The sequence below is a fragment of the Perissodus microlepis genome, chromosome 13 (assembly GCF_051167445.1).
Source record: "Perissodus microlepis isolate ML-2025 ecotype Zambia chromosome 13, ASM5116744v1, whole genome shotgun sequence".
NCBI lineage: Eukaryota > Metazoa > Chordata > Actinopteri > Cichliformes > Cichlidae > Perissodus > Perissodus microlepis.
Genome location: NC_140473.1, coordinates 2,218,944 through 2,435,019, shown reverse-complemented (window position 1 = coordinate 2,435,019; position 216,076 = coordinate 2,218,944). Strand labels below are relative to the sequence as shown.

At 39.8% G+C, this 216,076-nt stretch overlaps 3 protein-coding genes across 12 annotated transcripts; 2 read left to right on the top strand and 1 right to left on the bottom strand.

Annotated features, from left to right (window-relative positions):
- The first annotated feature begins 10,529 nt into the window (after window positions 1–10,529).
- On the top strand, window positions 10,530–146,386 carry ltbp1 (latent transforming growth factor beta binding protein 1). Of its 5 annotated transcripts, none has more exons than XM_084949537.1 (29): window positions 10,530–11,249; window positions 22,327–22,397; window positions 38,497–38,881; window positions 61,561–61,712; window positions 77,316–77,480; window positions 89,183–89,380; window positions 89,791–90,068; window positions 90,490–90,592; window positions 97,323–97,382; window positions 101,188–101,310; window positions 105,950–106,114; window positions 108,084–108,245; window positions 111,180–111,202; window positions 112,974–113,076; window positions 116,540–116,626; window positions 118,844–118,969; window positions 120,869–120,988; window positions 123,680–123,802; window positions 126,339–126,464; window positions 126,544–126,672; window positions 129,015–129,143; window positions 136,602–136,739; window positions 137,586–137,747; window positions 138,198–138,287; window positions 138,635–138,763; window positions 141,177–141,350; window positions 142,024–142,176; window positions 142,462–142,611; window positions 142,706–146,386. In XM_084949537.1, the coding sequence occupies exons 1-29, from the start codon at window positions 10,900–10,902 to the stop codon at window positions 142,876–142,878; spliced, it is 4,347 nt and encodes a 1,448-aa protein (XP_084805663.1). In that variant the 5' UTR covers window positions 10,530–10,899; the 3' UTR covers window positions 142,879–146,386. The 5 variants fall into 5 exon arrangements, with proteins under 5 accessions (XP_084805663.1, XP_084805662.1, XP_084805661.1 ...); XM_084949536.1 differs by having other exon boundaries at window positions 77,313–77,480; window positions 111,183–111,202; XM_084949535.1 differs by having other exon boundaries at window positions 77,313–77,480.
- Window positions 146,387–148,580: 2,194 nt separating this feature from the next.
- rasgrp3 (RAS guanyl releasing protein 3 (calcium and DAG-regulated)) lies at window positions 148,581–187,861 on the top strand. Of its 6 annotated transcripts, none has more exons than XM_084948678.1 (18): window positions 148,581–148,642; window positions 163,716–163,794; window positions 164,073–164,175; window positions 168,222–168,284; window positions 168,473–168,604; window positions 168,975–169,122; window positions 174,204–174,377; window positions 178,946–179,062; window positions 179,177–179,314; window positions 179,418–179,696; window positions 180,143–180,220; window positions 180,568–180,681; window positions 180,771–180,886; window positions 182,030–182,177; window positions 183,849–183,885; window positions 184,697–184,846; window positions 185,304–185,692; window positions 187,096–187,861. In XM_084948678.1, exons 2-18 carry the CDS (start codon window positions 163,725–163,727, stop codon window positions 187,102–187,104), a joined length of 2,265 nt encoding a protein of 754 aa, XP_084804804.1. In that variant the 5' UTR covers window positions 148,581–148,642; window positions 163,716–163,724; the 3' UTR covers window positions 187,105–187,861. The 6 variants fall into 6 exon arrangements, with proteins under 6 accessions (XP_084804804.1, XP_084804803.1, XP_084804802.1 ...); XM_084948677.1 differs by lacking the exon at window positions 148,581–148,642 and adding an exon at window positions 151,180–151,457; XM_084948676.1 differs by lacking the exon at window positions 148,581–148,642 and adding an exon at window positions 157,746–157,946.
- Window positions 187,862–190,466: 2,605 nt separating this feature from the next.
- On the bottom strand, window positions 190,467–203,539 carry LOC146374480 (B-cadherin-like). Its single transcript, XM_084948104.1, has 18 exons — window positions 203,194–203,539; window positions 202,085–202,199; window positions 200,180–200,268; window positions 199,815–200,024; window positions 199,286–199,426; window positions 198,448–198,603; window positions 197,657–197,798; window positions 197,184–197,356; window positions 196,435–196,563; window positions 195,712–195,897; window positions 195,259–195,509; window positions 194,327–194,469; window positions 193,747–193,838; window positions 193,067–193,199; window positions 192,491–192,718; window positions 192,256–192,386; window positions 191,857–192,000; window positions 190,467–191,324 (listed from the first exon to the last, which is right to left on the bottom strand). The coding sequence occupies exons 1-18, from the start codon at window positions 203,242–203,244 to the stop codon at window positions 191,109–191,111; spliced, it is 2,730 nt and encodes a 909-aa protein (XP_084804230.1). The 5' UTR covers window positions 203,245–203,539; the 3' UTR covers window positions 190,467–191,108.
- Window positions 203,540–216,076: the final 12,537 nt, after the last annotated feature.

The window sequence follows — 216,076 nt, the reverse complement described above, 5'->3', positions numbered from 1 at the left end:
CTTAAATCTAGGCTCTTTCGGGGTTTTTTATACCTATTTAGTTCAGTTTCATTGTACTTATACCCACTATCAGCAAGCACTGGGAAACACGACAGTGGGAAAGAAAAACTCCCTTTTAACAGGAAGAAACCTCCAGCAGAACCAGCCTCAGGGAGGGATGGCCGTCCACCACGACCAGTTTGGGTGAGGGGAGGAAGACAGGACAACGACATGCTGTGGAAGAGAGCCAGAGATTAATAACAAGTAATGATTCAGTGCAGAGAGGTCTATTAACACACAGTGAGTGAGAAAGGTGACTGATTCCCCAGCAGGCTACACCTATTGCAGCATAAATAAGGAAGGATTCAGGGTCTCCTGATCCAGCCCTACCTCATCTGAAGTAAATCCGCAGTCCAAGAGGGAAGTGCACTAATGGGGTGATATGATACTATAAGGTCATTAAGATAAGATGGGGGCTGGTTATTCAAGACCTTGTATGTGAGGAGCAGGATTTTGAATAAATGAAGGGAAGCCAATATAGCTCTAGTTTGTTTATTCCAGGCTGGTTAAGATCAGTGCCATTTCCTAGTTGACTATAAAATTATTTTAGCACAACTAGAGCTATAGGAAATGGCACTGATCTTAACCAGCCTGGAATAAACAAACAGATGTATTGGTGTTTGTCTTGTCTTTCCCTTTCAGCCAATAATACATGTATGTGTCCAAATAGTTGCTAAGACTAGATTTGTATGAGATAGTGGTGTGCTATTTTATAAACTGCCACTAGCTTAACAACTTGCATACATAAACTTTACATGCTAATTGGTAAATGGAAAATAGACTGGTTATATAGCGCTTTTCTACTCGAGCACTCAAAGGGCTTTATACAATAGTAACTAACAGATTAGTAAAGTCCTATAAATGTTCACATCAAAGCTGAAGTCAAATTATTTTCTATACATTTACATTAAAAAATGATCCAAAAGGCACAACAGTAGCACAACAGTACAGTGACTCATATTAAGAAAGGCGAGGCTGCTATTAAGGTGCTTATGTCAGCAACAAAGTGATAGATACATAAACGGCAGCAATTAAAAAACATCCAAGCAGAATGTTTTATTAAATCGGAGTTGTTTTGATATTGTAGCTGTAGTGTAAGTTCTTTCTAGAATAACTCAAAATGATTGACTTTTTTCATCCTTCGTGAATATTTAAATGAAATTGATTCCTAACACCAAGTCTTATCTCTTAAAGAATTGGTTGCATAAAGAAAAATTGTATACTAGGGAAGCAGACTTACCTTTCCCCTTAATCTCCTAACTACCTAAGTTTAGTACTCAGCTCTCGAACACCACTTCCACTCATTGTGTTCTAAGTTATAAAAAGGCTATTAAAAACCATGAGCCATGCCCTGATGCTCTGCGAGATCATTTCCCAACTCATCCGACATGGTGAGCACACACACACACACGCATCCCATTTCCCTGCAGTTCATACAGGGAGGAGACCACAATTTGTTTCCTCAACTAGAAGGAAAATGACCTTGACATTGCTCAGGTTTTTTATCTCCCTTCTTTTTTCACTGTATTGGAGCTTGTGTTTTATTTTTCTCTGCCCATTTGTCACAAGAGCCAGAACCTCTGTTTTGAAAGTATTACCACAGCGATAAAGACTTAAAGACCCCTATAAATGGATGATCTCGCATGAGGGAGTGGAGCACTGTGACAATGTAAAATGTTGATGATTGCACTTTGACAGTTGCCTTCATGGTAAATTCTCTGAGCTAATACTCATGTTTGAATCCACATTTCCAGCCTCACTCCAGTTATTAAATAAAAATGGCAAGAAGAAATGACCTATTTTAGGCTCTGGATCATCATTCATGACCACATTATATCACACCCACAGGATCTCTCAGCACTGGTGACTAATCTTCCTAATATGATTGTAAATTTACCAAATGCTATTATTAGATAAAGTCCACAAGAGTGATTTGCTGCTGTTCTGTCATCACCCAGAGGACAGCTTTGATAAAAGAAAACACAAGTTTGATTGTTTTGTGCCAGACTTACGCTCCCAGAATTCCTGGTATTTCTCAGCAGGGGCTGCAAAGCTGATGTCACCATTCACAAAACTCCCATTACCTCACACTTTAGTTCATGCGGCAGGGATATTATTTCAGTTGGACAAAATCTCTTCTCAAAAGAAGCAACAACAAAATCTGTCACTTGCACTTGAAAAACAAATGTTTGCAGCATCCCAGAAGGTTTTGTTTTCTTGAAATCATGTAAATCAACTGGTTCTTATATGGTGTTTTTCTACTAAATATTAAATTGCAATTTGATCCAGTATAGTGATATTATTGTTATGTCATGTTTAATTAATAATTCAGAAAAGTTCTAAAACTTTTTTGTACAGAACCCTTCATTCAAGCAGTGCAGTTCGAATTGCTTCACTAATTATTAAACAAGCCGATAACTGAAAAGAACAGATGTTTAAAAAACATCATAAATTCAAAGCAATATAAAGTAGATAAAATTAATAGAATTAAATAGTTGCATTATAAGCAGTTTAGAATTACAGTAGCATACGTACATTGAAAAACTATAATTCTTTTTTTTTTTAATTCAATTCAATTTTATTTATACATTGGCAAATCACAACAACAGTCGCCTCAAGGCACTTTATATTGTAAGGTAGACCCTACAATAATACATACAGAGAAAAACCCAACAGTCATATGACCCCCTATGACCAAGCACTTTGGCGACAGCGGGGAGGAAAAACTCCCTTTTAACAGGAAGAAACCTCCGGCAGAACCAGGCTCAGGGAGGGGCGGCCATCTGCCACAACCAGTTGGGGAGAGAGAAGGAAGACAGGATAAAGACGTGCTGTGGAACAGAGACAGAGATTAATAACAAGTATGATTCAATCATAACGTTTAACTGTTTTTATAGAGAAGGTCATCAGGCTTTTTATTCTTCTCCTATGTGATTATATGATACCTCCATCATATATATATACACACACACACATATATATATATATATGTATATATATATATGTACACACATATATATATACATATATATATATATGTATGTATGTATGTATATATATACATACATACAGACATATAAGATACACAAGTTTCACATATGTGAAATTTAACAAAACTTCCCCTGAATGAACTTAATTAACAAAACTCAACAACACATGGACTTGGTAACACAGCTCACCTCTCGCCCGTCATCTGAATCAAGCAGAGACTTTAAATAGCGCTATCAATTTCCCTTCAGTTAGTCTACCCAGTACCACTAGCTAGAATTTAAAACTCAACACAACTGAATGAATTACCTAAAGCTCCCCACTCTTCTGATTAACACATTTACGCAACTAAATGACTCTATATAAGAAAAAATATTTTGCAAATCCCTTTGTATCCTTTTTTTTCTCCGCCTGTCCCGTTTGGTTCTTTTGCCATCAGAATTATTGTCTAAAGGCAAAGAAAGATGCCCAACGGATTTACAGCCTTCCCGTATTGGTCTATTTGATTCACCTTTGCTTTTATTGTTTATTTTATTTTATTTTCACTTGCTACACACGGGACAAACATGACTGGGGGAAAGAAAGAGAGGTATAGTGAAAGAAAAACAGCAGGGAAGAGGAACGGTGGGAAAGAGCAAAAAACAAAACAAACAGACAAAAAATACATATATCAATCACCTGTTGAGAAAGAAAAAAGAGAAAACAAGCAAAAAAAAAGCAATATAATAAACAACATCATCGCGATGATCTATGTGAATATAAAAGTAAATACTAAATATTGAATATTATTGTGCAGCACATAGAATCGACAGCGCACAGTGTGCTTTGAGGTAGGAGCCAAAAAGGGTGTAGTTTGTGTCTGTGAGCACCCGTGTGTACACCTGTGAGCATGGACGCGCTTGTTTTTAAAAGGTTCCTACATGTAATGATCTGCTAGAGTTGTGGGGAGCCATAGCCCCGTCCTCCAGGGCATGAATGCTCAGATGGAGGAGATCCAGGCTCCAGCATTTGCTTTAATTTGCTGAATGTTTGTTTTGCCAGCGACAGGAGGCTTACACAAACAAAGCCGGGATAGTAAGTGCAGCAATGTTAATTTGACAATAGCAAATGATAGCAAATAAAAAGACAGAGAGAATAATGTGCATAATGTGCAAAAAGTCAGCACTTCTGGACAAGTGGAGAGTATTACAACTGCTCATCCACTTTGTCACAGGCTAAAAGGTTGATATATAAACACAACAATTTGTCATGTGTCAGCAGTATCCCCATAAGGCATATAACAGCCCTACACACCAATGCATGATAGTTTAATCACAATATATTTATAATTTAATCACATTAGCTCAACAGTGTCACCAAAATAAGCCACTTACTTGAGATAACCTGCTCAGCATTACATAAATCACATTTTCAACAAAAGTTAGCGGGAAGACACAGTTAACTTGATTGATTGTAAACCTATGTTTTAATTAAAAGGTTGTAATATATACTTTACAGGCTTCAAATAGACTAGATTCTTTTTTCCCCTTTTTTTTAAATACAGTAGATCTTTCTTCCAGTCTTACTGACCAATGCACCCATAGGCCATTTAGAATCACCAATTAGCCTAACCCAGTTTACTGGATTTCTGTGGACTGTGGGAGGAACCCATGGGGACACACAAATTCCACACGGATAATTCTTTGGCCAGATGGTGGATTTGAATCCAGGACCTTCTTGCTATTGGGCAACAGTGCTAACAACTGTTCCACTCACACCTCACCCCACACGTCCTAAACAAACTCACAAAATGGAACAGTGAGTCAGTGTTTTGAATTGAATTTGAATTTGAATTGAATCTTTATTTTGAACATGTTAAAAAAGTACAATAACATAGAATTAAAAAGAGACAAACAAAGCAAAACAAGCAACCACAACAACAAAAAAACCAAAACAACAACTTTCATGTTCAAAAAGGAGCAGAAAGAAGCATAAGCTTATTTAATCCCACCCTCTTCCCACTATCTAGTAATCAATAGACTACAACTTTTCTACTTGTTTATGCCCTGACCATCAGAAATACCTAATTATAATTACATTATATAACTGAACTTCAGATTAGAAGTAAAATCTTGTGAAAGAAATCCAGTATGATGGAGGTATCATACAAATTATCATCAACTGGATTTTAACTACCATGGTTATCCAACCAGCCAACCTGGTTGGATAACTGATGAATGAAGAAACACACTGTCCATTTACTTTTTAAGCAAAAAAATTAAAGGGACAATTTGAAAACATATCAGATCTCACGATAATGTTACGAATGAAAGGGGGGCATATTGTTTGATGGAAATAAAAATGGTCAGCCTACAGAGAGCCAAATTCAAAGGCATCTCGAAACCCAAAGTAAAAAAATTTTGTTTTACACTAGTCCTTTGTCTAGAAATTTCATTGCAGCCACTCATAATGGTACTGAGCAGTTTGTATGGCCCCCACACATTTGTATGCATGACAACATTGGGGCATTAGCCTAATGAGACAACGAATGGTTGTGTCATTACATGGTTCTCCTCCCACATTTAGACTCAGACATCAGTGAACTCCTGAGCAATTGGAGGTGCAGCCTGGTGGTGTCGGATAGACCAAATATTAACATCCCAGAGGTGTTCTATTGGATTTATAACAGGCAAGTGTGGAGGTCGGTCAATTCCTTAATTCCTTTAAAAGCATGCATGCTGTTTGTTTTTTTGAGGAGTGCACATCCTTTGCAGATATATCCTCAACATCATTTTCCATTGAACTAATTTAAAATAGGCGACCTTCTGAAAGGTTTTGATGGCAGGGGTAGAGGTGAGGGATGTGGGACATGCTGGGAAGTACATTAGTTGTTCTTCCTGGCATTCCTCTTTGTATTTGGTGGAAAATGCGCGTGAACATGTTGACAACAATTATTTAACAATTTGCTTTTTTGGCAAGCTCTTACAGAGTAGTTCGTAAGCAGAGTGGCATTATAAATTATGTTTGGCAATCAAACAAAAGTGGTATTCAAAAGAGGAGGGAGCATGTATATATCGCCAGGAATTTGCACTAGAGAACTGTTGTTAATGGCTTTGTTGAGCAGGAGGCCCAAAAGATCAAGTTTTGATGGGTGAGTAGTTTGTGGGTTTTTTTGTAAAGTGTTGAAACATCGTTAACATTTATGTGAAAATGTGCTCTCTCACTCTAATATGCATGTGTGATATATCTATTTTCTGGTCAACTGGAAATAATTGTGGTTTAAGAAATTCTGTAAATGAGTGTGCTTGTTTGGTATGCTGACCCTGTCTGGTCGGTCTGCTAGGACATGTGCTTGATGGGCTGTTTGTTCCATTCTTATACACTTTGCAGTTGTCTTTATGTTTAGCAAGGCTAAATACACATTGGGTTTATGGCAGCCTAACTATAGTACATGTACTACAGTGGTGTGGCTGTAGCTCAGGAGGTAGCGCAGGTCACCTACTGATCGGAAGGTTGGTGGTTCGATCCCTGGCTCCTTCAGTCTGCATGGGCAAGATACTAAGCCCAAGTTGCTCTACGATGCATCCATCAGAGTGTGAATGTTGTTAGAAAAGCACTCAGTTTAGAGTCAGTGAATGTGGCATGTTGTATACAGCGCTTTGAGTGCTCCGGGAGAGTAGAAAAGCGCTATATAAGAATCAGTCCATCGTTGTGAGGCCATAAGAGATAAGTTCAAATGAACCTGTTACTGCATGTGTTTCCATGGTGATAATAATCAAAAATGACCTCCCCACCTCCACTCAACAGACATCTGGATGAAGTTGAATGGTTGTCCTTGCATCCCTTCCTCAGATCTTTCTGTCACATCCTTGCGAGAAGGAACTAAGAAAACAGTATTTGGATGAAAAAGATCTGAAAACACTGCATCACTATCATCTATGATTATCATGAAATCATGGCTATAACTCATCACTCAAACCTTTTCCACTGGTTTTGGCAAACAACTTCTACAGTATGGCCTCCACCCTCTTTCTCAAACATGTGTTTCTGGGTTCTGTTGAGTATCACCTTTCAGTGTTGTGGAAAATCTTTTGGTAAAATGTGTGAAACTTTCTCATGCCACCAAAGCAAGCAGAAGACGTCTGCAATCAGATGTAGCAACAGATGAAAGAAATCAGCCTTGCTATAATTTTTGTGGAATCAGTTAATAATGAAATCATGTTACACCCACAACTTTGTGTGTCCACTGGCGTGATGTGGTGGAAAATGGTGCACTTAAGGGAGTGGTTGTGGGGATTTGTGCACATGAAATAAATTAATTCCCCCTTGTGCCTTCAAGGGGAATATATTCTTCTAGCTTTGGGTTAAATATTTTAATTCCTGGAATCTACCAAAGTATATCGGGCCTTGGTGCAGCCCCTCAGTTCATTTACTGTCTGAAATCCTTTCATAGCCTCAGAGTGCTGAGTTTGGGGTGGAAGCCTCAGTGCATCGCACTGGCTGTCAACAAGAAATCCTTGCAGTGGCTAGAAAAGGCCAGCTTAAAGACAGCACAGAGATTTTTATTGTAGCAGGAATATAGAAAACTTGTCCAATTATATCTGTCAGGTCTTTCTGAACAACATGTTATTATCCAGTAAGCATGTTAGTGAGTTCTGGCACTAGAGTGCTAAAAACAAGCTAGCACGGTCACAAAAGTGATTAACAACGCCTCTGCTACTTAACGGACCAGTTTAATATCACAGAAGTTTACACAATTACAACGTTTCCCTTTCATTTTTTGACCAGTGTATATTATTACTGTTGTGACAGACAAAATGCATTTTCATTTGGGGGATGCTTTTCTGCCCCAACGTGATGCTCAGTTGTTTCTGCATCATATGTTATGGTTGGGATCATTTATTGTAACAGTCAGACAGAAATGCCATCATGAAGACAAACTGGGGGAAATAAATGCTGTCACTTTCATCCAGCATTCTGTGGAAAAGAGATCATCCCCACAACATTGCTAAGGACAATATTTATCTTGACAGAATGAATACAAATTATGCCAGGTTAAATATAAGTCTGACTAATGCAGCTGTTAGTATAAAAAGAGACTGCTCGATAAGCAAGTCTTTTTTTTGTTCAAACACACACATACTTTCTGACTCAAAGATCACAGTAGGTGGACTGAATCCAGATATGATCTACTACATGTGCATAGAAGGAGTTGATAACAACATTTGGAATATATCTGAATTTACAGCATTACACCTGTCAGACAGCTATGTGCATGGAATTTCTCCAAACCAGATGTGTGTCTGCTGATGTTCACTTTTCTCTTTATGGAACGTGTCCATTACCTTGATCCACAGCAGAGCACATGCGTTTTGTTAGGTCTGGTGCAACTGTCTGAGTCTTTCTACATTTTTTCATGAAGCTAATGTCTGCAGGTGATGTCACACAGCTTTTACAGATGCAAAGTATAGAACAAGTCACACACCATACAAGGCTTAGGTACACTCTAGGACTTTACCTAAGAAAGCAGATACTGGGAAAATTATTAAAGTCTTCAACCAGTCAGGAATTGACATGTATTTAATGTTTTATATTTGCATGGATGGTTGGATGGATGGATATATTTGCATGGAAATGAGTAGATTTGACAATAATGCCTCCCATAGACAAAAAGACCATAAACAGTCAGACACCCTCTCACATAAAAAAGTGTGTCATAAATCGTGTTTTTAGTCACATGATTTGAAGACTAGGCTCTTGAAAGGCTACAACTAGTTTTAGCCTTTCAAGGCTAAAACGTTAGATGTATAATGTTTTTTTGTGATGCTCCTGGTGGAAATTTACAAGAACAAAAAGATTTGAACAATGGAGAAGAAGCAAGGGAAGCTTTTGGCTACAGATGTGTAGTGTGTACAGAGCCTTGTTCTAAAAGACCACCTGAAGTAAAAAGAGAAGACACTGAAAATGTGGAAACGACACTGGACACAACACTGGGTGGGGCAACAGAAAGAGAGGCCACCTACTGGTGGCTGACAATGTTGACTTGACTATATTTTTCATGACCTGTAACAAAAAAGTTTCTTTTATGTGTCATAAATAGCAATAAACAGTAACTATGACTGACATGGACATATTGAAGTCTACATTAACAAATTCAGAATTAAACTTTATAACTACAGCTAGACAACATTATTTTTATTGCCAAATTGTTGTTGCAGGATGTGAAGAAGCATTAAGCTTGAATAAATGTACAAAAATTGTGAGGATTGCTTATATTTCTAAGATGGGAACAGACCAGTACACAGAGGTTCCCAACAACCAGGGCTAAGATTAGTTGTAGCCTCCATATGCGTCTTTAGGAATCCGCTTTCCAACAACAAAAAAAGCTCTGGTTCTAGAACCAGGCTATCACGTGGATCACATTTTCCATGTATTTTATCCCTGCATTAAAAGCTGTGCAGGAACAAAGAAACAAGAAGATATCCTTTGTGCTGTTTTCCTGTGAGTTCTTCTTGGAAATATTTTCCTCAGTCCAGCAGTCCATTATGAGTCTCAAAGTTTTGATGTCTGAGGTTCACTTTAGGGAATCAACTAATGATTCACAGTTAAAAATCACGCATCAAACGCCAAAGTTTGGAATGTGCCTCTACAGGAGATTTGATTTGGTTTATGTTAGTAATGAAAGTGTTGTTTTTTGTTTTTTAACCATTAGTGAGGTGAGTGTTAGAGTCTGCACATCAGCTGCATATGTTTTACAGACACTGCTTTTACATAAGCCAGTATACAAGTGAAGTAAACCAAATACAATTTGTTGTGGGACTGCACAACAAAATTGCAATTTACATCTCCAAGTACACTAGGACCTAGTCTGCTATATATATAATATCAATTTGAATATTAATTAAATGATAATTAATATTTAGACTGGTCAAGCAATACAACATGTGTATCATTTAGTGTAGAGAGAGAAAAAACTAGTAATGTTAGATATAATAATTATTGTATATGTTATTATATGTTCTATATATTATTCTTTAACCTACACAGTGTGTGTGTGTTGTTGGGGGGAACACAGTGTGAAAGTAACAGCTTATTTGATCATGGACAGCACAAAGAGGGGATTTCCAAATCCAGATTTATCCAGACTACATTTTTTATGACTTGGTCATGGAGCTAATCAAGTGAGAAACACTGAAAGATATAAAAATATTTTAATAATTACTAATCTGGTCTCCATCAGTGCCACCTGCTGAGAGATGACTCAGTTAACATGTGTAATATTTGTGGAACACAGTCTGCTTATTTATTTTAGAGTTTAGTCATTTAAACTGGAAGTCATTATGTTCTTAGAGAGGCCTAACTGGAGAATGTGTGTGGGTGTTGAGGTGGGTCAGTCAGTGTGTGGGTGGGGGCTTCGGTTTGAGTCCCCTGACAAACTTGGGCCCCGAGAAACTCGAAGCAAACGTTCTCGGGGTTAGCGTGTAGACTCCCCCCTCCTGACGTCACGTCTGGAGGCAGGCTGCTCGCGCTGCTGACACCGTTCACCTCCAACGGAGGAACTTTTTGGAGTTCTCGGGCTCTCCTGACTCAAGTCAAACAGGCTGAGAGAAACCCGCTGCAGCCCGCACAGCCTCGGCGCTACAGGGAGACAGAGGAGGGCGACGGGCTCGTCTACAGCCGAGAAACACTTCAACGTTACAATTTCTCTTTAATTTGTCAGGGCTAAGTTAGCTCATTCTGATGGTTGGAATTCCGTATCTACAAGAATATGTTGAGGAATACACACGTTTTTCTTACTCGTAAGAAGTGAGGAGGTTTTTTTTTACAGAACAGAATCTGGACCCTTTCCCCCCCTTGCAAACTTTTATCTTTACTTCTTCATTGTGTGTGGATATGGCTCGGATATATTTGGGGTTTTTCCTTTCCTTTGGGATGTTTCTCTTCACGGTTTGTGTGTCACCGGAGCGGCAGCAGAGCCAGAGCGGCTTCAGGAGGCTGTACGTACTGCAGCCCGGGCCGGGGCCCGGGACGGCCGGAGCCAACGGCGGGGTGCGAGTCAGCTCCATCTCGAGTCTTCACGGCCTGTCGGGGCAACCGCACACGTATAATGTGGAGCTCACAGCCAACTTTGGCGGCCAGGTCCGGAGCCGCAGGATGGGGAAGCAAGCGGCGTCAGCCCCGCAGCAGCAGCAGCCGGCAGTCCGGCAGGAACAGAGCCAGAAGCAACTCCTGAAGCTGTCCGGGTAAGAGACTGGCACCGTGTCAAGAGGGAAACAGGGTTTGCTAGCGGGGACTGGATTTCATAACTTTTTGTAAACTTTTATGTTAAAGCAAATAGTTTAGAAAAGCAGAAAAATGAGACACCTATAGGTTATATTACAGCGCTATCTGAATGGTATGCATAACTTTATTGTGCAATTGTGCATGAAGCGGCTCTCTCCTGTGTACAGGAGCACACCTCAATCATCAGGTGCTGACTTTTGTTTGACGCTATCAGGAGCTGACAGTGTGTATTTGAGTTTGGTTGCTCTCTTAATGCGCAGGTCAAACATCGTCTAACCCGCCTAATGGACCAAGTAGGCCAGTGGATTAAATGATTACCGATGATGTTGCCCAATAAAATTAGCTGGCTGACACACGACTCTTCAGACAGCGACAGATAACAGTAACTGAGACTATTTTCAGAGTTAGAATGTGACTGAATCCGTGCTGCACTTTGTTACTCTAAGTGTAGGCTTGCGTTGTTGCAAAGGCTTAGTATCCTCTTGAAATATCCACACAGGTGTGTTTCTTCCAGTCATGCCTTGTTAGGTCTCTCCTCTTCAGGGTGAAGTTGACTGACCCTGCTCCTGTTAGTTTGCTTTACCCGCAACAGCAGACAAGTTGCACTTTCTCATCATTCTTATTGGCAGCGACCTCATATAATTTCTTTGTGACTCTTTAATCAAGGTTGTAAAGGTTGTTATTGAATAACAATACTAAATAAGAACAAGAGTTGTCTTAGCTACACTAGACCTACTCATTTGTATTAACTGTTTAATAGGTCACGATCAGTTTAAATGAATTTCAGGTAAGTTGTAGTACAGTATTTATCCACAGTAATTTGTATTTGGTGGTATGGCACTCTTCATTGACTTGCCTGCTATTACAGCTGAATATCTGGGTTGCATCCAAGGAGAAGAGCATTAGCACAGAACAGAGCAGGCACCACTTACAACAGTGATGACACTGATTATGTCTGAACCAGCAGGAAATGGAAGAGGGGGTTGGAAAGTGGCTTGCACATTCAAAGCAACTATGGCCAGGCTAAAGCTGCCTAAATAGCATGCACTATGAGATTTACCAGTTGTAGAAGGGTATCAGCTGAGCAAACACTGAATGTGGAGATCTGAGATTGTGGCTGAGTTTGACTTCTCGGCCTGCCTGCACTAATGATGCAGTATTCCAACAGAATCACAAAGCAATTTTGTAGTAATTGTTTTTCAGTATAAAACTGACACAACTAAAGGTACAATGAACATACATGTTTGTATGGTGTTGAGCATGTGCTGCAAGAGCAGATTCAATGCTACTTGGGGTGGCTGTAGCTGAGGAGGTAGAGCAGGTTGGTGGTTTGATCCCAGGCTGCTCTGCAGGCCAAATATCCGTTGTTTTCTGATACATCCACTGGAGTGTAAATGTTAGATAGAAAGCACTTAAGCATAGAAAGAAGTGAATGTGTGACTAAGGCATGTAGTAAAGTGAGTGCTCAGGTAGACTAGAAAAGCCCAATACTGTATGAGAACCAGTCCATTTGCTGTATCTTAGTATTGACACTCCAAGTTTCTCTTACAAATCTTTTCCTTCATGTGCTGTTTTGATGGTGGTAGAGACATAGAGGCAATTCCTTAATTACTATTTGAAAACGGTAAATGAACTCGTTCTTATAAAGCGCTTTTCTACTCTATGTGAGCATTCAAAGTGCTTTTCACAACTTGTACATTCATAGGTGACCTGCAACAGCCTCCGTGAGGTTTCGGTGGGTTTGGGATCTGCTAACCATGAAGGCCAGAAGCCACAAGCTAGCAGTCTTATTATGAGCAAAAAAATCAAAGCAGTTATTCAGAAAATTTTGGAGACCGGTGAAAAAGAGAAAAGGTCCTGATGTAAGTAATGGACATTTGTTTTGTGATATAAATCTGTTGTTCCTGGTATTGTTTTGTAAGGTTAACTATATGAGCTCATAGTGGATGTACAGTCACCTTCACAGGTAACTATTTGTAGCTCTTCCCAGTACCAGAGAAATTGATTTTCAGTTTTTTATTAGTGAGGGAAGATCCTGTGACCCACTGCTGTTTAGGAGAAATAAAATGTAAAGTTGAATATTTTTTAATGAAAATTATATTTCGTATTAATGAAAAGTTGTTTTTTGTTTGTATATGCCGTCAATTAGAGTTCTTAGAGAAAAACTCAGAATCTACAAAAAATCAGTATTCACACAGTGAATAGTCAGCAAAAAATTGGAAATTGGATTTGGTTAAAAGAAATACACTTGGTGGCTCTCTAGTAAACAGTCCTTCTAAGGGGTACCTATACAGGTACCTATAGGTACAGGAGGTGGCTGATGGCCATTACATGATGCCTACCTCTGTATCCACTCTTAGTGATGAGCTGGCTTAGTTCTATGCAGAACAGCAGTGGGCCATCAAGTCACCATCAAGTGTGTATATTCCAAGCTTGATGGTGACTTGTGTGATTGCCTTGGAATCAGTGTTGTTTTCCACAGTTCCACTGAACACCTGATGAATGTTTTTAACACAAGCTCTCCAGGATCCACGTGCAGGGCATTGAGTCGTAGGGTTTCTTGGAGCCAATTCAAATCAGGTGTTAAAGTTCTGCTGTATTGCTCTATCAACCAATTACTGGTGCTTTGACACACTGCAATTACTTCCATTGCCCTTCTGAGCTGTGCCCTGGTGTTGATCTGGAGTCTCTTTGTCGGATGTCTGCTATTGTGATGTTGACCACTTCTTGTTCTGGGAGGTTGCTGTGGTCTGCTCCTAGGTCCACCAAGCACTTTGTGTTGGTCGTGTGTAATGCCTTTCTCACAGATATTCTTCCAGTGTTGGTCAGTTTCAGTTCTAGCTGGGTCTGCCTTTTTGTACAACTTGTTGTACCTCTTATTCATTCAGGACCCGTCTCTCATTTTGATTCTCATCAGAATCTCGTGATTCTGGCTTCCAGGCTTCTTCTCCATGTCAGAGCATTCTCATCATCCATTCTTGATTTTATACCCAGGTGCTTCTAAGATTACTGTCAGTGAAACCTGAGCGCTCACTTTCCGTGCTGCATTCATGTCTGCCAACATCTGTTCTGATTGGACTTTGCTAGTGAGCAAGGGGAGTTGTGCCCTTGGATGTGCTTCTCATAATACCTCATATTGTTGTCATTCTTTGTCCGGATAAAACTGTGGGTCTTTGTGGACTGGGTCTAATTAGTCTGCACCATGACTGATGGCCTTTTAATGGTTGACTCCTGGGGCTGATTTAGCATGAACAACAAAATGTTCATACATTTATGTAGACCCTGCCCATTTCTGTGTGGGGATTTTTAAGTAGTGCCATCTAAATGGGACCTGGATGTGGTCTGTATCTTATTTTCCAAAGGACAGTGTTCTTGTTATTCACCGAGTACCAGGATATTGTAGGGTCTTGACCTTAGAAAGCACTTTGAGGCCACTGTTATTGTGATTTGCTGTTATATAAATAACATTGAACTGATTTGAATTGAAATGAAATTGATCTCTAGAGTGTAGTACCAAATCTTAACATTTTTTACTACAACACACAAAATGAGTGACAAATTAACCTGTAAGAACATCCATCCAGTACAGGGTAGCAGGGGGTTGGAGTCTGTCCCGGCTGTCACTTGGTGACAGTGACAGGATCCACAGTGGTGAAAAAAACAAATGTCCCTCTTTTGACGTTGAAGCTAGCAACAGGTTGCACTAAACATGGCTTTATTTTGGACAGGACAGTAGAACAGACAGGAAAGCAGGGAGGGAGTGCAAGGGAAACAACACACGGGAAAAAGCCCAGGGCAAATTCAAGCCTGGGCCCCTGCAGTAGTCTTCCAGCAGAAGGTTTTTACAGGCTGTAAAAAGATAATTCATCCAGTCTTTCAGAAAACAGTTTGCAAGGGTATCACCACTCTGTGAAAGATTGTAAGTGCAAACAACATAAAACTGAAAAGCATTTAGGGATTTCATGTCTTTTAGTGAAACTGAAGAAATCTTTATGTGCAAGGGACAAGAATGAAAATCAGCACTGGAGGATCTTTAGACAACAGGCAGAAAATTAGAGGTAACTGGAAGTTGTTATCAGTGTAAAATATCCATCTTCTATGGTGGTATTGATGGTTTGGGGGTCATTAGGACAGATGCTGCCATCTGTACAGTGTCTCTTTCAGGGAAGGACTTTTAACAGGACACTGCCAAAACCACATTCTGCGTGCATTCCAGCAGCTTGGTGTGTGAACTGAACTTCAGGTAATCAGTAAAGTCAAACCACAGTTTGAAAAGCAGATCTGTGAATTAAACAACAAAACGTTGCACAAATACATGCAAAGTAACCTACAACGTTAAGCTTGCGTGTTTCCAGCCAAGCATGAGTCATTAAAACTGCAGACCAGTGGCTGAAGGAGCTGATTTCAATCTGTTTGTTTGTTGGCTTAAACATGTAGAGTAGTTTAGTTGTGTCCTCAGGAATCTTTGGTTAGAATGAAAAGAGGGAAAGCGACCAGTACGGGAACACAAATCCACCAGTCTGTGTGTGGTCTCGCCGCCTGGCTTTCAGCTGCTCACTCTGTGGCCTGGCAAAATGTTGGGATGTGTAATCAGTGAATAAAATTCAGCTGTGAATTTCTGTCACCCCTACCAAAAGGAAAAGAGTCTGAATTTTTACCAGAATACACAAGGCTGCAAGTGTGTGTCAAAGTACGAAGTGTCTCCATAACCTGATTTGGTTACAAAATAAGTCTGTAAGTGTGTTTCTGTTCCCGCAGTTATAATTTACAGTATGCTTTTCCTGGTGAACGCCTTGTTCCTGTGCTATACATGAGTGTGTGTTGATAGATTTGAAAACCGTTTTTGACTAAATTATGGGGAAGAATAGACTAATGCTTAAGCAGAGCTCTTTCAGAGCTGACTCATATGTTGGAGCTTCTTAAGAGCGCATGAAAACCCCTCCCCCATTCTCTGGGGTCAACTACTGCAAAGAGTGGTTATAGTTTTCACACACATTAGTCTGCAATCACTGACAATGTGATGCAAGGCAGTATGTGTGAATGGGTCGGGACTTTTCAGCTGAACTTTAAAACCCTCTGCTGTCCTCGATGGCTACGTCTCCCTCAGAGGAGGGAAAAGAGTGTGAAAAAAGAATAAGAGATCACAAACCTCCATCTCATCCTATCCCTGTGACTCCTCTGTATGTCCTCCTTCACTACATCCTCTGAGATCTTCCTTTTTTCTCCTGCCTGGCACTTCCATATTCAAAATTCTTGTCCAGTATAACCAGTATACCCCTCATTCCAAACCATCTTAACCTTGCCTGTTTAACTTTGCTGAACCTGAGCTGTTCATCTGATGTACTCGTATCTAATCCTGTCGCTTCTACTCACTCACAAAGGAAATCTTAACATCTTCAACTCTACCACCTCCAGCTTGGCCTCCTGTTGTTTTGTCAGTGCCACCAACTCCAAAACATACATAACAACAGGTCTTATTACCATCTTGTAAATCTTCCTGTTCCCCTTTGCTGCTGTCCTTATGTCAAAAATCAGCTGAGACTCGTCTTGGCCCACTCCACCCTGCCTGCACTCTTTTAACCTCTGGGTAATTTAACTCATCTACCTTGACTATCTCTATTCCTTAAATGTTCATCTTTCCATCTGTCTTTAAAACTCTTTCTTTGGCATACACCTACCCTCCCAGTTCTCTTGTCTACTTTCTTCATCTCCCCACTTTTTTTCCTAATCATTTAATTTGGATACTTTCCTACACTTCTTCATTCCACTACCACCTCTTCTTATCCTCTTTTCTCTGTCCAGAGGATATATCGAACACCTTCTTGACAGTTTCCTTCAGCACTGAAGCTGCACTCTCCATGTCATCTGGTATCTCTTCCCTGGATACTAGAGACGAGTTATCAGTGAAGAGTTACCCCATGACTGTCACGGGAACTGCTCTTGCTCTGAAATCCCAGCGTCTCCTCCATGCCTCCTCTGGGATTCCCGCAGAACTGCTAACACAGTCAGCTGGAAAAGACTCTCCATTGCCAAGGAGAAAAACTAACACTTGCAAAATAAAAAAAGACATGTCACCTTCACATAATACACAACAGGCAAATAAATCTCATCAGCTGTTTTATTGGTATTGACGTAATTGCGTGATTTTCAGTAAAAAAACAAAAAACAAAGATCGACACTGCACACTCATAGACTGGAGTGACCTCAGTGCAGATATTTTTTGGGCCCTTTCTGCCACGTCATCCCTGAGCAAACACACTATCTCACTCTCTCCCAACAAATTGTTGCATTGATGTCAACAGGTTCAAATACATTTTCCACAAATGACAGAAAGCGAGGTCAGGAAGTACAAATTATTTCCTAGTTGCAGGATAGTCGTCAGTTACAGCAAGATGATGTATGCAGTTAGTTAGCAGAGAGAGGGATGTAAACAGCCTAGAAGACTGACTGACTTTGGAAATGTTCCTTCACAGTAAAGAGATCAGAGTTGTGCCATTTGTTGGCCTCATTTCTTCTGTTCATAGAATTACTGTAGTCTGGTCCAAATATCTGAAAGTAGCAGTTAAGGTAGTGAAAACATCATTGTTAATTAATACACTCAATTTGTTACTATGGCAGTTAGCTTGTGCAGTCTTATTGTCCTGCTATGTCATATCGTCTGTGATGATAGAACAGAGATATGGTGTCTATCTCCTGTCTATCTCTGAGTTCCTATAAGTTTAAAGTCAGCATTATTTATGACACGTACCTTTAAAACGTTATAAAACACAAAAAACATGAGGTTTTTTCTATGAAATTATTGCAGTTTTTTTTCTAAAATGTCTTTTTTATTTTTCTTTAAAACCCTAATAGCTTTAGGGTAAGGATTACTTATCGTCAGTCAAGACTTGCACCTCAAAGGGTGAATAGTAATTCATCTGTGTATGAAATTACAGCAAATAACTTGTGACAGCTGTCAAATATATATGGCTCAGTGCAGTTTGATCCTGTTTTGAACAGACCCGTGTCTTACAAGCTTCTGCCATGTGTCTCAAACTCCCCAAGAGGTTAAGACTAACTTCATCACCTAACCACTCTCTTTGTTGATGATGTTTGTTGGAAACTCTAGCTGATCCAGTTCCTACAGTTTGACTTAACCAAGTCTGTGTGAATCTTTTTAAGATTCAAGTTCGCTTTTTAAGTGTAACAAACTTACCACAATAAACACTGTTTTACACACAATTCTTGCCTTTCCAGTCATACTGGAAAGGCAAAAACCCATCTCCATAGAGACTGTGTCAGCTTCCAAAAAGACAAAAAACAAACTAAAAACCAGCAACAAACAACTTAAACATAAACAATCAAAAAGAAAGAACAATACAGTATCCACATCTGAACCAAAGAGTAAAACAGTGAAATGTGGATTATTAAATATTAGGTCTCTCTCCTCCAAGTCTCTGTTAGTACATGACTTAATAATTGATCAACAAATTGATTTACTCTGCCTTACAGAAACCTGGTTGCAGCAGGATGATTATGTTAGTTTAAATGAATCAACACCCCCGAGTCATTCTAACTACCAGAAACCTCGAAGCACAGGTCGAGGGGGCGGTGTGGCAGCAATTTTTCACACCAGCCTATTAATTAATGAAAGACCAAGACAGACTTTTAATTCATTTGAAAGCCTGATGCTTAACATTGTCCACCCCAGCTGTGAAACTCAGAAACCAGTCTTACTTGTTACCATCTATCGTCCACCTGGGCCTTACACAGAGTTTCTGTCTGATTTCTCAGACTTTATATCTAATTTAGTTCTGAGCTCAAATAAAATAATTATTGTGGGTGATTTTAACATCCATGTAGATGCTAAAAATGACAGCCTCAACGTGGCATTTAGTCTGTTATTAGACTCAATTGGCTTCTCTCAAAATGTAAAAGAACCCACCCACCACTTTAATCACACTCTAGATCTTGTTTTAACATATGGCATAGAAACTGAACATTTAACAGTGTTTCCTGAAAACCCTCTCCTGTCTGATCATTTCCTGATAACATTTACATTTACAATAATTGATTACACAGCGGTGGAGAGTAGATTTTTATCAAAGTAGATGTCTTTCTGAAAGCGCTGTAACTAAGTTTAAGAATATAATCCACCCACTGTTATCATCTTCAATGCCCTGTACCAACACAGAGCAGAGCAGCTATCTGAACGCTACCCCAACAGAGGTTGATTATCTTGTTAATAATTTCACCTCCTCACTACGTACGACTCTGGATACTGTAGCTCCAGTGAAAACTAAGGTCTCTAATCAGAAGTACCTGACTCCGTGGTATAATTCTCAAACACGTACCCTAAAGCAGATGACTCGTAATCTGGAGAGGAAATGGCGTGTCACAAATTTAGAGGATCATCATTTAGCCTGGAGAAATAGTTTGCTGCTTTATAAGAAAGCCCTCCGCAAAGCCAGAACATCTTACTATTCATCACTGATTGAAGAAAATAAGAACAACCCCAGGTTTCTCTTCAGCTCTGTAGCCAGGCTGACAAAGAGTCAGAGCTCTGTTGAGCCAACCATCCCTTTAACGTTAACTAGTAATGACTTCATGAACTTCTTCACAAATAAAATTTTTATCATTAGAGAAAAAATTACCAGTAATCATCCCACAGATGTAATATTATCTACAGCTACTCTTAGTACCATTGATGTTAAGTTAGACTCTTTTTCTCCAATTGATCTTTCTGAGTTAACTTCAATAATTACTTCCTCCAAACCATCAACGTGTCTTTTAGACCCCATTCCTACAAAACTGCTCAAAGAAGTCCTGCCATTGATTAATTCTTCGATCTTAAATATGATCAACCTATCTCTAATGGTCGGCTATGTACCACAGGCCTTCAAGCTGGCTGTGGTTAAACCTTTACTCAAAAAGCCATCTCTAGACCCAGCAGTCTTAGCTAATTATAGGCCAATCTCCAACCTTCCTTTCATATCAAACATCCTTGAAAGAGTAGTTGTCAAACAGCTAACAGATCATCTGCAGAGGAATGGTTTATTTGAAGAGTTTCAGTCAGGTTTCAGAGCTCATCACAGCACAGAAACAGCTTTAGTGAAGGTTACAAATGATCTTCTTATGGCCTCTGACAGTGGACTCATCTCTGTGCTTGTCCTGCTAGACCTCAGTGCAGCGTTCGATACCGTCGACCATAATATCCTATTAGAGCGATTAGAACATGCTGTAGGTATTACAGGTACTGCACTGCAGTGGTTTGTATCATATCTATCTAATAGACTCCAATTTGTGCATGTAAATGGAGAGTCCTCTTCACACACTGAGGTTAATTATGGAGTTCCACAGGGTTCAGTGCTAGGACCAATTCTGTTTACATTATACATGCTTCCCTTAGGCAGCATCATTAGAAGACATAGCATACATTTTCACTGCTATGCAGATGACACCCAGCTCTATCTGTCCATGAAGCCAGATAACACACACCAATTAGTTAAACTGCAGGAATGTCTTAAAGACATAAAGACCTGGATGGCCGCTAACTTTCTGCTTCTTAATTCAGATAAAACTGAGGTTATTGTACTCGGCCCTGAAAATCTTAGAAATATGGTATCTAACCAGATTCATACTCTGGATGGCATTACCTTGGCCTCCAGTAACGCTGTGAGGAACCTTGGAGTCATTTTTGACCAGGACATGTCCTTCAACGCACATATTAAACAAATATGTAAGACTGCTTTCTTCCATTTGCGCAACATCTCTAAAATTAGAAATATCCTGTCTCAGAGTGACGCTGAAAAACTAGTTCATGCATTTATTACTTCCAGGCTGGACTACTGTAATTCATTATTATCAGGAAGTCCAAAAAACTCACTGAAAAGCCTTCAGCTAATCCAAAATGCTGCAGCAAGAGTCCTGACAGGGACTAGAAAGAGAGAGCATATTTCTCCTGTTTTGGCTTCCCTTCATTGGCTTCCTGTTAAATCCAGAATTGAATTCAAAATCCTGCTCCTCACATACAAGGTCTTAAATAATCAGGCCCCATCTTATCTTAATGACCTTGTAGTACCATATCACCCTATTAGAGCACTTCGCTCTCGCTCTGCAGGCCTACTTGTTGTTCCTAGAGTATTTAAAAGTAGAATGGGAGGCAGAGCCTTCAGTTTTCAGGCCCCTCTTCTGTGGAACCAGCTTCCAGTTTGGATTCGGGAGACAGAAACTATCTCTACTTTTAAGATTAGGCTTCAAACTTTCCTTTTTGCTAAAGCATATAGTTAGGGCTGGACCAGGTGACCCTGAATCCTCCCTTAGTTATGCTGCAATAGACGTAGGCTGCCGGGGGATTCCCATGATGCATTGAGTTTTTCCTTTCCAGTCACCTTTCTCACTCACTATGTATTAATAGACCTCTCTGCATTGAATCATATCTGTTATTAACCTCTGTCTCTCTTCCGCAGCATGTCTTTTATCCTGTCTTCCTTCTCTCACCCCAACCGGTCGCAGCAGATGGCCGCCCCTCCCTGAGCCTGGTTCTGCCGGAGGTTTCTTCCTGTTAAAAGGGAGTTTTTCCTTCCCACTGTCGCCAAAGTGCTTGGTCATAGGGGGTCATATGATTGTTGGGTTTTTCTCTGTATCTATGAAGCGCCTTGAGGCGACTTTTGTTGTGATTTGGCGCTATATAAATAAAATTGAATTGAATTGAATTGAACTTAATGTCACGAGGCCAAACCACATCTCAAGCCCTCTGTGAGCATTCAAGTCTGGAAAACGTCTGCCTAACTATGATGGAACATGTACATGAAGATCAAACTTTTAGGTGTTAAAAATTCAAATAAAGATTAATATGTTCCATTTCTTTATTTAAATCTGACGCTGAAGAAATTTGAAGACAAGACCAGACTGCCAAATTACACACGTGTTTAGGTGCAAGAATGTAGAAAAAGAGGTGATGCTGGGATAGCATCAAGTTATGTGCCAGCATGTACGTTAACTGGCTTTCTATGGTTCTAGTTGTTTTATCTGCCTTTTCTTGTTTGGTGTTTGCAGGGTGAATGTCTGCGGAGGGCAGTGCTGTCACGGCTGGAGTAAATCTCAGGGATCACAGCGGTGCACGATGCGTAAGTTTGCACTAAACACCTTTCAGCACAACAGCACCTTTACATTAAAACTGCTACTCCAGGCTACGTAAGAGCACTAGATGCCGTGTTGCAACTGTCTCTCATTCTTCTTCTGGTTCGGCTCCTGCAGAAGTTCTAAAATCATTTTCTTTCACAAAAATGGGATACTTAACAAAGCAAAAACTGATGTTCTGTAATTATGTAGTTGGGCATTGTGTAGATGAACTACAGATGGGCAACATTTTAAAATGTCCAGTATAAAGTGTGTTTTTCCTACGTATACTCAGAGTTATGAAAATATACCCATTTGCAGTGTTAGAAAAAGTCACCAGAAAAGCTTCAGGGTATCTTGACATGGATTCTTTGATTAAATGGAGCTCTGGCGTAAAATAATACCATTATTCTAAAAGATATTCCCTCATTTGGTGCTTTGATGGTATAAACAATTGTGTGGTCGTGGAACGTGGCCAGGAAAGAAATCGAAACCACTCCCTGATGAGCAAGTACTTGGTGGTAGCGAGGAAGATCTCCCAGTTAACAGTGTGCCTTGTATTTTTTTCCCATATCGCTAGTCAGTTGCAGCAGCTCCCATTGTTGTTTCCATCCATCCATGCATTGTTTTTCCTCTGCAATCCTCTCCATCTTTTATCTGCCGGCTTCTCGTTTAATTCTTTTCCCAAGGAGAACATGCGTCTCGTGAATGAGTCATAGTGTCTGGATGTTTTACATTTTTAAATTGCTGTCTGCAGAGTCATGAGGAGGTTATGATAGGGCTTTGGAGCGTGATGTCACGGGGGTGGGCGTGGAAGGGATTTTGGCCCGATCCGCCATTTTGGGGGTCTAAGTGAAAAAGGAGCGAAAGCATAGCCATGGTTCGTTCTTGCTGTGTGGTCCGCTGCAATGTTCGATCGCACGACCGGCAAGAGAATAAGCTTGAAAAGGGTTTGTCTTTTCATTGTTTCCCAACCTGGAAGCAACATGAGGCAGCTCGTGTATCGATGTTACCAAACGAAGGCGTCTAGCCTGGATAGCAGCTGTGAGACGAGCTGATATCCAGTTCTCTTCCATCTCCAAATATCTGTTGGTGCTCCAGACATTTTCATTCCGGTAAGTTCTAAATATGTTCATATCACTCTTTATAGCCTATTAGTTTTATTTTCGATGCGCTCTGAGCTCATAGCAAATTAGAACAAACATCCTACTGAGTGATTTTGCAGAACTACCTTCTATTTATAGAGTTGCTAATTATTTGGCATTATTGCAGCAAACCAGCCTATGAAATGGATGGCACATCATGACTGGGTTCCAGCGCTACACAAGGGACCTGCTTCAAACATACCACCATGCCAATCAGATTACTTCTTCCATGTGAGGGTGAAGAGGTGACCCTTCTGGATAAGATGGTGAAGGTTTGCTGCGTTTGTTGAACAGTGTGGTAGTAAAACCAGGGAACAATGAAACTTGCTCCTGTTAAATATTCTTAAGTCTTTTGCTGTATAAATAGCGGTATTTTTTCAAAAGATACAGTAAATAAAGTAATGTTAGTAGTGGGTGATATCATGTAAACACTGTCATGATTTTGTGTAAACATTTTGTCATTTGTAAACTATAAATGACTGGATTCTACACTGTAACGGATGTGATTCTATAAAGTGGTTTTAATAAAAAAAAAAAGAGCAAAAAGTAGTTTGTTCTTTGTTCAACTTTTGAACAGTGGGACTCAGTCAGTACATATTCAGTAAATGCTAATTATTTACACGGCAGTGCACTACAGGCATAAATCTAGACCCCTAGATAAAACATTATGGCATTATAGCAGTGACAACTCCTCCACAGTAGCAGGTGGGATTTTTCTTTTTTGAGGCTCCTTTGACCTTTCATTACGGATGGTCTGTTTATGTTTTGATCAAGAGCCTTTTTTTGGGCAGCTGAAGAGGAGAAGTCTATCTTATGGCCAACCTCTGGCTGTATCTTGGTCACATTACCCAGCAAAACCCAGTATGCAGGTTCATCTGTAACAGTCCTTGTGCCACAGATCAACACTGTTGCTTCTACTTTAAACAGAAGAGCAGTGACATGGGTGCAGGTCTCTACGACTCCGGCCTTACAGGTGCAGTGGGCGGCTTCAACCTTCCCTGTGATGCTCACAGTGACCCGCGGCTGCAATGCTGGTTCATTCAGTCCTTGAGAGTGCAGTACCTGAAACACACATAAAGTCCTTTTAAGACAAGAACTATGAGCCAAGGCCGACATAAATGTGTTTTATCTACTTTATCATAAATGTAACAAAGTGTTTAGAAAGTCAGCACATACGTGTAATTTTTCATTTCTTTATGTGTCCATCTATAGAACGCTGCATGATATATTCTAAATCTGCCTGTTCTCTGTCAGAAACCTGCCTGCAGAAAATGAACCTAAAGTATGTAATGCAAGGATGTCATCACTTTAGAGATGGAGAAAGCATAAAGTGACAATTACGAATCACTTAATATGATAAGGAGATTCTGCAGGTCATTAATCAATGTATAAAATTAAAATAAAATGTATTTTTAGTGACACAAGATACAAATATGGAAGCAAGATGTATAATTAGGATTATTTATAATAAACATTAATAAATCATTGCAATTTCTTTAACCATAGAGAATAACTAAATCCTTCAGGACAATGTCACATCAATGCACTGAACTCACTATGTTATCCACCTAACAGCCTCCACATGTTATCACTGTAATTTCCCCTCATGAATGAATTTATGCTGCACTAATGTGAATGTTTGCAGGGAAATCAAACGCATTTTACTCGCAGTGCTCGAGCTGACTTACCTTTGTTTGAATGACGACTTGTACGCGCTGATTCCACAGATAAGGTACGAAATATATCAGGCTACGTCAATAGCGGTTGGTCTTCAGGGTTTCTACTCCACGGCCGTGTTTCATACGGGTCCACATTTCCAATGCACGCTATTTTCTGCAAGAACCGCCGCTTCGCCTCTGAACGAAATCGGTCTCTATACAGTCCATTCTCTTTTGAGCTGCTTTTAAGCATCTTGTAATCGTCGTTCCAACACAGTGTGTTTGTTTTGATTCGTAGACCCCGAAAATGGTGACGCGCTCCCACAATGCATTGCGGCGTGACGTCAACTCCAAAGCCCTATTGTACCGTCCAACTGGGGAGAACATGAGTCAGAGTGAAAGAGAAACAGATTTGAAATGGACTGTGTCTCTTGGCTCAGAAACATTGTTCAGGCCATTTTCTTATTTGGATAACTCACTTGCTATTCAGGAAGTAAACAGCTTTTCTCCAGTGTTGTGCCCATCAGTTGTAGTTGGGAAAGAAGGGAGAAAGAAGGTTGTTTTCTCTGTAGAGCATCGCCACGTGGTCCCGTTGAACGGCTCTCCCTGTGTTTGCCTCTGGCTTCCTTTAAAACATACTGTCAAAGCTTCTGCTTTTTGACAAAACAGACAACGTGTCTTTTGGCAGCAGTGGATTACCTATGAAGCTTTGACAACTCATCATTTTTCAAAGTGCAATGCTACTGTTGTGGGGGGCTGTGGTCCCTAACCCTTTTCTTAACCCTGACCTTTAAGTGCCTACAACTATTTGTTAGTGCCTAAAACTAAAACGCAAGTTAAAGCAAAATAAAAAATATATAAATAAATAGAAACTAATCAATAAAAATGGGAAAGTTTTTCTATCAGCAGCCAGCATTGCTGTGGTCCAGATGTTTAAAGAGCAGTTGTGCTTAATGGTGAGACGTTGGCAGCATGTGACAAATGGCCTTACGTGACATGCTGAGATGAGAATTCATGACAACCGCAATCAGGATTTTTTTTCTTAAGTATTTTTATTAATCTTTAGGCATGAAAAGATTAATAAAATACTTAAGAAAAAATCCTGATTGAGGTTATCATAATTCATGCATGAAAGGGTTAAATAACAATAATTACAATGAAACACGTCATACATCTATAGTAACATTAAACGACCAGTGGATGGCAGAGTATGGAGTGACATATTAGTGTCCAATGTAGTGGTTTATGTGCAAGTATACCATCAACACTGACACAAAGACAAGAAAACTGCCTTTGAATAGCTGTCCACTGTAGTGACCACAATGTGAGAAAGGGTTAAATTGACTTTGCAGCCAGTGTCTGCCTCAAGTCTACAACACACGGACATCATTGATGAACACTAGTGGCCTGGTTTTGTTCTACTTTTTTTTTTTTTTTTTTTACAGAACTCTTTTAAATGTTTTACGGTTGAAGTCTAATCTGACCTTTCAGTTCTGGATGTAACCAGTAGTTTGCACCTTGTTGTAAGCCTCTGTATTTCTGCTCATCTCGTGATTGTAGACTCTGGTACATGTGCCTCCTCATGAGCTTTCTTGACTTGGTTAAAAGTTTTTTGTTTTTTTTTATAACCAGGGAAATAATTGTTCGTCATGCACTTCTGTCTTCTGTGTGTCTTCTTTCAGGCCTTTTGGTGTTGCTGAGCTAATCAATGCATTTATTCATTTTTTCCACAATGCACTAGATTGTTGACTTGGCCACTTCTAAAGTTTTTACTGTCTCTCTTATAGGTCTATTTGGGTTTTTCAGCCTTATGATGACATCTCTCACTAACATCTCTTTGAGTCTTTTATTTTAAATTACATTAAAAAGTACAGTAAAAAGCTATAAAACAGCTATAAAATACAACACTTTGAATCAACTAATATTATTCCTGCTTTGTTTGTCATGAAACTGCTGCTTAGTCAGTTGTGCTGTTAATTTTGAACCAATGAAAATGGGCGATTGTTTATAAAAATTGGTGTAATTCTTAAACAGTTCATGCAAAAATATTTTAAAACCCCTTGAATTAAAGCTGAAAGTCAAAGCCACAAAAATTACATCTTTGTCCTAAACATTGTGGAGGGTTCTGTACAAATGACGCTTGACAGCACAGAGAGATTAACTATAATGAGACAAAATGCTGGTGTAAATGTAGAAGAGAGTTGCTCTAAAGAGAACTTTGTATTGTCTGTATTGTATTGTGGACTCTTGTTGGAAAACTTCTGCATTTAACTTCACAGCTGCCACACAAAACAAACCCAAGTTGGATGCAACACCTCCTGGTTGCCTGTGTCAGAGAGACTAATGCTAACTTTTGTTGATTGTGGATGTGGATCTACCCAAATCCATCTGCTTCCCCTTTGCTAATTAAAATGACTGAACCAGACCCATCCACAGTGTTTGGGCTGTTTGTGCCCAAACACTGTTAAAAAACATAAAAAACAGATCAGATCTTAATGGGGAAACAATCATGCTGGATATCTATACTGATACAGACTAAGTAATGTGAAAGGAGTGAAAGGATACCAAACACAAATTGTCTGATGAAAATGATCAACCTACAGAGGGCTGAATTCAAAGACACCTAAAAAATCTTCCATTGGATTTAGGTAAGATGAGCATGGGACCAGACCATGGCATCACTTCCTTAATCCTCCAGGAACTGCCTGCATTCTCATGCCACATGAGACAAGGCATTTTCATACACCAGGAGGAAACCAGGACCTACTGCACTAGCGTAAGGTTTGACCCTGGGTCCCAGGATTTTATCTTAATATGTAATGGCAGTCAGGGTGCCGTTGACTAGCCTGTAGAGGTCTTTGTGGCTCTCAGTGGAGATGCCTCCCCAGACCGTTACTGACCCACCACCAAAACAGTCATGCTGAATGATGCTGCAGGCAGCATAACTTTCTCCACACCTTTTCATATCTTACACATGTGCTCAGGGCGAGCCTGCTCTCATCTGTAAAAAGCACAGGGTGGTGGACCTGCCAACTCTGGTGTTTCATGTCCAATGCCAGTCTTGCTCTACCGTCCCGGGCAGGGAGCACAGGGCCTACAAGAGGGCTGCAGGACACCCTCATGAAGTCTGTTTCTGATTGGAGTCACACCAGTCGCCTGTTAGAAGTCAATTTGTAAGGACAGGGTTCAAAACATTCCTTCTTGCACAAAGGAGCAGATAACAGTCCTTGTAATGGGTTAAAAACAGCTCTATGATGCTCTTGAGGCTGTGCTGGGAGGCACAGCACACCTTCTGACAATAGCACATCACACTCCCGTGACCCTGAAAAGGATAAGCAGAAGAGAATGGTTGGATGGATCCCCTCTTTTGATACAGTTTGAGGAAAAAAAGTACTGTTTTTGGTGATAGCCAAAACATTAATGATGAGTTTTTAAAAATCATGTTATTGCTTTTTTATTAGTTAAAATTTCAAGTAACTATAAGGAAAATTTGAAGGTTGACTTTGAATAAAACTAAGAGGACTCATTGCAGTCCTAACTTGATTATGAGATGGATAAAGATGAAAAAATAACATTAAAAAGGTAATTGCTACGAGAGACTTAAATTCATTTTTCCCAGAATGTTTGAGTCCCTATCTCAGGCAGGTTGTTGAGGTCTTTTCAGAAAAAAAAAAGCTTCTGTGATTATACCACCTCACTGAGACTGAATAGAAGGAGATATGGGAGCAGTTCAGGATCCTTTTTAAAGGCACTAGAAAACATATTCTAATCATTTGGAACTGTCACAGTGTTATTATTTCTATTTGTTCAGTGTGCTGTGATGTTGATATTAAAAACAACAACAACAACAATCTTATATCCATAAAATCTGTAGTCCTTGATGGTTTTAAGGACCTCTTGGTCTTCTTCTCCTAGTATCTCATTGAGCTGGCAGCTTTTCTGTTTTGTATAAAAGAAATACTGCAAAAATACTGTATTAATAGGCCCAGGTAGCCACTCGCACCGTACCCAGAATAAGCAGGCGACTCGCTGCCCTGCACTGCATGGTGGTAAAGGGGTATGGCCAAGATGAGTGATGTTGATGTTACCGTCTCTTTAGTACCAGTCTTTAAATTTTTTTTACTGCTTTTATTCCCATCAAAAGGATACAATTTGTTTGCTTGCCAGTGATGTGTCTGCGTTGGGCTTAACAGCTCATATCAGCTTGGACTTGAAGAGTTGCAGCATGTGGGTGGAGAGACTGCTTTTGTTTATACAGGCACAGGAAACACTGCAAACCCACAGCACAATGACCAATAGGGGACATTCCTCTGGTGGTTTGGTATGCAGTCTCTGTAATCTGTTCATAGGAGGTCTCATAATCACATGCTGAAGTTATGATGCAATTGACAAAGCAATAGTTTATCTTTGGATTGATAATACCTACCTCAAAGCAAACTTTGTTTTTCTGCCTGTGCAGGATATTGTAGTTGGTAAGTAGTGATTTGTTTTGCTGTATTTTTTCTCCGTTTCTATACTGAGATAGGCTGTGAGGCATACATTTCCTTCTTTTAGATTTGGAGCAACTGTGGAATACAATTCCCATGTATTAAATACATGGTTTAAATAGTTTGCACCAGCTGAATCAATATTTTTTATAGCTGTGCATGCCTTGTGCAACAGCCACAGTTTATTTGTGGCCAGTAGGGTTGGGTTCAGAGAGGAGGGTCGCTCTTTAGATCGTAGCTTCACATTCTCATTCATATGGCAGATAGGGCGAAAACATTATGCAAATGCCCTCCCACCCCCAAAGCAACCACACAGCAATACGTGTGACATTTAAAGTGTCGCCTCTGGATCTGCTTACTACTCTGTGGCTGAATACAGCCTGTAATGTATGAAGGTATTACGCACCTTTCTTTTAAATTATGGCTTAATTTTCATTTGGAGGCTTCTCCTCTCCTTTCATATTCTGAGCAGGACTATTTATGTCATGTAAATGGAGTTATTTCATGTTAACATGACAAAGAAGCTCTGTGAATGCTTAGAAAAGTGTTACTATTAACACTTTTGGCTGTTAGCTGAATGAAAGTCAGCATTCTGTTTTTGATGTTTGTGTTTGCTCACCTACCTTGTGCAAATTAGCATTGGTTAAATCAATGATGACATATGGAAGACTGCTATGCATTTTAATCTGGCAAAACTATAACTACTGTATGCCAGGTGTCTTACAAAAACAGGGTGATCATTGTAGGTATATACTGTACATCTGAGTGTGCACTGTATACTCAACAAAACAGACTTAGATGCAACAAAGCTACCAAAGCTGGATACATCCGTTTATGTGGTTAACTACAGCTAACCCCATTGCGTATTACTTTACAAAGCTAATGTAGCGTTAGCTTTGTTTTGGTTAACTGTCAGTTAAAATCAACACTGATACTAACATATTACTATCACAGTTCCTATCTGCTGGCAAATTTGTCTGACAAACCCCACTCAGACATAACGTAGTGTTAGAAACCCAGACAAAGCTAGATGTCACATCTTCCCTAAGAGTTTTGTTATATTATCTGATGTTATCTACTCAAGATTGTAATTTTCTGTGCTTGGAATTTATCAGTGTTAGCAGGCACACTAGTGTTAGCTAATACTAGCCATAAAAAAGACAGTTCAGGTTTGGATCCCCGTCCCTTCTTAGTAGGCAGGAAGCTGGCTAACGTTAGCTTGCTTGCTATCTAACAATGTCACTACTAAAAATATTATTATTATATTATATATTATAATATCTGAAGCTACGATTCCTTGTTTTGTTGTTCTTACTGAGAGACTCTGTGTTCTTTAGGGACACTGTTGATGTTATTAATGGAAGGGAAGATGTCATGACTTATTAGTCAGATAATCTAAGAAATTTGTTCTTCAATTTTTATTTTTTAGTGGAAAATCCTTCCACCATCCAACTGAGGCAACTGTAAGAGTCAAGAAAGTTCAATTTAAAAAAAAAATTATGCTATACATTAAAGAAGCCACCAAACAACCATGTAACCCCAATAATTATCAGTCAGGTCCTTGTGTTTTTCCTTGCTTCCAATAAGTGACAGAAATTGGACAAACACGAATGTTGGGTATTTAGTTACTGCTGCAGAGCAGTGTTTCTCTTTGTCTCTTTGGCATTCGTGGCTGACAACATGTGATTCTGCTACACAGGAATCATCTGATTCAGGGGGAATTATCGGGAGACATTCCGATTAGTCTTCCTCTCTGGATGAAAACAAATGTCTGCAGATTATTGAATTGCAAGGCAGAATAGTGCTTTGTCAAGTCTGCTTGAAGTAAACATGTTACGATTACCTCATTCAGAAAATAGCTTTGCAAAATTTTGGAACTGCTTAGTTTACTTTCTGGAAGATAGCAGCCAGACATGAGGGTAAATAGTGGGTACTTGACTTTTTGTTAAAGTATGCTGATAGCAGGTTAAAATGAAATGTATCTGTTGTCATGTTTCTATTGCCTATTAAGACAGAGTGCAACATGTCCGAATGTCCAGAATAAATGGGGCCCTGTTAAAATAAAATCTTGGGGTGAACATTTTTCTTCATTTGTCATTGTGTTTTTATTTTAATGGAAAGGGTTGAGAAAACAGAGTTAAGAAGAATTGTAGGTCTTGATTGCAGTATAAATTCTAATTGACTGATTGCAATACAATACTTTATTAGGAATGTCACAGCATCACTTTACTGCATTTTGATTTCAGGCATGAAGCAAGTAGCAGTAGAGAATTTGTAGCAGCAGAATCTTGGCATTAACTGTTGTGTTCCCTCTCATAAATACTTAATGGCCCAATCAGTATGCATTAACAGAACGCTTGTGGCTTCACTGTAAGAAAATATAAGTGGTGTTTTATTTCAATTAAGACATATTAGATATTTACAAAGATCAAGATAAAATGTTTTTTTTAATTTAAAATGTATAAATAACTATTTTAGCCATTACCCTCTATTCACTCTTCCTATATTTATTGAGGAGTATCTCACAAGCACCCCCTGCTGCACCACTGCAGTGGGCAAGTCCACAGTCATGGAAATGAGGAGTGTTTTCAGGTCTTTTCACACAGGTGATTTCTTCTTCCCACTGATGGAAGGGCTTTCAATTTGTCATTTTTTATTCCCATTTCTGCTTTCAATCGCAGTAGCAGCTAACTGCTCTAGCAGCTTCATCCACTGGAAAAAACCCAAACATACACTCAGCGAGCTGGGGGTATACAAAAATACCCACCTATGCCCACTGCTTCTTAACGAGGGCAACTCCAGATTGGAACAGTCCAGCCTCTCTCCACCAGACTCCAAACTGTGCATTGAGGTGAGCCTGACTGTATCTGATCAGTGTCTCTCGACCTCATGCACCACCAGGACCTCCGCCTTTGACTGCCTCTTGAAATGCTTTGCAACCAAAGCCTCTTCCGGCCCCCCGTGCAGGTGATGGGCCTATAGGAGAGCAAGCTTATGTCTCCTCCATTGGGCTAAGACCTTGCAATCAGGTGCTCTCCCTTAAGATCCACGGGTTGGCACTGGTAACTCTATCCTGGGTAGGATGAACTGGTCCCCTGATAAGGTTCAGTTGTCATATGGGATAACTTTAGCTTTTAACAGAAAAAGTGCTGTTTTAACTTATGGAATATTTCATGTGTCATTTGGCATATTCTTTGATCTCTATTTTCTAAATTTTGAAATTAATATATTGGTAATTGTACCTAGCAGAGGGCAGCCTACAAGTACAAGTCAGCCAAGAGCTAATGAATTGTTCCTTAGCTTTATGAATATCTTTGCCTTTTCCCAAGAAGCATATTGATCTTGCATCTGCTTGAAAAAGTAAAGTGACTGTTCCTTCTGTGTTGAATGTTCATTATATGGTGCTCTTGAAACATGCATGTAGAATTACTTTGTGTTTTTGACAAGTCTATGTGTAAGCAAAGATGTAGCTAATCTGACTACAGTATTAGCTAGCACGTTGTGTTTATCCTGTTTCAGACCAAACAACCATTTATGTTTGTGAACCTGCATTGTCATAAAACCAGGATTTCAGTTTCAGCCAAAACGAAACACTTTGTTACCAGGAATGACTGACCTGACCTGATGAGCAAGGCTGTTTTTACGCGTGAATTTGTAACATTTTCAGAAGAATCATGTCAGGAAATTTTTGAAGGCTGTCCTTCGAACATGTCACATTACACATTAAGTTTGTGTGAGAGATCTGCCTAGATAGCTGATTTGCAATACACACCTGACTTTTAGGTTTGTATACTGGCCCAATCTCTTATGACACAGAATTAAACTTATTGTGGTAGCACTTTGATCTGACTGCACTGAATTAGAGCTGGGCGATATAAGATTTTTTCATATCACGATATGTTTTTTTTCATTTCAGGCGATAACGATATATATCACAATATAAGCCAAATAACTATATTTGTAAGATTTAAATGTGCCGTTGCTCACAAGTAAAATGTGAAATAATCAGCAGCTTGTTTTGATTTAAATATTTATTTCCCATAATAAGTAACAGGGTAGATGTACTTAAGGAACATGAGACTTTTTCAGATAAATAAAGGCAAATATTGCAAACTACACAAAAGGCAGCTGCTAAAGCATTTAAGTTTCAAAATAGAACAAACAAAACAGACTAAATTGTCAATTCCACTTAGAAACAAAATATTAATTCTAAAAATAAATCTTAGTTTGTTTTACAGAAGAACAGACAAAATTGACTAACTTTTGTCAATATCAAATAAACTGAGAACTAAAAGGAAATTCTCAATCTCTCCTTGTTGTATAGCTTAGCTTTTCAAACAGTTTTAACAGTTACTTTAGTCTGACAAAAGCCGAATGACGAATTAGCGCTTCCAGTCAGAGATTGAGCATGCACCGGTTTATTGTATTTCCAGACTTGCTTTCGGCACAATTTACAGTGCGCGCTACTCTGTTTTTTGTCAGACTTGAAATAGCTGAAATACCTTCACACTACGGAACTTCTATGGCTCTTCCGTTCGACAATCTCTCCGGCGTTGGAACCATCATCTGTTTTCTCTTCGGTAACCTTCGGTCACGCTCTCAGTTGGTTTTTCTCTAGTCGGCACACTCATTTCCTCCATTACCTGGGCGGCACGGCGGCTGGCTGCTTCCCAAACAAATACACATGTGCGGCTTGGCACTTGTGCTGTACGTAACAAGTCACCTGACGTGACGCTGCGGCTGTGATTGGTTCGGCTCTGCGCTACTTAATTTGGATTGGCTGTTCTTTTTTTTTTTAAGAGGACAAGAGCGGTGAGGCCTATCGCAATAGTTTAATTTTTCTATAGGGAAAAAGTTATTTCGCAATACACATCGTTATCGTTCTATCGCCCAGCTCTACACTGAATCCTTATGTTCTCAAGTGTATCTTCTAAGACAGACACCTGCAGGGGTTTCCTAGAAAAGGTTGTGTGTTTTCGTACTGACAGGATTCTGTATAGCACAGGGTTGAGCGATTAGGGTACAAACACCATTTGTACCCAGAGATCCCTAGCTGGCTTTGTTCACATGGTAACATGGCTATCAACACCCACTAAACAGCTGTAGGTTAGAATTGCTTTCTGTTAGTGTTACTGTTACATCAAACCAAAGTGCATTTAGTGCATTACGCTGACTTATTCGGATTGTTAATATAACAGGGATTCTTTAGTGTTAGCAGCTGTGGCTACAACCGTAGCTTGCCTCCACCAGTGTGTGAATGCGAGAGTGAATGAATAGTGGCATTGTAAAGCGCTTTGGGTGCCTTGAAAAGCGCTATATAAATCCAATCCATTATTATTATTATTATTATTATTATTATTATTATTGTTGGCCAACAGAAAGATAGGGATTAGAGAGGCCAATAGATTCTCAGCAGACACTCTTATCTGAGCTAATCTAAATTTGAGGGCCAGCAGTGACTCAGATAATGTGGAATTCAATATCTCATATATCGATGTCATATCTTTCCACTGCTACCTGCTTCTGAATTCAGTGAACATCTGTCCCAGCCACATACAAGGTTAAACAGGCTCTAGCACTTACCCATAAAATCTCAGCATTTTTTTTTTCACTTGGGAATTTGTAGTTCCTGCATCAAGGCAGAGACACAAAGAAAGTCATTATGCCTCACAGTTTCTGCCTCTCACCTTGAAACCATACAACATGAAAACAGCAGCACACACAACGAATAATTTCTACTCTTACAGACCCCGGCGAGGATATGAAGGGGCTCTCTGAACACCAGGCCCAGCGTGGTTTGATCAAAAGGGTGAGGACATCAGCATGACTATTTCCTGTCCCCAGCTAACGAGTAAATTACCATCACTTATTCCGTCACTCTTGTCACAGACCGCTGCTCTCATGTAGCTGACCTCAGAGAAAGAGCGAGAGAGAAAACTATTTGCAGAACAGATGGCAGCCTTTGCTCCAGGCCAGTGAGGGGTGGGGGAAATGAAAACTATTTATGCTAGTCAGAAAAGAAAGCAAAAAGCTTCACCCAAACTGGAAAATTAACTGTGGGGTTGTTTCAAAATACTAACATAACTCAACTTCAGAGGAGAAAGGACAGCAATGATGTAATCTGTGAGGTAATCACTTTATAGAAGATGGGTGTAACTCGACTGATATTATATGGTCAAAGCGAGTCCACACTTTTTTGGGCTGTGGTTGTTGGAGTATAAATGTATTGTGGATATCCTGGATTTAGTGCATTTCAGTGCTGCTAAAGTTTGTGCTTAACCTAAAACGATACATCTTTCAACTTTAACTTTTTTAGTGTTAGGGCTAAAATAAGAGTGTTGAAGTAATCAGTATATGTACAGATGATCAGAGCTTGATCACAGAACAATCTGTTGATTTTAAAATAACAGTCTCGTTCATTGCAGCTAAAAGTAAGTCTTGCATTTAATTAAGTTTGGGGTGTGGCTGTCCAGTGTTGTGAAAGACAATTTTAAATCCTTCCACAAGGGGTGACCATAAGGGGGGACTTACATTACTAACTTGCATTGGAGCTTTTCAGACGGTTTGTGAGGGTGAAAGCAAAAGAGTGCTTGCTGTTGCACGGCTGAACAATGTAGAAAGTGTAACAAAGTATTCCCAAAAAAGCGACTTCAAGCTGTATGTCATCAGTGAAACTGCATCATATCCATCATGCAAGGAGGAAATGTGTACAGATCTCACTCAGTATATTAGCATTGTCGTGAGCCATGTGGATGACCACACAGGGTGTATGCTGTCCTTGTTGCAGGAGATGTCTTTCAGCCATCATTTAGTTTCCCTTCATTAATCATTTTCACCAACCTCAAAACTGCCAATTAGTCTAACAAGCTTAGTGAGGAGGTGACACACCCTCAGGGCCCATGGGGAGAAACTCTGGACTCTTTCTGAGTCATTTCTCCTGCTGCTGACACACACACACACACACACACACACACACACACACACACACACACACACACACACACACACAGAAGCAGTAGAATTTTTGACTTTATAGACAGAATTTAATTAAAGTTATTTAGTTTAGGGTTAGAATGTGGAACTAAGGTTTTCTTTTTAAGTTGGGCAGTGAATAGTCAGATGGAGGTCCAGATGTGTGGCTTATCTTCAGTCAGTTTCCTTTGTATGGTTTAACCAAACATATCTATGCATGTATGTGCATGTGTGTTTGAGTACAGTATGTAAACTTCTGCTATGCTGCCTGTGAGACGGGCTTTGTAGTTGATAGATGGATACCCCTATCATCTGCTCGGCAAGAATAGTGCCTTGTCTAATTACATGCTTTTGGCCGGTCTCCTTTATAAACACACAAAGACCTTTAAGCACACACACACACACACACACACACACACACACACACACACACTTAAAATTTCATAATTAGGTCAAGTATATAGATGAAAAGTATTTCTAAACTGTCTCCTGAAAATATCAATTGTTAAGTGACATTTCACATTAATTTCACATTAACAGCTGGTCAGATGTACCCACATGTTCTGTGGTATGCTCAAGTGCTTTTGATTTTGTAGTTTTGGATACATGCCTTTACACAAAATTCCCAGTTTGATATGTACCTTGTTTTTGGAATTATGGTTTCTCAGTTAGAAAGAGGAAATACAAAAAAAAATCCACTTAAAAAGTAATTTGAAACAAATTAATTTAAAAGCATGTTCATGGGTTCGTTGGTATCACAGAAAATTGCTAATACAAACCAAATGTGCATGTGATGTGTATTTCACTTGGGATACTGAAAAGCACATTATATGTGCAGGACATTTATGTAGTCAAAATAATCCCTGTCAGCAACAGTTTAGGCTTCAGGCAGTGCCAAATGCTGTTTCTCACATTTTTTTTCTTTGTTCTTCCTGTTGTATTATTATTATCACCCGTGTTTTGTTACCCAGCTGTGTTCCCTTCCACTTCCCATACCTGCCTGAGTGTATAGGGGTGTTTTCCCCTCAGTGTTTGTCTCAGCATCTGCGCGTACGAGTTCCCGGTAAAGCCTGGGTTCCTTTGCCTTGTGGATTTTGTACTTCTTGGACTGTTTCCACAACTTTATTAAAAGGTGCATTTTGAGTTAACTGTCCTGTGTTTCTCAGGCCCATGCTTCATGACAGGGTAAGAGTCATAAGATGACTTGTTTCAGACAGTTTATGAACTGAGAGTCCATCTTAAGGCAAAGCATAGGCTAAATAAAGAAATAATGGGTCAAATAAAAATAATTTGGGGGGATACATTTGCAAGCAAGCAAGCAAGGATACATTTGCTTAATTATAAAGAGACTAAAAGAGAGGAACAAAAACATTTCAGCCTACACTCCTGGACTACTGTGTCAAACTGTGCCCCTCAATGCATTGTCAGAATAGATATGTAATGACCTGTTCACCAGTCCTGCTGTAGGGGTGATGTTTTGGGTTTCCTATAGCAGCTGCGTGCATAATAAATACATTGGTTCTGGAATTATTTTTTCTAACTGGATTCATAAATTGCCGTAAAAACTCTGAGAATATATAACTAAGACAAAAGGCAGCTCTAACTGAACCATTTGCCACGTGTAACCGCTGTCTATACTAACACTGAGCAGAGACGTTTAAATGCTTTACAGAATCTCTGAACAATAGAAGTACATTTAAAATGAAGAAAATCCAAGTCTGTTATATCCATATGCTTTGATGTTCCTTTTTTTGTATGGGTGACATCTTTCTATCATCACTTATTCTCAATCTGTCTTTCTGTTTTCCTCTTTCTCTGTACCCTGGACTTCATGTGGTGTCCTAGCCAACTGCATCCCTCAGTGCCATAATGGAGGAATGTGCCTCAGGCCTCAGCACTGTGTCTGCAAACCTGGCTCAGAGGGGAAGGCATGCGAACAGAAGACTGTACCCACACACTCCTTTCCACCGCGGCCTGGGAACGGACCCACCAACGGGCACAACACTGGTCACACAAGTGGGCACACCACTGGTCATACTAATGGACACACTTCTGGCAACACCAATGTACACAGTGTGGTACCCCAGCGGCCAATACCTCAGCAAGTGCCTCCTAATGGTTATGGCTCTGGCCCCTCTCCATCTAACAACATGGGCCAGATGAAACTAACTGTCAAGCCAGCCCCACAGTTTGTGCGGCCACATTACATACAGCAACACATCCAACAGCAGTAAGTATCTTTGATTCAATCTTTCAATACATTTTTCCATGAAAAGTCTTCACACCGCCACATCCCTAATTTGCTTTGGTAATAAACATTAATTTGTTTCCCACATATAGCTCCTGTGATAGACAAGCTTCTGGAAGTCATAAACCACATTAAAAAAGAATAACAAAACCAAAAATGCATTTATGCATTTGTGTCAGATTTGTAGGCAGCATTTTCATGATGAAATTCTCTCATCACATCCCAGAGATCCTCTGTTGGATTGAGCTCTGCTGATTATGGAGGCCATTTAGTAAATTTATATTATAAAATCAGTCTGAGCTTTGTTACATGGGGTGTTATCCTTCAGAAAGTAGACATGTACTATGTGGTCATCAAGGTTTCAGCAAGAACAGTCAGGTAGGTGGCGATGATTAAATGATACTCAGTTTGTACTTACAGGTTACAAGTTTTCCAAAAACGGATGTTCTCCTCCTATCTTATGTAGATGCTATACCTCCACCAGTTGGTGGTATAAGGGAAGAGTCATTCTTCCTTTTGTGGAGTTTTGTATAGCAGTTGCCATTTTTTTCCAAAGCTTTTTTCCTTTTCTTGGTTGCCAGGTCAATACATCTTCTCTGAAGAGTCTCGACAGAAGCCACGCTACTGACACAAAACATTGAACCTACTGAAATACATTAGTCTTGCTGATATTAGTGAAAAAATCATGTATGTGTGCATCAACAATGAGATTTGTCTTTTATTCTTTTATTCAGAATAAAAGAAAAATTCTGTCTTTTATTCTGTTATTCATAACAGAGTTCCATTTTGGGATGATTGCTATCCTCTTTAGGAGTGGTTAAAGTAGATTTATTTCAGCAGTAGTCTTGTCTGGTCAAAACATTGTTTATACCACTTCAAGGTGGATATTGCCGTGTGTGTGTGTGTGTGTGTATTTGCATGATATGCAGGATCAATAGAGATTTAAAGAAAAGAATTTAAAGCATTTGATTGTGAGGAAAGCTATCCGTTTAATTGCTACCAGACCTGTGTCCTCGAAATGGAAAATGTCACCTTTAAAGGTTTTGGAATAAAGAAGCACTGATGGATTTGATAGAGGTTTTTAATTTGTTTGCATGTACAACATTGTTTATACTGATAATTTATGACTGAAGCCTTTCGGGGCTTCATCAGATCAGCTGCACATTGAAGACTGTCTATGAAATGTACAGCAATAAACATGGAAATTTTGAGAACTAAAACAAAATGAAATCCAATCCAATACAAATACATCTAATCACAGCAGTTTGAGCAAACTGTAATATTTGCTGCAGGCAAAAAAACTCAACAAAAAATTTCTGTTGAGCATCTGGAATTGTTTAACTCTGTGTAGCATCATAATGAAGAGCTGGACTTTTCTCCGGTATGTTCCCTTCAGGACCATTTTGAGCAAATCGCGAGCATTTAATCAGCTTCTTAATCCTATAATTAGAATTTTCTATTGTGTAGAAAAACAACATGCTGTTGTAATTGCTTTTCTTTTTCTTATGTTAAGATATCTCTGGGATTAAATGTGCAGTTATATTCATGTATAGCGATAGAAAAGAGAGTTAACATTAAAGTGGGCTGTGTGTGGCCTGTGTGATGTCAGAGGGGAGGGGAAGCCATCTGCCATGACCGGTTAGGAGTAAGGGGAAGAAAAGAGAGAAAAAGACAAACTGTTGGAGACACTTTAGTAATTACTAATATGAAAACAAGGAGAGAGAAAAGAGGTAATGCTCAGTGTATCATGGAAAACCTCCAGCAGCATAACTAATAAAAGGTCTCAGGGACACTTTATCTAGCCCTAACCACAAGCTTTACCAGTGAAGATGAAATATATGAAATATGGTCCCTCCTTCTAGTCCCTGTCAGCAGTCTCAGTGCAGCATTCTTGATCAGCTGAATGCTTTTCAGGAAGTTTCAGAGCATCTTGAATTACAGTAGTCCAGCCTAAAAGTTATAAATGCATGTTTTTCAGTGTCACTCTGAGATTGAATGTGTCTGATTTAAGCAATATGAAAAAGGCAGTCCTACATGTTTGTTTGATTTGCACATTGAAGGATTTCATTGTTTAAAATCCTGTCCTGTCTGGCAGCTTTTGCAATCAGAATTATTATCTGAATGCATTGTTGTGCTGAACATATTTTTCTTTTCCAAGAACAGCTATATAGAATCTCTGTAGGCTCCCTTTGTTCATGTGTTTCTTTTATCACTTTCTTTATTCATTTGTGTTTGTGTTCTTTTACTTATTACGTGTTATAGTATAACAGTGTAAAAGACAGGACAGACAGGGGAAAAAGGAGGGGGAATAGGGTGAAATATAGTAAAAGGATAGAGTACAAAAACATAATGACGTGAAGAAATATTTTGAAAAATTATTATTCAAAAAATTATTTAATATGAAGGCAATAGGCAAAGTGTTACAGGCATAGCCCTAAAGAATGTAGCTTCATGGGCAGTGTAGTCTGTGCTGCAGGGAGAATGGACTGCCATACCCGTTATGTGTCTGTGAGCGCAAATGAGGGAGAAAAAAGAGTGGAAAAGTACGAGCTGTCACCGACCAGAAACGGGAGATGGAAGCATGTAAATATAATAATAACCACTGCAGCCAAAAAGACTTCCTGACGAGCCCAGTTGTAAATAAGCTACTAAGACTCGACTGTACACTGTGTTCGTTTTTTCCTCCGAAACAATAAGTTCCGTTTGAGCAGCCTTTCAATGCCTCTCTCTGTCTCTCGCAAGCAAAGTTGACACAGACAACAAAGTAAAACTAGTTTTCGGCTACAAGCCCGACATGTCAATGGCTGTGAACAAAGAGAAACTTGTAAATAACTCATGAGAGAATAAAGTTACGTTGAAACCAAGCACACCATTGTTTTTCTTGTGACATTACCAATAAGTTTGATGTGTCACATGGCCCTCTTCCTATTGAAAAAAACAAAAGTTGTATCCAAGATGGCCGACTTCTAAATGGCCACCATGGTCACCACCCATCTTGAGGAGTTTGCCCCCTCACATATACTAATGTGCCACAAACAGGACTTTAATATCACCAACCATTCCCATTTTATTCGGTGTATCCATATAAATGGCCCACCCTGTATACGCACGGAATAGTTTCCTATATGAGATTGCTGCTAAAAGGGCAGCCGTCCACCCTACTGTATATTAAGATTTAAAAATCTAGTTGGTATTGGTATAGCGAGTAGCCTTCAGTAATAGTAATAAATCACACAGCAATAGTACATTCATGTAGTTGTAAAAAGCATGATAATATATTAAGTAATCCAAAGTATTCAGAATATGTTACTCTCATTGAGTAAGGAACGGAATACGTTACAAAATACATTTTAGGGCATGTATTCTGTAATCTGTAGTGGAATACAGTTTAAAAGTAACCTTCCCAACAATGTGTATTGTGATATTCATTGTTTAACTTTATTTAGTCATCTTAAGCTTCAAGGTTGCTCGGTTTGAGTTCTTTGTTTATTCGATCCCTTTATGTCATCACCCCGGTGTCCCTTGTTGGTTCATGTGTCTTAACCTGTCATGTGTCATGTCTGCGTCCCGTTATGTTCCTGTTTTATTTTTTTAAAGTCTTTCATTGTGCTTATTGTTACTTTTCCCCATGGTGTCATAATGTCATTCTAGTCAGCTGTTTCCCCACACACCTCCTGTGTGTATTTAGTCTATGTGTTTTCTTTCAGTCTTTGTCAGGTTGTCTGTTTGGTTTCATGTCTAGCCGCGTCATGTCTCAGAGTTCTTTGTACTGATCAGGTTTATGTTTATGTTCGGTTTATTTCATAGTTCCATAGTCGCGTGTACCTGTTCAGTTTCATATCAGTGTCTCTCGTCAGAGTTTTCATAATTATTTAGTTATTTCCCAGTTTGGGTTTCAGGTTAGGATTTGCCCTGTTCACTCTTGCTTTGTTTTTGTGTTCATGTTTTGTCAGCCAAATAAATGGCTCGCCTTTTGTTTAAAACTCAGTTCCGTCTCCTACCGTGTCTGCATTTGGGTCCCACCTTTCACTTGTTTTGTGAGTGTGGATGTGAGTGAGAGATTGAGAGTCAGTGTTTCTGTATGTGTCTTTGTCACAAACATACTTGATAATGAGGGTGGGAAGCCGCAATATCTGTCCCCCAGAGCCAGAGGCAGAAAGAGATGGAACCAGGACAACCGTACCATCTGCAGCCCCCAAGAGTACCGAAGACCTGAGTCCGTACATCTCTGTAACATCTGCGTATTCATCCAAGCAGGAGAGGGAGGGACGCCCTACATGGGGTGAGAATCGACATGACCAAAGGTGAACTGCAGTCAACTCCACTAGAGACTGACCACCCCGGTGCGAGTCAAGAACAGGCTCCCAGGGGCCCAGGCACCCACGAATCACCAGGCGTCCTGCAGAGCCCCCTTTCGACAAGGAGGAGGTCCAAGCCACCTGAATCCACTGAGAGAAAGGGCCAACGACCACACGACAACACCCAACCTCAACAAGCAACTCACATCCCTGGGAGGGGCAGAAGCATCCAGCGATCATAAGCCGTCCTGAACCAGCAGCAAACCGGGATGATGCCAAAGCCCACGACAAACTTTCTGCAGACCCCCGTCCCAGACAGGGTATGAGAAACAGTGGTGCAGGAAGATGCACAGGATGAGCATGACTGTGTGAAAACTAGAGTGTTGTTAAAGTTGAGGCTAACGTCTCGTGCTGTCAGTGACCTTGAAAGTGGAAATATTCTAAAGATTTCACATTATGTTTGTCAGAAACTCACGTTTCATTTGAAGGCAGCTCTCGCATTATTTTCATCTATTTTGGAAGTGATGCCAGGAGATTGTTGCACAATTTTTCCATGTTTCAACTTCAAGAGTGACCCACTTGGCAACACGCCCATGCCTCTAACAATGTTGTTTTCCACATCTGGAATATTGTTGAGTGCATGGAGAGTCTTGATATAAAGAATCAATGGACACCGTTGCTTTTTTTCCTTTGTAACTTCTCATAGTTGGAGTCCGGGAGATACTAACGAATATAATCTGCTGATGATTAGTAGAAATCCTTGATATGGTTAATGATAAGGCCTGCAAACAAACTGTATTGCTGATACAAACACATGGACTGTTCAGTGTGTTTTTCCAAACATGGATTGCTTACTGTGAAGACTGTGTTATTGCAGTTTGGATGGCCAGTACTCTCATTCTCCAGCAGTCAGTGTAATAATAGGTAAAATTTCTGCCGGCACTTTCATATGTGGAGTTGAAATGCCATTAACTAAAGCTGTGGGTAAGACTTGGGTTTGGTTTGCCTGTCACTATAGCAGATGACTGGAGAAAGTGCAGTCGCATCAGACACGATAAAAACTGCCCCGATGCCTTGTCTGGTCCAATTGTTGAAAGAAGATTTAAAACAATTTTCCCCTTTTCAGGTTTGTGTTACAGCAAAATGTTGATGGAAATCGCTTAATGTTGGCATGTTAGAAGATGAATATTTCTAGTATGTTAATGAACACATTTTGTGTGCAGTGTTTAAGATGCACTCTGCAAAACGTTAAGAGGAGTTTTTTGTTTAATGTCCTGCACAGGCACACATAATTGTTACCAGACCTGTGTCCTCGAAAGCTGTTCTTGATTTGCAGAAAGCATTTATCTCTCACAAGGACCTATTCTCCTTTTGGTTCAAGCAGTAGAGTGGTTATGTCATAGAGTACAATACAAAATATAGTATTAATTCCCCATTCCTTGTTAGGTCATTTGTGTGGAATACAGATAATTAATATTTTTTTCTACAACAATGCTGACCAAATTTATCTACACATATCTACACATTTTTTAACTGATACATTACATGGATTGTTATGTTGTTTTGGGGGTATGCCATTTGCTTCTGTCAAAAACAGAGAAAAGTAAAATACTTAATGTAAGCTCAGATTTACAAGAGACCTTATCACTAGAACCGCTAGTGTTCCAAAATCTCCAGAAGTGGTCATTTTAACCGCTCCTGCAACAGTAGGAATAATGGCAAAGGCATAATTTCTAATCAAAACTGATAAACAAAGGGTACAACAAATAACGTGACAACTAACACATCTAAAAAAAATAGAATAAGAACATTCTGAAAGGTTGAAAATAACTTTTGGATAACATGCGGGATTAATTGCACTAAAATAATGACAAAATAAAAACAGGTCAGTTTTAAATTTCAGGTGATTGCCTGAATTGGAAAACTGACCTTACAGCTGGCTACAGAAATGCAAGAAACATATTTTAAATAATTATTGTATAGAGTTTATCATCACGTCCACATCACCAAACTTGCAGCCTCTGCACATTGCACATTGCTCCGCCTAAATCTGAAGCCCTTCCCCTCCTTAGCTCTCCATGCTCTGACCTACACCCCAAAATCCCATCCTCAACCTGGCAAAAGAAAAAATATTGTTCATCTTTTATCTAACCATAGTCCCCTATATATTTATCTATCAAGATTCGAGAAGTTTATTGTCATGTACATGGCAAAACACAGATGGTTATGCAGAGCAATGAAACTCTTACTTTGCAGGTTCTCCTCACACAACTAAAAAGAAAGTAATAAATTAGTAAAACAAGTGCTTTGTAGCACTTGTAGTTTATGTGTGGGTGTAATTAGAATTTAAAGTGCAAGTAGTTGCAACACTGTCACAGTGATAATATACAGGGAGTATGCAATATTAGCTATGAGCTAGTTCTTGTGCTGCCCTGATTAGTGCCTTGGGAAAATAAGCTGGCATCCCTTTTTTCATCATGTGTTTTTGCAGCTCCGATAGTTGGCTAAATTCCCACTGTGCTAACTTGATCTTGGCCTCTAGTCTCCGTGTCCATGGAGGGTACGGCTCCTTGTGGCTGTTCATCTTGTAGCCAAACATCTCAGTGATCACTGCTGCTGTAATGTAGATGAGTTGGCTGCTTTCCGTCTTGGTAGCAGTAGGGTTTGTCCATAATGCTACATTCACATCTTTACACTTACCGAGGGCTTTCACATTCAATGTCTTCAACGCACCAGTTGTTCATGGGGCATGGTACTCAATCTTCGATGGTGAGGATGATGGTATCTCCCCCCTGACCTGACGTCCAAACTCCCTTTTGCTTTAGCATTTATGTTGTACCTCATCAATCTCTAGTTGAGCTAGCAGTTGCTTCGTTTAAATGTAGAAACACCTACCTACTAGGTTTTTTGCTGTTGGGTATCGAATTGTCCCACATCCTCTTCATGTAAACCCTCCTTTTGGGATTACTTGTGTAGCAGCATTCCCACCGTGCCCCACTCTCATCCTCTGTCAAGCCTACGCAGAACATGCAAACCTAAAATCCCCGGCCAGATGGTATATAATCAGTATATAATCCAGTCCTGTATCCAAAAACCTAATACCAAGCTCAAGTGTTAGAAGCCTTGTGTTAGAAAATTTGTTTCAAAAAGATACAAATTTGTCCAGCGTACATGGAAATCTTGTTGGGTCACGTCTGCAGTTCACAGTATTTGTTTTTTGGCTTTGATGCTGCTTGGATGTGTTGAATGTAATTTCCCAACCAATGTTTCAGTAATGAGTTAACAAGAATGTTGTGAATGTATGTGTTCTTTTGTCCCTCTAATGATGAATAGGAAAACAGCATAAATGGCACAAAAAGCAGTTGGCTGTGTGTTGTGCATAAAGTCTCCATTTTTGAAAAATGTCCAGTGGTTTTAAGATTGGAGTGGAAACAGAAATGTTTACAGATAGGATCCATCTTATAATTGTTCAAACTATCGCGCTTGCCTAGAATGCCTTCAGTTGGAAAGTTAGCTGGTGAATGGCACTGTATTGCCTCATTCTTTTGTAAAGACCTGAATCATTTAATTCTTTTTTATTTATTTTTTTGCCTGTCCCGTTTGGCTCTTTTGCCATCAGAATTGTTGTCTAAAGGCGAAGAAAGATGCCCAACGGATTTACCAAATGGACCATCCCAGCCTTGCCGTAATGGTCTATTTGATTCACCTTTTATTGTTTATTTCATTTTATTTTCACTTGCTAAATATGGGACAGATTTGACTGGGGAAAAGAAAGGGGAGAAAGAAAGAGGGAAAGAAAAACAGCGGGGAAGAGGGACGGGGATAAAGGGCAAAAAAACAAAAACCAACAAAATAAGCAGACAAAAAATACATATATCAATCACCTGGATCACCTGTTGAGAAAGAAAAAAGAGAAAACAAGCAGAAGAAAAAAAGAGCAACATAATTGAGGTAGGAGCCAAAAAGGGTGTAGTTTGTGTGCCCAACCTGTGAGCATTAGCGCGCTTGTATTAAAAGGTTCCTTCATGTAATGATCTGCTAGAGGGTGTGGGGGGCCACAGCCCCATCCTCCAGGGCATGAAGCAGGTATGGAGGAGATCAAGACTCCAGACATCCAGAGGTCCTCAGAACACAAGAGACCAAGGAAGACCAACAGAGGGGCAGCCGCGCCACTGTCCCAGAAAGAGCTGAGGAGAGTCCCAGATGAGGGGTCACTCAGCAGCCGTGGAGCAGAAGCCGGGGGGGGGGTTGCAGTGACGTGCCCGTGAGCTCCGCCGGCAGCCAGCTGTGCCAGAGTGACCGAGCCCCAGGTCAAGAGGCCGAGGGCACTCCACCCCCGGAGTGGCCCGAGCGAGCCCCAGGCTCCAGGCCCCGACAAGCAGCCACCAAGGAGTGAGCCGGTGTGTACCTGGACGCCCATCCCCGGACACAAAGAACCACCAATGCACCAATGTCTGAGGGCGTCTGCCACTGGCAGGGGAAGTGGTGGGGGGAGATAGGCCTCCATACCTTGGAGGGCCTGAGATGTCCCCAGAGAGGTGGCGTCTGATACCCGACCTGACATATAGACACAAACAAACAGGCACACACAGATACAAACATCCATTCCCACCCTCATGCTCTCATATGCAATTACTCAACACTCACCCAACGTGGAGACAGACACAAAGAGACACTGTACACACAATCACACTCCCCAAGCGTACTCTATACCCCAGGTCTAGGTATCCTTTCCCCTGGAGGGGGAAACATTCCAGATTGCCACATTCCAGACCCAAATCAGACGGCCAACTCCTCCTCCTAGCCACCCCGCTCCAACAGGCCGCAGAGAACGGGGGGGGGGGGGTGAAGACTCCAAACCTCCCTCCGCCCGCTCATATGTAGTGTTGATGCATGTGTGTTCTAAGGTGCATTTAAAACCCAGGAGGGCATGGAGCTACCTGCCAGAGAGCAGCAGGTAAGCGCATAGCCCCTCCTGATAGCCCTCAATGTCTACGTGTATTTAAAATTGAGAGGTGGGCAACGACGCCAGGGGTGAGGTGGTACACCCTGATGGTCTTTTGGATTCCGTGTAGCGTGCCCACCCCCAAGGTCCTATATGTATGTGTTATGAGAGTGTGAGTAATGTGAGTGTCTAAGTTGTGGGATAAAATTGAGGCACAGGCAGCCAGAAAGGGACAGAGGGGGGGATGCCTCCCCTGCACCCTGGTGACACACCTTTACCCCAAGGCCCTGCATGTGTGGGTGATTGTGGTGGAGCGGGAAGAGGGAGGCAGCTGGAGATGGGGAGGGAAGGAAGGGAGGGACAAGTGACCCCTCCCTGGGGCCAGCTCCCCCGCTGACCCCAGTAGGCACCCCCATACTCTGCAACCCGCCAGGGAAAGGGGGCCCAGGCCCATCCGGACCGGGGCCCAGTTCGGCAGCGCCGCCTGGCCCCACAGAGCCCGGGACAGCCCACCCGACCCCACCACAGAGAAAACTGCACCCACCCCGTCATCCACTCATCTTCCAGACTACACAAGACAATAGACGCCCAGGCTGAGATCTTCCTCCACCTCTCCTATATCTCCCCCTCCTGCAGTGAGTTCCTGAAGAGAGGAGACCTCCTGCAAGATGTAACAGCCTCCCCCACCAGTTGAAGAGCCCCCCAGGTGGCTCGATGCACTGGCGGCACCCTGCGCCAGGGCTTGTTGTGTCTGTTTTTGTTAGACCTTTCATATTTAGTACTGTGAAAGCCTCAGTCAGTTCATGTGTGATTAATAGATGTAGTTTCCGGTTCTGGAAATTTCAGTAAGCGGAAGTGCCTTAAACCTGCACTCTTATTTATACAATCTGGTTGTATAGGAGTCTAAGAAAAAACACCCTTCTGCTCCACTCTCTTCATCAGTGACCCCAGTAGATTTTAGGTGAGTTCATTGCTAATCTTACAACATGTAGGTCATTTTTTAAAATGATGGTTCCTATTAGAGTCCAAAAGGACGATAAAACAGAGCGCGCTTTAGAATTGGTCCACTGTGTAACTGACAAGTCACTACCCTTTAAGTATGCCAGAACTGAACACAGTTACACTTTAGAAATAGAAGTTTGAGTGACTGCAACTGAGAACATTACATTTCTACTGTAGTTTCATAACAATTTAAAACATGTAACACAGGTTCAGACTGACTGAATTTGAACTTCAGGAATTTATAAAAAACGTGAACACTTGAGATCTTGGACCACATATAAATTTTAACCAAACACATATAAAGACTGAGATTGCCTGTTTGAGCAGTGATGTTGACAAAATGTGTCCAAATGGATAAACTTGCAAATATCTGTTAAAGTACCCAGAACCATTTTTGTAGTAGTCCCTGCTTCACTAACTGTATCCAGGACCACATTTTGCCAGGATGTTGCACACACAGTCTCACAAGGTGAAAATAATACCAAGCCATGGTGTTAGAAGCCTCATAACCTATGTTAGAAAAGTTGGCTTGGCTGTAGCCCAGGAGGTATAGAAGGTCATCTACTAACTGATCCCTGGTTTCTCCCTGGTTTCGCCAGTCTGCATGCCAAATGTCCAAACCCAAAGTTGGAGTGTGAATACGTGTGGATGTTAGATAGAAAGCACTTATGCATTGAATAAAAGTGCTTGTATGAATGAGGTAAGTTGTAGAGTAGGAAAGCGATATATAATTATATAATTTATTCATGAAAACCTTCATTAACAATGTGCCTGAGCAAAGTGTTGGCTCATTAAGTCAAGTGACCACACTACTCTAGAAAAACTGCACTGAAGGGAATAAGCTATCGGTTTCCTTTCTTAATCATTGTTGTGATCATTAGGACTAATTTAGTGGTCATTTGACAGCCCACACATGCTCTTTAGAGACTAACAGAGGAAAATTCTCTTAGTTCTGATCATGTAGTCATGTGAAACTTGCAGGTTTTCTGTGGCATGTACACATTACAAAGTACATGCAGACCCACCATGTCCAAAAGAGGATGGATGTAGTGCAGAGAGAGAGAGAGAAATGGTACTACCATAGTTAGGGAATACAAATGGAAAAATATAATCTGAAAAACTGAAAGCAGATTTTTTTTAGAATGCAAGTTGTGGTGAAAGCAATCATAGTGGAAACCTTTACCGTTATTGAGGAACTGAATCCTTTTGACAGAGGACCAAATTTGGCATACGGGTCTTGATTTATCAACTGCTGTCTTGTACTTTCTGCCAGGGTTCATTAAACAGTCTTTGCAGATTATTACTGAAACTCTGATCTGATCTTATCAGATCTTATTCAGTGTAGATATTGCTGCTTTCCCTCCTTGAAGTCCGACTGCCTTCACTAGTATGTGTGAGGGCACTTGTGAGGTTCAGCGGGTTCATTTCGGTAGACCAGAGTATGTCAGTTCTTGTGGGGAAGACTTGGACAGCTAGTTCTGGAGGTCGGCACTGGATTGTGATTGTGGCCATAGCATTGAAGGCCGAAAGTGAACAGATTCAGCCCTCCCTCCTCTCTCTCTCTCTGTCTCACATACACACACAAACACACACTTGTTGGTTATTCATATCTTGTGGGGACATAATGCTTTCCCTAGCCGTTTACCCTAACCCTAACCATGAAAAATGAAAAGCCTAACCACTACCCTAAACCTAACCATTAGGTTAGTCACTAGGATTTTGGTCCCCATAAGGGCTGTTGGTCCCCACAAGTATAGTAAACATTTGGTCCCCACAAAGATATGAATGCGCACTCACACACACACATGCATGCACGCACACACAGGCACACACACGTACGCACCTCACTCACCGATCTGTTTGTGTGGAAATAGTTCAATCTGATATTCAAGACCAGCAGGCTTTTGTAACATTCACTGGACACCCTCCAAACTTTTGTCTTTTTATTTGTTTTATTTTTTATTTTTTAATTAATTTCTTTATTTTACTGTTGCACTCATTGCCAGTGAATGCAGTCATGATATTTTCTTGAGGCAGGATGAAAATTATGGGCTCAAAATGTGGTCATAAATATTTTGTACTTTGTACTTTGTAGGTCTTTGAAGGGAATAAATGCCCTTTTACATGCCAACCCAGCGTTTTCCTTCATCACCACGAAGGAAAACAGTCTGTGGTCATCCGAGTTTGGTGATTTATGTGTCACAGGTCTACGTGTTTAATACAGGGACTTCCACAGCCTTTTCAACAGCGCTGCGGACCGCGGGGTGGGGGCGGGCAGTGTTTTGGAAATGGCAGTCTTCATTACAAAGCTTTCTTCGTTATGAATTAGCATACATGTTTTTATTGAACATTTGAAGAACTAGCAAAAAAAAAGAAACTCTTGTAGAGGACATAAAGTCAGAGATAGAAACGACAAGGAGCAGGTGCATCTAGTACAGGTAGAGCTGCTGCAAAAACCCACAGAGCCCAGCAGCCAGCGCAACAAATTCTGGATCCTTTGCTTTTAGTTAGCATTAGCAGCACATCCTGCGTCCGATGTGAAAGGACTTTTATGCTGCACACTGTGACTCACAGCAATGGTCCCGGGTCAGCCCTGACTTTGTGTTAAAAATAATCCTAAAGTAATAAGTAGTAATAAGTATTTCTAACCACTGATATACCACAACTTTATCCTTTCAACAGCTGCTGAAAGTTAGGGGACCTAACTGCTATCGGATATTTATATAGAGATCCTCCAGCTTCAAACTGTATTACCCTTCAAGGACCTGCAGTTCAAAAAAGCGCCCCTCCGACAGCCAAACCCATCTGTTCTCTGATTGGATTGTTACATTTGTGATTGACATGACATTGACCAATCAGATGAAAGGAAGAGAAATAGGGTCAAAATTCGTACTTGTAACTTGCAGGGGTTTTTTTGGCTAAGTCCACACACAAATCTTTTTTACACATACAAATCTTTTTTACACACACACAAATCCTGATTTACAAGTACAAAATATTTATGACCACATTTTGAGCCCATAGAAAATCTCTTTGTAACCTTTGTAACCTGCTGTCAATATTCTGTGTCTCACAGCTTAGAATTGAATGTTAGTGTTCCTACTCAAAAGTTCTACAAAAATTCATTTAAGTTAATGAGGATTATGTTGCAGTTGTTCAGACGAACATTTTGATCTTTGTTTCTTGTTTATTTTTGTTATTGACAGAATGCAGCACTTTTGTCCCTTCACTGTTACGAGACATTTTATACATTTTCCAAATTTCTTTTCTCTCCTATACAAAAATCATAACCATCGATATCAAATGAATCGTGCTTTTCTTGGCTCCAGATTTGAAAGGTTACATGTTTTCACCTCCATAACAAACTAGATGCTGGTCAGTTTATATAAACATTTAGGGGAGTGAGCAGTAAACAAAGTCAAATATGCTCCCCTTGCCTGTCTCAATTTAGATTACAACACCTGTCACCTCCATAACAAACTAGATGCTGGTCAGTTTATATAAACAAGCATGCACAAAAGCTTTTTTACATACGCCATCGTGTCCACTGTGAGTACACAGACAGAAATTTATCTTAACAGATAATTGTAACCCTTCAACCACAAAATGTTTTCATGACTGCATTGTACAGGCAAACATACAGTGAGGTGTGAAAAGTTACAGTACAGATCTGCATTAGCCTGCTGCATAATCTGAACAGAAGAGCTATTTAAGACTTTACAGGGTCATAGCTGAGCTATGTACAAGGCTATCACTTTCTGTTTATTTATACTGTGACAAGAGGCCTATCATATAAAAGGGATGAAAATATGTCTGGTTGACAAATGGCTCTCCCTCCATGTTATCATCTTCTTTCTGTGGCCATGCACTCTCCTTGTATCCCTCATTTTCCAGTCCTGGAGAAGGACATATCATTTTCCATTAGTGTTAAATCTTCTGCACATACAGTATAATGTGCTGTGTGTACTGTATTAATGACATTTTCTTTGAAAGCCACCAACAGGAGTTATCCAAAACTTTGTATAATTACTAATAATATTACATATTTTAATTTATAAGAATTATTTTATTTTTAATTGCTTTTTTTTATGACAGTTTTGTGTTTGTTCAAATGCAATTTAATTTCTGCAAAACCTTTCATTTATCCGTTATTGCTTAATATTCTGTACTATTTTTTATGTTATTTTTACATTTCGCTCTGTGTCATTATTATTGCTATCTTAGATCGATCGACTGCCTGGCAACCTTCAGTTGCTACATAAAAATGTGTATTACCCGACCACTCAGCGAGTGGTTCTTGGAAGCTGCTTGCTCTGACTGGGTGAAACAGTCACAAAGAGAGTGCTGCACAAAGTAAAAGTTGTTCCCCACCAACATTAGATGGATGAATGTTATTCAATTTGTTTCACAGTTTGAAAAAATATAATTTCAGCAACAAATCCAACACGTTCCCATGCCAAAAAGTAACATTCCGAAGCTATGTGACAAATCGTCGGTATGTTACACGTTTGGAAACATGAGAACTGTTTGGATCTACACATGTAAATTTATTTTGCTTTCTCATCATGAATCGCTTTGGAAAAAACTATCTGATATGGTTAAGGTTGTAGTTAAGGTTAGGGTTAGGGCTGGAATACATGGCTGGAACGTGTGTTACTGCCAGGAGCATCATTCTATTGGATTCCATCCACAATCTGGAGCATAGCATAGGGAAGGTTACCTTTTGCGTTACTATGAGACGTATCGGGACGTGACAAATCGTTGGTATGTTACGTGTTGGGAATGAGGATGCTCTGACAAATCACTTACAGATCTCATGTCTGGTCCATCAGAATAAAGACAGACAGTTGGTGTCGTAAGCCCCGCCCTCTGTTCAAAAATGGTCGCTCACAGTGGAAATAAATGGCTTCTTTCACTCCTCTTTCAAACCAACTGTCTTCTCTGTCCAAAATATGAACACTGGCATCCTCGAAAGAGTGATCTTTGTCCTTTAGATGCAGATGGACTGCCGAGTCTTGTCCTGTTGAGGTGGCTTTCTATGTTGTGCCATGTGTTTATGAAGTGGCTGTCTGGTCTCTCCAATGTAGAGGTCTGAGCATTCCTTGCTACACTGTACAGCATACACTACGTTGTTAAGTTTGTGTTTAGGAGCTTTGTCCTTGGAATGAACCATTTTTTGTCTGAGTGTGTGGCTGGGTCTGGAGTACACTGGGATGTTGTGCTTGGAGAAGAGTTTCTGTGATAAACCTGTCACATAGGGGATGACAATATTGTTGCGTTTGCCTTTCTGGCCCTTCCTAGTTGGTGTCTGATCTTCTTTTCTGTGCATCTTTGTTGATTTGATGGAAGTCCAGTTAGGTTAACCTCATGTTTTAAGAGCTTCCTTTACATGTGAGTGTTCCCTCTTTTTCCCCTCAGGCTTAGAGGGAACATTTTCTGCCCGGTGTTGTAGGGTCCTGATTACTCCATGTTTGTGTTCCAGAGGGTGGTGGTCCCTGTGTGTGTGGGGGCTTCCGGTAAACTTCAATGTTTAGGTTCCATTCTCTTGAATACGCATGGCACAGTCCAGGAATGGCAAACTGTTATCCTTTGTGTCTTCCCTGGTGAACTTTATGTTTTTATCCATAGAGTTGATGTGAGCAGTGTAGGCTTCTACTTCTTGGGTTTTGATTTTGACCCAAGTGTCATCAACATGTGGCTAGGTACTGTCCCTTTAAAAGAGCAAAGAGCGTGTCTTTCCACCTCCTCCATGTAAAGGTTGGCTACAGTAGTTGATGGTAGCCCACACACACGGACCAGTACCTCCAGAAGACTACTAATCTTAATGGTTGTACGGGCAACTTGAAAGACTTCTAGAGATAAAACATCTGATTACTTTACAAAATTAAGTCAAAACTCCAGACTTCATGGCATTTCAAACATGACTAAAAAAATGCTGATGCACCCAGTTTAAGCCAATGCTCGATATGGAAGTGTGTGAGATGATTTTCTGGACAGGGGCAGTTTCTTGTGACTTGGTTGTGGCAAGAATGCACGTGGAAAAGAAATAATCATTATTCCTCTTTTTATATGTTGTTAACACCAGAAAGTCCTCATGTTCAAATCTGCAGCCTTCCAATCTGTCTTTTTTGAGATCTCAAACATTGATCTCTGTAACAACGTTGAGCTAAGCTGCTAATCTTCCCAAATGTCAGACTAAAAGATGGCAATTAAGAGCACATGTTCCATTTGTCTGAATGTAGCTCAGGCATTTATTTGTTTCATTAAGCAGTAAACATGGTTGACGGCGTGAAGTTTATTTGGTCAATTGAGAAGATAAAGAATGGGAAGTACAGTGTATCAGCCTGGAGCACACGAGCATTCACACCATTGTTTTTAATAATAAAGGATGTAGAGGATGCCTAGTGCCTCTGATCACTGACAGCTGACCAAACAATGATCAGTGCCCTAAGCTATATTCATACCGACTTTATTTTTACCATAGTTCTGTGCCAGCATTTGGGAGCTCCAATAGATGTACTATTTTTATGTGCTGAAGGCATACACACAGTGTGTCAAGACAGCCAGCTTATATCCAGTCTAATAAGTGTTAAATTTAGTATTCAAATACTAAGGGCTAATATTGATATGAATTACGGTGGAAAACGACCCAATGTGCAAGACAGTATCCTTAATTCAAATGATTAAATTTAACGTAAAATGTACCTCTTCTCAGTTACTGCTTAAAGACAGGCAGATTGACCTGCTGTTTCAGTTCATGGTTATGTAGATGGAAAGCAGCTGCTGTGTATACCGGTTGCAGCAGATGGCTGCCCCTCCCTGAGCCTGGTTCAGCCGGAGGTTTTTTTCCTATTAAAAGGGAGTTTTTCCTTCCCACTGTTGCCAAAGTGCTTGTCCACAGGGGGTCATATGATTGTTGGGTTTTTATCTATAAGTATTATTGTAGGGTCTACCTTACAATATAAAGCACCTTGAGGCGATTGTTGTTGTGATTTGGCACTGTATAAATAAAATTGAATTGAATTGAATTATATGTTAGCTGTTAGAAGTAGTTATAGTACAGAATATTATACAGGGTGGGCCATTTATACACCGTGATAAAATGGGTTGGTGATATTAAAGTCCTGTTTGTGGCACATTAGTATATGTGAGGGGGCAAACTCCTCAAGATGGGTGGTGACCATGGTGGCCATTTAGAAGTCGGCCATCTTGGATAACACTTTTGTTTTTTCAATAGGAAGAGGGCCATGTGACACATCAAACTTATTGGTATTGTCACAAGAAAAACAATGGTGTGCTTGGTTTCAACGTAACTTTATTCTTTCATGAGTTATTTACACGTTTCTGACCGCTCATGAAATGTGTTCAGTGTGCTGCCCATTGTGTTGGATTGTCAATGCAACCCTCTTCTCCCACTCTTCACACACTGATAGCAACACCGCAGGAGAAATGCCAGCACAGGCATCCAGTATCCGTAGTTTCAGGTGCTGCACATCTCGCATCTTCACACCATAGACAATTGCCTTCAGATGACCCCAAAGATAAAAGTCTAAGGGGGTCAGATCGGGAGACCTTGGGGGCCATTCAACTGGCCCACGACGACCAATTCACTTTCCAGGAAACTGTTCATCTAGGAATGCTCGGACCTGGCACCCATAATGTGGTGGTGCACCATCTTGCTGGAAAAACTCAGGGAACGTGCCAGCTTCAGTGCACAAAGAGGGAAACACATCATCATGTAGCAATTTCAAATATCTCCAAAAGTTGAATCTGTTCATCTGGACGTAGTGTTTTTGTGGGAGAAACGTTTCGTTGCTCATCCAAGTGACTTCTTCAGTCTCAGCTGACTGCAGGTTTCCCCAATCTTATAAACAGTACATTTGCATAATGACTGAAACCAGCCCACTGAAGGAACAATAGGCTGGGAGGTGTGTTTGCTTTTGGAACTGTGTCTTCATTCCACCTACTTCACATACAAGGGTCAGTTCTACAGGCAGAAACATGGGTGTGCCATGGGCTCCCCAGTTTCACCCATCGTGGCCAATTTGTACATGGAAGAAGTGGAAAGGAGGACTTTGCTATCCTACCCTGGAACACCACCAAGCCATTGGTTCAGATATGTGGATGACACCTGGGTGAAAATCAAATCTCAGGATGTACTACATTTCACGGATCACATTAACTCGGTGGACCAACACATCAAATTCACCAGGGAGGATATGAAAAGTGACAGGTTAGCCTTCTTAGACTGTGAGATTTCCATCAGTAATGGGGGACATCTAAAAGCTGACGTGTACCGTAAACCTACACATACGGATCAGTATCTAAGGTTTGACTCTCATCATCCACTGGAGGACAAACTGGGTGTCATCAGGACGCTACAACACAGAGCGAACACCATCCCCACTGACACAGCGGCCAGGGAGGCAGAAGAACTGCACATCAAGAAGGCCCTGAGTGAATGTGGTTATCCCAGGTGGACTTTTGTCAAAGCTGGAAAGGCACCTAAAGAAAGCTCCAGCTGATCCAGGAGAGAAGGACAACCGCTGCCCAAGCGAAAACCTGTAGTGATCCCATATGTGTCAGGAGTATCGGCACAGTTGAGACACATTTTTTCTAAACACCGGGTCTCTGTGGCTTTTAAACCCCAAAACACGCTGCGCCAAAAATTGGTCCACCCCAAGGATCGGGTCCCCCGACACAAACAGAGTAACATAGTGTACGCTGTTAAGTGCCAGGAGGATTGCCAGGATTTATACATCGGGGAAACCAAACAACCTCTGGTGAAGCGGATGGCACGACACAGAAGAGCTACCTCGTCAGGCCAGGACTCTGCAGTCTATTTACACCTACAGGCCAGTGGACACTCTTTCAAAGATGAGGATGTACACATCCTGGACAGGGAGGATCGCTGGTTTGAGCGCGGAGTCAAGGAGGCCATTTACGTGAAAAGGGAACGACCATCTCTGAATCGAGGAGGGGGCCTAAGGGTACATCTTTCACCATCTTACAATGCTATGATTGCAGCCATTCCCCAACTCTGTGAATGGTACTCATGGCCATTGATCAGTGGTCTTTGATCAGTGGGTTTTGGTCAGTGGTTGTTGATCAATGGTCATGAGAATTTGCATAATTAAGATTAAGGAACTGACCTCCCAGCCCATTGTTCCTTCAGTGGGCTGGTTTCAGTCATTATGCAAATGTGCTGTTTATAAGATTGGGGAAACCTGCAGTCAGCTGAGACTGAAGAAGTCACTTGGATGAGTGACGAAACGTTTCTCCCACAAAAACACTACGTCCAGATGAACAGATTCAAGTTTTGGAGATTTACTTTCCTGGATGATTGAGAATGCATCAAAATTTCAAATATCCAGTGGCCTTGAGGTTTCCATTGATGAAGAATGGACCCACTATCGTTGTACCCCACATACCACACCAAACCATCACTTTTGTTGTTCCAACAGTCTTGGAGGGATCCATCCAATGTGGGTTAGTGTCAGACCAATAGCGGTGGTTTTGTTTGTTAACTTCACCATTCACATAAAAGTTTGCCTCATCACTGAACAAAGTCTTCTGCGTGAACTAAGGGTCCTGTTCCAATTTTTGTTTTGCCCATTCTGCAAATTCTGTGCGCCGATCTGGGTCATCCTCGCTGAGATGCTGCTGTAGCTGGAGTTTGTGAGGGTGCCATTTGTGAGTAGCTAATATCCGCCGAAGGGATGGTCGACTAATGCCACTCTCCAGTGACATGCGGCGAGTGCTATGCTGCGGGCTCTTGCTGAATGAAGCTAGGACAGCCACTGATGTTTCTTCATTAATGACAGTTTTCTTGCGTCCACATTTTGGCAAATCCAACACTGAACCAGTTTCCCGAAACTTAGCAAGCAGTTTGCTAACTGTAGCATGGGAGATGGGTGGTCTAGTAGGGTGTCTTGCATTGAAATCTTCTGCAATGACCCGGTTACTGCGTTCACCAGATATCAACACGATTTCGATCCGCTCCTCACGTGTTAACCTCTTCGACATGTCAATGGCTGTGAACAAAGAGAAACTTGTAAATAACTCATGAAAGAATAAAGTTACGTTGAAACCAAGCACACCATTGTTTTTCTTGTGACATTACCAATAAGTTTGATGGGTCACATGGCCCTCTTCCTATTGAAAAAACAAAAGTTGTATCCAAGATGGCCGACTTCTAAATGGCCACCATGGTCACCACCCATCTTGAGGAGTTTGCCCCCTCACATATACTAATGTGCCACAAACAGGGCTTTAATATCACCAATATCACCCTGTACTTTAGCACCAATAGGTGCATTTAGCGTTTTGTGATGTATTATTTTTTTATTTGAACTTGCTTACAGTGCCCTTACGATACTGTTTCATGGCAGGATCCCAGAGCTGTACAATAGACTGAATGCTGGGTGATCCCAGACACTAAATCGCTTTAGGTTCCAGTCTGTCTCATTCATTTACAATATGTTGTCTGGAAAGTAAATAATATTCCAAAAATATTCTGAAGATTCTAGCTTGCATCACAATTTACTTTGATTTTTTGGCCACTAAACAGCCACCCTCAGCGATAACCTGCAGTTAAGTCAACAAATCTGTGAATCCGGTTTACTGGAATGAATCGGATGCTTGGTAGCTGGGGATTGATCCGCCAGGGCCTCTGCTCTGGGTGAGAAGTTCAGCCGTCCAGGAGGGCCTCAGAGTCGAGCTGCTGCTCCTCCACTTTGAAAGGAGTCCGTTAAGGTGGTTTGAGCATCTGACGAGGATGCCTCCTGGATGAGGTGTTCCGGGCATGTCCCACCGTGAGGAGGCTCCGGGGCAGATCCGGGACACGCTGGAGAGATTGTATCTCTCGGCTGACTGGATGAGCTGGAGGAGGCGGCCGGGGAGAGAGAGGTCTGGGCTTCTCTGCTTAGGCTGCTGACCCCGTGACCCGGCCCCGGAAAAGCGGAAAATTATGGATGCTGTTTTACTAGTGCTGTGTTGTCCGGCTAAGGTACAATAAGCCCAGTGAAATATACATTAGGGATAATAACCTGCTACTTAATGTGTGTGAAATAAAATAGCATTTTTAGAATTGTTTTTGTTGCAGTTGTATTTTGTTAATATAAAAAACTGTAAAATCTCACTTTCAAGGTGAAAAAATTGTAAATAGTCAGTATCTCACACCATAGTATTAGGACATGTTCATAATCATCTGCAGAAAACCTCTGTTCCTGTATGTTTTTTCAACTTTTTCAGCTGGAATTATATATGACAGCTAGTCAGTGTGGTGAGAGTTTGATCCATCTCTATTTTATTATTATTAAGTACAAGGCTTAAAAAGAGTTCACTGTACCACAGGGCCCTGAGATTTAAAGTATAAAGTATACATTATTTATGGAGCTGTAAAAGAGGAAAAGATTAGTGCATGTCTGCGTGCATTGCTTTGGCTTAACATTTGATAAATGTCTTGGTGACTCCCTGACACAGAGGGGGTAGAGCTGATCCACTCGGAGATACTAACTAGAAGCAAATTTAACTTGATGATGGTGCTTTACGAACAGTCGGAGTGTCATTTCAGTTGATCCTGTAGAAAATGTGTTAACCAAAATTAACTGCAATCAGTACTTAAATTGTAGGGATATTTCCCATAACCAGTAATTGCACTTAATAGTGCAGTCAGGGGATCATAATAGTCCTAAGGGTTCAACTCCTGGGGAAAATTGTTTCATTTGTCAGTGAAATCAAGTTGACTGCCCTGTACTTAAGAGGACAAATCCTTGGGATGTATTCTCTGCAGCGTCGACCTGTCCATTGAGCAGAATTAAAAAAGCTTTAGTCTCAGTGGTTTGAGGACAAGGCTGATGAAAAGGGAAAGGGTAGTAAGTGGAAGCGATGGGGGATGATGCTGTTCTGGAGGAACTCAAAGAATTTGTCATGAGAGAGATGCTCTTAAATATTATCACCTCCTAAAACCAAAGTGGTAATTTCAGGAAGTGGTAAGAAGATTTCTTTTACAAAGAAGCAGAAGATTTTAGTGTTGGGAAAAGATCACATTTTCCAAAGGGTCAATGCACAGTGAATCACAGAGGGCAGAGAGATGAGGCTGCAGTGCTCTCTATGGGCCAAAACCTTCAGACACTGGTGGCAGCACCCCAGTCCCTTTTGTGACAGCAGCTGGTTTCTGTGAGCTGTCACAGGAAATCGCTTACTGTGAACACAGATTTAAAGGAAGTGTTGGGGCATTTTCCTGTTAACTACAAAGTGCTATGAGCATGATTAAAACTGACTTGTTCACATATAAAATTGATATTGATCCAAAAGACATGAAAGTGTCATTTTTAGTGTATGCATGTCTTTGTAATGTGTTTTTTGTATTTGATTTGTTTCTTGCATTTGATTGTGCTCTGCTTTTCCTTCAGAATTCGACCTGTGCCAGTTCACCCTGGTCAGAGCCAGCAGTATATTATAAAGCCCAAATACTACCAAAGGCACACCACTCACACGCAGACTCACGTCCAGACCCAGCCTGAAAGGCCTATCCCCCTAACAGTGGGACACAACCCTATCCACGGTGAGTAAGTCCTAAAAATCATCTTTTCATGTATCTTCTCTCTGTCTTAATGAGTGTTTTACTGTGGTACAGAGTGTGTTTTTTAGTCGGTGAGAGTATTGATTTCTGAAACCCTTAATTTATAGTGACTTAACTATACTTGAGCAGCATAATCCACAAAGATGAGTAGCATGTTTGTATTATTGCAGTGCAATGGCACGTTATCTAGCTGACCTTAATTCAGTGCGATGTTAAGATAAATTGAGCAAAACGTTAGTTCATGTTGGCCAAAAAGTTCAGCTCAGCAATAATCTCAGCAAATCCGCTGACATCAGCTGATAGCGTTTACATGTCCAGCTGACAACAATCATGTAGAATGAAAGCTGTTTTGTCCTGCTGTGACAACTTGATGTGTATCTGCAAGTTTCTTTGTAACTCACCTCCAGCAACTTATTTCATGGTGTATCTGACTATTAATACTGCTTTGTTCTGCCCTCCACATCTTGTGCCTCCTATGTATATTTATAGACAGAGCTGTGCTATCAATAGTGACATAATAGCCTTCCTTTGGCTACTTTCAATTAGTGTAATTTTTTTCTTCTTATCTGAAAAAGTGAAGGGAAGTGTAAGAATATTTACTACATTACCCACAATCATGAATGAATATACATAAGACATTTCAAACGTAACATGAATGATGTCTGTGTCCGTTTTCTAAATTAAACTGCTTAATGGGAGAACTACTGAGAATCCTGTTGATACATTGTTACAAAGTTACCACTTAATAATAATTAAGTAATTTTTATGCACATACACGCACAGAAACCATCACATTGGGTCTGACACTGTGAGGATGTGGAGAGAATGTGCAGCTTGCAGTTCGGCAGCAAAAGGATTTGTTCAAATTGCAGCTCCAGCGGTAAATGGCATAAAGACTTAAGCATCGCCTGCTGCTGTGGGCTGTCGAAAATGAATTATTAGTCTCATTTTCTGTGGGCAATTTCAGACAAAGGCAGGGAGTATAAGAGTTCGAATTGGAGAATGGAATGAAATAACTGTGTCATTTGGGGAGAACCAGTCAGTTTGCTGAAACAACAAGTTCCTCTGTAGATTTGAGTGGAAGGAAGCTGCCTACAGCTGAGTCTATCTGCTACCTATCCTCCTTTCAACTTTCTTGCCTGACAAATTATCCCCACTTTACAGTTTAAAGTGGATGCCAGTGTGCCAAACATCTAATATACTGTATTTCCTCACTTAGCCCGTGAGTTCATAACAATCTGATGGTGCAAAAATCGTAAACGGTTATGATTTAATGTATTGTAATATTTTATACAAGGCATAATATTGAGATTGTCATGTGTATCTATATTGTTTGCTGTCATCTGTAAACTGTATGGGTGCACAAACGGCACAACAGCTTAGTAAAGCTTCAGCATTTCACTAAAAACTGAAACACAAACTTCTTGGATGGTTTGTGCTGCTCAGCAGACCTTATTATTTGTCAGATTATTTATTATGAAACAGCACAAACACAATAGAAAGGTCCAGCTACTTCCACATGCCGTTTATCCTTAATGAAATTCAAGTGAGTGAGTTATAAAAACATTCAACTCACTTTGTAAATGTGTTAATTTCATTGCTGAAGTCTGGCTTTTCAGCATGGGAGTCTGTGACAAAGTGGCTAGGACTGAATTCATGTACCATTTGTCACTTGTATATATTGTTATTTTGTCTTCTGTTATCTTATAGTCAGTCATAATGCTTTAGTGTAGACACAGCACATGTAACCTTGGCTCTGCATACTATCCCGGGTCTGTTTAGGATAGCATTGGTTACATTCATTACATCTGTGCAAATGTTCTTAAAGCTAAATGCCACTTAATCATTAGTTGATTTGAATCTTTCATTTGTTTATGTAGTTTGGTTGTACGTACCATTGTGTGTTCCTTTGTGCAGGTCTTATGTGTAAAACTGGTATATGGGAAAGGCCTCCCCGTTACTTCCTGTTTATATAGGATATGATGCATTGATCATGTCAATTGAGTGTAACCAAATGAAGGGGTGTTTCTTTTGTGTCAAATTGTTAATTTCCTTTAAAATAACCTCATGAGTCGGATTTTGTGACGAGATTGACTTTTCAATCTGTTTAGTTGGGTGAATGAGTTTGTTAAGTGGAAGAATGATTTTATTCCTGTTTCTTTGTCTAGACTGTGTTATTTAGTGTACCCTGTTTTCTCAACGGTAGAGATTAATGAGTTTCAGCTGTGGGTAAAATTCTGTATAAAGCAGGTGAGATTTTGACTGTGAGGGTCTTATGTTTTGCGAAACAATTGTTGAAAGGTGACGCCAGAAAATAAAGAACACTTAAAAGAAACTTGAACAGTCCGCAGATGCTGTCTTCCTATCACTTTCCTTGCTGCTTATGTTATGCTACCTCACAGTGTCTATCAGGACTTAGAGGAACAGCAGTTTCACTTCAGCTTCATTATTATTATTATTAAAACTGACCTAAACAAAATCCAACGAGGAGAATAAACACAATGTATTTCTATGTCATAAAGTAATAAACCATGTACTATATACCTATAGTACATGGTTTATTTCTAAAAGAATCGGGGGGTATTGATGCCCAGAAAGCTGTACAACCGTCTCTGGATAAACCCGTGAAGTAGTTAGTAAACTTGGAAACATTCGTGCAATACCTTCGACGCTGCTTGTGACATTCACATTTTTAGGAGACGCTTTTTTTATTTCTGAACTTCCCAAACCATTCAGAGAGAAAAAAAAAAATCCTTTTTTTGGACCAACTTTGGCTGGCAGTCGGACCCTAATACATCTGACAGATCAACAAGAGCCATAATTCAGCAGCTCGTGGTTGGTTATTGTGGCTTGTCATAAATTCAAGGCTGGACTCCAACATCAGACTCACTGGGATGTATCTATGAATAAGCCAATATTTTTCAAAGGATCCTTAGACGGCACGAGTGGTTGTGCCTCTGGCCGCAGCCGGTCGGACTGACTTGAGGTTATTAATGGGGAAGTCAGCAGACAGAGCAGTGTTGATGCTTGGCTTTGCAGCATTGCAGACTTGAGCAGACCTACGCATGGCCACAATGACCCAGACCCGGTTTCAAAATAATTTCCTCAGCTCATTTGAATTTCAGCTAGCAGTTTCTAAATGCCAGAAAATGTGCCAGACATAAAAACCAGTGAAGGAAAAGGGGCACGGATGCATATGAGAGGACAGAGGGTAGTGACCGCAATTTCCAGACATTTCTTTGCAATGCATTTCTGGGAGAGAGTTTTTCTTTAAACCTTGGCTTCTAAATAAATATTTGGCAAAACCAAGTGTTATTTCAAGTGCCGTTTGTTGCCTGTTCATCTGCTGAATGAGATGTAAGAGGACTTACAATAGAGCCAACATGTGCCTGCTGCTGGTTTCGCAAATACCATACTTAAACGAATTGCTAAAATAACAAAAATAACACATTTAAAAAAAAAAAAAATCATTTTTATAATTACAATCTAGAATGTAATGACCTTCTATAAATTACACTCCAGGCCTGTGTCGGTTGTCTACATAGTGTCAGATATCTCCCACACGGTACAACCACAAAGTTATAGTCTCCACATAGATGTGAGTGTCTACTTCAAAGTAGACCGAGAGTATCTGAAGTAAATTGTGTGTTTGGACTATGTTTGATAGCATTTTGCAACTGAATATAGCATCAAATCCATTTACAATCATAAACTTTACAAATCCCTTGTGGGATGAAATTTGCTCCAACACAGGGTTTAGAGTTGTCTCATTCATCTCTCACAGTGTTATCTGGATAGCAGATCTCTGTGTGTCCATGGGCTCCATGCTAATCCGGTTTAACCCTCCTCAAGTCCAGACCGGTGTGGTAATGTACCTGGACCCGAATAACGCTTTAGCTGGAGTAATGTGGCATAACTGTTCATATAAATCATTAGAACCCTAAACTGATCAGGGGTCAGATAACTGCTACAGAATCGAGGTGTGTCTTCTATTTGATTGTATGTGTAGAAATGTTTGGATATTTTTTCCTTGTCAGTCACGCATATAAATACCCTTTTATTAAAGGCATTTTTAATTTTAACAATTGGATCTCAGTCTGTCTTGGGGTTATTTATAATTTTTCTGTGATCAGATAGTTATTTAATTTAACTGATATACATGAACATGAAGTGCTGAGCAATCACAGGGTTTAATTAGTTTTTTATAGTTTATTGCTTTGTGCCATTTTATGGGGTGGAAGTAATGGTCAGCACATTATAAATATAATGTATATTGTTACCCTGTGACCCTAATTCAGAAGATTTGTTTTGGCAGTGCAGTTTTTTCCAGATGGAACAGGATTTAAGTAAGATCTATTGAAACACATAACTAAGATAACTCGACAATAATTTATTAAATGGTAAATGGCCTGTATTTGTATAGCGCTTTACTAGTCCCTAAGGACCCCAAAGCGCTTTACACATCCAGTCATCCACCCACTGGTGATGGCAGCTACATTGTAGCCACAGCCACCCTGGGGCGCACTGACAGTGGCGAGGCTGCCGGACACTGGCGCCACCGGGCGAAGTGTCTTGCCCAAGGACACAACGACCAAGACGGGACTCGAACCGGCAACCTTCCGATTACAAGGCGAACTCCCAACTCTTGAGCCACGATCGCGCCATATCAAATGTTTTACTTTCATTTAATGAACTGAAAGATTTCTGAATGATTTTTGATTTTGTTTTCCCCCCAGTAATAGTAGAGATAAATATAATTAGAAATAAACTGGCACCAAAATCACAGAACACGCAGTCCACTTCAGGAGATTTCAATTCATTTCCATCCTCACAGGATGACATACTGTGTTATTGATCAGACAATTCGATTTGAAAACACTCTAATAGGCACCAACAAATATGTTAGGAGGGATCCAGTTCAATTACTCTAGTGGAAGTTAGACCTAGCTCACTGCTGTCAGCTGTAGTTGCCCATGTTGGCGCACCCTGCCAGTCAAAGCATGCATGCTGCTAACATGACCCTAACATCAATTCAATTCAATTTATACAGCGCCAAATCACAACAACAGTCGCCTCAAAGCACTTTAAGGTAGACCCTACAATAATACATACAAAGAAAAACCCAACAATCATATGACCCCCTATGAGCAAGCACTTTGGCGACAGTGGGAAGGAAAAACTCCCTTTTAACAGGAAGAAACCTCCGGCAGAACCAGGCTCAGGGAGGAGCGGCCATCTGCTGCGACCGCAGGGGAGAGTACTAGCAGTAGCAATCAAGAATAAGGATGCATTGCCTGCATACAACTTGTGTTAAACATTATTAAAATATGACTGATTAGTTTGACTGAAAAGCAATTCTCATGTTGACAGCTGCCACATCTTGTAAACATATTATTTATTTATGTGATGGCTTTTTTTGGTTAAGAGTTTGTGTGTTTATATAAAGGACAATTTTGTCATAGCACCTGTCAATTAAAGAAACATTATTGATTGATTTTTTTCCCCCTCCTGGGTCACCACTCGTTGCAGTCTTTCATTTTGTGTGTTTTTCAGGGGAAAACACATTTGTCCCGTTAGTTCTTTTACTTCTTTGTACTTCCCTCATGTCCGTTGTCATAGTTTCAGCAGTCCCCCTCCAGAAGCTTGGTGATATTTGTGAGTCTTATTGATGCTATGATTATTATTCCTTATAATAAAGTATTCTGATTGTGATTAATGAGACAACGATTGTTATTCTCTCATTGATAAATTTATCATTGATAAAAAACTGTGTGGGCTTTGTCGACCTCACATTTCTTGGGTAGTGCACGTCGGGTTACGGTGCAGGGTTTCAGAGTGGTTTGTGGTTAAGGCGTAACGTAGATCTCCTGCTGAAGCATATATCCCCAGTTACTGTGTAACACAGCAAAGCTACAAATAGCAGACCCCTGAGCCTAATTTAATGGAAATACCATGGCTGGTTTTTGCTCAGCATGCAGTCAGCACTAGACTTTTTGAAAGTAGCAGACATGTTTGCTCTTCTAAAACAGGAAGCCTGCAGCCTCTCTGTCAGCCCTGTCCCACGCGACAGACAGCCTGTCAGCAACTGGCTGTGGTGCGACATCTGGTAAAGTTATTCTCCGTCTCCCCTCAGCTATCCCTCAGCTCTCCCACACTGCCAAAGCAACCTCAGACAAGTGTTAGCAGTGTGGGTCATGACTGAAGGTTTGGTCAGGGAGGATCACCTCACCATCACCACAGTGACCAAAGAAGCATGCCACAAATAGTATACAATCAGAGTAGGGATTTCTGGAACTGTTGATCTTAGGTCAGCTTAATTGTAGGACCAGTTCCTACAATTGAGACTTACTTCATCAGCTTCATGAAGGACTCTAACCATAAATATAAAGACTGCACAGTCTACACTCATGCCTTTGCAAAATATATGTTTGCATTATAAAATCCCAAATGTTTTCCCTACAAAATTCTTTGCCACCTCCTCAGCTGTACTTGGTCAGATCTTTGCTAATGATGTCAATTTAGGGTGCATGTTAAAATTTGTTATCTAAATAAAGTTGTTCTTTTATGCAAGAATTACCTGAGTTTTGACATTAGTGTTGTAACAAAGCCCCTTTTAAAAATCTTGAAATAAACAAGTCGTGGGACCTAAAAATGAAGTACCTCAATTCACTCGGTCATGTTCCCATTTGAACATTTTGTAAAAATGTGTCACTCCCACCGAAAACAACTTAAAAAAACACTAACTGTCTAATAAGTGGCATAATAGAAGTCAAGGTATCATGATGTATGCTTGATAGTAATGTGTCGGTCGCGAACGAAACGGCTCTTAGAGCCGGATCTGTGACGTGAACGACGCGAGCCGGCTCCTTATCGCGAGCCGTGGGTTTTTTTTTTTCCTTCTCTCACCTTCTCTCTCGCACTTTTTTTTCCCGCTTCACTCAGCATGCGAGCCTTGTGCTTTGCGCTGGGCAGAGGGGGGAGGGGCGGTAGTTACACTTGCAGGAGCACAGGAACAGAGCGGGAGGGAGAGAGAGAGAAAGCAAGCCAGGGACAATCATCCACAACTATTTTCAGTTGCGGATGATAAAGGATTCAGAAAGTTTATTCATGCAGGTCAATATGACAGAGAATGTGCATCTTCTTTTTGTTTTCATATTTTAATTTATATTTAATTGTGTTGTGGTTTGCAGCGTTTTGTGTTGTTTCATTTTAAATTTGTTTAAAAGGAAAAAGCTGAAAATTTAAAAGTTACTTAAAAGTTAAAAGTTGAACTGTGACTAGTTGGTTTTTGTATTATATGATTTATTTATTACATTTTATGTGGAGTGAATAAATAAAAGTATATTTACGGTGGCCCCTAGAGACAAAGCACGTACAAACTTCAAAACACGTAAAAACTCAGACACACGTACAAAACACAACAGAAGTGCTCCAGGATGCTAGGCGCAGTGTTGAGCTTTTGTTACCTAGTGGCTACACAAGCCAGCAAGTACCAACGACCGGATTTGGTGTGTGGTAGTAACAGGTAAATGAACTTTTTTTTAAATTATTTGAATATATATGAGTGCTTGTGTATAAATACACAAACAATACACATATGTATTGTTTGTGTATTTATACACAAACAATACAATTTAGATCACTTAAATTGTGTAATTTAAGTGATCTAGGGTAGCTCTGTTTTGAAGTTCAGTTAACGCTAGAAATGTGTTTTGGAGTTTGTACGTGTTTTGTCTCTAGGGGCCACCACATATATTTATATATAAACATATATAAATAAAACCACTTTTTTTTACATTAGTAATTCCTTTTGTGCATAATTTTATATTATTGTTAATAATAAATTAATTAAAGCAACAAAACAACCTAAAGGGCCGGTTTGGAGCCGAAAGAGCCGGATCTTTTTAGTGAGCCGAGCCAAAAGAGCCGGTTCTCTAAAAAGAGCCGGAAATCCCATCACTAATGCTTGAGACAGTCTTTTCTAGTTCCCCTGTGCTCTCCTGCATCCTGCTGTCATGTTTGTGACTTTGAGTGAGTAAGACTAGAGATGGAAGAGCTGATCTAGAAGCGATGACTGCAATGGTTTGGCCACGTCTGCAGCATGAGCAACCATCGCCTGCCATGATGGTTGCTCCCACGATGGGTGTGCATCGTTGACCAAGACGGAAACCCTACGACACCCACAGCGACGTATTGGCTTCATGGATGACCTCCCCCGCCAACTGCCAGCTAGGGACAAAAGAAGAAGAAGAAAGAAGACTTAAGAAGCCCTATATAGATGTAACTACATGACATGTTTGCCAGTGTTATCCATCCATCCACTTGTCTTTATTCTACTTGGGGTCACTAATGTGCAAAATGAACATCATGTTGTATTTAAAACTTGACACTAGTGGCTGAGACCCTAAAACTGACCAGGAACGTGTTTATTGAGGTCATAGAACAAGGCAGCTGGGGGCCATTTTCCCATAGACTTACCCAGAATATAAACCTGCACCAGGATTTAGATGGATGTGCCGTCAGATGTGCCGGAACAATTGTGCTTCATGGCAGCAGTTCCGTCTCACAACTTTGCAGACCTAAATTTTCAGCTTTCAGTGGGTCTTAATGGTTTGGCTCATCAGTGTACGTATTAATTCTTTTTAAATAATTAATGTTCCTTGTGTGCAAAAACATTGCAGATAACTCTAAAAATGCATTCCGTGAACCCTGACTTTTCTTTTGAAGCTTCTACAGTTGTATGCCCTTTGATGGCTCACATAAAGCCTCTGTGCCTTAAAGGAAAACATCAGAAAGAAAAACAACTATCCCCCTTTCTGTACCCGCTCATTCCTCTCTGCTATGCCACAGCTTCTTTGTTGCCCGGATGAATCACGCCCTGAACCTTTTCTCTCTTCAAGATGATTATGTCTGTGTTGTGTAAGAGATGCTCCTTTACCTCTGTTTCCATATGCTCGACACGATCAACAAAAATCCTCTTCTTCTCTCATTCTCTCCCCTCCCTCTCCTGTTGCTACTTCAATCATGAAACTGATCAATGATCAGCTGATCGTCTCTCTTGTTTGTTTATCGCCCACTTTGCACCAGAAAGAGGAAACCAGCGGATGTTGCGCTAAACAACAGCAGCACGTTCAATAGGTCGCAATATGTACATTATCTCGGCAATACCTCTGAAAGATTGAAAATTGTATGTGGCGTTCCTCAAGGTTCTATTTTGGGACCTAAACTTTTTAATTTATATATTAATAATATCTGTGACATATCAAAAAGGTTAAATTTTATTTTATTTGCAGATGACACAAATTTTTATTGCTCTGGAGAGAATTTGAAAGATTTGGTTGAAATTATGATTTCTGAGATGTTAAGATTAAAAAAATGGTTTGATGTAAATAAATTATCTTTGAATCTGACAAAAACGAAATTCATGATATTTGGCAATTGTGTAAAGGAGGAAGAAGTCATTATGTCCATTAAAGGAGAATTGATTGAAAGAGTTACTGAATTTCGCTTTTGGGGTGTAATAGTAGATGAAAATTTGATGTGGAAATCACATATTGAGTATATTAGAAAGAAGATGGTTAAAAACATTTATATTTTGGGAAATGTAAGAGATTTATTAGACTACAAAACAATGCGCATTTTATATTTTTCATTGTTTTCCTCATACTTTAGTTACTGTGTCGAAGATTGGGGGAATACATATGAGAATACTAAAAAACTTCTAAACTTATTACAGAAGAAAGTGATACGAAGGATTGATAACGTTAAATATAGAGAACATAAAAATAAATTATTTATAAAATCGAAATTATTAAAATTAGGAGATTTAGTGAAACTACACACATTATTAATTATGTTTAAGGCTAAAAATAATATTTTGCCTTTTAAGTTACAAAGAGTATTTTTAATGTGTTCGGGGGGAGAAGACAGCAGAAGGAAATTTTATATTAAGCATCAGCTAGCTAGGACTACACAAAGATTAATGAGTCCAACGGTTAGGGGTATACGACTGTGGAACTCTCTTCATTATAATTTAAAGAATTGTATAAATTTACATTGTTTTAAAAAGTGTTACATGTCTAAAACAATAACTCAATATGAAGAATGTGAATGAAATTGGAGTTAATTGAAAAAGGATCCATTATTTTTTTGCCTCATTTATTTTATTTACTTATCTTTTCTCCTTGTTACTATGTGGAGTGGTATATTCTGATTGTAAATTTGTTGTTTGGTTTGAGTTAGGACCGGAGATAAATGTTAATGTTAGTTTGTTCCTTGATTTTTGGTGCCCACTTGCAATATAAGTTGGATTGTAGATAGGGAGCAGGGTTTAATAAGAATATTTTCTTCTTCCTGCTCCTTTTCACACATGGTTGCAGTGCTTTACTGATAGAAAGTGTGGTTGGTTTGTCTGAAAGAACTAACTGTGGAAACTGTTGTACCAAGTGTGAAATAAATAAATAAATAAATGAAATGAAATAAAATGACGTTCAAGCTTGATCAGCTTGATCAAGCTTGATTTATTTAATATTACTTTCTAGTATCAGCTGATGTTTGCTGGAGCCACAGCTGTAAAGCTGCTGGTCATGATATCGGTTTGGATATGTGGTGAGAGGGAAACATGAAGATGATACAAATCATAAATATATACCAACAAGACAGTGTACATCATTGTCACAACAGCGTTTGTTTTAGGCTTTATGTTTTTTCCTATAATACCTGGTGGTGTAGTTGGGACGATTTTTTGTCAGTTCAGCCTTATATATTATGTTTAACCCGAGTGACCACCCGGTCAGCTGGTGGGTAACAGGCATCTCCAAAAACATTAGCGCACTTATGCAAATATGTGATGTCTTGATAAATCAAGCAGATATTTGAAGTTTACACAGCACCATTCTCGCATGAAAATATCTTAAAAGTTTATTTTGTGACCCAGAAAGAGTAATATTTCAAACTCCGCCACTCTGTGTTCCTCCGCCACTGCCTCGTTTGAGTTTTGGACGAAATGGATTCTGGGATATTGCTTTTCGTCATTTCAAGCTGATTGGAGACCAAAACAGCCAATCAGATTTTTTGCATCCAAGTCTGTGATTGGCTGGTTTTGTGGCACAAATATAATGGTTTACAGAAAGAGTTGAATGTGCACGGGCAGAAATGTTTAGAGCGCGAGCAACACATTGCGCAAGCGCAAATGCAAAAACTGAGCGAGAGGGGCTGCTATTGTGTGTGTGGATAATAGCAAACACTGAAATACATTTTTTGCACGCAGCAATGAATTTTGTTCACTCAAATTTAGCTTTTCTTTGCTCAAAATAAATTTCTCCTCAAAATGCAACACTTGCACCTGCAAATTTTTTTACGTGCGCTCAAATTTTTTTACATGCGCTCAGAATCATCATTTAGCCTGGAGAAATAGTTTGCTGCTTTATAAGAAAGCCCTCCGCAAAGCCAGAACATCTTACTATTCATCACTGATTGAAGAAAATAAGAACAACCCCAGGTTTCTCTTCAGCACTGTAGCCAGGCTGACAAAGAGTCAGAGCTCTGTTGAGCCAACCATCCCTTTAACGTTAACTAGTAATGACTTCATGAACTTCTTCACAAATAAAATTTTTATCATTAGAGAAAAAATTACCAGTAATCATCCCACAGATGTAATATTATCTACAGCTACTCTTAGTACCATTGATGTTAAGTTAGACTCTTTTTCTCCAATTGATCTTTCTGAGTTAACTTCAATAATTACTTCCTCCAAACCATCAACGTGTCTTTTAGACCCCATTCCTACAAAACTGCTCAAAGAAGTCCTGCCATTGATTAATTCTTCGATCTTAAATATGATCAACCTATCTCTAATGGTCGGCTATGTACCACAGGCCTTCAAGCTGGCTGTGGTTAAACCTTTACTCAAAAAGCCATCTCTAGACCCAGCAGTCTTAGCTAATTATAGGCCAATCTCCAACCTTCCTTTCATATCAAAAATCCTTGAAAGAGTAGTTGTCAAACAGCTAACAGATCATCTGCAGAGGAATGGTTTATTTGAAGAGTTTCAGTCAGGTTTCAGAGCTCATCACAGCACAGAAACAGCTTTAGTGAAGGTTACAAATGATCTTCTTATGGCCTCTGACAGTGGACTCATCTCTGTGCTTGTCCTGATAGACCTCAGTGCAGCGTTCGATACTGTCGACCATAATATCCTATTAGAGCGATTAGAACATGCTGTAGGTATTACAGGTACTGCACTGCAGTGGTTTGTATCATATCTATCTAATAGACTCCAATTTGTGCATGTAAATGGAGAGTCCTCTTCACACACGGAGGTTAATTATGGAGTTCCACAGGGTTCAGTGCTAGGACCGATTCTGTTTACATTATACATGCTTCCCTTAGGCAGCATCATTAGAAGACATAGCATACATTTACACTGCTATGCAGATGACACCCAGCTCTATCTGTCCATGAAGCCAGATAACACACACCAATTAGTTAAACTGCAGGAATGTCTTAAAGACATAAAGACCTGGATGGCCGCTAACTTTCTGCTTCTTAATTCAGATAAAACTGAGGTTATTGTACTCGGCCCTGAAAATCTTAGAAATATGGTATCTAACCAGATTCATACTCTGGATGGCATTACCTTGGCCTCCAGTAACACTGTGAGGAACCTTGGAGTCATTTTTGACCAGGACATGTCCTTCAACGCACATATTAAACAAATATGTAAGACTGCTTTCTTCCATTTGCGCAACATCTCTAAAATTAGAAATATCCTGTCTCAGAGTGACGCTGAAAAACTAGTTCATGCATTTATTACTTCCAGGCTGGACGACTGTAATTCATTATTATTAGGATGTCCAAAAAACTCACTGAAAAGCCTTCAGCTAATCCAAAATGCTGCAGCAAGAGTACTGACAGGGACTAGAAGGAGAGAGCATATTTCTCCTGTTTTGGCTTCCCTTCATTGGCTTCCTGTTAAATCCAGAATTGAATTCAAAATCCTGCTCCTCACATACGAGGTCTTAAATAATCAGGCCCCATCTTATCTTAATGACCTTGTAGTGCCATATCACCCTATTAGAGCACTTCGCTCTCGCTCTGCAGGCCTACTTGTTGTTCCTAGAGTATTTAAAAGTAGAATGGGAGGCAGAGCCTTCAGTTTTCAGGCCCCTCTTCTGTGGAACCAGCTTCCAGTTTGGATTCGGGAGACAGAAACTATCTCTACTTTTAAGATTAGGCTTAAAACTTTCCTTTTTGCTAAAGCATATAGTTAGGGCTGGACCAGGTGACCCTGAATCCTCCCTTAGTTATGCTGCAATAGACGTAGGCTGCCGGGGGATTCCCATGATGCATTAAGTTTTTCCTTTCCAGTCACCTTTCTCACTCACTATGTATTAATAGACCTCTCTGCATTGAATCATATCTGTTATTAACCTCTGTCTCTCTTCCGCAGCATGTCTTTTATCCTGTCTTCCTTCTCTCACCCCAATCGGTCGCAGCAGATGGCCGCCCCTCCCTGAGCCTGGTTCTGCCGGAGGTTTCTTCCTGTTAAAAGGGAGTTTTTCCTTCCCACTGTCGCCAAAGTGCTTGCTCATAGGGGGTCATATGATTGTTGGGTTTTTCTCTGTATCTATGAAGCGCCTTGAGGCGACTTTTGTTGTGATTTGGCGCTATATAAATAAAATTGAATTGAATTGAATTGAATTGAATAGTGGCACAAAAATAACGCCATAGCTTTCAACCTTTTGAATTTTTTATCCAGGTTATCTTCAGCAGCAGACTCTCTTTATGTTCTCATTTAAAGAGGGAAACTGATGCATTTGCATTTTCCCCTCCCTGAGCCTGGTTCTGCCGGAGGTTTCTTCCTGTTAAAAGGGAGTTTTTTCTTCTCACTGTCGCCAAAGTGCTTGTTCATAGGGGGTCATAATATTGTTGGGTTTCTCTGTATGTATTATTGTAGGGTCTACCTTAAAATATAAAGCGTCTTGTGGTGACAATTGAACTGATTTGAATTTGACTCTTCTTCTGAGCAATATGGTGTAGGAAAATAAAAATAAATAATAAGCCCAAATAAAGACAAAATTGGGTGAATACTATATATCAGCACAGTGGCTCAGTAAACCTTAACATTTGATTTTCTTTAGACGAATGTTTGTTTTAAAAACGCTTTAAAATTGTTTGCAGATTGGAGGTTTCCAGGTGGATGTTTTGGAACCTTTTGTTTATATTTTTGTTCCTTTAGTGAAGCGAAGTCCCACATTCCCCCTGCCCACAGTTACTTTGCCATTCTCCTTTCCTTGTTTATTTCCTTTTGGAAATAATCTTCCCTCCAAGGGGAATTGGACAAACCATGTGTGGACTTTAAATTTTGGACGTCTATATATACTCCTGGCACTATTTTTAAAACCAGTTTCCATTGGCTTTGGGTAGTAACCGCTACATCACATTAAGTCCCTGTTTAATAGTTAATTTTTGCACCTATTAGTGAATGTTTAGGTAGCCTGGGGCGTTTTATCCAGTGGTTTTCACTGCTCTCGGGTTTTAAAAAAAAAGATTCCTCTTTTTCAGCTCCTTGGATTTACTCCACGAGTCTGCACTCGCTGGCATGAACAGCTGACAGTCTTAGACAAAGCACTGAGTGCTGGAGACAGGGGTTTGGACCTGACACAGGGATGCCAAGAACCACTGCATAGGGAAGAGATATTAAAAGACTGTGTGTGTGTGTGTGTGTGTGTGTGGGTGGGTGTGTGGGTGGGTGGGTGGGTGGGGGGACGAAGAAAATTGAGTGGATTAAAGAAAAAAAGCTTCATGTAACTAAAGAGGTGTATGTGTTAAACAGTAGGTTACACATGCTGTGTACTTTGAAGCCTTCTTTTTTTCCTGTCAGCAATAACTGAGGGGTGGATTTCATGAGGGTGGAGAAGGAATATTTAGCGAACATAGGAATGGGGAGATAAGCTTTTTTCTTTCATTCCTCCGTAAGACTGGGGCAACTTTTTTACGGATTTGGTGCCTTTATAGTAAAGTATTTTTGGAGATTTTGCTGTTTATTTGAGGTGCTAGTGTTCCTTAAGAGTAAAAATCAAGGGGAAAGAGAGAAGGAAAAGAAAGGCGAAGCACAAGGAATGCTTGTACTGGAGCTGAAGGTGGCATAATTGCTGTTTGTCTGTTTTGGAAGATATGCCGATATCCGCCTCTCAGAGACTTCTGATGACGAATTGGAAGGAATCCCAGAGTTTTGTTTGCTGACTTCTCCTGCTCCCACAATTTTTTTTTCTTTATTCCTGCTCATATTTCAGAGGCGCCCCTGGATTTAGGAGCACTGGAGAAAGAGGAGGAATAGATAGGCAGGCAGTTTGAAGTGTTGGGCCGAGACACAAGTTTTGGAGAAATTGAAAATTACATAGTAGCTGTATTTTTTGTTTTTTTCTTTTTTTTAGTCGTTGTTTTGACTGAAGCCTTAGCAGATGATTGAGACAAGCTTCAACATGAAAGTAATTTCACTTCCAGTGGCTCAAAGAATAACCGAAGTTCCTCTGCTCTCCCTCCCTCTTGTCTTGCTTTGTGCCATATTTTTGGCGGCAGCAGGCAACCATACGGGAAGAATCAAGGTGGTCTTCACGCCCACTGTCTGCAAACTGACCTGCATAGGTGGCAGGTGTCACAACAACTGTGAGCGGGGAAACACCACCACCATCATCAGTGAGAATGGTCATGCCACAGATACCCTGACAGCACCCAACTTCAGAGTAGGTAAGTGATCCTGGCTTTTGTTGGTTGCGCACATTACCAATCTCAATGGGTGGTATTACTACTAACAAGCCTCAAAGCTGGCATATTAGAGCTGCTGGTGGAAAAACGTGTTGTTGACATGAAAATCTTTTGCATTTTATCACCAAGTTCCTTCACAACAGTACACAGGTGTGAAATTATTGTGCCGTAATGAAAAGAGTCTGCTGTATTTTAACATGATTATGCTGATTTTAAGGATGAAAATTTTACTGTCCCTTATGACTCTAATGACAAACGTACATGGTGAACATAGCTAAACAGTCATACATTTTTCTAATGCCAGTTTTTGACCAGCGATGCACAAATCCAAATTTTTCCAGTTGTGTAGTTTCTTAAATAATTCTGGTGATTTATTTGTCATTAACTGCTGATGTGTGATGTCAAAAAAGAACAGTTACACAGTTGGTGAGAGTGGCACATTGTCACCAGTACCTTGTCTAACTTTTTAATCAGCACTGGACAGATTGCGTTTGCGTCACTGGGTGGAAATATCAACATGAAAGAGCACTGTGCACAGCCTAAGGAGCTTAGAACAAATGTACTATGCAAATCTAATAATGTTATTTTGCATAATGTGGGATCTTTACCTTACAATAAAAAGTGCCTTGAGGCAACTGCTGTTGTGATTTGGCACTATAAAAATAAAATTGAATTGAATGCACCATAAACGGATGATAACTAACACTATGTCTGAGACACGTCTTGGTATCAACAGAAAGATTTTACAAATCTGAAAGATAGTCAGTATCATATACAGTGCTTCGGGTGCTAGCTGTAACTAACACACCAACAAAAGTTATTTATTGTATCTCCGCTAGAACTGGACTTTTCTACAGCATAGTCAAGTAAAAGCTGCTGAGTGCAGAGAAAGCTGAAATATCAAGTTAATAGTAGATATGGAAGAAACCAATCAGAAAGCAGCCTCAGTCTCATTCAGCCAACTGTGACCAGACAGCAGTTAGCTATAGAAGCTGATGATGAAATGATAAAAGTTATTGATGAATGGCCAAAAAATTGCAAAATCTGTGATATTAATTGGTGAATGGTTGAAATTAGGTGGACTTAAAGACTGATGTTTTTCATCTTTAGCTTTTCAACTAAATTTAGAGACAAAATGAAAAGGTTTTAAAGTCCATGACTGGCTGACCAGATTTATCCCTGAATAATCTCCATGGGAATCTGATGTTTGGTGGTTTTAATTAAAGCTAAGGACATCTTTTGCGATGTGATCTTGAATTTTGATTTTTGACCACCAACTTTTAAGATATGGATAAGCACATTTACACAGATCATAACAACATTTACAAAATACAGAGAAAAAAATCAAACCAAAAGGGAACAGTAAAACCAAAGGTAGGGTTAATGACCTCAAGATTAGTGTAGACAATTAGATTAAAACTGGAGAATGTCTTGAACTGCTCCTGTGTAATAGAGCATATGGCATGGGTGTTGTTTCGTGTTTCACAGAGCCAGCAGACTGTGTCTTAACCCGCCTGAGTCCTTACAAGAAGCAGATGAGTGTATCTGGCTGTGACACATGAATAAACATGCGGAGAGTGGAACTCACTGAATTCCTGTCTGACGCAGCTGAACAAATTAGTATGACCGGAGTAACACCAGCTCACGGAAAAAGAGCCTCAGACTGTTAACTGTGAATGACCCGGAAGGATGGTTTTCTTTTTTGTACTGGGATGGATTAACAGTGATGCCTGAACTCCCTTCTGGCTATTGAATAAATATAACTTTAGGTGAATGTTTCCAGTCTTTGACATTAGTATTGGAGCCAGTAACCAATAACCAAAAAGTGGTAAAAGTGAAAAACTTCAAGAGGGGGTGGGGATGCACTGAAGAGGCTGAAGTGGAGATATAAAGGAGATGAATATTACTTAAGTAATCCAGTAATCATATGATTGGCTAGCAAACATGTCCATGCGGGCCCACTCTGGGTAGCTGTGGATGAACTGTGGGGTTGTTTGGGCAGGCCAAACCTACATTTATCCCACATGGGCCCCAGTTGGGTGTGCCTGCACACAGCTGATAGGGGCTTCTATATGGGTTTTATATAGAGAAAACTCATCTGCTGTAAGACCTATGTCTGGACGCTCACTTAGGGCCTGTGTGGGATAAGTGTTGGTTTGCCCTGCCCATACAGTCCCACAATTCATCCATACCTGGATGTGTATGTATGCTGTATTTATAATAGGGAAACAGCATACAGGGAAATATTCTGGTGAAACCATAGAACATATATGAAGCTGAGAGAAGGTGACTGATTTATAACCTCAATAAAATGGAAGTTAAATTGGATCTTAACTTGTTGCAAAAGAACTTTGGAAGTGAACTGCAAACGACTGTAGACTGACTAGTGGGATAGGATTTGAATTGTGTTTTTGTTTTTGTTTGTTTGTTTGTTTATTAGGACAGGTGATTCCCTATGGAACCTGTCCTGTCCTTACATGTCTGACTATGAAGCAAAAGAGCAAGGTTTGTCCTTGGGAGGAGCCTTAAATCACTTGAGGGTTGTGTCAGGAAGAGTATCTGGTGTAATATAATGTGAATAAGGGAGTGGATAAAACTAGCTTTTTTTAAGCAATATTCTACTGCTCACTCAATATCAATTAGTGGTGGTAATACACTAATATGCATGTGTGGGCACATGTGGGTCCCACACATAGAATCTGGACATATTGTGGGTATGCTGTCTCTGCCTACTGTGATCAGACCACACTATGGGCACCACTTCCCACCATAGGATGGAGAGAAATGAGAGTTAACGTGGCAGCTAACTTGCATGCTTTCTTATATGTTAAAAAGGCATCCATCAAAATGGGTCTTCTGCAGTTGCTAAATCTTTCAACGATTTTAGAGTTGTCACACTCCATTTCGGGCACTACCTGCAGCTTGTGGCTGTAGTTATGGGTTTGAATGCAGATCAAACAGTAAATCAACAGCTTCACTTTCATGCCCAGCTCTCACCACAGCAGACCAGTATAGCATCCACAGTACTGTAACTACTGCACCAGTCCATCTGTCACTTTTAATATGCACCATTTGCTGTTTTGTTTGATAAAATTGCCATTTTTGGCAACCAGAAGTGTGCCTATTTAGTTGAGAATGGTGGCGTGCTCAGTTATCATGTAATGTGAGTAAACTTGATTAGGATGATGCATTGCATAGAAACTAATATTGGCTACCTCATGCTAAATAACAGGCCAATAATAAAGTAGAACTTCACACACCAAAACTGCACAGAGCATTAAAAATGCTCCAAAAGGCAGCACCAGGCACAAACATGTTTACAGTCGTAACATTTGCTATGAGCTCACATGCTTGTCCAAGCTTGCTTCGTCCTCCCCTTAAAGTTCAAGCGCTTCCTTTCTCTGTCTTTCTCATTCCAGCAACAGTGTGCAGGCCAGAGCCTAGATGAAAGTTACTTGCACACCATAGTGAGCTTCAAGAACTGAGACCGAATAAATCATGCTCGTCTTGTTTATCATACTTACCTCATGAGATAGGTGGTGAGGGACGAGTGCTGATTCCCTAAACTGTGGATGTGTTTATACTCATTATTGGCCAGTTAACTGAGATCTCATGTCCAGAAGATGCAACTTGATGATGCATTTATCAGTAAGTTTCATGTAAACAGAGGAAAATAGAAACTTTAAAGCTCTACAAAGTTTAAACATCTCCTGCCATTTTGGATTCTCTTGTGTTCTGGAGAATTTATTACCTCTTTAGAATAATCCTAGTGGAATAAACTTTATTTTCAGTCAAATGCTATCTGGTTATAACTTAGCTGCCTCAGGACTTTTCACAAGCTAATCAGCAGAAAAATGTTCACTGGGACATCAGCCCAGTCTATCATCCATCTGTGTGAATGTCTCAGCCTCACTGGCTGCAGTTCATGGTTCTTCTCTATAGTAATAATATTGTACATAGAAATGATGTAAATAATTTGTGATTTTATTTTTCCATCCACTGGGGCTACACACTAATTATTGTGGTGATGAAGGTTCAAAACATTTGCGGTAGGCCAGTCTTGTTACTGCTGTGACAGCAGTGTCACAGCGTTGTGGTTACAGCACATAAAGGTGTTGATAAGATTTGCTAAATGATTTATAAAAGGATGAAATGCAGATTTAAACAGTTTGATTTGAACATTTTGTAGGTGAGAATGTGGACACCAAGCTCATGGCAGCAATTTGATAGGCTGACAAAAGTCCAGCTGAGATAACCACATTTACTCAGGGCCTTCATGATGTGACGTACTGTTTATAAGGTTGGAGAAACCTGCAATCAGCTGAGACTGAAGAAGTCACTTGGATGAGTGATGAAACGAAATAATTCTGAACATGTGCAACAATAATCAAAGATTGCAACATTTAGAACGTTTGTAACTGCGACATGAGGCTCTCTGGTAAATATCAAGCATTTGATGGTTGTTTCCACCTACAGCTGATCACAGAGGGATGAACAGATTGAGTCGTTGCAAGAGTAACGTGTATTACAACACTCAAATTCATTCACCTCTTTAGAAGAATCCATTCTTTTATAATTTTTTTAATAGAGGCAGACTGTATGGTTTGATGCTTGGTTTTATACACCTGTTGCAATGGGACAGAAAACACCAAAACACAAAGATTAAGAGGTGAGGTTAGTCCATGTAATCAATTTTTTTAGCCCTAATGTGGTCAATTTAGCAAATATTGGAAAATTAGTGATTTGTGGCAAAATGTTAGATACAAGCTACTTAGGGTTTGGTGATAGACAAGAGTATTCAGGCAATAACGTCATAGCAAACAGCAGGACATGTTTTAAAAAAAATCTCTGGTTCAGTCTTTTCAACGTGCATCCCATTTGGCCCACTGCAGCCCCTGGAGAGTGGAATTAAGTGGTGTTTTTCCAGCTCCTCTGGCATATTTTCTCCCAGGTGAGTCCAGTGTCTTTCCAAGTGCTGAGAGCTTTCTGGCCCTCAGCTTCTGCTTCCCTTTATTAAAGGTGCCTGTGGCTGCCAGCTCATTTGTTGCAGTCCAGCAAAATCGAATCATTTACAGTTGGATTTAACAAAAAATAAAGTTTTGGTGGGAGGTGTGAGTGTGTAAGGCAAAGCAGCAGGGTCTAAAGGAGAAATACAGGTGTACCAGTATTTCAGCAATGAATCCTGCATAAACAGTCTAGACACTTACATTTTTTGTTCTTCAGGCTCATTCTAACATTCAGTTTTAAATGAAATAACTGGTACCACATGTTAGCAAGTCTCAGCTTTAATTTAGTTTCACTTTTCATTTTCAAGTCAGTTTAGCTATCCTTAGCTAGTCCATCCATCCATCCAACCATCCGTTTCCACATGTCCAAGTCACAGTCATGGTTGAGCTGGAGCCTATCCCAGCTGTTATATTGTGAGGCGGTACACCCTGGATGGACGGACAGTCTGCCAAAGGGTTAACACTGAGTTCACGTCCAGTTTAGAATCACCAGTTAACCTGACACCATGCATGTCCAGTTGAAGGAGGCTGCAATAACTGGAGAGACCACATAGACACAATCTTTCTAAGGCACAAGAAGACAAATCTTTGAAGAAGTGCTCCCTAGCACAAACTCTTTATAATTGAAACCATCTGACAGAAGCAGGTGATTTTCAGAAGTGTGCAAACATCCTGCACTCTCTGCACAGGCACTGCTCCTTTCCAAAACCAAATATGACACAGACTGTCTCCCTAAATGTGAAGGTGCCACTTGGAACAGTGCTGGGACACAATCCTCCAGGAGTTTAATTATCTTTCATTTATCAGTACAGATATCATTCTTGTTTTTATTGTCTTATCCTTCACACAGTCACATGGTTATTACAGAGTGGTTATTGTCCAAAGTGCGCACAGTTTTATCATCAATCACATATGTATGAACAGAAGCGACATCTCCAGAGTTATTATGGGGAGTTTTTCAGCAGAAGTGTTTCTGATTCTGGACAAAGACTCTTAGAACATTCATCAGCTTTTGGGATACGTGCCTCCTCTTTCCTTTTCTCCACTCGCAGTCACATCAGCTGAAAACCTGCGTTTTCCAGAAGACTTGGTAAAAACCTCTGGCTTCACACTTTGAAATTTCATCCTGGAAAACTACTTTTGTGTGTATAGAAGCAGGGTTGTGGCAGCTGAGGGATCTTCATGAAATTCATCATCAGTCCTAAATTTTCTGGGGATGCTAACTGGACATTCAGTTTTTGACCTTTTGACCTTTTGTTATTTTTGTCCCTAGGCTCTGCTTTACATGAGGACACTGTCAGAGACAAATTGTTTGAGTAATATCAGGAGCTGAGTGCATAGAATGTTAAAAATGTTTTAAAAATATATAAAAAATATTTTGACTGTGGTGCTTTAAGTACCCAGTTGATATCCTTCCATGGACTCAACTGTCAAATACCACATAGAGCATGCTCTGCAAGCTGTTTACTTTGCAAACCCCCTTCATTCCAACTCCTCTTTTTGTACTGACTCTAATATATTATTTGCTGTCATACCCTTTTCTGAGGGGTCTGGGGGTCCTGCTGGATGTCCATGTTTGTAGTTTGAAGTGTGGAAAGGTGTGCTCTCTGTTCAATATAACAAAAAATATAAATCACCGCAAGTGGAAATAATGATCTTTGACTATACAGGGAGTGCAGAATTATTAGGCAAATGAGTATTTTGTCCACATCATCCTCTTCATGCATGTTGTCTTACTCCAAGCTGTATAGGCTCGAAAGCCTACTACCAATTAAGCATATTAGGTGATGTGCATCTCTGTAATGAGAAGGGGTGTGGTCTAATGACATCAACACCCTATATCAGGTGTGCATAATTATTAGGCAACATCCTTTCCTTTGGCAAAATGGGTCAAAAGAAGGACTTGACAGGCTCAGAAAAGTCAAAAATAGTGAGATATCTTGCAGAGGGATGCAGCAGTCTCAAAATTGCAAAGCTTCTGAAGCGTGATCATCGAACAATCAAGCGTTTCATTTAAAATAGTCAACAGGGTCGCAAGAAGCGTGTGGAAAAACCAAGGCGCAAAATAACTGCCCATGAACTGAGAAAAGTCAAGCGTGCAGCTGCCAAGATGCCACTTGCCACCAGTTTGGCCATATTTCAGAGCTGCAACATCACTGGAGTGCCCAAAAGCACAAGGTGTGCAATACTCAGAGACATGGCCAAGGTAAGAAAGGCTGAAAGACGACCACCACTGAACAAGACACACAAGCTGAAACGTCAAGACTGGGCCAAGAAATATCTCAAGACAGATTTTTCTAAGGTTTTATGGACTGATGAAATGAGAGTGAGTCTTGATGGGCCAGATGGATGGGCCCGTGGCTGGATTGGTAAAGGGCAGAGAGCTCCAGTCCGACTCAGACGCCAGCAAGGTGGAGGTGGAGTACTGGTTTGGGCTGGTATCATCAAAGATGAGCTTGTGGGGCCTTTTCGGGTTGAGGATGGAGTCAAGCTCAACTCCCAGTCCTACTGCCAGTTTCTGGAAGACACCTTCTTCAAGCAGTGGTACAGGAAGAAGTCTGCATCCTTCAAGAAAAACATGATTTTCATGCAGGACAATGCTCCATCACACGCGTCCAAGTACTCCACAGCGTGGCTGGCAAGAAAGGGTATAAAAGAAGAAAAACTAATGACATGGCCTCCTTGTTCACCTGATCTGAACCCCATTGAGAACCTGTGGTCCATCATCAAATGTGAGATTTACAAGGAGGGAAAACAGTACACCTCTCTGAACAGTGTCTGGGAGGCTGTGGTTGCTGCTGCACGCAATGTTGATGGTGAACAGATCAAAACACTGACAGAATCCATGGATGGCAGGCTTTTGAGTGTCCTTGCAAAGAAAGGTGGCTATATTGCTCGCTGATTTGTTTTTGAATGTCAGAAATGTATATTTGTGAATGTGGAGATGTTATATTGGTTTCACTGGTAAAAATAAATAATTGAAATGGGTATATATTTGTTTTTTGTTAAGTTGCCTAATAATTATGCACAGTAATAGTCACCTGCACACACAGATATCCCCCTAAAATAGCTAAAACTAAAAACAAACTAAAAACTACTTCCAAAAACATTCAGCTTTGATATTAATGAGTTTTTTGGGTTCATTGTGAACATGGTTGTTGTTCAATAATAAAATTATTCCTCAAAAATACAACTTGCCTAATAATTCTGCACTCCCTGTAGTGATCTTAGCTAAATCTGCCATTTACAGAAACTGAAAGCTGGAGCGAATAGCCTCTTTAATATTCACTTTGTTGACTTCTGTGGAGACGGTATGTATACAGTACATGTGTTGTGCTAAATGGAATTCCTTTGAGAGTGAATAATCTTTTAAGAACACAGGCAATGAGACTCAGGTTTACTATATAAAACCCCAACACTGAGAGGGACTGTCCTATTATCTCAGCTGAGTATAAAAAATGGAGAACGGGAAAAACAGAGGTCTTAGATCTCAACATTTCATTTTCAAAGAGGTGCTTTTGAAAATCACAGTGTGTGCACACTTGCTGGTGCTCATTCTGCACATAAGAATTATCCTTCCTTCTCGAAAGGATAATTTTTGGTTTATGATGTCTTAAGTCTTCCTCAGTTCTCACTCTAATAATAACATTAAATTCAGCAGGTTGTCTGCTGAGGTCTGAGAACACATTTTTGAATTTTGGTCTTGCAGTTTCTTCTTTCTCAAGCTTTTACATTTGGGTACACCAAACTATTTGTATGCCAGCAGGTGGCAACTACACCGTCTCCAGTTAGAAGTGGAGTTTATGGGAATAGCAGCTAGTTAAGTATAGGCTGTTTATTTTGTTAAATATAATCATATTTAGAGTAACAAACAAAATGTTTCATCAAACAGTGATGACTCCATGTATTTACAGTACCTCGACTGTGGAAGGTAGTAGGCCTTTATTTGAAACAGGTTTGTAATAGACACCAGCTTTAATTTCCAATTCTGTCTGGCTGATTAGAATAAATTTCATGTTCATGTACACAAAGTCTCGCTGCAATACACTCACATTACCGTTATACTGATTATTTTATAGTGAGCAGTGACTCACTCTGGACACACATCAGTGATATCATCTGTGCTTCTGTACTAAAACTCTTTACTTTAACCTCCTAAGACCTGAACTCTTCCACGGCATGCATTTTTAATTTCTCTTTGACATTTGGGCATATTGGGGCCCAATGAATGTAAAAACAAAGAATTACCAGATTTTTTTTTTTACCTTATTTTTGTTTTTAAGAAAAATAAGAGCCACATATGAGGATATTCGTTTAAAATTTTGATAGAACAGTAGCAGTATAATGTCCTCGTAAGTGGATATCAGGCCCTTGTAGAGCAAAATTGAGTATTTTGGTCTAAATAACCCAAAATGTGATGTCCACATATGTGGACGCCAGGTCCTAGGAGGTTAAACATCAAGCAGGGCATCTAATCTGAACAAACACAATGATGATCATTAAATCAGTAACCCACTGCACCCATGGTGTCACACCTTTGGTAATCTAACATAAAAGTAAGTAAATGCCAACATCAGTAAACAAAGTCTAAATATAGTGCAACAAATCAAACACAGAACAGCTGTGTAACAGAACAATGACAGAACACGCGTAAGGTTTTAGCGTTGAGTCAGCTGGACACTGAAACCCTGTTCTGCTCATTTCCAAGTCCAAATTTTTATTCTTAGATTCCACTACACTGGATTTGCATAATTCAAAATATTCTTTATATTCATCTTATACTGGACCTAAGATCACTGTCTGTCTGAAAGAAGTTATTTTAATTCCTCTCCCTTCAAGCCAAGGCCTTCTGATTGGATGGCCCACAGAAACAGAAGGTCTGGACAGCAAGTATTTTAAACTGTGTTCATTACTATAGCTGTTTATCTGAGACGAAGGGCTAAAGGGCCATCGTTACTGACATCATACAGGTCCAAGAATAGAAAAAAACTGTCTAAAACCCAAGTATTTAGAGCAGTCTGAAGCTTTTAGCCCACGGGACATTCAAATTCAAATTTTATTTGTCACACACAGCACCATACACAGTGTGACATGTGGTGAAATGCTTATTGCTGTGCAATGCCCGACCATTAAATGACAGTAAGAGTTACAGATTTACAGGTTACTACAAAATTTACAGATTTTAACTTTTAATTTTACAGTAAAAAGAATGTTGAAATAATGATTTATGAAAGAAATTATGAAGAAAAGGAAATTATAAATTACAAGAAGTGTGCAAACAGAGTGCACACAGAGTGCGTGCGGTGATGCGATGTGTGTGAGAGAGTCCAGTCCTACACCTGGTTCAGGGCCCGAATAGCCTGGGGGATGAAGCTCCACCTCATTCTCTCTGTTTTGGCCTTAAGGGAGTGGAAGCGATTCCCAGACCTCAACAGTGAGTAGAGTCCATTGTTGGGATGGGAGAGGTCCATCGTAATATTCCTGGCTTTAGTCTTGCACCGCTTGGTGTAGATGGACAGCAGGTCAGGAAACTCTGATTGAATGATGCGTTTGGCCATTGCAACAGTGTATGACAAAAATAAGGAAAAGCATCATAGTTTCTATTAGCAAACATCTCACTTTAAATTGTCCAGCAGTTTATGTTTGAAAACAAAAAAAAAGACAACATAAAAGTGGTATACTCTAAAGTCGGGCTATTTTGTGATTGACTACCACATGGTTGTGCAAAGTGTCTTCTGCTCTTTCAGTCACATAACCCCTCAGTCCTAGCCTGCTTGTTACCAACAATGTGGTTAATTCTCAGTCCAAAAGGCTTTAAAATAATAATGTACACACTAAGAGATGGCAGTAGTTGCATCCACTTCTTTTATAGAGTTTATACATGTCAGTGAGAGTCATACTGAGTAAAATGAAAAGTGGAATGAGCAGGGGTTAAGCACGTGTAAACATGTGCTCACACACTGGTGAATTTCATACTAGCTCGTATACAGGACGTTTTCCATGTGGTGTGCCCTGTGCTGATGAAGTATGTAGAGTGATTGTGTGGAAAGATGTTTGACAGTGATGATTAACGGCTGCTGTGGTGGGCTGGAGTTTTTAGATGTGAGTGACATGATTTTCCTGTTCATGGATGACCTCTGGTTTGACTTTATCAGGCTCTGAGACAAGAAAATAATCAGTCAGAGCTGAAAGAGATGTCAAAGCTTGACACCACATTTTTATTTTGTCTTGGATCTTGTATTTAATTTCTTAGACTACATTACACAGTTAAACAGGAAACAGTCCTTACATATATATTGCATCACCTGGTTTACTGTCAGTGTGAACCTTTTGCCTGAAAAACAGTGAATTTGTTGTATCCCTCACTTCACCCGTACACGCTGATGTTTGTACCTATCCACTCTGAAAAGTTATGTGTACAGATCTGCAACCTGCTCTGTGCTGTGTGTTCATGGTCTGTGAGAACAGCAGACTTCTCTAAGAATAATATTTTCCCTTGAATAGCTTGCATTTTACTTGTTTCGTGGTGACATGTGCTAACCAATCACACAAATGGAAATCTGGGCTGACTCGCTGATTTGTTGATCATTTCAAATTCTTTTTTGGCGAGTGTTTGTGTGTGTTGAAGTGGAGCCAGTAGCGCATTAACACCTTTCGCTTGGTCTTTCCTCTGCTTAGTGGTGTGTCACCTGCCCTGTATAAATGGCGGTAAGTGCAGCACCAGGGACAAATGCCAATGCCCTCCAAACTTCACCGGAAAGTTCTGCCAGATGGCGGTTCAGAACGGACACCAGCAGACATCAGGAGGCTACAGCCAGAATCAGGTCCACTCCACACACACCCTGCCTCTGACCTATAGCAACGGCCAGACACCTGGTGAGTGAAATGTGACATTGGCCTAGACAATCATCATATGTGTTTTATCCAATTAGATTGGTCTCTCGGGCCTTGGCAATCAAGAAACAAAGAGAAATAATCCAGTTGATGCATATCAATAAATATGTGCATCTTCTCCTAAAATATCAGTTTTTGTCTTCTTCAAAATAGGATTAGGCTTAGGGTTTATTTATTTACTTATTAATAGGATTTATTGTAACTGAGGCAATTTGTTACTTTTTTTGTCAGGAAAGTCATTTTTGTTTGTCTCTTGCTTTTGGGGAGAGTTGGACTCCTTACTAGTGACATCATAAACCTAAAAAGATGGTTAATCTTAATCATCTACTGTGATGCACCACATCAGTGTCATGCTTGTATACAGTATGTGTTTTTCTTCCTGTACGGCCCAGGCATCGTCAACATCCACATCAATCACCCCCCAGAGGCCTCGGTTCAGTTCCACCAGGTGTCTCAGTTGGACAATTACAACAACAATGGACAGCAAACAAAAGGCTCCTCATCATCCACTAGTTATAGCTACCATCACAGCGAAAGCAGCCAGAAGATCCAGCACCATGGCTACAACATAGTCTATCCGGGCCAGCACAGCTACCAGTTTCCTCAGTACCAGCCTGTCACCTCTAAGAATGCACTGGGCCGCTGCTTCCAGGAGACAGCAGGCAGTCAGGTACAATGTCAGACATGTCTGCTGTTTGTGAGCTTAATTACAGTCATAACACATCTGTTAGATCAAGTAAGCCTTTCAGTTTCAGTAATCTAAACCAATCAATCAAAAAGTCTGAGAAATATTTTGATTAGATATGGACAACAATAAGAGGCACAAAGACTACAAAACAGTACAACATGACACCGGTGGTATTAATCCCAAAGACACATTTATAGAAGACGATGGATGTAAAATACAGAACAGAAATAATGCCTGTTACTTAGTATAGCTCAAAGTTTAAAATTAATATTCTCTCCATTACCAGATCATATTTTACGAGGAGGTTTGTATTTATTTTTGTCCTCTGAGGATACACAGAAGCAAAAATATTAATCCTCACTGTTTTGTCCTTTTCTCTGTTCTCTCCATCTCGATGTGTTAGTGTGGAAAGGCTCTGCCCATTCTAACTAAGCTGGAGCAGTGCTGTGGGACCATTGGGACCTCGTGGGGATTCCACAAATGCCAAAAGTGTCCGAAGAAACCATGTAAGTCCAGGTCTAGATGTTTTTCTAAAAGTGGTAGTGAATTCGTAGCATCATGGTCGTAGCCATGGAATTAACGTTGAGGGGAAGAAATGCCGGCAGGTGGTCTGGGCTCTGCAGTCCCAGTGCCCACTTTCAAATCTTGAATGGAAATCTAAATATGAAAATCATTAACATTAAAGGTATTGTTTATGTATTTTAAGTTGTGTTCCATCAACAAAAGAATTTAACACAGAGCTGCCAATAGAATATTTTTTCTAGTTTTCCACTTCTTAATGCATTTTGAAAGTAATGGCATAGTGGAAAAGTACAGTATTTGACTCTGTTTTTTTTGACCACCTACTGGGCGTACCACATGAGTAGGAAAAACCACAGACAGTATATCTTAATAAGAGTAATAATATTTGTTTCATTCTAATAATGATTGCTGAAAACTAAAAAAAAGCCCTATACACCATAAAAGCTTTTGAAGCAAGCAAAAATTAGAGTTGTTGCTACAATGTCTCCAGCACAAACACAGAAAGCGCCTCACACAAATAAACATAATGGTGTGCGTGAATTAAGTGGCAGCCCTCAGATTTTTATAAACTGAATCCAATGCAGCGTCAAAAACTTCAGTTCTTCTAACGGCCACTTAAGAATAGCTCCAAAAGTGAGTCATTCCCCACTTAACACATAAACATTTATGCAGCTTAGGGGGTTGGATTTTTTATGACGCATTCGCCTGGATTCTTGTGTTAATGGAGCGGCACCTTTGGCTGGCTGGTGGATATCAACACAGGCAGTAACTGATAGACGTCTCTACCCTGTCTGCAACTGTCTCTGCTGTGTTTGTGCTGTTGGGGTCTTGGAGATGTTTTGTTCACCAAGCAAAAAGGATAGAAAAAATGTGTTGATTAAAGGATGTGTAAAAAGCTGTGAATGAGCAAGAATCACTTTTCTGTGTGCTTACACACCACTCTGCATTTAATCATTAGTTATTAAAAATCTCTGGCTAATCTCTTTCTTCCTGTTAAAAGGGAGTTTTTCCTTCCCACTGTCACAAAGTGCTTGCTCAGAGAAGTTGTCTCTGACTGTTTTAGGGTCTTTACCTTACAGTATAAAACGTCTTGAGTTTGCTGTTGCAGTGATTTGGTGCTATGTAAATAAAACTGAATTGAGTCAAACTGAAATGCGTTGGATTGGATGTTTCTCTAGCGTGACCCAGGAAACCTTGGCACCTGCTGCTTCCACTGACATGATACACAATCACTGGAGTAGTTATGGTTTTTAAGAGCTGGTAAAGTCAGCCGCTTACACGTGATGCACTGACACTTATGAGGGCAGTGTTTTATGAATAAATAAGAGCACTGGTTCAGTTCAGTTCATGAGAAAGACGATCCAGCTGACTCGCCTGATATTAATGCCCTGCTTTTCTAAACCTTTACACCAACATGTGGAGGAGCATCTCAGTGCCCTTTCACACTGTGGTATTGAGATAATGCTGTATCAACTTTCTTAGCAACCTCATTAACCTTTTATATTACATGCTGTGTGTTTGGCAGCAGATCCTCACTGACAGCATATCATGTCTTAGGACATGTAAGATGATATTTTAATGAGAATATAATTAGTGTAATTCTGCAAAGACTAGTTTGTCTTCAAATATAATACTGCACAAAAATCTTGAATTAACACTCATTTTGTTATATTTTTCTAGGTAAACAGCGAATAGGTGTAGCGATTATAATATGTGTAAACCTCAGCGAAAATAGAGTATATAACAAAAACAGAATCCCACCTTGAAAGTCAATAGTTGCTTTCTTGTAATTTCCTTAAGTTGTCTTCAGGAGTAGATCTCCAGGCTTCTTTAAGAACATGTGAAAGCTCTTTTTTGAATGTTGGCAGCAAACACAGATGAAACTGGGACACAACTGGTTCTTTGCTAAGTTGTGTTTGCACAGTACACTTATTCAGCCCTTGAGCTACCTTGAGCCTTGATTTTTATGCTTAGCTGTTTGAAAGGTCAATGTTAAGTCACTTAACAAACAAGCAAACGATAACAAAAGACCTGTTCTTGGAAAATGTTCAGGTTTGATGACTGGACTCAAAATGAATGAAAAAGCAGCCAATTTCCAAAGTAATTGGCGGTCAAAGTAAGACCGCTTTCAAAAAATGACAACAAAGTCTGGCTCCTCAGAAGCAAAATATATAGAAATGAGGGATGCCTCAAGACATTTTTTCAAAGTAGTGTAAAATTTCAGACTGGGCTTCCTTAAAAGCAGTCAAAGCAAAATATCCAGCTGGCTTGAAACCCACACTCTAAAAATGTTTCAACACAGCTCAATGTGTCTTTTGCAGCCATAACTTTCAGCTAGTGACAAGCAAAATAAAAATGCAGCTAGGAAACATTATGAGTCTTGTACTGGGTCGATTTAACAAACAGGTGACTTTCACCCAAACAGCTACTTCCAGAGAGGAAAAGCACTAAATGCCAAGGCAGCATGTGGTGCTGGCCCTTGCTTCTTAGCTCTGTTTAAAGTGGTACCAGCTAAACTGAGTGTGTGGGGGAGGTGAGGATGGAATTGCCAGCCTTTTTATGTAGTAGCTGGCTACTCAACACTACTCCCTTTATAGAACTGTGGAACTTGTCTTTGAAGCCAGCGCTGTTGTATGTAGAGCATGAAAAGACGCACTCTAGTGTATTATCCCCAGCTGAACTGAGGAAAGGGGTGGTACTGTAGTACTTTTGTGTAAATCCATCAATATCCATATGTGAAAACACACTTTGCAAACTCATCGTTACGATAGCAACATGTTGGTTATTGTGTGCAACAGCAAATTGAGTATTATTCACAGCATCCTAATCCATATCCAGTGTTTGCAAGGAATATAGCTGTGAGTAAATATTTTAAACATTGTGGATTTTCACACCTTATTACAGTTTGGTTACATTAAAGGTGCAGTTTGTTAGATTAAAAAACATAACCTTAACTGTCAGTATATTAATGAAGATGGCGCCGCGGATGGCAGCCTCGGTACTGCGCTCTTGGGGCTGCATTACATCCTGCAACACCTTGACCGCCCGGGAACTTATGCCAGGGTCCTGTTTGTGGACTTTAGTTCAGCTTTTAACACCATCGTGCCTGAACTTCTCTCCTCCAAACTCTCCCAGCTCAGCGTGTCACCAGCTACCTGTCAGTGGATCACCAGCTTCCTGACAGACAGAAAGCAACAAGTGAGGCTGGGGGAGATCACCTCTGAAACTCGGTCCTTCAGTATTGGTGCCCCTCAAGGATGTGTCCTCTCACCACTACTGTTCTCCCTCTACACTAACGACTGCACCTCCAAGAACTCGGCTGTTAAACTCCTAAAGTTTGCAGATGACACCACTGTCATTGGCCTCATTCAGGATGGTGATGAGTCTGCATACCGGCAGGAAGTTGAGCGGCTGGTACTCTGGTGCAGTCAGCACAATCTGGAGCTGAACACTCTTAAAACTGTAGAGATGACAGTGGACTTCAGGAGACATCCCTCAACTCTGCTCCCCCTCACCATATCAGACAGCCCTGTGTCGACTGTGAAGATCTTCAATTTCCTGGGCACAACCATCTCCCAGGACCTGAAGTGGGAGACCAACATCAACTCCATCCTCAAAAAGACCCAGCAGAGGATGTACTTCCTGAGACAACTGGGGAAGTACAGTCTTCCACAGGAGCTGCTGATCCAGTTCTACACTGCGGTCATTGAGTCTGTCCTGTGCTCCTCCATCACAGTCTGGTATGGAGCAGCCACTAAACAGGACAGGAGCAGACTGCAGCGGACTGTACGGGCAGCAGAAAGGATCATCGGCACCCCCCTGCCCTCCATCCAGGATCTGTACCTCTCAAGAACCAGGAAACGGGCAGGGAAAATCATCACAGACCCCTCACACCCTGGACACAGACTTTTTGATCTGCTGCCCTCTGGCAGACGGTACAGAAGCCTGCAGACCAGGACCACCCGACACAGGAACAGTTTCTTTCCCCTCGCCATCTACTTGTGTACATTCTGTAGTATTCATTCCACCTCATTTCATTTCTGTATTTTATGTGTATAAGTTTAGATTCGTTATTTATAGTTGGTTTACACAGCTTTGTGTATGTATGTGTATGTATGTGTAATGTGTGTATATAGACACGTGTGTGTGTGTGTGTGTGTGTGTGTGTGTGTGTGTGATTTACATTGCTGTGCTTGAGAGCCACCATCTACCGGAACCGAATTCCCTGTATGTACTTGGCCAATAAACACGATTCTGATTCTGATTCTGATATTACCAGAAAGTTATAATGTACCTGAGCCCCTCCCAAAGAATTAGGTCCTTCCTCGAATCTAATGCTGAATTAATTTAGATACTAATTATTCGTATTTAAACTAGTATCTAATAGCAGAGCATAGATCCGAAAACGCTGACCAAACTGTTGAAAGCTAGAGAGCTGCGAATTTGAACATTATTAACGTGAATGCTATTTAAGAATTCACAGTACTCAGTATACAGTATACATTAAAAATGTATTCTTTGTGCTACAGAAGCCATCAAAATGTTCAGCTGTTTCAGAAGGTAGAGAAAAAAAGTCAACATTGAAATCAGTCCCAAGACTTTACGTTTTCAGCCTTTCTTCATTTTTGATATCTCCCGTAGTGTCCAAACAGTGACAAGTTTCAGAAAGTTTCTAAGATTACAATACTTTACAGCTGATGACATGATCACTGTCCCCCACTGAAGAATTTAGGGTCTTTATTTTATTTATTTATTTTTCTATTTGAAGTCTTTTCAATAAATGACCTTTCCAAACCAGTGAGACGTCCAGAGCAGCCTGAGTTTTTGGAGTGCCCATGTTAAGTTTTCTCCTTTCTCCTGAGCAAAAGTAATTTCTCTGTAAATTTTTGGTTATTGACACAAAAAATATATGTACTGCTTCAGTAGATTTGAGGTTATAGTATTGTAAAGGTCTTTTAACTCACGCTGTAGCTCAGCTCGGTGCACACTCATTCGTTTGTATTCAACTTACACTTGTATCAGAAATTTGAGCCTGTCTTCTCCCTGTGTCCCCATTTCAGAGTTGATTCAGTTTCAGCATTAATCAGTGACTCCAGTCCAATCCATTCCCTCAGCTTTGTCATTGCCAAAGGATTTCTGTCCTGCTCTTCTGTAGTAGGCCTTCCCTATTTTTAGGGAAATATTAATACAAAACTGCAAAGATGAACTCCCTGCTGCAGCTTTTGACTAATTGTTCAGTCTTAAAAAAGTATACAAAACAGCAATGAAGTTTTTATTGAACCAAGGGAAACAACAGTTTCAGAAACAATAGGTCTTTGATCCATCCTTTAATCTGTCAGGGCCTCGCATACACATCTGGTTAAACAGCGAGGAGCAGCTCGCTGTTTAACCAGTTAGGTTAAACAGCGTTAGGTGCTGTTAGGTATCTGTAGTCTTAAAAGACTGATTGCATTTTAGGCCATGCACACCTGAGCTGCTCAGGATATAGTTCTTAGTGTACAGTATAGGAGAGAATAGAAGTGAAAGACTTGCTTTTATTGCATGTGTGCTTGCTTTTAGCACACATGCAATAAGACACCAGGACAGGAAAGATTAAGTCTTTTCATATCCAGCATTTTAGTGGGAGTCACCAAAGGGCCAGAGATTTGCACTCTCTGTTCTCTCCTCAGGAATGGTGGAGGCATGAGGTGTTTTTTCTTTTTTTTTTAAACATTTAAGTGTGAAATAGTCCATTGTGCGATGGAGACTGTGGTAACTGGTAAATAGACTGGCTTTCTTGGTCAAACAATCATTGCCTTGTTTTGTTCTCAACAAAATATCAATCTTCTTTTGAGTATTTGGGTACCACCTACCCACTGGTTCCTTTGTCCAGCTGTACTGCAGTGAGACTGACTTCCTGTGTACTAATGTTGCTGCTTAAGTAGCTTCTAGCAGCTACGTCCACCTCCTTCCCTGCAACCCTTCATGGTTCCATTAATAACTCTTTTTGAACACTGTATCCTGTCTTAACTAACTATCATTACCTTAATTTAGTCATTTTTCAATGAATGAATCCATTGTATTTTTACAGATAATAGAGGCTTTGCTGCTCATCTTATTGCGTGAAGAAGCTCAAATAAATGTATTTTTATCTCAGCTCATCTCTCTATATAATTTAATATGATTTATTTTTTTCTTTCTTCTGTCTGTTTGGTTTAGAACTAAGTCGTATCTACTCTTCAACCACTCCTGTTTGTTTAAAGATACAAATAGTTTATATTCATTTTACAGAAATACGCTGAAACTACAGAGATTAAATATGTAATTCAGTTATACGCAAAACAGCTCGCATAGTGACAAACATATTTATATTGACTGGGTTCTGATTCTCAATGACAGTCTATATTTGAATTTGACTATCAACCTGAGGTTACATAGAAAAAAATAAATAAATATAAAAAAAAACGCAATACAGTACCTTCACTTAAACCACGGTAAAGGTACGCTGTTAACTTAAATTGACTATAATTAACATTTTTTACAATTTTAGAGTGAATACGTTTCTTTCCTTCAGGAACATGATTTATGCTTTTTTGCTTTATGAGACTTTAAATGAACACTCATAAATGTATTTTGGAATTATTACAGAATAAGAACCGAGACATTTCCTCTCAAAACTGTGACTAACATGTGCTCCTTCTCTTTGTTTTGCTCTTCACATGCTCCCGTCATCAGCTTTCCCCCTGATAGATTGCCCTCAGGGTTACATAAGAGTCAACAGTTCTCATTGCCAAGGTAAGAATTTATGCTATTGTTTGTAACATCCTAATGCTTATATAGCTTATAATAATGTGGTAAAGACACGTGTGATTCCCTATAGTTCAGTGGTTCACAAACTTTTTTTTCCTAGACCCCCCTTTGTTTTACAAGAAACTCTTTGTGCCCCCCCTCCCCGGCACAAACACATCGTCCAACCACACACACCCTTGTTTTGTTTTCTAACTCCAGTGCAGTTTATTTCACACCTCAAACCTTTTGTAAACAATTAAACAAATTAAAGTAAATGTCAATAAATTGCAGGTAGCAAATAAACTACTACCTCTTTTAAGTAACAGAAAAACAAACCATCCTTATGGTGTAATTGTTTAACGTGTAGTTGTTTTTTTCTAACTGTGTAAGAATATTCAACACTGTATGTTTCAAAAAAAATGCTTCTCTGTGCAAAGTGGGATTAAAAACATAAACAACTGTGAGATACTGTTTGTCCATGATTTGGAGAGCCCAGCGCATTCCCCGACACAGGGGAAACAAATTCTGCCGGGGAGACCTACCATGGCACCACTGTTGTGCAGGTGAAGCCAAAGGCAAGATATGCTTCATCATATTTTCTAGTCTTTGGTTTGGAAGCATATTTGGTGATGCTTCATCTTCTGCTTTGCGTTTGAGAAAATGTCTTAATATTAAGTTGATGAGGTTGCCCGTGATTTTGTGGAGAAATTCAGTATTCCCGCAGGATGAATCCTGCTGACTCTGCTGATCACCTGACTATTCCTGTACTGCCACTACGAGTATGAAGTTTCTCTGTTTTAACTGTCGGGTGTGGTGTCACAAAATGTACTAACATTCATGTCTGCCTCTCGGTGTACTGTGAAAACGATTGCAATACTACTTTTAAAAACATCAACATTTCAGTATGACCGATGCTTAAGACCAAATACCACAAATTGCCACAAACTTGTGAGTTATGCCTCTCCTTACCCTTCTATGCCTCTTGATGGGAACTTTTATTTTAAACAGGAAGCCTCCTATATGTGGTTACAACTAGGCAGGAACAGCATTTTTAAATGTTGTAAAAATATTCAAAGCAGTTTATGTAAGTGACAAGTGTTAAAGATACTCTAAAACTCTGCGATTGAGTTTGCATCAAAAAGTGTGAATAGAGCTGAGAAGTATTATCTCTATGTTATATTCAAATTAAGAAACTGGCCCTTCCAAAGCAACTTCCCACCAGTGTCTAAGTTAAAAAAGAACCTACTGAAAGTTGCATGATATCCACAAAAACCACGAGTCAGTGACTCTAAACTGGGACTAAGCAGCATCGCAGACACATATGCAGCATGCACTTTAAATTAGGTTACAGCTGTGTAGGGGTGGTGTTAATCTCAGGCTAAATTTAATCATTGATTGTTCAGGGTGTTTCCTGACTGATGACAGTCTAGAAACCACTAACTGCAAAGTGGAAGTGGGCCAGTGTTTGGTGGCACCAACTCTTTTACAAGAACCCACAAAAGAGGAGCTTGACCTTTTCCAGCAGACTGTTCTGCTTGGCTGCTCAGAACACGGAGAGGAAGTCATTTTTTTCCATGACATTCAAAGTGTGGTACTGCACAAAATATAAAATAAAGACACAAACACATTCACAAGCATCTGCTTCGAATGCTGAAGAACAAACAGTCTGAACCATCCACCCATTTTATATGTGTCTGGTCATGTGGGGATACCAAAAGAGACAACCAGGAGTCATCCTGGCTAAATACACTGCTTATGGGTCTAGTCACTACGTACAGCTCTTAGCCTCTATGCTACCTACGCTAAATTAACAGTGTTCCCTTCATGCTGAGCCCTCTCTTCACAACCACAGACTACTGCAGTACATTGCAGATACCACGCACTGGTAACACTTTCTAAAAACGGTTGATCTAGTAGTAATGATGTGGTTTGTATGTTTGCAAGAAGCATAGTAGTTTTTCAATAATAGTCCCGTGTAGTGGTGGCAGTTGAGTTCATCTGGATTTCCTGTTTAAAAATAATTACAATCTCAGTTGACAGAGATTTAGCATCAGTAACAGCTGACTCGCAAATGTTTCCGTTCCTTTTCCATAAAAGGTTGTTGTTGCATAAAGGTTGTTTTAGTCGGAGCACGAAGGACCTCAGGAGTAAAAAGATCAACCGAGAAGGCTGTCAAAACATGCTACCTGAAACGGCTGAGCTCCTTTTCACCATTAAACTGGATAACGTGTTAATACGTTACTGTAATCCAATTACTTTTTCAAGAGTAAAGTAAGGAATTACTATTGCAAAAAAAGTAATTACATTACTGTCACTTTCCCGTAAGCACGCTGCGTTACTGCATTACTAAACCGTGTCTCATGACCATGACGTAAGCGCATGCGACGTCCATGGCAGCAACAGACGTGTGCAGATCAACAGTGGATAATATGGAGTGTGGGAGAGAGTACGATTATGCATCGTTTAGTTTGAGTCCGTAAAAAGTGACAAAAGCATTTGTGTCCGCTGTACACTCTGCATGGGAAGAAAATTTCTTTCTGCAGTACAAAATTAAACTTCAAATCTGTGCAATCACCGAGCACGCTGCCACGAGAATGTTAAATTCACAGAGAAACCCCCGGATCCCCCCACTGACATGACCGCTGCGGCACCGGGCAAACCTCCACCTGCCCCACTCCTGCTAAACAGGTGAAAATAGATTTAAGAGTGACGGGACTTTGTGCCGCTGATTCTTTGATTCGATTTATTTTTTGCTGTGTTTTACTTGCATCTATTTGAAAGAGCGAGTGTAAACACAAAAATTCTTTTATTTTATATGCTGGAATATGCAGAAAATAGGTTTAAATGTTTCTTCCAGCCAGAGACTGTTGCATATAATTAATTGTGCATAAAGTTAAAAAAGTCAAACTAATAAAACAAGACTTTTTCAATTTTATATGATGGATTAAACAGAAAATATAGAATTGGGGTCTTTTGCTTTATTAGATATTCAGTTTGTATATTATGTTTTTGAAAAGTAATAAAGTATTAGAGTAACTAATTACTTTTGAAAATAAGTAATCAGTAAAGTAATGGGATTACTTTCTTGGAGAAGTAATTGAAAAATGCAAGTTACTAATTACTAGTAACTTGACCAACACTGGTGTCACTGACTATAATCACTCACACACTTGGAAATTAAAGCATTAACAGTGAGTTGCATAGGAAAGAATACAGTTCTACAACATTTGACATTTTAGTTGTAATGTACTCACTTTTTTAGAGGTCACGTTTTAACCATGCATTCAAACCTCACCATCCGTGGCCAATACAGACATGGGCTGTGGGAGGAAGCTTGGGTAGCAAGCAGAAACTCCTGCGGGGACACAGCAAGGCCCCAGCCAGGATTTGAACCTGGAACCTGAAGGCATGCTGAGGGTGGAAAATACTAACCACTGAACCACCAATAGTTACCAAAGCTGTGCAGACCTCCAGACTTACCCTTGCTATTCATACTGTCCAAACGTGTTTTCACAATGTGTATATGTGTACTGTGCCCTTCTCGCCTTAAAAGCCAGGACCACCAAACAGCACTGATAGTTTCATCAATGCCAGCTGACTAACAGCAGCAGATTTTTTAGGCACTGCAGTTCTAAACTCATGTAATAGAAAAGTAATAATGAATAGTACTTGATGCACTAATGGAAGTATGTGAATTCAGGTATAACAAGTGTGGTTAATTGTGTTTTTTGGGGGGGGGTTTAGTTCTGCAAGGTGAAGAAATTGTTTGAAAAACCTTTTCATTAACTGTCAACTCTTCAATAATTCACAGATCTAGATGAGTGCCAGCTACAGGGTGTGTGTCCAAATGGAAACTGTGTGAACACTCTGGGCAGCTACAGGTGCACATGTAAACCTGGATATGTCCCTGACCCCACGTTCATCATGTGCATACGTAAGTCCTCCAATCAGTTTTTCATCACAGTTGCTCATTCAATAATTCTAGACAGAGAACATCTAATGGAGCTGTGTCAGACTGAGCAAAAGATTCTTACATTACATTTGCATGCTGGTCTTAGATATGCAGATTTGCACATTCAGATCTTCAGATAACTTGAATACCATGCTTGCATGAAGATTTTCATTCAGCTCTTCATGCAAGCATGGTATTCAAGTTATATAAAGCATGTACTGAGAGTTACACACAGCGAAAACCGAAATATCTCATTACGGGTCGGTAAATACTGGGAATTGTAGCCAGTTGGGCAATTTCTTGAGCACAATTATTAAAGTTATTATTTTAAAACATGCCATGAGCATGTATTGCCTTTCTTTTGCAGTGTAATATAAATTAGCATGAACACAAAACTAGAATATCCAACTCAATACAGATACTTAGGAAAATACTTGATAACTGATAACATTCAATTATTGAGTATTTTCTGCCAGTTTTTCCAAATATAGTTAGATTTAACAAAATAAGTATTTAATATCAAGTTTATAAGTTCTATTCATTTAATAAATTATTTAGATAATTTCAATGTATTTTAGATCTTACTAATAAACAAAGACATCAGAATTATTCGATTCTTGTGGAGGAAACACATTGTGGAAAAATTAACAGTGTATTTTGTGCGGTATTAGGTATGCTAAAATAACTCACTATGAAATATTGAACTAGTTACTGCCTGCTTTTTACAACTGACCTCACAACTGGCTTTCACAAGATAAGAAGGACATTTTAATAAATGATTGTAGAGGTAGAAAAGTTCAACTTTATCATATTGTCCACATCTGCCTGCAGCCTTTCTTTCTCATCACCTATTCACACTGCTCTGCCTCAGTCTGTAGCTTGTACATCCTCAGCTCTGCTCTTCAGCCCTGACACCCATCTGATTTGGCTGCTCTGCTCCAAAATGTGCTCTTTATGTGCTCGGATTAGTTCTCCACACTCTGGACTCTCTGCTCAACTCAGCTACGTTTCCCCCGCTGCGCTATGCAATCAGTAATCCACCCAGTTCTCCATGTGTCTGTAATGCGCTCTGCCATGACTAAATATTTCATTTGCAACCCATTCAGCTTTATTATTAATTCATTAATTATTCATCTTTAACTACATCCGCTGTGTTAATGATAACAGACAGCTAATTTGGCTATTGGGTAATTGCTAATCGTTAAATGGGGCCGGGTTAACATTTATGATAACTACTACTGTAGTGTTTAAGTATTGTGAAATGGGAGCTTTACAGACCTCTCTTGAAATTCCTCCTACAGTGTTGTTTAGCATTGTGAATGTGAGCTACTTAGGCTGTTAGTGAGGGGAGGACCTGAAGTTGTGTGTGAACTGGAGGAGGCAAAGATGACACTGATGATGATACTGATGCATCGATATTAACTTTCAGTATCGGTTAATATCTGACAATCAATCAAGTTTTTGACAGCCCCAGGATAGATAGGTTGGTGCATGGGACTGTGCCTTTTTTCCTCCTGTGGCTAATGAAAGCCAAGTGTCCATTCGTTCCTATACTCATTAATTGAAAGGCACAGCAGAGGGCTCCTCAAACCTACACTCCACTGAAAGAGTACCCCAATGATTTACATGTTTTTCATGCTGTATCTTTTTCTTCATACTTATTCTTACATTGCTTTAGTGTAAGGGGGACAGGTGGGCAATATGTTTGAAGCATACGGTATCCTAAACTGTGAGATTCTCAGTTGTCCGGGGCTTTGTGACTTCTGTTATCTAAATCCTGAATACACACTAATATATTCATGATGAATAGATGCTGAACCAAGCACGCTATTTCTTGGCAAACACTGTTCAGACCATTTAGACAAAATAGCCCAATTTCTGTCTCCTCAAACCACAGAAAGATTTTTCTCACGCTCTCACAGCCCTTTGAGCATTTTGGGTGACATCTGCGTTTTGCTGAGGAGGGGCTCCGTTTGCTCACTCTGCCATAAAGACCGGCGCAGTGCAGCAGGGTTAGTTTTCATTCTGGCAGGTCGTAATATTTCTGTAGACAAAGCCCACAGTGGCTGTTGATTTCCTAGTTACCGTCCTGGCCAAGGCCCTCCTTGCCTATTAAGTCATTTCGGTCAGATGGCCTACTGTAGCAAGAATCTTAGTGGTTTCAGCCTTCTTCCATTTCATTCGAATTGATTTTATTTTGCTCCTGGGAACTTTAAATGTTGAAATTTTCCTGAGCACTACGCCTAGACACAGTTCCTGTCTGAAGAGCTTTGTTGTTTTTTTAACCTCATCATGGTAAACGGAGCGTACGTGTTCTCTGTAGAGGTGCTCTGATTTGCTGATGGCCAGTCGAGTGCATTTGATTAGCAGCACCTGGACTCATCTTGAAGTTGTAATAGTGAACTTGTGCTTGAAGCATTTTGGCTTAGTTTTGATGAAGAACATGGTGTAATATGTAGTTTGTATTCACTTGTATTAAGAGCTGCTCAGGAGAAGATTAGGTTTATTATGTCCTGATAGATAAAACCTTAGAATTCATCTTTCTAAATGAAGAAGGATGTGACTTCAGCTTGATATTTTCACACACAGGCATGAGTAGTCTCAACCTCACAGATTCTTCAAACTATTTGTTAAATGTTACTATGATACATGCACTCAAAAAAATAATTCATTGGATGAACGTAATTTTATCTTGCCACTTATATTCCATCTAAACAAATCATGTTATATTAATCCATCTTGATTGTGTTGTGTCAACACGATATATGTGTGTAGGTTTAGCATAATATTAACATTAATATTCAATTAATTTGACTTTTGTTCAATCAACATGTTTGCACCACGTTAGTCTAATTAAATTTATTTAAATCCATCTTATATTGTTTAAACACTTTGGCACATCAAAAGTCAGTCTTGTTACATGAACTAGTAAAATATTTGTTTGTTACACCAATGATAACCTTGTTGAATGAATGAAAAGTAACTTATGTCCGTAGTACATGTTGTATTCATATTAAGTAATGTTCAACAAAAAAAAATCAATGGATTTACAGCAACTTCCAATCCACCCATCTTCTTATCTTTATCTGGGCTGCGGAAGTGATAGGGCAAGAGGGACAGGGTACATCCTGGACAGGTCGCCAGTCTATCATACAGAGACAAACAATCATTTGCACTTTAACATCTTTGGGCAATTTAGAATAACCAGTTACCCTTACAACTGCAACTGTGGAGGAAACCAGAGTACGCAGAGAGAACCCACTGCAAACTTCACCACATTGTGGATTTGAACCCAGGATCTTCTTGCTCTGAGGCAACAGCACGAACCACCATGGCATTAATCTGTCAATACAGACTTAACAAAAGTAGGAAAGCTATGCTTGATGATGCTTTATGTTGTTGTCCTTGACAAGTTAAACCATAAGAAATAGTAACAGCATACACGTGGTGTGGTTGTCTGCCTCTTGTAACCCCACTGATTTGACATCTAATGTGATCTTGTGAATTTCGTGAGTCGACTCACAAAAATGAAATTGGGTGGTTGTTACATGCATAAGATCCAAACTTGTAATTTGAACTAAATAATTCCATGTTTCTATGGTGAACGTAATTAAATCATGTAGCATCTGCATGAAATTCAGCAACTTAATTTGTTCTTGTTGAGATGACATCATACAATCTAGTAAGAGTGGCTGGATCCAGGCAACTAACCGCTCTTACTAGATTGTATGATGTCATCTCAACAAGAACAAATTAAGTTGCTGAATTTCATGCAGATGCTACATGATTTAATTACGTTCACCATAGAAACATGGAATTATTTAGTTCAAATTACAAGTTTGGATCTTATGCATGTAACAACCACCCAATTTTATTTTTTTGAGTGTGTCATTTAAAGGTTTGTGCAAATTTTCAAATGGCATCAAAAGTAGCATTAAAAATATTAAAATCAAACAAACAAACAAACCTTTTTCTAGCTTTGAGAATGAACTGTGCAAACCTGATTCTGACTTTTACTTCAGTCATTCCTGATGTTTTTAATCAAGGTATTTGTTGGGAAAATAGGTCAAGTATTTAACCAGTAAGTGAAATGATTTACTTCAGGTAATGTTTCTGGCAAAAAGGAAATCAGCCTGGGTTCCCCGTGGGGGTCATTAGTTTGTCTCTTTTCCAGTCAGAACTGTTTCCAGCCTTTATTTGTGGAGTTTAATTTTTGCCCTAGAACATATAAACCAAGCCAAACTCTCTGCATGCCTTCACCTCAGCCAGCACTTTGGTAGTGCATGAAGCACTGGCATGAAAATGTTCATTTTTTTCCCCAAGTTTTTCCTTCATCATGTGGTCTTTGCTTTCTGGTGTTTAAATGTGTGTATAGCTATTTGTACCAGTACCAAAATGTGGTTACCGAGCCTCTTGTTGTAAAACATGTACTCTCTTTAATGTACTCTGGTTTTGTTTTAGACATAGACTGCGTTTGTGACAGGGGGAAGGTTGCTCTGGTGAAGGGGACTTCTTTACTCTTTATCCTCTCTTTCCTCCATGTTTGGGTCTCCTGCACTTTGGTGTGCCACTTCCCGCGCCTCCTCCCTCCTCTTTGCCCTCCTTCTGTGCTCCTCTTCAGCCAAAACACCCATCCAAGAGGAGAAGGGGGCTTGCTTCCGTTTGGTCAGCTCAGGGAGGCAATGTTTGCACCCAGTGTCTGCCCAGCTGAGCAAACAGCTTTGCTGCTGCAGTGTGGGCAAAGCCTGGGGCCCTCGTTGTGACAAATGCCCCCCTCCAGGAACAGGTAAGGCCCCGAGAAATGTCAGATAGTTGTCCTGTCCGAATAAGGCCCCAAACCTTCTGTTGTGACTTCTATGGAGGAAACACGATGAAAAACACTATTCAGCCGTCTTATAATTTACTTTTACGCCTTGCAAATCAGCAAACTCTAAAGCTCCGTCCTTTGGGATGAGCTTGAACTTATGTCCCAGTCTGTTATCCTGCCACTCTCTGTCTGCATGGGTTTCACAGCTTGGCTGAATAGCTGCTTTTAGATTAGAATAGAAAAACCTTTTGCAGTAATTTGTTTTATGTCACCTGCCTGTTTGTCTTTGTTTCGACACATCTCAGTATGTTCGTGGAATTTAATCACAAAGTGATGGTTGGTATTTCTAGGTAGTTGCATTCCCTTATGTTGTTGAAGGCACCCACATCTCATTTTTCATTTCAGTTTGTTTATATAGCACTAATCCGACAGCTGTCTCAGGTTGCTTTTAATTCTCATGTTTTGTGACGATGACTCAAGATTATCTATTATGTATCTGTACTGAGAATTATGAAAAGCGTCACGCTGTTGTCTAAAAGCATGCGTAACAAATAAGTCTGTCTTCATTCATTCGACCACCTTTACTTTATGTAAATTTACCAAAAAAGAAACAAACAAAATGCGGAAACATTCCAAATACATCCTTTATTTAAACAAGGCTAAACAGGTAGAATGAAGTCCTTGTGATGGTCCTGCGTGTTTTCCTGGTTATATCTTGAATATTCAACTAAGCAACAAAGACAAGTTACAGAAAAAAACACATATTTTGTCATACAAAGCTCACAAAATAACTAGAAATTGCTGCTCTGTCTTTCACATGTTACACGTCTTGCCACATTGCTGGCGGTTTTAATTGCATGCTGCAAGGTCCGCTGTTAGAAGAGTCAGGGTTATTCATTCATGTTATACGTCACTCTGCAGTGTTGTACAAATGGATTCTGATACCAACAGTAAGAAATAATATCATTATGCAGGAGCTACACCTGTGTTTTACTAATTAAGATGAAGAGAAACACTAGATTGAAAAATGAACTGTGAAGATGTTTATGTAAAAACGTCTTTCCTTGTACAAGGATCACACATGTGATCAAACTTAATCGAAGTTGGAACTGAAATTTCTGCACATCTTAAGCTGGGATTCAAATCTGACTTGAATCTGAAGCCTGTGATGCAGCAAAACAGGCTCAACCTTTCTTTTCAACACATACAACTTATATTAGATGGACTGTTGTTTTAAAAAATAGTTAAGCAAATAGTAAAATCCTTTTTCTCGAAAGAACAAATGAACAGTCAAAGAAGTATTTTTGTCTACAGCAACACTGTTGGAAATACAAAACCCAGGAGCCAGGACATTCATCAACAAGCTAGGATTCTAAAATACATCAGCTGGATATGGACATGTTCCAGCCTGGGATTTTCCTCATTTCTGAAACATTACTGAGTGTGTCACTTATCAAACTCCAATCAAAATATGTCATGCATTTCTATTTCTAAATTGTTTTTTCTACTAATTTGTTCAGTGAAAAAGAAAAGTCCACAGTTTTTACGGTGGGTTCTCTGTTATCTCATCGTGGGAACTGACTGCTTAATAGTATTTAGTTATTCTTAGTTAGTTAAATATCACTTTTTCCTCTTTTTGTAATATCTCATTCCATTTCTCTTTTTATATTGTTATACAAGAGAAGGGTGGAAGTTATCTTGATAAGACTAGGACATTTACTTAATATAGATTTGAAGGAGCAAAAATGGAAAGTTGTGTGAAGGTAGAGCATAAAATGCTTTGTATATTCATGGAGGCCAACTTTTTTCTCTTCACCAGAGATGTGTTCAAAGTACCCTCTACTTGGTAAATGGTGGATTTTATTTGAGTTTTTATTCTGGTGCTTTTGTATTCATTCTAAGAATACAGATATAGAGTTAACTACTCATGTCGTGTGTTGTCATGCAGCTAAGTTCAAAGAAATCTGTCCTGGTGGAATGGGCTACACTGTTCTGCCAAATCCTCCTGTCAATAAGCCAATTTATCAGGAGCCCATTGACCCACCACAACCCCTACCAACACCAGAGAGACCTGTGGAGGCGTTTGGAACACCGGAAGAGATTATACCAGGTGAGTCTTGCAATATTAATAGCTAATTACCAGTGCATGTTTAGTTGATTTAGTCTATTTATTTTATGTGTCTGGGACCACAGTAATTGAGCTAGGTATCTTGACTGATTTGTATCACTAACAGTATTCTATTTATGCTGTCTTTATACTCAATCAGCGGTCCCCAACCTTTTTTGCGCCACGGACCGGTTTTTGCCCGACAATATTTTCATGGACCGGCCTTTAAGGTGTCGCGGATAAATACAACAAAATAAAACTAGTACCGGTAATGAAAAAAAAGAAAATTTATTCATAACACACGTGAAAAGACCAAGGAAAACCAAGTAAACGATAAAAACGATAACAAAATAATGCTGAAAACCAATAAAAACCCTGAAAACTATACATTTCACACCTGAGCCTCAACTCTCGCGGCCCGGTACCAAACGACTCACAGACCGGTACCGGTCCGAGGCCCGGGGGTTGGGGACCGCTGTACTAGATCATATATAATTGATATATAGGTGGAATTCAGTAAATGAATTTAATTATCACTAGGTTAAATTCCAATTTGTGCACTAAACTGTTGCTACACAGTATAAAAATATTTTATTTTATTTTAATTTATCAAAACACATCCAATATCTGAGCGCTTACCTTTAAATACTACTTTTTCCTCTCCTCTGCTGTCCTGTCTGTCTTAAACTTTCTCCATCTCTAAATAAAGTTGCTCACTCGTTTCTCTTCCTGTGAAATGCAGCAGTTTGCAGACACACTGTGAGACAAACTGCACACAAACAGTTTATGTGTTTGCTGATGTTTGATGTTTGTCTTTCTGTGTGCAGTTTGCATGCAGTGACATTGATATTTGTGTAAAAATTTATGGAGAAAAAAAGTCATCAGAAAAATAAATATTGAAGTAAACTACAGACAGCTTAAAATTCTAAGTACGGTAATGAAGTGTCCCACCTCTGGTCACCGTCTGTGTTCAACAATGGTTCTTCTCAGTAGATGCAGATGGCCTCATTTACTTATTTTTCCAACCTTTTGTCTTCTCGGTCCAAAATCGGCCCTTTGTCGTCTGAGTGCAGATTCAGCCTTTTCCTTTTGAGGTGGCTCTCCTATGAGGTGCCGTGTGTTTGTGGAGTGACTCTTTGGTTTCTTCTATGTTCTTTCTATGAACAACCATTGTTGAACAGAAGTGGTGGCTTATGACATTTGATTTGCTACTTTTGAATAAATCATTATATGGACCTAGTGTGACTTGTTTGTACAGAATATTATGCAGTATTTATAGTCTCCATTTGGGGCGAAAAAACCCACCGTCTTTCTCAGAAAGACATCAACTTGCCCTCTGTTGCAGAATTTGCGGTGCAGCAGTTAGATACTTGAGATATTAAGATGTGAATACTCCACAGCTGTATTTTATTTGGCACACTTTAAAGTGTCTGAACTCAATGTGCTGTCAAAGCAACAAATATATCTGATGGATTGCATTTATGCAGTGCAGCAGAGAGAAAATGTTTTTTGCACTTTATTGAATGCCGAAAATGTGAAAAAGATCAAGCTGTGTAACAAATTACACCCACTTGCTCCTGTTTGAAGTGTGGTATTAATTTATCAGTGTCGTGGTGAAAAATGCCGAGACGGTGGGATAAACGGGAATCTCACGTTTGCAAATTACAACTCTAAAGTAACATTAAAAACTCTGATTTATGATCTTCTTGGATGTGATTAGGAAGCCAGATTTTGAGAAACACATCCCTCTTGTGACATTTGTTTGTAGAGGACATGGATTAAAGTGCTTTGACTGAGCGCTCATTCCCTGTTAAAAGCCCAGCCCACAAGCCATCAAAAAGAGAGCAAAGGGGAGATAAACCTGCCTGAGAGAAGAGCCTCATCCTCTCCTGTTATTATTCAGGACATGCTTGGCAGCCACCAAGGGAAGGAGAAACTTTGCAACATCTTAGCCAAAGCCAGACAGAAACCAAATTACTGTTTAGCTTTGCTGGAGCAGAGTACAGAGTTTTCCAGGCACAGAGGACAGGGCGCAAAAAACAATCGGACAAAATTCCACCACCCTAAACCTGTGCAGATTAGTGTTTGGATACCACCAGAAAGTAATGAGGCACCTGGCAGCCATACATATTGGTACTTTGAAGCAGCAAAAGCTGTGCTGGGTGGAAGAAGGAGATATTTTGCTTTTTTTCTAAATCTTTACTTTTGTCATCTTGAGACCTGGAAATGTGGTGTGTGCTGTTTATGATCTTTTCACAACATCAAACATGGACCTGCATATATGTCGATAAGCATTTACTTAAACAAAGGTTGTATGTTGATGAAATTGAGGCGTTTCACATAAAACAATTCCCTTATTTTTGAAGGGCAATAAGAAGAATCTTGTTCTGGATAAGGGGAATTCTTGTGATTATGAGCCACAGCTGCGCAAACTAATGAGAATTTAAATGTACTGAGAACAACAACTGTGACCTTGAACATAATTTGTATGAAGACCTATTAGGTGTTGAAATGCTGTAAATTCTTACCAATACTGCAAGAAAAGTAACAATTCTTGTGAATTTCTGACCGACAGATGATGATGGATGACAAGGAGAATAAATAAGGAGCATATAGCTTTTTAATTAATGAATAAAGTATTAACTAATACCTTACTAATGCTGAATACGTGTGTTGTTCACATAAAGTGTTACCAAAATGCTGTGATTGGGGAAGCAATTGTTACTTTTCTTGCAGTATTGGTAAGAATTTACATTTCAACAGCTAATAAGCAGTAAGCAAAGTCTGAAGGTATTCAGTGTTTATGATGTCAAAACAGTTTTTGACTGATTAGCTTGAGTGTCTTAAATCTGACATTTAAAAAAAAAAGTTTGAGCTATGCTACATTATCACAAACCTTCACTCAAAGTTTTTGTTTGTATTTTTGTTTTTGGTCAGTAGCAACCAGTTCACCAGAGCAGGTAGGTTTGGTACCTTTTCACTCTTTAGAGTGAAAATGCAAAAGCAGTTTGCCTGCATACGCTTAGCAAATACACTTACCTGCAAAAGAGTTTCAAAATCACATTTGCATGAAATCAGCAACATTGCTGCATGACTTTGGCTGGTCAGTTGAACAGCAAGTCAATTTCTACATCTTTGATGTGCTCATGTAGACTTTAAGAACCAGACTGAAATCTTTGACATGGTCCCAGATCTGGATACTCCACGCTTTTCTAGCTCCCTTTTGCCAAGCTGTTTATTCTTGCTCTGTGATTAAATTGCAGCCAGTTGCCATGCAAGCTAAATGCTAATCTGCTTCTCAGCACAGTACCTGCATTGCATGACGTAAGTAGTAGGAGGCTTAAATGATGAGTCTTGGCTAAAGATGCACTGCTCCAAAAAAATAAAGGAACACTTTGAAAACACATCAGAGCTCAGTGGGGGGAAAGTCTTGCCGGATATCAATACAGATATGGACTGGGTAATGTGTTAGGAATGAAAGGATGCCACATTGTTTGATGCAAATGAAAATGATCAACCTACAGAGAACTTAATTCAAAGACACCCTCCATAATCAAAGTGAAAGAAGGAGGCTTCAGGCTAATCCGTTTTGCCAACATTTCATTTGAACAATTTGAAGTGGCACTCAATGCTCCTAATGAGATAACAGGTGATTTCAGGATATAGGATATCACTGAGCTACTGAACAGTCTAAGGCACAGGCTGATGCTATCGGCCTGACAGAAAGATCATCTCCCAGAGCTGTTCTATTGGATTTAGGTCAGGCAAGACTGGAACTCAAGGCCAGTCTATGGTATCAATTTCTGCTCTTGCCACATGAGGCCGGGCATTGTCGTGCACCAGGAGGGATTTTTATCCCATTACCTAATGGCAGTCAGGGTGCTGTTGCCTAGCATGTAGGGGCCTGTGCGTTCCTTCATAGATATGACTCCATGGATATCACTAACCCACAGCCAAACCAGTGATTCTGAATGATGTTACAGGCAGCATAACATTCTCTATGGCTTCTCCTGTTACATACGCTCAGGGTTAATCTGGATGTAACCCTTTCACTGGTTCACTGGTATTAGAGTTCACTGGTATTAGAACTGTACTTGCTGGTATTCTATGGCAAATGCCAACCCTTTAGTCTCACCCCATGGTGTCGGGGAGTGAGCACAGGACACACTAGAGGATGTCAGACCCTCAGTCCATCCTCATAAGTCTGTTTCTGATTGTTTTGTCAGAGACATTCACACAAATCATTTTGTAGAGCTCTGTTCCTCCTTGCACAAAAGAGCAACCTGCTGATGGGTTAAGGACCTTCTATGGCCCTGTCCAGCTCTCCTGGGGCCTCCTCTGTGCTCTTGAGACTGTGCTAGGAAACACTGCAAACCGTCCAGCATTGTATTGATGTTCCATCCTGGAGGAGTTGGACTATTTGTGCTACTGGTAGTGACACTGACCCTAGGCAAATGAAAAAACAGTCAGAATAGATGAATGTCAGTGGCCTCCAGTTGTAAAACCATTCCTGTTTTGTGGTTGGTCTCGTTGTTGCCCCTCTAGTGCGCCTGTAGTTAAAGTCATTAATGCCAAAGTAGCTGAAACTGATTAACCACCAGATCAATATCCCAAGGTTAATTGACTTGATTATATACGCTGAAGTGTTCCTTTAATATTTTTGAGCAGTATATGTATACAGTGCTATGTTGATTTTATGTCTTTGGTGTTGTCTGTGTCTTTTCATTGAAGGAGCTGGTAATTCCTGTGGGTAGCATTAGTCCAGTAGTTGAACCTATCCAGCCCCAGCTATCTCCGGGTGTTTCCACTATCAAGATGGAGGCACCTTACCCAGGTTTCTGCTTTGCCCTTTAAACTTCAAAGCAGTTTCAGACTCAGCTCATCGAGCTTATGAAGGATAAGACCGAGGTAGTAAGAATTTAAAAGAAGGGCACAGAAGATCAGTGCTAACAACACATTATCTTACCATCTGCTCGAGTCATCTGGTATCCACAGACTACACAAAATAAACCATCAATTATGTCCCTGATGTCTATTTATGGTATGGATAGGCATCATCAGTTTGATATTGCCTCATCTAAACCCAGTATTAGATCACTTTGTTAGTCTTAACTGCACACAGGTTTTATTGTATTGTAGTTTTATTGTAGTGACGGAAATGTCACTGATTGGTGAGTAAAGTCCTATTTTGATGGCACAACTTGTACATTTTTACCATCAATATCAGACGTTTTTTAAACCACATGTTACAAGCAAGGGCTACATCTGACAGCATGCTCTTCAGTAGCATCTTGTCACAAAGTCTACAACCCTTAATAAGACTTGAAATTATTTGTTACAACCACAATGCATATATATATATATATATATATATATATATATATATATATATATATATATATAAAGCATTACGGTAAATTTCTTTTATAATTCATGCTTATAAAATGTTGAAACTATATGTTTTGCATCATAGGGTAAAGTAAAAGAGTATAGACGGAGCTGTTGGAAATTATTTAGGAACCATAGCAAATTAGCCATAAAGCCATATAGGAACAGAGTAGGATGGTTAAGTGCTGAGGTACATGGCACTTGTGTAGTTGGACTAGTATTTTTGTCCGTATACTGTATATTCATTATACAAAGTGAATAATTAAAATCTTTTCTTTTTTTTGCTTATATCTCATAAATACCAGTAAGTTATTTGGAATATTTCAAGTTTGAGTTAATTACTATTCAAAAACTGTACAGTTTGAATACTGTCTCGGTGCACTTCACTGCACACAACCACAACCACGTACAGCTGACTTGAGAGTTGTTCAGATGATGATGATCGAATACCTCCACAGGGAGGGTAAGCCACAGAAGCTCGTTGGGGGTGGGTTATTTATTTTTTGTGTTGGCTTGCAGTAATAATTATAATGTAATATTGATTGTAAATTTTGTTGGGCTTACTGCCTTTTTACCAAGAATAATTGTTTGTTTTCTGAAATTTCTCTTCTGTAAAGTCACAAGGCTGTCTTTTCTAAACCTGTTAAACTTCTTGCCAAAGGTACTCCCTGGGACATTAAGAAGTGGTAACAGTTGAGGTCATATGATCACATTTTTGCAGGAGCAGGTTGAGGTGATGAGTGATGGTTATGACAAAAAATAAATGTGCCTGTTCAGGAGCCCTCTCTGTTAGTAAAAAAAAAATAAAATCTAATTCTGTCATTCATGATGTTTATACCAAAAGTTTCAGTACATTTGTGCAGAATATAAGATCAGGTGATATTATCCTTTCCATTGTCCTTATATGTTACCTAGTGTGGATAATCTAGTCACTCTAGTGTTGTATTTCCTGGTTTAACTGCCACTGGTGGTTCCCCCATCTCTCTTTTTTTAGGTGTCAGTCACACACGAGTAGAAGCAGGATGACAACCTCCATGCAACCAGGAAAAAAAATGGTTGGCGAGTGATTGCACAGAATTTTTTGGCTGTCTGGGGCCAAATACGAGTACTTGAAACAAAGTCGTCTTGCAACAAAAAGCAGTTGCCCAATGGTTGAGGGTGCTGCACCATCAACCTCTGGGCAGCCACTTTTTTGCAGGTCGCCACATTGGAGGCAACGTTTCTCTGTCCGACTGACTGCACTCACTCTCAAATAGATTGGTGAAAGTTTGCAATTAAGCAACGTCTAATTTATGAAAGCAGACAGATTGTCAACACTGAGGAGCATCTCTTGTTTTGCAAGACGTGTGTGATGGTTGCTGCTACCAGTGTTGATTTATTTAAACAGGAGGGACGTTGTGAGCGCAGTGCCAGAATGTTGGCTAAGTCTTTTCACTGTTTAGAGCTTCACATTTTGCTTTTCCACAGTAATCCTGGCATTTATTGAAATGAAACAGACTTGAAATAAACTTAATGGACTATGAGAGGGAGGGAGAAGGAGGATCCTGTTAGATGATAAGACGATGCGTCTCGTGCTCCTTTTTACTGTGAGCCGAGTGGGTTAAAGTGTTTCAGGGTTTTAGTCACATTTCTACTCATTGTAAACATTTCATGTCAACATTCGTGTCTTTCATTCATTTATTTGGTTTGATTGGTGCTATTACAAAACACATGCCTGTCAAAATGCATGTATTAATGGGATTGTGATAGGTTTTAGACTCATTTGTGAGGTCCACAAACATCTAGAGTAATTTTAACATAACCATTCACCCTTAGGTCATAAACATATTCATCTTCAGCCTGATTGATCTGAGCTACCATGCTGTCTTCAGAGAGCAATGCAACTATGCTTACACTGTTTTATTCTGTCAGTACATTACTCACTCCCTGATTTTTGAGCTGCAAATCTGCACTGCTGTTGGTACAGTGCTGGCCATTAATGAAATGAACTAGTTGTATCTGTTTATTTATAAATGTATAAAGTATATAAATTTACCGTGTTTACTTCCAGCCCAGTCTGTGGCTGAGAACCGTGCCTGATGTGTAGATTGTTTGTGATCCACCTGTATACCTCTAATGTAGACAGCACCAGATTTGCAACAGACAACAACAAATCTAACTTTTTTAGAGTTAATCATGATTTTATTGCATGCAGAGCACTGCCAACTTGACCCCGTGTAATCAAAAACTGATCGCAGACTGCCTCAGCCTTAACAATTGTTGTGTCTCTCTTTTCTCAAACTCTTAAAGGTGTTTTAAAGACAACAATTGACTGTAAGTCATCTTAGATTTGGTTCCCATCTTTGAAGGGACCATTTCAATTACAAGGAGATTGCATTTGATTATTGATTACACATGTTGTGGAGCAGTCTCCAAACTGTTTTCCCTAGTGTCTGTGGTCTTAACCATCGGATTAGAGATATGCATTCAGAGTTGCATTTCTAAGCATTGCTATCATACTGAGGTCTGTGCATATCTGTGGGCGTGATTTGGTCTGGTCCTCTGTGACCTCTCTCATTATAACTTCAGCTTTGTATGAATACACCCAAAGTTGCTGTAAACTGCATTGTCTTTCCTTGCCAAACAATGAGAATTATATTTTGTCTGTCGCATGTCCATCTGTGAAGACTCTTATACAAACCCAAGGTACCACTTTACTATATGATTTTGGTGTTCTGTTGCTTAGACACTCCAGGAGAGACACCAGTCTGGCAGTCTAGTTTAATAGTTAATTACAGTTCAGTGTTAAGCTATAAGTAAATTGTGAATGTTTTTAAAATGAATATGTTGAAATAAAATGAATTAAGAATAAACTACATACATACTAGAACTAATGGCTTGTGTTGTGGTTTTCTTTTTTGGTTCAACAGAAGTGGTTGAGAGGATTTCTCCTCCTGCACCAGTAGAGATTCTTCCAACTAATGCAGGCCAGGACATCGCACCTACCCAGTCAGCAGGTAGGGCTGAAACATTCTTCACTCTTTCTTTGCAAACTTTTTCTGTTCTTTTGTGTGTTTTTTTTCTGTTTTCTCTTTTTCTTTGCACCATCTTTTTGTAATTGTGTAAATGCTAGTTGGTGTGTACCTCGTAAGACATGAACCATTTCAATTTAGGAAAGATCCGAGTAATTTGCAAACAATGTTGGGAAGATTACTTTTAAAATGTATTCCACTACAGGTTACAGAATACATGCCCCAAAATGTATTTTGTAACGTATTTGGAATACTTAATATATTGTCATGCTTTTTACAACTACATGAATGTACTATTGCTGTGTAATTTATTACTATTATTACTACTATTTTTAAATCTTGCTTTTAAATGTTGCTGTTCAATTTTTGTACTGGCAGGTTAACGTATGTTTCATATGTTAACCTGCGAGGCATCTTGTTAAAAGTCGTACGTCTTTCGTACAACCCCGAAAACTGTGGCTCCCCTGACAAAGAAAGCCCAGGATCAGAAGTGTTTGACTCCCTGGTACAATTCCCAAATATGGACCTTAATGTAGATAACCCATAAGCTAGAACAGAAATAGTGTCTCAGTAGATTTTCATTTAACCTGGATGCAATCCAAATGCAATCCATAAATCTACAGAAACATCTTATTATTCATTACTGATTGAAGAAAATAAGAAAACCCCAGGGTTCTCTTCAGCACGGTGGCCAGGCTGGCAGAAAGTCAGAGCTGTGTTGAGCCAAGCATTCCTTTACCCTAACTAAACTTAGCACAGAAAGTAAGGAAATTTGTGTTTGGTCGATTATTTCTTTATTGTAACAATTATTATTGGCAATTAATCCTATACTGTTGGAAAGCCTGTTTATTTCCTCTGAAGCAGTGCCACATTTGTAAGGAAAATGAGCAGCAGAGTTACATATGTGGGTTGTGCCCATGATAAACTCACCAAATCTTCTCTGCAAGACTGCTCAAAGAAATCCTAGTATTAATTAATGCTTCGCTCTCCACCTTAGAGTGGCAGTAATTAAACTATTACTCAAAAAGTCTTCTCTAGGCTCATCTGTCTTGACTCCAATTTCTTTATCTAAATAAGGAATCATCTTCTCCCATGAAGTTTAATTATGTTGTTCCACAGGTTCTGCGCGGGGACGTTTCCCTCAAATTGAGTGAAATGCTGAACTAAAAGATTAAAGTTTGAAAAAGACTTTCTCCAAGAACTTTATGTTCCAAGTGTGCTGGAAAGGCTCCAGACTTCATGAAGTCATTGAGAGAATAAATTTATATTATTTTTTCAAACTGTACATAGAATTAAAATATAGAAGAATCTATGAATAGGCAAATAAATGTGATTCAGGTGACTTTCAGCTTTAATTCAAGGGGTTTATCAAAATGACAAATATTTATACCTTTCAGCCATTTTATACATATTCCATTTTCTGAGGCTCAAAGGTAACTGACGAGTTAAAATAGTTTTAAATATAAGAATTGTGTTTAATACTACAGTCAGATTTTTGCAGGTTTTTGAAAAAAAATGACTGGAATTCCAAAAGTGTTTAATGTAAGCTGAAGTTCTGCAATCACATCTTGATTTCTTTTGTTTGAAGCAAAATTGCTTCACTGTCCAAATACTTCTGACTGTATGTGTCTCTGCACTTTGTGGATGGACTCCGTGTTATATATAGTGTGTATGTTGTCCATAGAATCTTCTTAAAACTTGGAGAAACTTCTCGAACTATTGCCTGATGTCCAGTAACACTTGTTAGCGCAGAACTAATCTACATCTTAGCTTTCCCAGTTGGAAAATAACTACATCGCTAACTGTCAAAGATGTTTGCTGTGGTGCAAACTCACATCTCAAATCATTTACTAATGAACTAAAAAGGATTTACTATGAAAAGCAGCTCACAAGGATAACTGCAATGTACAAAAAGGTATTTATTTGACCTTCTTCACAATATGCTGAGAATAACTGCCAATAATAAAACACTTTGTCTGTGATATGGTTTTAATTCCGTCACCTGCTCCGCAGTCAGTTGCTTTCGGCTACTTTGTGGTAGATTATGTGAACTTGTGATGCTTTTTTATTAAGCTGTTAACTTGTGGTACATTAATGGTATGCTGTGGTTCCTTGCAGCTCTTTATAGTAACTTATGGGACCCATTATTAGCTCTTAAAAGTGCTGCTACATTAGTGCTCTCCTGTTTCTCTTCTGGCCCAGAGGTAGATGAGTGCCAGATCAACCCTTATATTTGCGGCCACGGGATTTGTTACAACACAGCTGAGAGCTATATCTGCCACTGTGATGAAGGATACCACCTGGATGAGGCCCAAACCACCTGCATAGGTAAGGAATGTATTGGTCAGAGTTTAAGTTAAACAAGCTTTGTACGCCATGTGTAGTGTGAGCAAAAGCAACATGATTTTAGCAAAGCTCATGGAATCAGTGTCCTGCAGTTGAGATATGATAGGTGAAATGAATGGCCCATGTCCAAAAGACATGAACAGCAAATGGCTGTTTTCTCAACTTAAAACACTCTTTTTTTTCCCTTGTGACCTGTTTCCAGCTTCCCCATATACTGTCCGAAGGTTTAATCCTCATCACAGACAGCCATGAGGTCTGAATGTTCATGGGACTTAGATACAGTCTAACAAATCAGCATCTTTCCACCAGCTTCTGGCAGAAAAAGGAAGTTAATTATTAGTGAAATAAAGGCAAACACATTAGAAAATGTTATTTACTTTCTTTATAACAATTGTATTTTTTCTGAGTTTTTTTGTGTAGAGTGTGAGCTTTTTTTTTGGCTTCCGAGTTAGGGCATAAAAAAAGGAAACGTTTTAGAACCACTGCGTTAAAAGCCGTAGGCACTGCGTGGGTTTGCTGGATTGGACCCAAGACCCAAGAATCTTAGTTCAGGGACCAGTACATTTGACTGAAGAGAAGTTTGTGAGTTATCATGAATTATGTTCTTAGTTCTTGGTTACTCTGACTTACTGCCTACTTGTTAATATAGTCAGTGAGCTAAGAACCTAGACTATAATTTATTATAGACTAATATGTTTGTTAGGCTGGAGCCCCAGAGCAAATAAATATTTAAAACGTATTCACCATATGCTGTATCCTGTTCTGGAATAAACGTGAGACATGGAGGAACATTTACAGTCAAAGTAAATCAGGCACTAGGACAGTATTTATGCTGTGCACATCTATAACATCTGGCATTGGTCAAACAAAGCTCCGCTCACTAACAAGTGCATTCTAATGGAATTCTAAGCTGGTGGAATCTCGGACGAGACCAACAACCACACTGTTACCGACATCAGCGCCACCCTCCTCCCGGCTCATCGGCCTTATTGGGATATGAATATGATGCACTGTGTCATTACGTGGTTTCCTGCCGTTTCAATGCAGCTCTCCCCACCCACCAAAATGATATTGAATTAGGGCTCAGAGGGCAAACAGGCGTGATGATGATTTCTCCATAGCCGCAATAAAATCTCTTCTGTTTAGCTGCAGAGGCTCGGGGATCAGATTATGACTTCTTTGAGAGGTTTATATGCATGTGGGTTTGCAACCATAGTGTCTATTAATAAGATTAATGCAAAGCAGACAAAAACAGGAGTATTGGTTTTAGATGTTCTAGTAAAAATCATTACACCGCGGTGTATAAAATTTCCTACGATGCATATTTGACTGGTGAACTTTTCTACACGGGTACTTTTTACATTGCAACAACCACTCTCAACTCTGTTCTAAGGGAGATGTTTTTGTTTGTTTGTTTTTTAACAAAATGTATTTGTTGTGATTTTTAAATGCCCTGTGATATTGATACTGCCCAAGCGTGAGATCCTTGTTGCAGTCTTTTAGCTTTGTTTTTAGTCTCTACCAGGTCCCAGTCAGTTTTGTCTTTCACCAAAATATAACATTAGGTGTGTCACCTGTGATGACTTAGAACTCCGAGTGTTAAACAGTTTCTGTCTGTCTGCTTTACTTTTTCTTTGAAAAACAGCTGGTAATGTGGAAAAAATTGAGTTTTGGTGAACCAGCTTTAGAAATGTTGCTCTTTATTGACTCAGCTGTTTACAGTGAAGCTGCCAAACCACAGACAGACATGCAGAGAAGGATTCAGCAGCTACAGAGCCAGAGAGCGCTGGTAGAGACTAAAACTAGAGCTAAAAGAAGAGTGAATACTGAATGACCGTTTTTGAACATGTTTGTTGTGACAGCTTATTTGTGTGTTCTCAGATATCGATGAATGTGAAAACAGGCTAGTGTGTCCTTCTGGTATCTGCTACAATGAGCCTGGTAGCTATAGCTGCGGCTCCTGTCCGTCTGGCTTCTTGGGTCAAGGAGGCCAGTGTGTGGGTAGGTCCTTACACTGTTAACATGTACATGTCTCTGTATTTGGAACTTACTGCAGTGCAAGACTCCTTTAAATCAGTTTTAATTAATAATGTGCAAAGTGGTACACTAAACAGTGTGTAATATAATACATATATTAATGCTGCACTAATATCATACAGAGGCTGAAGTCTGAGTTGTACCTAGGTTGCTGATCAGTGCAGAGTAAAGGTTGTGTTACTTTGAGCCTGGCGCACAATCATGGACTGGAAGAGTTACAGTTACAGTGACTGCCTGAAAACACATGGAGAAAGACCAAGGGAGGTTTTCATCTGTTTCTGATTTTTCATTTTTAACAAATTTCTTTTAATTATCTGATCACATACTTAAAATATTGTATTTGGTTGCTAGCAAAGCTTGGCGATGTATGAAAATCTCTATGATCATCAGAAAACCAACAGGAAACCGTTATGTGTGCCAACTTCCAGTATAAGTCATTAATGGCCTAGAGAACACTTATATTTTTCAGGATAACCCTTAACCTCATGGTGCGTATGTCTGGCGGTCAAAACATTAAGGGATCAACCCAGGAAACAGATGCAAAGTTGTACACCTGTACCAGTCAAGAAATAAAATTGCAAACCATGCCAAAGAATACACAACATTTTCCCACGCTTTCCTGGAAATGCTATTATTTCTAGCTGGCACAAAAGGTGTGCCCATCTCTACTCTTTTAGCACTTTGCCACTCCTGTATCCCATGCGACTCGAGGTTAGCTGTGAAGTTTTGACACACCATGTCAGGCAAGCCAAGCCACAACAGAGAACGGTGGTAGCAGCGAGAGAAAAGAATTAGGCTGTGCAGCAGAATCCTTCATAGAAGTTAATAAACCATGCGACAAGTGTTTGCATGTGACTGCCAAACTCACATCAACTAGGTTATGTGTGTGTGTGTCCATGAGTTCGAGGGCATTTTTGGGTTACAATTGGGTCATGGTTAGGTTTAGGCTGAGAGTTAAGATTAGGCATTCATTTTTGATGATTAGGGTAAGCGGCTAGGGAAAGCATTATGTCAGTTTGTAGGCAGTTGCTTCCTGTAGTTGATGATGACACTATTGATAAAAGAAGGAAGTGGACTACGATTCCTAAGATGTACTTTAGCATCAGGGAGCAAAAAAGATATCCATCTTCGGCTTATCCTTTCAGGGTGGCAGGGGGCCTATCCCAGCTGTCTTCGGGCAAAAAGCAGGGTACACGCTAGACAGGTCACCAGTCTGCCACAGGGCTAACATGGAGACAGACAACCATTGGACAATTTAGAATCACTAATTAACAATAACCCCACTAACTGTATGTTTTTTGAATGTGGGAGAAAGCTGGAGTACCTGGAAAAGAACCCACACAAACATGGGGAGAACTTGCAAACTCCAAACAGAAAGACCCCGGCCTGATGGGGGAATTGAACTCAGGACCTTCATGCTGCTGGGCAAAAGTGCTAGACACTGCGCCACTGTGCTACTTGGGTCGTTGATTCACAACAATTTAGCAACTTGATTTATACTGGGCTTCCTCTCCATAGCACTGCCACCCAAAGCTAATGTCATCTTAAACATTGTGTAGTACCCAATGATCAGGCAGTTGGAGAACTTGATGAAAGTATAGAAAACCAACTCTTGCTTGACTGGAAGAGTCATGTAGCAGTAACAGGCTCAGAGAAGGTACTGCCATCTGTGAAGACAAAAAAAGAGAGCATAGAGAGACCACGAAGACCAAAACTGACAAAGCACTAACTACAGGAGAGAATAAACGAAAGTTAATGACATGAAAGGCAACAGTGAAAATGATATATAAATAACAGGAGTGAAAAGAGGGGAGTGCTGCGTGCATCATGGGAGGTCTTTTAACAGACTGAGCCACAGACAGCCCTTTATCAAAAAAGAAAGTATGAAGTCAACGTTAAAGTAAAGAAGGTGTCTGTCCCCTGAGCTCAAACTGGTAGCTGTTTCCACAAGAGAAGGCCTGATGGCTGTTGGCTCTGCCTCCCATTGTACTTTAAACATCTCTAGGAACCACAAGTGAACCTGCAGTCTCAGAGCAACGTTCTCGGCCGGGATGATGGGATGATGTTTTCGAGATACGGTTGAGCATAATCATTTAGGACTTGTGTGCTAATTCCTTGTGTTTACTCTGAGCACTGACGACTTCTTGGGCATTATGCTTCAGAATGCTGAAGAGCCTGGAATGGAATCTGACTCAGACCGACTTACTTAAACCGACAATGATTTAGCTGGTGGGCACTAGTCTGTGGTGGTCACCAAAAGTCTATAAAAATACAGTCAGAAGAGCCATTAAAAGAGGTTTTACCCTCTAATCATGCATTAGGTTTGGCCAGTGCTTGCATGATTTAGATGTCATTACCTGCTTATCAACCAATGATGACATTTTCGTAAATAAAAATGATTAAAATCATATTTAATAATTTAAAGCCGTGCTTCCATTGTATAACAATGCATTAGTTATAATAGGCCACTCCCAATACTGTTCCTGTGTTTACCTGAAGTGTTTATTCCAGTGTTCAGATAAGTTTAGTGTAACACTCAGTTTGTTCGCTTAAATAATTATTCATTGAGAGAAGCCCCTCAGCACACTGTTCATCTGCTGTGTGAGAAATCCATGCAAGTTTAACCCTTGTATTCTGTTGTTTGTGTTGTTTCAGATATAGATGAGTGCCAGGATCAGAGAGTCTGTGTCAGAGGCCACTGCCAGAATACCGAAGGCTCCTTTTTCTGTGTGTGTGGGCCAGGCTTCAGACTATCGCCAGCTGGAGACCAGTGTGATGGTATGATATTTTGTTATCTTTACCCATATAATTGGAGCAGAAATGGCTGAAATCTTTGTCTTCTATAAGTTGTAAAATTTTAAGATGTTAAACTATATTGCTTAATATGGTTTCTTCAGATTTTTTACCGAGGTCCCCAAAGTCCTACTATGTTGTTGCAAAGTTTGTAGATATCAATCTGTGCATGCAGGTGGGTAACATAAAGTTTTTATTGATTTTTTGACCTTCTCCCAATTTTCACCAAAAATATATCAGCTCAAGCTGATATAACGACAAAATTTAAATATGATATTTTGAGAACCTCTAACAATCAGACAGACAGACAAACAAATGGAAGCAGTTACATATTCCCTCCATTTCATGGGAGAATAAATTAAGTGAAACTATATGCATTCTGCATTAGTACTGTAGTTTTGGAATCTGATTTGATGTTTTATTTTGAGGCAGAAGTTGGTGTAGAGATCAGAGGATACAGTTTTCAGTAGCAAGCTTAGTTAGCCTTGAATCCTTAAACTGTATGGATGCAACATGGAGGCATAAATGTCTGCTAATTAGTGACCCACAACTGTCAATCAAGGGAGCCTTTATACCATAACAATATCCAAATGGGCGACTTATTAAATCATTAATCATCAACTGCAGGGTTGTTATAAAATGGAGAATCTATCCATAGAGGTCAAAATTGTTATACCAAGTACTTACTTGATTTTTTGATTAAAACTTCACCCCCATTACCCTTGACCACGCTTTGTGCAGTGATACCTTATAGTGCATGTGCTTCTTCTAGACCATGTTGAAAAAGTATCTTTTAAGCTTTAATTTCATTTTAGGGAAACGATAGAAGTCACAGGTGTCCAGATTTGACAGAAAGGGCTGGTAGGTCATGGAAATTGTCGTGATAGAACATCCAGCCACCTTCTGGCAGCATTTCAGATCCTTTGTATAAATACTCTGTCTTCGATGTCTCAGGACATGGCTGAAGAACACATCATTACAATGTCTCCAAAAGTTGGAGGTAGCGTTTTGTGGGAGAAACGTTTCGTCACTCATCCAAGTGACTTCTTCAGTCTCAGCTGACTGCAGGTTTCCCCAAATCTTATAAACAGTACATTTGCATAATGACTGAAACCAGCACACTGAAGGAACAATGGGCTGGGAGGTCAGTTCCTTCATCTTAATATGCAAATTCTCATGACCATTGATCAACAACCACTGACCAAAACCCACTGATCAAAGACCACTGATCAATGGCCATGAGTCCCATTCACAGAGAGTTGGGGAATGGCTGCAATCACAGCATTGTAAGATGGCGAAAGCTGTACCCTTAGGCCCCCTCCTCGATTCAGAGATGGTCTTTCCCTTTCCACGTAAATGGCCTCCTTGACTCCGCGCTCAAACCAGCGTTCCTCCCTGTCCAAGATGTGTACATCCTCATCCTTGAAAGAGTGTCCACTGGCCTGTAGGTGTAAATAGACTGCAGAGTCCTGGCCTGACGAGGTAGCTCTTCTGTGTTGTGCCATCCGCTTCGCCAGAGGTTGTTTGGTTTCCCCGATGCATAAATCCTGGCAATCCTCCTGCACTTAACAGCGTACACTATGTTACTCTGTTTGTGTCGGGGGACCCGATCCTTGGGGTGGACCAATTTTTGGCGCTGCGTGTTTTGGGGTTTAAAAGCCACAGAGACCCGGTGTTTAGAAAAAATGCGTCTCAACTGCTCCGATACTCCTGACACATATGGGATCACTACAGGTTTTCGCTTGTGCAGCAGTTGTCCTTCTCTCTGACCTCCCAGCCTATTGTTCTTTCAGCGGGCTGGTTTCAGTCATTATGCAAATGTACTGTTTATAAGATTGGGGAAACCTGCAGTCAGCTGAGACTGAAGAAGTCACTTGGATGAGTGACGAAACATTTCTCCCACAAAACGCTACGTCCAGATGAACAGATTCAACTTGTGGAGATTTACTTTCCTGGATGATTGAGAATGCATCAAGACATCATTACAATGATTTATTTACCTGAAAGTTTTGTTCTTGCTCTGGCCTGTGGGCAGCTTGTTCACCGTTCTGCTACCACTTGGTGCTGCAACTTGCTGCTGCAACATTCAAATAGACAATGGGCAGCACGGTGGTGCGGTGATTAGCACTGTTGCCTCACAGCAAGAAGACCGTGGTCTTTATGTGTGGAGTTTGCATGTTCTCTGCGTGCTTGCCTGGGTTGTCTCTGGCTTCCTCCCACAGTCCAAAGTCATGCAGTCAGTGGGGTTAGGTTAATTGGTAATTCTTAATTGCCCGTGAGTGTGAATGGTTGTCTGTCTCTATGTGTTAGCTCTGTGACAGACTGGCGACCTGTCCAGGGTGTACTCTGCCTATTGCCCTGTGGTAGCTGGGATAGGCTCCACCCTCCCCCCCACGACCTTGACAGGGATAAGCTGTCCGGGTCAGGACGGATGTATAATAAGGATTTGATCAAATCTGTCAAAATAATCAGAACATATCACTTTAATCAAAAAACCTGTGTTGTGTTATTGATGTTTTAGATGTGAATGAGTGCACAGAGGAAGTCAGGCCATGTAAGGAAGTGGGAGAGTGCGTCAACAATCTTGGCTCCTACACCTGTACCTGCCCACAGGGGTACCGGCAGATCAATGGCACCATCTGCAGTGGTAAGCTGCTTCTTTAAACAAAGGATGTAGACTCGTTGTATGGAATGACACAAACTCTGTTCACGCTGTGTGTTCCCAGATGTTGATGAGTGTGCCGACGACACAGAGCTGTGTTCCCCTCATGGCAAATGTCTCAACACAGAAGGATCGTATCTGTGTGTGTGCGACAGTGGATTCACTGCTAGCCTCCACATGCCATCCTGTGATGGTAAGATGCAATGGCACTGACAAGGCACACATATACGATGTAAACATGCTGTTTCCAAGCAACCAGATGTTTAATGAATGTGATTATTGTTGCATAAAGCGCTCTAAATGCCCAGGTAGAACCAGTCCATTTACCATGACTAATATCTTCCATATAAATGTTTAAGTGTAGTTTTCCTATGTAAATTCTCCATACTTCCCCAAATTACCAGAATTAAATGTTTTAGGTGTTGGGCTGCTGATGGCATGTGATGAATGAATACTTTTATTATAAAAAGAATGTAAAGATAAATTCCCCTTATTTAGTGTTTTGGTGATGGCGGTGGACAGCACTCCCAAAGGTGTTTTTAGTCCTACATCCAGTGACTGTAGAGGCCATAGAATAATATTTACATCTTACATTTCATGTGAGCACTCATGCCCTCTGGTTGGGGGCCATGTTTTCCTGGAAGAAGCCACTCCCATCAGGACAGAAATGGTACATGGACCCACACCATGCCAGCATAACACACAAATTCTAGTCACTGTAGGAATCAGAGTTTCATGATTTCAAAATCTACCCATCAAGATCATCTCTGTGTGCACCTCCAACACTGCTGCGCTTCATTTGGATCACTGTGTGCATGATCTGCTCACAAGTAGCGCAATGACACAAACTGCAGATACATTTGACACAATTTGTATCTGCATTTGAACTCTTTGTTGACAGTCAGCTTGCAGGGGATAAATTTGGAGGTAAAAAGCAACGAGGACACTTCCGATTGTGCTCCTGACCTTACCTTTGTGCTTGGATACTGTGTTTTAATTTGACCCAGCAGATGGTTTTTGCTTTTTGTCCAACTTTGAGGTCTATGGTGAAATTGCAAATGTGCTCAGAATAAGACTTCTGTGAAGTATTCTAAAAGTAGCAACAGATCTAGGAGCGGTCTAGAAGTATGTAAGGAAGTGCCATTAAAAGCCAAATTTAAAATCAAACATGGTTTTGCTTTCATTTCTTTTTTCATATTGTATGTGTGTCTGTGAACCAGCTTCATGAGATCATCAAATGCAGGCTTTCCAACAGTTTCCAAACAGAACACATGTCCTACAGTTCCCACATATGCTGAGCATATGTGGATTGCTTTTCCTTAATTCTGCAGTCCAACTCAACCAAAATCTATCTAATGGACCCTAGGTCATGTATGAGGTGGCAGTCTTATCTTTCTTTTATGTGCTTTATTGAGCTAGTTTCAGCACAGCGTTCAATAGTTTTTAACCTTGAATAAACGTTCTGGAACTTTTCTGGACCGACTTGACTTGATGCACTGTTGTTAGCTTCTACCCTGCTATACTCCAATAAGTAATACTGCCTGAGCTTTTTTTTTTTTTTTTTATCTTGTCTGCCCTCTAACTTCTGTTCTGTAAACATTTGAATAATTTGCATTTACATTTTTTTAAATAATTTAGAAGTCTGTCTATTTTAGTATTTTCCTCTGGTACAGATGAATCTTGTTGCATAGTTCAACTCTACTGTTAGCGAGAGGGTCTCCCTGACACGTAATGATAAATGAAAGATGACATGCTGTTGTTGTATGTTGTGGATTGTGTATTCCCTGCTTTAACTGACAGGTGGGTACTTGTGAACTTGAGAAAAGGTTAAATAAATATTTTCCTTTGTTCACCTACATTTATAATATGCGTTTCTTGCTCAATTACAGTAGATCAGCCAATTCCAAAGCTGTCATTACTTTCAGATGACTGTTTATTAAAGTGGGCTTCTCAGTCTTTGCTTCAGTATCAACACTGAACTACATACGATGTTCAAAGTGTTACTGCCATTGTTGTTAAGTATGCTCTCTTTATGTGTGTCCATAACTCCATGTCTCTGAGGAATTTTTTTCATGTTTTCATACTTTCTGCACCGGGGCAGGAGTCATGTTTTAAAGGTTTAAATGCCTTCTGCTGTCTTATAGAAAAACAGAGAGAAAAGAGAAACATGAGAGAAAAAGTGGACGGAAGACGGAAGCTGTTGAGCTTGCTGTCTAGACTAGGAGGGATATGTGTTGCTTCTTGCCTCATGATTTATGCAGGGGGCTCAGACTCAAGTGTCTGGGTGTCTGCTTTTATGAAGCCAGTTAATGTATGTGTGTGTGTGTGTGTGTGTGTGTGTGTGTCAGAGTGCAAACATTGTAGAAATATTTGATTTTCATAAAACTACAATGGAGTTGTTCTGCAATGAGATGATTGCCTCTACAGTAAGATGTCAGAAAGTAAAGATAATATTTTATGGAGTGATGTAGATTCAAGGCTGGAGTAAGTCACGAAAAAGAAATAAAAAATTGATGTTGTTTATTTGGTTTTCAGATATTGATGAGTGTGGACTCAATGAGACAATATGTGGCCCCCACGGCTTCTGTGAGAACAGACTGGGTTCTTACCGATGCCTCTGTGACCAGGGCTACCAGGAGTCACGGGATGGCCACAGCTGTGTGGGTAAGTGTGTGAGCTTTGGGCTTTATCAATCAATATCAATCGATAAGGCTTTTAGAGCTGATACTGATTGGAAGTTGTATATTAATAACGTGCTATGATGGGAAGCTGCCATCCAAAACTGTGCAACTGATTTAGATATCTTAATATGTCATAATGACTATGTCAAATACAAAGGATCACGAAAATACAAAGGAGACACTGAACAGAAAAAAACCTTCAAGAACACAAAGAGAAAAGCTAACGACTTAAAACGGAGATCAAGAATCAGAACAAACGTCATAACATCAACTCAAGAACCACTTCATTTCTTTTGATAATTTTAGAACAAATACAAGCCTTCAGTGTCAGTATGGAAAGAAGTTTGAATCGGTTACATTGAAATGGACACCCATTGACTGACAAATTTACTACAAGGGCACCTCAACAGAATTTTGAAAGAAGTGACCAAAATGTAATGGGGCCTTGATTTGCCCATGCGCCACATTTCTACCAAGATTTTGCATAAATGATTTTGCTTGTTTTTGCACTGAAAACTTGGCCTTATTGGCCTTAGTTGTGTTTCACAATGAGAAATACATGATGGTGTTGATGGGTGCTGGTTGTTTCTCAGGACTAACTGGGCCCATGCAACTCCAAACTCGTTACTGTTAAAGGTGACTTCCACTATCATAACCCTGGCAGAAAGATTCACATACAGATACATAAAAACCCCACTGCACAGCAAACATAAAATACAGTACCAGAACTACCAAAGTACAGTATGTGCTTTATACACACTTAAACACACTTCTCGTCTGTCCTTTGGCACTACTGCTCGGTCCCACCCTAGTTCAGTCCGGCCAGCTGCCTCCTCTTTCCTGCCAAACCATCACTGTGCTGTGGCTAGCAAAGATAGACTCGCACGCACGCACACACACACACACACTCCTTAAAAACCAACAGTGATGGTTTACCGCTAACCATTCAGAATGTGTGTCTCCTCTCTGGCTTCCTTCTCCTCTTCTCTTCTTATGTTAAATTCAGTTAGTTCAATTCATAGTTATTTATTCAGGGTCAAATCACAACAACAGTCACCTTCTTTAATTTTCATATACAACCTTCGCTCACTTTTATTCTGGAAACTTTACTGAAGTAATATTACTAGTATGTCATCTTTCCTAAGAGCTTAATATCTCTGTAATATTTCTGTTAAACCCTGAGCAACTCATCAAGCAACTTGAGTGAAGAGTGAATATTAAAAGAAAGTTTATGTGTTTATTTCTGACTTATGAATTTGGCAGTTAATTTACATTTTTTCAAAAGGGGCTTCCCCTTAACCAAGACTATACTGTACCTTCCAAGTGGAAGGAAGCTTTAAATAAAGGTTACTTTGTTTCCTTGGAGATCAGAATATGCAAGCACAAGAGCTTGATACTTGTCTTGAATGAATAGACTATTTGCTCCTCTGGTTGCTGTGTGTTAGGATGTAGTGTAGGCCATCTCCTAAGTGGGAGATTGGTGGATCCATCCCAGGCTGCATGCCGACGTTTCCTTGGGCAAAATACTAAATCCCAAGATCCTCTGTGATGCTTTCATTGGGGTGTGAAAGCACTTGCCTCCATCCATCCATCCATCTTCATCCGCTTTATCCGACGCCGGGTCGCGGGGGCAGCAGCCTAAGCAGAGAGGCCCAGACCTCCCTCTCCCCAGCCACCTCCTCCAGCTTATCCGGGGGAACACCAAGGCGTTCCCAGGCCAGCCGAGAGATATAATCTCTCCAGCGTGTCCTGGGTCTGCCCCGGGGCCTCCTCCCGGTGGGACATGCCCGGAACACCTCACCCAGGAGGCGCCCAGGAGGCATCCTTGTCAGATGCCCGAACCACCTCAGCTGGCTCCTTTCGATGTGGAGCAGCAGCGGCTCTACTCTGAGCCCCTCCCAGATGGCCGAACTTCTCACCCTATCTCTAAGGGAGAGGCCAGCCACCCTTCAGAGGAAGCTCATTTCTGCCGCTTGTATCCGCGATCTCGTTCTTTCGGTCACTACCCACAGCTCGTGGCCATAGGCCATTTCCCGCCGCCTCTCACCAGGGGCAACTCCAAGAGTCCAGCCCCTCTCCAGGAGACTGGTTCCAGAGCCCAAGCCATGCGTAGAGGTGAGCCCGACTATATCTAGCCGGTACCTCTCAACCTCACGCACTAACTCAGGCTCCTTCCACACCAGAGAGGTGACATTCCATGTCCCTATTGCTAGTCTTGGCAGCCGGGGATCAGTCCGCCAGGGCCTCCGCTCCTGGCCGCCACCCGGCACACAATGCACCCGACCCCTATGGCGCCTCCTGCGGGTGGTGGGCCTGCGGGAGGATGGGCCCATGTCTCCTCTTCGGGCTGTGCCCGGCCGGGCCCCATGGACTAAGGCCCGGCCACCAGACGCTCGCCCTCGGGCACCCTCCCCGGGCCTGGCTCCAGGGCGGGGCCCCGGTAACCCTATCCCGGGCAGGGTAAACTGTTCCCTCGATGTTCTCTTCATAAGGGTCTTCTGAATCGCTCTTTGTGTTGTCCCTCACCCAGGACCAATTTGCCAGGGGGCAAAAGCGCCCAGACAATATAGCCCCTGGGATCCCTGGGACACACAAACCCCTCCACCACGATAAGGTAGCGATTCACGGAGCACTTGCCTGTAGAGAAAAAAAGTGCTTGTGTGAATATGGGTGAAGTTGAATAAAGTGCTATATGAGAACCAGTCAATTTACAATTAGACTGGACTTCAGCTACTGAAATCCTCAAAGTCGTCCCGAGAACACCCGTCAGGTGTATCAGCATATATGAAGCCAAAGAAGAACAACACTGACACAATCGACAACATAAAGAGGTCCATCTCTAACAGAAAAGTATGTTGGAATTGGTGGATCTACTGATACAGATTGCTGAGAAGGATAAGCAAATTTACCTCCTAGAAAAGAGAACAGAGGACTTGGAAAAACTACACTAGGATGAATGAAATCATTATTGCAGGGTTGGAAGTTAAACCCCGCTTGTTGAAAATGGAGGGAACCCAGTGAGTCGAGGTGACAGGATTCCTTTAGTATATAAACAACATAAGGCTTTATCACCACAGAAAAAAAGTGTGACAAACCAGCAATAATAATGACATTTGTAACCCCCCAAAAAAGAAACTGTCCTCCTAAAACAAGAAAATAAATGAATTAGAAAGAAAATAAACTGTGTATTTGAATGAGCACCTGATGACGCGAAATGCAGACAGTGCCAGGAGTGCACAGTTTTTGAAGAATTACAGTTTTTTCTGATGGCTTAAGCTCATTTTTGTAACTATTGACTATTTTTGCAAAACTCTACACAGAAATAAGAAAACCCTTCACCAAATCAGCAAAACATTGTAGTTTTCTTGCAAAAGCTAATAAACCTTGCTTAACTCTCCAAACCTTCGTAAAAATGGTATTTTCGTATCAAACAGTTAACACAAGCTATCACATTAATAAGCACATAATGCACCAACTACACACTGAAGGTATGAATAAAAAACACATCTGGCTTTTGCTTTCTCTGTGCACAAGGTAGGCTATGTCAGTTTGAGGTCATACTTTTGTCATAGGTCCGTAAACATAGAGGGATCCAAACTTCAAGTACTAGTGTTTATTCACACACATCAAAACAAACACAAGTGTTTATTTCCAAGTCAAAACAAAATAGTAATTTCACTGAGGAAAAAAAAGAAATCAGTCTACATCGTGTCGTCTCTCTGGGTCCGGCCACAAAATTTTGTCTACATCACATACAATGTCCTCTAGTCCAAGGCACCGGGGAAATTATCTTCTGGAATGGCGTATCCAGGCCTGACATGATGCCTGGTCAATATCCCCACATGCCTCCTCCATTGCCTGTAAAAGGGCTATGCGTTGATGGGGATGACGGTCATAGACCTTCCAGCGCCAGGCAGAGAAGAACTCTTCAATTGGATTCAAGAATGGAGAGTATGGGTGGAGGTTGAGTACAGTGAAGAGTGGGTGATCTGTAAACCAGTTGCGGACCAAAGCAGCCCTATGGAAACTAACATTGTCCCATATGATAACGTATCTGGTCTGCTCTGGTCTCTGAACATTAGTGAGCATGTCATGTAAGGTATCCAGGAATTTAATTATGTTTGCATTGTTATATGGGCCCATGGTTGCATGATGGTGAGCAACACTATTTTGACTTATAGCCAGAGGTGGAAAGAGTACTAAAATATTTTACTCAAGTAAAAGTACTATTACTTTGCTGAAATTTTACTCAAGTACAAGTAAAATTACCTGTCTAAAAATTTACTCAAGTAAAAGTAAAAAGTAGCTCATTTAAAATTTACTCAGAGTAAAAGTTACATAGTTACTTTTTTGTCAGCAGGAGGACAGCCTCTTCTGAGTAGTGCAAAAAAGACAATGGGATAAATCTCAAAGTAGTTGTTTTTAATTAAAAGAAAAACTTTACAAATTAAAGCGCAGTGGCAGTTAAACTGCAAGTCTATACATCAAAATAGATAATGGTCACCAAACCAACCAACCAAACTGTCAAAACCATATAATTCTTTTACATGTGAATGTGTTTTAAACTGTCAAATAAGAGAACAAGTACTGAATTGAGCTGTACGGCAGCTGCTATAAAAATGTGTTTTAATTTTTTAAACTTGGCCCTGCTCTGTTAATTTTGAGGAGCAATTCAATTCAATTCAATAAAACTTTATTGATCCTGAAGGTTGACCCCGAAGGAAATTGGGTTAAGGTTGCCGACCTTTGCCAGCGTCATCTTACCCTCCGACCATACATACATTACACAAACATCACATGGGGAAGACAGGTCAGAGAGGTATAACGATGGAAAATGCACCACGTAAGGAAAGATAAGGAGAAAAAAATAAGTCCCCCTAGACTGAGCTCCAACAGGGAGATCAGTTTGAGAACAGAAAAAAAACACCTCTGCACATAGCACATGTTATTCTTTTGCCTGCAGTGTGAACATATGTGGGTTAAGTAAGAAAGTAGCCGCTTCTGTCTTCTGTCTAATTTAACTAATTTTTTTTTAAATAAATTATTATTATTAACAAACAGGAAAAAGTGAACACATTTTCTTTTGGCAATTTACCAATCAAGTAAAAATATTTTAAGTTGCGTGGACAACAACATGCCCAATAACAGCTTATGTCTTAACTTAATGTGATTAACTTGAGCACAGCCTTTTTTGCTAAAATAAATGTACAAGTTTCATTTAACTTACCTCTACATGCTTGCGCAGGTTTGATGTGGAATTTTTAAAAGCTGCTGACTCGGCCTCTCTGGGCAAACACAGCTTACACTGCATAATAAAGCTGTTGCCTTTCTTGCACTTGAAGCCGAAATGGTCCCTTAAATACGGCCAGGGGTTCACATCGGTTTCTTCGAGTTCAGGGTCAGCAGAATTCGATGGGGTTTCTTTTTTCGCTGGATCCGTAACACCGATGTCAGACTCCATTTTTATCGTGACCCAACGCTAATTTGTTCTACTACCCATCATTCCCTGCAGTATTTCCGAAGCGCAATGTTGGTTTTTTTTGTTTGTTTGTTCTTTTAATTTACTCAGTAACGGGTGTGATTGAAAATGTAGCGAAGTACAATACTTTTTAAAAAATATACTTAAGTAAAAGTAAAATTACCGACTTGGAAAATGACTTTAAAAAGTACAAATACACAAAAAAACTACTCAATTACAGTAACGCAAGTAAATGTAATTCGTTACTTTCCACCTTTGCTTATAGCTGCACACATAGTTGTGTTACCATCACGTTGTCCTGTGACATTGATTATGGCACGGTGTCCAATAATGTTCCTGCCACGTCTCCTTGTCTTAGTGAGGTGAAAACCAGCCTCATCCACAAAAAACTGCTCATGACCCATCTGCCTCTAGCTCCATCGCTCTCTAGACAAGACAAAAACAAAATTCAGCACAGCAGGCACATGCACAGCACTACAGTATGCACTTCCAGATTCAGTACCAATGATACTATAGCTTACCTGCACATAGTCATATCGCAGCTGTTTTACACGTTCACTGTTTCTTTCAAAAGGTACTCTGTAGATTTGTTTCATTCGGATTCTGTTGCGGGCAAGTACACGACCTAATACAGAAATGCTCACATTTTGTATGTTTTGGAAGGTGGAATTTCGCGTAGCCTTATGGAATTATTTGCAATCACCATATTGACTATATGAGTTTCTTGGTCTGCAGTGAACATGCTTCCTCTGCCCCAGCATCTGCTCGTCTAGCAATTCTGTAAAGTAACAATTTCAGTATTTTTACATCTATGGTATTGTTGTGTTCCTCATTAGCATATGGCAGTGCTACAAATCTTAGTGCAAAGTGACTGTGCTAACCGATTCTCATTTCGAAATGTCCTTATGATGCTCGCTACAGTGTAGCGGCTCAAGTTAGGCTGAACCCGTTGGCCAGCTTCCCTCAAGGTCATTCCATGGTTGATTATATGGTCCACTATTGTAGCTCTGATGTCATCAGTAATTCTATTTCTTACTCTTCTTACCCTTCATCTTCCCCCTCCTCATCCTCCTCTTGCTCCTCCTTGTCCTCTTTCTCTAACTTCACCTCCTTGTCCTTGTCGTCCTCTTCGTCCTACTTCTTCACCTCCACGTCCTCTTCCTCGGCCTCCTCTAATTCTCACTCTTCTCACTCTTCCTGCTCACTCCATTGTACTCCACACGGACAGCTTACCTGTAGCTTATTTATAGTGCTTAGGCTGATTGCAAAGTTAACTAATTATCTGAAACAGTTTTCACATGTGGCAGTGTGCCAGACAGTTGGCAAAATAGTGTAAATATTAGTGTCTAAATGTGTCTATACTCTATTTGTGAGTATAGATATTTTTTAAAATCCAAATAGATGTAAAATGACAGAAGATGAATCAGCCTGTATTTAAAAATCACCAAAGCTAGCAGGATCACAGCTCACTGTGCAACTTCAACAGATAACACACTAATGATATACACCAGGGGTGGGGAACTCCAGGCCTCAACGGCCGGTGTCCTGCAGGTTTTAGATGTGTCCTTGATCAAACACAGCTGATTTAAATGGCTAAATGACCTCCTCAACATGTCTTGAAGTTCTCCAGAGGCCTGGTGATGAACTAATCATTTGATTCAGGTGTGGTGACTTAGGGTGAGATCTAAAACCTGCAGGACACCGACCCTTGAGGCCTGGAGTTCCCCACCCTGATATAGGAAGAATGGGTAGTATCATATAAGTCTCTTCCTCTTCCTACTCCTTTTCAAACATAAAATTTGAGTCACTTATATACAATCGATTAACATATTTGGTATTTGGTTTTTTTTTCTGTTTTGTGTTTATCAGCTATGGGTTGTACTTAGCTTAGCTATCAAAGCAAAGAACTTCATTCAAATATGAACAAATCTTCTATTAATACATTCTTTGACTTTTCCACAGATGTGGATGAGTGTGAGCTGCTGAGCAGTGTCTGTGGAGAGGCGCAGTGCGTAAACAGGGATGGTACATTCCAGTGCGAGTGTCCTAGTGGCCAAGAATACAACGTCATGATCGCCAAGTGCGAGCCTATTCCCACAGGTGACTTCCTATTGACAAATAAGTTGAAGATAGACCAATGCACAGCTGGTTTCATTACACTGCCATTGACACTGTCTCATGAAAATAACAGTGGGTTCCTTTCGACACATGAAAGAATGACGAGGCTCCATAACTACGTCCAGACATTACTGTACAAGTGTAGAATTTATTTTCATATAAACAACTGTGTTTTTTCTGGCATCTTATTGAATAATCTGATCAGTGAAGCTTTTGTCAAACCAAAGTAAGTAAAGCAATCCTTAAAATGTATTAATCCCCAAGACCTGCTCCAGTTGTGATATCATGGAGGCGATTAGTTGCATTTAACTTCATTCCTAGAAACATAAATGTTGCAGGAGCTGATATTGTTCTTCTTACAGTTATTTTTCTGCATTGAGCAGTCTGTATTGTGCTGTTTAAATGGGACTTTTAAACACTGATAAAGAAGAACAACCTCCTCTCCTTAAGTAGCTCCTGCACTGGTGACGGTACAGGCAGGAAATCTTTATACTTTATATATTTCTCCAACTTAGTACCAAATATTGAAATGGAGAAATTTTACTGATTTGTAGTTGCTTTCTTATTTCTGTAGATTGCCCAGTTTATATACAGTATATAAGCCAAAAGAGTTTTCTCGCCTCCAGGTTTTCTGTCGCGTTGTGCAGTCCACTGCACATGCTCATGAGCTTTTTGGGAGGCTTTTTTCATTGCAACACTACAAGTACATATATAATAATAATGCTCATTTTATTTATATTGTACCTTTAAGAATAAAGTTTGCAAAGTGCTTTGACAGAAAAGTAAAAGAATAGTAAGGCTGACTGAACTCCTTCATTTGTCTTTCAGCACCGTTGGTGGAGCGGAAGGAGTGCTACTACCGTCTGAATGACGAGAACCTGTGTGAGAGTGTACTGACCAGCCATGTTACACTGCAGGAGTGCTGCTGCACGCTGGGAGCTGGCTGGGGTGATAACTGTGAGGTGCATCCCTGTCCTGTCAATGGCACAGGTAAGCTCAAGGAGGATAATGAAATATACATAGTATTCTCACCAGAGGCACCTACACAGTATTCTGAGAGGTTTTAAAAATCCCAGCATACCACATTTGAACAAAAAGGTTGCTTTTCATTATCCAAAGCAAGGTGACTAGGATCGAAAAACACAACCTCCTCACCTTTTTTCACATTATGTCTCCCTATAGCTCCTCACAGTATATTATCTCCTTGTGGTCCTGAGGTAAATGGAAAGCTTTATAGAGTGCTTTTTAGTCTTACTGACCAATTAAAGTGCTGTATACTACAACCCACTTTGAAAAAATTCAATTCAATTTTCAGTGCAAAAAAGTTGCACCGAAACGGTTTTCTTGACATGAAAACCACGACACAACACATACAACTGGTTTATATTTTACCCAGTGTGCATACAGGGTTGTTGCAAACATGTGTCTGTCCTCTTACAGACCAGTTTAACCAGATGTGTCCATCTGGAAGAGGTTTTATTCCCATTGGAGACTTCCTGTATGGAGTACCCACTTCTGATGTCTACAGGGGTAAGAAAAGTCTACAGCCATTCATGTCATGCATATAAACCTAACACAGATTATTTTTACTCAGTCATAGGAAACGTTTTATAGTATGCTGAGCAAAGATTTTTAAATCAACTGAATGGATTTTTTTGTCTTGTTCACACAGGGATAGCTTTGAAACAGTGTGTAGTTATGCTGCAGAAAAATACATTTCTCTTAGCAGAGGCCAAATCAGGCTTTAGTTTAGCTGTAAAACATGTTAATATAGTATTTTATGGCACTCACTGTACAGATAGTACTGTGTAGTGGCTAAGGCCTGTATTAAGGAGACTGTATTAATACTAAAGGGATTATACTGTGTGTGTTTTCAGATGGAGATGAATGTTCACTGTTTGGTCAGGAGGTGTGTAAAGGAGGCTTCTGCATGAATACTGAGGGTAGCTACGAGTGTTACTGCAAGACTGGACAGGACTACGACCCCATCAAACTGGAGTGCAGAGGTGAGGAAAAACAAATAGATGTGCACACAGAGAAAGAAGCCAAGTGTTATCATTGCTCAGATAATACGGTATTTACTGACACAACTAACAGTATCAGTTTACAGAGAGTAAATCACAGGCAGTGTGTGTCCATGGTCACATTTGATCCTGGGATGGTGTGATTACATGTCCCGTGTTTTATACTCTGCTTGATTTAGCTGAAGGGCTCAGAAAGTCCTGACAGAGTGACGCAGTTTCATGCACCCTGACTTACTAAATACACCTTCTCCACCAACACGGTTTAGAAGCACTGAAGGGTTAGGGTTGTAGAAATGTTTCATTGTATGATGAAAGGTCAAAAGAACCTGGAATCAATTTGCAGCATTTAGCATTTGTTCCACGATGTGGCATAAAATCCTCTCAGTTGTGGTGTTTTTCTCTGCCTGTCTTTACTGTAGACATTGATGAGTGTCTGGATGAGTCGCTGTGTGTTGATGGGAAGTGTTTGAACACAGATGGCTCATACATGTGTTTGTGTATAAGCCCCATGGTTCCCCATTGGGAACCGCTGCATCTTCCATCCTGAGGTGGCTGGAAAGTTTTCTGTTAGCCATTTCAAGACCACATAATTACATTAAAAAAACAAAACAAAAAAACAGTCACGTTTTTTCAAATCTAAATGTTGCCATTCAGAAGCATGTGGTCATCTATGAAACCTAACCGCCAGTGCCAAAACTAACTTTTAGCTACTGATGTAAAATAATTTCAGATTATGAACTGAAGAGTTTATCGCACTGCATTTAATTCACCTGTTCACTTCTTTAAAGCATTTTTTGAATGACAGTGTCATGAAATAGAAAGCACACAGTTTTGGGAATGCATCGTCTCATTTTCTCAGTTTTGTGTTGAATACTTTTTTATAGCAGTGAAAGCATGGCTTCACTGGGTTTTGTTGTTGATCTGCCTCAGGAGTCCTTTTGATTCAGGAGCCAGCTTTTGATCTTTTATTAAAGTCCTATTGTGACCCCTGCTGGCACTGACATAAAACTGCAGATTACTCCCTATATTCATGACGGCATAAGAATGAAAAATCATGACTCAGAATCCTGTTTGTCTTCCCATATTTTTTTTCAAAACAATATATTAATTTTTAATATGACATTATTTAAACTGTAAAATGTTTTTGTATCTAACGGTGTTAATGTTATGTTATGTATTTACTTTGAACTTTTTCCTAGGATGCACTCTTACCAGTATTATACTGTATCTTATTAACTCAAGTTGCTTAATGTTGGGAAAACAAACAACTACATGAGGGATCGTTATCCAGCTTCATATCCATGTGGTAGACATGTGACTGACTTGTCTCTCTGAGTGAGAACAACATATTTTCCTACTGCCACATTTCGGCTTACCCTCCTGTAGCCACGGCACATATTTCACAATAGAAAAATCACACGGCACACCACCAAAAAAAATATCACAAAAAGCACATTGATTATTTTTCTCCACGCATCAGGTATAGTGGAATTGGCTTGGTTTGTCCCCAGTATACCTTTTTTGCTTCTTCTAACCACTACTCATGCTCAGGCCTTCATCTGGGTGGGAATTTGTCCCGGACCCAGGTCAGACTGACCACTTTTTCTTTCAAAAATGTATCTATTGTTATTACACTGTGCTGTCTAATTCATAGCATGACTATTATGTAATTTCTTCTTCATCTTCTTCTGTGTTATTGGCTGTTGGCGACCCATTTATTTAGAGCAGGAAGTTGTACTGCCCTCTAGTGGAAGAGAATGTAATTGTTCTGCCCGTTACTCACGCCGATTGCTTAGAGTACTAATCAGGTGGAACCAGATAATCTTCCACGGCACACCTGATCATTTCTCACAACACACCTGCGGCACAGCGCTTGGGAAACACTGCTCTACATCATTCTACACAATATATTCCTTAATGTTCACGTGGACTTACAACTAGAAGTAAAAACAAAACAGCTGTTTATCTTTTTTAAATGAGCTTTACAATAACTGTAAATAATACTGTATATAAAAAACAGAATTCAATATGAATATTCCCTGGGTTAATGTCTTAAAGTCAAGGAGTGTCTGTAAAGGAGCTTTGCAAACACATTCTGGGTGTCGACATGCAGTTATGTATACTGATAGACTTTACATGAAGTCTGTAGATATTACCTGAAGATTGATAAAGCAAAGTGTGTGATGTTTTGCGTATACCTACTCCTCATCAGATTCATTTAATCTGTTGATTTTTATTTTTATACATTTTTTCAGCACATCTTCTCCCCCACTTTGTGGGTGGCGTGTGTTTTCCATTTTAAATTCCATGTGCTGCAAGACATTTATCCTTATGTTAGTTAAAAAGTAAACCAAGCTTATCAAAGTTTATATGGTAACAATGTGTGTGTTTGCAGACCAACGTGAAACGGAGGAGATAGACTATGGGGGCATCTGCTGGCAAGAGGTCAGAAATATGATGTGCATCAATCCACTTGGTCCTAACCAGAAGACCACGTATACTGAGTGCTGCTGTCTGCACGGATATGCCTGGGGCATGCAATGTGCCCTGTGTCCTTCCAGAGACACAGGTACACCCACCCACACACACGTTGCATATATAAATCAGATGATATGTCAGTGATGTCAGTTTTGTGGGACTGTTGGAGCTTTATGAGAACTGACACAAACAACTGTTCCATTGAATTAAAAAATGACACATAATGTATGTAATGGAAACTGCAGGTGCAGATTCCTGACCTATATAGAAGTATAAGCTTTAAGTCTACATATATTCCAACTACATTAGTGGATCTACAAAAGTCGGAAACTCAAAATAAAAGTGCTGTTTCTCTCATACAAGAGGTGGTAGATTTAGCTCCAAGAAACCAGATTATTTCCAGACCTTGTGTTGAGGAATTCTGATGTTGTAACTCAAGAATTGGTTCTGTCAAATGTACCGAGTGTTTAGAAAGAACTGCGTTGTTTGTTGCTTACTTTTCCCATCATATTAGACTTTGCCCTATTTATTGTTTTTTGTTGAGTTCCAGGTAAAGGAGGAGCTGTAATATGGGAGTAAAGTTTACATTTAAGACTTAAAGGGAAATACAACGTTTTTAAGAACAGGGATTTGTTTCCATGCAAAAAAAAAAAGGTCTTAAATAGTGTCTGTAGGGATTATTGCATCATTGAACAGCTCCAGGTCCTGGCATTTCTTACTCAGTGATTTGTCGTTTTTCTCACTCTCTCTCTCTCTCGTCTCAGAGGACTACGCCTCCATGTGTAACCTTCCTCTGAGTGGTGGGCAGCGGCAGTACGGTCGTGACGCTCTTGTTGCAGGTCCAGTTCATGAATATGCTGTGACACCAGACTATTCTCTATCACTTGAAGCACGTCCCCACTATGATATTGAAGAGTGTGAGTATTTCTGCAGTTTTGATGTTAACAGAAGTACAGAATAGTGCTACAAGAAAGGATTGTTTTATCAATATTCACTTTCATGACATCTTCACAAATAAGTTCTTCCATTTGCAATTGAAAAGCCCAGAAGTTCACTTTTATTATACTTCAAAAAAATGTAATTGTGAGCCCAGTGCTTTCATCCATATAGTGTATGACCTGTGCCATAGAGGGCAGCTGCTTTCATCCAGGAATGGTGTCTTCTCTGATATTAAGTGAAACACTGTGTTTTACGTGGTTCAGATCCATACAGAGCTTTTGAGGGTTTGCGAGCAGAGGAGTGCGGAATACTGAACGGCTGTGAGAACGGTCGGTGTGTCCGGGTTCAGGAGGGTTACACGTGTGACTGCTTTGATGGATATACGCTGGACCTGTCCCGCATGACCTGCATTGGTAGGAGAGCAAACACGCATACAGCCTAAACTGTAACACAAAGAAAACATTTTGATCCAACCTTCTTTTTCTGTCATGTCACATCTGTCCACAGATGTTAACGAGTGTTTAGAACTAAACAACCGGATGTCACTGTGTAAAAACGCCAGGTGCATCAATAATGTGGGCTCCTACCAGTGTGTGTGTCTTCCAGGCTTTAAGGCCTCTGACAAACCCAACTACTGCGTGGAGGCGGAAAAACACCAGACATCCACACACACACAGTGAGCATGGACTGACCAGGAGGCGACAAGAGACGCCAAAACCACATGCATAATCTTGTATTACTATACTTGTGAGGACATCCTCACACCACTTTCACTCATTCTCAAAATGTCAACAGCAATCTTAATTTGAACTGCTGGCCTTGGTTGTAGCATACAGCAACAATCCCAAAGTAACAAAAGTTAGAATAAGAAAGTTGGTTAGTGTACCTTTATTTCTTTTATACATTTCTGGAGGCATAATTCTTTTAAGGGCACTATAGTTAAAAGTGCAGTAATTTTTTTTGTGGCAGCGTGTGGAACCTGTCACTCTTCCTCGTGGAAAGTGTAAAGCCAGAGGCAGCGAAATCAATAGCACAGAACAGAGCAGACATCACTCAAAACAAATAAGACACTGGTCAAGTCAGAGACAGCATGGAAAGAGGACCTGGCCTGGAAGTGGGTTGCAAAGCAGCTTACAGATGCATAGCAACTGTGAGTGGGGTAAAAAGCAGAAATGGCAAAGCCCGAGTGTGATTAGCAAACTGGATGAGTAGATGGGTGTCAACTAAGCCATCAGCTGATCTGCCAAAATGATGGTCAGGCTTTGTACCAGCATCTTTTTTCACTCCTGCTTTACAGCCTTATGGTTCAGTTCCTCTCACATTTCATTTTGTTGTGCTTTCTTCATTTAGTGCTGTTTGTTTTTGTGTGTTTTTGTTAAATAAAGCCCTCCTATACATTGTATGTAAGTGGTATAAATGCAGGGCCTATTATTATCCATTGTTTTTAATGAATATTTACCAACACCAGCACTCCACAAATATTGAATTTGATTTTTAGTTTTGAACAAATGTATCTTTTAAAGAAAGCCTACGGGGAAATGTTTTTTTACACATCATCTAAAGCATCATTGTGGGTGGGTTTCTTTTAGCTAGTTTCCAGATGTATAAAACGATAGATATGGACAAACACAAACTGCTATTTACAAAGGACGTTATGTGCTGTAAAAACACCTAAACAACCATTACACACAGATCATTTTTACTGGAGAAAGAAAGTCTGATAGTGGCAAATTGTGCTTCTTTTCTGCTGCTCTGTATTAAATAATTGAAAACTTGATGTGCAAAAACTCATTGTTGCACGGAAACAGAGAGTTGTACAAAATCACTTTTGCCGTTCCAACTGGTCCAAACTTGCAGTGGTTTTCCAAAAACATAAATGTAACAGTTGTGTAACAGTGCCAGTTTGCTAACTGGATTAGCACTGTTGAAAATGTCATTGTGTTTGACTAATCAGCAACACTGAGTTTGGAAAAGCTCCAGAAGATCTAAACATTCAGTGTGACTGGCACATGTGCCAGGGGTTAGACTGTCTTTCACACGCATTCATTTACAGCACACCAGTACCAGTAGATTTACTAATAAAGAGGTAAAGTAAATGGAATTTGAGGAAGGTTACAGGCAATTAATTGCATTGCTGTTTAACACTTAAGCATGTGTCTGTGATTTGTTGATGTGGTAGTTGCCAGTTCATCTGGGATACAAGTGAGTTATCAGAGTAAGTGTTTAGTGCCCTGAGATGTAGCAAAGCTTTGACCTGTAGCTCTTCAGCCCAAATGTTCAGAGACGGTCCTCGGATGTTTCTGGTAAAGGTGTTATTTGGGGTTTTTTTTCTAAACAGTGAACACAGAAGACTTTACATGTTTCACTTTCAAATGTTTTGCCTCTTTTTCCCCATATCATGTGTTACATAACATGCTAAAATGTCTGTCCACATAAAGCTATAAATATAACTCAGAGCTGAAGTGTATAAGAGCAAGTCAAAACTGATATGTTGATCAGGTATCACAGGATGGATTTTGTGATTGTTGCAGGAATTGTCTGAGAGTCAGATCCCTTCCTTTGACTTGAATAAATTGCTGCAGCCTCATATAATATGCAGATAAAAAAAACAGTTTGTACATTAAGACATGTGGCACACTAACTTCATTAATGTACTGATCCGCCTCCAAAACTCGACACAGTTTCCATCAGCTTCTCGCAGAAGAACATAGAGATTCTCTTTTAGCTGCCTTTCATTTGGCCTGAATGGCCATTCTCTTTCCAGGGAGCGATAAATTTGTGACACCTGCACTTCTTTTGTTATCAGAAAACTAAAAATTGACTACCAATTTAGTGCTTAGTAAATCTGGCCTCTGGTGTGGAGATGCTAATACTCCAAACCTTGTGGTCAACCCAAAGAAGAATTCACTGAAATCAGCAGGAACATGATGCACAGAAAATTCATTCCTGTACCAAATTTTACAACAAATGATCTCGTAGCTTTGGTATTTCCCAAAGCTGGACCAAAGTTGGTTACCTGAGCAGACAGTGTGGCTCCTTTCCTCGGGTCCTGCTGCTAGCATGTCTAATACATGCATCAAGTAACCCTGGGATTTTTTTAACCGCCATATTTATTGTGCTGTGTCACTGATCTATCACTGCTTTGTGTTTGATTGATTTTTTGAAAAAGCCATCTGTTATTTCTCTATCCAGCTCAACATCTGATGCCAACAATTGATAAAGCCCAACACTTGCAACCTTAAACAAAATGCACGTCAGCCAGTGTGTCTTCTGCCAAAACGTTTTTTGATTTCAGAGAGGATGCTTGGTCCTTAAAAGTATAGAAATACAAGTACTCACACACTCGTCATTAATCAAAGCCCATATATTCTGCACTGTATATGACACACACTAAATGAAACAAACAGTAATTTACTTGAGATGAAGATTCAGCTTAATGTACAACATGGTGCCTACGTGGAGGGGAGAAACTACATAACTGTATAAAATCTATGTCTTGTCTGGTGCTTAATTCTGTGTTTAAGTGGGGTTTTGTGTATATCATAGCAGACCATTTTGCTCATTTATCGTACTGACAAACCCTATGGACTCGTGCTGGGGGATCAAGTTGTATTTTATACCCAATCAAACTGATTGTGGATATTTAATTCTGTGAAGAAGCCAGCTGTCCAATCCTTTGCTTCCTCCATTGCCATGCCTTTATCTGTTGAAAAAACGAGCTTGTCTCTACACCACAGCATCACCAGATATGTAATATGCACTTGTTGTTTTAAAGAAAGTAGCTAATGTCTTTGAAATAAGCTTTTGTAAGGGTGTTCAGATGCAGTTAGAGAACTACTGGTTGTCTGAAACATAGCCAAAGCCACCTTCCATGTCTCTTACAAATATGTTGTTTCTTACAAGCAGGTTGTTGTGTTACCTGGTAGTACTTCCCTCAGTGTCTTGAAGGGACTGAATTCACATGTGTTTTATGTTTCCTACTTCTCTTAACTGTATTTCACTGCAAAGTCTTGCCAGGTTGCAAAGCTGCTATGAGGCAGTGATCGGAGAGAAGAACCTTGTGTACATTTAAACAAAAGACAGCTGATGTATTTGTAATATGTACATGAATAAATAGCTTTTTCTATGAATTCATAATACAATGTACATTAAACCCCTTGATAATAAACCACAAATTGTGATATTTAACACCAGCTGCTTGTCTGTTTTTACTAGTTGTAATTTTTTTAGATGATTTTATATCTATTCAACATGTATTATTTATTTATATACACACACATATATATATGTACATTCTAGTGAGTGAAAAAAGGTGTGTGAAGAATAAATACTCAGTCCATCATGGGAACGCCCTAGCAGCCTACACTTATCGCAGTGTAACTGAGGGAGGATTCAGGGTCATCTGATCAACTCTAAGTATAAGCTTTATCAAAAAGGAAGGTTTTACGCCTTATCTTCAAATAAGAGAGGCCTGAAACATGATGTTTCTTCCTCCCATTCTATTTGTAATATCCTAGGAATTACAAGTAAAGCAGCAGTCCAAGGGCAAAGTGCTTTGCCGGCGAGATACGGTAGTAAGAGGTTTTTAAGATGAAATGATTAAAATGAATCCAAGATTCCAGTGTTGCTGAAGGTAGATGTCAGAGTATCTCATTAGAAACTAAATACAATAACCTGAGGTTTGATGATTAAATGTAATACAGTCCACTGCCATATGAAGATTGTTAGTAACCTAAACCAAACTTTCTTGATGCATGCTCAGTCATCCAGGTAAGTAAATCCCAAAAGGTTGATTTCTGTTCATGTGGACGTGGCATTTTCAGTGGGAGAAGTGACTTCTTCGGTCTCAGCTGACTGCAGGTTTCCCCAATCTAGCCCACTGAATGAACAATGGGCTGTGAGGTCAGTTCCTCGATTATTAATATGCAAATTGTCATGACCACTGATAAACAACCACTGATCAAAGATCATTGATCAAAGACCAGAGGGGCTAAATCAAATTTACCTTAGAGCTCAAGTAATTCTGTAAAAATGACTGTATAGACTTCTGACACCTCTACACTAACAAAATAATCAGATAGCTAGAAAAACAAACTTCCATCAGGCTCATATTAGGCGTGGGTTATTGCATCAGAGTGATGTGGGTGTTTCCTAGCGTTGCAAACACCGTCATCCTAGTGAAAGTGTGCACTGGTTGACTGATGCATCTGTCAGTAAAAGTAGTCACACCTTGTGCTTTAGCGCTTCTCTGGTTGCTGCCCTTTTGGGTACTGCACCTGGAAGTGATGAACTCACCTGCTGGTAGTTATCTGATCCCAGTCTCCTACTTAAGAGGAAGAACAACTTGTTTGGTCCTTCAGTGGGCTGGTTTCAGTCATTATGCAAATATACTGTTTATAAGACCGGGGAAACCTGCAGTCAGCTGAGACTGAAGAAGTCACTTGGGTGAGTGACAAAACGTTTCTCCCACTGAAAACGCTACGTCCAGATGAACAGAATCAACTTTTGGAGGTTTACCTACCCTTATGATTGAGCATGCATCAAGATGTTTGGTCAGTTGATACCTGGTTGATGATCTGGAAACTTTGTGAAGCTGGTTCCCATCTCTGCATGACTGCTCTGTTGCTGCTCCAAGACTTTTTTGTCCTGTGCTGGGACCTGAAAGTGGAAACTGACTTGCACAGAAAGATTCCTGTGCATGTGTCTGCGATGGAGCCCTGGACCTCACTACTTAGAAATCATTTAGCATTAAACCTTGCATCTAAATCTATTTCTTTCAGTGTATTGTTAAACACCATCTTGCTCAAGTTGTTCAACTTTTGAATGAGAAACATGTCGAATGCTGTTATGGACCGTGTAAGATGGGCATAGCATCACTGATGAAACTCAGTAATGAAACTAAAGGAACACTGCAACAGATGATTAGCGATTAGCCAACTAGTCACAGTGCCATCCTTATACATCTTAGTAGGTACTGCTAAGCAAATGAAAAAATCCAGACCTCAGACTGATAAAGTCATACAGAAAACAATTACTTTAATTATTTATTGCTGCCAGTGGTGGTTCTGTAGTCTGCCTATAAGGGAGTTAAAGCCAGAATGAGACACTTTATAGAAAATAAAAACTGATGAATCAGCTACAAAAGAATCTGTTCACTTCGCTTATAGATAAAGTCTGCTCCTCCCCTCTGTCTCTATCTGTACCAAGACTACTCACTGATATTTGCAGAGTTGTCTTGCACACCACCCTTTGTTTTCAGTAAATTCTGAATCTATTTCTGGACTGAGTGTGTGGAAAAAAAAGCCAGGATGGGAGGGGAATCTTTGGGTAGCAAGATAACCTGCAGCAGTTTGAGTTTTCTGCATATTGCTGGTTATCCTGATGAGTACAACAATAGGATCATGATTTCTGTAGCAGATGTAAGCTGGCAGTGTTCACAGTAAGGTAGGTGCATATTTTAAGACATGTGAGTATAATTGTTTATTACTTTAAACCACGAATATACAGCTTGGAGTTAGTTTAGGAAGTAGTCTTCTAGTTATTGCAGGTTATTGTTTTGCTCTGGGATAATGTGGTATATTTGAAACATTTTCTTTTATTCCTACACAGTACTTCCCACCAATCAGGGGTCATACTGTGCTCTGCAAGGGTAAAGTTTGAGCTTGAATGACCAAAGCACCTGACAGGTCATGGTTGCTTTAACAGATGATTTAAAGAAACATCTGGACTCCATTTGGATTATTTCACTTATTTGTAGTTTGTGAAGGAACTTAGTGACTTCACATTAGACCTCCATCTAGCACATTAAAAGCCGTCCTTTTGATTTCAAAAAGACATTTAATTGAATATTCCGTTACTTCATCTGATACAGAAATCAGCAGCTTGGAAATAGCTATTTAGCTTAGAAATATTGAAGATATGATGTAGTGTAGACTTTTACATTTCATTTAATTGCTTTAAAACCTTTTAAAAAAATAAACTCTTCAAGAGCTTTTATAACCTCTTGTCGTTTTTATAAAGAGCCCTCCATTTTCAGAGTCTTAAAAGTAATTAGACTATTGATCAATTAACTGATAAGCAGTTTCATGGCCAGATGAGTCTGTTCATTCAGTATTAGACAACAAATTAAGCAAAAGCTCCAAGTGTTGAAATTTGGTAATTGTTTACTGGAGCACCATCTTAAATGGAAGTGGATTGGCATTTATCTAGCACTTATTGAGTCTTTACTCACAGTAGACTACAAGCCAAATTTAACTATCCAGTCATACAATATTTCATTCTATACACACTGCAAGCATTTCATCTACCTCTCATCCAGCAAAAGAAAAGTCCAAAGTTCAAGCAAGAACCTTGCTGCAAGGCGACAGTGGTAACCTTTTGCATTCCCATTACAAGAGATAACAAATCAGATAAATCAGAAAGATACCGAAAGTTTAGCTACAGCTTAACCAAAATTCTGCTGTATTCTTAAGAAGAAGGAATGCACTGGTTAGCTCACCAACTGAACTGGAGGCAGTAAAGTTTGTCAGGGTGTAACTGGTTATCCTCCATCACTGGTGCTTTTAGAGGTATAAATGAGACAAAACCAAATGCAGTAAGCTAGAGTGCAGATATCTATATGCTGTGGCCACACTTTGCAACACTTCTAACAGCTTAACAAATATCAATAAAAACTGTTTGTTTGCAGGTTGTTACATAGTGTAGAAAAAACTGAGCGACCTTACTTACATTTGAGAAAGATGTAAGGGAGACAGGCCAGGAGAGGAAGAAGAGAGGTTATATTTAAAGGTTAGGACCGCAGGAAGACCCTGAAATAATATGTATGTGCATTTGTTGTGAAGCACATCAACTCTAAGTCAGCGGTCCCCAACCCCCGGGCCTCGGACCGGTACCGGTCCGTGAGTCGTTTGGTACCGGGCCGCGAGAGTTGAGGCTCAGGTGTGAAATGTATAGTTTTCAGGGTTTTTATCGGTTTTCAGCGTTATTTTGTTATCGTTTTTATCGTTTACTCTGTTTTCCTGGGTCTTTTCACGTGTGTTATGAATAAATCTTCTTTTTTTCGTTACCGGTACTAGTTTTATTTTGTTGTATTTATCCGCGACACATTAAAGGCCGGTCCGTGAAAATATTGTCGGGCATAAACCGGTCCGTGGCGCAAAAAAGGTTGGGGACCGCTGCTCTAAATGCTTTACGCCCTATGTGGATCATAGACTGCATATACATATTAGACAGATGTGATGACATTTAGATAAATGTAGCAGGACTGACTGTATCAGTGCATTACACAAACAGAGATACATTCTAATAAGGCAAACAAGTGTGTTAAAAATCGTCCTCCTCCTCGTCTTTGTAGCCCAAAGAAGACAAAGGGGGGAAAAAAAAGCATGAGGATTAATAAATAGAATGTAAGGAGACTTAACCATCCCCCACAGTAGTTATCGCACAGTCTTTAATTGAAATTGTGTGTCTGAGACAATAAAAGTTGGAGTTCAGTTCTTTTTGTTCAGCCAGGCAGCAGGATGTGCAGTCATTGCTTTTGTTTAGGGAGACATTTTTAGAAGCCCAGAGAGACAAAACAATGTGTACAACGTCATTAGAGTGGAATATGGGATAGGGTGACCCACTCACTGAGGCACACAGCGACAATGCAGGATCACACATGTGCGTACTGCACCCGTGCTGTAGACCGTCACTCTCAGAAACATAAAAAAGAAAGAAAGAAAATAACTCATCCAACTTGCAACTGCGGATTTCACCAGACACAGTTGGTGAAATGCACTGAACAAAGTTATCACGACTGACGGGCAAACATCAATGTGCGCAAAAGCATATTGTGATAGATTTCCTGCTCTGCTCTTTACCCCCTCTTTACCGTGTGTGGTCCCTATATTTAGCCCGACCAACCAACGCAGGCAGGAAACCTAAGTTGGGAAAGAATTGAAGGAAGTCTAGTGGCCATTTAGACAAACAAAAACAGACTGAGATCAGTGCTGGTTGAATACACACTATAACTGTATGCAGCTGAGACAAAGGGCTTTACAAAGATAGAGAAGCAAGCTGAAGAAAGGGCTGGACGATACTTTAACGGAGCTCTGACAGCTGGAGCGCTGCTCTGGTTTTAGCAGCAACCTTTTCAGTCCAGGTGGATTTTAATATTAATGCTCATTTGAACAGACTAAAAGCTATATCTGTTCACGGACATGTTTAAAAGGCAGATCCATGAGATGTTCTGGTAGACCCTGGCAGAGTCTCAGATGAGGTAAGAAGTTTGTGTGTTGAAACCTGCAGCAAAACTAAAAATTGACTTGAGCTACAAAATTAGGAATCAATAGTTGAAATGTGAACTGTATTGTGCTTTAATTACATATTATGGCATTTTCCTGGCTGGACTGATGGATACTGATAACATAACTGGGTCTTTATATAGTCTTCAGCTCGTTGAAGACTATATAAAGTGACTGGTTGCTTTTGCTATGACAAAAGCAACCAGTCACTTCGAAACCTCCTCTATGTGCTCCAGCTGCGTATGTCCATAAACACATGCATCACCTCATCAGAATAATTTTTTCATTGGCTGTCACGGCCACCACACAGATTTGACTGATGGTAATCTGACTCTGTCCCTGGTAGATTTAATGCAGTTGCATTTATTCATAGGGTTACTGGGCTGGCTGCAGCTTTTCAGTACAGTTACCGTCAGGTTTAATGAGTAACCTCTACTGAGTGCTGCAGGGAACTCACTCCTTTCTGTGAACTGTCCCTGCCTTGTATTGTTACTTATAGTCAAACAGACTCTGCGCTTATAAACTTACATCGCATTTAAATGGCAAAACCTGGAAATGAGTAACTCATCAGTCTGTGAGCCACAGGCTTTTAAGGTTACTGTGTGATATTCTTTACTTATCCCTCTGAGGCCTAAGTCATCCTCAGCCATATCCCTGTGCTAGCAGGATATGTAAGTTTTCTTCTTTTAAAAATAGTTTTCCAAAAACAAAAAAAGAGTCACAGCACAGAAACAGCACTAGTGATAGTTAATAATGATCTTATGGCCTGTCCTATTACACTGCAGTGCAGCATTCAGTACTGCTGATTACATAATTGTACAGCGTCCAAAATAAACCACTGGAATGAAAGGAGATAAGTCATACTCATCTTACTCAATCAAATTTGGGGAGTGTTTCTCACACACCAATGTTAAGCCCTCTTCACACGTTTAGAGATTATCAGTGATGTAGAGACTACAGAAAGTCGATGACACCACGACTTCAAGTAAAAACAGGGAAAATAACACAGTTGGGATACTTAGGATACTGCTGATTGACATTTGACTGGGAAGTAAAGACAACCAGAGGCTGGAATGTCAACTACCAACCAACCAATAAGGTGACACGGCACAAGGGAACCACTTTCTATATGAATGTGACCTTAGTCATGGAGCTCCACAGTAGGACTGATAATTTAAGCATTGCACATTAAACAGTATTTGCAAACACAGCTATGCAGGTTGAGCTATGAAACCAGATCACACAAATCAATTAAACTATAAAAAAACAAAAAAAACCCCAAAACACCTTTTTTAGATTGCTTTGGAAAACTGTCATCCTGCTCTTCACTCTGATTTTTTATTTATTTATTTTTTACATTTTTATTAAAATGTCAACATAATATGGTATATTTAGTAAAAGCAAGTGACCTCTGATGAAGAGGCCATAATTGCATATGAGTCTGCACAGCTTGAACCTGTGAGAGTGCAGAATAGATTAAATTGCTTTATAACAGATGGAGACTGGAAATGTCTGTTGAGATGCTAAAATGAATTATATGACAAAATGTTCTCCTCAACTGGCAGAATGTCAAGTGGCTTTGAACAGGCTCCACAGAGGATCAGCACACGCTGCACTGTCATTAATATGGCCACAGATTTGTCATAAAACTATGAGTATCTCACATCTTTATTGAAAGGTGAATAATAATCTGTATCCCATGTAGTACTTCTTATAGGGCATCTGCTGGAGACTCGCTTGTCTTGGTTTGATCCAGATTAATACGCAGAGATAAAATAAAGCAGTACCCTCTGTTTATTGATAGCTTGGAATCCTTATTTGGTTATAACAATACTAGTAATAAATGTAGCCTGTTTGTAGTTCTGGAGGCCAGAATTACTGAATTCAAGACCTGGTTCTGCACCCATGGCTAGCCAGGACCCTGTAGTTGGTGCATTGTAGCTCTCCACCAACAGATTGTCTGATGATGAGGAAGAGTAGTAATAAACAGAAGCCCCGGTACACCATCGCCAATTATTATGTCGCTAATTATTTTTTCTCCACTTGGTGACACACACACTGTGGAACAAACTCTAGTTATTGGAGATTCTGCTATCAGACATGTGAAGCTAGAGGCACCAGCAACAATAGCAAACTGTCTTCCAGGGGCCAGAGTAGCAACATTGAGGGAATCCCAAATCTGCTGGATGAGGGTAAATGTAAATTCTGTGAAATTATAACTGACACTGGCAATAATGACACTTGGTTACCTCAATTGGAGGTCACTAAAATCAATATCAAGTTGGTGTGTAACTTTGAGAAATCGATGTCAGACTGAGGTTTTCTCTGATCCCTTTCTCTGACATGTTCTCCTTACATTGCTGTCTGTCTGAGTGGTGTCTAAAACTTTAGGCTTCATAGATCATTTGGAAACTTTCTGGAAAAACCTGGTCTTTTAGGGGAGATGGCATCCATCCCACTTTGGATGGAGCAGCTCTCATTTCTAGAAATCTTGCCAATTTTTTTTTTTTTTTAAACCCTCCAAAATATGAAAGTTGCAATCTCACATTCCTCTCTGCAGCTTCTCTCCTCCTGTTATCCTGCCAAAACCCTATCCTCTTAGAGACTGTGTCTGCTGCCAGACCACCAGAAACAGACCAAAAATCTGCAAAAAACAATTTATATATATATAAAAAAATCACGAAGAAAGAACAATATACTATCCATAACTGCACCAGAGGTTAATACAGTGAAATGTGGATTATTAAACATTAGGTCTCTCTCTTCTAAGTCTCTCTTAGTACATGAATTAATAATTGATCAACAAAACGATTTACTCTGCCTTACTGAAACCTGGTAACAGCAGGATATTTATGTTAGTTTAAATAAATCTACACCTCCAAGTCATACTAATTAAATCCAGGATTAAATTGAAAATTATTCTCATCACATACAAGTTCACCGTCTCTGCTTTTAAGATTAGATTACTTTCCTTTTTGCTAAAGCATATAGGTAGGGCTGGATCAGGTGACCCTGAATCCTCCCTTAGTTATGCTGCAATAGGTGGAAGCTGCTGGGGGATTCCCGTGATGCATTGAGTATTTTTTTCAGTCACCTTTTCCACTCACTGTGTTTATATACACCTCTCTGCATTCAATTATTAGTTATTATTAATTATTAGTTAGAGTTATTATTAATCTCTGGCTCTCTTTCACAGCATGTCCCTGTCTTGTCTGTTTCCTTTGTATTATCGGAGAGTCTTTAGTAATAAATACTCATTTGATGCTTTTGTGTAACTTATGTCACTTTGAATGTTTATTGCAGTGCATTGTTTTGGATGGTTGAAGCTGGTCCAACTTGCCCGCTTCCTCTGTTTCTTGCATCTTCATCTCTTTCACTACAGATCACAATATTGTCTGCAAACATCATAGTCCATGACTGCCTGACCCGAACTGTTAGCCTTTCCATCACTACAGCAAACAGGAAAAGGCTTAGAGCTGATCCCATCCCCACCTTGAACTCTATCACACCCCTCACCACTGTGCTGGTGTACTCATATACCATATCTTCCATCACCCTCACATTCTTTTCTGCCACTCCCAACATATTCACGCAGCATTGCATTTCCACTCTCTGTAGATCCACAAAGAAAGCGACTCCTTCTGACCTTCTCCATCAACACTTTCAAATTAAACATCACATCTGTAGAATCGTTCCTTGGGCAGTACTGCAGCACACGGATCATCACCTCTCTTCTTAACCTAGCTTTAACTACTCTTTCCTATAGTTTCATGGTATCATCAGCCTTATCTGTCATTAGTTACTACAGTTCTCACTCATGTTCTTGAAAATTCCACTTCTGCAATTTTCAGGCATCCTCTCATTTTTCAAGGTCATATTAAACATATAATAAACATTTATGTCATCTGACATGCAGTTTACCGCCAATCCATTCAAATTGAATTATATATTGAGTACTAGATGGGACTTGGAGGGTCAGTGCAACAATTTGCACTTTGTTGTTCTATGTGCACCATCAATAATAACAATTATCCATTTTCCATTTGTTATCACCTCTTCTTTGAAGCCAACCTTTCTCTGATGACCTGCCTCCATCAAACGCAAGGTCAGAGCTGTGTCTAAGATGATCATATTGAAAATATCACCTCTGATTTACAGTCTGACCTCAGAGCATGCACCATTGTAACAGCTTCAGTATAGTAATACATAACAGGGCCAATAATTGCTTGCATTTTTCTTATGGCCATTTTTGATTATGGCCATTTATGAGTTCCCCTAGGTGCTATAGCCCAGGAGTCATGTGCTTTCTTAAGACTGATATAATTGAATCTTATTTGAATGTAATGGAGCAGGTGGAACCAGAATGCTGAAGCTAAGTACTCAGTGATAAACAGGACATGTGAGTGTGTGAGAGGTGATCTCAGCTCTTGAGTCCACTTTGTAGGTGGGGGGTGTCCAGTAGAGGTGGAGGATGAACTCAACCTTGACGCCTATTGTTTTATGACCCCTGTCTGGATGGGCCTGGGTCCCCTGCCCTTGATGGATTCTGGAGAACAGGGGTGCCTATGGGGTCAGTGGGGGAGCTAGCTCCAGGAAGAGGGTACCCCCCCCCCGGTGGTAGCCGGGATGAGAATCTTGCCGAGGTCTGAGCTGGTGGGCTTCTCTGCTGCTGCAGTGCGTCAGCACCTGTGGGGGCCTATTTCCCCCCCACCACACTCACTGCCAGTGACTGGTTCCCCCACCCGCTGGTGGATTGGTGTTGGTCTCGATGTTTGGCAGGTTTGGCCCCCCTGGCTGTGTCAGGCCCCTTTCCAGGCGTGGAGGGTATCGGCTTCTACACCATGGCATGGAAAATAAATGTGGTGGGCATTGTTCTTGGCTGTCAGACAATAATTCTGATTGCTACAGTGCCGGACAGGCAAGGAAAAAAAAAACAAAAAGTGTGTGAACACAGAGGCCGTCAGCCATTCTGTCATCTGTCTTATACCAGAATTAATGTAACATCTGCATGCAACAGCACACTAACTATTTTGGTGGCTGCCTATAAAAGCTTCAGCAGGCAGCAGACAAACACAAATATCAATAGCTGGTAAATGTTGTGGAGCTTTGCACATTCAATGCCAGTGTTGTTCCATGTTATATAGCAACCTGACAACATTCACAGAAGTAGTGGAGATGTCATATTAGGTCCAGGCAGGACATCAGTGTGCACTGTCTGGCTGCATAAGGCCTCATCTGCACAAGACGGGAGCCATCAAGTGCATATAAAACAGGGATGTAGCTATCGGTCATCCCAAATTGAAGCTGTAAAAGTGATTTTTTTTCTAATTGGCTATAGGAGGCAACTACTGTGGTTTGCAAAAATAGGCAGTAATTATAGATAAAATGTGACCTGTGACTTCAACAATCACTTACCTGAGTTTATGGTCTCACTCGTTATTGTTTTGTAAATTACAATCCCATTGTTGTGAAGGAGAATATTTTTGTAGCCGTTTCTGGTGTAAAATGAAAAAAAAGAAAAAAGCTATACTTATCAGTGTTACTGCTTTATCAACGGTTCTGATTCAAGAGCATATAAATGACTATAGATTCTTTGGATACTAATGAAAAGATATGTGTAACTTCCAGGTCTGAGACGGTTAAGCCAAAATAGCATTTTTTAAAAATGTTGATAAAAGACAATGCTGTGAAAAAAAAAAAATAAAAAAAATCTTTGTCCCCCTCCTCATTTGTAAATGTGATGATTAGACAAAGTAAAAGCTATCCACAATGATGGGCTCAATCATTAGCTTCAAGTCAATTAAATAAACAAAAAGAGTCATGGGACAATCCTGGGCTTGCTCATTGGTTCTCGATTTGGCATTCACAAGTGGTAAGGTAAGTTTCTAAAAGAAAAAAAAAAAAAAGAAAAAAAAAAAAGCTACAAACAAGATTTAATATTCTCATCAACTTAAATAGTCACCAGTATGGTTTGTATATTAGCTAATGAAGCTAAAATGCTAAACTGCATCTTGTGGTTGAAAGTAGCTGAAAATTGTGTTTGAATGTATGAAATAACGTGATAGATATGCTCTCATTTTCAAATATATTCCTCTTTAAATGAATAAATTTAAGCAGGTCGTCAAGTTAGAACTAGGATCTAACTTGTTAGATCAACACTGCAGTGCACTGCAATCTTCCAGTGCACTGCATTGCAATCTTCCAGTGCACTGGAAGATTGCAATGCAATACAGTGCAATCCAGTGGAAGATTCAGACTGTGCGTGTGTGTTTAAGGTCACATGGCCGACCGCTGCTCCTCCAGGCTGCTGTGTTTACTAAGAGGAGGAGGAGGTCATAGCGTAGTAAACAGTGCTACCATGGGAGTCTCTGTGCTTGACAGTCAGTAGCAGCCTGCAGTTAGTTATCTCAGTAACAGAAGCTGATCTTTAGCCTGGATGGTTGCTCATATTCAGCTCTTTGAAGGTAAGATCTGGGAGATTTTATTCCCCCTTTCCTATAAATTCTGTTGTAGCAAGAACAAAATGTAACTGCGTGTAGTTTAACTCATGAAAGAATGGGGGGGGAAGTCAGTTAAATGCATGAAGTAGCTCTGGCTTTGCTACGTATGAACTAGGCTTCAGCAATTCAGGGTTTTTAAGACAATGCACTGTCTGTGTGTTCAGAGGTGGCGCTTTTTGTGAGATTACGCCTATGAACAGTGTCCCTTGATTACACATTTGGCTGCATCATTTTGTGCTAAAGCCAGAGGCAGATACACAGTGACCTACTGTGGATGGAGAAAAAGCACAAATCACGCTAAAGGGTAAGCAACACTCTGACTGTAACAAGCTGTAAAATCAGGAGCAAGAAAAACACATGACACACAAGTCATTAATGTCTGATACATTGAAAGCAGCACAATGCCCACACGAACACTTTGAAAGTTTCAGAATGGCCTGTTTGTTTGTTTTTTGTGAATTATATTGTTAGCAGCAGAAAGCATTAAGACTCAATGGCTGAATTGTGGAGACTTTTGCATTCACTGAATATTTTGACCCTAAATCACTGAGTCACATCCATAACGCAGCACAGTTTAGATCAAGTCAAGACCAACAATTGTGTCCCCTCCCAATGCTGAGGGAGTGAGCTGTGATTAAAAGGGTAACATGTTTATTCCAATGTGTGACAAAGAAAGGCAATTGTTGTGGTGAAGTTATGAAATTATGTTTAACTGCTGACCGAGTTTGCATGAGATTCCCTCTTGGGGCTCTGGTTTCCTCCCACTTTCCAAAGATATGCGTGGTTTGGACACTAAATTAGCCTGAAGTGTGAATGTTGAAGGCTGAATGCTTGTGTTAGACTAGAGATTTTGTTAGAGTCTGTGGGACATTGAGCAAGGTGTTGTATTTGCAGGTCCAGACTAAAATTGTCCTTAAGGGAAGCTTCCTACAAACACAGTATGTGCTACAAACATGTACCAACACCTTTGAAATTTATAGTTACCCAGAGGACTGTCACATTTGATCTCTTCAACAGGGAATGAAAAAGAGGTGCTTCCATAGACATGTTTGTGATGCGTGTAAGAATTTTTTTTTTTTGTTTAAGTAAAGACAAAGTTCTCATTTGTTGATTTTTCTTCAGATGAAGACATTTCATTATTATTAAGTATTCTTAAGTTATCAGTATAAAATGCCACTTTAGCCAGTATTTACCTCACGTCTACTGGACTGTAAGTTGATATGTTGAGGTTGTTTAGTGCCGTCCAAAAATCCTGACGCTTGTTTCTTTATAGGAAAATTAGAAATCGGTGCAATGAAGTATGTGCAAACAAATTGTAATATAGCTTAAACTCTTAGGCAAGCGTTCTAGTAATGTATTCAAGCATTCTTGAGGAGCCATTCTCTGTGAGGGTGAGCCTAAACTGCTTCAACAATGACGAGATCCAGGCTCTCCATTCCCTAACTGATATCGCTCCATTGTGTGCGTTTTTTGGCCACTCAGATTCTTTTCAGATGGTATTGCACAGTGACTCCAAATCTGATGGTGCTGTACAAAAATCCCCAACACTGATCCAAAACAGCACAGCGCTTTTGTGTTTTATAGATGGAGACACCGACTGTTGTGTCTCTCGCCTGACCTGTAGGAAAGTACTTTGTCACCAGTTTGTGAAGAAGAGGTAAAAGGTAAATTGGCTGGTGGTGCCTTTCTACGGATGTGAGCACTCCAAAAACGTAAATTTTTCATTAATCACTCCATAAATCCTGCTAACATTGATTTTCAGCACATTTTCTCCTTGGTTCAGTCCTGACGGTCACCCTTCCATTGAAACCATTTGTGATGAGGCTGGTGTGTGATGGCACTTCTCCCTCAATTTGAAATATTTGTAACATGTACAGAATCACCTCTAACCAAGTACACTTGGGCATGCAGACTCAAGGATCGAACCACGAACCTTCCATTTAGTAGGCGACCTGCTCTGCCGCCTGAGACAAACCCCCTCCCCAAAAGTTACTGGAAGAACTCATTTGCTTAGAAAGTCACTAGAAAGTCAAAAGCCAATTAAATACATCTGACACTAAAAACTAAGACCTTTGAGAACTCCAGAATCTTACCAACATGCTACATCATGGAAAAATATAAGACACATTGGTGGGAAACGCCACCATATTGATCAGGAGCTGAAAGCCATTAGAAAGAGCCCAAAGACTCAGAAACTAATAAAGACGAGTCCAGGCACTGGTGAAATGAATCCTTGAAAACAGAACAACAAAAACTAGAGAGGGTACTATTGTGCACTGATGCCTCATAGCAAGTAGGTCCATGTTTGTATTGGTTCTCTTCAGGTACACAGACTTCCTCCCACAGTCCAAAGAAATGCAATTAGTGTCCTTTGGTCAACTGATGATTCCAAACAGGTGTGAATGTGAAATTGAATGGTTGTCTGCAGCTCTGTGTTAGCCCTACAACAGATTGGTGACCTGTCCTGACCTTTGTGGCTCTTTCAGAAACAAATAGTCTCCTGTTCATGTCAACTGGGTGAACAAGGATTTATCAAAGCTGTCCGCATAGAGAGAAATGCTTTGCAAGCACCAGCAAAGCCAGGAAAGACAAATAATATACCATCCATATTATCCGGGGTTGAACATGAACACATACTTCATTTCCAAAGAGACTTAAATCATTTGGCAGGAATGTGTAATATGATGTGAAGTGTATCTCTATAAACCAGTTCACAGACTGGTCACTGAAAACATGAGCATGGGTCACAATCAGTGGAAGCTGACTGTGTGTAAAGAGAATACTGGACCCAAATGCAGACTAAAAATGGAGCGTGAAATGTGACTTGAACAAAAAGTGGGCTGTTGTGGCTCATAGGAGTACACAAAGCAAAGGCAAGCGGGGCAAAAACTAAACTAGAACCTAAACTGGAAAAACTAAACTATGATTACTGTGACAAAAACATAAATTCAGGAAAACTGTGAGAATGAACATGCATTACCTTAAACTTGATGCGCCATGAAGGAAAGAACACAGGACAACCTGACAAAGTCTGAATGAAACACACAGACTAAATACACAAAGGAGGTGATCAGGGGAAGTGGAAACACCTGGGGAAACAGCTGACACAAATGAACATAATGACATCAGAGGGGAAGAGTAAAACTAAACACATTGAACAAAGAAACACAAGACTTTCAAAATAAAACAGGAAACTTGGAGAGACGTAGACATGACAACACAGGCTTGACAACATGAAACACGTGGACAAGAAATACATAACAACTAGCACAGAAGGCCTGAGTGAAACTAAAATTCACTGCCAATTAATAATAATCCAACATTCCACATTATCTTCAACATATAACGAAAGAGATCAAAACAACTGAAAGTGCTGGATCACAGACCCAGCCCCTGACAAGTATGTGTGTACACCATTGCATGTATTATGTTTTGCATATTGCACATAGTCTAAGGAGCTTGGAAAGAAAAGCGTCTGGCAGAATTTTCCACACCAAGACTAAAGCTCTGACATTTAATGAGCGATGTCACACTTGATTTGGTTTGTTGAGGTGCCGGGCTACTTGGAAAATCAGTATCGTAGGCAGCCAACTACGTCATTTAGACAGCTGAATAAGGATCAGCAGTGCATCATGGGAGATGGGGCCTCTGGTGGTTCTGACCTTGTTAATGGCTAAGCATGTCATCACCTTGGTGAAGCAAAAAAAGACATCCCTTGCCAACATCTAATTTATACAGAGACTTGCGTCAACATCAGCATTCTGTGTGTCTGTGTTTGCCTGTGTCTGAGTGTACACAGTTGGATGAAGGAACACATTATTTCTTAACTGCAGGCAATTCATTAGTACTTAGATTTTTTTAGGGATTGTGCTAAGAAGTGGTGATCTCAGCACCAGCATTCCCTAAACCTTCATATTCATACAAAAGTGTTTAGCATAACTAATATAACTGATAGATGTAAAACTACCAATACCCTTAACTATTTATACATTTTCTGAATCAGAAAGGAAGCTACTGATTCAGAAAAATTTAAATTAGAACTTTTTAATTGTTTTACTTATATGAATACATTTTACCGTGATAAATAAAAAGACCTTTAGTAAGTATTTGGCCACATAAATAGTGTAGTCTGCTGTAGTCTGCTATTATGCAATGAAAAGGAATTCATTCAAATGTGCCATTTGACATACGTATATGAGAGTCCTGATGCTATTGATGACACACACACTCTATTTTGGTGTGAATTCTGAAATTTCAATGCATGTAAAACTACACTGACACTATTCAGTTATACCCTCAGAGAATGATCACTTTTGGCTTTTTTTCAGCTAATTGTGCTAACTGTAGATGCACTGGCTTGTGTAATTCTCAATCCTGACTGCAGCATGTCATATTTTAAATTTTAAAAAACTTACACTGTACACTTCTTATCCAGCAGCAAACACCAGACAAACACGTACACTGGAGCCTTTAGTAGCTAAAGAGCCAGCAGTCATTTTCACAAACCTTCTAAGAATCGAGCTCATGACATATACCAGGTCTACCCTGGGGTCTGCTCTGACCATTGGCATGCTAAAATAACTCACCTATGAGTTGCTTAGGGTATGTCCAGCAGGCATTCTCAGATACTGAAGACACATCAGCTGGCTACTTTCAGTGAGAGGGATTACTCTACTTTCAGTGCCTGCCATTACCCTGCTTTTTGTGCTAAGATTAGACACCTTTGATGAAAGCTCATTTACCACTGCTCACTTTAAATTTTTGGTCACTACCTATAGTTCAGTTTTATAGGTGAATATGTGAATGTACATCAACTAGTAAGGTATTCTCACACTCTCCAACACAACCAAAAATCTCTGAATGTGGGAATGCAGGTTTTTCCAAAGTTTGTGGAACCCATAAAGAGCTATAAATCAGAGACCGGTGTGTATATGTAACAAAAAAGCACACTAGACTGTTTAGGCCACTTGTCACTCAGTCAGCATTCCACGTCTGCACAGTTGAGCTATGTACTGTTTGAAATTTGGAGGATTTGTGTAGGTTAAAAACCCCTCTTTGTAGCCTGTCTTATGCAAATGGACACAGTAGCAGTAAACTATAAAACAAGAGTTAACCCCCTTCCCCCCTCCAGAAAACTGTTGTATCCTTTGATCAATGATTTGATCAATATTTGTTGGAAACCAAAGGCATTTTTTTTCAATGCAGTTCTTGCTTATTTCATCAGCAAGACATGCAAAACCACATTTCACTCTAACAGTGGTTTTGTGGTTCTACATCTAGAACTTTTCTAAATGCAGCCCATACCTGTAACCCAGTCAAATGATTTGCATCAGTTGATTTCCTCAGTTCCCAAATGCATAGATTGTTGTTAAAAAACAATACTCATACTAGGCTTGATATAATAGATTGTCATGAGATAATCATTCCTCTCTGAGTGATCATGTTGTATGGACTCAGGCGTGTGGGACGGCATGGTCATTGGTGAAACCCACTGTTGCTCTTTCATGGAAAAACGAATCGTCTCTGCTCTGTGGATAGTGAGCAAATAGTGAAGGCGATCTGTGCAAGCAAAGTGTGGTTAGACTCCCTGCCTTCTTTGCCATGTACAGATTAGCATTAGCACTGGCAATACATCCTCTTCACTTGATCAGAAATTGCTCTTTAAAGCGTGTTCTTTCCTGTCCTACCAGATGTGCTCTCCCTCTAATGACATACTCTCTGTCCTCCTTCCAGCTTGGCGTCATGGGATCATCCACACTGGGGAAGGCAGCGTCTCTTGATGCTCTTTTAAATGAATGCATTCATGGATTTGGTGAGTGACACAGACCATCAGGGGTCCTAAAGGTCCCTTATTCACTGCATTGCAATTAGTTTGTGGTAATTTGCAGAGAATAACTTAGGCAGTCCCTAAATTTATACCATTGTGCAAAAGTGTTGGGACACCCCTAATTTTTGGTGTCTGTTCAATTCTTCATAATTGCATTAATTCTGTATTCAGAAAAACAGTGTATCACCAACATTTTATTTTGAGCTAGGTAAGTGAGAAAGCAGTAAGAATTCAGACTGAATTTTGGGATTTGCTCTTCACAGATGACAGTGGTGACCTGCAGGCTAACCCCCTCCCACGCATTGTGCTGCTGATGCACCGTTGGTATGTTACATCCTCTGAACTGGTGCGAAAACTTCTGATGATATATCCTATCTTGTAGAAATCATGACTCGTTGCTCATACACATTAGTGAAATGGTCCAACAATATATTGAAGTGCTGGCTGAAGCTTGGAGGGCTCATTCACCTTACAGGAAATCTCACCTAAGCTTTTATTTGGTTAATGGTATTCCAGACAGTCTCTTAAATGATATTTGATGCTTTCTGTAAGCAGCTGCATCTCTCTCAGCTGCTCTCTTGGTGTGCCAGTGAACATTGATGTAAAATAAGTGGTATTGATCTTAGCTTGGATCAGTGACCTTGGAGTTGCTCAGTAGGTGGTTTGTTGTACTATTAGAGACAAATGGTTGTAATGCAGCTTTTTACCTGCTGTAAATTCAAACGCCAACTTCATTCAGTTTTGTATAACTACCCTGTTACCAAAGTATATACAGTCATGGTGAAAAGACAGTACATCCACTGCAATTCTAAGGGTGTACGTATCAGGACATACTGAAATAAAAAATCATCTGGAACTTGCCAGGATCTAAATTAATTTAAATACATCCTGAAAAGTGTTTTTATTTACTTAACACAAACTAAGGGAAAATACAAATGATATGAAAAATGATTAAGCAGCTTACAGAAGCATGTTTAGCTGCAATGCCTGAAGGCATTTTGACTTTTCAGTCTCTTACATAGTTGTGGAGGACTTTTGGAGCACTCGTCTTTAGAAAGTTGCTTCAGTGCATTGACATTCATTTATGCACCCCTTTCTTAAGGTCTTGCCACAGCATTTTGAGGCTGAGGTCTGGACTTTGACTCGGCCATAGCCTTTTCTTTTTTAACTATGTTGTTATAGATCAGACTTTATTTTCTTACTTCAGTAATCAGACACATGGAGAAACCCCCCAACAAGTAACCATCACAATATAACTTCACTAAAACTTCTAACAGACCTTGTGTGTAATGGAGATGTAATGCCAGCCTATTTTCATTTTTTTTACAATGAAAATAGAGTTTTCACACACACACACACACACACACACACACACACACACACACACCACACACACACACACACACACACACACACACACACACACACACACACACACACCATTGTTGTTGTCTCCTTCCTCTCTTCTCTCTATATCTATCTGTTTTCCTGCTGATCTCCTCCACTTCCTCCTCCTTTCAGGACCTCCTGACAGTCTCCCAGATGAGCCTGGGGAGATTTTATCAGCGAAAGCACTTTTGGGATGTGTCCACTTACTGTAGAAAAAGATTTTACTTTTTTTCATTGTCTAAAACAGAGATTAAATAAATAAAATAATAATGCAGGAATATTTCCTGAATACTCGGTTCTGAGTTGCAGTAGGCCCTGTGCTGTGAGCATAGCCTGGCTCTTCATTTAGATTCATCCCAAACTTTAGGTCATAATTCTCTGTAATTGTTAGCTGATAACCTCCAGATTAGCTTGCATAGAGGGTCCTCTATGTTTATTTTTTTTAGAGCGAAGAGGCTTTCTCCTAGCAACCCTTCCAAATAAGCCATACTTGTTCAGTCTTTTTGTAAATGCACTGTTGTGAACTTTAATATTTATCATGCTAAGTGAGGCCTGCACAGTCTGGAATTAGTTCTCATGCAGTTTCTCTGAGCAGTGCAATTTGACCTTGCTGGTACGGTCCTGGAAAAACAGATGGGTAACAGTAAATGGACTAGTTCTTATATAGCGCTTTTCTACTCTATCTGAGAACTAGAAGCACTTTATACAACTTGCCTCATTAACCCATCCACATATCAGCTCTTTCTACTGAAGTGCGTTCCATCTAATGGTCACGCACATTCACACTCTGATGGATGCATTAGAGAGCAGCTGGAGGTTAGTATCTTGCCAATGGATATTTGACATCCAGATTGGAGCAGCCAAGGAAAAAACCACCAACCTTCCGATTAGATTAGATTAGATTAGATTAGATTAGATGAAACTTTATTAAGGTGGGTTCCTCCGGGAAATTCAGTTTCCAGTAGCAAAGCACCGAAAGAAGTTGCATGTTACAGATACATTAAGGGGAATGAGAGTAAGGATATAAGCATAAATACACCATATATACACATATACACATATATAGATACAGAATATACAATATGGATAAATAGGATTGCTCATTTGAGTGAGTGTATTGCACAGTGATTATTGCACAGTCAAATATAAGAAAAAAAGACAAAACAAAAACAAATATTGCAAATATTGCACAGTGTAGAAAAGCACCTACAGCTCAGTTGTTCCCGCCCTCCCTTGTCCCCCTGTTTCTCCTCCCTCTCCCCTCCAGTGAGGAGTTAAACAGTTTGATGGCGTGTGGGACAAAGGAGCTTTTAAGTCTGTTGGTTTTTGTAGTAGTAAATGACCTGTTCTACCTGCTGAGCTACAGAAATCGATGTCTGGAATGTTTTCTAATTGTTAAAAATCTTTCTTATTGACTTAAATATGCCATGTTACATTTATCCTTAGGAGTGAAAGAAGGTATACTCTAACATGACTTTGTGGAATCATCACCTCTTATGTATGTGCAGGAAAGGTGACCTGTAATGGAGTAATAAGTAATATATTACGCAATGCAGTACTTTTCTCCTTGTACAAAGTAGTTTGTTAAATTACAGTTATGTTACTTTGCAACATGGCCTGTTTAGTTGGTAGGCAACAATATAACACCAAACTCACTGTACAAATCTCTATGCTAACAAGGACATGCACAAGATCTTTCTTTCAATAGTCTATTTAAGTGCTACCCCAAAGCTAACTGACAGCAAAGTGGGTAAAAACAGCCCATAGAGCACTTCACAGAAAAAAACGTTGTGATCAAAGTGATTGGACCCTAAGAAAGAGTTTGAGCAGAAATGCACAATCCTACTAACTTCTTCAGTTCTACTTTAAACCTCCCTAAGTATTGGCACACTCCACTTTAGCAACACTCTGTCTCTTGCAGTTAGCTTTGATGTCATGTTTACAGTAAAGCAGTGATTCTCAAACTTTTCACAAGAGTACCACCTCATAAAATATATGGCTCTTAAAGTACCACCCTTATGACCGAAATTAGTATTACTAATGTCCTGGGTCGGCAACACAGTGTTTTCTGTTTGGTATTGGTATCTGTCTGTGTCTTTGTTAGTTTTGGTTCTGTGTTCCCACTGTTCTGTGTTAGTACTGTGCCTCTGAGTTTAGTCTGTGGATTTCCTGTTTTACATTTAGATGGTCTTGTCTCATGTTAGTGTATTCTGCTTTACTTCCTTGTCTTGTCTTGCCCAATTAGTTGCAGCTGTGTTGCCATCTGTTCCCTCACGTTCATGCCTGTGTATATATATTGTGTGTTTGCCTTTGCTCGTCGTTACTCCGTCTGTGTTACTCGGTGTATCTCTGCATCTCTCTGCCCTACAGTCTCTGTGTCATCACTCTGCGTCCTAATGGTTTCAGGTTAGTTGGTTAGTTGTCCCCAGTTTACGTTTTGGTAGCTCCTCCGTTCCTGTTTTTGCCATTTTGCCAATCCTGTAAATAAAGCTCACTCGCATCACAGCCTATGCTGTGATGCGAGTGGTAAGTGAGAAATCTTGGTTCCTTACTCTCACACACCACACGACTGCGCTGAGCTACTTGGTGTTTGCCTTTTGCATTCCTAATCCAAGTCAATAAGGCGTCAAGCAGAAGGCTGATGGTAACTGGATGAGATGTCCTGCATAATCCATTAGAGGCAAAGCTTGAGGGCAGCATAGTGACAAGATGGTTAGCACCAATGACTATAGAAAACAGTCATTGGTTAGCACTGTTGCCTTGAAGCAGCTAAGTTTTGGGTTTGCAAAATCACATGGTTAGCTTAATTGGTGATTCTAAATTCCCCTTAGGTGTGAATTATTGCCTGCCTCTCTGCGTTAGAGGCAACCTGTCCAGAGTGTAACAAACAACCTCTATCTCACAAATACATGCCATTCCAAAATTAGATGGCGATTCTGTGTTTTTGTATTCAAACAAATTCCTTATTTTGTTGATTTGCTGGTTTTGTTAAATCTTGAAAAATGTCCTTAACTTAAGCCCACGTACCGTAACTGCAGTGGTGACAACTGCCAAAGAACCAGGCTGAAGATTTGTTATTTAATGAGGTAAGTTGGTACTCATACATTCTCCTACATGTCAGACAGTCAAACTTCCTGCATCATACCACCCATCGTAAAGGGGCTTACATGTCATAAATGTCCCGGTCTGTCACACACTAATAAAGGATATACTATAATCTGCATTCGTCCCATGTTTATCTATTTGATGTATAATTCCAAATATGTGTACTTAGGTACTGGATAGTAACATTTCCTGCAGAGTTCAACCTGGACTTGGGTCTGATTAGAATAACAGAGGAGTTCAGAGACGTGGCAGCTCAGCTTGGCTGTGAGGAGCATTTCAAATTCATCGACATCTCAACCATGTAAGACATCAAGGGCACACAGATGCAGCTGAAGAAACTCTTGATATAATCACTCAATTTTAACAAAATGTAACATCTGGGCTGGGTAAAATTTAAAAATAAAATAAATAAAATAATAATAAAATAAAAACTTTTTTATTTAAAGGGGACAATTTTTTGGTTATTTCCAGCTCTTTATTTTTACCATCAAAAGGCTACACTGGTGTTGTATGACTTACAGTTCTAAATAATAAAATAATCCAAATTAAGTCACACAACCATGAGATTTAAAGAGTGCACATCTAAAGCTTAAACATGTCAAAGAACTGTTCCGTTGATTCTTATGCTTTTATTCGAGTGGCTAATTGCTTCTCAATTGTTCTGCTTGCAGTCCATCATACGACTGGATGAGAAGGATTACCCAGCGGAAAAAGCAAACCAAAAAAGGGAAGGCCTCCCTGTTGTTTGACCACCTGGAACCCATAGAGCTGGCTGAGCATCTCACCTTCCTGGAATTCAAATCCATCCGAAGGATATCGGTACATTCAACTGTTGAGTGATGGCTGCTTTGTGGCTCAGGGATGGTTCTGGAATTCATTGTCGGCAGAGGATGAATCCTAACACCATTTTAGTGCTCTATATACAATACCCTCTTACAAACTTCTCCTTCATAACTATTCTACAGCTACTGTACTAGTGTGGTCAGGGAAAATAAATAGTTTAATTATGACACCACATAGGGATATGTCACCCTGAGGAAATCTAAAACTTAAATAGTAAAAAGAAGGCTCACAGGTTTATTAAATACAGATGGCCATATTAGGCTTCTCCTTAATATAGTTTTATTAAAAAATGATCAACATGAAAACAATACATGTGAAATATGTATTGAACAAGAAGGTATTGTGGAACACCATCTATTTATCAATGGCAATACAAAGTAAAAATGGACTAGGATGGGACATTTCAGAACCGTAGAAGGAGGGTTATAAAGGGGAACACACACACACACACACCTATGGTGCTATGTAATAAGTGCGATTGTGAAGGAGAGATATCCCCAGGGTTGCATTACTACTGACTGTCCACTCCCAGTCCTATCCAGCAGCAGGGAAAAGTAGGGCTGGGTATGTCTGTGAAGGTTCTCAGTCATCCAGGTCATCGTAGTCAAAGGAGCTTGCAAAGAAAAGCGTCTGGACTTCTTTAAGTTACTTGAAGACGTTTCACCTCTCATCCGAGAAGCTTCTTCAGTTCTAAGGTCAAATGGTGGAGAATCCCAGATATAAACCTAGTGGGAGTATCCCCCCACAGAGGGACAAAAGGACCCCCTGATGATCCTCTAATCCTATGGGAGACACCTTGGCTCAGGCGATTAGAGGATCATCAGGGGGTCCTTTTGTCCCTCTGTGGGGGGATACTCCCACTAGGTTTATATCTGGGATTCTCCACCATTTGACCTTAGAACTGAAGAAGCTTCTCGGATGAGAGGTGAAACGTCTTCAAGTAACTTAAAGAAGTCCAGACGCTTTTCTTTGCAAGCTCCTTTGACTAGGGCTGGGTATCATCACTGACTTCTATTCGATTCGATTCCGATTCAATTTTGACTCAGACAGAGAAGCACAATATAGTAATTCAGCTGGATTCATGCGGTCTAAGATTTCAGGTGCCCAACAGGAACAGTTACACATTCCAGATAAAAGCTACTCCAAGTCTATTCAGGAAATGCTGCCAGAGACATTATCAAATGGTAATCAAAAATCTATAAAAAAAACTATACCAGTGAAATGTGACACTGTTGTAAAAATGACAAGAGGTGAATGCTGCAGCAAATCATAAATATTGTAATTAAGTGCGCAAAGCAGTGGAAGAAAAATAAAGATTTTAATTCAGCTAACAGATCATCTGCAGAGGAATGGCTTATTTGAAGAGTTTCAGTCAGGTTTCAGAGCTCATCACAGCACAGAAACAGCTTTAGTGAAGGTTACAAATGATCTTCTTATGGCCTCTGACAGTGGACTCATCTCTGTGCTTGTCCTGCTAGACCTCAGTGCAGCGTTCGATACTGTTGACCATAATATCCTATTAGAGCGATTAGAACATGCTGTAGGTATTACAGGTACTGCACTGCAGTGGTTTGTATCATATCTATCTAATAGACTCCAATTTGTGCATGTAAATGGAGAGTCCTCTTCACACACTAAGGTGAATTATGGAGTTCCACAGGGTTCAGTGCTAGGACCAATTCTGTTTACATTATACATGCTTATACAGGCAGTATCTTTAGAAGACATAGCATAAATTTTCACTGCTATGCAGATGACCCCCAGCTCTATCTCTCCATGAAGCCAGATAACACACACCAATTAGTTAAACTGCAGGAATGTCTTAAAGACATAAAGACCTGGATGGCCGCTAACTTTCTGCTTCTTAATTCAGATCAAACTGAGGTTATTGTACTCGGCCCTGAAAAGCTTAGAAATATGGTATCTAACCAGATTCTTACTCTGGATGGCATTACCTTGGCCTCCAGTAACACTGTGAGGAACCTTGGAGTCATTTTTGACCAGGACATGTCCTTCAACGCACATATTAAACAAATATGTAAGACTGCTTTCTTCCATTTGTGCAACATCTCTAAAATTAGAAATATCCTGTCTCAGAGTGACGCTGAAAAACTAGTTCATGCATTTATTACTTCCAGGCTGGACGACTGTAATTCATTATTATCAGGATGTCCTAAAAACGCGCTGAAAAGCCTTCAGCTAATCCAAAATGCTGCAGCAAGAGTACTGACAGGGACTAGAAAGAGAGAGCATATTTCTCCTGTTTTGGCTTCCCTTCATTGGCTTCCTGTTAAATCCAGAATTGAATGCAAAATCCTGCTCCTCACATACAAGGTCTTAAATAATCAGGCCCCATCTTATCTTAATGACCTTGTAGTACCATATCACCCTATTAGAGCACTTCGCTCTCGCTCTGCAGGCCTACTTGTTGTTCCTAGAGTATTTAAAAGTAGAATGGGAGGCAGAGCCTTCAGTTTTCAGGCCCCTCTTCTGTGGAACCAGCTTCCAGTTTGGATTCGGGAGACAGAAACTATCTCTACTTTCAAGATTAGGCTTAAAACTTTCCTTTTTGCTAAAGCATATAGTTAGGGCTGGACCAGGTGACCCTGAATCCTCCCTTAGTTATGCTGCAATAGACGTAGGCTGCCGGGGGATTCCCATGATGCATTAAGTTTTTCCTTTCCAGTCACCTTTCTCACTCACTATGTATTAATAGACCTCTCTGCATTGAATCATATCTGTTATTAACCTCTGTCTCTCTTCCACAGCATGTCTTTTATCCTGTCTTCCTTCTCTCTCCCCAACCGGTCGCAGCAGATGGCCCCGCCCCTCCCTGAGCCTGGTTCTGCCGGAGGTTTCTTCCTGTTAAAAGGGAGTTTTTCCTTCCCACTGTCGCCAAAGTGCTTGCTCATAGGGGGTCATATGATTGTTGGCTTTTTCTCCGTATCTATTATTGTACGATCTACTGTACAATATAAAGCGCCTTGAGGCGACTGCTGTTGTGATCCGGCGCTATATAAATAAAATTGAATTCAATTAATTCAAGTTAACTGCTTTATCACTGAGCACAATTGCTGCTGCTATTTGTAAATCACTGAATTAATACATGCACATTCCTGCAAAAATCTCTCCAGAGCAGGTTGGATCCACAGAGGTGGCTGTGCTCCAGAGGCAGAGTAGGCCATTCGAAGGGAGGTGCTTCAATCCCTTTGTACGATAGGCTCTTGTTTCCATCCCAAAAATAAGTCTTGACAAAAAACTAAATGTGTGTGTTAATGAGAAATGCTGTATAAAATATTTTGAGAGCTCAAGTTAAGCAGAAAGGTGCCCTATAAAAACTAGCCTTTATGCATCCGTTTATACGTTAGCAGTAGTAACGTTTGGTAGTAAGAACCGAAAACCCTAAAAGTTACCTGGACAGCCCAAAAGCTTGTTTCATACTCTGGTCAGGAGCAGGTAAGGAGTTTCAGTTTTAAATCACCTTTAAATACCACATTTTCACTGTTTCTTTCATTTAATATAGATTCTCTGCTTGAGGAATAACTGGGGAATAACTTTTACATGTGCAGCCGTATGCAGTTAATTTGGTAAATGTATAAAATATTTCAGTTTCATACTCCTGCTAAGTCACTTTTACACTGCTAGAAATATAGCTACAAGAACACACATACCAGAGTGTCACATTTTACTGATAATTACCATTTCATAATGGCTCCAGAGTATGTGGCCCTCATATGGATCATTTGAGATGGAAGAAGAGTCATATGATCCGTAAAACCCCCCCTTTTAGATCGGTAATGACCAACCGTTTCATGTGACCTCGCAGGGAAAACGCAGCTTAGCAAGTTGATAACTAGATTCATGTGACCACTTATCCTGATCGACAAACTAGGGGTAAATGAATCCAGGTAACAAAAACACGCCCTGGGTCTGTTGAACTTGCTTCATAGTACATGGCCCAGGTTATGTATTCAGCATAAGGGATTTGTAACCACTGACCGGAAGGCATCAATAAACCCCAGCAGCTGACTAATTTCCGGCTGTAGCATAAATCTCCAGAGACCTCAATAAAGGAATGCTGTATCACAACTGTAGGGTGTAACACATCTGTGTCCTCTGTTAGAAATAAACAGCTGGCCACATACCCGGATTAAAACTACTTTAGATTGCACAGAATTCACAGACAGCCAATATACCAAAGTCCACGGAAGACAAAAGACTCCATGAGCAAGAAGAAATTCTGCATGATTGTGTCTTGGGAAAGTTCTACCCATCCCTGACTTCAGAATTGAGCACACAGAATGGCTACACTGGCTACAGAATTAAATCCCTTCTTCAAACAGTTCCATGGGGCCTTTGATCTCAGTGTTTTTGATAAATGGAATTTATGAAAAATGAAATATAACCTTATCCTTTCAGGACATACATGGGCTCCCAAAACCAGCCCTGATCTGCTGTGCAGTTTTTTGGCTCAAAGCTAATGCTAACTCATGCTATCACAGGTGTCGAACTCCAGGCCTTGAGGGCCGGCGTCCTGCAGGTTTTAGATGTGTCCTTGATCCAACACAGCTGATTTAAATTGCTAAATTACCTCCTCGACATGTCTTGAAGTTCTCCAGAGGCCTGGTAATGAACTAATCAATTGATTCAGGTGTGTTGACCCAGGGTGAGATCTAAAACCTGGCCTGGACACACTGGCCCTCGAGGCCTGGAGTTCGACACACCTGTGCTAGATGGAGAGCTTCTGGAAAGCTGAACATTTGCTGGGATTCCATTCTGCTGTGATGGGCCATCGGCGTCTTATCATCAAACAGCTTAACTGAATTCTATATATCAATATGTGGGAGAAAAGGCTTACACTAGCTGACATATGGTTAGGTGTTTAATAGATTTCCTAGAATAGGACCCAGATCAAAATGTAGGGTGGTAGAGAAGTAGGCAGTTTTAACACTGGTACAAAAACAGTATGTAAAGGACATTTTTTTTCAGTCTTTGCGTAGGATCTTTTCTGATTCTGTAAGGCAGATACCTGATTTATGTTACTCTGTCGTTCCTAGTTCACTGATTACCAGAGCTATGTGATCCATGGCTGTTTGGTGGACAACCTGACTCTGGAGCGCTCCATTGCTTTGTTCAACGGCGTTTCACAATGGGTGCAGCTGATGGTTCTCAGCAAACTCACACCTCAGACCCGTGCAGAGGTCATCACAAAATACATCCATGTGGCACAGGTAAGCCAAGGAGGGCAAGGCTCTACGCACAGCTCTTCCAGCTTTCACAAAGTATTTCTCTCCAAAACATATAGAAATAACAGGGTGACTCAGCACTGTTACAAAACCATACTATATAATTAAGTTTAAATTCCACATTCCACATAAATTCCAAATCTTAAACTCAAGATTTTTCTTTTGACTAGTCAAACAAATTATCAAGAAAAATGCAACAGTAAAATCTTACAGATTAGAAAAAACCCACTCAGCTAAAGTGGCAAAACAGCATCTTGGCTTTGTTCATTTGCAGTGCAGAGGCTCAGAGATGTTATGATAGCTTTTCCCCTAAACTGCCACCTTAAAGTCTAACATAGTAAGACAGGGTTAGGCTACATTTAAAGCCACATGTACAACCATTACAGTTTCAGAAGCCAGAAGTTACTTTCAATTTATGTCTTTTTTTAATATGCATTTTGGCCTCATAGTTGTTCTAATATAATATTTTTGTATTTATGCAGCAGTCTGCTACTTCCTGAGCCTTGTTCAGCTGGAGGTTTCTTCCTGTTAAAAAGGAGTTTTTTCTTTCCACTGTCCTTTGATTTGTCAAGGTTTTCTCTCTGATATTGTACCTTAACAATGTAAAGCACCTTGAGGCAACTGTTTTTTATTGTGTGAATTGAATTAAACTGAACTGAATTAATTTATGCCAGATACATTAAATTATAGCTAAGGCAGTAGATGTGAACTAAACTCACATCTGTCACTAAATGATGATTGGATTGGACTGACTGAACCTTAAGAGGCTAACACTTCACATATTTTCATCGTTTTTAAACCATTCAGTGAGCTCCCTATGGATAGTATAGTATAGTATATAGAAAGATAGATAGATAGTTTGTATCTAGGGGGAGAGATGGGCCCTGCATAAACAAATAACCCGTTTAACTTTAAAAGGCACAGTGGTGTTATAGAATGTCCCCCTTTTTTTAAAAAAAATAATTCTTCGTCAACCACATAACTGAAGTGTGCCATCTGGAGGATGTAGGCTGAATATCATGCTGCTGTTTCTCTCACACATACCTGACATTTTTTATATGTGTTTCTGCCATCAAATTCAAAAGAAACTGGTTTTTCATGAGAGAGTAACATGTTTCAAATAAATGATATAAGAAATAATACTAGTGTTTGGTAAATGGACAGGTGTTTACGTAGCACTTTTCTTCTCAAGCTGAGCACTTAAAGGGCTTTTTGCTACAAGTCTTATTCACCGACACACTGGATTTGTAAAAAGAGAATGCAAATATACATTCTTATTCTTGAATGGTAAATGGCCTGTATTTGTATAGCACTTTTCTAGTCCCTAAGAACCCCAAAGCGCTTCACACTACATTCAGTCATTCACACACTGGCAAGCTACATTGTAGCCACAGCTGCCCCGGGGGGCACTGACAGAAGCGAGGCTGCCGGACACTGGCGCCACCGGGCCCTCTGACCACCACCAGTAGGCAAACATGGGGTTAGTATCTTGCCCAAGGATATTTGGCATGCAGCTAGGTGGCAGCCTGGGATCGAACCACCGACCTTCTGATTAGTGGCTGACCTGCTCTGCCACTTGAGCTACAGCCAGTTTGTTTCAGCCAGGACGTATCTATTAAAATATGTCTGGTACAGCTTTGATCTCTTGTAGTTAAAAGTGAAAGTCTTATGAGAAGACAGACAATAACAGTTAGCATATGGATTGCACAGGCAGTCACCATTCAGATTTAATGGCCCTTCTGTGGATGAGTATGTTTAGCTGCCTTTAAGCCAGATTCTTCATGGTTACGAATGGTTCCACACTATGCAAAAAAATGGCTTCTTTAATATTTCTAATATTCTCTAATATTTCTCTAAAACAAATAATAAAAAGCATACAAAAAACAAATGCACTTGAGCTGTTGTTCAGTCATAAAAGCTCCCCCATCATCAATATTTATGTTCCATATAGTACACACTGTTAGAAAAAGCATCTTGAAAAAATGGTAATATTCCGGCAGCTGGGGCGCCAAAATACGACCGTATAATTACAGAAAATAACTCCCGCATAAAAATACGGTTATTTCCAGTAATGAAAATACAATTAGTTGCGCTAATTTGACATGGGATCTCGCCTTTTTCAAGTGCCGCTAAACATTAAATTAGGAACATGTTAATGTCATTAAACAATGAAATCATCTATAAATAGGAAAAAAAAAAAAACATCTTAAAAAAACGGTAATATTCCGGCAGCTGGGGCGCCAAAATACGACCGTAAAATAACAGAAAATAACTGTCCCATAAAAATACGGTCATTTTCAGTAATGAAAATAGAGTTTGTTGCGCTAATTTGACATGGGATTCTGCCTTTTCCAAGTGCTTTTAGACATTCAATTAGGAACATTTTTACGTGATCAAACAATGAAATTACCTATAAACAAGGTCACTGAATGTGGAAATATGAATCATAATACGTAAATGTACAGAAATATACAGTTAACAGTTGGTTTAAATAATAATTGATTGCATGCCCTGGGACAGACTGACAGAGGCGAGGCTGCCATATCGCACCATCGGCCCCTTTGGCCATCACTAGTAGATGGAGAGTCTTGACCACGGACACAACGACAGAGAGTGTCCGAGCCGGGGCGCGAACCGGCAAGCTTCTGATCACAAGGCGAACTGCCAACTCTTGAGCCACAAACGCCCTAACTAGCAATGATAATAATACTTATGTGATGTAACACAAGCTTATAGGGATCATGTTATATACTTTTCCATAGCATTACATTTGAATTCAACAGTTCAATCTTTCAAATAACGGACAGATATTTGTGAAATCATGATACATTTGTGAATGTATTTTAACAATCTAAATATGCATATGTACAGACAGATACATTTAATAATCATGAAAATTATGTTGTATTACATTACAGTGATTTAACGTTAATTTACATTCAAAATGTGAAGTCAAAGTCTATTTACGTAACTTTAATGATATTCTAGAAGAACAGAACATTACTGTAAAATGCACAGTGAAATACCTTCATATTAGGGTTTTTTCCTATGGTCGCAGCCATACCCACGACCTTGTTGTTATTAGTTCACATTCATTGGCCGATGCTTAGCGACATGTTATTTATATTAATTGCAATTCCTACCTCTACATTTCTTTTTCAAAATATATAATTAGCACAGCGTGTCTGTGCAATGTTTTACATCATGGCATGCAGAGAAATTTTAACAGAGAAGCTCACACAGAGAGATTAAGCTTGTTATTTAACCCAAAGCTGGCAGGGGGAGCTCTTTATTAAAACACTTGCCGGTGCTACAATGTGCCTCAAGGTTCAACAACAGCACAACAGAAGTCACTCATGGTACAGCACTCTCTCTACAAAACAACAACTGTCAGTGACGCTGCACCACGGCGTAAACACAACATTCAAGATAACAGTTAAAAGTAACGTAACCATAAACAATAAAACAAGAACATCTAAACAGCAGCACATGTCCCAAGGCATGATGGGAGACATTTCTGGATTTCTGGATATTTTTACAATCTAAATATGCACATGTACAAAAAAATATATTTAAAAAACAAGTAAATTGTGTTTTATTACATTTACAGTGATGTTATGTTATTTTACATTTGACGTGTCAGATCACAGTCTACTTATGTAAATGTAATGATATTCTAGAAAAACAGTACACAACTGTAAAATACACAGTAAAATAATTTGACATTACTATTTTTTGGAACAGTGCAGGATATGGTTCTTTCTGTCTGTGTTCTAGGCAAAGAGCTTCTCCATTACTCTTCCATTTGTATTGAAGGATGGATGCAGGCCCTAATTATCTGCCCCGTCCTTTCTCCAACCAAAGTAAAGGCTGTCTACAGAAAGGGTCAAGGATGAATCTACTTAACTCACTGCCATTAGCTGTAATGACATGCTGCACAGAATATTGTGCGCTGGTTTTTAAGATGGCTTGGTCAGCTTCAAGTGCAAATGTTCTCATTTTGTAAGCATGCATATTGTAACATACTGTTATGTTATGTAATGCTGAATTGAAAAGTAAATATTGACTGGGCTCCATGCAGCAGACTGGGACTCATCAAAAGCTTATGATGGCTTGGTTTGGATTTGGTTTTATTCACATAGCCATTTGTCTCTCATCTCAGCATTATTAGATTATTAAAATAAAGTAAGTTTTTACAATTACTCTGATAATCATAGTGGTAGCAAAGCTTTCTTCTTCAGCTATTATCACCAATCTAATATGTCATTGGAGACTGGTACAGTGATAATGAGCTCTTGTATTCATGTACTGTGGTTTCAGAAAGGAGTCAGCTTAATTTGTTGGTAAGCTTTTAGATTAACATCCCCTCCACAGTCCATAAAAAAATTAAATAAAGTTTTTCAGTGTTTTTGAATTTTAATTAAAAAAACAAAACAATAATTGAGTAAATTGCCACACTCCAAACTAGCACACCAAGGACCAAAAGCAAGGCGCTAGGCCACCTCTTTAGACAATAAACAGTGATCTTCAACATGTCTTTCTCTGGTCATCAGAAACTCCTTCACCTGCAGAACTTCAACACTTTGATGGCGGTGGTGGGGGGCTTGAGCCATAGTTCAATTTCTCGCCTAAAGGAGACTCATTTATATTTGGCTCCTGAAGTAGTCAAGGTAAGTCAGTGCCAGTCTTTTGTATGTAGATTCATTTATGATTACTACACAGTTACAGGTGATTCAGTGGCAATGTATTTTCTTAGCAACAAGCCTTTACCCTGTTTCATTAAGGAATTTGTACTGCAGCACGGTGGCGCTGTGATTAGAACTGTTAACTCACAGCAAGAAGGTCCTGATTTTGGTTCCACCACCTGGCCTTTCTCCTTGGAGTTTTCATGTTCTCCACATGTTTGTATGGGTTCTGCCTGGGTACTTTGGCTTCCTTCCATAGTCCAAAGACATGCATAACTTAAACTTTTGATTTGCTTATGAATATGGTGTACCCTTTACCGTTTGCTGCTTCTTGCCACAGATCTGGAATGAGATGACAGAGCTGGTCTCTTCCAACAACAATTACTCTTGCTACCGAAAAGCCTTCAATGAGTGCCAGGGATTTAAGATCCCAGTACTGGGTGTGCACCTAAAGGACTTGATTGCAGTGCATGTGGTGTTTCCTGACTGGATTGGTGATGGTAAAAAGGTGAACCTCGTGAAGATGCATCAGCTTTACATGACCTTCAATGAGCTGGTGTCCCTGCAGAGTGCAGTGGCCCAAGTTGAACCCAACATGGACCTCATCTACCTACTAACGGTGAGGGATTACCACACATGGATTTGAAATGTCACTGTCCAGCTAATTGTGCACACACAAAGGAATCTGTCAAGAGGTTAAGGAAAAATAGATCATTTTATTTTCTAAAGACCCTGCTTAATTTTCTTCACTCTTGTTTGTTTCTGTCGCTTGTTGTTGTTTTCGACTTTTTTTTCATCAGTCAAATCAGGAGGAGCTTCTTATCATATATGAATATGATAAGAAGCTCCTTGAGAATATTGGCTTGTTGTCCTCGTTACCTAGTCTCAGAAAGGATTTGTAGAAGCTCTTTTTTGCATACAACCTTTCTCTTGATAGTCTGCTTTGTTAGTATGGCTTGTTTTTTACTACAGGAACTTGCACTTTAAACAAAAGGTCACTTTACAACCCTCAATTGTTCTTTGACTTTTTGAAACTTATTATACCGCAATCCTTTTATTTTTCAGCTTTCGTTAGATCTGTATTATACTGAGGATGAGATTTATGAGCTGTCATTGCTAAGGGAACCCCGTAACTCTAAATTGGTAAGTTTTAGTGTAATTATAACCACTGCTCAGACATACTTTCATCAAAGACTTTCACCAACTAAAAATCTTCTTTTGGACAATTTCAAATTTTTCTTTCTACCATTTATCACACAGGGCAGAAAATTAAACACCCTTTTGCCTTTGTATTCGGTTTAATTGAATTCAATGTTATTTATATAGCATCAAATCACAACAAGCGTTTCCTCAGGCGCTTTATATTGTAAGGTAAAGACCCTACAATAATACAATAATACAAACAGAAAAAAAGTGCTTTGTAAGATCCTGTTGTCTTGATGTGAATATTTGGTGGGTCCTGTTTGTCTAAGTCTCGTCCTTCTGCACAGCCTACCTCTCCAACAACTCCCAACAAGCCATTGGCCCCACTGGACTGGGCATCTGGTGTCGCTACCAAACCAGACCCCTGTCTGGTCAATAAACATATCAGGAAGGTAGTGGATGTAAGTATACAAACATACTTTTCAAAATCGGAAGAAACGGTTCCTGTTGTAGGTGAAAGTAATCTGTTTCCCTGTCTGCGCTGGGAAAGTCTGTGTTCAGGAATTATGACCATGACCGGGATGGATACATTTCTCAAGAAGACTTTGAGAGCATTGCAGCCAACTTCCCCTTGCTGGACTCTTTCTGCGTTTTGGATAAAGATCAGTGAGTTTGGAACATTACAATACAGTTAAGTTTGTTGTTTTTGCTGTCTAATAAAACATAATCCAGTTTTTCAACAAGGCAATAACTGCCTGAAGTCTAAAACCCATGGATGCCACAAAAAATTCGGTTTTGTTCTTGTTGATGACTGTCTTCAGGATTATTCAGCGGTTTATCTTTTCCAAAGTATCCACTTATTTACCTTCAAAAACTGTTTGGTTGTTTTTGTAGACAGTATAAAAGATAAACTTAGATTCAGCGTCTGAAGAAATGAAACCAGCAGATACACTTTAAACTGCGTTTACCTTAATGACCTGCAGGGGGTAACTCATTAAGCTGCAAAGAGTCCCTCAGATGGAACCTCATTAATGTATGGCCTCAAATCATTCTCAAATAGTGTCAAATCATACAAAATAAAACACTAAGTTCATGTTCAGTTGATATCAAAAGAGAGAAATAGTGTAAGCTCATAAATTGTTGCAACTTCGTGTCCTCATCTTCAGTTTGATATACCCCTCTCTCCTGTCAAACCACCAGAGTCACAGCCTTTAAAATGCTCACCTGGAGATTACACAACTAGACTTGAGCAATAACTTTGTGACATCATGGGGGATTCGTCCATCTTTTGCAGTGTATGGATGTTTTTCCAGTTGCTTTTTTCGTCATTGTCATTTGCACCGTGAAGACCTGTCCAATAAACCTTCCATATGGCTGAAACTGAGCAGGCTGTGTCTGTACAGAGGTTGGAATTGATGAGGCTGCTTCGCTGGTGAGCCAGTGCCACTGGAGATCATACGGACCCATACCTTACCTTACTTTATGTTTCATACTACTACTTACAGGCTTAAGTGCTCTCTCTCTCACTCACTCACTCACTCACTCACACACACACACACACACACACACACACACACACACACACGTGCAAGTAATGTGGGTACTTGTGTGACTGCAGCTTAAGAGCTATTATACAGAAGTACCACTTTTTCCTACACTACTGTCATTTTTGTTTCACTTTGTTTTCATGCTGTGATGATGACAGAGATGGGACTGACCTGTCTATGACCCACTGTCTTTGGTTCATTCTCTTTTTGTTTCTCTCCCTTTGTCTCTCTCTCTCTCTCTCTCTCTCTCTCTCTCTCTCAGAGATGGATTGATCAGTAAAGATGAGATGATAGCATATTTCCTTCGGGCTAACCCTCTGCTGCAGTGTAAGATGGGACCAGGATTCGTCCATAACTTTCAGGAGATGACATACCTGAAGCCCACGTTCTGCGAACATTGTGCTGGATTTGTGTGTATCTATAATATCCTGCCATATGTGTGTCATAATTACTCACTGCATGTAGAATGTAAAGTACATGAACTGAATCTAATACTATAAATTCTGCTGGTTATGTGACTGCATTTATACAGCACTTTTCTAGTCTTACTGATCACTCAAAGCACTTTAGATTTTAAAGAGCAACTACAAGCAGTTAGCAGTCATTCAGAGGCCGTGGCTCAGGTGGTAGGCCACGTTGTCTACTAATCAGAATGTTGGTGTCTGTCCTCCTTGGGCAAAATGCAAAATTCTGAATTGCCTCCATTGGAGTGTGAGTGGATGGGTGTGTGCATGTTGTTCTTTTTATTTGTAGTTATAGATCAGGGATGTCAAACTCATTTTACATCAAGGGCGACATGCAACCCACACTGCACCAGTAAAGCTCCACTTCTGTCAGTGGAAGGATGCTTAACTACACATATATGATATGTGTAGTTTAATAATTTAATATATGATTAAAGTTTACATTTCAGAAGTACATCTTTAAAATTACACAAGATTCTGGTAGCTCACTACCCAGAATGTCCTGTATTTATAAAACAAAGTTTTTGATAATAAATGAAAGTGTTCTTTTTAAGAAAAATAAAATAATCTAATTTCTATAGTAGACAGTGCAAATCAATAACTTTTCTTTAATTTAATTGTTAACCTATTGCTTAACTACTTTGTTGTAGTATATATGGCTGTGCGGGAGGTCATTTTCAGTAGGAAATAATGGTAAATGGACTGGTTCTTATATAGCACTTTTCTACTCTTCTGAGCACTCAAAGCGCTTTACACAACTTGTGCATTCACCCATTCGCACAAGCACATTGTTCTAAGTGCTTTCCAAGTAGCATTCACACACATTCATGCTCCGATGGAGTATGAGAGCAATTTGGGGTTAATATCTTGCCCAAGGATATTTGGCATGCAGACTAGGGGAAGCTAGGAATCGAACCACCAACCTTCCGATCAGTAGATGACCTGCTCTACCGCCTGAGCTACAGCCACCCCAAAATACTGTAAAAGTTAAAAGAAAAACACAGTTAAAAGTCCAAAAATGTATTTCTTGTCTGTGTGTGTGTCTGTCTGTGTGTGTGTGTGTGTGTGTGTGTGTGATTAGGTGAATGAGACTTAGAAAGTACTTTGAGTGCTCAAATAGAGGAAAGAGGTGCAATATAAGTGCAAGTCCATTTACAAGCCAGATCTAACCACAAATTCCTACAGAGCTTTAAATCTGTACAATTTCAGCACCTTATCTGCCTGTGGTCACTTTAGGTCTTTGGACTGTGGAAGGTTTTTCCTATACTGCTAAAGAAAACACACACAAGCACTGGGAAAAAATACAAACTTCACGCAGAATGCTTCAATCTAAGAACCTTGTTGTTGTGAGGTGACAGTGCTCACCACTGTCCCACCCATTCTAATTTTTTATTTTTTATTTCACAGGGTCTGTCTTTGCGTGCTAGTTCTCAGTTGCCTAAACAATACCTGGGTACATACTGTTATGATACTACCCCGAGTCCAAAGCACAGACACAAAAGACGTGCACAGAGTTGCTGGAAATAGTGCAAACAGTTGTAATTGTGTCCTGTTTGTTTTCAAAATTTGCTGTGCTTTGTTGTGACCTGATGCTATTTTCTGTCTATTTTTTTACAGCTCTGGGGGATCATCAAACAGGGGTACAAATGCAAAGGTATAATTTCACTGGCTTCTTCTGTGAAGGTCTTCCAAGAAAACAAAAATGAATAGAGAGAAATAACAATTAGCCCCCTCTGAAATCATCATTGCTAAAAAATCCAACCTAACCTAAAAGGTTAGGTGCAAGATAAGTAAAAAAAAAAGCATGGTTTAAGGTCATCGTTAATAATGACTTACATAGCCAACCTTATTTTTTTTAATGGTGAGGGCAGCCACTCTAGTTCTTTGTAACTTTAACCAGAATTTTAGAGGCGTCTTATACATCAAATCAAGATTGTAAAGACAATGTGGCACAATCAAAAACTCAGAGTAGTGAAGCTTGATTTAGACATTTACAGCGAGTCTAGAGTCCGTTTGCGTCATAAGTTAATTTGCCCCTGAAGTATAATTCACACATAAGGTGAAGTGTTTCATCAACTATCATTCCTGTAGCCAAAAATTTCAAACTTTATGTACTGAAATGGCTACAGGTGGGACACAAAAAGCAGTTATTACACACTATGCTGGTCTAAAATGCAAAATTGTATTTGGGTGGTGAGTCCTGTACAGTCCTGATTTATCCACGATCCTCTGAGGTGGACGTCCATTTGCAGAGAGAAAGAAATTTGACATTCACGTGATGTAGAGGCTAAATCAAGAGAAGGGTATGAGTTAGGCTGATGTGAGAATTTGTTGTTGCTGCCTATGAAGCTGCTGTTCCAACAACAAAGCAAGAAAGTTGATCTTCACATTAGAACTGCCAAACTGTCATGATACTATGGATACTTGAACACATTTGACTATATGCTTCTATTTTTGCTTTGCAGACTGTGGTGTTAACTGTCATAAACAATGCCGTGAGCTGCTGGTTCTGGCCTGTAGGAAGCTGATTCGCTCCGGCTCTCTGGGCAGCGTTTCTCCAGTCAGAGGAACTCACAGCTCACTGCCCAGCAGCCCCACGTTGCCTGCCTGTCAAGGTCATTTTTAGCTACTGCAAACACTGCATACACTCAAAAAAGTGAAAATGGGAGGTTATTACCTTTGCAAAAGTGTAACTTATAATTAGAACAAAATAATTTAATGTTTCTATGGTGCGTGCTTAGATCATATATGATCTGAACAAAATTCAACGACTTAACACTTGTTAAATTTATTCTTGTTAAGATGACGTGATACAATGTAGCAAGAGTTGTTAGTTGCCTGGAATTGCGATTTCAGAAGTCACGTAAGGTTTTAAACCACAGGAAAATCACTGGGGTTTTAAGAGGCAGAAAGCATACCCGAGCACTACTATAGTAAAAAAACGAATGCCTTTACCTTGTACATTTGATGCTTCAGCAGCTGCAACCAAGCCCAAATACCTGAGGTGTATCATGACACTATAAATAATTTGTTCACAGTCCTCTGTTTTGTGTTTCCTTTTTTTTTTTCCAGATGAGGACGAGGTGTTTGAGTTCCCCGCTGTCACACCAGCAGTTCCAGCTCTCGACACTCAGTCCATCACCCTGATGACGGGCTCAGCCCAGAGAATCTCTGTGCGCCTGCAGAGAGCCACCATAAGCCAGGCTACGCAGACTGAACCACTGTGGCCTGAACATGCCTGGGAGGCGGCAGACAGTGGTGCTCACACCTTCCCCAAAATGAAATACAGGACTCACAGGAAAATGTCTAAAAACAAGGGTTTTGCCTGCTGGGAAAACCAGAGTGGCAGGCAATACCAGGCAAGTTCTGCACCGCACTGCACTGGAATCAATGTAGACTCCCAGGAGAAGCCAGACGTCTCTGTAGAGCATGTACAGAACAGGGTTACACACAGAACAAAGGTAATGGAATAGATTATTTGTGGATTTTTATTCAAAAATCAAATTTTAGGCCGGAAGTGTTTCATTTGTAAAAGTCAAACCCCCAACAATTTGATGACCAGCAGAAGAAAACTTTTTTTTTTTTAATTATTATTTGGATTTGTTGCGTCTTTATATAAATCAATTTGAATTCAAATGAATTTAATTTTTTTTAACAGGAAGAGACCTTGGTCAGCAGTCCGGTTGGGTTGCGAGTAAAAAGGAAAAAACAGTGCATAGAGAGACAAGACCAAAGTTAATGACATTCAGTAGTGACATGTAAACACATCAGCAGTGGAAAGAAGAGAGGGGCTCAGTGCATCCTGGGAAGTCAACCAGTGTAAACCAGTAATAACTAAGGCATGGTTCAGGGTCACCCAATTCAATTAAGCTGTCTGTCTCCTGAACCCAGACTGATGGCTCTGCTTCACATTCTACTTTTGATTCTTTTTGTTTCTTTTTGGGTTAGATAACTTATTACTGTGTGACTTAGGACCAGTGTTGGTCAAGTTATTTGAAACAAGTAATTAGTTAACCATTACTGATTACTTCTCCAAAAAGCAATCCCATTACTTTACTGATTACTTATTATCAAACATAATTAGTTACTTAGTTACTTTTCAAAAACATGATACACAACCTGAATACGTAATAAAGCAATAGACCTTGAGCCATATTCTACTTTTTCTGCATAATCCATCATATAAAATTGAATCAAATGGAAAGCCTCTTTCTAAATTTTTTTTTATTTGTTTTAATCTTTCAATTTTATGCACATTGCATTAAGCAAAAATTTTAATTATATGCAACAGTCTTTGACTTGAAGAAATGTGTTTAACATTTAAACCTATGTTCTGCATATTCAATGATATAAAATATAATAATGTTTTGTGTTTACACTCGCTCTTTCAAATAGATGCAAGTAAAACACAGCAGGAAATAAATAAAATCATTCAGCAGCACTGAGTCCTGTCGCTCTTAAATCTATGTTCACCTGTTTAGCAGGAGTGAGGCGGGTGGAGGTTTGCTTGAAAACTAAAAGTAATGTAAGTACATCCATGCTTTAAATGCTGCATGGATGTACTCTCTCCCACACTCCATATCATTGTTGATCTGCACACCCTTACGTCATTGTCATGAGACACTTTCACAAACAAAATCACGACAATTTAGTAACTCAGTAAGGCAGCTTACGGGAAAGTAACAGTAATCTAATTATAGTGTGCAATAGTAATCCCTTACGTTATTCGTCACTTGAAAAAAGTAATCGGATTATAGTAACGCATTACTGCCCATCTCTGGTCTTTAGTTAAAATAAATAAAAAGTAAATAAATTGATGCCACCAACCCAAACACACATGTCTCTCCTCTTTCTTCCACTCCAGAACAGCTGACTTGGTTACAGTGGTGAGAACCGCTCGTGGAGATCCAGAAAGCCCCTAGTCGCTAAGACCAGGAGCTTCAGGGGGATATTCTTGGCTTTCTGAGGTCCCCCTTCAAAAACATGGAGTCATCATGTCCTCTCAAGACTTCAGCACGATACAGACAGAGCGACATGGAGCTGAAGTCAGGGAGAAGAGCTCTATAACATACAGTGTTTTAGCTCCAGGCAGAAAGACACAAGATGAAGGTTTTTCCTTATGGATCGGGCCAGTTGCTTTACATCGTCGAGCTTTCAAATGGAGCTCAGGAAGAATGTGAACAGAAATGATCTGGTGTTGGATTTTAATAAAGATATGCAGCATCAAGATCCTGATGTCACATGATCATAGCAAGGGGAATTTTTTGGATGTTTGTATGTGTAGATGGAAATAAAAGGAAACAGAACCTGAATGTAAAGGGAAATCAACAGAACATTTAGCACAAAGACTCATGAAACAGCATTTCTATAGTGACAGCTGCAGAGCGGCCCACCTTAATTTTATCTTGCAGGGTTTTTTTCAGCAAAACAAATGCTGCAGACAACCTCAATCATTCTGTTGTGATCTCTCTCTCTCCCATCATTGATCTTTTATCAAAGATGATAAAAACATTTTTTACAAATGCTGTACACTATCAAGTGTGGAAGGTTTCATAAATATGCGTTGTGATTTGTGTTTTCCTATTTTTCTGTGTCAAAACAAATAAAAAGTACATATTTATGCAATGTCATGCCATTTTGTCTTTGCTATCTGAAGGGATGTTTTTCATTGTAATTTGATGTTTCCACTGACTTTAAAGTTAAATCATGTGTCTGATTTTGAGCCTGGCAGTGCAAGGTGCAGTCAGTCACACTCACTAACTAAGTTAGCTATTGCTACATCAACTTTAGTCATGCTGTTGTTTGTGAGGTCCTGTTGGGAAGCCTCAAGCTGAGCATTTTTATCATCACCATCCTGGTCTTTATAGGACATGACAAGCAAGGGGTGGATCTGACGTAGAAATCAAGAAACAATGTATGCTGTGGTGCTTAAACGGTGTAATATTCAAAAATATATATTAAATATACTAAAGAGAAAGTGATCACTGTGCAACTCCTAGCAGAGTTCTGTCACATAAAAGCTTTATTGCTCCTGTAAATGAGTGCCATCTTGTGGCCACATTTGGTAATGTTTCTGGAAACTAGCTTTACTATGAGCCAGTGACGATTATTTCTAATGAGACTGTAAGGTTGTATAGTGCAAATGTTGGCACTGTGGGGTTACCCTTATCAGTGCAGAGGCTGCAGCACTTAATAATAATAATAATGGATTGGATTTATATAGCGCTTTTCAAGGCACCCAAAGCGCTTTACAATGCCACTATTCATTCACTCTCGCATTCACACACTGGTGGAGGCAGCTACAGTTGTAGCCACAGCTGCCCTGGGGCAGACTGACAGAAGCGAGGCTGCCATATCGCGCCATCGGCCCCTCTGGCCAACACCAGTAGGCGGTGTAAACAATCATCCAGTTATTACTATTATTATCATAAACTGTTAGATCTGTTACTACTCCTTCAATGAGAGGTCTGGACCTTGACCAGGCGTTACCACTGCAGTTCTTTGATTCTTTTCTTTGTCAACCATTCTACTGTAGGTATGATGGTGTGCTTGAGAAGTAAACAGTGCAGTCAATATATTTGGTACAACTGCGGTAACAAACAGTTTTATTAATAATAGAATTTTTTTTTTAAAATGCAAGTAAAGTAATAAAAACATCCATTAGTTCTAGTAAAAATAAAGAAAGAGTGGACAGGCAGAGGTTGCAACATAGTGTAGGTCACTATTGAAGCTGCTATAAGTGATTACACAACAGGATGTCCTGGTGGCAAGACAGAAGGACCAGTTCACCTTTTTTTAAAATAATTTTTTTCCCATTTACTCACTATTATTGTTGTTGTTGTTGTTGTTGAATGAATAATTCATTTTCTGTCTTTATTTTCTTTTTTTACAGCCCCATTTTTAGCCCTACAAAGTAACATTCTGATATCCAGAAATATACCAATCAGGAAACCCCTGGAGGAGTGAAACATCTGATTCACTAGGCCGACTTCATTACAGGATCTCCAACCGCTGAGAGCCATGTAAACAAGGATGCTTTGCATGGTGTTCATGCTCTGAGCTGACCATCGATGAAGGTTTGGAGTCCAGCTCAGAGCTGGCAGACCTCAGTCTAAGGACAATAAAGATGGTGTCAAACTTTGGAAATCACCAACCACCTTACTCAGACTAATATTGTTGATTTGAACACTGCCACCTCAAGCTTCCCTTTCAACTTCTCGGGGTTGTTATTTATCTTTTCAGATCCTTCCAGCAAATGTCTTCTTCTATTATTAATACTGGCACCTAATTACATCATCTAATTACATTCTGTAATTACACACAGATCTATTTATGTGTATCAGTATTTCTGTACGAGTGCATGGGTACGTGTATATATAGATAACACTATGCATGAATATACATATATTAGTATGGGTATGTGAGCAAAATTGCATCCACGTTTGCATCTGTGTAGATGAACATATCAGGCTCATCACAGTTGAGATTTCAATTCTGTTTTTCTCCCATCCAGGACAAGCTGTTTATAGCTTTTCCTGTTACCCTTGTATGTCCTCGTCTTGTGCTACTGTTGTTAAAAATAAAAAACTAAACAAAAACAAAGTAAGCTAAATATACTATGGGAGCAGTAATTAGGCCTTCGTTACAACGTAAAGTGTAACCAAAATCAATTACATAGTATTATTATAACCATAAAAATATCACATTTTCTGTGGTCGGCAATTATCAGAAGCCCAATTCCACACACCTGCAAGTCTGTGATTCCTGAGAAAGTGCTTGGACATTAGTCCAGCTCCAACTTATCTTCAAAGAACGTGTAGAAACCTTTAACACACTCACTTTACTGCAGCAAGTGTGAAAGCATTTAGGTTGGACAAAACCCAGAGTATAGCTACCAACGGTACATTTACTACACTTCACACATCTGTCTAGAATGTGCCTCCATTGTTGAACAAGAGGAAGTGGCCTACTGTGCATGTACAATTTTATTTACATTGCAAACACCTCATGTGTCCAAAGACAGCAAAGTCATGTCCAAAATCATATGAAGCTGAACAGACTTCAGATCAGAAAGAGATAAAAGGAACTTGTGTGGGACAGTCTTTCTCTGCAATCACCTGCAGTGAAGTGACAATGAAATTAAAGAATTTGGAGCTTTTTGTCACTGCTGTTTATTGCACTGCATGTTTTAATGCAGTTAGTACTAAACTGAAATTAGAGACCACACAAATCCACTGTTGGCTTAATACAATTTTATAAAGAACAAAGCTAATTTCACAAAGTATCTCAAAGATTCCGTTTTTGACAAATCATTGTAATAAAAGACATGAACAGATCCACAGGAAACAATTTAAAAGTATTCATAACTCATTGAGCACAGTGTCAAAGGCTGACGAGGCGCATGCAAGCTACCTGGATTTCATCCTAATCATTTCAAATTTTACTTTTTAAACAAATGGAGACCATAAGTACAAATGCTATAGAGTAAAGCAACATTTCCCAGTGTGACTGACGAGTCTCAGAGTGTCTCAGGTGTCGCCCAGTAACCTACACAGAAGTGTTCACTGTGGCTCCAGCACTTATTCAACAGAATAAGTAACAAGGTATTAGTCTCCAGGCTGAAGGTCAAACAGATGTTTTTTAAAAAACAAAAATAAAAACAACAAAAAAAAAAGCATACAGAGCCTAATGCATTCATAACAAAACAAAAACTCATCCTTTGGCTTCTGAGCAGTGGGCGATAACTGCTAACGGGATTGCAGTGAGAAGGCAAACCACAGTGCACATATATATCTATAAAAAACAAAATGTGTAGTTGAAAGTCCCTTTCTGGCTTGCTTTTACAAATTAAACATGCAGCCATGCGATATGGTATGATTACAGCATATCGTCATCATCTCCTCCTCCGTACATGTCGGCCAGTTTCTTAAAGCGAGGGCCCCATTCATTGAGGCAGTCATAGTTCTGGTCTCCACTGCTTGAAGAGTTCAAAGAGGAGAGACTTCCTGCATCAGAACCACCTCCCTCATAGTCAAACACCAGCAGGGAGTCATAAGGGGGTGCTGTTGGGTCGTTGTCTGCAGCCTTCAGATTCTGTTGGAGGAAATTTTACACAACTTACTTTAATTACCTCACATGGAGCAGAATAACGTAACAGAATAATAAACGTGACCATTATCAAAGCACAGACATGATGTACTCTTAGCCAAAACATCCATCTTCTGCCACTTATCTGGGAGCAAGTTAATTAAACAACTCCCTCTTTTTCTTCTCTTAAAAACTAAATAAATTAAAATTCCCTTCACCATGACTGGAGCCAAAGTAATGCCATCCAGCTTAAGTATGTCTAAGATTTTAGAGCAGGTCACCTACCAATCGGAAGGTTGGTACACTGCAGACCAAATATCCTTGAGCAAGATACTAACATGTGTGATAACATTAGACAAAAAGCAATGAAAATGTATGCACTCCCTTCAAATGACATAAGTGCTTCCATGAGGCAGTAAGAGCTGCTTAGGTTCCCATTTTCTGTAATACTGTGGTCAATGTTATCAAATGATGCACTGAATTCACACCACAGTACCACATTTCATTAAGTTTTAAGGAGCTTTAGAATCTCACTCACATCTTCAATGAAGTTGCCAATCTCCTCGGGGTTGGCAGGCCGTGGCCGGTACTGAGGAGCAGGCATGAAGTTTGGCACCACTTCATTCCTTAACACATCAGGCCGGTTGTCCAGGCCACGGTGGAGAACACTCAGGTCATAGTCCTGAAAGAAGGTGATTTAATGATGCATTATTACATGGAATATTTTTGCTGTACTTCTGCAATCCACTCTCTTCATCCACTGAGCCCATTGTCTACTCAAACTTTTCTATCAGTAAAAAGCCTGGGTCAAATCACTGAAATGGAACAAATTTGATCAGCCATTTCATCTCAAAAAGAAAATCTCAGGTTTTCTGTACCTGAGACTTGTGTGTGTGCAGCTTTGAAAAATGTGTAATCAGAATGAGTGACCATTTACCTGATCATCCTCGCCACCTCCTTCTTCATCATAGTAATAGACGTTGTCTCTGACACCATCATCCAGCAGGAGTGGCTCCTTTTTCTCCCTTTTCCTCTGTTTTGCAAACAGCAGCACTAGCAGCAACAGCGCTGAACACAGAGCACAACGTTTAGCACACAGTAACCAACCAAATCCTACTTAGCTGGGAAAGGAAAGAGATGCACCATCCTGAGACTACAGATGTGTGACTCACCGAGCAGCAGGATGGCTCCAAGTATTCCAAGGATAAGGGGCAGGTTGCTGCCAGCTGCACCATAGCGTCCTGGACCTGAGCATGCAGTCAAGTCTGTGCCCCTGCAGTCACACACTTTAGCTGTGATGATGTTGTCCTGCCCAAAGCCATGCTTGTCTGCCACTGTCAGTACAACACTGTACTCTCCACTGGGCAGCTCAGTGGCCAAATTCAAGATGATGCCCGTTCCTGAAATAAGACAGCAGATATTTTACTTAATAATTCTGTGTTGATGGATTTGTTGTCTCACTTTCACAAAGCTTTACCACCTCTTCAAAGCCATGCTGCAACAGTTTATTCTTGTGTTTTTTAAGTCTTGTATAGCAACAATGTCCTCACACAAGCACCAATCACTCTAATGTCAATGTTCAGTGGTGAACACTGAATTATGTCTGACCTAAACAATCCTGACATTTGCAAATCACATGTTAGCAGGAAAAATACATATTTTGGTTTCTGAACCAAAATATTTAAAATTCTGGCCATCTCATTGGACAGCATAAGTTTATACTTGTCACATGTTAGCAGTGTACATACTGGAGTCGTTCATCCTAGCGGTCCAGTTGGTCTTTGACATGCCCTGTAAAGACACCGAGTAGGGAGGTCCAAATTCTGGTCCGTCTTTATCTGTTACTGACAGCAGCTGAGGAGCTGGATCCTTGTTGCACACCTGAGGAAACAAAGTCACAGTGAAGCTTTTCTTTATGCTGATATGCTGTATCACATGACTGCACACTTGGACTTGCACTTTTTAATTGACCCCATCCTAGCTTCACTACATTTTACTGTTTGAGAAAGTAATTCATGCCTTTATTTCATCCAGGCTTGATTACTGTAGCAGAGCATTTTGGAATCAGCCGTGCTCTGCTCTCTCGTCTACTACTTGTTAAAATGCAGCAGCCCGACTCCTGACAGGCACACGTAAACAAGACCATTTTTCCCATGTGTTGGCTCTTTTTCACTGGCTTCCAGAACATTTTAGAAAGGACTTCAAAATTCTGTTTGTTTTTAAGCCTAAACGGATTCGCTCCCTCTTAACCTCACACAGTCCTAACAGAACTTAAAGCTCTGTTTTATTCAATTTATTTGAACATTTTGGTCAACCTGTATTGTTTTTAAATTGTTCTTATAAATACATTGACTTTACGTAGAAAGATTCTGCACCATTAGACGTGTTCAACACAAAACCGCTGTTGAGCTGATGGGAAATAAGACACCTGAATGTTACGCAGCTCAACGACAGGAGCATTGTCATTGACATCTTCCAGCTGAATGATCAGGGTACCAGTTCCTGTAGCCGGGACTGTATCTGGTAACAGAAAAAAAAACAAAAAAAACAAAAAAAAAAAACACACCAGGAGAACCTTTATTAAAATGATATTTCACTTTGTTGAAGAAACCCAAGTTCATAGTAATGCACACAGACTTTCCTCTAGACCTCTGATCCTCATAACTGGTACTTGGCTTTTAAAACAAAGATTTGAGGGCTAAAACTAATGGCCAAGATCAAATTAATTACTGAATTACTAATTATTACATTTTTCAAATTAAGGGTTGCAATGTTATTAGTTGTGAATGTCCCAGGAAAGGCTGTTTGTACTGGAATTTGAAAAAAGATTCAATTCCATCATTCAGTGATCAGTCTGTGCAACATAGGATTTCTTGTCTTGCAACTTTATCGGGACATTATACAGGCTAGTCCAACTTATCCAATTTAACAAGTGTTCTTCCATAACTTTTCAGAAATGGGAATTTTATTAAAAGTTATAAATTGTAATAGTCTTAACTGCCACCTACCATTATCATAGGCACCAATGGTTGCAGTGTATCTGTTGTTTGTGACAAAGAAGGCCTCTCTGTCCATGAGTCTTCTCACTTTAATAAGGCCTGTGTCCTTGTCTACGTTCAGCCAGCCTGCAGGGTCATTCAATATTTTGTACCTGTACAAGACAGTCACAGAAAAGATGGCAATACTGTGAGGCAGGATGATTAGAATTAGCATGTTTCACAATATGGCACAGTGGGTTATTCGATTTTGGACATCCTCTACTTTCTCCTCAGGCTAAATACACGGTGACACCTTAGCGAGAATTAAACACATTAACCGTTACAGGATTCTTGCATCATTTAAAAATACTGGTGGCCAATAGTACCATCCATCAGCCTCCTATAGGGTATGAATTTGAATGTCCTAAGTTGCCTCATTCTTAGGTTATCAGATTCACAAACTTTGGTGTCCATGGCGCCATCCAGTAGGGTGGTGACAATACCTCATGAGCTTTTTACAACTAAGGGTTTTTTTAAAAAAAAAAAAAAAAAGATGCTTTAAGACCTTAACATTACAAATTAAGACAATGTCAATATAATTAACTGTATTTGGGTCTTTTAAGGGCCTAATACACCATTATGGTAGACAGATATTTAGTGTTTTATCGCTATAGACTGTATTCTGTAATCTTATCTGCCAAACATGAGGACAGTGAATGAATTTCGACCATCAGACAGAACAAAGAATCTAAATACTCGACATTTATCTGTGAGATTTAACCATTTAGGGTTTCATCCACAAATTTAATTCTTAGTCCCTTAGGAAAAACAAACCTGACTGAGGGTTTTAGCTCCAAACTTAAGTGAATGTTTAGAAAGAAATCGAATTTTTGCAGCACTTATGAGGTCAGTGATACATTTTCTTTAGCAGTAGAAAGTCTCTCCCCCACCCCCCGACTTACGAGACTGTCTGCTTGCGTGCAGTGTCTGGGTCTGAAGCAGTGTACTGCACCACGACTTCATCCACAGCAAGGTCCTCTGGTTTTACCACAAGCTTCTCCTTTGGATCAAATGTTGGCGCTTCATTCACATCTCTCACACTCACCACCACTGTGGCGGTAGAAGTGACCACAGAAACACCAGGAGCAAAAGGAATCTCATTCTCCACTGAAACCAACAGAGTGTGCTTGCTGATCCTCTCGAAGTCCAGCTCCTGGTTGGAAGGAAGGGAGGAGGAAGGAAAACAAAACAAACAAACAAAAAAAAAAAAAAAACCACACACAACATAAGGGTGTTGGCACAGATTTTTGTGAGGATACAAGAAATCACAAAAATGCTGCCATCAAATGACACAAACATTCATAGATGATAAGTATCTCCCAATATTATGAATGAATTCCTGATTTTCTTTGTACCTTTGCAGTAGAAAGGATTCCTTCCTGTTTGTTAGGTCCTGTTTTTACTGTGAAAAGTCCATCAGGATCACCACTGACGATCTTGAACTTGGCGTTCCAGGCTGGAGTTTGTGGTTCATCCTCATCTGTTACTATCATCCTAACCACCTCAACATCCTTTTTGTTTTCATCAACTGTTACAGTATACTGTGAGAAAATAAAGGATGGGTCAGAAATCATGGCAGTGAAAACAGATCTAAAGACTCCTCACTAGGAATAGAGAATAACGGCCTCATTTTGAAGTCTGTGTCATTATATTAGGTTCATTACTTAATGCAAGTCTACAACTGTGCAGTAAATCATTTGTGTCTTTTGGCACAAAAAAAAAAAAAAAAAAAAAAGCCACAACTCACAATTTATGGCAACCATGACCCAGCGTGAGAAGTAGCTATCATTAAAAGACTTTAAATACATCTGAGCATCACTGAGCATCGTTGCTTGTTAAGAGTTTTCTTGCTGTGTGTTTTGAGAGATTTAGATTCAATAAAACCATTTATTGGAAGATAATTTTGTATGCATGTATGTAATTTTGTCATGAACATAAACCCATTGTGGGTTTTTGCTGTGTCAGTATGTGTGAGTGCAACATTAATAATGCAGTTAGATACAGGATGAATGTGTTCTGCTTTAACAGTGTGAAAAGGCAGCAGTTAAACAGGAAGTTTCCAGTTACTTCATACTTACTGAGCTCTGAGTGAAGACTGGAGCGTTGTCATTGCTGTCCGTCACCGTGAGGATGACTTTGGTTTGTCCAGTTAACCCTTCTCCCTCCATATCTGCTGCTTGTACTGTCAGAGTGTACTGTGGATATTTCTGTTAAGATACAGGGACTGTTAAGGTAGATCAGGTCATCAACAGGAAGGAAGAAACACTAACATCAGTTTACAGACTGTAACACAGCCTTCAGACAGACTAAAGCTCTTCATCTATGAAGGCCGATTCTGCTGAGAAGCTGAAGCTAAACTCATTTAATATTTTGCTTATGACAAACACTTGCAAACATGATGCTTTTGAGAGGCGTGGCCAAACCTTTTAAAATAAAGTATTCCTTGACCATTTGGCACGAGGCCGTTTGTTGTTAAGTCAGTCTCAAAGAGTTTTATGATGCTGCACCAAAAACAGATTGCTCTGATCTCCCATAGTTTGCATGGAAGACAGACTTGTCTGACAAACTATTTGCCAAGTAGGAATTGTGTGTCCAGAAGTATGACACAAACCAGAAATGTAGACTGATAAACTATAACTATACTTCAGAGGCTGTGTCAAATTTGAGTTTCATTATCAAAAAACAAAACATGTTTTTTTGCAGCACCCTTTTGTGACTGATTTCTAGCAGTGACAGGCAGACTACTGATCCTGATTCATTATAAAATGTTTTTTCAGCCCTGTGTAAAAGGACACTTATGTTTTAAATATGTTATAACAAATCTTGCCTCTCTGTCTAGTCCTCTACCAGTGACTCTGATGCTTCCAGTAACTGGGTTGATTTCAAACATGTTGTCAGTGGGCAGCGGTGGGTCCTGATTCAGAATACGATAGCGGAGCTCTGAGTTGTCAGTATTTGGCTCATCGTCATCTTTGGCTTCAACCCTAACCACCTCAGTCCCTGGAGTGGAGGAATTCAGAAAAAGGTAATCAAGAGCAGAATTTTCTGAAGATCTTCACACTGCTTCATTTACGAGATTTATTAAATAAAACAGACTTGCTGCAAAAAGTCTGCTTATTTCTTTCCAACCCAACACATACCCTGTTGATTTTGGTGTCACTCTATTTAATGAATCTTAAGATATTCAGAAAATCATAGTGGACTTGGTGAAAACTCCATCATGGATAAGAATTATACACAGGAACAAAAACAAAGAACACCACCAAAGAAGTCCAGTGGCAATAAGGTTTCTATACATACCGATGGCTGTGGCCTCAGCAACAGTTGCGTTGTACTCCACTGTAAAATAAGGTTTGTTGTCGTTCTGGTCGATCACATTGACTATAATCTCCATGGGATCCTCAGCTTGTCCTACTCCATCAGCCACAGCATGTGCTAGAAACTACACAGGCAGAAGATTTTAATATGTTTCATTTAGAAAGTTTCAGATTCACCTTTAAATTTACTACATTATCTCTACACACAATAAAAACAAGGCAAAGCTTTTATTGCGGTTGGTGACTGTCGCTGTGACTTGATGCTTTATTAAAAAAACAAAACAAACAAACTGCATTTGAGTTAATGAATTGCTTAGGGGAAAAAAAGCAAAACAAAAAACAAACCCAAAAATGGTAAAAAGACTTACTGGCTAGACATTTACATATCCACATATTGAGGCCTCACTTTTTTTTTTTTTTTTTCTTTTTTTTTAATAAACACATATCACTGCTTTGTTTTTGTATCTCAAAAGGGTGTTGCATGTTCCTTTTTGAATGACTAAAAAGATCTGCAATTCCCAGCAGTAAAAGTTTAACAAATCTAGTACGGTTTGTTAAATGTGAAGAGGCTCAATACTTCTGTAAACTGAATATTTAACATTAAGAACCTGTTGTTGCTTAACTGTGCAGTATTGTGTGTTTAACATGACACTGGGACAAAGCAAGATGTTTTTATAAAACTAAAAAAAGAATTAAAAAAAGATTTAAAAACAACTTTTTAAAATGGGGATCAAAATGCAATAATCACTTGGAAAAACATTTGGAGATGCTTACCGTGTAGCTGGGTGTTTCCTCTCTGTCGAGTGGCTGTGTTACATACAGATTGCCCGTCTCTTTGTTCATTGTGAAACGACCAACAGGCGGCTGATCAGCTCCAGGACCAGTGATGCTGTAAAAGAGCTTCTTTTCTTTATCTTCATTAGAGCGGATCTGGAAAAAAATAAAATAAATAAAAGCCACACAGGACTAAATTAGATCATGCTCACTGTCTATAGGAAGAGTAAAGAGGCTGTGCACTGTAGTGTAGTCTGCACTCAAGACTTTCCTGGTTTATTTGAAATACAGTTTAGAAAGACTTATCTTGTGATCTCATATCAACAAGACTGCTAGATTCTCCAAGCATTTGGGGAATTTCTTTCTATAATGCCACACTAACTTCTTTTAACTAATGTGACTTACTAGCTTAGTCTTATTGTTTAAGATTGACAGGAAAGAGGAGGGAGACAGGGGAAGACATGGAGCAAAGTGCTGCGGGTCAGACTTGAACCCATCTTGGTCTCTCTCAGCTATACGGCACAAGCTAAACCGGCACCCTTAAGTATTAACTTTTCTTTCTGCCAGCAATATACAGATTTTTCTTGTGCCTTTATATTTTATGTTAACTTTAGACTAACAGTCAAGTAAAAATGTCTTAGTTACACATCCAGGAAAACAAAACTTTGCAGATTAAATAGTAAGAATTAAGTGGGGAAGGAAAAAATATAAAGGACAGGCAGACTGCAAAGTAAACAACGGCGACATCCTCTGCAGAAATAAACATTTAGAAATAAAAATGTTTGATAAAATGACGTTTATTGTCAAATTAACCACAAGTTCATTCAGTTCACCTTACCTGAGCTACTTTCAGGGGATAGTTTCCTCTCTGATTCTCAGGAACATTGAGTGGAGGAATAACCCAGTCCCTTTTCCTCCTCCTCAGCCCTCCACCAGACTTGGGAAATTGCAGAATGGGCACTTGTGGATCAGTGGCATTCTGGAAGAACATACAGACAGCTTTTTTAGCAAAAGCTTGGATAGAACACCACTCAGAACTTAATTAAACTACAAGGAGGAGCACAGACGTTCTCAGAATGAGTTTTAAATTTTTTTCAGACTATGATGGGTCTGTGTCTGTCCAGAGTTAATATCAGTTTCAACATCTTAGCCATGAAGGCCAATGAGGCATTATCATCACCCTACCAAGCAGGCAAGCAGGACATGTTGATACTCAAGTTTGTGAATCTGATAAATTATATGTAGCCTCACGAGTTAAGTTGCCATCTGTTGTATCTACTAAAAGTGTCAGAAACAGGCATTTTGCATGTATCGATTCCAAATGTACTTTTCATTCATGCCCCATTAAACAGTGTCTCTAAACCTACCTCTGTGTTGTTAATAGAGTCCATTTCAGTACTGTGATGCTGAATGTTGAAGTTTGTGTGGGCTCCATGGTGGTGCTTTCCACGGTGATGTCTATGGTGATGCTCAGGGTGAACGACACTGACTGGAACTGTTATTTTGTGACCATGAGAGTCCCAGGAGTGGATGAAGAAGTTCCGGTGTCCTTTATGAAGAACAACCTCTCTGTTTACCTGGAAGGTAAAAATAAATATATAAAAAAAAAAACCTTTAGCAGAAATACAACATACGCTACATTCGTTAGACTAAGTCTCCACAAATCTTACTTTAATATCTTCTTTTCTAAACTAACCCCAACTTTGCTATCAGGTCTGTCAACTCTACTTACCGTTAATGTACCATCTGCCTTTACAGTAAAGCGACTGTCATCAGTGCTGAAAAGAATTACTGTGCGCTCTGTGCAGTCAGTGAAGCCCACTGGGAAAGGATAGAAAAGAGTTAATCATTATGAATGTGGTACATATAGTGAAAAATCTGGCAAGTTATTTTGTATTCAAAGAAAAGCGACAGACACCACTCCCTCTTCCTTAAGAAAAGCAGCATAAGTGACTGCAAGATGACTAAATGGTTTTTAGCTCTGGATAGTAGCAACACTCAGTCAGGTTATCAACATTATTTACTTTTAACAAAAATGTCAAAACTGCATTTACATGTTCAACTATACACACACACACACACACACACACACACTTTTTAAATCTTGAAAATAAAAGTTATTTGAAGATGATATTCAGAATTGGCCAATTTTGTTTTATTTGAAGTAAGTACACATTCTCATACAACCATCAACCTCACTTTGAGGGTTTAAATTGGTAAAAATATTAATAAAAATTTTTTATTTAGCGTTTACCTCAGGTTGTCATTTCAAAAAGCAGCAAAATTGCCAGTGCAGAACAGATTTTTTCTGGTTTCCATTAAAGACAACATAACTACACAACACCTCACTTCCCACACCCTTCAGGGGACCATGCTTATGAAAATTACATATTGACAACATAATGTTAATCCATTCTTCATTTCTTTCATTTACTTTAACACTTAACATTCATTGTTAAATTTCTGCGATTGGTAATTCATTTTTAGGATACAAGAAAGAAGAGGGGGGGATAAACAGCCTTGACTTGAACTAAAACATTTCATAGAATTGTCTAAACCCATTCTTAGACAACAGCCTATTAATATAAAACTATCAAGACATGCAGTCAAAGTAAAGCAGTATTGGAAGAGGAAAAGGTTGTATTAATGCATCTGTAATAACCATAGGCTAAGAAAGCTAAAACAATGTTTATATTTTAGTAGGGTTGGAACCATCAATCATTTCGAACCAGCTATTCTACCCATTATTCACTGCTCCTTATAGAAGTATTGTGGAGTAAGTGTTTGGTTCACTACAGCCTTTTCTCATTAGTGCCTACTCAACTCCATTTTTAGTTTTTTAGGTTGCAGTACTTTTGGCACCTACTCTAGGGCCCTGTTGGCATCTACTCTTAATGACATTTTACTGAATTGTATTGAAAAAGGACAGAAACTGGCATATGATGCCCAGATATAGATTTCTGCAATATTTTCCTAAATAAATAAACAAGGTAAAGCTGTACATACATTTACACAGCGTTTTAATCTGATTATCATAAATTGCTTGTGTCTTAAAAAACCCCCCCATCAAAGTGGGTAATTAGTTATTCAGTAGAGACAATTGATAAAGAAACGAATATTCACGTTAAAGCAAACATGCATAACCACAGCCCATTTAAAAAAACAAAACAAAAAACAAAAACTGTTTAAGTCTGTTTATAAGAAGAAGAAAAAAAGTTCCTTTTTTAGAGTTTCACTTGAATAGCAAAGCCTGTAAAACAGGTTCGGGGATAGTGCTCTGACCAGCAGGTAAAAGTAACAGAAGCAGAGTGAGAGCAGGCTGAGACATGTTTGGGTTTCAACTAAGAACAATGTGCCCAGCTAATCTGCTGAAGGCCATCTGGGCTGGAGGAGTCCTTTACAACAGCAGAGTTATTCCATATAGGGCTGCAACTCAGGTCTAAACCCTCCGACAGTTTCATACAAACAAATCTGTAATGTGAAATGATACTAGACAATAGAAACAAATACCCAAAAACAATTTCATTTAGATTATGACTAAGAGTAACGCACCATCCAGGCAGAAAACATTATCATCCAAATCAAAAACACGTTTACTAAAATACCCATGTACGAGCCTACACTGGGTTTTTCTTACCTTTGCCCAGCCTCATGCCCGGCCTCAGATGTTCCCTGGACACTCTGAAAACCAGCAGCTCTGACTCAAATCCAGGCACACATGTTGGCCTGTTAGCTCTCTCTAGTGCTGACACCTAGGAGAGGAGCAACAGTTTCAGTTAGACATACAATAAGACTTCAGGATTATAAGAGTTCGAAACTGAATAACTACATGTTTTTAAAAAAATCAAAAACTTCAAACTTGAAATGTTTTCAGCATTGAAAAGGTCAGGATTTTAGGTTTTTCCTTAAGCTGAACGTCGTGCAGCTTTGAGCTGTTGTTCAGAAAATGCCATGCCTTGGCAAAGCATTGCGCTGCTTAATATACACAGTTTAAACACTAAATAATAAAGAACAAAATAACTGTCACTTTAAATACTAATGAAAATGTGTCTAACGCTCCGTGTAATTATATGAATGAATTGAAATTGTGCCTGTAAGCCAAATGACTTTTCATTTTAAAATCCCAAAAACGATATTACTTGGATGATAGTCCTTTTTCTTTTACTTTTACATTAATGAATCTTTTTAAACGTGCTTCTCGATATGTTTAAGACAAAACAGACTGGAGTGAACAAAGCTGAAACGTGTTTGCACACGAAACCACAACTCTGAACTGGAAATTAACCTGCAGACAACGTCATCAGCGTAATCAGGGCGAGGCTCGCTCACAACCTCGAACTCTTCGAGGCGGAAGGGTATGAAAAGAAAAAGAAAGACGGCCTAAACCTCCGCGTGTGTTCTGCGGTTTCGACACGTTTTTTAAAATACTTTTTTTTAAAAAAATTTGTTGCAGATTGCTCTGCGGAGAAAGCTGCTACACACAATAAGGATTTTAGACCCCCACAAGTTCGTTTGGCCCACTAGTCCCAGCAAGTACCATAGCTGATAAAAGTATTTCTTTATTAAAATCGAAGGCTACTTCACGCATAAAGAGGTGCCGAAATTATTCCGCGAAAAAAAGAAAGAAAAGACTGCTTGTAAGATACCCGGATTAACCGACATTTATTTTTTGTGACTCAAAGTAGAATGGACAGTGAGAGAATTGAGCACCGATGGCAAAATATTAACCAAAAGAGGAAGTCTCACCTGGAAAACGACGATTAAAGCACCAAAAACCGCGAACAATGCGGTCCCCATTTGTCTAAGTCGTATTTTTAGTATTCCTCTCGAGTATACAGCCAAAAACGAAAAGAATCCTAAATATATTCCTCTTTGAACTCGCTTCTTGGCGTCTTCCTGTTGTCCCCTGAAGGTAGTTTCTGTAACTGAGAATCGACTCTGCAAGGCGCTCTTTCAGGTACTTTCAGCACATGACGTCAGCTTACAGGTGCGCAGGTTCCGTGTTCCTAATATGGTCATCCCAGCCCGTCACACCTGAAGTGACAGGAACAAGTAGTTTCTGTTCATAAATAATAAATAGAGACACAGCGGATAGTAGCAGCGGACAGCGTTATTATCAGCAATGATCTGAGTCTGAGTTCAGTCAGCCACATTCGGGAGCTCTCAGTCTCATTTCCTCTTACTGATAATCTGTCTCTCACTCCCCATGTCTTTCTCACACATGCACACACACTGACATTCAGACTTTATCCACAGTTGCTTACTAAGAATCACTAAAAAACACGTGAAGCTGCTGACAGAAAACCATCTTTCATTTGTAAAGCCAACCAACAGTGTTATAAAGTCATTAGTGTGAAACCAGCCTAAAAAACCCACAAATGACTGTCTGAAAACCAGTGGATGTATTCAGCTGAGTGTTGAAAGGAAATCATCGACAGTATCCCCGAACAGAAGCCAAATACAGAATTTGATGATACAAATTTAAGCATTCAGCTTTATTTGCTTCAGTTTTCACTGTCATCTGAATACACAACATCCCATTTGCTAATAAGCTGTTGTAAGCGTACCCACTGAAGTAATGCTATGTGCTGATAAACATCAGTAATTGATACTGAAGAAAAATGGACTTTTCTCATCCATGCTGTTCTTACCCTCACAGTCTGAAAGCATGTGACTGAGAGAATGCACTACTACTTTATTTTAAATGGAATTTCATTTATTCAAGTCCAATAGTTTAAGTGAACAATGTTTGTAGTAGTCTACAACAATAGTTCTCCAGGTTTCTTGAAGGACATTGTAAAGTTCTTCTTTAGATGTTGACTGCTTTTTCTTCTGTTCTGTGTCAGGACTATCTTTTTGGGGTCTTTCTGTTGTATTCCTGCTTCAGTAATATTGAGATCCGGGCTCTGGGAGGTCAATCCATCATGGATAGTGTTCCACTGTATGTTTTTCTATCTGGGCCTGCTTTTACTGCATTGGCAGTGTATCATTGGCATGCTGAAAAAACAAAGCTGTTGCCAACCAGATGCTTTTTAGATGGTAGATCAAAATCTGATGATACGTTTCAGCTTTAATAAGACACTCACTGTTGTATCTCTTCTCCTGACAGTCCTCACATTTTTAAGGATACACTGCACAACATGCAGAGATATGCCAAGATATTCTAATAGCATTTTAACAGAAAAACTAAAATTTTATACCTGTCACACTGTGTCCTTTGTCATTTTTCTTTTTTACAGAGTCAACTAAAGAAACTGGAACAATTATGTGTTTTTGTGATTAACAAAGTGCTCAAAGATTTGGTTTTACCTGTGCTATTTGTCAACTAACACCGATTCACCTGTGTTACTTGCCTTTTTACACTTGACTAAGTAATATATAAAGAAATGAGGAGTAGATCAAGACTGTTTGCACAGGACTGGATATCAGAGATTGTAGCTTTTGTAAAATGCAGCCACAAAAGGATATAATAGTATTACCAGCTAACAGACACAAACAAATGCTTGTTGAGTTAAATGGTAATTAGACTGATTCTTATATAGCGTTTTTCTGCTCTCCTGGAGCCCTCAAAGCGCTTTATACAACATGCCACCTTCGACTATTCACACAAGCACTTTTTTTCTATGCTTCTAAGCACTTTCCAGCTAACCTTCACACACATTCATACTTGAGGGGGGTTAAGACTACACTGAAATATTTAAGTCCACTGGGTTTCCTTAACCAAAACAATGCCAAGATGTGTGAAAAGTAAAAAAAAATAAACAAGAACCCTAACCCTAATTACGTTTCCAAGAAAATAGAAACTTGATGGAAGCTAGCAGCTAACATTAGCTTACTCTTTAGCTTTCAGGAAATCACACCGATAAGCACATAAAACTGATATTAATTAACTTCATATTTAATACACGACTTAGCAGATTTTTACTGAATTGAAAACTGAAATAACATCTATGAAACCATCTAATTAATTTAGGTTTTTGACAGACCTTTACCTAACTAAAGTTAGCCAAAATGATAGTTAACTCTGGGAACAGATATTCTTGCTTGAATGTTAGCAGATCCTATAAATATTTGCTAGTTTAGCAAATTTCAGCATACCCTGATTACAAACAGTTTCACAGCACTGTTCAAATGCTGTCATTGTGATGCTGAGGAGCAAATAAAACACTGTTGGCAAACAGTTTACTCACCATGAATGTAGCCAGGCTCAGCCATAGCTAATGTTAGCTGCTGGATTCCTCTTCCCTCCCTCCTTTCTTTCTGAATTCTGTGCTTGGTATGTTTTTGGTACCAAGCACACCATTGCTGATGGATATTTAATTAGAATATTAAAAAATTAATCAGCAATTCTTCTTTGTAAAATTACAGTAGATGATTGGAAATGTGTTATTAGAATTTACATTCAAGGTCTAACTGAATATGCTCTGACTTCCGAAAACATTTTATAGAAGCAAAATTATGAAAATCAACCAGTGCATGAAGCTACTGTTAAAATGACAAGTTAAGCTGAAGATGGTTATTTCAAATACCCTTTATATCATATGTTGTCTAATCCTCACAGTTTAAGAGTGAACAGGCATGGAAGATGGGGGATTTTTGAAAAGCAGTTAAGTGATGTTATCTTTTGCGCCTTTCTTTCATCCCTGGAACACAGAGATGTGGGGGTGGGAAGAATGGTCAGTTTACAGTGACCACCACTTAGCCAATAAAAGATCAGTGTGTGACAGAGAGGGAGGGAGAAAGAGGAAGCAAAGAGAATGTGAGGGCAGAGAAGGAAGAAGGCAGTGAAAAGTGTCATGTTGCATTATCAGTTTCTTGAGATGGAAGAGTGAGTGATCCTTTTAAGTCACTGTGTAATGTGTAATCATTCCTTTAATGTAGAAGTTGATTCTCTTTTTGATTAAATTTTTTTTAACTACCACGACTTTGAAACCACCTTCATAAATACACTTTATTTATTTATACATTAGATACTGGAAGATTAAACTGGAAGAATTTAAGATTTAATGTTCACAATAAATGTCTGTTCAATGCAGGATTATGACACTATAATGTTCTCTAATGATGGCTGTAGAGTTGCACTTTCAGGTATCCATGTTTGGTAAGACTGGAATATCTCAAGGACCATTAGATAGAATTCCATGAAATTTTAAACAGGCATCCTTGGACTTTAGAGCAGGAACTAATGAGATGCTCAAATCTTTCTTCAAGCACTTGGCTGACTTTAAATGGATGCGACAAACATGTCACATTATGCTGTGTGAGAGTTGGGGTGGACTGACAAAAACATTCTGGTTTAATTAGATGTTTAATATTAATAACTCTGTATCCTTAATCATGCTATATTTTAACCCAAACACAGAACTAGCCAAACTGATGCAGTAACTGCTGTCTTAAATAAATTGTGCATAACATTACATAAATCAACTGGACATTTTTTGAAAAAAAAAAAGAAAAACTCATAAATGCATATAAATATGCATTTTTGCAAGGTAAAAATACTCTTCTACTTTACTGGAAGAGAGATACCTAATGTTTAATAGTCAGCATTTAACCGGTTTACTTCTTGTGCAGTTGTAGATGTTACATCGCAATGTTTTTGTGAGGTATTTGTGAATTTTTGCAGTTTTTTTAATTCATCCTTTGATGGTCTGGGAGCAGACACACTCTTTATGGGAATGGGGGTTTTGGGGGGATGTCAGGAGGAGAGAAACTGCAGAGAGGCAACTCTGGTACCTGGATATCTGGATAATCATGTTGTGGGGTGTTTAATAAAAAGACAACTCCCATTTCAGTCCAGTAACAGCTGCAAACCTGCCATGCAACATGAACAGCGTCAGGATGAGTAAGAGAACCCTGGGAGAATTTCGAAATACAAGTTTCTGACATTCACTCTTCTTTTCTGTCAGCTAAGAGACAAAATGTATTTTAACCAGATATCTTATCTTTTGTGGAATTTCTGACAATGAACCATTATTACATTGTCTCACACATACACAGACACACACACACACACACACTGTGTGCACAATGTGTCCTTGCGTTATCCTTCTGGAATGTACAACAAGCTCACAGGCTCCACAACATGAACTTGAATTTGGTAAACTATATCCAAAAAAAGAAGTAGAGATGCATAATACAACTGTGAAAACAGAAAGAGAAATTAGGCAGTGAAGGAACTTTAGAACAGGAAGTGAAAAAAGGGAAATGAAAAATAAAACAATTCGTTTGACACAGTCCATTTATATTAGTTACAAGTTGAACTGTCACTTTAGCCATCCTTTGACTTTGCATTTAACACCATCACTCACATAAAAACTTGTAGTTTTATACCCTAGAAGACTATAGTTCCTAGGTTTTCACATTCTCACCAGCTTCAGATGTACTTACTGTATATGTATATATATATATATAGTGCTAATATAGTGCTAATAACCCTCTGGTCTGGTATAAAACTACAGTGAGGGGCTCAAAACAACTATTTAACACAGTGAGCTTGGTTTCCTTGAGAAGCAGCTTGCTGCTGGCTCCGAGGTTCACTGCTCTTTTGGTATTTGGCTATTTGCATTCTGGAAAAGCAAGCAGGTATTCATGCAACACCTCAAGGAGCTTTATATTTTAAGGTAAAGACTCTACACCAATAGACAGAAAACCTCAACAATCACATAAACGCCTTATGAGCTTTCACTTGGCAACAATGGGAAAGAAACACGTCCATTGAACAAGAAAAAACTAATATCTGTAATAAAAAATACATAAGCACAGAGATGAGTCCAGTGTCAGAGGCTACAGGATGATAATTTCACTTGACACTGGTAATGGTTATTTCACTTGTTGTTGCTATGAGGGGCTGAATTGAATGGGCATTCCATATGATCACCACATTGCTGCTAGTTTCTATCTCTGTTGAAACCTCTTAAGATGAGCCAAAGTTCACCCTGGCAGAGCTGTTAGTCCAGATTCATGGAGTCTTAAGCTAAGGAGCATTCTTTCACTTTTAAGCCTAACTGCCTTACTAAAGGAATACTTTCTAATGCTTTCTGACACTTAGCTCTGCTGTCAGTTAATCTAGTGTACTATGGTTGCCCTTACACTTCTCATTAAACATAAATATACCATTTAAACATAAACTCGGATCATTTGCCAGAAATAAACCCTGTGCTCTTTTGTCTGTTCTACTACCTGGCAGACTGTCTCTTTCAGTCAAGGCAACCAAAGGCTGCTGCAAAAGGGAAATCATGTCAATTATTAACTGTTGGGTCAATGTTTATAGGCCAATATCTGCTGACAGCAGTGAGGAAACACAGAAACTGTTGGATTAAAAGAAAACAACAGCAGTGAGACGGTTCAATAGCTAACGAGCCTAACTTTTATAAGCAGCAGTTGACTCATAAACACATAGTACCTGTAATTCAGTTTCAGGAAAATTTACAACAAACAAAATATCTCGAACCTCAAAACACTTTAGAATATATTTTTTCATTAGCATTATTGCTAATATTATATTTATTAATAACAACTAATAATCAAATACAGAGATGTGTATAAACACACAGTGAGTGAAACGAGGGGATTGAAGAAGAAATGCTCAACAGTGCATCATGGGAATCCCCCACCAACCTAGACTTAATGGAGCATAACTAAGGGAGGGCTCAATCTACCTGATGCAGTATCACTATACAGCGAGGAACATAAGTGTCTGAACACCTGAGAAAATCAGTGTTAATATTTGGTACAAAAGCCTTTGTTTGCAATTACAGAGGTGAAACGTGTCCTGTAGTTCTTGACCAGGTTTGCACACTGCAATGGGGATTTTGGCCCACTCCTCCACACGCCCACATAGCAAGCAGGATCTGGTATCAAGCTGGCACTGCTGTTTGACTTCTGGCATGATAAGACGTATGTCATCCAGATATGGACCAGGCCTGGCATAGATGGCACTGTCTATGTGATAGCATGCCGTATCTGGCTCGATTGTGGTTTGATTTATCTGGTCCAGGCCCATAGAAAACAGGTCTGGCCTGGATCTGCCATCAAGCTGGCACTTCTGACTGACCGGTGTCATGGCTGAGTTTATGTTAACCAGATGTGGGCCAGGTCTGGCAATGATGGCATTATTTATGTTCCTATTTTCCTATTTTAGTTAGAAGACCCAAATGCCATGTTGCAATACTATACTGCTATGGTAGCCAATGTTTCAAACGTAGGTTTGACAGGTCTGTGAGTGTAAATTTTATCCAAAACCTAGTGAAGGTTTACTCATGCTTACCACCGCATGGCTGTAGCTCAGGAGGTAGAGCAAGTCACCTACTGATCGGAAGGTTAGTGGTTCGATCCCTGGCTCCTCCAGTCTGCATGTCAAGACTGTGGATGTGTATAAATGTAGTCAGGAAGCATTCGTTTAAAGATAGTGTGCGAATGTGGTATGTTGTATAGAGCACTTTGAGTAATCTGGGAGAGTAGAAAAGTGCTATATACGAGTCAGTCCATTCACTATCTGAACAGATTTTTGTCATGTTACTTTTGCACTATTATGTTCCGGCATATGTTGTCATTACATGGCTTGGTTAAGGTACACATTAGGCTGACATCTGGGGCCAGAGCTGAAACTGTTCTGGGCCAGCGCAGGGCCAGCAGTGTGCCTGCAACTGGCCTTGTGTTGGCCCATGTGTGGGACACCTCTGGCAAACCAGATCTGCGCCATGTGGGCCATGTGTAAGCACATTGTGTGGTCCAGATCTGGGCCATACCAATTTTGCTATGTGGGACAGATCTCCTCTAGATGTGTCAAGTTTCCGAGCTGTTGCTGAGAAACACAGAGTTTCAGCTCCCTGCAGAGATTTGCTATTGGATTTAGGTCTGGAGACTGGCTAGGTCGGTCCAGAACCTTGATATAATTCTTACGGAGCCACTCTTTGGTTAACCTGGCTGTGTGCTTCAGGTCATTGTCATGTTGGAAGACCCAGCCACGACTCATCTTCAATGACTGAGGGAAGGACGTTGTTGCTCAAAATGTCACAATACATGACCCCCTTCATCCTGTCCTTAATACAGTGCAGTCATCCTGTCCCCTTTGCAGAAAAGCACCTCCAAAGCAGGATGTTTCCACCCCCAAACTTCACAGTAGGGATGGTGTTCTTGGGATGCAACTCCTTCTTTTTCCTTCAAACATGGCGAATGAAGTTGAGGCCAATTTCTATTTTGGTCTCATCTAACCACATGACTTTATCCCATGCCTCAGTTCGAGGGAGACTGACAGTCGTCTTTAGCCTCTTCTATTTTCTAACAATTGCTCCAGTAGTTGATCTATTTTCACCAAGCTGCTTGGCAATTGCCCTGTAACCCTTCCCAGTCTTGTGGAGGTCCACAATTTTGTCTCTGGTGTCTTTTGACAGATCCTTGGTCTTGCCCATGGTAGTAGTTGGAGTCTGACTGACTGTGGAGTGGAGAGGTGTCTTTAAAGAGCTCAGACACTGGCTACTAATTTAGATTAATAAGTAGAGTAGAGGTGGGCTTTTTAAAAGCATAGTAACAGGTCTTTGAGAGACAGAATTCTTGCTGATTGCCAGGTGTTTAAATAATGTGCAGCAGTGCAATACAAAAAAATATTTAAAAATCATGCAATGTCCTGAATTGTTTTTAAATGCTGTCTCTCACAGTGGGAATACACCTACAATGTGTTCCATGATTTCTAAGTGGGAGCACTTGCAAAATCGCATGGTGTTCAAATACTTATGTTCCTCACTGTATGCTTTATTAAAAAGGAAAGTTTTAAGCCTAATCTTAAAAGTAGAGAGCAGCTCCAGAGAAGAGGGGCCTGAGAGCTGAAAACTCTGCCTCCCATTCTGCTTTTAAATATCCATATGTAAGCCAATGAGAGTGAGGCGGTCTGCTGGTATTATGAGAGCTTTAAAACAAGATGGGGCCTTATCATGGCCTTGCCATATTGGTCCATTTGATTGACCTTTATTAAAATTATGTATTTATTTAATTTTATTTTCGGTTGTTACAGACGTGACAGACATGACTGGGGGATAGGACAGGGAGAAAGAATGAAAGAAAGAGAGGGAGAGAAAGAAAAATAGAGGGGAGAAGAGATGGTGAGAAATGGGGGAAGAAAAAAAGAAAAACAAACAAAACACCTTGATCACCTGTATCGAGATAAAAAAAACAGAAGAGAAAACAAACAAAAAAGAGCAACATAATAAATACAACACCATTACAATAAACTAGCTAACAGTAGATAACAGTAGATACTAAATATTACATGTTATTGTGCAGTACGCAAGATTAACAGAGCACAATGTGCTTTGAGGCAGCAGCCACGAAAGGTGTAGTTTGTGTCTGTGAACACCTGTGTGGATCAGCACACTTGTATTCAAAAGGTTCCTCCATGTAACGATCTGCTAGGGAGTGTGGGGAGCCATAGCCCCGTCCCCCAGGGCATGAAGCAGGTATGGAGGACATCCAGGCCCCAGACATTGAGAGGCCCCAGATCCAAGGAGGACCACCAAAGGCGCAACCGTGCCACCCTCCTGGGAAGAGCTGAGGAGAGCCCCAAACGAGAGGTCACCCAGCAGCCACGGAGGAGAGGCCAGAGGGGGTTGCAGTGACGTGCCAGCGGGCTCTGCTACTACTCTCTTTCAAGTCCATGTCAGTACTCTTGCTGCAGCATTTTCAATTAACTGAAGACTTTTCAGGGAGTTTTAAGGACAGTCTGATAATAATAATAACAGTAGTGCAACCTAGAAGTAATAAGTGCATGAACTAGTTTTCTGGATTTAATTTTCTGAATTGCTCAAAACCAAACAAAACCAAACAAACCTAAACAAAATTCTTAACAAACAAGTGACTATGTTAACTACGTTGTATAGTACGAAAAAAGTTGAACACAGCCAGGGTTGCTTTGCATTACTTGGCTTGACAAAACCCCAAACCCCAGTTGGAGATAATGGGTATCATAACAGTGATTATCTACTTTCTCATTAAGCGCCACTTTCTGAAGCTTCAGGCAGTAAACACTCAGTTAAAAATGGTCGTTTTGTTGGTTGTGTAAATCTTCTTCCACACAAAATGATCCCTCTGAGTGCCAGAGACATTATCACATGGTGAAATGCAATAAAATGCAACACAAGATATTCATGCTACAGAACACTGTTAATGTATTGCACAGAGTGGTTAAAAAAAAAATAAATAAATTCAAGTTAATTATGCTATTGTTGACTGTGCTCTTGTTGCTGCTGCTTGTGTGGGTGCACATTAGAGCTCTCAACCAGGTTATGTATTCAGCATAGGTTACCACAGTGATTTAGATACACTTGTATGACACAGGAAACTTTGACTGCTGCACCATTTCATATGAAGGACATGTCAAATGTTTTTTTTTAGAGAGGCACATTTAATACATATATATTAGAGCAGATGGACCGTGTGTCCATACATAGAACAATGTGTAGCTCTTAGTTCCTTCTGAGTGATTCATCAGCACAATTGGTTTACAGGAAAACCTCCATAGTAGGACAGTACATAACATGGTGGAACTTATCTATATGTCTGCAGCTGACAACAGCATAAAAGCACTTCAGCTGTTCAATAGCACTTGACTTCCTGTTAAAAGCCCATTGTCAGGCCGCTCATAAGCTTTTAGTTCCCATCAGATCATCATGGAAGAGAAGCCCTACTTTCTGATCAGAGCTTCACTTAAACACAGTCACATGACAACAGTGTTTGTGCACTCAGTCGTAAACAACTGCAGGTTTGCTCATTTGCAGTGAAGTGCTGCTGGTCATGAAAAAAACCACAGACCGCAAATTGATCATGATAGCGTAGAGCCATTGAATGAGACTGTATATCAGGTAATTCTTCATATTTGCAGGCAATAATTATTGCAGGCAAAGTTATTGTACAAAAGATGACAGTTACGGATCATAACACAAGTATTACACCACTGCCCAGTGTAAGGTTTTTGCCTCAGCTGCCCTAAATGGTAATTACCAAAATATTTTTTATGCTTTGGTTAATCCTTAATTAAAATGCTATTTTTAATGCTAAAATATAATAATTGTTGTTATCCATAATTTTCTTTTTAATTTACTGTTTAGAAAAAAGTAGTAACGGACATTTTTATCATTTGTGATATTTTATTAGCCTTCCTAAACAGAAAATTGTGTTTTAGTTGTTGAATATTATGCTTTATTGAGAAGTTCAGTGTGTCAGATCAAAATGTGATTATGAAAACATGAATTCAGTTTGTTGTGAAGTAGGCATTCCAAGAACATGACTCAACAGGAGTCAACAAGAGGCGAGTAGTGCTGTGCGATACTGCAAGATTTGGTATCCTTCCGATACCAAGCAACTATTGGGCCAGTATCGCCAATGCCGATAAAGTGGATGCATCATCAAATTGTGAAATCTGAATGAATTAGTTAGAACCCAGGACAAAAAAAATAAAACGATTAAGGCTGCAGCACATCTACTTGTAGTTTAAATATAGTAATCATACAATTTCCCTTTCACAGTTTAAGCAAAAGGGTAATTATATCCAGTCAAATCTGAGCCATATTATACCACCTTTATCTACCTGGATCTGAGCATGCTTGCTTGTTTGTTTGCCTAGCAAGTCACCTGCCAAGTCACGTGACAGTACAACCTCAAAACACAAGCGAGGAGAGGAGGCGCAAACTGCCTGCTCTGTGCTGTGTGACCTGAAAGCAGCAGGAGAAGGCAGAAGTGCCAAGAAAAGAAGTGCCATTTCAAAGATAAGTCACAATTTTTCTACATTAAGTTTGACACCCCTGTACTAATGCGTCTATTAATTGCCTCCAATCTCTACAAAATGCTGAGGGAAAACGTTTATCTTACCCTCATAAACATTCTCATATTATCCCAGGGTTAAAGCCTCAGCACTGGTTTCCAGTCAGGCTCGGATTTCAGTATAAAACTTTGGCTCTTACTTTTATGGCTTTACAAGATGAGACCTTCAGTTAAGGGAGATTGTGCATTAAGAATCTGAGTTTCAAAACTCTGAAAGCTCACCACACTCTCTACACATCTGTGACATTCAGCTTACAAGTCATCTGTTCAAAGAGGCATTTGTTTTATGTTCTTTGTTCAGGGCTGGACAGCGACTGGGCTGCCGAGCTGGTTCTAAGTGATACCTCTGTACTGCATTTTGTAACTAGTTTCTTGTCTTTAAAAGTGCTATATAAATAAATTTTCATTACTTTTACCTTGCACTGTCAGTGTCCTTACAAAGGTTCCCCTCATCCCCACCCCAGTGTAAGATCTGTGTATGTGTGCCTGTGTGGGGCAGGACAAAGACCTAGTCATATTTTTTTCCCCTGTGGTTTCACCTGAAGCCTAATGCAATTGTATGGATGACGAAGTAGGAGAGGGGAGGTGATAGTTGCTCTAGCTCGTGAGTAATCGTTCCAGAGAATCATTTTTAGATAAAAGAGCAGACTAAAGAATTAGTCAGTGTTTTATTTTCACATTCTGTGACAATAGTTCATTTTCTCCTTATTTTAAAACCTCTTCATCTGAGAAACTAGGATTTTTTAGAAGAACATATACATTAATAGCAATATTGGTGTATAAAATTCATTTGGTTCCCACTGTTACCAACCTTACTGACGCCCAAGTAAATATTGGGCCAGTATCGCCAATGCCGATAAAGTGGATGCATCATCAAATTGTGAAATCTGAATGAATTAGTTAGAACCCAGGACAAAAAAAATAAAACGATTAAGGCTGCAGCACATCTACTTGTAGTTTAAATATAGTAATCATACAATTTCCCTTTCACAGTTTAAGCAAAAGGGTAATTATATCCAGTCAAATCTGAGCCAATATTGGTGTATAAAATTCATTTGGTTCCCACTGTTACCAACCTTACTGACGCCCAAACTGATTCTTTAGCAGTTACTGGAAAACGAATGGAAATGACATCAGTCTGACACAGAAAAGTGGTGATAGCTGCTTTTTCTGAAAAAAATAAAAATGTATATTCATTTAGTTTTTAATAAAAACAAAAAATAAACCTAAAACAACTGTACCAAAGGACCAGAAATAATTATGCTGAAAATGGAAATCCAAAAAGAGATTTTTAGATTTAAGAAAATGCACATTTTGAAAAATCTCCTCATGTTTTGAGGTTGTTCCTTCAAATCATCAGGTAGCAGAGAGACAAAATCTTAATGTTGAAATGCTGAACTCTGAAAGTGCTTGCAGACTGCCATCTCAGGTCTCGAACTAAATACAGATGACGATGACAACAGAATCTTTTTCCATATGCAGTTATGTTGAAACTGTGACGATGACAGAGGGGGAGTTAGAACATTTCTAATAACAGCATCACTGTGAGTGAAAGGGTGATCCACATGATTGCCATTCATATGATGCTCTGCTGCTTTCCTTCTGTACAACTTCCTGTTTCTCCCATGTGTCATTGCCCTGAGGCTTTGTGACTCATGCTGTGATGAGCCTGTCAGTCATGCTGTGATAGCGGGAAACCAGACTGAAGCTGTGATGAAACAGTGTTCCCATATCCTGTGATGGTGGTGGGGACTTCTCCTATTGCATCCACACACATGATGTGTCCTCCATTGTTATACAGATAAAAGAAAAAGAA

What these genes read in the sequence shown, in the direction of transcription:
- LOC146374480 (XM_084948104.1), bottom strand. Translation starts at nt 203,244, where the DNA reads ATGGGGACCGCATTGTTCGCGGTTTTTGGTGCTTTAATCGTCGTTTTC. An exon ending in TTGAGCTGCGTAACATTCAG is followed by an intron (nt 193,200 to 193,746) that starts GTGTCTTATTTC and finishes TTGTTTCCTCAG; the next exon opens with GTGTGCAACAAGGATCCAGC. An exon ending in GAGGTGGCGAGGATGATCAG is followed by an intron (nt 192,001 to 192,255) that starts GTAAATGGTCAC and finishes ACCTTCTTTCAG; the next exon opens with GACTATGACCTGAGTGTTCT.
- ltbp1 (XM_084949535.1), top strand. Translation starts at nt 10,900, where the DNA reads ATGGCTCGGATATATTTGGGGTTTTTCCTTTCCTTTGGGATGTTTCTC. An exon ending in AGCACCCAACTTCAGAGTAG is followed by an intron (nt 77,481 to 89,182) that starts GTAAGTGATCCT and finishes TCCTCTGCTTAG; the next exon opens with TGGTGTGTCACCTGCCCTGT. An exon ending in CCACTATGATATTGAAGAGT is followed by an intron (nt 142,177 to 142,461) that starts GTGAGTATTTCT and finishes TACGTGGTTCAG; the next exon opens with ATCCATACAGAGCTTTTGAG.
- rasgrp3 (XM_084948678.1), top strand. Translation starts at nt 163,725, where the DNA reads ATGGGATCATCCACACTGGGGAAGGCAGCGTCTCTTGATGCTCTTTTA. An exon ending in GTGCGAAAACTTCTGATGAT is followed by an intron (nt 164,176 to 168,221) that starts ATATCCTATCTT and finishes ACTTAAGCCCAC; the next exon opens with GTACCGTAACTGCAGTGGTG. An exon ending in ACAGGGGTACAAATGCAAAG is followed by an intron (nt 183,886 to 184,696) that starts GTATAATTTCAC and finishes TTTGCTTTGCAG; the next exon opens with ACTGTGGTGTTAACTGTCAT.